The following is a 288,358-nucleotide window of genomic DNA, read 5'->3' as shown; positions in this document are numbered from 1 at the left end:
TATTTTTCTTCCAGGTCCCTGAAAAGGCTACTCTCATCTAAAATGTTACATGATGCAAAGACAATGGAGAAGCCTGGTTGATTGACTGAAGCCCTTTCGCAAGCCATTTCAGAACACCTGAATATGACTGATGCAGCTCTCAAAAGGCCAGCCTTACAATACAATACAAATGACCGTATGTATGCTGCCTCACACACATACAACGGGCAGAAGCAGTAATGCCATCGAAAAGTAAAGAACCAAAGAAAAACACACACAGCAAAATACAATGGACACATCTCTTAATTCAACCAACTGTCTCAATTCCTTATGTGTTACTGGCAATGATCCAATCTCATAAATAAATACAATTGTTATTTAACAGTGTTGGTTTGGGACTTTTCTGGGAGTCCATGACCTATGCTAAGTCATAAAATGATAAGCCAACATTATTAATGCCAGCGTATAGTTTACGTTGATTTGAGTCCACACTTTCCTGTACATATGTCCCTTTAGCCCCACTGTGTGGACAGCTTGTTACACTGAGGGAAAGAAAGATTTCTATCGCTGGCATCTCTCTTTATTTACAGTGGCTTTAATCACCTCTCCGCTAAAGATAATTTTAAATACATTACCTTGTTGAAATATTATTTCAATATGTGCTTTTTTTTTTGGTTGTGTGTTCTTTACTTATTGACAGGCATTTAAAGCAGTGCCCAGGGAGTTATATTTAGAAAAGGGCTTGGAATGGACTTACTTATAAAAGAAAATGCTAACTCCAAGTACCGACTAAAGATTGCTTTAAATAGGGTTAAATGGTTAAAACTGAGAGCCATAAACAACAAACGTTGCAGTGGTAGGACAACAAAAGTGTTGCCATGGAGACTGGAAAGCCTTCAGAAACTTTCAGCTTTCACAGGCTATGAAAACCCCTGAAGCAAGCCTAAATACTAGCCAAAACATCATTATCCAGGCTTGCTGTAGCCAAGTTTTCAAACTGTATGCAGACTATGCCAGAAAAGTTTGGGTGTGACTAAAACAACTGTAGAAAACATGTCAATGCCTTTGGGGCTGCATTTGTATAAACAGAGCGCAGAGACATGCATATGCAGTCATTCTTTGCAGCTGATGTTTCAACAGGTTTTGGATACCTTGGCCACATTTTCTCATGAGGCCTGAGTGGGAATGGGTTTTTATTCATTAACCTATCCCATCCCAAGATCTTTCCTTTCCAGATTAGGTTGGATGTCCTTCTCACATTGGATGAAAACCTGGAAATAAAATCTGTGCAACACACATCAAAGTTGCTGGTGAACGCAGCAGGCCAGGCAGCATCTCTAGGAAGAGGTACAGTCGACATTTCAGGCCGAGACTTTCCTGGAAAACGTAGTTGGCTACATTGCATTTACAGCAAGATGTGCCATTCTAGTCCATGACAATGTTTATACTTCACAGGAGCCTTCTCCACCTCTAAACTCCATTAAGATACCCCCTTATTCCTTTCTGCTTAGGTATTTACAACTTCCCCTTCAATATATTCAGTTGGCCCCAGACACATGGATTCAACATTCAAACATGCTTTGCATGAAAAACTTGCTCATTTATAAACAAATTTTAAAACAGCTTTCAAAACAGTCCAACACACTTTATGTAAAACAACTTCTGAACTATAATCACCTTTGTAATGTGGGAAATGTGATAGCCAGTTTACTCACAGCAAACTCAGAGAAGAACATATGCCCCAGCAAATTTTGAGAGTTGTCATATTATCTAGGGAGAATCCCGGCTCTCCATTGAAATTATGACCTCCAAGTCCTTCTGTGGAATTCCTGCTTCTGCAACACTACCTGCCCTTCAACCTATCTTTGTATCATCAGTAAACTTGGCCACAAAGTCATTAATTCCATCATCCAAATCATTGAAACGTGAGAAGAAGTGATCCCAATACCGATCCCAGCATAACACCACTCGTCACTGACATCCAACCAGAAAAGGCCCCCTTTATTCTCACACTTTACCTCCTGCCAGTCAGCCAATCTTCCATCCATGTTTTTCTGTAATACCATGGGCTCTTATCTTGTTAAGCAGCCTATGTGCCCCAACTTGTCAAAGGCCTTCTGGAAATCCAAGTAAACAACATCCACTGACTCTCCTTTGTCTATCTTGCCTGGTATTTCCTCAAAGAATTCCAACAGATTTGTCAGGAAAGATTTCCCCTTAAGGAAACCATTCTGACTTGGGCCTACTTTACCATGTGCTTCCAAGTACCCTGAATACTTATCCTTAATACTTATCCTCCAACATCTTCCCAACCACCGAAGTCAGGCTAACTGGCCTATAATATCCTTTCTTCTGCTTCCCTCCCCTCTCAAAGAGCGGAGCGATATTTGCAATTTTCCAGCACTCTGGAACCATTCCAGAATCTAGTGATTCTTGCAATATCATTATTAATGCCTCCAAGATGTCTTCAGCTATTTCTTTCAGAACCCTGGGGTTTAATCCATCTGGTCCAGGTGACTTATCTACCTTCAAACCTTTCAGTTTCCCAAGCACATTCTCCTTCAGAATAGCAACGACACTCACTTCTGCCCCCGCCCCCCAATACTCTCGAACTTCTGGCATGGTGCCAGTGCCTTCCACAGTGAAGACTGACACAAAATACTTAAATACTCTGTCCGTCATGTATGGGACAACTTTTTTTTTATAACACAGAATGGTTGGTGCATGGAATGGTGATGAAGAAAAATACGTTAGAGGCCTTCAGGAGATTCTTAGATTGACATACATGAAATGGAAGGATACATTGGCATGCGAAAGTTCGGGCACGTTGGTCAAAATTTCTGTTACTGTGAATAGCTAAGCGAGTAAAAGATTATCTGATTTCCAAAAGGCATAAAGGGAAAGATAACACAGTTCTTTAATATTTTAAGCAAGATCACTTTTTATATTTCCATCTTTTACAGTTTCAAAATAACAAAAAAGGAAAAGGGCCCGAAGCAAAAGTTTGGGCACCCTGCATGGCAGTACTTAGTAACATCCCCTTTGGCAAGTATCACAGCTTGTAAACAGTTTCCGTGGCCAGCTAAGAGTCCTTCAATTCTTGTTTGGGAGATTTTCACCCATTCTTTCTTGCAAAAGGTTTCTAGTTCTGTGAGATTCTTGGGCCATCTTGCAAGCACTGCTCTTTTGAGGTCTATCCACAGATTTTCAGTGATGGTCAGGGGACTCTGAGGGCCATGGCAAAACCTTCAGGGGACTCTGAGGGCCATGGCAAAACCTTCAGCTTGCGCCTCTTGAGGTAGTCCATTATGGATTTTGAGGTGCGTTTAGGATCATTGTCCTGTTGAAGAAGCCATCCTCTTTTCATTTTCAGCTTTTTTACAGATGGTGTGATGTTTGCTTCCAGAATTCAGATTAGATTATGAGAACACTCAGTCCTCGTTTATTGTCATTTAGAAATGCATGCTGGTATTTAAATGAATTCATTCTTCCCTCTACCAGTGAAATGTTCCCCGTGCAACACAAGCCCAAAGCATGATCAATCCACCCCCATGCTTAACAGTTGGAGAGGTGTTCTTTTCATGAAATTCTGCACCCTTTTTTCTCCAAACATACCTTTGCTCATTGCGGCCAAAAAGTTCTATTTTAACTTCACCAGTCCACAGGATTTGTTTCCAAAATGCATTAGGCTTGTTTAGATGTTCCTTTGCAAACTTCTGATGCTGAATTTTGTGGTGAGGACGCAGGAAAGGTTTTCTTCTGATGACTCTTCCATGAGGGTCATATTTGTGCAGGTGTCGCTGCGCAGTAGAACAGTGCACCACCACTCCAGAGTCTGCTAAATCTTCCTGAAGGTCTTTTGTAGTCAGACGGGGGTTTTGATTTGCCTTTCTAGCAATCCTACGAGTAGTTCTCTCATAAAGTTTTCTTTGTCTTCCAGACCTCAACTTGACCTCCACCGTTCCTGTTAACTGCCATTTCTTAATTACATTATGAATTGAGGAAACGGCTACCTGAAAACACTTTGCTATCTTCTTATAGCCTTCTCTTTCTTTTGGGCATCATTTATTTTAATTTTCAGAGTGCTAGGCAGCTGCTTAGAGGAGCACCTGGCTGTTGATTGTTGCGACAAGGTTTGAGGAGTCAGGGTATTTATAAAGCTTTGAAATTTGCATCACATGGCCTTTCCTAACGATGACTGTGAACAAGCCATAGCCCTAACAAGCTAATTAAGGTCTGAGACCTTGGTAAATGTTATCTGAGAGCTCAAATCTCTTGGGGTGCCCAAACTTTTGCATGGTGCTCCTTTTCTTTTTTCACTCTAAAATTGTACAAAACAAAAATAATACACTAATCTTGCTTTAAATGTTAAAAAGAATGTTTCATCTTTAACTTTATGACTTCTGGAGATCAGTTCATCTTCTACTCACTTTACTATTCACAGTAACAGAAATTTTGATCGGGGTGCCCAAACTTTTGCATGCCACTGTATAGACATTATGTAGGCTGAAGGGATTAGTTTAATTTGGGATTGAATTACTAATTTAGGCAGTTCAGCACAACACTGTTGGCTGAAAGGCCTGTTTCTGTTCTGCACTGTTCGAACTGCAAGAGTTCCAGTGAGAGCACCATCACCAGAAGGACTACCGTGGTTCAAGAAGGCGGTTCATGACTACCTTCACAAAGGCAATTAGAAATTGGCAAGAAATGTTGGTTGTGCTGATGGTATCAAGATCCCAATGAACAAACAAGTGATGCCCTCTCTGCTGAAAGTTAAGGTTAGACTTGGCAGAATCATTTGAGAGCACAGCAACCAGAAGAATTAAATCAAATGAGTTTTGACCAGCAAATCACTGATTCAGTTACACTAAATGCAATGCGAATGCTGTCTGTGCTTGTGTTGTGCTGTTCTAATCCCTCCGTAAGCTCATTAAGCTCTGCGTTGTAGTATATCAGTCGTTCTTACCTTTTCAATTATGCTGCCGTTTTAAAACTGTTCCTTATTACATTTGGTTAGATGTGTAAAGAGCACTTGATGTTTCACCACGTTGGGTGGCACGTTAGTGTAACACTTTACAATGTCAGCGACCCAGGTTCAGTTCCCACTGAAGCCTGTAAGGAGTTTGCACATTAGCCCCGTGACTGTGTGCCTTTCTTCCGGGTGCTCGCTTCCTCCAAAGAGGTACAGTTTGGTTAGAATGTTGGATGTTGTCACAGTAAGCATGGCAGCTCTTGCAGGCTGCCCAGCGGAATCCTCTTTGATTTGATTTGATGCAAATGACGCATTTCACTGTATGTTTCAATGTTTATTTGAGAAATAAAGCCAATCTATCTATCTGCCTTTATGTGAGTAGATCTCAGGATTCAGGCTTCAATGTATACAAAACTTACTCTGCAGCGATTTCCTGATCACCCCTAGGCACGAATCCTCCAATGTGAAACCTCTCCACATCCTCCTGTAAACCATTCCTTGAAATTCTCACCAGAGAGCAAAAAAAATCTACTTGCTGGACAACTGGGGGGAAAAGTCAGAAACTATAGTTCTAATGAAGAGTCACTGATCTGAATCGTTAACTCTGCAGATACTGGCTAAGTGGTGAGACTCCCTAGTATTCTCTGTCTTTTCTTTTGTAGCAGATCACTGTGCTGTCAGTTCTCTGAATACCTCATTCTAGGGTTGGTCTCTATGGCAAGATGGAGAACGGATCTGAGCCTGCAGCTTATTAGTCAATAGCTCTTAGCAAAATGCAGAAAGGAGAAGACTTACCTCTGCACTGGGGAAATTTTTCATAAATAACTGGGGCAAAATGTTCCCTAATTTCCTGTTCATCCTGCATTTCCTTTATTTATATAATCAAGCTGCTGGTAGACGTCATTGATTTCACAAGTAAAAGCAGTGTGCTGTATGGTAGGTATTCATCCCAGGAACACTGTGATACTTTAATGCTTTGGCTGATACTCAAGTACCACGTCATTTCGCTAAATTATCCTCCAGAACATTGCAAAGACCTGTTAAATGACAGACTAAAAAAATGAATGACGGACCTTTCAATAATGCCAGTGGTGGTCTAAAATGCTTTGGGAGTATGTTTTCTATACTCGGCTGATTGGTGCACAGCAAGATCCAACAATGGCCTGACCTTTCTGATGTCGCGCTAGTGATTAGTGGCTAAATATCGGCAGACGTTAAAAATAATGTCCCGTAAAACCTTTATGCCCACCTGAGGGCATTCTCAGTTCAACAGTACATCTAAAGGAGAAAAGGTGGCATTTACATAAGCCTCTGCCTGTCGGGCAGAGTCGCTGCTGTAGAGAAGGAGAATGAGAAATTCTACAGGACAATTAACGTACCTTCATTTGCACTGCCAAAACAAGGTAGGTGTGAATACATCGTTTTTAATCAGTGACCTAGCCAAGCAGGGGCCAGGCAATGTATTACTATGAGATACAATACCTCATGAGAACAAGCATTATTTACCAACATCAAATGAATATCCTTCCCTAGTGGACTGCATTGAGCTCCCTTCACGCGTTTCTTACGTTACATCTCATTTGAGGACATCTGGTATATCACCAAAGATATTCACAAAATTCCTGCAGCTGTACTGGGGAGAGCATTCTAACTGGCTGCATCAGTGTCAGTTATGGCAGCGAAGTGGGGGGAGGGGCACTGCACAGGATCAGAATAAGCTTGTAAACTCAGTCAGCTCCATCATGGGAACAAGCCTCCCCAGCACCCAGGCCATCTTCAAGGAGCAATGCCTTGAAAAGGTGGCATCCATCATTAAGGACCCCCCATCACCCAGGCCAAGCCTTCTTCTTATTGCTACCATCAGGGAGGAGGTACAGGAGCCTGAAGACACACACTCAATGATTCAGGAACAGCTTCTTCTCCTCTGCCATTTGATGTCTGAATGGACATCGAACCCATGAACACTACCTCACTACATTCTTTCTCTTTTTAGACTACTTACTTAATTTGACTGTTTTTATATATATATATATATATATATATATACTTTGTACTGTAGTTTACAGTTGTTATTATGTATTGTAATGTACAGCTGCTGCATAACAACACATTTCATGAGATATGCCAGTGATCCTCAACCTGATTCTGATCCTGGTTCCAATTCAGTGTCAACTTTGTCTGTAGCTATGGTTAAGACGCAGTGGTTTTTCTTATGTCAGCACCATTGGTTAGGAATTAACCATTATGATGTTTTCTTCCTTTCCTTCTAGTTTGCTCTTGACCTCTGCCATTGCACACATTAATGAAAACTAGATACACTCTTGTCTCAGCTTTGTGCTGTGTGCCTCCTGCATTGCATTTTTCTGCTAAAGTCTCCCGAGAGGAAACTAAAGATTAATTTTGTCTGGGCTGGAAATTCAACACCATCTCCTTCAGTCAATTTTATTTACTGCTGCGGAATGTCTCAATGTAGAAAAGAAGATGGTGGGGTGAGGGGGTTGGTGGGAACTGAGAGCTAACCTTTGCATCTCTTTCTGGCTCAAACCTGAACACTATTAAATGATAGGGGCCCAAGGCTAAACATGTTAGCTGATAGTAGCCAAGCTAAACTTTCACCTTAACTATAGGATTAGCAATAGAATTTGAGAAAGCTTGTTATGAAAACAATGCTAATATGTTAACTTTAAGCCTCGTTCTCCAGCATAAATCTGTATTTTGATTTTCATGGAAAAAACTCCTGAATTCCAGTGGAGAGAAAAGCATGAGACACATATAGAGAATGTTTTCTGCGGCTCCCAATCCCATCAATTCTTGATTCCTGAGAGGAGACATAAATATCCTACTTAAAAAGTAAATTTGTTCCCCTGTTGTTTCAATCTTCAGTTTATTTCTGGCTACACAGAGTAGAGAACTGGATTAATAGATATGGAACTTTGAATGGCATAACTGGAGCAAATCAGATGAAAGGCTCCTTTACACTCCTCGAAAATCTGCCAAAACTGGGTGAATAAGCAATTATCGTAATGTTGTTTTAACCGTCATGTTTGTTGTGGGATTTCTGCACACAGAGCGCTAATGGGAAGAGGCTTGTTCCACAGTACCTGGACTGGAATCCAAATGAAGTTTGCAGCACTTTAATTAAGATTCAAAACCTAACAATAATCTGGGTTTTTAAACAGCTAACTCCAAAATGTGTTTAAACAATTGAATTTTGCATTAATTTCCATTGACATGTGTTTTAAAGATTGTCAAGGTAAGATTTGGGAAGGAGTGATACTCACCAAATGCACTGAGCAGAAGTGACAGAATTTCAGGCACAGCCTCCAGGATTCCAATAAAACTCGAACTATCTATGAGCTTGCACAAATCATAATTATTTTCAAAGCGTATTTCATGTCAGGATTTCAGGATATAGGCTGAAAACACAATTCACAGCCACAAATTATTTTCCTTAACCAAAGATGGACAATTAAATTCTAAACAAACGTTTCCAATGGGCAGGATGTCAGCCCGTGTTCTGGATCCCAATACACCAAAACACTAATTGGTTACAGCTTAAAAATCCAAACATAAGCATACTATATATACATAGAATTAGGGATCTAAAATCAAACCAACCACAGGCAATCCAAATCCCACCTGAGACAGGCACTTGTGGTATTTTTTATATTTGCCCTGGAGAGGGTTGGTGGACCATCACACCCAGACATAGTCAACATATCGGATGAGATCCAAGTATGAAGCAGGCTCTCCTAGCCCAGGTGAAACCGCTCATACACTGCCTCTAAATCCAGCTGTCACCCTCTAAAGGCAGTACTTAGGCACACTTGAATCTGGCACCAAGGAGAAAATCTTCCCGTACCTAGACAACATTCACAATCAACTCCTGGACCAGACATCACTGCCTGACCTTGGCACCAAAGTAATCTTGAAACTGAAGCCCGTGAAACACACCTCAAGCCCGAACACAGTTTGCCACCTACTCCCTTTGCAGGTATCACACCCCAAGACTAGCCTTGAACTGGGACTCCTGAATGAGTTCAGCGCGTAAGCCAGGTCCCCACCCATTTCCCTGTTGCTGACACCAAGTGAAGTTTGACGTCGACACACAATATCTCGTGTCCACTCAGTGACCAAGAGTTAGCAAACACATCCATCTCTTACTGACACCAAATTGACCTGGACTGACCTGGATTAAGTACTGAACCAGAATGGCAAGGCTCAGCCTGACCCGGCTCAATACAGATATACCCAGTCCTGTCAAGCTGAACTCAAGTGCTGGGCTCCAGTTAAACACTTGTGACTGAGGCAAGGACAGTGCCTAATATCTGTCTCTCCGTTCCCAGCATACTAGATCCATTCCATCTGTGCAGAATGGTTCACTTCTTCTGGGTAAAACAAATGTTTACTGCCCCTCTCTTCCTTTGAACTGCTTCAGTCTGGTGGAAAGATTTCGCAAGTCGGATCCTCAGTTTATGGAAAAACACTCGTTACTCAACATATTATTCCTTTCATCAGAGCTGAACTGCAGACAGATGTGCTGCCAATACTTAAAAAGGCACTAATCCATTGAATCTCATATTCAAATAAAAAGACATTCTATTTTATTACCGTACTTTAATGTTAAATCAGTCCCTTCCGCTACAGCTGCTTCCTGACCTGCTGGATATTTCCATTGTTGCCTCTTTTTGCTCCTTGAAGGAGAAGAATTCCGGTTTTTCCATTTCCCCCTACAGAACTTCTTCCCTGGTACAATTCTAGTAAAATTAATAAAACACAGCTCCAAAAATCGGAGCAAAAAATAAATTTTTAAAAGTGCTGGAAATACTCAGGTAGCGTCAGTGGAGAGAGAGAAAAAGAGTAAACCTCCCTGTTGAGTAATCACTCAGACAGTGTTGGATAGTCATTCTGACAGTAGATCATTAAAACAGAACAGTACAGCACAGGACCAGGCCCTTCAGCTCACAATGATATGCCGAACCAATTCAATTAGTATCAAATGGCCAACTAGAACAATCTCTTCTGCCGAAACAATGTACACATCCTTCCATTTTCTTTATATTGTCCTGAAACAGTAACACCAGCCCTGTAAACTTCTTCCATGCCCACTCTGGACCTTGAAGTAGTGTCCAGCAGCGCCCTAACCTATGATTTATGAAGGTTTAATGTAACTTGCCTCTGCCTCCTTTTATAAAGCCAAGGATCCCCGTGTTTTCTTTTTCCCAAACTTTCTTCTCAACCTGTCACCCCCAGCTTCACTTTCAAAGGCTTGCACATAGAGGTCCCCCTTTATAATTAAGCAATTTAGTTCATTTGACTCTCCTTTTTTCTAGGAAAATGTACTGTGAATGAAGTCTTTCTGCAACTACTTCTCTATGCCCTCATGACATCTGTTACTATCATTCTCTTTGTATTTCAGATCCATAATTCGTGTGCCTCCTGCCTCACAGTTTCATTAAAGCCAGCGGTATTCCCATGGATCAGTAATGAGTAACATAACATATGTAAATCACGTAAAACAGTGTGCAAGCAGAAGCCCAGTTAACATGACCCTTTGTTTTTGAAGAAAATGTCTTCTACACACTTACAGCTCACATTCAATTTTTCAACCTTGGGCAATCAAAATCCTTTCATGTTCCTTAACAATGGGCAAACACATAATAAAGATGCAAGTCAATAAAGGGTTCAATATATTCTTTGTCAAATAGCAGAGGCCTTCAAACAAAGCTTTGTTAGTTATTCCATTATCTTAAATATTAATGTGGAAACCAATCCAACACGGAACTGGAAAATTCAGCAAGGGGGAAATCTAATATTTGACAGTGGGCTGCTACCTGTTTTGTATGGGTACTGTTTCATCCACTAAATGGCTGGAGTTTCCACTGCACTGCCTGCTTGGTGCAATTCTCCAAAAACCATCAAAGGTCATGACATCACAAATGCAAATTGCATCCAGTACAAGTTCTGTTACTGAGATTTTAATACAGCCTTAACAAACTTGGCATGAGAGCCCTGGCAGTGGCCTTGGAGTGAATGCATCATCACAATGAGATTCTACTCACAGCCCAGGTTTGTGGGCTTTTGTGAAAGTGAAAGCTAAATTGGATAGACCTTTGTGTTCCCTGTGTCCTTTGTCAATGCAGAGGTAACCTCTGTTCATAGATTGCAGTGTCATTCACACAGCCACTTCATGCCAGCACTGAACACACTGGTAATATGACTGCAAAAGGTATGCACATCTTAGCTTGCATGGAAGAGAGGATGTTGGCCATTAATGGAGCAGCCATTACCTGTGCATTGGTGGTTGGCAACATGTTAAAAGTCCATCATTACAGGTGAGGGTTTGCCTTACGTGGAGGTACTCAATAAATTAGACAGAAGTCAGCATGGCTTTCTTAAAGGAAAATCTTACCTGATAAATCTTCTGGAATTTGTTGAGGAAATGGCAGGCCGGATAGACTAAGAAGAGTCAATGGATGTGGTTTACTTGGATTTTCAGAAGGCCTTTGACAAGGTTCTACAAATGCGTCTGCCAAAGAAAATAAGAGCTCATGGTATTTACAGGAAAGATACTAGCATGGACAGACAGACTAAGAGTGGGAATAAAATGGGCCTTTTCTGCCTGACTGCCAGTGACTAGTGGTGTTCCACAGGAGTCAGTATTGGGTCCCTCACTTTTCACGTGATACGTTAATGAACTGGATGATGGAATCGATGGCCTTGTGCCCAAGTTTGCGGATGATACAAAGATAGGAGGACAGACAGGTAGTGTTGAGGAAGCAGGGAGTCTGCACAAGGCCTTGGGACAAAATAGGAGTACAGTCAAATGAGTGGCACAAAAAATATAGCATAGGGAAGGGTATGGTCAAGGAATAAAGGCATACATGATGTTCTAAAAAGGGAGCTAATTCAGAAATCAGAGGTGCAAAGGGACCTGGGAGTTCTGGTGCCGTATTCCATAAAGGTTAATTGCAGATTGAGTCAGTGGTAAGGAAAGCAAATGCAGTATCAGCATTATTTTTAAGAGGACTATAATATAAAAGCAGGATGTACTGCTGAGGCTTTATAAGGTGTTAGTCAACCCATATTCAGAGTGTTGTGAGCAGTTTTGGGCCTCACAACTCTGTGATTGGAGAGGCTCCAGAGGAGGCTCATGAGAGTGATCCCAGGAACAAAATAGTTAATGTATGAGGAGCAGTTGATGGCTCTGGGCCTGTACTCACTGCTGTGTATAATAATGAGGGGGATCTCAATGAAACTCATCAAATATTAAAACGCCAAGAAAGAGTGAACGTTTCCTTGAGTGGGTGAGTCTCGGACCAGAGGGCACAGCCTCAGAATAGAAGGATGTTCCTTTAGAACAAAGATGAGGAGGAATTTCTTTAGCCAGAGGGTGGTGAATTTGTAGAATTCATTTACACAGATGGTTGTGTAGGCCAGGTCATTCTGTATACTTAAAGCAGAAGTTCATAGATTCTTGATTAATAAGGGCATCAAAGGTTAAAGAGAGAATGCAGGAGAATGAGGCTGAGAGTGAAAATAAATCAGCTATGACTAAATGGTGGAGCAGACTGGATGGACTGAATGGTTTAACTCTGATCCTAAGTGTTATGGTCCAGGTGTGGCACCCAACTTAAGAGAGTGTCAGTGGAAGCTTAAATATCTGCATTAGACAAAGGACACTCTATCCATCTGCCTTTCCTGCAAGGGTTCCGTTAGATGGCAAATATTCCACATACCCCAACTGGGAGGTTGGAAACCCAGCAGCCCATGTTACAAATGAGATATGGGCCCTGGGATTGGAAGTCAACTTGACTTATCAACATCCAGCAACAAAGACATGAATTAACAGTCCCAGTTACTGGCCTGCGATTGGGTAACAGCTGTGATCCAGGAAGAAAGGGGCTAATTTGTAGCATCATTCAAAGCCCGAGTAACCAAACGACTCAACCTGAAATGGACCAGATTGGGTTTCCTTCAGTTGGTTTAGTTTATACCTACGACACAAGTACAGCACGTTCACAGCATGCAAACAATTCAAGACAGGCAGTGAGATGTCTTGTCCTCAGAGCTAGCAGTGGGGCATTGCAACTCCAATGCATGAGACTTCCCTTTGAACCGCACATCCATCCTGCACTTCAGGTTACAGTGACTTGAGTATAAATCACTCTGAGCAACACTAGATTCACTGTTGTTTCAAGAGCAAAGTCTGGGCCCTTGTCTGCTTGCTGAATAGCTTGCTCCCGTGCAGCTAGTGTGACCCAGCTAAGGCACTTTAGAGCAATCCGAGGTCAAGTCCAGGTCCAATAAAGCACAGCAGGAAATGGGTTTGGGTACAGCATAATTCTGTAAAGATTGTGTTGTGCAATAGAAACTAAAGGTCACACCAGGACAATGATTCTGGCTCCTACAATTTTTTTGTTGGGAATATTACATCCCTGTTCCTGGAGAAATAAAACAAAACCTCTACAGAAAGAAAAAATCCTTTTATGCAGAGAGAAAAATTGCCCAGTTTTCCCCGTTATTAATGTCCAGCTTAAAAAAAAAGAATGCTCAGAAATCACATGTTTTCAGAGCTGCACATCATGCAATTTCATTTCTGGGTCATTAGGTACAAAGAAAAACAAGTATTTGCCTGCAATTTACTGAAAGGGAGAATTTCAAATGCTTAGTAACCATTAACAACAGCCCAGTACAGAAACAAGAATAGCACCACGACAGAAGATGCAAAAAGCCTTTAACAGAGCCCCAACACAAAGACCCAGAACATAAAAACCAGAACTGACTGTTTATAAGTGAGAGTGCAAGAAAGGTCTGGGAATGCATTCAAGGCTGTAACACACCACTCGGCCATCTGGTATTTTCCAAGTTAAATTCATTATTGTTCAAACTAATTATTTTTCAACAGAATTTTGGTCCTATTTTGAAACGGTAGGTAGTAAATCAAAATAAAAGCATGTGGATGGAAATATCATTCAAGTTTAGAATTCAATGAAGCGCATCTTCAGTTGTGTTTAGAGATTGAAGTCACCAAGACACAACAGCACTGAGAAGTAGCTGTCAGTGTGGACCCTGGTCTGCATGGGTGAGCTGCTCAGTATCATCTGTAGCTGCATGACTAACACTGTGTCAGAACATAGTTGAGTTCGACTCTAGAGACTTGGCATTCAAGGATCAGTTTCCAATGCAATAACTGAGAGAAAGTTGCACTGAAAGCAATATTGTCTTTCAGATGAGATGTTAGACTGAGATCCCACATCACTACTTCAATGTGCAAATGTCTTGACCAATAACTTATCCATTGACAAAATGTTGGCTTGTCTGCCCTATTACTGCAAACTCCTCTGTGCTCCATTTCTGCCCTCTGGCAATTCCTGGTGTCACTCACTCCATCACTGACAGCCACCCACACTTTCAGCAGCTGAGGCCCTCAACCACTGCAATCCAAGTGTGTACTGCAACACTAATATTTATAGGTATTGGTACTTCCGAGATTGCAGAAGCACTCTGTGATCAGTTTGCTTGAATGATTGTTAAGGCCCGTTGCCTGCAATTTTCCCTCTCGGAAGACCTGAGAAGGGCAATAGAGCAGCCTCTTAAGTACTAACGTGCCAGTAGTTCTCACTCATGTAGGGGCCTACCTGCGAGTGAGCGAGAAGCCACATTCAGAGCCGACACATCTTATCCCTCCTCTGTTGCCTTTGGCCAAATCTAACAGTGTGCAGGCTGTCCCCAGCATATCCTTAGGTTGTTGGTTGTTAACAGAAAGGTTGCATTTTTACACATGTTTCAATGTAGATGTGGATAAATAAGTGAATCTGAATCTGAAGTGAATCTTAATGCAATTACTTCAAGCCACGTTTACCGATGATTCTTACTGTTGAGTTTGAGGGTAAGGAGTGAAACTCACTCAATGATTCTTTCAAAGGAACAACACAGGTATTATGGGTTGAATTAACTCCTGGGTGATCCCATGATTTTAATTTATGGCTTCATTTATGTGTGTGCTTCAGATTTTAGCTTTGCCCATCGATGTGATCAAGGCTGCACCTCTGAACCCATGCAACCAAAGTGGAGTCAAGTAATCCTCAATCCCAGGGGCTACCTGAGGAGAAATCAGAAAGCAGGGCTCCAGGATTGAAATATCTCTGCACTGAAATGTCAAAAAGGAGGCCAAACCTAATCCTAACTACAAAGGCTACTCAGCTTCAGTACCCAAATCCTCCCAACCCCAACCATCACTCTGAGTTACAGAGATCAGCTGTAACCATGTGTATCTACACCAACAACATTCTGCATTTTACAGTCACCTCATTTCAAAAAAAAAGCACCATCAAAACGACATTTGATACCATGTACATAGCAGATGATTTTTGGACAGATGGCCAAAAGCTTGGTCAAAGTAGATTTTAAGGAGCACCTTGAAGTATGAAAGGGAATGGAAGGGGAGTTATCTGCAGAGAGGGGGTTACAAAGATGACGGTCTGAAAATGACTGTCACAGGTGGAGGGAGGCCAGAAATGAATGCGTGCCGAGGAGGTCACAATGACAGGTCAGACGAGCTAGCACAGTGTCACGGTCCTAAAGACAGAAAGGAGAGGGGCTGTCAGAGTGCTGAAGTTAACACGGATCAATATGTATCATTTCATTCTCAGGCTGATGTTTTCTAGAGTTCTGCCTCCCTCTCCTGGCACACCAGAGAATCACCTTCCTCCCCTCATTGCTTAAAGTCATACCTGAAATGTTAACTCACACTCAGACAGAAGTGTCCAAAGGCCATATGAAAGAATGTTCATGATGAAATCCATCTTTTGAGAACTACCATTAACATGTCTCTCCTCCATCTACATGTAAGAAGGAAATTTTGATTAATTAATTGCATATTGTTCCTGAACAAACTTGCAGTAATGACATCACTCTTCTTGGTGCTCTGCTAAAAGCCCAGTTGCATATCTAGGTTACTTTATCCTTGAACATTAATCCAGCATATATTTATTTTAAACAATGCCAAGCCGGGCTCTCCTTATTTGTGACCTGATTTGAACCCTTTGATTACTTTACAACCATGTAATCATTCCCAGCCATCAACTATTCCCATATATTTTTCCAATATTCCCAATCGACCTTTACATTTCTCCCTCAACAGCAAAACAAAACAAAGTTTGCATTGCACTTTACAGCCATCCACTTCCAACCTCCAGAAAAGGAAAACAAGCGTATCTTGCCGTTGGCTGGCTGGAGCAACAACAGATTGTCCTTAACAACACAGCAAGGTTTCTCAGAACATTTCACACAATCATCAAACTGAATTTGATTCAGATTCAGATTTATTTCTTACATGTACATCAAAGCATACAGTGCAAAAAAAATACCAGACAACACAAGCACATATGAGAACAGTGCAAAAATGGTGGCCAACGTGATGGTGGAGAGGAAGATGCATAAACAGTGAGATTTAATGAGGAAATTCCAGGGCACTGGGACTTGACAGCAAATGGCACACTTGCCACTAATCGTGGTTAAAAGCAGGGATATGCAAAAGGACAGAAATGGAGGAGAACTGATACTTCGGAGGTTTTGGAAGTGAAAAAGTTCAGGAGAGGCCAATTAGGGATTTGTGAAAAGTCAGTCGAGAATTTTAAATGTGGCAAGGGCACAAATCAACAGAACATATCCAGTCTCTGGAGATGAGAGAGGATGTGGGTCAAGGCAGGAATTTGATCCCCATATCCTGTGTTCCCTCATTTCAGTGGGCAGATGAGCTCTCAAACCTCACTCTCTTACAGATCATGTGGTCACCAAAAAGTTAGATTGGACAATGAATAAGGTGTTCTCACTAATAAATTATTAACTCATTCAAGATAGAGCGTGATTTATATGAATGGTTTACATTCTGTCTTTCTCTGATTTCAACACCCTAAGATAAACGTTAACTTCCCTTGTGGTGTTCGAATAGGCAATAGCAAAACTCGCTCCTATTTTACACTTTACGCCCTCATCATCTTCAATAGGAAATGGGCATGAAGTTTGGTGGGCACCAATGACCATCAGACATATCAAGAGTCACACTCTGGGAGCAAATGCAAATCTTTGCTGCAGCATTTCTGAATCTCTAAGTGTCTCTTGTTTTGCATTGTTTTAGTCCCTTTCATTTGTTTATAATGTTAGAAAAGACCATTAGTTCCAACTAATATGATCATCTGCCTTAGCTGAGCATTGGTTGTTTGCTGAAAATGGTTTGTGGTGCAGGAAACTTTAGTTAGAGAAATCCTGTTTCTCTGTACTCATTCTTGAAGTTCCACATTTCCAATGCATCTTTCACAGTCCTCATCGAAGCCAATGAAGTATTTAAAAATGTTTCCAATCTCCCAATATAAAAATTACAAATAGTTAATCAGTACAGAGCAAGTTCCTACGAACAGAAATATGTTGATTGAGGGATAAAGTATTGGGGTAGTACACTGGAATGAAATTCCTTCCTCCTTCTATAATTCTGAGGGATCTTGTCCATCCAATTGGGGATCAAATATGTCCTCAGTCTAATGTCTTATTCAAACCTGAAGGCTTCTGGCAATGCAAAGTAGCCAGATACTGGCATCCAGTTAAAAACTGCTGGATGGCATACTGACTAATGGTGCAGCCCAATTTCCACAAAAGGGTTAATTGTACCATCAGCGATAGCCTCAGTCTTTTGTTGCTTAAGAGTACAGACGTGCATTGCATAACACTATAATGCTATGAGTGATGCACACCAATGGATCATCAGTAAACACTGAACAAATGTTCATAACACAGTATTGCTGCAAAGTGAACTCTCACTTGCAGTTTTCAGAAAGATGTACTCTTTGTTTAAGATATTTCTCAGAAAGGTTCCCCTTTGATAGAACCTTTTATTCTCTGCCTTATTATCTCCCTGCCTTGCACGTTTCAGCAACAGCTTTTTATGTAAACTTGATAATGCTTCTGTAATGAACTTTGATATATTTTAGCATTGCTAGAGTTTATACTCAAATAAAAATGGTTTAGTTGTCAGTCTTGTCCAGCAGTTGTGCCAAAATGGGATTGCATTGATACCAACATCGATCATGAGCACAGTCTGCAGAAACGAAAAGTCACTCTGTCATTCTCATCCACTCAGCCCATTATCCCAAGTATTTCACATTTTCCTTCATCCCTCTTGAAAATCTCTGAACCTTCTGCCAACCATTCAACCTGCACTTTCCAGAACAACCTGCTCTGAATGACAGATCTCTTCCGTTCCTACAGCTGTTTTATCACTAATCTCATCTTCTGAAACCTCTAGTTATTGGCTCATCTGCAAGAAACAGATTCTTATTTACTCCTTCAAAACCCTTTGTGATCTTAAACACCCCTATTAAATGTCCTTGAAATGTTCCCTCTCCAAAGAGGATCAAGTCCTCTTTAGCCTTTCCATTTATCAGGTGCTCTGAATCCCTTCAGATCATGGTTGATATAGTATTTGCTTAAATTAAATTGTAGCACTAAGCTCCAAGGAGAGGCAGCAGCTCATACAACATCACATCATAAACCCATACTTTGATCTATTGATATCCTTCATAGTTCAGTGAGACGATTCAGTTTGGACTTAGTCGTGTACTTAACTGTCATTGTCCCTGAAAAACACAGAAAGCAAGGACTGAAGGAGGTAGCAGAGAAGAAACCTCCAACATTGCTTTTGGTGTACAAATAGCTACATTCCTTCTTCACAGACTGTGTACACCCACCAATGGATGAACAATGAGCAGCAAGTAATTTGCCGGCATATCTAACGGCCTTATCTCTAAAACTTTGGGAGCCTTCAAATGTTATCGGATTCTGTGAAGGCCTTTCTTTCTTCTTGAAATATTAGTTGTATTGTTGTGTCAACAGTTTGAATTATGAGACTGATAAAGGAATGTTCCCTGTCCCAGCCAGGTGCACAAAGGAGGATAATTCAATTACTTTGCTTCATAGTCCCACATCCTATGTTGCTGTTAAATAATTAACTAAATAAATATATACTAAAACCTCAACTGGAGTTTTATCTTGCGCAATGACCCAATGACTTTCAAAGGACTTCAGGTCAGTGGTATTAAATGAGTCCAAATCTTTACATTTTCATTGGCACTTTCCTTTATATATTACAGAAGGCCTAAGGTCTTCCATTCTCGACTCTTTGTTTCCCAAAATGAAAACTGTAATAGATGGCTGGACAGTTCATGGTGTTACCCAACTTTCTTTAAAAAGCAACCAATGGCTTCAGAAGTGTGGAAGAATAAATAAATTGGCATGTGATGGCCTATTTCTTATTTCCAGCTCCCATCCCAATCAAGTGAACAATTTCATGTCTTTCATCAGTGCTATTGAAAAGAATTTAAAATTAATGTGGACTGCCTAAGTCACCAAATCTTTCATTTCCATCCTCCTTTGCAGATCCCCAAATCTTCACCGTTGTTAGATGCACCTTCTACTGCCTGAGTCTTAATCTTCCCCGCTTCTCTCCTTTCTTCTTAAATGCCCTTTAAACTCTCCCACTTTGACAAAATGTTTGAGCACCAATCCTTACAGCTCCTCATGAGGAATGGGGTTGAATTTACACAAGATGAAGAAAAAGACTGAAGAACCCAGCAGATCGGTCAGTACCAGCCAAGAGAGGAAAAACCAAGTGATCTTCCTCTATTCACAGATGGTGACTGATGTGCCATCTGACTATGCAGCAGTTGATATGCATACAACCAGATCCCTCTAACAATCTCAATCATCTGCTTTTAATTATATTGATTCAGAGGCAAATATTAGCCTGGATCTAAAGGATAATCTTCCTGCTTTTGGGGAAAAAACAGCCAGTGAATCTCTTACCATCAGCTGAGCGAGCAGATGAAGCCCTCATCTGACACACAGGCATTTATCCAATACACATGGAGCAAACACAAATTTAGTTGTGTTAATGTCACTCAAACTTCATTCCAATGTTAAAGGTATTCTCTTGATCCAGAAGCATATTAAAGATTAATTTACCATTGCCAACCTCTGCAGCAAAACAGATTTGATCCAATTATCATTTTATATCAAATTAAACCAATTCCATTCAAAATTGGAAGTATATCCGAAAGAAGTGTGCATATTGAGATTTTCCGGAGTCTTCATAATCATAACTCTTGGGACCCAGTTTGTAGCTTTAACCAATTAGTGAAGGACAACAGTGTTAGGAAACATAGCCTGATTAATCATTTCTGCAGATTCCCACCACGGAACTACTCACAAGAAATAACATTTATGATCAACAGGAAAATACTGAGAGGAGAGTCTCAATCTTAAGAGCAGAATCGCGTGATTAAAAAGTTAGCCATTCAGAACTCAGCTGAAATAACTGCCTTTACTCAGAGGACCAGAAGTTCATTAACCAGAGATCTGCTCCATCATTGGCTATATTTAAGACTAAGGCCACGAGATATAGAACCACAATTAGGCCATTCAATCCATTAAGTCTGCTCCATCAATCAATCAATACTCATCTTTTTTTTCTTTACTCAAATCCAATCTCCTGCTTTCTCACTTTTTTGTTAAAACCTTCACCTCTTTACCAACCAAGAGCCAATCAATCAAAAGCCATTATAACAGCTAATTGAAGATTAAAACTAATGACTCGGTGGCACAGTAATTAGTAGAACTGATGCCTCATAGGGCCAGGGGCTCAGATTCAATTCTGGCCCCAAGTGATGTCTATGTGGAGTTTGTTCTCTGTCTGTGGAACTGTGTGGGCTGCCTCTGGGTACCCTTGTTTCCTTCCATGTTCCAAAAATGTGGAGATTGGTTAGTTAATTGGGCACTGTAATTTATCCCTGGAGTGTAGGAGCAGCTGAATCTGGGGAGAGTTGAGGGGCACATAGGAGAATTTTAAAAATTGGTTTCCTGTATGACTAACATAACCAGGTGAGTGATAGTCAGTGCAGACTCGGTGAACTGCAGAACCTCTTTTCATACTATTTCTTTCTATTACTATGACAAACATGGGGATTGGGTGGAAAAGTTCATATGGCAGAGAATCAATAGAATTTTACGAAATACAAAACCGGGGCTTGTAAACCATCACAGGCTACTCTTTCTAGTCCATATAGTCTAAGTGTAAGGTAGATATCAAATTAACATCACAGCAACTGAAAAGGATTTTGTGAAAAAAAAGATACTGGCCAAGCTTTCATGGGAACTGATGGAGCAACACCACCGACCTCAAAGAAAACTGGGTGCAAATATTGAACATCAAAGTTGCTGGTGAATACAGCAGGCCAGGCAGCATCTCTAGGAAGAGGTACAGTCGACGTTTCGGACCGAGACCCTTCATCAGGACTAAGGGTCTTGGCCCGAATCGTCGACTGTACCTCTTCCTAGAGATGCTGCCTGGCCTGCAGCGTTCACCAGCAACTTTGATGTGCATTGCTTGAATTTCCAGCATCTGCAGAATTCCTCGTGTTTGTGCAAATATTGAACGACCTCTGAAAGATGGGTTTCCACTTTCCCATTAAGTGGCAGATAAAGGGAATCCCTGACATCCTTCAATTCAATTGAACAATTAATCACAGGTTAAAAAAAAAGGAAGGAATGGACAATTTTTATACTATCATTAAATTAATATCCTAAATAATGACTTGACCTTATGCAGAATTACAGACCAGGAAAAGATAAACTTTTATCTTTAAATTCTCCACAGTTGAAGTATTATTCTAAAGGTAATTACAGCCTACATGGAGATAAATAAAGAAATCATAGCTAAGAAGTTGTTGAGCAATGATTATATTTTGGCATGCCTTTTCAAATCCGTGTAACAGAGCACAACATTTTTACAGTGTGAATAATTCACAAATACCTGATGTCCTCATCGGCTCATCCACTTCTCAGCAAATGCGGCTGTAATTGGCAGTGAGGAGGAAAACTTCAGACTGCAGGAAAATAGAGACAGTCTGGCCAGAAAAGTGACAAGTAGAATTTAATCTAGAGGAATGTGAGCTAATGCATTTGGGGAGGTCCAAGAAGGCAAATGTATATACAATAAATGGGAACATATTGAGTTTTGTGGAAAACAGAGGGTCCTTAGAGTTTATGTGTCCAGATCCTTAAAAAGAGTATGAGGAAAGGTTAATAAGATGGTTAAAGGACATATGGAACATTCTCCTTTATTAGCCAAAGCAGAAAATCTAGGAGCACAGTGGTTATGCTAGAACAGAGAGCACATCAATTAGGCTCAGCCACTGTATTGCAGGAATGATTGGGCGCAGACCAGATCAATGAGAATCAGGAATGATTGGGTGCAGACCAGATCAATGAGAATCAGGAATGATAGGGTGTAGGCGAGATCCCTCAGAATCAGGAATGATTGGGTGCAGACCAGATCAATGAGAATCAGGAATGATAGGGTGCAGACAAGATCCCTCAGAATCAAAATCAGGTTCAATATCACTGGCACGTGTCTTGACATGTTAACTTTCAGGCAGTGGTGCAATGCAATACATGATAATATAGGGAAAATACTGTGAATTCCTGTAAGTATGTGTGTGTATACATGTACACCAAATGGTCAATTTCAACAAGTACAGTAGTGCAAAAACAGAAATAAAAAAAGTTGTGAGGTAGTGTTCATGGGTTCAATGTCCATTTAGGAATCAGATGGCAGAGGGGAAGAAGCTGTTCCTGAATCTCTGAGCGTGTGTATTTAGGCTTCTGTACCTCCTTCCTGATGGTAATAATGAGAAGAGGGCATGCCCTGGGTGGTGGGGTCCTTAATGATGAACGCTGCCTTTTTGAGGCACTGCTCCTTGAAGATGTCTTGGATACTGTGGAGGCTAGTAGCCATGATGGAGCTGAGCAAGTTTACCACTCAGCAGCTTACTTTGATCCTGTGCAGTAGCCCCCCACCACCAGACACTGATGCAGCCAGTCAGAATGCTCTCCACAATACATCTGTAGAAATTTTCAAGATACCTCCAGACCTGTGAAAAGATTGGTAAGCCAGGGCTGTTTTCTTTGAAACAAAAAATGCTGAAGATAGATCGAGGGGTATACAGTTATAAAGACTTTAGAGAGATTAAATAAGGAGGATCTAGTTCTCGTGACAGAAAGGTCAATGAGATTTAAAGTAAATGCTTTCAAGATGAGACGAAAAGTAAGGATTTTGTTTTCATTCAGAGGATGCTGAAGGCCTGTGACTCCCTCCCTGGAGGAGTGATGGGTTGAATACAATTTGTGGAGTTTAACTGAAGAATGGTGTCCTGCAGGACTGCCACAGCTGTTGAAAGGTGGGGTCAGGCAGGGGAGCAGTTTCACAAAGGTCTCAGCTACACGTGCTCTCAGTGTTGTAACTGTTCCATGGCTCTCAGGATTGTGTGAAGGTTGGAAAACATCACAACTGGTAGAAAAACAGGCAGTCGGTTAAAGCAATATCTGGATCCCAGGGATTAACTGGCCACGTGTGTCCTCTAGGGTCAGTGTCAGAGTCGTTGCCTTTGTCAATATACAATTATAACCATGAAATCCAAGCCTTTTGCTCAAATAGAAATGTCAGATTTAAAGTAGAGGGGAAATTCTAAGCTTGGGAGGGACGGGGAGGAGGAGTTTCCAGATCTTCAAACTTGTCCTTTTAAATTGAGGCAAATGAGGAAGCACTCTTCTTGTATTGACAGCACCTCAGATACTGTACGTTCACCAAAGCTACTTCCCAAAAGCTCTGTTCCGTCGTTAATGTTTTCACCAACCTAACAAAAAACCCCACCAATATTTCTGCCACAGCTCAATACGAGGGGTGATTGATAAGTTTGTGGCCTAAGATAGAAGGAGTCAAATTTAAAAACCTAGCACATTTACTTTTCAACATAGTCCCCTCCTACATTACCACACTTAGTCCAGCGGTCATGGAGCATATGGATCCCTTCTTTGTAGAAGTCGGCGTCTTAATAAGGTGGATGAATTGAAAGTGCAGATTATTATTAATGATTATGATATAGTTGGGATCACAGAGACATGGCTCCAGGGTGACCAAGGATGGGAGCTCAACGTTCAGGGATATTCAATATTCAGGAGGGATAGACATGAAGGAAGGGGAGGTGGGGTGGCGTTGCTGGTTAAAGAAGAGATTAACACAATAGAAAGGAAGGACATAAGCCGGGAAGATGTGGAATCGATATGGGTAGAGCTGCGTAACACTAAGGGGCAGAAGACGCTGGTGGGAGTTGTGTACAGGCCACCTAACAGTAGTAGTGAGGTCGGAGATGGTATTAAACAGGAAATAAGAAATGTGTGCGATAAAGGAACAGCAGTTATAATGGGTGACTTCAATCTACATGTAGATTGGGTGAACCGAACTGGTAAAGGTGCTGAGGAAGAGGATTTCTTGGAATGTATGCGGGATGGTTTTTTGAACCAACATGTCGAGGAACCAACTAGAGAGCAGGCTATTCTGGACTGGGTTTTGAGCAATGAGGAAGGGTTAATTAGCAATCTTGTCGTGAGAGGCCCCTTGGGTAAGAGTGACCATAATATGGTGGAATTCTTCATTAAGATGGAGAGTGACATAGTTAATTCAGAAACAAAGGTTCTGAACTTAAAGAGGGGTAACTTTGAAGGTATGAGACGTGAATTAGCTAAGATAGACTGGCAAATGACACTTAAAGGATTGACGGTGGATATGCAATGGCAAGCATTTAAAGATTGCATGGATGAACTACAACAATTGTTCATCCCAGTTTGGCAAAAGAATAAATCAAGGAAGGTAGTGCACCCGTGGCTGACAAGAGAAATTAGGGATAGTATCAATTCCAAAGAAGAAGCATACAAATTAGCCAGAGAAAGTGGCTCACCTGAGGACTGGGAGAAATTCAGAGTTCAGCAGAGGAGGACAAAGGGCTTAATTAGGAAGGGGAAAAAAGATTATAAGAGAAAACTGGCAGGGAACATAAAAACTGACTGTAAAAGCTTTTATAGATATGTAAAAAGGAAAAGACTGGTAAAGACAAATGTAGGTCCCTTACAGACAGAAACAGGCGAATTGATTATGGGGAGCAAGGACATGGCAGACCAATTGAATAATTACTTTGGTTCTGTCTTCACTAAGGAGGACATAAATAATCTTCCAGAAATAGTAGGGGACAGAGTGTCCAGTGAGATGGAGGAACTGAGCGAAATACATGTTAGTAGGGAAGTGGTGTTAGGTAAATTGAAGGGATTGAAGGCAGATAAGTCCCCAGGGCCAGATGGTCTGCATCCTAGAGTGCTTAAGGAAGTAGCCCAAGAAATAGTGGATGCATTAGTGATAATTTTTCAAAATTTGTTAGATTCTGGACTAGTTCCTGAGGATTGGAGGGTGGCTAATGTAACCCCACTTTTTAAAAAAGGAGGGAGAGAGAAACCGGGGAATTATAGATCGGTTAGCCTAACGTCGTTGGTGGGGAAACTGCTGGAGTCAGTTATCAAAGATGTGATAACAGCACATTTGGAAAGCGGTGAAATCATCGGACAAAGTCAGCATGGATTTGTGAAAGAAAAATCATGTCTGACGAATCTCATAGAATTTTTTAAGGTTGTAACTAGTAGAGTGGATAGGGGAGAACCAGTGAATGTGGTATATTTGGATTTTCAAAAGGCTTTTGACAAGGTCCCACACAGGAGATTAGTGTGCAAACTTAAAGCACACGGTATTGGGGGTAAGGTATTGATGTGGATGGAGAATTGGTTAGCAGACAGGAAGCAAAGAGTGGGAATAAACGGGACCTTTTCAGAATGGCAGGCGGTGACTAGTGGGGTACCGCAAGGTTCAGTGCTGGGACCCCAGTTGTTTACAATATATATTAATGACTTGGATGAGGGAATTAAATGCAGCATCTCCAAGTTTGCGGATGACACGAAGCTGGGTGGCAGTGTTAGCTGTGAGGAGGATGCTAAGAGGATGCAGAGTGACTTGGATAGGTTGGGTGAGTGGGCAAATTCATGGCAGATGCAATTTAATGTGGATAAATGTGAAGTTATCCACTTTGGTGGCAAAAATAGGAAAACAGATTATTATCTGAATGGTGGCCGATTAGGAAAAGGGGAGGTGCAACGAGACCTGGGTGTCATTATACACCAGTCATTGAAAGTGGGCATGCAGGTACAGCAGGCGGTGAAAAAGGCGAATGGTATGCTGGCATTTATAGCGAGAGGATTCGAGTACAGGAGCAGGGAGGTACTACTGCAGTTGTACAAGGCCTTGGTGAGACCACACCTGGAGTATTGTGTGCAGTTTTGGTCCCCTAATCTGAGGAAAGACATCCTTGCCATAGAGGGAGTACAAAGAAGGTTCACCAGATTGATTCCTGGGATGGCAGGACTTTCATATGAAGAAAGACTGGATGAACTGGGCTTGTACTCGTTGGAATTTAGAAGATTGAGGGGGGATCTGATTGAAACGTATAAAATCCTAAAGGGATTGGACAGGCTAGATGCAGGAAGATTGTTCCCGATGTTGGGGAAGTCCAGAACAAGGGGTCACGGTTTGAGGATAAAGGGGAAGCCTTTTAGGACCGAGATTAGGAAAAACTTCTTCACACAGAGAGTGGTGAATCTGTGGAATTCTCTGCCACAGGAAACAGTTGAGGCCAGTTCATTGGCTATATTTAAGAGGGAGTTAGATATGGCCCTTGTGGCTACGGGGATCCGGGGTATGGAGGGAAGGCTGGGGCGGGGTTCTGAGTTGGATGATCAGCCATGATCATAATAAATGGCGGTGCAGGCTCGAAGGGCCGAATGGCCTACTCCTGCACCTATTTTCTATGTTTCTATGAACCTCCAGAAAGTGGTCCACAGCAGGAGTGATTGATAAGTTCGTGGCCTAGGGTAGAAGGAGATGAGTTATTAACTTCAAACTTTCTGCATAATCACTCAAAGAGTTGAACTGAACGTGCATGTAACAAGAGCTGTATATCTCATCTCCTTCTACCGTAGGCCATGAACTTATCAATCACCCCTACTGTGGACCACTTTCTGGAGGCCCAAGACACCGACTTCTACAAAGAAGGGATCCATATACTCCACGATTGCTGGACTAAGTGTGTAAACGTAGGAGGGGACTATGTTGAAAAATAAATGTGCTAGGTTTTCTGAAATTGACTCCACCTACTTTAGGCCACGAACTTATCAATCACCCCTCATAGTTAAGGTAAATTGTGAAATTGTATTGGCCCTTAGTCATACAAACCATCTGGCCTTTTAGCAACTACAGGTCATTGCAACCGTATTGGCAAGTATCTACAACTCGTTCTCAGAATTATTTATTTACTTATTTACATAGTATTATTATTATATTTGCACAGTTTTGCATTTTGGCACGTTAATTGCTTGTCAGTCTGTGTGTAGCTTTTCATGATTCTACTGCATTTCTTTTTCTACTGTGAATGCCTGCAAAAAAATGAATACTATATATGTACTTCGATAAAAAATTTACTTTGAAGTTTTCAAGAGGAAGACCCAGGTCCTGGAAGTGTTCAGGAGGAAGACCCAGGAAAACTGGTCACCTGAAGTTTAAATGTGTGGGTTATTGCATCTTCCTTTCTGGCCACTAGATGGAGTAACCCCAGCATAGGGCAATGGGACAGATTTTCCACCCTGCAGTCATTAACAGCATAGTGTGGAACAGCTTTGAAGGATGCATGGGGAAATCTCAACTAAGCCCAGAGGACCAGACAGCTATTTCCAACGTCCCTGAGCAGCTTTTATCTACGCCCACCACATGCCCCCATGCCCAGACCTAAGCTTTTCCAAAGTGAAAGCAGGAATGTAATCCGAAAGAAATCAGTTGGAACAAATGGGTAAAGAAAAAAGTTGTCAATGTACAAAGAGCTTCAAATTATTTCTGATGTCTCAGTTCAAGTAGAAGCAGAAGAGTAAATATGTTGAAATTATATTTATTAAGACAGGCTGAAGTTCTACAGCAGTTGAACATATTTGTTCTACAGAATACTTGTGGTATGAATTATTACCTAGTCCCCTGATTGCCGTGAAAAGCTATTTTGAAACATGTATAAGATCAAAGTGTCCAAAACCTAAGAGTTTATTCAAGGTTGTGCTCTGGGAATTTTCAAGGAAATCTGATATAGTGCTATTGAACTACTAAGTCAGTCAGTTTCCGTCTGTAGCTCTGGCATCCTGTTGACAATTACTACTTGTAAAATTGTAAAAGTTATTCAAAATAAGTTGACTATATATCAGAAAGTGGATTGTATGTTATACAGGAGGGCAACATACATAAATAAGCAAGCTTCCTTAAAATTTCTAATGACAATCCCTGAACATCAGCAATTTGTAGAGCCAGAAGATTGCCCTTGGAAATTATTCTTTAATTTACAAGTATCATTTGCTCTCCTGTCAAAACAGTGCAAGTGAGTCAATTTTGTGAAGTATTAATTATTAGTAATAAGACAGGTTATTTCATATTTTATTTATTCAAAGTGGAGGCACATCCAACTATGGTACAGACTACACATACTGGGCCAGAGGAAATCTCTGTCAATTTGTTGTAAACATTAGGTATACTAGTAACATCCATGTACGTATGTAGCTATCTCAAATCCTTCATGGCCTCTTTCTTTGCTTTCTTAACACATCTGATCCTTTGTGACCTTTCACAGCTGCTCCCTATTTAAGTAACTCGCTCCAAAGGTTCGTATATTTTTGTTACTCTGTTTAGGATTGGTTTGTTCAGCTTCTCTGCAGCATATTGAAAAAAGTGGGGGGGGAATACCTGTTTTTATTCTGTTTCAATAGCACCGCCAAACAGATGGCCACTGAACGGCAACAAGAACAATTATAAACATTTCTGTGAACCAGGGAGTTCTAGTTTCCTCTCTCTAGGAACATGGGGTATGACAATTAACATTGAGAGTCAGAAGAAAAGAGGAGAAAATAATTCGGTCTTAATAATAGTCTTTTCTGGAAACAAGGACAGCAGTCCACTCACATTGTTGGAACATATTACAGTTTAATATTTCCGGGTATGCTGTTGCCAATGGACTAACAAGTCCAGACATCTACAGCATTTATCTATCACTTGCCTGGACTCCCACCTGACAGTGAAAGGATTATTGAACTTGGTGAAAAGCAGTACCATTAGTCACCAGCATCCTAAACAGTACATTCTTGACTCTCAGAGATTGGAAGCCAGACCTTTTACCAACCTACCTGGGGAGAGTAGTATTGGCTGGGAGGGGGAGGCTCCAATCTGCATCTTGGTTACCTTGAGACTTCAGTGTATCAATGCACCCTGATCATTGTGCTACCTTTCCACTTCACTAATCATAGCTCCTCCCAAACTCCTTCAGATTCAGAGTTATTTATTGATCACATGACATCGAAACAAGCAGTGAAATGTATCATTTGCCTAAACAAACACAGCTTATGGGTTTGCTGGGGGCAGGCTGCAAGTGTCACCACACAATCAAGCGCCAACATAGTATGCCCACAATGCTAATCCTAACTCAATCCAGCTCCTGCTCATGCAGCATTTCTAGGCCTGCCCCCTGATTAGCAAATTCTAACTTCTTAACCTTATTGAAAACTCCATTCACATTTTTGCAGTCCCCTCAGTTGAATGACTTGATGGGATCGCTGAGATCCCTAAATTCTGGCTTCTTGATTTTGCCCACTCCGGCATTGGCAGCCATTATTGGAACCAATTCTTCCTTTTACTTCCTGTCCCATGTTTGCTTTTGGGTTAAAAGGCAGGGTCTTTTATTGAGAGATTTCTGGTGGGTTTATACTTGAACACTGGAAACCAGCCTGTCTGTGTAGGAGCCTGCAATGAACTGAGCACCGCAGTACAATTTGGATCACTGAACCAGGAAAAGGTTATGACACAAAATCCATTCTGTCAAAGTTAGTTGAAAAATTGCTGCCCGGCCTAGTCCCAAACTCCAACATTTGGTTCATAGCCCTGCAGGGGTTGGTTCATAGTTACTGCTCTTCCATTACAATGAAAGCACATTGTACTTGGTCAATAAAGCATTCAGGATGGTGCAAGAATGACTGAAATTAGCCCACGCTTTGCTTCAGCATTTTGGAAAGCCCATGCGCATGCTCTTCGCTCATCAATCCCCTTGACTGTAAGTGGTGCAACTTGTACTTGTGTATGTATGCACTTGTGCAAAGGACAACAAACTTGACTTTGACAAGCTGGAGTAAAGCTTGCAGATGTACAATAACCAACAATGGTCATCCCACCGGAAAAGGATTCAGAATATTCGCACTCGGAACTCTCTGATTTATACTTCTTGTTGAATCTTCTTGGTAAAATTGCTATTGCTGCTAAACAACACATTTCACAACATAGTGTATATGTCAGTGGTAATAACCCTGAATCTGATTCTGAATAGAAATGGGAATGAAAATAAAGGGAGACATACATGCTGTGGCTTAAACAAATTCACTTCTTTTACATCATCCCCAGATGTTCAAATACCCCTTCTGAAAAGAAGTAATTGAGAATGGGGAGCAGAAAGAGACAGTGGCAGAGGCAAGTATCACAAATAAGACCTCAGGAAAAAAAATGGCTTTTAAAGGGTGAAAAATGTGACAGCGATATACAAGTAGCCTAGTATGGTGATGACGCTCTGGAAGCCTTAAGTTTCTCTCTGGGATTTTCATCTTTCATTGGAAGCCAAACGTCCAGTCACCCAAAGGTCTAGGATCAAGAATTGACTCCTCAAAGATGTCTCTTTTCTTGTTCACCTTACACTCCCTCTCTCTCATACTCCCATCTCCCTCCAACACTGCCATACCACCCCCTCCCCCCCCCCAGTGACTGGTTGTAAAAGTTTATAAATCAACAAACAAAGCAGAACAAGATGCTGAAGAGGGGAAATTCTGCAGATACTGCACAGCTCAGACAGCGTCTGTGGAGTGATAAACTTCTGGTGAACAATCATCAGCCAGAAACGCTAACTGATTCTCTCTCCACTGATGCTTTCTGGTGCACTGATAATTTCAGCATTTTCTTTTCCTTAATTTCACTTGATGATAGTCCACTGTAAAGGAAGTTTTACCATGACATACAAAATCATGCCAAGAAAACTCACTACTCTAAATGGAGGTTAAAAAAACCTGCTTTATCCAAATAAAGGATGTTCTCAAGTAGGGGGCATTATATTCCCACCTTTTTAGACAATTGGGTGCACACAGATAACTTTAAGATTACCTATTCCCATCCATACAGGAGATACGGCAAGAGAAATGACAGGTTCCATCCAAAAAAGAAACCTGTTTAACTGATTAAAGTAGACAGGGTATCATGGGACTGTGTGTGTTGGGGGCTGTGGGGTCAGTTCCTACAAATGACAGGAGGCAGGGAATGATAAACTCCAATGACATCCAGTGAGCAACTTCCACTGTAAGGGAACAGAATGAAGTTTGCTGAAGATTAACTTCCCAACAGCACTGCGTCCCTCCAGACTGTCACCACAAGGACAATACTACACGGGCAGTATTGGGTTTATGATGGTGGGTGAGAGTACACCAGCCTCGGACGAGGTTTTACTGCACTCCTCTCAGGGGGATTGTAATACCAACACTGCATTGTTACTCTCTCCGCTGTGGCTTTGTTTGAAGACGAGCATTGGCAATGTTCATTCTGTAGGACTGGGCTTCACAGGTGCTGGTATAGATATGTAGCAGGAACAATACGCTTTGCTACAGTGCAACTGGCTGGATGCTTCCTGGTATGGCTCACTGAACTAGTATAACTGTGTGCTGCCACACTGCACGGCAATGGGGCACCTAAAATCAAAGGTAGCAAAGAGAACAAAGCAAATGTTCCTGAGCTTCACTAAGTGAAAGGGCTGCAAATTTTCAAGAGCCAAGGTCCCAATAAAATGCACTGACTTACATTGAATGAGGTTAGTCACTTCCCCTGAGGCAAATAACAGAATTTTATATTAAAGTAATACACCCTGAACTAGAAACGTAGAAAATAGGGGCAGGAGTAGGCCATTCGGCCCTTTGAGCCTGCACCGCCATAGTATGATCATGGCTGATCATCCAACTCAGAACCCTGTACCAGCCTTCCCTCCATACCCCCTGATCCCCGTAGCCACAAGGGCCATATCTAACTCCCTCTTAAATATATAGAAACATAGAAAATAGGTGCAGGAGTAGGCCATTCGGCCCTTCAAGCCTGCACCACCATTTATTATGATCATGGCTGATCATCCAACTCAGAACCCCGCCCCAGCCTTCCCTCCATACCCCCTGACCCCCGTAGCCACAAGGGCCATATCTAACTCCCTCTTAAATATAGCCAATGAACTGGCCTCAACTGTTTCCTGTGGCAGAGAATTCCACAGATTCACCTCTCTGTGTGAAGAAGTTTTTCCTAATCTCGGTCCTAAAAGGCTTCCCCTTTATCCTCAAACTGTGACCCCTCATTCTGGACTTCCCCAACATTGGGAACAATCTTCCTGCATCTAGCCTGTCCAATCCCTTTAGGATTTTATACGTTTCAGTAAGATCCCCCCTCAATCTTCTAAATTCCAATGAGTATAAGCCTAGTCAATCCAGTCTTTCATCATATTTCATCCTGCTTTCCCAGGAATCAATCTGGTGAACTTTCTTTGTATTCCCTCTATGGCAAGGATGTCTTTCCTCAGATTAGGGGACCAAAACTGCACACAATATTCCAGGTGTGGTCTCACCAAGGCCTTGTACAACTGCAGTAGTACCTCCCTGCTCCTGTACTCGAGTCCTCTCGCTATAAATGCCAGCATACCATTCGCCTTTTTCACCGCCTGCTGTACCTACATGCCCACTTTCAATGACTGGTGTATAATGACACCCAGGTCTCGTTGAACCTCCCCTTTTCCTAATCGGCCACCATTCAAATAATGATCTGTTTTCCTGTTTTTGCCACCAAAGTGGATAACCTCATATTTATCCACATTAAATTAATACAGAGTGATTGCATTCAGAGTTTGCCCACTAAAAATGTGTTTCTACACAATGTCCCTTTTGATCCATTGGAACAGTATAGTCTAGGCTAAGCTGGCTGAGCTGTCGCAGTATAACCCAGACCGATCTGACACAGTGCCTTTTCTGCCTTTTTCTCCTGTAATATATTTCCACCAGGACAGGTGGCTCCTTAGTATTACCTTCTTCACATAGACAGCAAACTTAGTCTGCAGACAGGTTTCCTAACTTCTCTCGTGAAAAGCAGGGCTCTCGTTTTTAGATGTTGCCCCTAATCCAGTCTCCTCAGCCTACAGAAATACATTATCAACCCTATCAATTCCCTTGTATCTTCACTGGTAGGATTAAATCATCTTCTAGGTATGAGTCCTTGTGATCACTTTTTGAAATTTAACCCAGAGTCCATAATGGTAAATTTACACCGTGCCTTTTCCATACCCAATATATTCTTGTTTATGTGTGGTATCTGTAACCATTATGTTTTTTTGTATGATGTGCAAGGGCACTATTCAGCCCACTGAGTCTACATCAGCGCTCAGAAAATTTCCCAATTTCCCTAGAACACTCTCAAATCCCCATGACCTCCTCACAATTATAGCACTAATCATACAACAGTGTCATCCACACTGAACACAATACTCCAGCTACATCAAGGTGTGGACAGGAATTTAAATTTTGGTGGGACATCCGCACCTGTCTTCAACACCTTGTCATTCTTGATTTTTATGTCTGCACCCCTTCAGGAAGGCGAGATGCAGGATAGGGAGTGGAGCTCACTTGCTGGAGCTTCTAATGTAGCTAAACCACACCAGACCAAGAAAAGAAACGTGGGTGAAATTGGTCCTTGGTGACCCTACAGACGAGTGAGACTAGATCGATAACCGACTTCACAAAAGGTATCAGGCAAGGAGCAGCCATTTACAGGTGCTCATGAAATCATAGACAAACAGATAGGCCCCATGGCTCACCAGGTCTGCTTCAACTGTCAGGCACCCTTTTACATTCATCCCATTTTAATGTCCTCACCGACACACTAACAGCATTTTTCAAGAACCAACTACCCTATCCGCATGTCTTTGAGATATAGGATATAACCGGAACACCTGGGGGGGCGGTGGACTCCATGTGGTCACAAGATGTATGTATGAGCAAACCCCACACAAATTGCACCCCAGTTCAAGACTGAACCAGGGTCCCTGGAGCTGGAAGGCATCAGCATTGCCTGCTTTTTTACTTCACCCCTATACAATACCTCAGCCACCAGCTCTTGGTGGAGAAGGATCACAAACAGCTTTCTTTTTTTGCCTGCTGTGATGAGAGTTGTACATGATGCAAAGCATTGAATGTGGGCCAGGAGATGTGTCACTGACAGAGAGGGGGAGTAATTTCCAAGTGGTTGGTTTAGATTAAGGAAACTTGTAATCTTGATTTCATTAAGTTGCATTGGCTGGCCTAGGTTTTACACAGTAAATTACTTACATAATTTACTGTGAACTTGGAGCAGAATTACTCACTAAGCAATGACTCTAGTGGCAGTTACAAATGGCATGAGTACATATTGGCACCATGTAAATCTGACCAAGCTAACAGCAACTGACACAGCTGAACTGTTCTGACCTGTTCTCATATAATTCCACCATTTAACATCAGTTGATCAGTAACCAAATCTGATTACCAGCATTCGGATATGACATTCCAAACAATGCAGTAACCAGATAAGATCAACTCCAATAAGATTTAATTTAATAGAAACAAATGGAATTAAGGAATTAATTTTTTTGCGTAACATCAAGTTATGTTCCACAGCCGAGCAGAGAGGGGTCCTCACAGCACAAAAATCCACTATGCCAACGATTACAGAAAGTTCCTCGAACATCACAAAGACTTCAAAAGCCGCAGTTAGCTGGGTTAAAGGCACTTTGCAGGGGATAAGTGCAGCTGGCAGTTAGCAAGGGATGGAGAGTGAATGTGTTCCTAATTTTATTTTTTACCTTTCATCCATAAATAGAGAAAAAACAGGCAAGTTAACCCATGGATTGAATAGTGCCAGCCAAAGCAGGTTATGGGCCAGTGTGAAGAGAGCAGTTCACCAACAAATTCACACAGCGCTGAAAGGGCTCGAAATGAGGCCATTCTTTTGTTCACTTCACCGCTGCAGATCATATGAAAGGAATTAAAACAGTCAGAGTCCTGGTTGTTGGACGACTTCCACACGCAGGGATGTCAGGGAAAGGCTTGGCTACATGGGATTGCGGTTGGCTTGAGGCTGGGCTGACAGGTTGGACATAAGGGACGGGGAGAATGAGGAGGACCCAGATGTATAGGCCTTAAATGGAACCTAGCCAGGGTGGGTTGTCAGTGCCAGACTCCATGTCCCACAGCCAGACGGACAGGAACAGTTTCTGCATCAGCAGCCTGTACACTTATGTGCTAAAATCCCAGAAGTGATCAGGGCCTGAACCCACAGTTTCTGATTCAAAGTCAACACTGGAAGCAATCATCAGTTCTTCAGAAACCTTAAAACTATTGGGAGCTGCATTGTGAAAATCTGAAAAGTTTATCAGCAGCACACTGTCTAAAAAATAGTTTCCTGTCTCCAAGTGAAAATTGCTGGATTGATTCATTACCATCTTTTTGTGTGCACTTACATCGAATTTTATACATGCTTCATTTTCCTCACTGGCACACGGACAGGGCACATTGATCAGCTGCCGTTGAAGAGATCAGGCACCTTGTGCAACAGGGGACAATAACTCAAAACCACTATTTTAAAACAGGAGCAGAAGCTGAACTAACAGGTTTATTCAGCGCCTATTTACAGTTGAAAAGGGGCCCATAGACATTATGGAACCCATCAGTTCTAATATTCTCCACAAGGTGGAACAATCAACAGTCTTAACAACATCACTTCCATGTTCCATCTCCACTTGCCACATTCATGTGCCCTGCAAGCATCAAAGGAAATAAAATTGCTGGGAGGTTTAATCATAATCACACTGTTATTGACAGGCCAGAGAAAGATTTGAGCTGGTAATAGTCTTTACTTTGGCACCAATTGAATATACAGTAAAAATTAAAAAATACAGCAGTGTGGGTACAATTCGCTGACCAGTTCAGATGTTTCTTTATTGATTATGTTTTGCTTATTCCCATCATGTTAAAAAAGCACCATTATTAATCAAATTGATCCTCAATGTGTTTGCAATGATCTACCCGAGACATGCATGGCTTAGTCCAGTGAATTGTCTACAAGTTTGATGGTTATGGCTCGTACATCAGGAATTAATGTGAGTTATACTCCAATTACTCAAGGGTGGATCAGAGCACACAAGCCATGCCAATTAGATAGAAGTTTCACCTTTTTCACTGCTATCTACATTAGCGCAAAACTCCGAGATCTCAATGAGCAACGCTATCAGCAAGCAGCACATCTGCATCATTCACCAACATGGCTGTTGAACTGTAGAGACAATATTACTTTATCCCTTTGCTATTTTGTCTGCTCTGACTTATTTGCATAAACGCAATGAGAGATAAATACCGTTATAAGAATTACTGAATTAACAACAGCAGTGATGAAGCACATTATCCATGCATTCTGTTCTGCACACAAAATTAGCATTATGCTCGGGCTCGAAGCGAGAGAAAATTCCATACTTTGCTTTCTAACAATGAGTGGAATCCATCAAAGCAGAAGAGTAAAATACCTGAAATAATAGAACTTTAGTTCTATATTTGAAATGGAAACCCAATCCAGCCTCAGCAATGGAAAACTACGGACCACCTCTTGCACTACCATGGAATTGTTCCCCTGTTTCTGTTTTGCACAGACCTTTACCTTCACTGTCTTTTATCATTTATGTATAATTAACCTTTTGTGTGCCATTGACTGAACCTCCGCACTGCTGATACTGCTGCAAGCAAGCTCATCGTCGTACCTGTACCTCACCATTTTCGACCATGTGACAATAAACTTGGTGTGTGCAGGCGAATAATTGGCAACTTGCAGGACGACCCTTCTGCCCTGGTATTACAAGGCTTTCAGTATCTCTCACCTGAGATTAGAGCCATGTAAGGCAAAATTTTAAACACAGCCACTTCCTGGGTCAGTTCAAATTCTGCAGCATCTTCCACAGGTTTACAAATTGTCAAGCCTCATCACAGACCCATCCACAAAGGTGGCAGCATCACTAGATACAATTAACCAGTGCGTTAAGTCTACATTAATGATGCTTGGTTCCCAAACCTGGAGGACTCTTTACAAATAAAGTTATATTTTAGGCATGTTTTTAAATATTACAGGCTATTGCCAGAACTTGATTGACAGCTGCAAAGGGACATTTAGAGGTTAAATTTCAGTGGACCAGTGAGCATTTGGGTCTGGAGGGTTGTGTGAATTCATGAGGAATGAGATCAGGGCTGGAGAGAGAAGGTAGTGATTTGGACCAGGATCAGGTCTGGAATTTGTCGTAAAGATCCTCGGGGAATGGAGCGTACCCAGTCTGCCCGACAGATGATTCCACTCCTAATAAGGTGATGTTGACTTTGAGTGTCTTCTGAAATAGCTCAGAAACTCAAACCTAAACAATTACGGAAGTTATCAATTACACAGAAAGTAGTCAGACAGTCTCATCCACAACTGTCCTTCCAGACCCATTAACAACTGAGACCAGGAAACACACTGGGAGTGTTGTCCTACAGATTAGCTGCAGAGTAAGTCTGCATACTCACATCGCCATCTTTTGCAGTGACCTGTCCAGCCTAGAGGATCGAGGCACAGAGCCAAGCAGATCTGTGTCTTCAAATTGGGAACCATGAAATTCTCTCTGGATTGTTGAAGTCTCCATCTGATTAACACACACTAATGCTGACAGCTGGTGCTTAAACATGCTTCCCTTTTGATGCCACTTGAAGGAGGAAAGTGGAGAAAAAACTCCGGGTCAGGTGTCTACATCCAAGGCCCGGTTAATCACAATACTGGCTGGCTGATACCCGAAGCAAAGGCTCAGGCAGGGAGAGCCAGTGAAAGAGCCATTGCTCTGCCAATGCATTCCTTTCACTTACTGATCTTATTGACTATCCTGTGTCATCTGTGTAAGTTTTTCTCCATCTGCCATAAATGTTCAGCCGCCAACCTTTCTGTCAAATACCTTCACAGGAATCCCAAGCTTCCACCTTGGCATTAGCCCAGAGTTCCAATCATCCTCACACTATCCCCTATTGGACAGTTTCCCAGTTGGCAAAATGTCTCCTAAACTTCTACTCTACCTTCAAGTTCAAATTGGACTCAAAAGCATTAATGTTCTTCTTAGGTGTCGGCCTCTAGCAGTCTATCAGGGGGGTGGCCCCAAGAGTCCTCCACAGCAGACTGAAAATAATAAAGGTTTTGAACTCACCAAGTGATCTCATTGATAGAGAAAACAGAAAACAACAGGAGTATTCGGCAGGCCAGGCAGCATCTGTGGAAAGAGAAAAGTGTTAGCATTTTAGAATGGTAATGGTGACTCTTTCCATGAGTTCTGCCTAGCCTGCTCAACTCTTCTAGTCTTTTCTGTTTATATTTCATGTTTCTAGCATCTTCAGGTTTTTTTTAATTTCTGTTAGCTACTTTTCAATGTTTCCTTCATTGTTTGGACTGATCATTCATTTTCCCCGTTGGTTATCAGATGACATGGACACATCAGAAGGCACTAGATGTTAGTCATTTGTGTTCAAAGACAGCCAGGAATGTTTGGGAAGTGTTGTCTACTCAGCAAGAGCAAACTGCTGAGAAATGGTTTCCTCGTGTTAAGTAAACAGCATTTCCCAGTCATTCGTGGGTATTGTAAATACAAGTCCAAGCTATCAGCAGTGCTGAAAGTCCATGGTGTCATTAGACACCAATCCAAAGGACAGGCCACAAATACCAAAAGCATAACCTCTCAATAGTTTCCTCATGTTGAGTAACAACACTTATTTGTGGGTACCCTTGAAAACAAATGACTGGAGAAGCAGCATTCAATAAGTAGGGCAAATAGTGCATTGTCCGCCTTTTGCGATGAGATGTAAAGACACCTGTCTGCAATTAAACAGGGATTTGGTGAGAGAACACTGGCACCTTGTGTACAATTTCTGCCTCTTTATGTCAAGAAGGAAAACCTCAGTGGGGCTAGACTATACACGTTCAGATTCTGTGTTGTATTTTTACTAATATTCTCTATGTGCTTGTGTATGCAAGGACCAATGTTCCCTCTAATTTTTAGTAGTCAGTGTGCGCAAAAATCTTATGTTGTGCAAATTTTTTTCCTGTGACAAAAGTATGTGCGCACTGAATGCACACATGGCACAGTTTATGTAGGTTTACAAAATATTTGACATAAAACTGCACAGAATAACAACAAAATAACATACATATTTAAGTCACTCAGTTATTTTTTCTTTCTCCCGTCTTTGGCATTTACCCATTCTTTGTAAACTCTATCTAGACTAATGGAACTTCCATCCAAGTGATAGCTTTTGATTCTCATTAAGATATTCAAATGACATTCACCTAAATGGTTTCTCAGTTTGTTTTTGAGTTGATTCATTAGGCTAAAACCTCACTCACAGTCCACACAAGGTGCGAGAAAGGTTCCCCCAATGTCCATCAACTGTGCAAGGTCGCAAAACTGTTCATTTTGAAGTACAAATGCCACCATTTGAGCATTATTTTATTTGAAAAAACAACTGACTACTTAACAGAAACATTTAGCTAAAAGATTATTTTCTGCAAGTATAATTATTAATCGCTTCATTATTTTAGGTAACTAACCCTTTGTGCGCTGGTTGAAAAACGTGTGTGTGCGTGCACATGCGCACAGCTGAGAGGGAACATAGGCGAGGACCAGGCCTCAAAGCCACGATGTTGCCTAGCTGGCATCGGGGTGGGTCAACAGATGATATCGGTGGGCTGGGGGTGGGTGGTGTTCTGGACTATATACATGCATATTCTGCATTGTTGTATTTCACTGATATTCTATACATGTTTGTTGTCTCGTATGTGGAAGGACTGAGCGTCAAGCTATGGTTTTGTGAGGGTTGTGGGGGTGGGGTTCTGGTCAGGACTCTTTTATCCCACGAATGTGCTCTTGTTTGTGACCGTAGGTAACATGCTTTAGCAGCTTGACCCTGTAGTAACGCTGCCTTGTTTGACTGCATTCATGAGAATTCATGCATGGTCGAGCAGCAATTAAACTTGAATTGAATTGAACTGCTACAGAGAGAATATGGCAAAGATTCGCCAGACTGGTCCCTGGCATGGTGGGTCTGTCATAAGAGTAGAGAGCAAGTAGGTTAAGCCAAAATTCTCTGGAGTTTAGAAAGATGAGATACAAGATACAGAGCTTATGGGCTAAATGGGGTTAGTATGGATAGGTACATCATGACAGACATTGACATGGTGAGCCAAGTGGGTCTCTCACTGCTGTCTGACTCCATGACTCTCTATGATCTATACAGGGGGTTAGTACTGGGAAGATGTTTCTGCAGCTAAGGAGTCCTGACTAGCAAGTCTCAGTCTCAGAATAAAGGGAGTCTATTTACAATAGAAGAGGGGAGAAGACTTGTTTATAGGAGGTGAATTTTTGCAGTTCTCTATCCCAGAGGGTTGTGGAGGCTCAGTTGTTGGTTTGATTTAAAGTGGAGGTCTATTCGTTTCTGGATATCAAGGAAGCAATGAATGGGTATAGGACAGGGAAACAATGAGGAGGAAAGGTCAGTCATAATCTTCTTGAAAAGCAGAGGTTTAAGGACCTGACTGGTCTTCTCCTAACTTTATTACTTATATTCTGAGGTGGTTATGAGATGCAAATAGAACAAATTGGACAGATTATATTCTGTGGTGATTGTGAGCTGAAAACCAAACAAATTGGACAGATTATACTCTGAGGTGGTTGTGAGCTACAAACTGAACAAATTGGACAGATTATACTCTGAGGTGGTTGTGAGCTACAAACTGAACAAATTGGACAGATTATACTCTGAGGCGGTTATGAGCTGCAAATTGGAAAGATTATATTCTGTGGTGATTGAAAGCTGCAAACTGAACAAACTGGACAGATATTAACTGATTCCTCACACCTTGGTCAATATACAGCCCAAACACATAAGTGTAAAACAACAGCAAAACACTGAAGTCAGTAACAAGGGAATTTGGTTAAAGGTTTCAGGTAGAGGGATCAGAATGCTTTAGGGAAACTTTTTTTTTGCTTAAAGCTGGGATTTTAGAGTTATTGTTTGGTAGGATAATTGAGGCAGAGTGATGCTTATGTTTAAAAATTACATTTCTGTGGCATAATGTATAAGGTTATTGACTGAAACCTGGAAAGGGAATTAATGTCAACAACCATTCTACAAGCTAGAATAATCACTCTGGGCCAAACAGCTTCATTCCTGCCCCAGCTTCAATAAAATGATTGAATAAAATTAATCTCTTCAACACTCTTCCAAAAATGTCTAAATTACAACTACTAGCACAAGATAATGTGAAGCATTTTAATTACCTTGCATTCGCCAGATTAATCCTGTTTCCCCCGCTGCACCAGTGTAAACAATTCCAAGAGGCAATTGTACCTTTGCAATGTCACAGATAATCCACTGCAGGCATGTTCGAAAACATCCCCTAGTCACTACGTTTATGCACATTTGAGAAAGAGTCTCCCTGGGAGTATAGCAAATCATTCAAACATCTTGTAATTGTCATAGAAAATCAAAACGGGGCAAAGGAGTTCAACGTGATAAACTAACTGTGCCCTGTGGGGATTTTAATGGTAATCCCTTTCAGTTAGAGGCCTCTATCTAACCACGCAATCTCAAGATACACCATTTATCCTTCTTTGTACAAAAAAGTGGCCCCTGAGGAACTACTGTCCACCCTGTTCGGTCCATAATGGAGCAGCTTCCACGGGGACATGAAAATAGACTTGAAAGTTAAATTAGATAATTACATTTTGTATAGGAAGAGGAACCTATTTGATTTGTAGTATGCCCTGGATAATAAAATGCTCTGAAAAGGTTAAAAAGCAATTAGGCAATTGTATTGGGTAAAATGTTGTCAACAGTAACCAAATTTTGCATTCCTCATGACTGATGTTTAAAGGCAGAAAGCCTGCTTTTCCAGATCGTTGAGCAGACGGGCACCTACGGTTTAGTCTGGTGTCCTTGCAACCCTTGCTCATTTTAATGAACCAGATCCTTCAAAGAACTAATAACAAGTGATTCTCCCCTGTGGCCACAGAGTTTAGATGCGGCAGCTTCTGAGGGACAGCTCACACATCCTTGGAGTGATGGGGCTGAGCGTGTTAGCACACGTCCTGATCCACACACACTTTTTTTTAAGATGACTACTGAGGGGTGGGAGATTGAGGTCATCTCTTTGCTTACCACTCCTTGCACTTGCCCCTGACCAATTTAACTCTGTTCCTACCTCAGCACTAGTATCCTAAGCATTCACTATGCGGACCTGTCCTTCTCAAGGATTTGAAATCACTCCAGCTTTCATGCCAAAATCACTGCCCCCTCACCATTCTCTCTCCAAGGCTTCCTTAACACTCCTGAAACAGTTACAGTCTGTCCAATGAATAAATACCCCAGAGTCAAACAAAACTTGTTAAATGCTCTTATGAAGTGACGTAGGAAATTTAAATATCTTACAAGTATGGGTAAGTGTGCAAGCTGATGCTACCATGCAATCCAAATAACTTCTGTTTCAAATACAAATTGGTACTTTAGTTGAAAGACTTCTGATCATATAAAATAATGTTATGATTGTATTAAGCCTATTATCATAAAGATTGAATGTCTACAAGAAAATGAATCTCAAGGTATTTATAGTGCTATTATATGTACTCAGATAATAAATTTATTTTAAATTTTGATTGACTTGCTCTGCTAAAAAACAATGAAATACAACAGGCATCCTCCTTCTTAGAAACCAGCTTTATCTTGCCCACTCCTCCTCATTGCCTGGTCAATGTTCCAGCTGTAATATGTACATTTCTGAACACAGTTCCCTTTAAAAGCTGAAGCAAAACTTCAGTTATGAAATCTAAACGTAATATACTTTTCTGATTTAATACAGATTTGCTACTGACTTTTGATAACAAAATCTTGATGTTTGCTTAACATGGAGACATCTACTGATACAGAAAGCAAAATAAATAAATCATCTCTGAAAGTAGAGTGGAAAACATTGGGGTGGTGTGGGAGACTTTATTGCATTTTCCAGTTTGTCCAGAGGTTTCCATTAGAGATACAAGCAAGCTTCAGTCCTATATTTCCACTGTCTGTAATGCCCTGTGTCAGTCATAAAAGCTCAAATGCAGCAGTCAATTTATACGCAGGATGTTCCCTAGATACCAGCTGATAGTACTGACTGACTGAAGCAATCTTATTCTAAACCTGGTTGGTTGCTCCAAAGCCTTATCACACAATAGAAATGAACTACAAAGTAGCCATGAAGCTTCAGACAGGGGCAGAGATGTGAATGTGAAGCAAATGGTGTGAGGAATCAGCAGTTCCAATTTCCCAATGTCAACATCTCTGAGGATCAATCCTGGTCCCAATATATTGATGCAATTACCAAGAAGGCACATCAGTGGCTGTATTTCATTAGGAATTTGATGAGATTTGGTATGCCACTAAAGACTTGCAAATTCTACAAATATACTACAAAGAGTATTTTAAATGTTTGCATCATCATCTGGTATAGAGGAGCCACTGAACAGATCAGGAAAACCTGCAGAGGGTTGCACACTCAGCCAGCTCCATCATGGGCACTAGTCTTCCAGCATTGAGGACATCTTCTAAAGGGAATGCATCCATCATTAAGAACCCCCAGCACCCAGGACATGCTTTCTTCTTATTACTCCCATCAGAGAGGAAGTACAGGAGCCTGAAGACACACATTCAACATTTGAGAAACAGCTTCTTTCCCTCCACTATCAGCTTTCTGACCAGACAATGAATCAACCCATGAACACCGCCTCACTAATTTACTCACATCTTGCTCTACTTCCTTAACTTAATTCATACATACCGTAACTCCAAAACATAAAACTAATTGTTGTTTATGTGGCCTGGTTGCACAACAATGCTACTAATAAAAACACTGGAGACGGGAGCTAAGTTTCATGGTTCTTTACTGGTAGAAACCAAACTCGGCACACACGTACAGATCAATACGCGCCTAATAGCGCATGCTCAATACGCACCTAATAGCGCATGCAACGACGTGATACTAAAACAAAAAGTAATCCCTTATTATACAGTAGGCTATATGGTACACTCCTCCCTTTTTATTTTAATAGTGTATTGACTGCTTTTTTTACTGGAGCACTATGCTAAACAAATATGTTTACCCTTAACATACAAATGCCTACCATTTGTTTACTTAGTAACTTAATAATATCAAATTATAACAAAGTAACATAATAATATCAAATTATAACAAGCCTTTTTTTTTACTCTTGGTCTAAGACCAATTTATAACTCAAGTCTTTTGGGGGGGGGGTCTTCTCTGCCTCTCTGGTAACGTCTGTCCTGAAACGTTTTGCTTTGGGGAATGAGTCTCCACAGGTACATCAGGTGGGTCCTCAGCACTGATGACAGGCTTATCTGCAGATGAGGCTGATGTGGTCACATCAGGAGTGTTTGTTTCTATGTCCGGGGAGTCTGGGCAAGGTGTTGCTGTGTTTTTCACCTGAGCATCCAGGATTTGGTCCACATGACATCTCCATACGTTCTCTCCCACCTGTACTCTATACATCAGTGGCCCGTCTATGGCGGAAATTGTACCTGGCTGCCATTTTCCAGTCTGGTAATCATGTGCAAGAACTGACTGTCCCACACTGAAGCTCCGTGTTGACTTAGCATTCAAGTGTTTGAACTGTCTGTTCTCCACATCACGCCATACATCTGGTTTGAGAAGATCCACACGGAACCTCAGGTTTCTGTTCAGAAACATCATCGCTGGAGTCTGGTTAGTGGTTGTATGTACTGCAATGTACTGCAAGGAGGAAGTTGTCTATCTTGTGTTGCAGTGGTCAATTTTCCCTGTCCATTGCCCTGATGGCTTTCTTGAATGTCTGCTCAAATCTTTCTGCCAAGCCATTTGTGGATGGATGGTAAGGGGCAGACATAAAGTGCTTGATTCCATTGTTCTTCACAAAACTTTGGAATTCTTCAGAGACAAATTGTCGTCCATTTTCTGTGCAGATTTGTTCTGGTATGCCATTCCTGGCAAACAAGGTCCTCAGAACTGTAATGGTTTTTTCCGATGTGGTTGTCTTCATTTTGATGACCTTTGGCCATTTGGAATGTGCATTGACGGCGATTAAAAAGAGTCTATGAATAGTCCAGCAAAGTCGATGTGCACTAGTTGCCACGGTGATGAGGGGCACTCTCATGGATGGAGAGGGGCTTGTGGTGGTGTGTTCTGGATCTTTTGACATCCAGAGCAGTTCTTGGTCAAGTCTTCAATCTGTTTATGGATTCCTGGCCACCACACATAGGCACGGGCAAGACTTTTCATCTTCATGGTACCCAGGTGCCCCTTATGCAATTCCTCCAGCACTCTGGTGTGTAGCTTGGGAGGAATCACAACTCGTGAGCCACACGTTAGTGTTCCCCGACACACTGACAACTGCTCCTTCCTTGCTGAGAAGGCTAGAAACAGTGTGTTACCCCGCGCTGGCCATCCCTTTACCGTGATGTCATACACTTTTGACAACATAGGGTCATTGCGTGTTTCCCTTTCAATGAGGCTGTTTGTCACCGGTAATTGTTCAGCTATTGTTGTGTGAAAGACCTCTGCTGAATCCATTTGTGTAGTTAGCTCTGAAGTCGGCAGTGATAAACATGACAAACCATCTGTGTTGCCATGTTGCTTGGTCCCTTTGTGTTCAATGTCATACATGTGACCTCCTAAGAAAAGAGACCATCGCTGCAGCCTTTGTGCTGTCATCACTGGAACGCCTTTTCTTGGGTTGAAGATTGACACAAGAGGCTGATGGTCAGTCAACAGGGTAGACTTTTGACCATACAGGTAGTGACTGGAATTTCTTGACTCCCCACACAAGGCTTAGGGCCTCTCTGTCAATCTATGCATAGTTGTGTTCAGCTGAAGTAAGCATTCTCGAGGCAAAGGCTATTGGTCTTTCTGAGCCATGTGGAAACTTGTGCAATTGCACAGCTCCTGTCCCATGGGGCAAGGCATCACAAGCTAGTCAGATAGGTAAGAAGGGGTCAAAGTGTGCGAGCACCCCTTCTGAAGTTATGAGTCTTTCAGTTTCTTGAAACGCTTTCTCACAGCTCTCAGTCCACTTCCATTGTATCCCTGTCTGTAATAGTGCATTTAGTGGGTGTAGGACTGTGGATAGGTTAGGCACGAACTTGTGGTAATAGTTCACTATCCAAGGTATGCTCTCAGCTGAGACACATTTTCAGGTGGTGGTGCCTTAAGCACTGCTTCTATCTTGTCTTGAGACATGGGTAAGCCATCCTTGTTGATCACATGCCCACAGTATGAGATTTCCTTTTTGTAAAACTCACATTTCTGTCGATTAGCTCTGAGCCCATATTCTCATAATCTGGTGAGCACTTGTTCAAGGTTAGAAAGATGTTCATCATCATCTTTGCTGGTGACAATGATATCATCCAGGTATCACTGAGTCCCTGGAATCCCCTGCAGAACGTGGTCCATTGCCCTTTGCCAGATTGCAGGAGCTGATGCCATCCCAAACACCAACCTATTGTACTGATAAAGTTCTTTGTGTGTATTTATTGTCAGGTATTTCTTGGATGCTTCATCAATTTCCATTTGGAGATAAGCCTGGGTCAAATCGATTTTTGTGAAATGTTCCCCTCCTGACAGGGAAGCAAAGATGTCCTCAATACGAGGTAGAAGATACTGTACTGTGCTGGGAACTGGGTTAACAGTCACTTTAAAGTCACCACATATGCGCACCTTGTTCGGTTTTCCTGGTTTTGTGCTGGAGGTTTCCTTCATCACTGGAACAATAGCCGTGGCCTATTCACTCCAATCTACCTTTGACAGGACCCCATTCTGCTCCAGATCTTTCAACTCTGTCTCTACCGTAGGACAGATTGCATATGGCACTGGCCTGGCTTTGTGAAATTTTAGTCATGCATTTTCCTCAATCTCAATCCTTGACTTTGTGGCCTGAAGTGTTCCTATTCCTTTCATGAACACTTCCTCAGAGTCAGCAAGTATTTGTGATAGTCTCTCAGATGTAGCCTTGCTGCCCTCCTTTGCTGACAATCTAGTGCCTTGATGGTGTGCCAATCCAAATGGATTTTCCTGAGCCATTCACATCCCAGCCACAGTGGTCCTCTATTCTTCAGTACATAGAGGTTCAGCTGCTGTGTTTTGTCTCCGTAGGTCACTGTCACTTTAATTTTGCCTTTGGGACACACTTTCTATCCTGTGTAAGTCTTTAGCAGTAGTTTAATTCGTTTCAGAGGTATGTGCAAAAACAGTCATTTGTAGTCATGTACAGAGATCACTGTTAAAACTGAGCCTGTATCCAACTCCATTTTCAGTCTCACACCTGCCACTTGTGGAGTGATCCACATTACTCTTCGATCATCTGTCTCTTTCATGCTGTGAAGTTGCAGACAGGACAATTCACTTTTGTCTGAGTCGTTCTCATCAGAACTGCTTTCTTTCATTTTGTGTACATTGTTGTATTTTCCTTCCTGGGATTTCTTGTTTCTCTGTATTTTGCCCTTTTCCTGCTGTTTACTAGTTTTGCATAGTCTGCCAATGTGGCCCTGTTTGCCACAGTTTCTCCATCCTTTGTTTTTAAGCCAACAGTCATCAGGGTCATGTGACCTGTTCCCACAACGGTAACATTTCTTTCCATATTGCAATGTTCAGCGCCTTCTCTAATGTAAGGTCTCTTTCACACAGAAGCTTTTTCTATGTGGATTCACAGTGCATGCCACACACTAACCTGTCCCTCAATGCATCTGACAGACCAGGTCCAAATTGACAATGTTCTGATAATTTGTGCAATTCAGCACAATATTCAGAAATGCTTTCGTTTTTGCTCTGATTCCATTTGTGAAATTTAAATCTTTCAGCAATGACCAGTGGTTTGGGATTTAAATGCTGTTGGAGAGTGTCTACTATTTGCTTGAATGTCTTGTCAGCTGATTTTTCAGGGGTTAACAAGCTGAGTAAGACGCTGGCTTTCTTTTCATCCTTAACACCGTTAGCCTCACAATATAACTCCATTCTTTCAATGTAAATTGCCCAGTCTTCAATGCCACTATCAAATGCTGTAATGGTTCCAATCATCACCATCTTCGTTATGTTAATTTAGCCCCGTTCTCCCCTTGTTTTCTTTTTTTTGACTCATGTGTCCTTTTTGCTAGCACAACAAGTGCACTCCATCTAGATGCATCTAGATTCTCTCTCTTCTCCTCTGTGTCGTTATCAACTAAAACACGGCGTTCCGATACGATGTAGGTTCATAATCCTCATCGCCAATTTGTTGTGAATGTGGCCTGGTTACACAACAATGCTATTAATAAAAACGCTGGAGACGGGAGCTAAGTTTCATGGTCCTTTACTAGCAGAATCCAAACTCGACACACGCGTACAGATCAATACACGCCTAATACTGCAGGCAACGACGTGATACTAAAACATAAAGTAGTCCCTTATTATACTGTAGACTATACGGTACACTAATCAAGAGAAAAATAGAAGGTGGGCATAATTGTCTATGTTTAGTTTTTACTTTAGCGAGGCTGAATTGGAGGCTATTGGAAACACCTCCGTCCACTTCGCAGGTGCATCCCCTCCTACCAAGAAATTTGTACCCATGAATGGTCCAGCAAAATCCACATGAATCCTCAGCCAGTGCAATGCAGGCTATTGCCAGGGCTGAAGGGGCACTGCTCTTGCCATCTTCTGTACGTGTCGGTGTAGTACCCCTGAGAAAGGAAGACGATGAATGAAACAAAGACGTTGCACTGTTTATTCCTCAGTAACATTATGGTGAATCAAAATAAATGACAGTCCATCCAGCTAACTGTATAACAATGGGCAACGAGATGTGCATTAAATCAAGTTCAATCCTTTTATCGTTTATAATGTTACTCATTTAACGTTCAGGCCTTTTTTGCTTTAACTATCCTTTCTGTTATTCCATGGGAACATATCACTTTAACTCTAAATTATCAAAAATATAAAAATACTCTAATAAACTATGATCTTCTTTTATCAGCAGTACTATGCATCCAAACAGTTATATTGCATGCATAGGGCACTCTTCCATGCATCTTTAACGCTTCGATCATAGGAGCCACGTGGGTGAAAACAGCCATTTTTCACGGTTTCATCTAAACATGTAACTCAAAGAATTAGACAAAACACCAGAGAAACCTTTTCTGAGAACATAAATGTGCCAATTGGCTTAAAATTCTAATTATTTTCTGTATTTCTTTTCCTGCCTGAAAAAGGGAGATGGCGAATGAAACATAACACACTGTGCTGTTTATTTCTCACTAACTTTATGGTGACTGAGGATACAGCAAATACTGCCTCTCCCACTCCCCAGGCATTCTGGCAGGCACGAGCAATCAATCACGTGCTGATGACTGAATGCAAGACTTTACAAGTCAATGGCAGACTGATTGCTCAATACTATAAAAGAATACCTTGCACACAGATTCTCAGAATTTTCAACAAAACACATTTGTGTGTTTTAAAGTAATATCCCTTTTATCTCTTAACGTGAAATGATTTTCACATTAAAGTAATTATTTTAACTTTTTTTAATTATTTGAACAATTATTTATAACTAAATTGAACAGAGTTCTATCTTGTTACACTGGCATCGCAAACAGTGTGTAGCAAACTGCCCAAGCTGCTGATCTATCCCAGGCCACCAGACAAAGCTTCAAGCCATTGCTTTCATTTTGACCACACCTGAATGACTGGCATGTAGGTCCTCCAACACTTTAGTTTTCAGTTTGGGTAGTAAAACAACTTTCAATCCTCATATAAAGAAAACTCCATCAAGAGCAATTTCCTCCTGGCACCAGCAACTGTGATTTCTGCTGAACATTCCAGCTATTTTGTGTTGCCATGTAGACGGGAGACTGTGTTGAGGTCTTTGCTGGTTTCCCTTTGGATCATCTGTGCCATAATAGGGAGACCTTTTATTTGTGTTAGGGAGAACATGTCAAGATGATTGTCCTCTTCTGTAAAATTTTCAGGTATTACCTTTTCTAAAGATAAATGGGACAATCCATCAAATTAGTTCTCCTCTTGAATTCAATGTTGTAATTGTGTTCTCCAAGAAACAGAGACCATCTCTGCATTTGTGTTGCTCCTGTTAGTGGAACTCCCTTCTGTAGATTGAAAATGGACACCAGTGGTTGATGAACAGCAATGAGGGAAAACTCTCTCCCATACAAGTACTAGTTAAAATGTTTTACACCCCAAACTAGACTCAGGACCTATCTGTCAATCTGAGCATAATTTTTCTCTGCAGTGGTAATGGAACATGATGCAAAGGCTATGGAACGTTCACTTCCATCACTCATAACATGGGACATGACTGCACCTATACCAGAAGGCGAGACATCACAGGCAAGCTTCACTGGACGATGTGGATCATAATTTGTGAGTACAGTGTCTGATATCCTTTGCCTTTTGGAAAGTCACCTCACACTGCTTTGTCCATTGCCATTTCTTCCTGATCTGCAGTAATGAGTTCAATGGGTGGAGCCAGGTTTGGCAGGAACCTGTTATAGTAATAGACAAATCCTAAAAAAGGACCACAACTACAACACATCCTTTCGCCCTGAGTAACCACCACTGCATGATTTTCCTCGGCATTGATGTGTAATGCTTGTGTGTTAATGGCGTGACCGCGGTACGTGATGCTTGGTTTAAAGAATTAACACTTTTTGCATTGGTTCCCACTCATAATCTTCTAATCTTTCTAACACTGTCTTAAGATTTTGGAGATGTTCCTTGTCATCCTTACCGGTAACAGTGATGTCACCCAGGAAACACTGAGTGCCTGGGCAGCCTTGTGACACCAGTTCCATAACTTTCTGCCAGAGTGCAGGTGCAGATGCTACGCCAAAAACAAGCCTATTATAGCAATAAACCCCTTTGTAAGTGTTCATGGTGAGAAACACTTTGGACTCTTCTTCCATCCCCACCTGTAAGTCGGCCTCAGCTAAGTTCGCTTGGCTGAAGATTTTCCCTCCAGAAAGATCAGCAAAGATATCCTCTATCCTGGGCAGAGGGTATGGGTCTACTTTCAGTACTGGGTTGATGGTGACCTTAAAATCAACACAGATCCTGACAGACCCCTTCTTCTCGGTTACTGGGATCACTGGCATTGCCCAGACTTCAGTTCAGTGTCTCTGAAATGTGATTCAAACTCATTTTGTGGAATGACTGAAACAGCCTAGCCAGAGTCCAATTCCATTTTAATTAATTTATCATTCACTTCTGGTGGAAGCCATATTGCTTGTCCATTGTTAGTTTTCACATTTTAAATCTCTAGGTTACTCAGTCCTGTGTCACTCTCATCATTATCAGGTTTTTCATCAACAACATGCGGATTAGTGCTCTTTTTGAAGCCATAACTTGACTTTTTATCTTTGTCACTTTCTTGTGCAGTCCATCTATTTTTGTCTGCCCAGCACGCTGTTTGTATGTGTCCTACTTTGTTGCATTTTCTGAAAGTTTTGCCTTCAAACCTGCATTGGTCTGGCGCATGTGAGCCCCTGCCACAATGGTAACATAATTTGTTTGGCTAGGCCAGTTCTGTTTAGACATTTCAATTTTGTTCACGTTCACTTTCATTCCTGACTAACTCAATTGCATCTCGTTGCAGTTTCTATTGAAACAGCAATTTCAACTGCTCTTTTAAATGTAAGTTATGCTTCAGTTAGGAACCATTTTAGAATACTTCCTTGTAAGATTCTGCAAACTAAATGATCCCTCTGTGCATCATTAAGCCCATCACTGAATTGACAATTGTTACGAGAATACACATAAAATTAAGATGTTTGCTGGCCTGGGCTAGCATCAGTGGCATCAGCAGTTGGTCTGCCACCTGCCCTCAGGGGAAGGAGAGATAAGGAACAATGGAGCAGCGTCTGGAGATGTGTAATGGAGGGACGTGGGAGAGGGAGCTGTCTGGAGCGGCTCCCCTCTTTGAACCTTGAACTGTTTGAAGTGATGGACAGGCGATGCCCCAGCAGGGGGATAAAAAGGGACAGGTTCGCTAAGACAGATACACACGCCACCCGAGGTAACGAGACCCTGGAAGCGGTGCGCCTCTCACGAGTGGGTGAGAAGTGCCAGACAACAACAAGGGTGGAAAGGTACGATCAGCGGGAACCCGGTGTGTGTCCGCCCTTGCCTGGGTGCCGGGTTCACTGCAGAGGATCGACCGCATCTGGAGGAGGGGTCACAGTCGGTGACCTCAGGTGACATCACCAAGGACCTGCCCAAATGCTGTTTGTGAGCCATCTCGCTGGTCTGTGAGTGAAGCCGTTCTGAATGATCAGTTGTTCCTATTCTCTGTCTCTCTTCCCCCACCTTGTCCATCGCCATGGCAACGATTACTGCGAACTGAACTACTAACTGGACTGAACTTTGAGTCATTTTGAAATTGGTCATTTACCCCTAGACAACGATAGAGCTTGATTGATGCTGTTATCTTAATTCTGTGCACATGTGTGGTTATCATTGTTGAATTGTTGCATTTATTATCCTTTCGATTACTGTGTTGCTTGTTTCTTTAATAAAACTTTCTTAGTTCTAGTACTCCAGACTCCAACTGAGTGATCCATTTCTGCTGGTTTGGCAACCCAGTTACGGGGTACGTAACACAATGCTCAGACAATCTCTTCAATTCAGCCACGTAGGTGAAATGGACTCCCCTTCCTTTTGATTCTGTTTATGAAACCCAAAGCATTCTGCAATCAACAATGGTTTTAGTTCTAAATGTTCCTGCATTACTTTCACAATATCAACCAAGTTCATTTCAGCTGGTTCTGTTAGAACAGTTAAATTCCTAAGCAAAATGTATGCACTTCCACTAATTACACTAAGCAAATTTGACACTAATTTGTCATTGGCTATTTCATTTGCTTTAAAATACTGCTCAATTCACTCAGTATACAATATCTTGTTATCTCTTCTGCAATCAAACATGTCTATCTTTCCAATGTAGTCAGCCATGGCTGCTCTTTTTTTAAACTTATGACAATTATTCTTTTTTAATTTTATGATTATTATTGGGGTGTATGGGGTGTCAGGGAGGGGTAGCACCTCTGGTGGGGGAACATGTCACGTCCTTTTCAAGGCAATTACTCCACCTTTGGTCCCCACCTGGCACTCAGCTCTCACCTGCGGCTCCCCGTAAATGTTTGCATTTGACAGCGGCCACAACCCGGGCAACGGCTTCGACAAGCCGGCTAAACCAGGTGAGGGCAGCCGACGGGTCTCAAACCCTCGGTGAGATAGGGAATTGTCTATCCCAGTATGTGAAGACAGACTCCGGCAGATTGAGCGGATGAGACCAATGGAAGGTCCAGCAGTCAAGAAGTCGGTCTCTGCAAGTGTCGTGGAACATGCAGAGCACAACAAGACACTGAAGACGTCCTGGTCATCCACTGCGCCTAGTCCCAGCTCCAGCCGTCTCGACTCTGTCTTGCCATTGGATCCAGACGGGAATTGGGAAGAGAGAGTGAGGCTGATGCTGCGCAACTCTCCCTCACTTAAATCCAAATCACGCGCTAGTCTCAACATCAATGGTGTTGAGGCCTTCATCGATGACGACGATGGACGAAAAATAATATGATTATTATCACCTGGTACTCACTGTTTATAAACCTGAATTTGTCCTTTTTCTGCCCTTTTTTTATAACTCGAACATCTTGTTGCACCTTTTTTAAAATGTGAATGTCTCTCTGCATTTTTGTCTTGCTTGAATATCTCACAGCACTTTTATTTAACTCAAACATGTTGGTGCACTTCAACAGGTAGTTAGTCGTCATGGGTTCATTTAAAACCTCCTTGTCACCAGTGTTATGCTTCGTCATTCCAAAACATAAAACTAGTTGAAAGAAAAACATGGATCCAGGAATAAATGTGTACATTTAGTTTCTACTTTCGTGAGGTGTGTGCCCATGATGTGGTGACATGATGACGTATGCCATTCACGTACTTTTACATATAACCTGTAATGAATTATTTCAATGAACAAGAATGCTTAATCAAACAATATATTTACATTACTTAAATATTACTGAAATATTGAATACACAATATTTCTTATTGTATTTTATAGTTTTTTATTATTGCATTGTACTGCTGTCACAAAACAACAAGTTTCACATCATCTCAATGATATTAACTTTGATTCAGATTCTGAACTCTCTGCCTCCTGCTTGACACTAAACTTCAAGCCATAAATTTAGTTCATGGACCACACCAAGTGCAGTCATTTTCATCCCTGCCCATATTTTCTTCTTTATAGTTCACGTCTCTATCATTGTCACTGTGAAACTCGACCAACACAAATTCATTCCAAGTTCCTCCAATAGTTTGCTTCTGTGCGTCAGATTTCAGCATCTACAGTCCCATGTCCCCTGCTGCCCGATTTGCTGGGTATTTCCAACATTCTGTCTTATTCAACTATTGACTGTGGTCTTTGCATCTCCCAGCTCTATGTCACATTGTTTTCTTTTTCCTCGGTCCTCATACATCACATGCAAATAACAAGCATAACCACTCTTTTTCAGACAACACCATCATTAGTGTCATTCAGTCTCGTTTAGTTTCTACCCTCCCCTGCTGCTTTCTCCACAGCATTCTCACTTCTCTGCAACTGAAGCCAACTGTGATTCTTCATTTTGCCTGGTTCTGATGAAATGTCCTTGCCCTAAAATATAAACTCTGGTTCTCTTTCCACAGATGCTGCCGGATCTGTTCAGAATTGCCGATAAATTCTGGTTACATTTATTATTACAGAGCTGGTGAAGACTGGATGGGCTGAACAGCTTCCTTCCCTGCTGTAATTTTTCTGTCATCCTCATGCAAGTCATCATTTAGTGCAGGCCAGTGCCTCGCTTCCACAGCCACCTTGCGTAATCCCAACCTCTGGCACTCTCTGGGTGGAGTTTGCATGCTCTCTCAGTGAGTGAATGGGTTCAAAGTGACATGCAGGTTAATTGGCCACTGTGAATCGCCCATTGTTTCAATTAGTTAAAGTTAAAGTCTGTCCCGAACCTTTGTGGCCCATCAGGCTGGTACTTATGTCGGTTTCTGTGGCGCAAAGTGACTGAGAGTACGAGACTTCCCCCTGGGATAGGACGCCAGTCTTTCGCGAGGTTAACCCCCAGCATTTGCCGGTACCCATTTTCAGCTGGGTGGACTGGAGCAGTGTGTGGTTAGGTGCCTTGCTCAAAGACACAACACACTGCCTTGGCTGAGACTCGAACCCACGACCTTCAAGTCGTGAGCCCAACGCCTAACCACTTGGCCACGAGCCATTGTTTCAATAGGTACATTTAATGTTAGAGAAATGTATACAATATACATCCTGAAATTCTTTTTCTTTGCAAACATCCATGAAAACAGAGGAGTGCCCCAAAGAATCGATGACAGTTAAATTTTAGAACCTCAAAGCACCCCCAACTCCCCCCTCCCATGCATAAGCAGTAGCAAAGCAATGACTCCACCTCCCCCACCAGCAAAAAAAGCATCAGCACCCGCTGCCAAGCACTCAAGCATGCAGCCTGTTTCCAGGGTCACGAAAATCCATCACCCTAAAGGTGCACTAGTCTTCCAGGCCGCGTCCTTGGCACATAGTCGTGAGGCTGAGAGCGGGTCCCATCTCCGCAAAGAACCGAAGTCAGCGTGTAACTCCAGGTCAGGGTCTTCAAAAGAACTTTGAAAGGGAAAAAAAAAGAGATTTCAAAGGCAGAAATAGAGCTGTTTCCGAAGATGCTAACAAAGGAGTTACCGTTAGGTGCCATCATCCTTCTAAGCTCCACTGTGAGGAGGTGAATGCTAGAATATGCGGGGAGATGATGAGAAAGTGTGGAAGATACAACAGAATCAGTATAAATGGGAGTTTAATTGTCACCGTGCACTCAGTGGGCAAAAGCAGCTACTTCCTTGCTGTATAACTCTAATGGGAAACCCTCCCACAGTAAAATACTCGGCTATTTCAGAGAAAAGGCTCCAAGTGGGGGATTGCTTCAACATTTGCATTAATTTTTACTTCCCATTTGAGTAACTGATTTTCTTCTACTCCTCTCCACCAAGGAATGTGCTTCGCCTTTCAGAACAGACTGCCATAAAACGCAGCTATTTAACTTTATGGCTTTAGAACCCACCACCGATTTCACACTGATTTCCCTATAAATGAAACAGTAAACCACACACTGATTTCATTGCTTAGCTTGATTACATCATTGTCCCACATACATACACCGGGCATTTACTGTAAAATCATTACAGACTTAATATTCCAGTTAACCATAAAACAGACAACACTTTCACTGTTAGCCTGAAGGCACACAGTGCTCCTTGTAACTCATTAGCAGCCAGATAGACAAACACCAAACCCTAATGTAGCAATGCAAGACAACACTGCCAGTGTTCGAAGGAACTGGTGAATGTTTTCAAAACTAGATGTCAATGTAGAAAGGGGGTAAGTTTATGCTTCAAACATTCTTAAGTCTTAAAGATACAGAGTGTACATAAAACTTTATGGAACTTTCCTACTTTAAATGAGATTTGAGAATAAAAGAACTACTTATGTCAAATACAATAATAAAATCGCAATGCTGAGCAACTGGTGTTTATATTTCTACAACAAGCATTTAAGCAATCTAGAAATACAAACAGAAAGGGTTTATATAGTCATAGGATCATACAGCCTGAAATAGGTGAAAAATGATTACGTATTGCAGGCAGCTTACAAAACATCTTTTCTGATTGACTCTCACTGCAATCTGCAGCCTGTAATTTCCCTTTATGTCTCAATGAACTAGCAATTTCACGATCTTCTGAATGATTCAGTGGACTTACCTCTCAAGTGTGGAAATACAGCACCTTTAAGCGGACTAAGGTACATACATCGCCATGGCCAAAAGGAAAGGAGGAGGGGAAAACTCCAAGACAGACTAAAACGAATGGGTATGAAACTTTCTCTACCCAGTATCTGGTTAGCAAATGTACAGTCGCCGGAGAAAAAAATTGAGGATCTAAGGGCAAGATTGCTTTATTGGAGAGAAATAAGGAATTGCTGTGATCTTTGTTTCACAAAGACATGGCTGACCTCAGACATGCCAGATACAACTGTAAGACTCAAGGGCTTCTCTATACACTGAATGGACGGGACTGCTGATTCGGAGACAAAAGGTGGAGGTCTGGGTTTCATGATAAACTTGTTGTGGTGCTTCGACGCAGTGGTCTTGTCGCTCTCTTATTCCCTCAACCTGCAACATCTAATGATTAAGTGCCATACATTCTACTTACCAACAGAGTTCTCCTCCATGATCCTGACCACAGTTTACATGCCGCCAAAGGCCAATGTTAAGCAGACACTCAGGTAATAAATGCCACCATCAGCAAACAGAAAGCAACCTACCTAACGTCTTTCAAATCATTGTTGGGGATTTCAACCAGACTTGTTTGAAGAAATCTTTGCCCAATTATCATCAAAATGTAAGCTGTAGCACCAGAAATCCCAGCACACTTGGCCACTTACAGTCCATGCCTAGACAGCATTTCAGGAAATCTGATTGTCTGGCTGTCCTCCTCCTACCTGCATACAGGCAGAAGTGAAGGGCAATGAGGAGGTGGTCGCAGGAGGCCGAGGTGAGGAAACAGGATTCTTTCAAGTTGGTGGAAAATCATTCAGAGCCTTCCCCAATCAGAAGCCCTGGATGAACCATGAGATCCCAATCGTTAGTGTCATTCAGGTCTGGCAACCAAGTAAAGTACAAGCGGTACAGGTACAATCTCCAAAAAACCATCTCACATGTGAAGTGGCAATTTTGGACCGAACCTGATACACTGAAGGATGCTCAACTGAGGCAGGAATTGAATGCTATCACCTCCTACAAAGTTAGACCAAGCAATGTAGGTGACGAGTTTTCACGCCATGATGAGCTCAATGCCTTTTATGATCACCTTGACAATCAAAGTATGGACAAACTCCCTTCACAACCTCCCACAGCTCCCAATGACCTTGCGATTTCAGTGTCATCAGGAGAGCATCCTTCAAGAGACTGAAAACTTAGTACCTGTCTAAGTACTAAAGACTCATGCTAATCAACTGGCTGATACCTTTAACCTCTTGCTTCGGCAGTCTGAGGCATTCACCTGCTTCAAGCAGGCTTCAACTATACCAGTGCCTAAGTGGAACGTAATAACCTGGCTCAATGACTATCATCCAGTAGCACTTACATCCACTGTAATGAGGTACTCTGACAGGTTGGTGATCTACTCCTACCTGAGAAGCAACTTGGATCTACTCCAATTTGCCTACCATCACAATAGGTCAACAGCAGATGCCATTTCATTGGCTCTTCACTCAACCATGGGGCACCTGAGCAGCAGGATGCTCTTCATTGACTACAGTTCAGCATTCAAAACTATCATCACCTCAAAACTAATCAATGAGCCTTAAGACCCAAACTTCAAAACCTGGTTTTGCCACCGGATCCACAATTCCCTCACTTGCAGACCCCAGCCAGTTTCGATCGGCAACAACATCTCCTCCACAATCTCCATCAGCACAGGTGCACCACAAGGCTGTGTACTTAGGCTCCTGCTCTATTTGCTTTTGTCTGTGAGGCCAAGCACAGCTCCAATGCCGGATTTAAGTTTGAAAATCTGGCTGAGTGGTACCACAACAACAACCTTTCACTCACTGCCAGCAAGCCAAAGGAGCTCATTATGGACTTCAGGAGGAAACTGGACGTCCATGAGCCAACCCTTATCGGTGGAAAGGGTCAGCAACTTCAAATTCCTCGCTGTTATTTCAGAGGATCTGAACTGGGCCCAGCACGTGTGCCATTATGAAGAAAGGACGACAGCACCTCTGCTTTCTTAGAAGTTTGCGAAGATTCAGCATGTCATTTAAAACGTTGAGAAGCTTTGAGAGATGTGCAATAGAGAGTGTATTGACTGGTTGCATCACCAATGCCCTTGACTGGGAAATCCTACAAAAAGTAGTGGATACAGCCATCACACATAAAGCCCTCCCCACCATTGAGCACATGTACACAGAACACAGTCCCAGGAAAGCAACATCCAACATCAAGGACCCCACCACCCTGGTCATGCTCTCTTCTCATCGCTGCCATCAGAAATAAAGTACAGGAGCCTCAGGACCCTCCTCGGCAGGTTCAGGGATAGTTATTACCCTCAAACAGCGGGCTTTTGAAACAAAGGTGATAACTGCACTCAACCCATCACTGAACTGTACCTGCAACCTGTGGACTCACTTTCAAGGACTCGTCATCTCATGTTCTCAAAATTTATTGCTTATTCATTATTATTATTATATTTTTTCTCAGCTCATGCTGGTATGGGCATAGCCAAGCTCGCTCATTTCTCAATTGGTAGAAGCTTCTGGACTATTGTAGTGTAGTTTAGGATTGTGGCTTTCTGAAGACTTACCATAGATATTACTGTGTAGCCATAATTGTTTAATGCTATTGTATATTATTATTATTATTTTATTTCTTTTTGTATGGACAGTTTGTTAGAACATAGAATAGTACAGCACAGTACACGCCCTTTGGCCCACAATGTTGTGCCGACCCATATAATCCCCCACTTTAAATTCCTTCATATACATGTCTAGTAATCTCGTAAATTTCACTAGTGTATCTGCCTCCACCACTGACTCAGGCAGTGCATTCCGCGTACCAACCACTATCAGAGTAAAAACCCTTCCTCTGATATCCCCTTTGAACTTCCCATCCTTTACCTTAAAACCATGTCCTCTTGTATTGAGCAGTGGTGCCAAGTATCCTGCCGTTTACTTTGTACTCTGCCTTGGAGTTTGTCCTTCCCAAGTGTACCACCTCACACTTCTCCGGGTTGAACTCCTTCTGCCACTTCTCAGCCCACTTCTGCATCTTATCAATGTCTTTCTGCAATCTTCGACAATCCTCTACACTATCCACAACACCACCAACCTTTCGGTCGTCTTCAAACTTGCCAACTCACCCTTCTACCCCAACATCCAGGTCGTTAATAAAAATCACGAAAAGTAGAGGTCCCAGAACCGATCCTTGTGGGACACCACTAGTCAGAACCCTCCAATCCGAATGTACTCCCTCCACCACAACCCTCTGCCTTCTGCAGGCAAGCCAATTCTGATTCCACCTGGCTAAACTTCCCTGGATCCCATGCCTTCTGACTTTCTGAATAAGCCTACCGTGCGGAACCTTGTCAAATGCCTTACTAAAATCCATATAGATCACATCCACTGCACTACCCTCATCTATATGCCTGGTCACCTCCTCAAGGAACTCTGTCAGGCTTGTTAGACATGATCTGCCCTTCACAAAGCCATGCTGACTGTCCCTGATCAGACCATGATTCTCTAAATGCCCAGAGATCCTATCTCTAAGAATCTTTTCCAACAGCTTTCCCACCACAGATGTAAGACTCACTAGTCTATAATTACCCGGACTATCTTTACTACCTTTCTTGAACGAGGGGACAACATCTGCCTCTCTCCAATCCTCCGGTACCTTTCACTTGTTGTCCTTTGCACAGGAGTTATTTGTTCGTCCTGTTGGGTGTGGTCTTTTATTGATTCAATTGTGCATCTTGTACTTACCGTGATTGCCTGCAAGAAAACTGAACTTATGGTGACATGTACAGTATGTACTTTGATAACAAGTTTACTTTCAACATGCATTTAGGCACTCTGCAAATACAAGCTAACAGGGTTTATATAGTCACAGAATCATACAGCCTGAAATAGGCCACTCAACTATTTTGCCCATCTATGCTAATCCCATTACAACCATATCTTTCCATGCCCTGCTTTAAGTGCCTCTTAAATGTAGTAATTGTATCTGATTCCACCACTTTCTCCGGCAGTACATTCCAGCCATCAGCCATCACACCTCAGATCCTACCCCTCACCTTAAACCCATGTCCTCTTACTTTCAATACCCCTACCACGGGAAAAGGATTTTGAACACTTACACCATCTCTGCCTCAGAGTCTTATCAGATCACCCCTCAGCTTCCTTTGCCTCAAGGAAAATAAGTCTAGCAGATCGAGTCTCTTCCCAAGTCAGCAGAAAAGGTCATGCTTTGGCTGCAGCCTACCATCACCGCAGAACTCAATGCGTGTCCAGAACCAAGCAGCAGGCAGGAGAAATCATTGCGGATATTCCCCTCCCTGCAAACTGCCTTCTGCAAAACTTCCCTTCTGGAAAGTACAACAGGGCTACTAAAAACACAAGAGATTCTGCAGAAGCAACACACACAAAATGCTGGAGGAACTCAGCAGGTCAGACAGCGTTTATGGAAACAAATAAACAGACAACATTTTGCTCCAAGACCCTTTTTCAGGGCTGGAAACAAAGGGTGAAGATACCAGAATTTAAAACAAGAACTTCACTCATCTTAAAAGTCCATTTCTCCAGGCAGTTAATCTGATCCACTATCCTAGTTAGCCCCCTCCCCCCACCCCTGCTATCTATTACCTCAGATACTGCACTGAAAACATTTTAAACCATTTTTATACTGCTGTTTACATTGCAAGTCCACGCTGGTATCTATGCATTTATGCACATTTTATTCCATATATAAAAGTTAGAAATGCAGTTAATTCTTTATTCCGTTTATTTGTTGAATGTTGTTCTTTTTTGTATGTAACATCAATACATCATAGAAATTCCTAATACATGAAAATATTCAATGCTGTGCAAAAGTCTTATGCACCTTAGCTATACATGTCTAAGGCCTCTTCGTAAGACAGTATATAGCAAATAAATTTGATCTTAGATTCTTGATAACTAAAGTCCTGAGCCAGGCAACACACTGGCAAATAGCAGACAAGAAGCTGAAGGAACTCAGGGGGGCAGGCAGCATCTGTGGTGGGAAAAGGACAGTCCACATTCCGAGTCAGACCCGATATCCAGGTGAAGGGTCTCAACTCAAAACATCAACTGTCTATTTCCAACTGACCTGCTAAGTTCTTCCTGCTTCTTGGTTGCTGTTCCAGTTTCCAGGATATGCAGTCTTGTGTCTCCTATTCCCATTCCCATTCCATGTTGGTCCAAGGCCTCCTCATGCCACAATGAGGCCACTCTCAGGGTGGAGGAACAACACCTCACATCTTGTCTGGGTGGTCTCCAACCTGATGTCATGAAAATCGATTTCTCCTTCCAGTATTTTTTCCTCCGCTTTCCTTCTTTTTCTATTCCCCACTTTGGCCTCTTACCTCTTCCCACCTGCCTATCACCTCCCCCTGGTGCCCCTCCTTCTTCCCTTTCTCTCATGGTCCACGCTCCTCTCCTATCCTATCAGATTCCTTCCTCTCCAGCCCTTTACCTCTGCTAAGCACATGGCTTCACTCGTCACCTTCCAGCTGTCCTCCTTGCCCACCCCCCACCTATTTATTCTGGTGTCTTTCCCCCTTCCTTTGCACTCCTGAAGAATGGTCTTGGCCCGAGACATTGAATTGAATTGACTTTATTACTAAAGTCCGTCATTATACATGAGGAGTAAAAATCTTGACATTATTTTTGCTCAATACAAGAGAACATGGCTTTAAGGTAAGGGGTGGGAAGTTCAAGGGGGATATTAGAGGAAGGTTTTTTACTCAGAGAGTGGTTGGTGCGTGGAATGCACTGCCTGAGTCAGTGGTGGAGGTAGATACACTGAAGTTTAAGAGACTACTAGATGGGTATATGGAGGAATTTAAGGTGGGGGCTTTTATGGGAGGTGGGGTTTGAGGGTCGGCACAACATTGTGGGCCGAAGGGTCTGTACTGTGCTGTAATATTCTGTTCTATGTTCTATGTCTCCATCTAAATGTTCAATTTATAGTAATTAGGGACTGTTTATTAATTTCTATAGATGCTGCCTGACCTGCTGAGTTCCTCCAACATTTTCTGTGTGGCTTTGGATTTCCAGCATCTGCAGAATTTCTTGCATTTACGAATTTTTTGATATACATCAGTGACAAACCTGATTCTGACATTGAGTTAACGTGGACTTTTCATGCCGCCTGGTGGTCAGTCTGGGCAGGTGCAGCACAGCGTTTGAGAACAATCATTAAATGATCAAATCTAAAGATCATAAGACCATATTAACCCTTTGTTAAAAAGGTACTTTTCAGCCATTTTGCTATTAAAATGATGTATAATTTTGTGGCATTTATAATCTCAAAAGTAAACTTTATTCATAATTAAAATTATACATGAAAGAAACGGTTTTTTTTTACTTTCATGATCAATACATTCAGTAGTCTTAACTTACTTGCAAACGCACAGTACCACTGCACTTATGAGACTCTCTGGAGTGAAAGACTATTCAATGTTTGAAGGATTTCCTCACTCAGCTCTACCCCTCCAAGTCCAGTAGCAGTGGACTCCAGCCTGTGATTCTTCCCCACACGGCCTTTACATTGGCTGCACCCACCTTCGGTGCATCCCTCAACACGTTATTCTGCAGCCTGGAATGTGCCATTCCCTAATGGACACCGCGCTGTGCTGGAAGACCAATAAGTTTTGAGCAGAGCAGTTCATCCTTCAATGGTCTAGTTCTATATTTGGTCTGTCTCATTTTGTATCCCTGGGAGCAGGTCGTTGATGAGAGTGCTCTGTGTAACAGCTGTCGGGGATGAATCCCGACCTGGACCTTTGCAACCTCTGCCGCACCTTCTTTACAAATCCACAGTCTGCAGCGGTTGATGATATTTCTTCTGCGCAGGAAGGATCTGCCTGCGAGAGATCTCACCACCAGACCAGTGAGATCTCAGTGCTTGGTGGTGAGTTCTGGCAACGAGGCATTCTGCAAGCTGATTTGGAAAGTTTGCTCAGGGAACCATGTCACCGTATCGATAGAGTGCCTGTGTCTGCAGAGTGCTCCATGATTACCACTGCCTGATGGATGTGTGATCAAAGGTGTTTACTCTTCCACAATGGACAGGACAGGTAGTGCGGCAACGTCCGGCTGACGGGGACATCGCGCGGCAACGGGGCCAAACATCAGGGACAGATAGCTCAGCATCTAATGGCACTTGGTGTACACATATTTTAGATCCACTCACCACACAGCCGCAGGTGGGGGTGGTCACCAGGATGAGGGCAATGCCAGGCTCCCTTTCCACACCTGATCTCTGGGGACTTGAGTATGTGAACTGATGGACTTACTCCCTCCAGAACCCCCAGATAAACCAGAAGACATCCGGGTTATTAGCAAAGCAGAGAAGTGGGGACCAGGTCATGCCTGCACCAAGAACAGCATCCCTGAGCACATATCCCACCTGAAACTAAGCCTTCCCAGTCATTGACAGACAATGCTGCTTCCACGTACCCATCTTTTGATTGACCTTTCTGATCTATTCCAGCCAATTCTTGTTCCACACATCAGCCTCTCTGAATCAAATCCTCACCACCCTCAGGTAGTCAGACCGAACTGTCAAGGGGATGACAGATCTTTTGCTGAAGAGAATGGCCTCTCTCTTACCACAGTTAACTCAGGCCCCCAATGCCAAATCAAACTGGTCGGAATTGCAGATCAAGCTGCAAACCGACAATGGATCTGAGCAGAAGGCAGTGGCATTCTCCGCGTACAGGGAGGTTTTGACCAAGGTGCCCCCAGTGCTTAGCAGTGTCACACCCTTAAGCTCTCTTCCTGGTGCATTCAGTGAAGGGTTCTGTGCAGCAGAGACAGAAGACAGGAGAGAGTGGAGAACCCTGCCTGACTCCAGACTAGATGGGGAAGGTATCTGCCTCCCCCCCCCCACCCCCACTCCATTGATCTGAACTGCTCTTGCTGCCTGGTTAAAGAAATGCTGCTGTCTTCTACCTTTGTGAGAGTTACACCTCCACTGCAGCTTCGCACCTTCCAAGCGTCCAAGAGTTACGTTCCAGTGACTGCGGCGCAGCAGCCATTTTGCACACAGAACAAGCTTTGTGCTGATGGTTTGCACTGTTCATTGGTTTTAGCTGGGGTGCCAGAATGAGACTCCAATATCCTTCACAAGTGTGCCATGGGACACCTTACAAACAGGTGAAACGCCGAAGAATTTTACCACAGCGCAGCGCATTCCCTTCGTGTTGTAGTGATACTTCAGCATCAGCACACCTTTCATTGGGATCTAGAAGCCAGGTCAGCCTGGCTGAAAGGGGAGCCTGGTGACCTTTAGAACACAGAACAGTAGCGCACAAAAATGATCGGTGAATACGAGCTGATGTCACTGACCCTGCCACCGTGTCTACAACATACAGCTTCAGTGACCAGCCTCCTCAACGCCCAGGGTTGTGGACCCACATGCAGACAGTTAATCTGCGCCTTCAGCCTTAAACACAACCTGCCGCAGCCGGGATTCACTCGTATTTCACGTATGCGTTCCTGCAGCACAGAGGGACAGGTCAGCTGGTGATGGGGGCAGGCAGTGGAAGGTCAGGGAACTCCTGCACTGCCTGAGAGTTACAAGCAGAAATCTGGCCGCTGATTGCCTTATTTTACACGGGCGGGTAGCGGTTCCGGAGATGTCCGGTAACTGCGCCGTCTTTGGTGGGGTGGGGAACAGCAGGCCAGACTGGGAGCCACGACCTCTGAAGGCAGCCAATGCAGCTTCAATCAGTTCCTGACTGACAGTAACTTGCAGGCCAGTGGGAGAGAAGCAGGGGAATTGATGGCAATGTTGATGATGGCATCCCTCAGTCTCAAAGGACAATGGAGAGCGGCACTGGGGTGACCTCTCCGGGGCACAAGCCTGGGGCCATAGGGCCTCCACCCTGGATTTGCCGTCTGGGTTTATTCCTGTAGCCCTCGTCTGTCAAGAGGCTGCCCGCAAGGCAGAGGGGCTATTTACCCCTAGCTGGGGATCTGGTTCACGAGCACCGGTGGGCCTGCGTGCTACGTGTGCAGGGGGAAGACCTCCTCCCCGACCTGAGTCGGGAAGGAGTTCAGTCTCTGTGTGTCGCCAGCAAGCAGACACTAGCAGAGGCTTGCTGTTGGAGCGGCTATGTACCGGCAGGGAGAGACTTGTGCATTCAGCTCTCCTTTTCGGGAGGCCGCTAGCCAGCGGTGCAAGCTGAAAGCGAGGGCAATATGCACTAATGACAACACTACCGCACCAGAGGCATCACAACAACCATCTGACACACAGGCGAATTACACTAAGGGGATCTCTGTACTGGGGCCAGCACAGAATCTGCAGTGTGAATGGACTCCTTCTGCACCATGACGACTCAATGACTTCTGATATTTAATCACCATGGAACACTAGGCTGGTTCAGGAAATATTCCTTGAAACAAGGCACAGCAGTTCTATGGAGGGAAATAAACAGTCAACGTTTTGACCTGAGACTCTTCATCAGGACTGAAAAGGAAGGGGGCAGAAATCAAACTAATCTTCCTTTCGGGTTCTGATGAAGGGTTGCAACCTGAACCAGTTTATTCCTCTCCATAGATGCTGCCTGGCCTGCTGAGATCCTCCAACATTTTGTGCATGTGCTACTCTGGACTTCCAGCATCTGCCAAGTCTCTTGTGTTCAGGATAATTCCATTGCACCTTTCACAGTCTAAGATAATCTCTGGGTAATCATAGTCAGTGAAACACAAAGAGTTCTCACAGCCACAATGTGGGCAAACCCAGGAGACAGATTAAGCATAAGAAGCTCCCACAGGAAGCAATGAGGTAATTGATCAAAAAATATTTGTTTCGATAATGCTAATTGAAGGATAGATAATGGCCAGAACAATGTGAAATTTCATATCCTAGCAAATATGAAAGAAGGCATCATTGCAATTTGGAATAAGTCCAGCAGCCACAGTGGAACACATCCAAGTTATTTTGTTGATACTGTTCAGTCATAATACCAAAATACAATTCAAATGACAAATTTAAATAAGAACATTTACATGGCTATTTACAAAGCTTCCCTGTGCAACTGACTTCCTGAAAACCAAATCGAACAAGTGGGCCAATCCAATTTTACTTGGTGTTTTCCTTCAGGAAGTCGATTGCTTTTTAGAGGGTTTAATAACAGTCATGTAAATATCGTTATTTAAGTTCTCCATTTGAATTATTTGCAGTAACGTCTCTCTGGTAAAATTGACTGAGGTAACAAGGCTCTTTGGGTACAACAAAACAGGTTTGAAGGGTTCGGCAGACTCCTCCACATTGCCCACAACGTCTATCCTGCCATCTCAGTTCACACTCTGCGGAGGAGACTCACAAAGATTCAAGAACCTCAAAGAAAATAGTTCAGCCTCTTCTTCAATGGGTGACCTATTTCTGGACTCTACCAGAGGAAGAAACATTCTCTTCATGTCCGCCCTGTCAGGACCTCTCAGGATCTTATCAAATCTGCCCATACCTTTCTAAACCCCAGCAGATGCAAACCCTAGTCTGTCCAACCCATCCCCATAAGGCAATCTACCCATCTCAGCAATTATTCTGAATCTCTTCCAATTAATATCCTTCCTCAAACAGAGAGCTCTATTCTGCACACTGTACTCCAGACGAATAGTCCGTAAGCCAGGACCCCAAATTTGGGCCACCGGTACCATCTGGGGGGAATAATTCTTATAGTGATTTTTGGCGAGGTGTTTTCCCCAGTGCTAGAAAATATGTGATAGCATTGCAGCAGTGGTAGCATACATGGTAACCTCCATGCTATAAGAACCATGATCTCATGGTGCTTTGCCTATGATAAGATGAATTATGCCAGGTACCTGACCCCTTACTTTGCTCAGATGATGAACCTCCAAAAGAAGAATCCTTCTGTGTATGAGGCCTTCAAGACAGGCCAACTCTCAGTGCAGCTGTCAAGTAACAACCCCTTTGGGCAGATCCCTGTGGACGAGGCTCTTGAAGCCACAGTGAACAAAGACACACAGACTCCTGGAGGCACATCACAGTTCAGCCTGAATGCTGGAGCTATCAAGCGTTACTACATAACAGCTGAGCACCGCAGTGCATTCCTGGGACAGTTAAGGGAGATGGTGCAAGGCAACAAATCAGAGCTTTGTCATGTGGAGCTACAGCGGCCAAGAATCCAGAAAGATGAGGAAGCAGTTTCAGCTGTGGTCAGCCTCATACATGAATGGGTCAACCCATTTACAGGGAAGCGGGACCTCATTAGCATCTCTACGGCAAAGGCAGCCCCCAAGGACATTGTCTCCGACCTGATGAAGGCATATGAGATTGGTGAGCAATGCTATGCAACCGTCAAGGATGAGAGACTAGAGGAAGACCCACCAGCAAATAAATTCCATGACCCAATGAAAACCAACAAGCTAAAAACATTCAGTGATATGTGCAAGAAGAGAGAAGTGAAATCAAATGGGAGGGTGATCATCTTGAAAGCAGACAGGTCTTTGTTTGGATGCATCATAGTGATGGCACAAGGTCGCAGTCTACGTATGGAGAATATCCTTTCTCATCCCCTTGGACCATTGCCCTGGGCCCTGTCCACACCACAAGGATTGCTGAGAAAGACAAATAAAGCTACTTTAGCCACAACCTTGCAGAAAAATGTAGCAGTAGAAGAGCAACAAAACAAGCACAGCGAGCCAACTACCAGGCTGGTATATGGAGAAGATGTTTGGAGAAGGACCCACAAGTGCCAAGCCCTGTTGGCAGAGGATGGAAGATGGAGGGAGAAGAGGAAGCTGAACAGTTGGTGGTGCACTGGACGGAAGGCCAGCCAGCACCCAATGCTGTCCTGGATCTACTGGCCTGTAACTGTCCAAAAAAATGTTCACTCCCAAGATGTATGTGTGTTGCAAATGGCATCAGGTGTACTGGCATGTGTAGACTGGCAGACTGTGAGAACCAGGCATCCACCTCAGAGAGTGTGGAAAGTTCAAATGAAGATGTGGAAGACGTGGAAGACTTGGAAAATTATTATGATTATTAATAGGTTATGCAAGTATGGAAAACAAAGTATGGAAAGCAGACTTTGATTAAATATATTCATTTTATAACCAAGTGGGGCCTCAGTTATGGCCGTGTGGAACCCCACATTTGAATTATTGTACTGTAATTCTATATGCTATGACAAAAGGTTAAGATTGTTTTGATTTGATACAACAATATGGAAAATATCATGACATTGATAAAACTCCAGAAATCTCTCCAAATGAGGTTTTTTACCTTTTGGGGGGGGGTAACATTTTCAGCTGTACTGATATTAATATGGAATATATACAAAAAGTGATTACTTATTTGAAGTAATAAAGCTACCACTGGTGCAATGCTATCACATATTTTCTAACTCTAGAGATGTATACCTTGTCAAAAATCACTATGAGCATTATTTCCCTCAGATGGTACCGACCAACCCTACTGGCTCACGGACTAGAAGTATCTACTGTGTCCTATGTAACTGGAATATAACTTTTCGACCATTATATCTGATTTCCCCCCCCCCCCAACAAATAAACAAAGTTAGCTTTCCTAAGTTACTTGTATCTGCACGCTGCTCTTCTGTGAATCCTGCATCAGGACACACAGAGTTCTGGAAACTTTTGCCATTTAGATTATGTACGTCCTTCTCGTTAAGTCCGGTTAAGTGGACACTATCATGATCTCCCAGCAGTTAGCCTAGTAAAGCTCTGAAATGATTATATATTAATATCCTTCTTTACAGGAAGAGTCCTATGTAACCCAGAGTACTCTAGATGTGGTATCAGTTATGCCCTGTATGACTGTAACATAACCTCCCTGCCATAATTTGCCAGTTCTCGCCCACTCATTTCACCTAACCATATCCCTTTGCATCCTCTTAAAAGAATGCCACCCACATAGGCAAAGCAGCCACACAAGTTGGAAATCTATCAGCAACAACTATAACCCCCTCACTGAGGAGAACTTAACAACCAGAACTTAACAACTAACTTCAGTTAACTTAACTGGTAGCTGACTGAACATTCTTGCAAAGTGTGAGGGCAAATCATGACAAGCCACATATCCTCATGACAGCACTTATCAAGCTGACAGCACTAATAGTGACTTCTATTCTTCACTTCATGCCCTGAATACTATTTTTAAAGTAAAATATTCAGTTGCATATACCAACATGCCCAGTCCAATTACATAAACTAGCAGTTCCACTGTTAAGCATACTTCTGCAAGATTGTACTGAACCCCTGTGACTCTAAAACAGAAGGAAAAATTACTGAAATGCCTACTGTTGTAATTCTAACATACAGTACTGTGCAAAAGTCTTTGACACATATATATACATTAGCGAGAGTGCCATTCGAGTTTTGTACAGTACTGTGGTAATTTTATGTATTGCACTATACAGCAGCCACAAAAAATTCATGACATATGTGAGTGATGATAAAGCTGATTCTGGTGTGGGTCTCTATTGTGGACTGAGAGAGGAATCATTGATGACAAGAGGGGAGGGAGTAGAAAGTACCAGAGAGACATTATGTAATGATCAATAAACAATTGTTTAGAATCAAATTACCTTACCTGGTATCTCAGGGCTGGGTGTTTGTGCCTCTGCCACCTGAACTACACCCCTCCGTTGGCACTCCACCCTCACCATTCCCAACATCCTTTGATCCCGGCAGGTTTACTAACTCACTCTCCACACCACATTGACAAATACGGTTACTGTACAAAAGTCTTAGGCATCGTATATATACATATACATCTGTGCCTAAGACTTGAACAGTTCTGCATCTCACCTTCATAATTTGATTATCTCAACACCAGCACAATAATTTGATGGAAGAATTTCTCTAATCCTTAACCTTAATTAACATAAATCTAAACCCCATCATTAATATCACTATCAAAACGTTCAGCCTTTTCCACAAGTTTGGATGTACAAACACCAACGGTTATGACTGATGGAGAAGGTTACAATAACCAAGCTTTAGGACATAAAGATATTTAACAGACTATCTGTTAGTGGCCATAATTCTGACCTTATCTCTAATTTCCTGTGCCTCACAAGTTATTGTTAATTATCTGTAACACAGCTCAAGTGCTTTACACCAAATATACATTCAAAACAAAAATCTTTAACAGGATATTGTGACATAAGCAAAATGTTAACCAAGATCCCCATCAGCAAGTTTGGTTTCTCTCTCATTTCCGTCACTCATTTTTTTCTCATGAGTTCACACAATTATTTATCTTCTTTTACTTATGACCTGCCTCAGATCCCAGGTTTCCCTTTTGTTCTCACTCTCTAGGCAGAAATGCAGAGGAAGGTAACAAAGAGCTTTTGAAAGTTCCTCTTTGAAAGAAGTTAGTCCAACAGTAAGTGTTAGTCCTATAGAAAGTGAAGCTAGGGAATTAATAATGGACAACAAGGAAATGGCAAATAATTTAAGGAGGAATTTGTCTCACTTGTCATCCAGAGGATGTGAGTAGCATCCCTGGAACTGGTCTATATTCGGAACTGGAAGGGAGGAAGCAGCTCCGGAAAATTACATTCACCAAGTCAGTGGTACTGGGTAAATCGCTGGAGCGGAGGCTGACGTATCATCAGGTCCTGATGTATTCTATTTTAGGGTCTTAAAGGAAGCGAAATAGCTGGCGAGTTAGTTTTCATTTTCCAGAATTAATCATTTTTGAATTGAGAATTTCAAATGCAATCAGAGGAGGTCAACATGGTTTTGGGAAAAGGAAGTCATGCATTAGGACCTGACGAAGTAACACATTGTGGCTAAAGAGAAATAGTGGATGCACTGTACCTAGATATTCAGAAAACATTAGACATCACCTCACAGGTTGAAACTAAGAGCTCATGATGTAGAAGTAACAGATTACTGAGGATACAAGGTTGGTGATTAGGAAACAGAAAGTATGTATAAGTGAATCTTTTTTTTTTCTGGTTGGTAAGACAGACCAAGTAGTAGTAATGGGAATCAGTACTGAGATCTGAACTTTCATATAGCCATAGTCATACGTCATATTTTATTGATCCCAGGGGAAATTGGTTTTTGTTACAGTTGCACCATAAATAATTAAATAGTAGTACGTAGATTATGCCAGGAAATAAGTCCAGGACCAGCCTATTGGCTCAGAGTGTCTGACCCTCCAAGGGAGGACTTGTAAAGTTTACAACAGGAATTCTGCAGATGCTGGAAATTCAAGCAACATACATCAAAGTTGCTGGTGAACGCAGCAGGCCAAGCAGCATCTATAGGAAGAGGCGCAGTCGACGTTTCAGGCCGAGACCCTTCGTCAGGTCCTGACGAAGGGTCTCGGCCTGAAACGTCGACTGCGCCTCTTCCTATAGATGCTGCTTGGCCTGCTGCGTTCACCAGCAACTTTGATGTATGTTACTTGTAAAGTTTGATGGCCACAGACAGGAATGACTTCCTATGATGCTCTGTGTTGCATCTCGGTGGAATGAGTCTCTGGCTGAATGTACTCCTGTGCCCAACCAGTACATTATGTAGTGGATGACAAGATTACATTATGTAATTAATGTAAACTGGATGAGAGATGGAAGTTTATGGTTACACAGAAATATACACAGTGTGTAACACAGCATACTATGTCATATAATTACTATGTAATGCTCTGGTCAAGATTTCTGCCGCTCTGCTGTGAGGTATTTTGTTGTAGCAGTTTTCTGTAAAAGCAGTGTGTCCTGCTGGTAAGAGTGTTAAGGCTTCAGCTGAAGATAAGGAACCACGTTGTCCAACTTGGAAATGTTGTGTCAGCCATTCAGGATTGGATTGGTACGTGTTGTAACTTTCTGCTCAGTGGAACATCCAAGACCGCTTGGCAGGATCAGATTTCTGAAGGACAATGGTCTAATTTGGGGGGCTTTTGGCTGGAGCTGGGGAGCAGGGACAAGGGAAGATGACACAGAATGCCATTTGAAGAAGGGAGCCCATGGTAAGAAGGGCTTTGTGCAGGTGAGTGGCTCCAAGGAGGAAATACCAATATTCCTGAGTTAGACAATTAGTTCTTCAAGGCAAGTTCGGACTGTGGCAGGTGCTTTAATGCAGGCCATGGGTCCAGCGCATGAGTAAAGTGATACACCGGACTACTCCAGAAATTTAGACTGGTTTAGCTGTCATGAGCCCTTCTAATTCTCTTTACTTTTTCTGTATCTGTTTGTTAAAGTTGAAAATTTGGTAAATATAATGTTATGCTGGTGTATGATCTGTTAATTTTCTGGTGAAAGAAAACTTTGCATGGAGTAGTATTTACACAACTTTCACTACAAACCTATGTTCCTTAACTGGAACATCACAACGTTCCTGTTTGGTTGAACCCCAAATCAGACCGACCCTTTACGTATATTGTTTATGGAAGAGGGCCTCTCACCACTGGAGTCCTGTGGCTGTTAGCAGAGAGAACTAACGAGCCAAGTTTGTAGACGAGCCCAGTGGAGGGTTGCAACTAGATAGACATCCACAGCACAGTAAATGTTAAATGAATCCCATTCAGGCCTAAAGATTTAATCGCTGTAGCGGATTTCTTACTCTGGTCAGATAACATCTTTCCTTACAATGGGAGGTCACTCTGCTTGGCAGGTAAGATTTGTGGCTGTGAAATAATCTCAGGTTCTGGGGCCTCCTCCTTGGTGCTTGTAAGAGTTGATTCTGGGACTGCAGGAAGTGGTTCTGACAGCTGTGGGTTCCTTTCTTCTCCGACAATTCACTCTGCTGTCCTCAACTGAGTGGAGTGTTGTCTCCAGATGACATCAGACACCATCTCCAAGTCTAGGAGAGTGATCCAGTTCTCTCTTTCATCTTTCCAAGTACCCACTTTTGATCACGTCTGTAGTCCCGCACGAGGCTTGTTTGTCCAGTACAGAAACATTGAACCTCCTTGTTTGAGGAGCCCTCAGTTTGTCTCTGCTGTTTGTCCTGCATACCTCTCCTGAGATCAGGTTTGAGGAGATCAAAAATTGAGTGCAAAGGGCAATCCATGAACAGCACAGCTGGTGGGTTGTTGGTTGAGGAGTGTGCTGCATTGCAATATGCAAGGAGGACATTGGCGAGCTTCCGATTCGGTGTCAGCATAGTGTGTTCTGAGGACATTGCTTGCAGTGCGTTCTTTAAACTCTGATAGAACCTTTCCACCAAGCCATTTGTAGCTGGGTGGTACAGGCAAGATGGAATATGTCTTATTCCATTCATTTTCAGGAATGACTGAAACTGTTCCACAACTAACTGTGGCCCATTGTCACTGACTTCGTGTTCTGGAACACCAGTCCTTGAGAAGAGGCTTCTCTACACATCAACAGACTGATGTGTTGACTGACTGTGCAAGACTGTGGTGGAGACTATTATAAACACTTCTGGCCATTGTGTAGCTGCATCCACTACTTCCATGAAATTTGTGCCCATGAATGGTCCAGCAAAATCCACACGAATCCTTTGCGAGGGCATTGCTGGCCATTCCCTGGAATGGACAGGTGCTGTTCTTTGCATCTTTTGGACATGTTGGCATCCCAAACTGTGCATGGCAAGTTGCTTGATCTTTTGATCTATCCCAGGCCACCAGACAAAGCTTTGAGCCAATGCTTTCAATTTAGACCACACGTAGATATCAGCGTGTAGCTCCTCCATCCATTTAGTTCTCAGCTTGGATGATACAATAACTCTCAATCCTCACATACGGCAACATCCATCAAGGGAAAGTTCATCCTGGCGCTGGTAAACGCTGGGGAATTGGAATTTCTGCTGCACATTCTAGCCATTTTGGGTGGCCATGGAGGCCTGAAACAGTCTAGGGTCTTTTCTGGTTTCCCTTTGGTCAACTCTGCTGTAATAGACTTATGATTTGCATTAGGGAGAATACACCAAGTGTCCTCTTCTTTGAATTTGTCAGGTATTTCCTTCTCCTATGGTAAATGGGACAATCCATCAGCATTTCCAAAATTACTCATCACCTTGAATTCAATCTTGTCATTGTGCCCTCCGAGAAACAGAGCCTGTCTGTATTCATACTGCTGCTGTCAGTGGAACACCTTTCTGAGATTGAAAATGGACACTAGCTACCGATGATCAGTAATGAGGGTAAAGTCTCTCCCATACACGTACTGGTTGAAACCCTTTACACCCCAAAGCAGACTCAAGGCCACTCTGGCAATCCGTGCTTAACTTTTCTCTGCAGCAGAAAGGGAATGTAATGCAAAGGCTACAGGGCGTTCACTTCCATCACTCATAACATGTGACATGACTGCACCTATACTATCAAGTGAGGTGTCACAGGTAAGCTTCACTGAACCATGTGGATCATAATGTGTGAGTACAGTGTCTGGTGTCACCATTTCCTTTGCCTTTTGGAAAGCCACCTCACACTGCTTTGTCCATTGCCATTTCTTCCCCAATCTGTAGTAATGAGTTCAAGGCGTACGACGCAGTAAATACTGGGGCAATAATTGACAAATCCTAAAGAGGATGGACCCTGACATGCCCTTTGTCCTTGGGGCATCCACTTCTGCTTCAATTTTCTCAATACACTTGTGCATCAATGGTGTGACAAAAGTAAGTGATGTTTGGTTTAAAGAATTCACGCTTGTTGCATTGAGCTCAGAGCCCATAATCTTCTCATCTTTTTAATACTGCCTTGAGATTTTGGAGATGATCCTTGTCACCCTAATTGGTAACAATGATGTTATCCAGGTAACACTCAGTTCCTGAGCAGCCTTGCGGCACCTGGTCCTTAGCTTTCTGCCAGAGTGCAGGTGCTATTCCGAAAATAAAGCCCTCTGTGAGTATTTATGGCGAGAAATATTTTGGACTCTTTATCCATCTCCATTTGTTGGTTGGCCTCAGCTAAGTCCACTTTGCTGAAGTGTTTCCCTCCTGAAAGATTTGCAACAATATCTTCTTTCCTGGGCAGAAGATATTGATCTACTTTCAGTACTGGGTTGGTGATGACTTTAAAATCACTACAAATCTTGAAAACCCATTCTTCTTGGCTACTGGGACGAGGGTTGTTGACCACGGAGTCCACTTAACCTTGGAAGGAGTTCCTCCAGCATCCCTGTAATCTAGCTCACTGGCTATTCTATCCCAGATGGTATGAGGAACCAGATGGGCTTTGTAAAACTTGGGTGTGGCATTTTCATTTAACACTATTTTACCCTTTATATTTTGAGTTTAACAATGCCATTCTTGAACACTGCAGTGGCATCATCCAGTACCTTCCATAATTCGACTCTATGACAGGAGATGTAGCATGCAAATAGTGGATGGATCTCCAATCAAGTTGCAGTTGTCTCAGCCAATCACAACCCAACGATAGTCTTCCTATTTTTAGCATATACGAGCCCAATGTGGCTTGTTGGTTATTGTATTTCACTGTTACAAATGTCATGCCCACAAGAATATTTTTTTTTTCAATCCAGTGCAAGTTTTTAGTTGGACATGTGCAGGCTTCAGAGCAATATCTTTGAAGTGCTATTCAAACTCGTTTTGTGGAACAACTGAAACAGTCAAGCCAGTGTCCAATTCTATTTTAATTAATTTGATGTTAACTTCTGGTGTAAGCCATAATGCTTGTCTCATTAGTTTGCACAATCAAAATCTCAAGGCTACTCCAGCCTGTGTCACTCTCATCACTGTGAGATTTTTCATCAACAGCATGCAGATTAGTGCTCTTTTTGAAGCTGTAACTTGACTTTTTAATCTTTATCACTTTCCTGTGCAGTCCTTTTATTTCTGTCTGCCCAGCATGCTCTTTGTATGTATCCTACTTTGTTGTATTTTCTGCAAGTATCACCTTTAAATGTGCTTTGGTCTGGTGTATGTGAGCCCCTGCCAAAATGGTAATATTTGTTTGGCCAGGCCGGTTCTGTTTAGACATTACAATTTTGTTCACACTCACTTTCATTGCTGACTGCAACTCAATTGTATCTCTGTCTCAGTTTCCATTGAAACAGTGATTTCCACTGCTTTTATTTGAACCTTGTGCTTCAGTTAGGAGCCATTTTTGAATACTTTCTTGCAAGATTCTACAAAGTAAGCGATCTCTGTGCTCAAACAATCTTTTCAATTCAGCCACATAGATGAAATTGATTCTCTTTCCTTTTGATTCTGCTTATGAAACCTAAAGCATTCCACAATCAACAATGGTTTTGGTTCTAAATGTTCCTGCATTACTTTCATAATAGCAACAAAGCTCATTTCAGCTGGTTCTGTTGGAGCAGTTAAGCATCTGAGCAAAATGTATGCACTTCCACCAATTACACTAAGCAAATTTGGCACTAATTTGTCATTGGCTATTTCAGTTGCTTTAAAATACTGCTCAGTTCACTCAGAAAACATCTTGTAATCAAACGTGTCTATCTTTCCAATGGAGTCAACCATTTCTGCTCTTTTTTAATTTATGATTATCACCCAGTTCTAACAGGTTAGGTTTTTGAATTTATCCTTATACTGCCATTTTTTTTTTTTAACTTGAACATCTTGCTGTACCTTTTTTAAAATTTGAATGTCTCTGTATTCTTTCTTACTCGAACATCTCACGGCATTTTTTTTTAAACTCCAACATCTCAGTACGCTTCAACGGGTAGCTAGTCATCTCAGGTTTGTTAAAAACTTTCTTCTAAATGTAAGTTGTGCTTCAGTTGGGAGGCATTTTTGAATGATTTCTTGTACGATTCTACAAATTAAATAATCTCTCTGTTCATTGTTAAGCCCGGCATTGAATGGACAATGTTCAGACAATCCCTTCAATTCAACCATGTAGGCTGAAATGGACTCCCCTTCCTTTTGATTCCGCTTATGAAACCTAAAATGTTCTGCAATCAACAATGGTTTTGGCTCTAAATGTTCCTGCATCATGCTCCTAATATTAGCAAAACTCATTTCGGCTGGAGCAGTTAAACTGCTCAGCAAACTGCATGCTTTCCCACCTATTACACTTAGTAAAACTAGCACTTGATTGTCATTGGCTATTTTATTTGCTTCAAAATACTGTTCAATTTGTTCAGTACACATTATCCAGTTATCTGTTGTACAATCAAACACGTCTCTTTTTGATGTAGTCAGACATTTCTCGTTTTAAACTTATTATTATCACCTGGTACTCACTATTTATGAACCCATAACATATAGCCATCTTCTGCCATTTCGTTTAAAAAAAAACTCCAACATCTCTCTCCCTCTTCCGAAGAAAAACGTGCTTGGCTTTTTTTTTTAAAAAACTCAAATGGCTCTGTGTGTTTCAACAGGCAGGTAGTCATCTCAGGTTCATTTTGAAACTACTTTGTTGCCACTGTAATGTTTTGTAATTCCACAAACTAATCAAAAGAAATCACGGGAGCCGGGAAAACATGTCTACTTAGTTTTACTTCAGTGAGGCACTCACATATGATGTTGCAGCATAATAATGCACGTCATTCACATACTTCTTACACGTAATCCATAATGAATCATGTAAACAAAAATGCTTAATGCAACAATTTATAATATTACCAAAATATTTAATACACAAGTTGCAGTTCTGTGAGCCAAAATGCCTCGTTAACGAAACAGGTCAGAGGAGAATGGCCAGACTGTTTCAGGGTGGTACAGGAAGTATCTAATACAGTACTGTATCTATCCAATCCCAGAGTTTTCTAAACTTGCTGCGAAATATTGGAAAGGAAAATAATGGATCATTCTTAAAAGGCTAAAGGGTAAAGGGTCTCTTGCTGTTCAATATCACATCCCTCTATGCTTTAGAGAAAACAGGCCCACAGACTTCATTGAGTGAAATCTATACACCCCTCACAAGAAGACTGGTGTCAAAAACTTTGGAGACTGTCCTACCGCTACTCCAATAATACACAGAATTATCAACAGGTAGATACTTTGAGCCCAAAGGAAATTACAGTGTCACAGTGACAATTACAAGTGCACAGATATACAAATACTATAAGTAAGAAAGAGTAAAAAATAAGCTGCCTCAAACAGTCCAACAGGAGCAGGTCATCACTTCCCTGGCTATAGGTTGACTCATTATAAAGCTTAAAGGCTGAGAGTAAGAATGGAGTAGCACAGTTGTCTTGGTCTATTACTAAAAGTGCTCCTCTGTTCAGCCAAGGTGGCATGCAAAGGGTGAGAAACATCAACCAGAATTGCCAGGATTGCCAGTTTTACCACAGCCTCCAGCGTGGCCAGTTTGACTCCTATAACAGAACCAGCCTTTCTAATCCGTTTATTGAGCCTGTTGGCATCACCCTTATTGAGGTCATTGCCCCAGCACACCACCACATAGAAGATTGTACTGGCAACAACAGACTGGTAGAAGATGCTAAGGAGAGGTCTGCATACTCCAAAGGACCTCAGTCTCCTCAGGAAGTAGAAGCGACTCTGGCCCTTCTGTGTCAGTGCTCCACTCAAGTCTGTCATCCAGGTGCACATCCAGGCACTTGTAGGTCCTCACCACATCCACGTCCTCACCATCAATGATAACAGGGAGCAGTGCAGGCTTAGTCCATCAGCATCCCCTTTGTCTTACTAATGGTGAGATGCAGATGACTCAGGTTGCACTATTTGACGAAGTCCTCCACCAGGGCCCTGTATGTGTCCTTCAGCAAGTTCTAGCCTGAATGCTCCAAGCCTCTTGCTGCTGTCTCATTGAAACTATGGTGGGAGTTGCATAATGTAGAATTAGTTTTTATCTATTTAAATATAATACACAAAAATCAACTGAGTAGCTACTAATTATTCTGTCACAATATATGTTAACCTTACTTAAACTTGGAATGTACAGAGCATACTGCAAGTCACTAAATTAGTTCTTTAAATTAACAATTAAAATTTTGGTTGGTATAGGTTACCATTCAACCCATAAGTGCATGTACTAGGCAAAATAATCATTTAAAAGAAAAATCAATGCCAAAAGATTTGGCAAAATTATCAGAATGCAATTATCAGCCTATATATAAAAAAAATTAAGAAAGATATAACAAGATGGAACCCAATTCCTTTTCTTGGTCTCAGTTTAAGGATTGAATCTATTAAAATGAATATACTGTTCAGACTACTATATCTTTTTCAGACCCTACCAATAGAAATTAACCAAAATCAATTCAATGAATGGAACAAGATGCTGTCAAGATATATATGGCAAGATAAAAGGCCTAGGGTTCGTCTCAAAACTTTGCAATTAGCCAAGGAAAGGAGGGGGATGGGGCCTACCTTCTCTCAGAGATTATTACTTTGCAACACAATTGAGAGCTGTGATATGCTGGTGCAACCCATCATGTGACACTCAATGGAAAAACATTGAGGAGAGGATACTTTCCATCCCCATACAGGCAATTTTGGCTGATAACAACCTACAAAGTTACATAAATAATATTGACAACCCTTGGGTGAAATGGACTCTTAAAATATGGAAAACTATTATAAAAGAGTATAAACTAGAGAGAGACATTGCAATTCTTAAATGCTGTGCATTAGACTTGGATTTTATGCTGAATAAACTGGGTGCTAGATTTAAGGACTGGACAGCTAAAGGAATAACAGCTATTTGCAATATAACGAAAGAAGGAACACTTCAGTTTTGAAATGCTCAAAGAGAAACACTTATTAGAAAAACAAGACTTTTACCAGTATTTACAGATGCAACAGTATGTTAATAGGACAGTTAAAAATGTAACCAAGGCAAGTACATGTCTAATAGAGCTATTTAGAAAAGCACATAATTCAGACAACGGTAGTAGAATAATTTCAAGCGTTTATAAGGGTTTGTCAAATCTTAAGACACATTGGACTTCATACATTAAAACAAAATGGGAGAAGGAAAGAGTGATAATAATATGAGGAAGACTGGACAATAGTATGGAGGTATCAATGGAAGTGTACCAGTTCACAGAAATGAAGGGAGTTCGGGTGGAAAAACTTGATAAGATATTTTATTACACCCTCTCAGAAATCCCATTATAATAGTAACTCCCCTGCTTGCTGGAGAAATTGTGGAAATCAAAATGCAAACCATTATCATATTTTCTGGGAATGCCCCGTTATCAAAGACTATTGGAGTGGGATACATAATGCCCTACAAGACATCTTTAAATGTGAAATACCCTTAGAGTAAGACCATATATTTTGGGTATATACCTCAAGAATGGTTGAAAAGAGATAAATATTTAATGCATGTACTGCTGGTGGCTGGTAAAAAGACCCTTGCCAGGAAATGGTTATCACAGGAGAGCCAAACTTTAAACGTATGGATGGAAATTACAATGGACATTTACAAACTGGAGAAGATAACAGCATCTGTTAATCATAAGTTGGAACAATTTTATTCATACTGGAAAAAATGGTTTAACTACATAACACCTCATAGGCCTGATTTTATTCTCACAAGTCAATAAATATGTTGTTTAAAAAAAAATCACTCCCTACTCTGTACATAGTTTTCTTCTTTCGATTGTTCTTTCTTTCCTCTCCTTTCTGTAAGTGTATACCTCACATAAATATTATGTGGAGATTTGTGACAAATATGATTATATGATATACATGTACAGTATCTGAAATACATCTTATGGAAATGTTTGATGATGAAATTCAATAAAAAATAAATTACAAAAAAAAAGAAAAATCAAACAGCTTAGTTTTTGGTTTTTACTTTCAATCTTTCATTTTCACTCACATTTCCCCAATGCATTAGATCAACAGAGCACAAATTCAACGACCGCAAAATCACAGATATCTGGATTTCCCGTTTCATTACAACAGATGTTCGGCAAGTAATATTTCTGAAAAGAACAACTTGTCAATAGGTGCCAACTATAAATAGTTCTGTGCGACCGGTACTGGCTGCTCTAACCACGAACTGATCACCCTGCTGTATACTGCATACTGCTGTAAATTCATGTGCTTTCTGGACATTTAATTTAAGTGGCACAGCACTAGAGTTGTGTTTTAATGTTTGCCTTTCAAAACAAATATCCATTTTCACAACTGCGTGTCAGTTCTTCTGCTGAATAAAGATTACACAAAACTCATTCGACAAGCATTTTTATAGATGAATGTTGCAGGAGTGTGTTTTGCAAATACACATTCTCAGCAACCCCCCCCCCCCCCAGCCCCCATTGCACTCCCTAGACACTCATCACTGCCTGGCCACGTTCTGCTCCAGCTCCATCTGCAAGTTTGCAGATGACACAATTGTAGTGGGCTGAATCTCAAATAACATTGAGTCAGAGTACAGGAAGGAGATAGAAACCAGTGGCCTGATGTCATGGCAACAACCTTTCCCTCTATGATAGGCAAAGCAAAAGAAATGGTCTTTGACTTCGGGAAGAGGCATTGTGCACATGCTCCTGTGTACATCAGCAATGCTGATGTCCAGAGGGGGTTGAAAATTTCTAGTTCCTAGGGGTGACCAATAGCCTGTCTTGGTCCAATCATATTAATGCCATAGTCGGGCAAGTACTCCAGCGCCTCTACTTCCACAGAAAGTTAAAGAAATTTGGCACATCCCCTTTGACACTCACCAATTTTTATCAACGCACCATAGAAATAATGCACAACAACTTGGTATGGTAACTGCTCTACCCATGACTGCAAGATAATCTTCAGAATTGTGGACACAGCTCAGCACATCACTGAAGCCTCGTTGAATGCTGTCTGCACATCTTGTTGCCTTGGTAAAGCAGCCAGCATTATCAAAGACCCCTCCCACCCCAGACATTTTCCTCTTCTCCTCCCTCCCATTGGGCAAAAACAATACAAATGTCTGACCAGGCTCAAGGACAACTTTTATCCTGTTGTGTTAACACTATTGAACAGTCCCCTAGTACAATAAGATGGACTCTTTACCTCACAATCTACCACTTAATACATAGTGCAGTGCAGGCAGACATTCTCTGTAACTGAAACACTAACACTAACTCTATTATTGTTTATCTTTTACTACCTCAACATACTGTTGTAGTAAAATTATCTATATAGATGGCATTCAATATAATTTTTTTTCCACTGTACCTCAGTAGATATGACAACAGTAAAGCCTCTTCTACCTTATTTATAATTGAAACCCTGCCTGGTTTCCTTGGCTGCACAAGTCTAGAGAACACACACTCAAGTTCCACCAAATCTGTGATTGAAACCGCTCTCCCACCCCAAACCCCGGGTTGTGTGGACTCTGTGTACTTTGCTACCCTGTTACAACTCAGTGCCAAGAAATAACAGACAGCACACTGCATACGATTAAAGGAATTATATTTATGAATCTTAACTTAACTAAAGGGTTAGAAAAGAAAGAACAAAAAACACTAAAAGGGTACAAGTTGGAGCTCAACTTTTCCAAAAGTCATACATATTCGCCGACCCACAGACTGCGGCACCTTGCTGCAGCCAATCATGGTCCCCCACCGGGTTGAATCCTACAACTGGTTCTCTCCAGCATCCTCTCTTCATCTCCCACCAAACAAAGGACCCAGCTCACACTGGTGTTCAGCACACAACACAAAAGCACACTCCCCTCATCGTGAGGCTCACATTCTAAAGCAGCCATTATCTCTAACCATAACCCAAACACTACAGAAAGACCATTACATTAGCGGTGAAACCTTTCCCAGGGTATTACATAATTTATAATTTCTTTGAAGGGTCACATCTCGTCTCTATCTGAATATGTATTTACAAAATTGGTACATTTTCCTTCATACTTTGAAACACATCCAAAAGGAATTCAAGAGAAGCCTCTTGAAAACAAGGAATTTTTGAAAAACTTGTCTGTTCCCTTGTCTATATCCCAAGGCACCTTAGAGCCAGTGAAGTAAGTGCCGTCAACATGCAGAAAATAGAGCAATTTGTTCCTCACCAGCTCCCACAAACTGTAATGTTATAATAACCAAATATTTCCCTACAACAGTGGTGTTTCCTCCTTTATAAGAAGAACTACATTTCAAAAGTACTGGAGTAAACTGAAATCACTTTAGGGCACTTTGAATGAGATGTGAAAGGCTTTGTGTAAACGAAAATTATTCCTTGTTTATTTGAATGAACATGTAACTTTTTTTAAAATGCATTCTCTAATCTTTTCCATGATTAACTATTTGTAAACAATTAAGTGCAGGGAAGAAACACAGCCAATGACCAGTGGTTGATTACCGCCACACCTGTTCCCCAAATTCACCACCCCTCCCACCTACACATGTAGGGGTAATTTTACTGTAGCTAGTTAACCCGACAATCAGCCCAGCTTTGGGATGTGGGAGGAAACGAAGCACCCAGGGGAAACCCACGTAGCACCTGGGGTTGGGGTGAACTCAGACCATCTGTTTCGCATTAAAGTTTCATGAAGGCGAAATATTGGCTGAGATAGTGAGGAGATTCCTCAGCTGTTCTTTGAAATCGTCCCATGGGATTTTCTTCTTTAAAAAAAATCCACCTGAGAGAGCCGACTGGCCTCAGTTTTATGCCTCCTCTCAAATACAGTAACTAACAGCGAGCAAAGACTCACAACCCTCCTTCAGTGTTAGCTTACATTATGTTCAGGTTTACAGACAGAAATGACAAGAACATTAACTCATTACCAGAAAGAGAAGTAGTACCATTTCAATGCATTTAACAGGAAGTTAACCATATGAAAAAGATGCAAGTAAAATCCTTTTTCTTATGTTGGGTTGAAAGACGAATAAAGTATAAACGTTGTCATGAACCATATGGGTTTTTTTCATTGCTCCATATCAGTGTAATTTATGCAGAATTAGCATGACATTACCTTTGACTCTTCTCTTCACTGTTTTACTGACTGGTCAATCTATTTTAATATCAGATCAATAGCATATAGATATTAAGGAATCATAGAATGCAGGGCTAGTGCAGGAAAGGGGCTCTGAGGTGGAAGCTCCCAAATCTATTTCTTATGAGCATAGGACCTAATGAAGCACAGGGATTTAGTGATGGGTGCTCACCATATAGACTCTACATTGTAGAGGATTGTACTTAACAGCCACTATTTTGAGGAATCAAAATTATTTAAGGATAAATTGAATGAACCGTAACCATTAAAATAAAATCCAAAACAGATACTCTGCCAACTTCAGCAATATCAGTGCTTATTTAATCAAGAACTTGATACAACGTCACTCATTAACTATTTAGAAATATATTGCAAATTATTTTCTGTGAAAGTCTTGCAAATACTGTATACTGCTCTTATAAAGAATATGAAGAGCTACGGTGTCAAAGTGGAGTTTATTGTCATATGCGCAGGTACATGTATTTATAGATGCAATAAAAAACTCTCTCTCTCTGCCTATCCATCCCATAGGATAATGATGATGGTTCCTTTCAGTAGAAAGGAACAGCGTGTGCATGAATGGATTTTAGGTGAGTAGGGGGTTGCACAGGTCCAGACCCACCCTCTCGACATCCCCTCCCGGATCCAGCGGCATGGTGGGGTCCAAGACGGCTGGGGGAGGTTCTGTTGCAGTGAATGGCCAGACCAAACTTGGATGCAAGGGATGCCCTTTCCACACTTCACGGCACGTGTTTGCTAGATGGCCATTGACCCTACGAGAGGGTTCATCCGCCCTTTGACAGGTCCTGTTTTTCATCCTGCAGGGTGTCTAGCCACCCTCCTCACCAGGCAAGCCTGGTGAGGGAACCGGTTTAATCGTCGACCACCCGACCATGCAACAGGTAGTACTGGGTTACATGGTACCAGTAGCACTCAGACCAGTGACCTGACAGTAATGAAAAATTAACCTGCTGCAGTAGGTGCTTAGCATCAGATGCGCAATATTCACAAGAAAAACATAGATTAACAAATAAATTACAGAAATTATATTAAAAAACATGATTAGAACAGAAAACAAGTCCACTGTAGCTCAAAGTATTGCTATACTGAGGTAGTGACTAGGGTTGTGCAGTTTGGTTCAGGAGTTAATGGCTGAAGGGAAGTAACTGTTCATGGACCTGGTGTTGTGGAACTTCAGGCTGCTGTCCCTCCTGCCCAATGGTAGCTGTATGGAGATAATGCAGTCCAAACGATGGGGATCTTCGATGACAAATATTGTCAATTTGAGGCAGCGCCTCCTGCAGGTACCCACCAATGGTGAGGTAGATTGTGTCTGTAGTGATCTGGGCTGAATCCACTACTCTCACACATTTAACTTGCTGTTACAGACCATAATGCAACCAGTCAGGACATTTCCCCCGGTGTATCTGTAGAAACTCTAAAGGTGCAGACATCAATGTGCTCTTGACAGATCAACTGATATTTTAACACCTAGGAATTTCAAGTTGCTAACCCTCTCCCCCAATGTTGACTGGCGCATACTCACCCTCCTTCTCCTTCCCAAAGTCAACAATCATTTCATCAATTTCACTGATCTTTACAATGGCACCACTCATCCAGATTTTCTATTTCACTCCTGTACATCATGTTCATTATTAGTTTCCAATTTATATATTTAGATGCATTTGTGTAAAGTGTGTTTGAACTTCCTGTTCTCCAAACTTCTCACTTGCAAGCTAGTTAAACTTGAGATTGTTGGCGCTTTATCCTTATTCTCAGAGAGGATGACTTGGAAGAGCAACAGGTTGAGGTCACAGATTTAGTGAGTACTTGGCAGAATAATCAAGGAGAGTGAATGCCATACTTTGTGCTGTATTACACTCACAGTGCACTGAATGAAAGCTTCAGGTGCTGGATGATGTGTCAGTCAAGTCGATTGCCTGCTTTACTTTCTTAAGTGTTGTTGGATTTACGTTCATCAAGGCAAGTGGAGGTTTTTACATCACACTCCTGACATGCTTTGGAGAGGTTAGAAAGTCTTTGGCATGTCAGAAAGCAAATTACACACCGTACAACATCCACCACCTTGCCAATTCTTTTTGCTAGCCTAGCTCACTCCAGTCAATGTTAATATTTAAGGACAATATCACCAGATTCTCACAGTTAATGTCCAGGGGACTTAGTGTTATTGTCCTTAAATATTAACAATTGACAGTTAGACTCTCTTATTGAAAATAATAGGCTGTGACAGCACCTCCAAAACCCACAACCTGCAAATCTCCAAGGACAAGAGCAGGAACTGAATGGGAACACTCCAAGTTTCATGACATCCTGATGTGAAGGTAAATTGTTATCCCGATTTTTGCCTCTAAGTGCTTCACTTTGACAGTCGCTAACGCAGCAACTGAGATGCTGTGCCAAGGACTCTGTCCTACTGAATTCCTGCAGTAATGTCCTTATAACCCCCAACAGCCAAAACCATCTTTTAAAGGACATTAGCCCAACCAGGGGAGAGCCGTCCCCTTTATTCTAATTGCCACAGGGGGCCAAATGCTGCCTTGATGCTAAAGACAACAACTCTCACCTCTTGTCTATATAGACACCTGTAGATCCACATCTGGAGCCAAGTAGCAGTAACAAAACCCAAGCTATACAACAGTGATCACATCCTGATGACTTTCTGCCACTTCATAACACTGATTGGTCAACATGCTAATGGATGACAATAGACAGACAAACTGCATTATGCCAGATTGGATTTGTGGGACTATTTGTTGTTGAGGGTATGTTGGACAATGTTCACATTGTCAAGTGAATGCCAGTGTTATAAATTTACCAGAACACCTTAGTTACTGTTGTGATCAGTCTTCAAAACCAGAGTTAGGATTTTATCTGATCTCATAGCAGCTCTCTGCCATTTCTTGGTATCATGCTGAAAATAAAAATCACATGTCTGAGGAATGGGTACTTTAAAAGAGTAACCAGAGATGGATCAACCAATCAGCCTCTCCGACTGAGGATAACTGCAACACTGTAGCCTCAACTACAAAAGCAATATATTGTGCATGTATTGACTTTTCTCCACAATCAACTTTCAAACTAAGCCACGATGAACCCACTACACTAAAATAAAATCATCAGCTTTTATTGCATTTGCAGTAAGTTAGGCTTACCAGTAGCCCAGATCTACGCGGGCTCGATCTACAGCGGGAGCTGCTGAACAGGCCATTGGCATTTTCAAAGCATTGCTGCATCTTATAAATTCTGGCATTTTTAACCCTGATTACTTCATGGTGCAAGATCTTCTTTTCTTTTAGGAGCCAACATGATTCTTATCTGCACATAGTCCAAGAACCATGGGTACAAACTGTAAATTAGGAAGCCAGATTTAGCGAGCTCAATCAGAAAAGATAGCCCTGAGCTTCCAGCTACCCATCGCATTGATCCACCATCCCCATCCTGACACTTCTGTCTTACAGTGTTCCAACAAAACTCAGTGCATCTCTTCTCCCAGCTGGCATGTTCCACCCTCTAAATTAAATATTCAAATCAACTGTTTTGGATAACCAGTCTTTCCCATTTGTATCAGAATTCAACAGTGATGATAAGAGCTCACCAACCCACAGCATTAACTCCATGTTTCTCCCTCCAGAGGTGCTGCCTGACCTTCTGGGTATTTCCAGCATTCTGTATTGTGTCAGACTGCCAGCAATTGCAGTGTTTTATATTTTACATTCCCAACTTCATTTAGTTCTCTCCCCCCACCCACCCCACCCCCCACATTCATTCATCTTATCCCGTTTATACCACTGGACAGCACAGTTGTGATCAACATCTCATCGCTCGCTGGCAGCACCATCACCAATTATATCAGTCAGTCTCTCTTTGTCTCCACCCCACCACATCCATGCCCTTTGCAAGAGCCACCAGACACCCACAAGTGCAGTTTAAAACTTATTTGAATACTAGTATTTCCTCGTCCTGATGAATGAGGAAACCAAAAGATCACCTCTTCTCCCCTTTCCACAGAAATTAGGCCTGACCTGCTGAGTATTTACAGCTCTGTTTTTGTTTAGAAACCTGCAGTTTTAGTGTTTTTGGTCATCTCCAAAGGCCTCTTAAGTATGCCATTCTTCAGTGGAAGTAAGATTTTTGCTACAATTAATATAAAAGTGAAAGGAAACCCTGCAAACAGCAGTAATCGTGCTTGTCTTGATTCTGTATTCCACAGAAATTGACCCAAAATTCCAGAAGGAACAGCTACTCTCTCACAACTGTTACTGCTTACCCACTCGTTTAAGCAGCTCTGGAAAGGCACACACAGAATGCCATCAGGATGACACACAAACTTAAAAGAGGTGTAAGTGTGACTGCTTGAGTTTCATTTCCTCCCGTGGTTCGGTACCTTCCCCCCACACATCATATGGTGCTAAGAAACGATTCCTCTTTCAGCATGTGGAAAAAATTCAGAGCTGTGAAACCTACGACACAGTCATGCCAAAACACATTGGAGCTGTCAGTTAATTGTTGCCTATTCCCACCTCCCCCCCACCACCCCACCCTCCGCAGCCATTCACAGATGACATTGGAAGGTTGGACAAATCCATATATTCACTGAAATTTTACAAAGATAAGGGACGAGTTAATCAAGGTGTGAAGAGAGCTGACTGTAGAGGGTCCATTTCCTGTAGTTGAAGGGTTACAGCCCAGCCATCACAAATCAGAGGATGCCTATCTAATGTAACAGGTAGGAGTAGATCAGAACTCCCTTCCAAAAGCAATAGTGTTTTGCTTTGGCCTAGCATACATGTGCATTTAAGTCACATGGATCCTACTAAGTGGAAGAATTGATTTGATGGGCTGAATGGCTACTGTTGTCCCCATGTTGTAATAGTCATTCAACATGCAAAAGATCATTAGACCACCCTATCTGCACCAACCATCTACACAAACCCATTTTATTTGCCTCTTGCATCCCCATCAAAACTCTGCCATTTTCCCACCACCCACCAACACTGGCCAGATAAACCACCGACCAACACATCTTTCTTCTCATTTCCTGTCAGATCTACGGCAGATCAGGTCAAACTCAGAAACAGCCTGCCAGTGAAATGCCTGGTCCATTAATTTAAGGCGTTTTTCCCCATCAGTTGTGGGGGTGGTGGAGAAGCAGAAATTAAAAAAAGAGGGAGCAGAAAGACTGGGATGTAGGGAGATAAAAGCAGGGCACAATGACAGAGGAGTGCATTGCCCAACGGGCTTACATGCACATTATCTTGGCTGCCAGATGTCAAGGCTCGTACCATGCACCCACTTTGCCAAAGAAGAATTATTTGTTTATCAGATCTTTTATTAAAGGGGCATCCCTAACTTTGCATTGAGAGAGAGAGAATGCAATTGCTGCATGGGAAATTTGCTGTCTTTTCTACATTGCCAAATGCTTCCTGAAAATGTCCGTAATTTTAGTAGAAAGTAACATGGCAGATGGGGATAGAGATGGCATGACCTCAGGATGTGATGCCAACAGCACTCACTCCAGCACCAGCTACCATGCTTTGTCTACCCAGTATGGTGCAGATGCACCTCACTAACCACAGGTGCCTACATGCACACAGCTACTGACTCATAAATACTAATCATAAATACCTGCATACCTTGGCCTTAAAATAGAGCTATATTAAAGATACTGCGCATCTCAAATGACATTCAGTCTAAGATTAGGACAGTCTTCATGGGATATTGTAATTTATAGGGTGTTAGCATTTCACTCCAGCTGGACAGATGCCCTCAAATTCAGAACCACTGTCACTCACCTACAAGAAAACATGAGCAGGCCATAGGTTCTCTGAAACCTCTTTCATTGATCAATTGATTTACAACGGAACTAATTTTGTCCTCAGTTACATTTGCCAGTATCCCATACCCTCGCCTTGTCGTTGTTCAGAAAGTCTGCCGTGCTTGTGCTCAGAAAGCGTCTCTCTGGAGTAGAGCGTGGCAATGATTCATAGCTCTTCAGCTCTGTCTGAAGTGGGTGCTCAGCAGTCCTGAAACTAGGCCAGCTGATCCCAGATACCCTGCAGGGAAACATCCTCTGTCAAGCACCTACCCTGTCAAGTAGCCTCAGAACATTTCATGCCAATAAGTTTAGGACCAGCTACCTTTCTTCATAAAGCTACTCAATAGAGAGTCTTGCAACCAAAGAGGAAACTATTAGGCCTTTCACGTCCCACAATATTTCTTTGAGGTGACCAATTTAATCTTTCACCCTCACCACTTTCAAATTAATCATTGCCAGCGCTATTTCTAATTGAATGTTGAAGGTTCCACAGTATTTTGGATAGTGCACTGCAGAAGAACTCTGTGAGTGGGAGTACCACCACCAAGTCCCTAATCATCAGAAACCTGGCTGTCACCTTCAACCGGAAACTCAACTGACCAACCAACCAGATAACTACAATAGTTTGCATGAGGAAGTCAGAAACCAGCTACCTTCTGGCATGTAGCTCACCCCTGCCATGAGGACCCTTTTTACCATCCACAAGGCTCAAGACAGGAGCTTCATTCAAGTAAAAAGTCTTGCTGTCAGGAAGAGTGCCACAGCAACAACACTTAAAAGACTTGTTGCCATCCAAGAGAAAACAGACCGATTTACTGGATCCCATCAACCACCCTCAACGCAGGCACACAGAAGCTGCAGTGTGCAGCATCCACAAAATGAATTGGGATTTCTTTCCCAACCTATCCCCGAGCATCTCCCAAACTCTACCACCAAGGACAAGGGTGGCAGGTACTTAAAAACTCCAACAAACATCTGCAGGTTCTTCTCCATGTTGTATGCTACCCTATCTTGGAAATAGGCTGTTGGATCCAAATCCTGGAACTCCATCCCCAACAGCACCATGGGGGGCGGGGGCAGGGAGAGATAACTTCTTCAGAAGGACTGCAACAGTTCAAGGTAGCAACCCAGTCCTTGGCAACTCGAAGACAATTATGAATAAAGGAAACTTACTAAAAATCTGAAGATCATAAAATAAAAAAACATTTTAAATATACATTTCTCTTTGTTATAAATTTAGAAAACTGTATATACTACTGAAGAATACAGTGGACCTACTTTGCACACTACCTCATCTTTCTGCCGTTGATACAGAGGCCCATGTACAAGATGCTAGCCTATTCCCTGCCAGAACACACATCTTCCAAACATCAGGAAGCTGATATTGGACAATCTTGAGACTACCATATTGTCAGTGATTAGTGGTCCAGACCTTAAATCAATTGCAGAATCTAATCCAGCCGAATTTCAGTATAGCATCAATCTAAAACCTTCACACATAATACTTCCTCAAATCATTCCTCCTGCATTTGAAGTTTTGTGAGACAGTAGCATTACTCTGAAATCTAGCCCATTTCCATTTTCTGAAGTAGGGTAGATAACTGTAGATTTAGCCTTTGAGAGATCTCGAGTCTCTTGCTTGCTGCCAGTTCAATTAGGAATATTGTACTTAATAAACAATCAATTTTCAAATTATCATTTTTCATTACTTATCTATTGAATTACTTTGTTGGACAATTCAGAGTATTTTATGACAATTACAAAATACTTTAAAAATAAATACACTTCTTCCTGAGTTCTTCTGACTACAGGTTGCCAAGGTAGCAAACAGGTCCTCTAGTTTCAAAACAGATGTTCATCAGTTGATGAACATCACAAAAATCACATGCTGAAATTACTGCACCTCCACAGCGCTGTGATACATGACATCGAAAGGACATAACACTGATAAGAAATAACAATTACTACTCATGGAAAGAAACAGAGGAAACTTGCTGTCATTTGTGGGAACAAATGTACATAGATTAGATTTCCAAATTAAATAACACCATGGGAGTTTGTTCGTGTTGTGTCCATAAGTCAAGCATTCATAATCAGGAGATGGTCTGGACTTCCAAACCTTTAAGATATTTTCCTACTCCAGTCTCTTGAAACCAGCCAAAAAAACTTGTAAATCCACAATGGGAGCAAACTCCAAAGATTCCATTTTCTTCTCTGCCCATCATTCAAGCCATTTTACATACTGTTCAGTTCTATCTTTTGTTTTCTACACTAATCACATTCATTTCTTCACTTAGTACTCTCTTCATTCTCATCAACCACATCTATTCTTCACCACACCACAACTATTCTTTCCTTCCTCTTCATACCCCTGTCCAATTTAACCAGGCCTCCATTAATTTCATCCCAAACATGTTAATTCTGACACAACTCAGTTCTCCTTTCCAGAAATGCAGCTTGACCGTCTGGATACGCTCAGCAATCTTCTCAGCTTTTATCTTAAATTCGTGTTTTCTTAGTAACCAACAAATGCGTATTATTGCCCTGCACATCTCACCACAGCATTATAAGCAACCCCTCAAGAGATTGACAAGTATATCCAGCGGTTCAAAGAGCAAAATTAAACTAATGATTAACCTTAACTGTCACCACTTATAAGACACCTGGCTTTATCACTTCCGGGCACATTCCAATGTACCAAAGTCGTTCATCGTGCACAATTATAGATCACCCCAACTCAAAATGCATTTACTGCCAATAACTGATCGCTCTGGGCGGCACCCTATTTCAGGAGCTGTGACGTTAGGCAGAGGAGCACGTCATACAATTCCCACGGGCTTCACACCCTCCTTATTCCATTCTGTGCATTATGAAGAAACTGTAATTACGTAAAATTGCCGAACCGTAACCTATAGTACCTGATATCAAACTTAATATGATTCGTACATTTCCTAATCCAGTTAAACTAGTCACCGCTGTTACACTGGAAATAATTTTCTAAAGCACTTAATTGTCTGGAAAACGCGTTGGAGGGTCACGGAAAACACTATTTTCCTATTTAACTCTCCTCCCCGCCCAGTGGTCGAGTAAGTGTTTAAGGTTTAAAGTCGGTTCTCAACTTCTCATGGGTTGGGATAAGAGATGAATCAGCCACAAACCCCTCTAGCTGCAAGATGGAAGCTAGGAATAACGATACATCGCACAAGGAAGAGGAATTCGCAAACCTAGCTCATCTGAGAAAGTTCAGTGTTTTAAAAACGTATCGTCACGTCAGTTTTTAAGCGTACTTCTCCGATTACAAATTAGTTTTTTTTAAGGGTCTCAAAGGCTGCTTTCTTTTCTGCTGCTCCAGCAATTCAAATACTTATCGGGAGGAGGCGCCAGCTCCTATTTTCCCAGCCGTGGAGTGCGTTGCACTAACTTTGAAACACTCCGTGTACTACTTTTTAAAAATAAGTACTTCCCCCGAAATGGGACAAATAGAGTAAAATTGAGGATTGATTTTGTTTAATATTAAATATAGTTGCTAACAAGTTAAGGTGCATGAAATTGAAGGGAGATGAAACTTTGTTCCTTTCGGTTCCAAACATTTATATCACATTTGTTTTAAAAAAAATCTCCGGCAGGACATCATGTGATTTCCCAACAGAGAAAAAAAATTCCAGCAATCTCTTCTCTTCAAGAAGGGCCTTTTCGAAAATGTAACAGCAATTTAGCTGCTTGGCTTGAAAGGGAAGCATATAAACTGCGCATAAACATGCACATTTTATTTTGTTTTCCCATCAAAATCTTTGCCATCTTTTCCTTCTGCATACAAACGAGAGCCTCTCAATCTCATCCCTTTGATAAATAGCAGCCAACCTTGATGCTTGAGATTTCCGTTTACCTGATTGCAATCACATCCGATTTGGTGGGGTGAGTATCAATGCGCCAACCCCAAGTCCTTTTTGGAAAAGCTTCGCATTTTTTTCAAAAAGAAATAAATAAATATAATGGGGGGGTGTAAAATTCTAAGGAAGTAGTTACGCCAATTACTAAGCATAACATTTGCCCTCTGCAAAACCAAAAAACGGTCTTGCAGTTCCAGACATCGAACCCATCCAGGTGCAATATAATGCGAGAGTTTTTTTTGTGAATGGGGAAGCGAAGGGCAGATTGCTAAAGCGGCACTCTTTGGTTGCAGCGCAGGGAACGCTGTCCCAGCCGAAGTGCTACTTGTGACGGTGATGTCATTGCTTCCGCCCTGCTTCCTTTTTGGAGAATCCAAAATGGAGTAAGATGGGCTTTTGAAAACACAGGGAGTGTTTTATTTTTTTCTCCTCTCCCTATTATTATTTGCAATAGCAGTGGCAGCAGCAGCTTTAAGGCCGGTTTACAGTTTGCAGAAGCATCCAGCTCTGGCCCCCGCAGCGGCTTCATGTGCAGAGAGCAGCGGCTCGCAGGCGGCGCTGCCCCGGGGAAAGACGGCAGGAGCCCGGAGCCAGCAGAGATAATGTGACTGTACTAGCGGGGAGCAGAGCGAGCAGGGGCCGGAGGGGCAGAGGAGGAGGAGAAGGAGGGGCAAATACCCCGCCACCACGAATCAACAACTTTTCAACTAGAGCAGCAAGATAGAAGAATGAAGTTTGCAGAAATGTCCGCGACGGCTCAACAAAAATGACCGAGCAATCGCATCCAGATCAGTGAGTAGTTGTAGCGTCGGGGCGCCCGGCACCAACCCTCACCACCACCACCCCCCCACTCCCCCGGACGCTTAATCCTTTCCATTTCTACCCGAACCTGCTTCTCTTACAAGTTGAGAGGAAATTTATGGCTATCGATTCCTGTCTGGAAAGGGGGTGGGAGAGATTTTCATTAAAGCACTGAGACGAGAAGAAATAGGAGGCGCTAACATTCATCGAACTATGTCAATTCGTGTTGGGGGAGAGGGGGGATGGGTTGTGAACGGGGGGACAGGGGGATGGGTTGTGAATGGGGAGAGGGGGGTTGGGTTGTGAACGGGGGGACAGGGGGATGGGTTGCGAATGGGGGAGAGAGGGGGATGGGTTGCGAATGGGGGAGAGAGGGGGATGGGTTGCGAATGGGGGAGAGAGGGGGATGGGTTGCGAATGGGGGGACAGGGGGATGGGTTGTGAATGGGGAGAGGGGGATGGGTTGCGAACGGGGGGACAGGGGGATGAGTTGCGAATGGGGGGGAGAGGGGGATGGGTTGCGAATGGGGGGGAGAGGGGGATGGGTTGCGAATGGGGGGGAGAGGGGGATGGGTTGCGAATGGGGGGAGAGGGGGATGGGTTGCGAATGGGGGGGAGAGGGGGATGGGTTGCGAATGGGGGGGAGAGGGGGATGGGTTGCGAATGGGGGGAGAGGGGGATGGGTTGCGAATGGGGGAGAGGGGAATGGGTTGCGAATGGGGGAGAGGGGAATGGGTTGCGAATGGTGGGGGGGTGGGTTGCGAATGGGGGAGGGGGATGGGTTGCGAATGGGGGAGGGGGATGGGTTGCGAATGGGGGAGGGGGATGGGTTGCGAATGGGGGAGGGGGATGGGTTGCGAATGGGGGAGGGGGATGGGTTGCGAATGGGGGGGTGGGTTGCGAATGGGGAGGGGGTGGGTTGCGAATGGGGGGAGGGTGGGTGGGTTGCGAATGGGGAGTAGAGGGGGTGGGTTGCGAATGGGGGAGAGGGGGTGGGTTGCGAATGGGGGGAGAGGGGGATGGGTTGCGAATGGGGGGAGAGGGGGGATGGGTTGCGAATGGGGGGAGAGAGGGGGATGGGTTGCGAATGGGGGGAGAGGGGGATGGGTTGCGAATGGGGGAGAGGGGAATGGGTTGCGAATGGGGGAGAGGGGAATGGGTTGCGAATGGTGGGGGGGTGGGTTGCGAATGGGGGAGGGGGATGGGTTGCGAATGGGGGGAGGGGGATGGGTTGCGAATGGGGGAGGGGGATGGGTTGCGAATGGGGGAGGGGGATGGGTTGCGAATGGGGGAGGGGGATGGGTTGCGAATGGGGGGGTGGGTTGCGAATGGGGAGGGGGTGGGTTGCGAATGGGGGGAGGGTGGGTGGGTTGCGAATGGGGAGTAGAGGGGGTGGGTTGCGAATGGGGGAGAGGGGGTGGGTTGCGAATGGGGGGAGAGGGGGATGGGTTGCGAATGGGGGGAGAGGGGGGATGGGTTGCGAATGGGGGGAGAGAGGGGGATGGGTTGCGAATGGGGGAGAGGGGGGATGGGTTGCGAATGGGGGAGAGAGGGGGGATGGGTTGCGAATGGGGGAGAGAGGGGGGATGGGTTGCGAATGGGGGAGGGGGATGATGGGTTGCGAATGGGGGAGGGGGATGGGTTGCGAATGGGGGGAGGGGGATGGGTTGCGAATGGGGGGAGGGGGATGGGTTGCGAATGGGGGGAGGGGGATGGGTTGCGAATGGGGGGAGGGGGATGGGTTGCGAATGGGGGAGAGGGGGATGGGTGGCGAATGGGGATGGGTGGCGAATGGGGAGGGGGATGGGTGGCGAATGGGGAGGGGGGTGGGTGGCGCATGGGGGGAGAGGGGGATGGGTGGCGAATGGGGGAGAGGGGGATGGGTGGCGAATGGGGGAAGGGGGTGGGTGGCGAATGGGGGAAGGGGGTGGGTGGCGAATGGGGGAAGGGGGTGGGTGGCGAATGGGGAGGGGGATGGGTGGCGAATGGGGGAGGGGGATGGGTTGCGTATGGGGGGTGGGTTGCGAATGGGGTAGGGGGATGGGTTGCGAATGGGGAGAGGGGGGTGGGTTGCGAATGGGGGAGAGGGGGGTGGGTTGCAAATAGGGGGAGAGGGGGGTGGGTTGCGAATGGGGGAGAGGGGGGTGGGTTACGAATGGGGGTGAGAGGGGGGTGGGTTGCGAATGGGGGGAAGAGGGGGTGGGTTGCGAATGGGGAGGGGGGGGTGTGGCGAATGGAGGGAGAGATGGGATGGGTGGCGAATGGAGGGGGGAGAGGGGGGATGGGTGGCGAGTGGGGGGATGGGTGGCGAGTGGGGGGATGGGTGGCGAATGGAGGGCGTAGATGGGATGGGTGGCGAATGAGGAGGGGGGGCTGGGTGGCGAATGGGGGAGAGGGGTGCTGGGTGGCGAATGGGGAGAGGGGGGCTGGGTGGCGAATGGAGGGGGGAGAGGGGGGATGGGTTGCGAATGGAGGGGGAGAGGGGATGGGTTGCGAATGGAGGAGGAGAGGGGGTGGGTTGCGAATGGAGGGGGAGAGGGGGTGGGTGGCGAATGGAGGGGGGAGAGGGGGTGGGTTGCGAATGGAGGGGGGAGAGGGGGTGGGGGAGTAGGGGTGGGTTGCGAATGGAGGGGGGAGTGGGGGTGGGTTGCGAATGGAGGGGGGAGGGGGTGGGTTGCGAATGGTAGGGGGAGAGTGGGGGTGGGTTGCAAATGGGGGGAGAGGGGGGTGGGTTGCGAATGGGGGGAGAGGGGGTGGGTTGCGAATGGGGAGGGGGGTGTGTGGCGAATGAAGGGAGAGATGGGATGGGTTGTGAATGGAGGGGGGCTGGGTTGCGAATGGGGAGGAGGGGGGCTGGGTGACGAATGGGGGAGAGGGGGGCTGGGTGGCGAATGGAGGAGAGGGGGGCTGGGTGGCGAATGGGGAGAGGGGGGCTGGGTGGCGAATGGAGGGGGAGGGGTTGCGAATGGAGGGGGAGAGGGGGGGTGGGTTGCGAATGGAGGGGGAGAGGGGATGGGTTGCGAATGGAGGGGGGGAGAGGGGGTGGGTTGCGAATGGAGGGGGGGAGAGGGGGTGGGTTGCGAATGGAGGGGGGAGAGGGGGGATGGGTTGCGAATGGAGGGGGGAGAGGGGGTGGGTTGCGAATGGTGGGGGAGTGAGGGTGGGTTGCGAATGGAGGGGGGTGGGTTGCGAATGGTGGGGGGAGAGCAGGGGTGGGTTGCGAATGGTGGGAGAGTGGGGGTGGGTTGCGAATGGTGGGGGAGAGTGGGGGTGGGTTGCGAATGGTGGGGGGAGAGTGGGGATGGTTGCGAATGGTGGGGGAGTGGGGGGATGGGTTGCGAATGGTGGGGGAGTGGGGGATGGGTTGCGAATGGGGGAGAGGGGGGTGGGTTGCGAATGGGGGAGGGTGGGTGGGTTGCGAATGGGGGGTGGGTTGCGAATGGGGGGAGAGTGGGGTGGGTTGCGAATGGGGTGGAGAGGGGGTGGGTTGCGAATGGGGAGGTGGGGTGTGTGGCGAATGGAGGGGGGATGGGTGGCGAATGGAGGGAGTAGATGGGATGGGTTGCGAATGGAGGGGGGCTGGGTTGCGAATGCGGAGGAGGGGGGCTGGGTTGCGAATGCGGAGGAGGGGGGCTGGGTGACGAATGGGGAGGGGGGGCTGGGTGGCAAATGGAGGAGGGGGGCTGGGTGGCGAATGGGGGAGAGGGGGGGCTGGGTGGCGAATGGAGGGGTGAGGGGTTGCGAATGGAGGGGGGATGGATTGCGAATGGAGGGGGAGAGGGGGTGGGTTGCGAATGGTGGGGGAGTGGGGGTGGGTTGCGAATGGAGGGGGGAGAGGGGGGTGGGTTGCGAATGGTGGGAGAGTGGGGGTGGGTTGCGAATGGTGGGAGAGTGGGGGTGGGTTGCGAATGGTGGTGGGAGAGTGGGGGTGGGTTGCGAATGGTGGGGGGAGAGTGGGGGTGGGTTGCGAATGGTGGGGGGAGAGTGGGGATGGTTGCGAATGGAGGGGGATGGGTTGCGAATGGTGGGGGAGTGGGGGGATGGGTTGCGAATGGAGGGGGGAGAGGGGGGTGGGTTGCGAATGGTGGGGGGAGAGTGGGGATGGTTGCGAATGGAGGGGGAAGAGGGGGGTGGGTTGCGAATGGTGGGGAGTGGGGGTGGGTTGCGAATGGAGGGGGAGAGGGGGGTGGGTTGCGAATGGTGGGGGGAGAGTGGGGATGGTTGCGAATGGAGGGGGGAGAGGGGGGTGGGTTGCGAATGGTGGGGTAGTGGGGGTGGGTTGCGAATGGAGGGGGGAGGGGGGTGGTTTGCGAATGGTGGGGGGAGAGTGGGGGTGGGTTGCGAATGGTGGGAGAGTGGGGATGGTTGCGAATGGAGGGGGATGGGTTGCGAATGGTGGGGGAGTGGAGGGATGGGTTGCGAATGGTGGAGGGAGAGGGGGAGTTGGGCTGCGAATGGTGGGGGGAGAGGTGGGATGGGTTTAGAATGGTGGAGGTGTTCTGCAGGGAGTGGAGAGAACCAGGGCTGTGGTGAGTAGAGGTTGGGAAGAGGGAGTTTGAGTAACTAGATTCTGTGGAAGGCTGCGTATGCTTTTGGAGGTTTGATGTGGGGAAGGCATATTGGGCTGTGCTGGCCAGTTGATTGAGAGCAAGAGGGAATGTGGAGCGTTCAGTTGTGTGCATGGTAATGGAAGAGATAGCTGGGGTCATTTAATGGAGGGGAGATTGTGGAGGTAGGATATTGAGAGGTCATGTCTGGGAAAGGTAACAAAGTGAGTGAGGATTTATGAGTTTAGAGACTGAGAATTGTAGTCGTGATCCAATCACAAACGGAAAATCTGCAGATAGTGGTCTGCAGAAGGCCCAGGGGGATTAAGAGGGTGGATGGAATACTGAGTACAGATTGGACTGGGAAGTGGGAGTTGGGAGATGAAACAAAACAAGTGCAGTGAGGATGGGGAGAGAATCTGGTTTGGGGAAGGATGAACACTAAGTAGGAGTGTGAGGAAGAAGGTGAAATGAGAGAGGGTTGAAGGTGAGACCTTCATTTTGGGTGGAGCATGGAGAAGAGGGAAATGGCTGTCTGGCTCCAGATGCTTCTCTTGTGGCTAAAGCAATGCGAAGTGGTTCATTTCTGCCTCTCCAGGCATGGAAAGGGAATGGGGGTGGGTGGGGCTGTGATAAGAATGCGTGTCGTGGTGTGTAGATGTCGGAGGGGGGTTTGGGAGTGTAGTGTGTTGTGTACTTCTGCAGCAAGGAGAGTTCAGCTGCACTGTCTGCCCTAGTTGTGGAATAAATCGGCTGATGATTGTCACATGATCGGCCATTCATAAACACTGTAACCTTCAGGCCCCATTCATGACTACCTGACACAGTTGCAACTGTAACCAGTGAGAGCCCATTAAAAAGAGGAGGAAAAAAAGATAGACAAGTTAACAAATAACAAGTCTGCATTTGTTTGCTTGGTCTCGTTTTTTCTTCCATTGTGACTAGTAAAGCAAGATCATACTTGTCTTTTTATTTTCACCATGTTTTGGTAATAAAATGAGAGGATATCTCACTTGCAACGTTTTAAGTGCTTGATTCATGTACAGTAAAGTTTCATTTGATGAAAATTGTAAAATTGCTGCTACTTTAATGTTTTTTTAATTTGATATAAATATTGATACAACAGTTAACTTTTTATGGATATCCAAGGGAGACATTTTTTCCATTTAAAAAGTATTAAATGCTTTTGGAAAGAACATTGGAAGAGCTGTATCCTTAAGTCCCAATCTCTCTAAATGAAGCATTTTTATTCAGGAATACAATGTAAAAGCACATTTTCAAAATTATCTTTCATTATTTTTAATAACCTAAAATTCATAGCAAATGTAAAAATACAGGTGTGGTATCATGTTATCGCATTATCATTCTCTGGTTGTAACCCAGTTCCATCCTTGCTGTGAAGGGGTGTGCTGATGTTTAAAAAAGAAACTTGGTCTGCATGTTTGTTGTGCTTCAGGAAGTCTAATCCCTTTTGTAAAAGTTGTCATATTGTGAAATCTTGGCAAAAAAAACTTGGTATATAACCAGGATCAAAGGGAAATTGGTGTTTTTATGCTGATTCAAGCTGTATTGGATGTTCAAGTTTATTGTCATTCAACCCTCTACTTTTATATCACCAAATGAAACAATGTTCTTCTGGACCAAGGTGCACAGCACAGTGTGTGTATAACTCCCACGCATAAAGTAATGTAACCACCAGTAAAGCAAATGATGGGGTACATATACATTACAGGTCTAAAAGAAAACATTATGCCTCTGCAGTTTCATGCGAGATGAAGGTTAGGACGGCAGCAGGGCGTTCAGATGTCTCACGGCCTGGAGGAGAAAGCTGTTTCCCATTCTAACAGCTCTTATGCTATGATACCTCCTGCCTGATGGCTGGGGGTCAAAGAGACTGTTGGACAGATGGAAAGGACCACTGACGATACCAGGACCCCTGAGTATGCACCATGCTCCTGATAAACGTGTATCATAGGTGGAAGAGGACCACGGTGATCCTCTCTTTGTAGGGACGCGGTCAGCTGCCTTGTAAATCCCGTACCAAACAGTGATGGCACACTGGATGGTGCTCCTGTAAAAATTAGTTAAAATGGTGGGGGGAGGGCTGGTGGAAGCCTCAATCTCATCAGGAAATGCTGGGTTTTCTTGACAAAAGAGGTGGTGTTGGTGGTCTGGGTGAGACTGTCTTTGTTACGTGCACTCCTAGAAACTTGGTACTCAGCGAAGGAGCCGCGTGGGCGTCACCTTGCCTGTGACCCAGCTGAGAGGATTGCAGACTGAACTGATTGTTCCAATTGAGTACCTGGATCTCTTGGATACCGAGTGCAAGTTCAACTGTTTCTCGTTACCCCTGCCCAATGTATTTTTCAAAAGTATATTTTTCATGAAAAGCAAAGCTTAAAGTGGCAAAGAACTCCCAAGTGTCTTCAAAATGTTGACATGCAGTTTCACTTGGGAAACAGAATTTTATCATCGTGTATTTAGTTCCAAAATTACTATGCTCATATTATAATTCACAGATAGGAACTTTCACATCACAATACTAATTCTCCCAATGACGGTACCACTTCCACTTTGTTTTTCTGAAGTGCATTTTACATTGGATTGTTCTCAGTAAGTGCAACGACACGACATTTTGGCTGAAAATCATTATTTCTCTTTCAAATTTAGCAAATTATGAAAGGAATTATAATATTCAGCCAGAACATTTCCCAAGTGCATCCGTGTTATTTTATCCAAACTGTTTTCAGATAATAGGGAGCTTTAATAATTTGATCATTTCATAGAGTTAGTTTGAGGAAAAGTTATTGTAAAAGTAGTTCTGCCTCTGATTTTTGGGCAAGATATTTAAATATGGGCAGCAGAATGAATTTGATAAAAATCAAAAGGTTCTATATTTGCAAATGAAAATGGTGGGTGTTTTTCCCAAAAGTTGGACTCAGGATTTTAAATTTATCCACAATGTCCCCGTGATAAAACATTGATTGAAATATTGTATTTAGAGGTGGGGGCTTAAAAATTTCACAAGACTAAATCTAAGTGATGTTTTCATAGTTAAGCCTTATATTATTGAGGAGAAAAAGATACTGGAATGCAGAGTAAAAACAGAATGCTGGAACAACTTAGCTGGTTGAGCAACATCTGTAGAGGCAAAAAGTACAAGTCAAAGTTTTGTGTTGCGATCCTGCATCCTGATGATTTTTAACTGAGTTCTTCCAACATGTTTTTGTTCTAGCAGGGTGTCAAGCCAATATCAGAGGTCATCAGTTTAGGGCGATGGGGGGAAGTTTTGAGGAGATGTCAGAGGCCTTTTGTTTTTGCACAGGTGCACTTTTCGGGCTGGTGGTAGAGGCTGACATATAGGGACACTTAAGATGCTTTAGATAGGCACATGAGTATAAGAAAAGTGAAGGGTTAAGGGCGGTGTAGGAGGATCGAGTTGGATTGATTGTGGCTTAGGTTTCTGTAGCTCAGTACAACATTGTGGGCTGAAGGGCCTGTACTGTTCTTTGTTCACTGTGGTTGTGGTTTATATTAACAAGTGTGAAGATAATAAGAGGTATACTGAGATTGTTGAGGATTAATGAATGCAATTTAAACAGCCAAACATCAGATAATGACTATGATTCTAGGGTCAATGGTGGTTTTATAAAAATACAGTTTTAAAAATTGTGCGTTAAAATTGGGGCTTCATTTAATGCTTGAAGATTTGAATCACATTTAAGTGGAGGAGGGAAATGTTGGTTTCTCATGCAGCCTGGGGGAAGATTGAAAGGGAGTCCCTGGTGTTTTTGGCATCTGACAACAGGAAGGTGTTAGTCATAAAATAGAACCAGGCTGTGTCTTACTCTCTGATTCAGGTTTAGCTCTGCTAACTAAAAGGGGGAAGAAAGTTGTGAAAGATATACTTGTATATCTGCATGTATTTTTTAAAAAACAACATCAAACTGCTCCTCTTGCAAATCAGACTTCAACTAATTTTAATTTTTAAAAAAAACTACATTCTGTCCTTTCTTGGCACTAGAATCTACTTAAACTGTCTTAAAGAAAAATACTGGGCAATACTGGTCAGATCAGGCAGTGTCTGTGCACCAATTTTAAAAACTTTGATTTCAAAGGCCGATTTCTTATAGTCAGCCAGTGTTACTGTAAGTATTTACTTGCTTACATGTTCTGGTTCATAGGCATCTCTGGATGAGATAAACTAGATATGCCATAAAAATGTAACACTCAAGTGAACCAGATTGGGTTTTTTTTTTACCTTTTATTGTTAAATATCTTGTCAATGTTACCTGTGCATCTTGACAAGCAGGTTTATCCCAAACAGAATGGGCAATATGTTGCTGCTAGTTATAAATAAATAAAGGAACTTCACGAGAACTTTGGTGCAAGTTTCCATCCTCTGACATATCTCTCAAGTGTGAATAGGTGTAGGGCCTTTGCACCTACTCCACCACTCAAGAAGATCATGTCTGGGAAACCCCTTTACTTCTCTATACTGTCACCATATTTATTGGTTCCTTCATTCTGTTGAAAGCAATAAATGCATTTGACCACAACTTAAGCCACTCCATGAGAGATGACTTGAAGCTGACACATGGGCACATTAGATGTTTTTGCAAATTAGTAACCTGCTTCTCCATTCTCTGTGCTTAAATACAATTTTGATGTAAACAGTGTGCTGATATACACCTTGACTTGTAAAATCCAGTTTCTCTTTTTCTTGTAATAAAGCAAGGCACGAGATTTTCTCAAGTATGGACCTGCTTTGGGCACTAGTTGCATGTTATCGTGTTGCTTCAGTTGTTGGCAGACTGCCTGTTTGCATATGCTCAAGCTTCTGCCATCAGATTGAAGTTAATACCAACTTTTGTGAGGTATGGACTTGTATCTCAGCTGACCCTCTAGGCTGTATAAATGACCCAGCTGAGGTTAGTCAAGATTTTGTTGGCTCTTATCACACAGATGTATATGTGGAATTCGCATGTTAATTGGCAAAATGCATGCCTTATTAAGATTGTTAAAAAGTATGAAATTTTAACCCAAAATATGGACAAAATATTCAAGCAAGCAACTTAAGTTTACATTGTGGGAGCAAAACACTGTCTAGTGTGCAGTTTGTTAGAGTAAAGGAGAAACTGGCATTTGGGTTGCTGGGGAAGTAGCCTTAGCTGACAAGTAACTGTGGCTGTCAACTTCCTGTCCCTGTTGAAAGAAACCTTCCAAAATCAGACAACCTTTTCCATTAAGAATGGTATGTGCCTGCCCCACCACCTCCATTGTGGGGAAAAATACTTTAGAGCAAAGAAAAGGTTAATTTACAAGAGAGGGGGGACATATTGTGAAAAGCAACAAATTTAGAATAACGTAGCAGAGAAACAAATGAGCAACTGGATAAATTACAAAAAGTCATAGTCATACTTTATTGATCCCAGGGGGAAATTGGTTTTTGTTACAGTTGCACCATAAATAAATAGTAATAGAACCATAAGTAGTTAAATAGTAATATGTAAATTATGCAAGTAAATTATGAAATAAGTCCAGGACCAGCCTATTGGCTCAGGGTGTCTGACCCTCCAAGGGAGGAGTTGTAAAGTTTGATGGCCACAGGCAGGAATGACTTCCTATGACGCTCTGTGCTGTATCTTGGAGGAATGAGTCTCTGGCTGAATGTACTCCTGTGCCCACCCAGTACATTATGTAGTGGATGGGAGACATTGACCAAGATGGCATGCAACTTAGACAGCATCCTCTTTTCAGACACCACCGTGACAGAGTCCAGTTCCATCCCCACAACATCACTGGCCTTACGAATAAGTTTGTTGATTCTGTTGGTGTCTGCTACCCTCAGCCTGCTGCCCCAGCACACAACAGCAAACATGATAGCACTGGCCACCACAGACTCGTAGAACATCCTCAGCATCGTCCGGCAGATGTTAAGGAACCTCAGTCTCCTCAGGAAATAGAGACGGCTCTGACCCTTCTTGTAGACAGCCTCAGTGTTCTTTGACCAGTCCAATTTATTGTCAATTCGTATCCCCAGGTGTTTGTAATCCTCCACCATGTCCACACTGACCCCCTGGATGGAAACAGGGGTCACCAGTGCCTTAGCCCTCCTCAGGTCTACCACCAGCTCTTTAGTCTTTTTCACATTAAGCTGCAGATAATTCTGCTCACACCATGTGACAAAGTTTTCTACAGTAGCCCTGTACTCAACCTCATCTCCCTCGCTGATGCATCCAACTATGGCAGAGTCATCCGAAAACTTCTGAAGGTGACAAGACTCTGTGCAGTTGTTGAAGTCCGAGGTATAAATGGTGAAGAGAAAGGGAGACAAGACAGTCCCCTGTGGAGCCCCAGTGCTGCTGATCACTCTGTCGGACACACAGTGTTGCAAGCACACGTACTGTGGTCTGCCAGTCAGATAATCAAGAATCCATGATACCAGGGAAGCATCCACCTGCATCACTGTCAGCTTCTCCCCCAGCAGAGCAGGGCGGATGGTGTTGAACGCACTGGAGAAGTCAAAAAACATGACCCTCACAGTGCTCGCTGGCTTGTCCAGGTGGGCGTAGACACGGTTCAACAGGTAGACGATGGCATCCTCAACTCCTAGTCGGGGCTGGTAGGTGAACTGGAGGGGATCTAAGTGTGGCCTGACCATAGGCCGGAGCTGCTCCAGAACAAGTCTCTCCAGGGTCTTCATGATGTGGGAGGTCAATGCCACCGGTCTGTAGTCATTGAGGCCGCTGGGGCGCGGCATCTTCGGCACAGGGACGAGGCAGGACGAAAAATCTGAGGTTGTCACGATGGACCACAAGTTTAATTCCTTTGGAGCTTCCCTGATTATTATTTTGGACTTTGGGAAAGTGCATTTCCCCACTGTTGTATAAAGAATGCAAATTGATACAGTAATGGAATAGACATATTGTCTCCAAAAATAAATCACATCACTGTGGTTGATTCCTGGTTCACTGTAGATCGCTAACCTTCAAGGATGCAGATTTGACCCTTTTCTGCTACATCAATGTGAAAGTCTAGACGGAAGCCTAAGAGATGCTATCTGAATCTGTAATATTTGCAAAACTTGGGAAATGATTTTGGATGTTTTATGTGACTTCAGGTGAATTGTCTATCCCTAATTTAAAATTGCCAGGTCCCCTTATGTTTAACGTAATATGCCTTTTCCCAATTGTCAGAATTAAATTTGATTTAATATTTACTGTAAATGATAGTTTGAAATACCAGGTGCAGGCCAGTATCTTTACAGTCCTGTGGGTCTGCTTATTCTTGAATGGAGTCACTGATCCAGTGGTGCAGAGCTTTAAGGAATGCAGGTAGAACTTTGCCTCTTTCCCCCTAAGCATTGCTAAACTCACCACGTCTCAAGTTGCATGTAATCCCCAAAATAATGATTTCATAAGTAAATTGCTTCAATCCAATGTTAACTGCCTCCACCATCATTTCAGGGAGGGCCATTCCACCGATTGGCCACTCCTTTAAGAGCACATACCTTTTGGCTCAAGGGAGATTCAGTTCCTTAAGCATGTTTTCCTGAGCCACGTGGCCTACAACTTAAACAAGAGCCAATAAGCAGTCCAGTCAATCAGAATCTTCAAGACATCGTAGTTAAGGCTGCAAAGAAAAGTGGCAAGTTTGACTGAGGGGTTGAGGCCCGAGCTGAATGTGGGAATGAATAAGAAGTTTGTTTGTAACCCCATTTAGAGCATCGAACATTTCTTTTCAGGAACTTAAATGAATAGTGTTTCCTTAATTGCATAGGTTTTCCATGGCCCTTATGACTTTTTAATCATTCTACAATTTGTTTAATGCGTCTATATTGAACACAAGCCAAGGCAGCCATTTCCTGTCTCTCCAGTGGAAGCCAGGAGCAATTTTTATTATGCTAAATTGCTTCCAAAATTTGAGTATTTTGCTTATCTGAATCAGTATATTTTGGAAGTGTATGCATTGAGCGACCACTTCAGGCTGTTTAAGCGGATCCACTGGCTACAGTGAGAGGTGTTTTGTGGAGGCATAATTTAATAATAATTGCACAGGATGATTGACGGTTGAGTTGTGGTGTGCTCTTGACCACGTGTTAGCTAGGTTATTTGCCCAAGGAATTCTGTGCCAAAGTAAATCTGACTATGGAACCCTCACCCACGCCTCACTGGTTCAGGCAGCAACTTAGTACATACAACTTAGAACTTTCAGGAACTTAGTTTGGATATGAAGGTAAGTTGCAAGAAGTTGACTTAAATAAGTAAATATTAAATGTTATCCTGAAGCCATCTGTGTGGGTGTGGAAGTAATGAATTGAACGACCTTGATACTTAGTGGTTCAAAACATTAATTTCTGTCCTGCTTATATACATTGAAGTAGCATTTCCTCCCTCGTACTTGTTTCAGAAATATAGTCGGGACTGGTTGATTTTTAGTGATACTAATTCTAGTGTTACTGCTTCAGTTCCACTGAGTTCTCCAGCATCTGCATTACTGGCCATGGAAACAGAGTGATGCAAGCATGATTTATTGCTGCTTTCTGTGAAACTCTGAGGATTTCCTTTTAGCATGCAGGGTGGAGGGAGGCTTGAACTTGATTAAGAAATACTTCTCCCTAATTATAATTTGATTTAAGGTAGCCTTTCCAGAGGTGGTTGAGGACTTGTACATAAGTAACATATTTGAGCAGAAAACTGTCCAGGATTACTAATTCAGTCGTGAGGTGAATTCTATAGCATGTGGTTAAGTTTTGAACTGTGCAGCTTTTCAGTTTGTAATCTGGCTTGTGTGGAGTGTGACTGCTGCATTGACCAGTTGAGCTGCATGATCTGCTTTTCCTGTGGATTCAGTATAACTGAAAATCAGCCGTGGATCTTGCTTACATCGGATTACTGCGTGGGTTTAAATCCCGCTCAAGACACTTTAACACAAAAATTCTTCAATAGGAGTCCCAAGTTGTCAGTGGTTTTTTTTTAAACATATCCTCCATTATTTTAGGTAGATTACAGTGATTCAAAGAAGAGCAAGTGTAATTCATGATGCTCTGGGTATTGCTTCTCTTTTAATCAATGTTACCGAAACAAAATTATAGCTTTATCATCAGTTCTTGTGGCATGAGGCAGAGCATGGAAAAGTTTGCACACATTTAAGTCTGCAGTGGGTGCTGGGTGACTTGTCCAAGAGAGAAATGGCTTGGTCAGGTCAGAAGTAACTATGGGCAGTCTGGTGGACTGAAATGGATTTATGTCATGAACAAAAGTGTACCTAAGGCAGATACTACAAAGGTGATTAAGCCCTTTGGTTGGATTGATTTAGTTGTTTTCTGGTTCCACTTCTGCTTGGCCTGCATATGCTCCTGTCAAAGAGATTGGAAATGCCTGTTGCTTTCCACAAAGCATCACCAACATTCTGAGTAGTTCTGGACCAAGGATTCTCATGAGCAGCAGCATGGTGAAAATCAGTGACCCCTTCATTTCTGACAAAGTTGATCAATGCTAGTGTAAACCAGGCAATGTAGTCTTTGCATATCGTCTAGATTCCCAAGGCATAATGTCCAAGATGCACTTTTTTAAAAAAAAAATGATGTCCTTTAAATTTGTGAACATTTTGTTGAAATGCAAAGTTATTGACAACAGCATAAATTGCGTATTGACTTGGGTAAAATATATAGAGATGAAAGAAAATAAAACAGCCAAGAAACTGCCTATACAGTTTCAATAGCTAAAGTTCAACAAAACCTTGAAACTGATTGAATATAGTGGACGTCAAGTCCAACCGCTGATGTCAGTTGTGTTGAAATTCCACGGAAGAATGTAAAACCTATGCTCAGTATGTTTGAGTTCTGCTTTCACTTTTAGAAACCAACTATTTCGCAGAAGGAATTTGAGCACTGGGGAGTGTTTGGGGGGGGTGGGTTGATGATAGGGTGGGATGGGTAGCTTCATGGTGAGAATATCGTACGAATTTGGGATTTTCAGTCAAGAAATTAGGCAGTTGGGAATAGTTTTAAATTCCAATGACATAATGAAAGAATGGATTGAAACTCAAGAACTGTAATCTTGAGATTGATAGCTTGATGCTTTTCATGTAGTGAGGAAATGTAGAATAGAATTCCTCTGGAGATCAAAACACTCCATTTGTACATTATAACTTCAAATAAATGAGTTATGTAATAAAGGAGGTACTGGGTCCATCAAGATGGAAAAGCTGAAATGGGGTTTATCAGACTGACTAACTTAAATCCTGCTTCATGAATTATATGTGAGTTGTCCATTTTCTTTTTTCCTAAATCTGTAGTCCCCATGTTTGAGGAACATTTGAATGTATCATCATCTGGCTGTGTTTAATATTTATCGCAATATGCCTGTTAATACAAAAATAATTGAAGTTGCACATACTTCAAATTAGGTTAATATATCAGACCAAAAGCAGCACTGGAGAATAAAGTCCCTGAGTATGTTATAGCTAATGAGATAGGGAAATACTTGGCACAATGAGTTCTTCAAACTTGGAACATAGCTGTTTGGGGCTTGGGGTTAGATTTGTAGAACTTGGAGGCAATTTTTCTGAGATCTGTTGTGTCTCTGGTTAAAGCAGGGGGAGGCAAACTACGGCCTGCGTATTTTGACCGGCCCATGAGCAAATATTGGGGTACTTTGCTTATCTGGCCCGCAAGCGATTTTTCCTTATTCTGAGTGTTTCACACAACCACACTGATGGACAAGCCTGGCGTCTTGTTACACTGGCCCCAGGTTCTGTTTTGTTCCAAACCAAACACTGGTATATACGAATGACGGGAAGGCAGTCTACCTTATTAGTATAAGACCATAAGACAAAGGAGCAGAAGTCAGCCATTCGGCCCATCGAGTCTGCTCTGCCATTTTATTATGAGCTGTTCCATTCTCTCATTTAGTCCCACTCCCCCGCCTTCTCACCATAACCCCATTTAAATAATAGTCTGCCCATTTATTTCTTCGGCCAAAGTGCATAACCATACACTTTCCAACATTGTATTTCATTTGCTGCTTCTCTGCCCATTCTCCCAATCTATCCAAGTCTCTCTGCAGACGCTGTTTCCTTTGCACTACCGGCCCCTCCACCTGTCTTTGTATCATCAACAAACAACCACAAAGTTATCTATTCCATAATCCAAATCGTTGATGTACAATGTAAAAAGAAGTGGCCCCAACACGGACCCCTGTGGAACACCACTGCTCACCGGCAGCCAACCAGAATAGGATCCCTTTAATTCCCACTCTGTTTCCTGCCAATCAGCCAACTCTCTATCCCGTAATTTCATGGGCTCTTATTCTTGTTTAGCAGCCTCGTGTGCGGCACCTTGTCAAAGGCTTTCTGAAAATCCAAATACACAATATCCACTGCATCTCCCTTGTCTAGCCTACTTGTAATTTCCTCAAAAAATTGCAATGGGTTTGTCAGGCAGGATTTTCCTTTAAGGAAACCATGCTGAGTTCTGCCTATCTTGTCATATGCCTCCAGTACTCCGTAACCTCATCCTTGACAATTGACTCCAACAACTTCCCAACCACGATGTCAAGCTAACAGGTCTATAATTTCCTTTTTGCTTCCTTGCCCCCTTCTTAAATAGCAGATTGACTTTTGAAAGATCATTGCTAATGCCTCTGCAATCTCCACAGCTACTTCCTTCAGAACATGAGGGTGCATTCCATCTGGTCCGGGACATTTATCTACCTTTAGACTCTTCAGCTTCCTGAGTACTTTCTCTGTCGTAATTGTGACTGTGCACACTTCTCTTCCCTGCCACCCCTGAGTGTCCGGTATACTGCTGATGTCTTCCTCAATGAAGACTGATGCAAAATACTCGTTCAGTTCCTCCGCCATCTCCTTATCTCCCATTACAATTTCTCCAGCATCATTTTCTATCGATCCTATATCTACTCTCACCTGTCTTTTACTCTTTTTATACTTGAAAAAGCTTTTAGTATCCTCTTTGATGTTATTTGCTAGCTTCCTTTCATAGTTAGCTCTAATATACATAGTTCTAATGTGTATTAGATGCACTCCGTGCACGTGTAGGTTTTCAGATGGGATCGTTCAAATTTGTAAACAGAAACAGCATCACTGTGTTTTAACAAGAAATCCACGCTAAATATCCAGATATTTACATGTGCTAGGATACTTGTTGAATAACTCGAGTTTCGAAATAAAATCAAAGAAAAAAATTCCAATGGCAATGAATGCAAAACACAGGAAGGTAGACACTGAGTGCCGAAATTTCCAAGACACTTGGACACCAGATTACTACTACTTCAAGCAAGCTGGGAAACCAGTTTGTCTCATTTGCCTAGAAAATGTTGCTGTGAAGAAGGTGGCAAATATCAGGCAACATTACAAGACCTGCCATAGTGGAAATTTGAAAGTCCAGCGAATGAAGGCTAGTTTCGGAAAACAAACGTCATTTTTTGCCGAGAAAAGCAGTGAAAATGAAGGAAATACCTGTGCCAGCTACAAAATCTCAAAACGTATTGCAGAAAAGATGAAGCCTTTTACAGGTGGAGAGTTTGTCAAAGAGTGTTTACTGGCAGTGGTGGATATTGTTTGTCCTGAAAAGAAATCTTTATTTGCATCTGTCAGCAAGAACGATCACACGGTGAGTTGAAGAAATGTCAGCAGATGTTAAAAGTTGTTTCAGGGATACCTGCAACGAATTGCAATTTTTTTTCAATTACGCTTGATGAGAGCATAGACTTGAGAGACACTGCTCAACTTGCAGTGTTTGTGCGAGGAGTGACCTCACCTTTTCAAATTTTTGAAGAGTTTATTCAATTAATTCCTATGAAGGACACAGTTACTGGAGCAGATATTTTTGAAGCTTTGTTGAAAATGATGTCAGAAATGAAACTTAATGTGTCGAAGCTAATTGGCATCACAACTGATGGGGCACCAGCAATGGTGGGACAGAAAAAAGGCATCATCGCATTGCTGCAAGGACAATTGGAAAACCTTGGAATCGCACAGAAACTGGTTAAAATTCATTGCATTATCCATGAAGAGGTATTATTTGCCAAGTCTTTGAAATTAAAGGATGTTATGGACATTGTTTTGAAGGCAGTTAATCTGATCTAATATCGTGGATTGAATCATCGCCAGTTTCAGCAGTTTTTGGATACGGAGGCAGAATATGGGGAGTTGGCTTATTTCTGCAATGCACACTGGCTTAGCCGAGGGTCAATGCTGGAAAGAGTATTTGCATTGCTTGAAGAGGTGACAATATTCCTTGAATGCAAAAATGAGGATGCTTCACATTTTCGTGATCCTGATTGGCTTGCAACATGATTGATCCTGATTGGCATGCATTATTCATTAATTTGAGGCAAAACACAACTAGATGTATTTAACTGGATAATTCCCATATTTCAAGGTTTTTTTATAGCATTTATCTGGCCCACCGTCCGCTCATTAATGCGTGATCAGGCCCACAGAGGCAAAAAGGTTGCTGACCCCTGGGTTAAACTTTCATCAAAAGTACAACTCAGTGGAACAGTGTGCATGTCTGCAGTATGGGACTAGATTTTATGCACCGGATGCTGGAGTGGAGCTGTAGTGATGTGCGCTCTTGACTATTTAGAATTCGGGCTGTTCCCCGGTGGGAAATCTTGAATGGTAAGTTGTGCATTGTTTTGCTATGGTACTGTCTATTGAGATTCCACTTCTTAATGAAACTCTTGCATCTGAGCTACAGAGGGATCAATTTATGGCAGTGAGTGCATGTGTTTTAGAGTAATGACTGATGGAGTAGTGTCAGTTACATCTGTTGCAAGAGAAACTGCATAGACTGGGTGGAGGGGAAAGGAAGTAAGGCAGGATAGCACTTCTGGATGGATGGAAAGTGATTTGATTTCACTTTCCCCTCCTGGCAACCTAAGTTGCACTGGGTCAAAGATTTATTCATTGTTACTTCATCGTTCCATTTGTGAGTGTCCGTAAGGGGGAGAAATGAAACTCACCACTGATTGCACTATCTAGACATATTTCTTTATATCGACATTGTCATGCTTACAAGCAAGATCAAGCCTATAAACTGAGGTCTGTCTTGCATTTTTATTTTGACCCCAAGAAGGGATGTTTTAAAGAGCCATTTCCATGAGGAGGGGAGGGAGGGTGGGAACGTCGACTCAGACCATGAGAGGCCTGCATCGGGCATTTTCATGCCTTACAAGGCACAGATTGGAAGTCTGTGTGGGCGCCACTCCTCGCACAGACTAGAGCAATGTTTGGTTAAGTGCCTTGCTCAAGGGCACAAACACGCTGCCACAGCTGAGGCTCGAACTAGCAACCTTGAGATCACTAGACAAACACTTTAACCACTTGGCCACGTGCCCAACATTTCCATGAGGCACGCTGGTAACATTGACTTAAGTGGGGTAACATTGATATTTTGTATTTTTAAGTGGGGAAAAAATAAGTAGTCTAAAGTTCTGTTATTTCAGAAAAATATGGAAATGCTAACTAGCCAAGTAGTTATTAATGGTTAAACTAAGAGTATTGTGAAATTATTGAAACTTAACCGGAATTGGAGACAACTTTTGGAGTGATTTTGGGGAACACAAGTTGTTTGTCCTCACTTAAGCAATGTTTGGTGCATCTAACTTTGTTTATTTTTTAAATGGTGAGGCTCGTTTTAAGTGCATTGCAATGTTAACAATGCTCTCCATCCTAGAGCAGGAGCGGCAAACCTTTCTGAGAGCGTGTGCCCAAATTGGCAATAATCTTCCAAAAAGATTTCTCGCATGCCATGGTAACTGATTATTATTGATTAATCAGTCAGTGTCAACAATTAGAGTTTTTTTTAAGGAAAAGGATGAGCCCTTGCATGTATTCATTGTTTTAGTATGGGTGGGGTTTAAAGAATTGAGGGTTGACACTGAATGCTGCTAGTCAAGAACATTTCTGTGCTTGCCATAGTTTTGCTGCCCCTACCCCAGAGCAATTGCGCTCTTTGTAGTTGAAGTTAAGTTTTTCATAGCCACTGCTATAGAGATTCCATAGATGGCTCCTGCCCCAACCCCCATGACCCTAGATTCATCCAAGTACAATATACCACAAAGTATAAAGTTATGCTCTGTGTGGTGCCTGCATTGCCAAGAAATTAACATGCAGCATGCAAGGTTTTCTAATCAAATTACTGCACAAAAGTGGCATTGTGTGTTGATAGCTGGAATTTTCAATTTTTGTGAAGTATCTGTTTGACTTGACTTTCATAATTTTTTGAGTTACTATTATTTAATCTGTTGCAAGGTTTCTTTGCATCATTGCCCCAAATCAGACCATACATTGAATTAAATTACCAGCTTGTAAATGTTGAGTTTGCCTAGCAGAGATGGCAGAAAACTTTGCTTTATTCCTCTTTGTGCAAACAGAAGAAGTCATTTGCTGCAGTTTCTCTGAGGTAACTGATAGAAAAGTGCATTTATTTATTTATGGCAGTGTGAAGATAAGCGCTCCTATAATGCAATTTTGAAGGCCAGGGAGTTATCCCAATATCAGGCTAATGTTTATCCTTTAAATCAACAGTGTTAAAATAGTGTTATGTTGCTGTTTCTGGGAGCTTGCAAATTGGTTGCCATATTTTTTACATTAAAGGAGATGCCATACGTAAGTATTTAATTGGTTACTAAAATCTTCGGAATGATATTCTGGCATTTTGACAAAAATACTATACAGTTGATGTAAACATGTTTGTCACTTAGTTGCGTCAGTACACTTGACTTTGTTTTTACTTGCCCATCTCTAAGTTACTGACATGGTTAGAACACAAACAGGAGAAAATTTGCAGATGTTGAAAATCCCAGCAACACACACAAAATTCTGGAGGAATTCAGCAGGCCAGGCAGCTTCCGTGGAAAAAAGTACAGTTGACATTTCGACCCAAAACATTTCCATAGATGCTGTCTGGTCTGCTGAGTTCTTCCAGCATTTTGTGTAACATGGTCAGAGCATTGGCTGATTGGTAAGAGGCAGCGAGTTGCAATAAAAGGATCCTTGTCTGGTTGGCTGCCAGTGACAAGTGGTGTTTTGCAGGGGTCAGTGTTGGGACTGCTTTTTATGCTGTATATAAATGATTTAGATGATGGAACAGATTTTGTTACCAAGTTTGCAGATAATACGAAGATTGGTGGAGAGGCAAGTAGTGTTGAGGAAACAGGCAGGTTGCAGAAGGATTTAGACAGATTAGGAGAATGGGCAAGAAAGTGGCAATTGAAATACAATGTTGGAAAATGCATGGTCATGCACTTTGGTAGTAGAAATAAATGTGCAGACTATTTTCTAAGCAGGTAGAAAATCCAAAAACCTGAAATGCAGCTAGAGTGGGTGGTGAGGAAGGCAAATGCAATGTTAGCATTCATTTCAAGAGGTCTAGAATATAAGAGCAGGGATATGACGCTGAGGCTTTATAAGGCCCGGGTGAGGCTTCACCTTGAGTACTGCCATCTAAGAAAAGTTGTGCTAGGATTGGAGAGGGTTCAGAGGAGATTCACAAGGATGATTCCAGGAATGAAAGGGTTATCATATGAGGAATGTTTGATGGCTCTGGACCTGTGCTCGCGGGAATTTAGAAGGATTGGGGGGGGGGGTGGATCTCATTGAAACCTTTTGAATGTTGAAAGGCCTAGACAGAGTAGATGTGGAAAGGATGTTTCTCATGGTGGTGGAGTCCAGGACAAGAGGGCACAGCCTCAGGATAGAGAGGTGTCCATGTAAAGCAGATGTGTTGAAATTTCTTTAACCAGAAGGTGGTGAATTTGTGGAATTTGTTACCACAGGAAGCTGTGGAGGCCAGGCCGTTGGGTGTATTTAAGGCAGAGATTGGAAGGTTCTTAATTGGACATGGTATCAAAGGTTGCGGGGAGAAGGCTGGGGAATGGGGTTGAGGAGTGGATAAAAAGATCGGCCACGATTGAATGGCAGAGCAGACTCAATGGGCCAACTGGCCCAATTCTGCTCCTATGTGTTATGGTCTTGTTATTTAAATGTAACCAACATGATTTTCAACCAGTATGTTTGTTGAGGAAGGGAGCCCAACAGAGACCGTTTACTATTCATGTTAAGGATATAGTATTAGTTATTTGTGATTGATTCATGGTCATATTTCTATTGGCTGGAATTTAGAATCCAACAGTATGGAAGTGAGTCCTTCAGCTGAGAGTCCCTGCTGACCTTTTTTTCCGATCGTACACCAATCCCATTTTTTAGAAATCTCTCCACATTCCCAGAGGCACGAGCAGATTCCTGTACACTCTAAAGAACAATTTACAATAACCAGTTAAACTACCAACATGCACTTCTGTGGGATGTGGGAAGATTCTCATGTGGTCGCTAGGGAAACATGCAAACTCCACAAAAACAGCACAGTTGCTAGGATTGAACCCACATTATTCAGGGAGAAACAATGGGACAGTGAGGCCAGCTGGATTTCCCTTTAGTGCAGACTTGGTACCTCAAGTGGCCTCCATAAAACATTTATAAATTATGTCACTATTCCCATAAGCCAGTTCAGTTTGTTCCTTGGTCGCTGCTATTGATGCTGCAGTCAGCATAGCTTACAGTTTTGGTGAATTCCCTTGTATTAGTTAATACTATGGTGCCTTTTAGTTTCTCACCTATCCACTGAATGCTACAAAAGGACTGTAAACATACACAGTGTAGGTACAGCAAACAATAAAGCAAGCAAATGAATGCAGGGGAGATTGCTGGTTTCTGTTAATATTTGGTCAATGCAAAAATCATTAACTTGGTCGTGGCTGTCACTGTTATGGAAGGGGTTTTGGCAACTGACTTGCAGATGTAAATGTTCAGGCTTCTTGAAGGATAATTGCCTTCAGAGAACTTTCTGAAGTTTTTGATAAAGGGACTTTTTCCCTTATCTAGTGTGTATAAATTTTGAGTACAACACACGGGCATTTGGGTCAGGTAATAATGATGCAAAAGCTATTGGAAAAAGTGGTTGCAAAAACAATGGAAGTAAATTCATTTTAAGGAATTAGGGTGACTAAACTTGATAGTCCCCCAGAACTGGCATGTGACTCACAATGCAGGAATGATTGAACCCAATGTTTCTGATGCAGGCAGAATGCCAGCTTTCTGCTGGCTGCTAGTGAACATGATGGCAGTGTGCAGCCAGCACTAACCACTCAGAGCAGGGGTTTGCAATGCTGAGAGCTGCTAGCACTGTTCAAAGCCTGCCTGCACTTTAAAAGGAATGTGCACTGCGATTGACTCTGCTCTCACTGAACAAAAGACAATTCACACATGCTGTTCCTTGCTGAGTTTCAGGTAGCAAAACAGCTTCCTTCATATCCTGGGCAGATGCAGCCTCCTGCTGTGAGCCTTACTCTTGTCAACCTCCTCTGCCACCTCCGCCCTTTTATGGCTTATCCCTTTCTATGCCATCTTCATAAACACAAGGAATTCTGAAGATGCTGGAAGTCTTGAGCAGTGCACGCACACAATGCTAGAGGGACTCAGCCAATCGGGCAGCATCTGTGGAGGGGAATAAACAGTTGACGTTTTGAGCTGATACCCTTCACCAGGACTGAAAAGGGAGGGGGCAGAAGCTGAAGCGTGAAGGTGGGGAGGAAAGGTGGGTGGAGGAGGGGGTGAGGTAAGAAGCTGGAAGCGGATTGGTTGAAGAGATAAAGGGCTGAAGGAAGAGGCGAGGACAGTGGACCATGAGAGGAAGAGGCAAGCCAGGGGCAGGGAAAAGGTAGATGAGGGCAAGAGTAGGGGTGTGAGTAACCAGAATGAGGAATAGAAAACGAAAGAAGTAGGGAGGAAAGACAAATTTCCAGATGTTGGAGGTTACCAAGAAAGAATATGATCGTCTATTGTACCTGGGGCTCCCAGTACGGTCTCCTCCACATTTGTGAAACACCAACAGATTAGGAAGCCACTTGGTCGAGCGCCTTCACTCTGCCACAAAAGGCAGTATCTCCTGGTAGCTATCCATATCAATTCGACTTCCCATTCTGGCATGTACATCCATGGTCTCCTTTACTGCCATGTTGAGTCCAAACTCAATAGAGGAGCAAACCTTCCACCTGGTTAGCTTCCGACCGATGGCACAAGTCTCTGACCTCCCGTAATCTTTCCCCTGCCCCCCCCTTTTTTCCATTCCCAATTCTGGTTTCCCCCTCATTCCTGTTCTCACCTGCCCATCACCTCCCCCGGTTCCTGTCCTTCCCTTTCTTCCATAGTTCACTGCCCACTATCAGATTTCTTCAGCCTTTTATCTCTTCCACCTATCCCTTTCCAACTTATTACTTCATCCCACTTTCCCCCCTCGCTTAGTTTCACCTGCCAACTTTTGCTCCCCATCTCTTCCCCTTTACCCCTCCACAGTCTTCTGGCATCTTCCCCTTTCCTTTGCAGTTCTGATGAAGCGTCTTGGCCCAAAGCATTGACTGTTTATACCCTCCATAGATGCTGCCTGACATGCTGAATCCCTCCAACATGCAGAATTCCTTTAATACTTTGTATATGAGTATTGAACATCTCTGTCCCTCCTACCCCTGTTCCCCAGCCCTTCGCATTAGAATTTGAGTAATTGTTGTTTCCACAGTGTTTAGAGCCATTCATGTATTCTCAGTTAATAAGGAATCCCTGGGCTACATGCAGCGAGATCAGGACAAAATGGGTTGATGAGTTGGCAGACAATGTTGTGTCTTCAGTGTCTGACAATCACACCCAACAAGTGGTTCTTGCCAAGTCCAGTTGACATCAAAGAAGCATTACCATGATGGAATTCCACACAATAGACAGGCAACATCAACCAGCCATTTATACTGTTGCTTCAGGAGCTGGCAGAAATGGTCAACAAGCGTCTTGGTCGATGAAGAGATTGCAACAGAGGTTGCGTGGACATCCCCCGAGTTCTGTTGAGAGCAGAGAAACAGACCTTCCCACATTGAATGTGTGTCTGCTGGGAGGAAGGGGCAGTTTATTAAACTGTACTCTCATAGGCATTTAATTTAGCTGGCAGCAGGGCTTTCAATTTCTGTGAGCATTGCTGCGTTTTATCAGTTTTTGCTTTTCTCTTCTCACTGACGTCAGCCCTTGCATAGCCAGTAGAGCAGTTTTTGGACAAGTGGTTTTGAGACATTTCCTTGGTCACAACCAGCATCAGTGACTATACATGATTGTCTGCACGAAGTATAGATTGGTGGTTTCAAAGATTTGGCAGCTGGTAACATACTGGTTTGAAGTTATGTCAATTTCTGTCCAAGGCAAAGATAGCTGTTCTCTTAAAGTTTGTAACCCATCTTTCGACCTTTCAAAATCTAAGGCAAGTTTAATCTACTAATAATTTGCTCCTCTGCATAGTAATCTTCCAGCACACTCACTACTCCGTCAAAGTTTATTGAGCAGTTAACAAACTTTTGTGCAAAGCTAGCTAGCTGAAGTGCTGCAGTTTCCAAATGCTTTGTTCATGAAATGGGAAAATATTGGTGCATTATGATTGGACACTTAATGACTGCCTGAATTTGAGCAAAATCCAGAACAGTGGCTCCTCGGACTGTCATCACAAAAGCTTAATCATGGGCTGAAAGATGCACTCTATGCTGTTTTGTACTGTTTTAAGTTTTACTGGTACAGCTGACCCAGGTTCACTTCCTGCCGCTGCATGTAAGGACTCTGTATGTTCTCCCTGTGACCATGTGTGTTTCCTCCGGGTGCTGCAGTTTCCACCCACAGTCCAAAGACCTACCAAAAGGTTAATAGGTCATTGTAAATTTTCCTTGATTAGGCTAGGATTAAAACAGGGGATTGCTGGGCATCGTAGTTCGACAGGCCAGAAGAGCCTATTCCATACTGTATCCCAAATAAACATTGGTTTGGAACAATCCTTGTGAAAGCTATTTTCTATTTTGCAATCTTCATGGTACTTCATAGTGTGTCACTGTTAAACACTGGTCTCCTTTATACTGGGTGATTTTTCTTTCTATGCAACTAAAATCTTTAGGTTGTGCTGATATGTTGAGTGCTTTTTTTTTACTGAATACTCAGAATGAAGCAGTCTGCATTATTTTTGTAGTTCACAGAATGGAAATGCCATGTGACTTATGTCCGGCTTTCAAACTACTGTGGCTTTTGGAGTAGACAGGAAGAATTTGTAGTTGGGAAGCTGTTTACATAGTATTACTCAGAGGATATTACGAGGTTGTTTTAGCTCCTTCGCTGTTTTGCAAGTATTTATGCTTGCATCCTTCATTTCTTGTGCCTATATTCCTGTAGGTGCAAGAGGAGGGGAAGGCATTGCTCACAAACATTGTCTCCCACCCCTCTACTCAACAAATTCTGCCACTGAGTTTTAAGGTACTTGGCCGTGCCCTGCTGCTTTACTGGTACAATTTCTTCAGTCTTTTCTACTTAAAGTGTCATTATTCTGCACATGCAGCATTGGGAGCTGTGAAAAGCCATTATCAGCAACCTTTGAGTATAGATTTCTATATTTATCCAGTTAATATGGCCCTTGCATTGGAACCATGCTGTCGACTCAAAGATGCAGAATAGAAGCAGACCTTTGGCCCAATGAGGCTGCATCAACCACCAACCGCTTGCTTAGAACTAATCCTGCATTAATCATTTTTTTAATTCAACCTCATTCCCTTCAACTCACCCACAAGGGGGCAATTGGCCTATCTACCTGCACATCTTTGGGACGTGGGAGAAAATTGGAGCACGCGAAGCAGATCTGCGAGAATGTGCAAACTCCACGCTGACATCTCCTTGGGTCAGGACTGAACCCAGGTTTCTGTCACTGTGGCAGTGGCTCTGCTAGTTACCCTGCTGCACACAATCCCTCCCCCACCCACCCACCACGCCAGGCTACCTTGGAATATGATGTCTTTATACCTTCTGAACTGACAGCCTAGGCGATCTGCAAACCACAAATCTTTTATGATGGATGTTTTAAAATAAGTGATTTGTGTAATATTTATTGTATTATTTTGTTGGTTAATTTTATGCATTGTGTGTCACATCCTTCCACCATTTGTTTGTATACTTAAGATGCCTTTTTAAAGCTCTTTAGAGTTTGATCTGTCTTGGAAATTGCATGGGGCTCCCTCTCTTTGCATTTACTGAAGTAATACAGTGCATATTAAAGTGATTTTTGCCTCACAATGTTTTCACGAAAATCTTAGTAATGCATTTACAGATCATTTTGTTTAGCTTGTGACTGAAACCTCTGCAAAGATTCCACTGACCAGATTATTTGACAAGGTTCCACACGGTAGGCTTATTCAGAAAGTTAGAAGGCATGGGATCCAGGGAAGTTTGGCCAGGTGGATTCAGAATTGGCTTGCCTGCAGAAGGCAGAGGGTGGTGGTGGAGGGAGTACATTCAGACTGGAGGATCGTGACTAGTGGTGTCCCACAAGGATCTGTTCTGGGACCTCTACTTTTCGTGATTTTTATTAACGACCTGGATGTGGGGGTAGAAGGGTGGGTTGGCAAGTTTGCAGACGACACAAAGGTTGGTGGTGTTGTAGATAGCGTAGAGGATTGTCAAAGATTGCAGAGAGACATTGATAGGATGCAGAAGTGGGCTGAGAAGTGGCAGATGGAGTTCAACCCAGAGAAGTGTGAGGTGGTACACTTTGGAAGGACAAACTCCAAGGCAGAGTACAAAGTAAATGGCAGGATACTTGGTAGTGTGGAGGAGCAGAAGGATCTAGGGGTACATGTCCACAGATCCCTGAAAGTTGCCTCACAGGTGGATAGGGTAGTTAAGAAAGCTTATGGGGTGTTAGCTTTCATAAGTCGAGGGATAGAGTTTAAGAGTCGCAATGTAATGATGCAGCTCTATAAAACTCTGGTTAGGCCACACTTGGAGTACTGTGTCCAGTTCTGGTCACCTCACTATAGGAAGGATGTGGAAGCATTGGAAAGGGTACAGAGGAGATTTACCAGGATGCTGCCTGGTTTAGAAAGTATGGATTATGATCAGCGATTAAGAGAGCTAGGGCTTTACTCTTTGGAGAGAAGGAGGATGAGAGGTGACATGATACAGGTGTACAAGATAATAAGAGGAATAGATAGAGTGGATAGCCAGCGCCTCTTCCCCAGGGCACCACTGCTCAATACAAGAGGACATGGCTTTAAGGTAAGGGGTGGGAAGTTCAAGGGGGATATTAGAGGAAGGTTTTTTACTCAGTGGTTGGTGCGTGGAATGCACTGCCTGAGTCAGTGGTGGAGGCAGATACACTAGTGAAGTTTAAGAGACTACTAGACAGGTATATGGAGGAATCTAAGGTGGGGGCTTATATGGGAGGCAGGGTTTGAGGGTCGGCAAAACATTGTGGGCCGAAGGGCCTGTACTGTGCTGTACTATTCTATGTTCTATATGCAATTTGTTTGCCTTCATCCTCTCCTTTTCTTTCCCACAAAATCCAGACTAATTTAATTAGTTAATCTAAGATTGATTGAATTTATGGAAGGCATAGAGAAATCAAAGTTCACATGCGTTAACTTGTCTTTTCGATAAGTTGCATTGAAACTTTGACCTAGATTCATAAAAAGCTTGATAAAGAGCTTAATAAAGAGTGTCAAAATAGTATGTAGTAGGTCATGTTGATTCCCTGCCCCCGCCTCCCCAAAATCAGAAAAGTGCCTATCAAATATGGATGAAACGCATTTGGATTTTATTCACATCTTGGTCAGTCTTTACAATTCTCTGAAGTTAACATTGCTTTCCCAGGAACCTGTGAAGAGACTCGGCTGGGTATTGCTAATCCTTAAATCATTTCCTTTCCCAGTGCTCTGCCAACATTAAAGCCTGGTGTGACGTCACAAATGGTGATTCCAGCAGACAGTTTTGCAGTTGACTTGTGATCAAAGTTAATCATTGAAACACTTACAATTCCATGTGGGGGGAAAAATTGTGGTACACGTTGTAATTGTAGATTTCAGAGCATCTTGTTTCATAAAGTAGGCAAGTATATTGACAAATACGTGTATAAATAATCAAAGTGGGAGTAATATTATTGAGCTAATGATGCTGGAAATAGTTTTTGGGAGATTTTAAACTGGTGTCAGATTAGCTCTTGCAGGAAATCTGCTTGTGAGAACAAAAAAGGTTGAGAAGGAATTTGGTATACAAGATGGACAAGACAAAGCTGTCTGTTGGCAGATGGCTCAAAACAAAACCACAGAAACCAAGTGAAAATAAATTGTAATTTTAGACTGGGTGGTGATAGCAGAAAGTGCATTTGCTCTTTCAAATGGGAATTGAATTAGAATTAAAGGGGAATTAATTAATGGGAAAGACTGAACTGGTTTGAGGAACTAGCTTGCAATGATGAGTTGAATGACAGTTCTAAGTGTTGTTACAACTTTGTATACTATGGGTGTATTGTCACAGCAAAAAACAAAATTGAGACCTATGGTTTATAAGGTTGTGGAGGAGCTGAGGAAAGTGTGGTTTGCGGGGGAAAGTGAAATTGAGGTAGATGATTAGCCTTTATCTTATTAAATATCTAACCATAATCAAGTCCTTTAAGGCGTTCTCCTGTTTAGTTCAATGGAAGTTATCTTCATTCCCAAAGATTTGTGTTTTTTTCATTTTGGCTGTCTATTTTTGATCAGTAAACTGACAAATTGGTAGGAAGAGAGGATCAATGCACAGTGTAGTCCTCGTGCTTCAGAAGAGATATACAGCACCTGTCTTGTGTGTATATATTTTTTAAATGAGGCTTCAGTTTTGTTTAGTTGGAAATTGCTATGTGAAATGCACTTGCAAAATATTGATTGGTGAGGGGAAAATTAGGTTTGAATTCACGTTACATTGGCACAAATGTTAGGGAAGAAGGGAACTGTTCTTGAGTGACAGACTCTGAACCATACTGGTCCTTAGTGTAAGGCATAACGTAATAAGGCAAAGTATTGAGTATAAGAGCTGGAATGTTACGATGAGGTTGTATAAGGCATTGGTGAGGCCAAATCTGGAATATTGTGTTCAGTTTTGGTCACCAAATTACAGGAAGGATATTAATAAGGTTGAAAGAGTGCAGAGAAGGTTTACAGGGATGTTGCCGGGACTTGAGAAACTCAGTTACAGAGAAAGGTTGAATAGGTTAGGACTTTATTCCCTGGAGCGTAGAAGAATGAGGGGAGATTTGATAGAGGTATATAAAATTATGATGGGTATAGATAGAGTGAATGCAAGCAGGCTTTTTCTACTGAGGCAAGGGGAGAAAAAAACCAGAGGACATGGGTTAAGGGTGAAGGGAGAAAAGTTTGAAGGGAACATTAAGGGGGACTTCTTCACACAGAGTGGTGGGAGTGTGGAATGAGCTGCCAGGTGAGGTGGTAAATGCGGGTTCTTTTTTAACATTTAAGAATAAATTGGACAGATACATGGATGGGAGGTGTATGGATGGATATGGTCCGTGTGCAGGTCAGTGGGACTAGGCAGAAAATGGTTCGGCACAGCCAAGAAGGGCCAAAAGGCCTGTTTCTGTGCTGTAGTTTTTCTGTGGTTTCTATAACTTGAGCTGTGGATAGACGTTTTGGCTAAATAGGAGGCTGGGTTCAACAGCTTGAGAAAGTGTGGATAAAGTAAGAGAAAGAAAGCGCAGGAGAGGTTACTGAAATCTCGAGAATAAAGAAAAACAAAGTTCAGAAAGGGATAAGAATTTAACTTCAGACAACTTGGAATTAAGTTGAAAACAAGAATGATAAATACAAGGCTGAAGGTGTTGTATTTGAATGCACAATACATGGAATAAGGTAGATCTTGTAGCTCAGTTAGAAATTAGCAGGTGTGAGTGACATCGTGGGCATCACAAAGTCATGGCTAAAAGAAAATCACAGCTCGGAGTTTAACATCCAAGAATGCATGTTGTATTGAAAGGACACAGGTGGACAGAGGGGGTGGGGTGATTCCATTAAATACTTAGAAGTGACAAATGATCAGATGGTATACAACCCTTGTGAGTAAAGAAAATACAAGAGGTAAAGTGACCCTGATGGGAGTTGTGTACAGCTTCCAAATAGCAGCCAGCATGTGAGATACAAATTACAATCGGAGATTTTTGTTTTGAAAGGCTTGTTAAAAAGGGTATTTTTACAATGATCATGGGGGATTTTAATATGCAGGTAGACTGAGAAAATCCAATTAGTACTGGATCCCAAGAGAAGGAATTAGTAGAATGCCTTTGTGATGGCTTTTTAAAATAAGTTGTGGTCAGATCCACAGGTGAAAGGGCAGTTCTGGGTTTGGGGTCATGCAATGAACCACATTTGATTAGGTAGCTTAAGGTAAAGGGACCCTCTGGAGGCAATGATGATATAAAATTCATCCTGTAGTTTGAGGGGGAGAAGCTAAAATCAGATGTATTGATATTAATGTTGAGTAAAGGTGATGAGAGAGGAACCGGACAAAGTTTATTGCAAGGGGACACTAGCAGGGCTGACACCATAGAGCTGCACTGCCTGGAGTTACTTGGGAGTGCTTAGGAAGACACAGGATGCATTTTTGGAAGAGCAAGAATAAAAGAGGGCTTTTCTGGTTGGCTGTTGGTGACTAGTGGTATTGAGTCCGCTATTTTTCACCTCACTTGTTAATGACTTGAGTAACAGAATTGATACTGTTTTGGTCAAGTTGGATGATACTAAGATTGGTGTAAGGGCAGGTAGTTTTGAGGAAGCAGTGAGTCCTCAGAAGGACTTGGACAGATTAGAAGAATGGCCGAACAAGTGGCAAATGGAATACAGTGTTGGGAAGTCCATGGTCATGCGCTTTGGTAGAAAGAATAAAGGCATGAGCTATTTTCTAAAGGGAGAGCAAATTCAAAAATCTGAGGTGCAAGTAACTTTATTTTTAGATTAGACTTTCGATTATGAGGACACGCAGTCCTCTTATTGTCATTTAGTAATGCATGCATTAAGAAATGATACAATATTCCTCCGGTGTGATATCACAAAAACACAGGACAGACCAAGACTGAAAAACTAACAAAACCACGTAATTATAACATATAGTTACAACAGTGCAACAATACCATAACTTGAAAAACAGTGCATGGCACAGTAAAAAAGTTCAAAGTCTCTCGAATGTCCCACATCTTACGCAGACGGGAGAAGGAAGAAAACTCTCCCTGCCATGCCCAACCACAGTCTGACTCTGAGTTGTCCGAAAACTTTGAGCTCCAATCAGCCCTCCGACACCAAGTGCCGAGCACCATCTCTATCCGAACGATTCGACCTCAGCCTCGGTCGCCAGCAGCAGGCAAAGCCGGGGATTTTGGGGCCTTCCCTCCAGAAGATTCTCGATCACCCAGTAACAGCAGCAGCGAACCGGCGTTTCAGAAATTTCTCCAGATGTTCCTCTGTGCTTTCACATCTGTCTGCATCAAATCAGAATTGTCCACGCCCCCTATTTAACAGAAACGATATCATTTTCACCGGAGAGCTGCTATCTTCTCCTCCTGCCAGCCTTGGGAGTCCTAATGTAGGATTCCTTGAAGCTTAATTTGCAGGTTGAGTCAGCAGTAAAGAAGGAAAATGCAATGTTAGCATTCATTTCAAGAGGACTAGAATATAAAAGCAAGGAAGCAAACACAATGTATGAGGAATGTTTGATGGCTATGGACCTTATTCACTGGAGTTTAGAAGAATGAGGGGTGAGATCCCAGTGAAACTTATCAAATATTGAAAGCCCTAGATAGAATGGACATGGAGAGGATGTTTCCAATAGTGGTAGAGACTAGACACAACCTCAGAATAGAAGCACATCAGTTTAGAATGAGATGGAAAGGAATTTCTTTAGGCAAAGAATCTGTGGAATTCATTTCCACAGGTAGCTGTGAGGGACAAGTTATTGGGTATATTTAAAGCAGAGGTTGATGGGTTCTTATTAGTAAGGTCTTAAAAGGTTGAGAGGAGAAGGCAGGAGAATAGGTTTGAGATGGGAAAATAACTCAGCCATGATCAAATGGCAGAACAGGCACTATAGGCAAAATGGCCCAATTCTGCTCCTTTGTTTTTGGCTCCAGTGATCCAACGGAGCAGAAAGTGCATTCTAACTACACCGAGAAGTTAAGCTTTATTTGACACATGTACATCAAAGCAAGCAGTGAAATGGGTTGTTTTGCATCAAAGACCAACATAGTCCAAGGATGAGCTGGAGATGGCCCATAATTGTCATCGTGCTTCTGCCGCCAGCATAACAAGCCCATGACTTACTAAGCTTAACCTGTACATCTTTGGACAGTGGGAGGAGACCGAAGCACTCGGCGGAAACCCAGGTGGTCAGGGAGAGAATGTTCAAACACCAATCTTCTGAACACTGCCATTGTCAAGCATAATACTTAACTGCTACACTACTGTGCTGCTCAGTGCTGGTCTCTTGTCAGTTGGCTTCTTAACCTGTCAGATAAACTGGTTGTTACCAAATTGATGTGGCTGCCTTTGTTTCTCTGATGTCCATGTTGGTGGTCAAGCTCTTGTGATATTAATTTGCCCATGGGAAATCAATATATTGAAGCTTGGCATGCTTAATGTATGTTGTAGTCATTGCACAGGTGAAAATTATTTTAAATCTGCTTTGCTTCTTAATGGGCAACATCCCTTGCATTAAAGAGTGTCTGATGGTTTAGTTAGAGGTTAGTTTTTGGGAAGGTGGTTTAAATGGTGGTAGTTTATAAATTGAATGGCAGCTGACTTCCTCTTACTCTGCCATCAGTCCAGTCCCCTGTGAGCATTGAGGGTGATGCATAGAGTTGAACAAAGTAGGTACAAATGTGTAGCTGTTTCTTTTCTTTGAATCATCATTGTTAGAAGTTCTGGATTGTTGATACTGACCTTATTGCTACAATTGCTGCCTTATTCACCAGTGATGCATGAAAGGGAGGTTTTGATATTAATCTCACGGAACTTTGTCTATTTTTGGTAGGAGAATGTTTATTTGCTTTGATCTTTGAAGCATAATCCTGGGGGTTGTGGGAAATGAACACGGAGTTGTATTTAAGGTATTCAGAAATTGAGATGAGTACTGAACATCCGGCAAAATCTGTCTGCCATAAGTATTTTGACACTGTATCCTCTTTTACATGATTGGCTAGCTTACCTTCATATTTAATCATTTCTCTCGTTATTGCTTTTTTAGTTGTCTTGTGTTGGGTTTTTTTTTAAAAGCTTCCCACTAATTATTGCTATATTGTATGCCTTCTCATTTGCTTTTCTGCTGTCTTTCATTTCCTTTTTCAGCCATGGTTGCCTCAGTCTCCCTTCAGAATACCACTGCTTTGGAGGAACTGATCCTGCATTTTCCAAAATACTTTCCAGAAATTCCAGCTGTAGTTTCTACCATCATCATGTTAGTGGTTGCTCTAACAGGTGCTTCAGATCAAGCTTTGACAGCTAATCTGTTTTGCCTCTCTTTTTACCCCTTTAATTCAACTGTGATACCAATACATCCAATTTTAGTTACTTCTGAAACTACAGGGCAAATTCTGTTATAATCACTGTCTCCTGAGGGTTGCTTTACCCTAAGTTCGTTAATCTAATCTGGTTTACTGCACAACATCAAATCCAGAATTGCCTTTCCCCTAGCGGGACCAACCACAAGCTATTCTTAAAAAGACACCTCTTGGGCATTCTACAAATTCCTCCTGGAACCTGGTACCAACCTGATTTACACACCCAAGCTGCTTATTGAAATCCCACATGATCATTGTAAAATTGCCCTTTTAACATGCTTTTTCTATCTCCCATTGTAATTTGTACCCCACATCCTGGCTATCTTGCAGCTTCTTAACTCTACTCACAAGGATTCTACATCTTCTGCTCCTATGTCAATTTCTAATGATATGATTTTTTTTTTTACCAACAGACCTTCCCCCACCTACCTGTCTTTCAATAGGATGTGTATTCTTGGATATTTAGCTCCCAGCTTTAATCTTCTTTCAACCATGATTCTATAGTGCCCACAACGTCATGCCTGCCAATTTCTAGCTGTACTATAAGCTTACTAGCTTATTTCATATACTGCGTGTATTCCAAAACTGAAACTCCTTCTGTCCTCTATACACCACTCATCTCAGTTTTGTCTCCATATTGCCTGAGACCATAATCACCTACGTCATACAACATGGCACATGATGACGAATGTGTGAAGTTAAGTCCTTATTCCTTTATAAACTTTTTGTGTTGTGCTATATTCTGGAGATTTCAGTAGCCTCTCTTGTACTCTACCTCACTTTTACGTTATCCATACTTTTCCAAAGTGTTGAACCCATCCTGCTACTATTTAATTTAAAGACCTCGAGCCCTATTTATATTATCTGACAGACCAGTATGTTTCAGGTGGAACCCGTCCCATCTGAACAGCTCCTTCACTCCCCAATAATGGTGTTTATGTTCCACAAATTGAAACATACTTCTCCAGCGCCCATCTTTGAGCATATAATTCTCTGATTTTATTAGTCCTGTGTCTCAGATAACAATCCCATGATTATTAGCTTTTTTTGGTTCTGCATTTCAATTTAATCCCTACCTGCTGAAATTCTCTCAGCAGAACCTCATTCCTTGTTCTTCTACATCATTGGTACCCACATAGACCACAATAATAGGATCTTTCCCTGTCCACTCCAAATTCCAATGCAGGTCAGATTAACCGTAGCAGAACTGGGACCTTGGTAAGCAACACATCCTTTGAGGTTCTCGATCCTTGTGACAGAGAATTGTGTCTATTCCCCTGACTGTGCTACCCAATTACAACTATATTTCTCTTCTGCACCCCCCTCCCCGAATGCCTTTCTGAACCACAGTGCCACAGTTCAGTTGTTCATCCTCCCTGCAGTTCCCACTCCCATCCACACAGAATCTCAGACCTGTTGGGCAAACTCAAGTGCAGAAGCTCCTCCCGCACTAAGTCTGGGATTTCTCCTCTTTCTCCCCCCAATCTGCCTCACTTGCAGTCACACCACATTGTACCTGGCCACAGACTGAATTGGAAGGGTGTGGATACCCCCTGAGACAGTGTCCAGTAACTCTACCTCTCCCTGGTGATTGAAGCTCAGATTCCAGGTCATCAACTTTGAGCCAGGATTCAGTGAGCAACCAATGCTTGCTGCAGATGTGATCACCAATGAATACAGTCCACCAATTCAATATAATGAGCTGAGAGGCCAGTGAAGTGACAGGGAGCTCCAGGTAAGCTGGTGGAGTTGTTTGATGTGATGTGTCACGCCAGACAGCGCTTCCGAAAGTGTTGAGCAGGATCCAGCAGCTGTAACCATGGCAGTCAGTCCGACTGAATACGTTCACTACACCTAGAGAGGTTTTATTGTGCTGCATCGATGCTGGTGTTGACATCTGACCAGTTCACAGGTGCAGGTTTTCTAGGATTTTCTATGAACCCATGATATTTAATATGTATCGATGCATTAAAGGTAGAAAGAGAAATTCTGTCTACTTGTAGCCTGTTCTTCCTGCCTAGCATCAAAAGTTACTATGAATTTGAGGCACAATTATTCAAAGTTCAAAGTGAATTTATTATTGAAGTATGTATATCACTATGTCCTACCTTGAGATGAATTTTCATGTAGACATTCACAGTAGAACAAAGAAATGATAGAATCAATGAGAAGCTTTGCATAAACAGGACAGAAGAGCAACTAACGTTCAAAAGGAGACAAACTACAAATAAAATAATGTAATAATAAATACACAAAATGCACAGGGCTGCAAGTGTTTCAGATTTCAGATTTTTTTCAGTTTTGGAATATATAATGAGATAGCTTGGGATCGCCATCATTTCCGACTCTGAACTTGTATGCTACCAGTAAACAGACTTCATCTTACACTTGTTCATCACACATACGTACCTAACAGTAAAAATGATTGCAGACCATTAATATAACGTGTGCAGGGTAACAAAAGCAGCACAACAGCATTGGGAGAAAACCTGAATCAGCTGTTGATCAACAGACCATGGCAGGCTTTGGTGCCATGTTCGGTTAAAAGGTTACAGTGCACTGTATTTGTATTTAACGTTTTTGTAGGTCTTTTATAAGTTCTAAACACAAACAATATTGTCAACTTGTTCTGGTGTTAGATTTTCATCAACAATGATCTCACCAAACTCAATGAATTTCTCAGCTGCTTCATGATCAGCAGACCCTTTTTTAAAAAAAAATGAATACCATGGTTTTTCTTAAATTTCTGCAACTAGCCTGCTGAATGTTCACAATTACCTTCAATTTTCAGATTGCCGTGATAGATCTTTGATTATTTGATCAGCATGCTGTTAAGCAGTGCATGTTCACTCTGACTCTGACAAATCCACTCTTTCAATACTCAATCGAGATCTTCATTTTTTCACTTTAAGTGTTTTTCTATTTTTCATTAACTTCTGTTAATTGCATATGTGGGGTCACTTCTCAGAACTGTCTGTGGTGTGCAGAGACCTGTGTATTGCTTGGGAACCTTCCCAGTGATTTGTGGAATTTCCTATTTGTGATATCATCTTGTCGCACTCAAAAAATTGGATTTCGGATGTTATCAAAATTTGAAATCTCAGATAAGGCGTACTCCACCTTTACTGAGAATGGTTGTTAGAGTTCTTGAAAGTGAGTGCACAGGTTGTGGAATCAGTTCAGTGTTGAGGTGATTGAAGTTATTCATGTCAGTTCAGGAGCCTAATGGTTGTAGGGTAATAACTGTTCCTGAACCTGGTGGTGTGGGGTCTAAGGTTCCTGTATCTCCTTGAGTACAGCAATGAGAAGAGAGCATGGCCTGGATGGCGGGGGTCCTTGATTGATGCTGCTTCATGGCCAAGTCATGTAATTGGCATTTTATGTCCAAAGGGATCACAGTGAGGGAACAGACATATTTTGTAGGAACTAGCAAGACCCCAAAGTTTAGCATTTTCACCCTTGTTAATGAATTCCAGTTTTAACTACTTGTACATACTTTTAAAAAAGAATCAGATGGAAATCTTGAAATAATATTTGAAAGGTATGAGTGAGTATTGACTGAGCTGTCCAGTTTAAAGTTGTTAATATATATTTGGGGATCTATTGAGATGGCAGAGCATCTTGCTGGTTAGTTTAATGGAATAAATTTTAATGGGTGAAGTCTATATATGAAGCGCATATTTGAAATGTTTGCTTTGAGTCATTTGCTGATTGAATTATTGGACCCAATTCTGAAGGCTATAAATGTTGAGTAATAGCATTTGTTACAATTTTTGAGTCAGAGTACTATTTCTATTCTGCTATCTTTTCCTGAGAGACAGGATGTAAAAATGACATGAGGGAATTACAGGTCGAAGTGCGCACGGACTTAAATGACTCGTGCAGCAATTGAATGGAGGTTGAATCATGAAGTGCTTTGGTCTGCCATCCACAGTTTGCTACAGTGGGTTGCAATTTGGCAGAGGTATGCATTGAAAGCACCAAGTTGTCCTCTGAGGCAAACATGGCCTATGAGGAGAGGTATGCATGTGGTTATATGTATTACTGAAGGTTTGATTCTTTACATCTGTTTCAACTTGTTTGGGTTTATCAGGAGAAGGAAGCTCTTTTTCTTTGTGCAGGCACTGATTGCAAATGAACACTGTGCTTCTTGGTGAGGGTGAAGCTGTGCATTTATGTATAGTATCTTTTCAAAATCTCAAATCCGTTTACAGTGAGTTAGGAAAAACAGCAACCAAACTTGCACCCAACAGATGCCCACAGAAGTCAGCCTGATAATCACAGCGGTCTTAATTGAAGATTTGTCTAGTTAGTTCAGTTTCTTTACTGTGAAATGCACCTTCCCAGGAGAGCAGGTAGCACCTCTATTTAATGTCTCTTTCAGAAGCTTGTTCCTCCTATAGTATCAGGCGGGTTTCTATTGTCAGACCTCCGGAATGGGACTTGAGTCAGCACTGCTCTGACTACGAGATGATTAAACTGTGCAGTAAGGGTAGAGTATGTCACAAGAGCCTGAATTCTGTGGTAGGCTACTGAGTGAAGATTAATTGTAATGACACATTAGGAGGAGGCTATTCAGCCCTTGAGTCTTTTGAAGCATTTTTATGTTTCAGTCACTGGTCTTTGCTAGTAAAAGCAACATTTACTGTCTCTTGAACGTACTGTTAGTGATTTGTCATTACTCGGCAGGAGGATGCATGTTTGTATGAAGATAAAAATACAAGCATTAATGATTCATGAACAGTTAGAACTGTGACTGCATGAATACAAGGATCAAGTACAAGGGCCTCTTCACCATTGCGCGTACCACAAACTCAATATTTTTGCAGGAGTGTTCCAGTCTGCTTACTCAAGTGCAAATCCCTGCTATCTTTATAAATTTTAACTTATCTCTGTCCAGTCAGCAGTAGGTGTGTCAAGACTGGTCTCTGTACCTTTGTGTCAACAGAAGTCTTTTTTGCTCCTCTGATTTATTAGAATTCACTGGGCACAGGCAAAATTGAGTTTGGTTGCCATCACTCCAGGCCGAAAACCTGCCCATTTTGACTGCAAGGAGTCAAAACTGCAGAGTTAACTACGCACAGATAACTGGTACCAGAGGAATGAAAACCCAGCAGGAAACCTCATTTGGTAACCAGGGAGAATCATCGGAGAGCAGTTGGTCTTGTTTTTTCTGTCTCTGCAGTTTTTGTGTTTGATGGGAGTGAGTGTAAATTAGATATTGAAGGGTGTAGTGGTTAGCGTAATGCTTCACAGCACCAGTGACCACGATCGGGTTTCAGTTCCCACAACTGTAAGGTGTTTGTATGTTCTCCCCGTGACTGCAGGGCTTTCCTCTGGGTGCTTCTGGTTTCCACCTACATTCCAAAGACGTATGGTTAGGATTAGTGAGTTATGAGCATGCCATGTTGGCACCAGAAATGTGGCGACATTCGCAGGCTGCCCTCAGCACATCCTTGGACTGCTGGTTATCGACACAAAGGCTGCATTTCACTGTCTGTTATGATTATACGTGTGACAAATAAAGCTAATCTTTTAAGTTCCTTCTGTAGAAAGCAGTATGGATAAGAGGGGAAAGTGGAAGCAAGGGACAAAAAAATTCTTAGCAATTGCTTTGTCCAAAATGTTATGCCTCCGGTTTATCTATTAGTTCCCCAATATCCTTGTCCTTTTCCTTTCCCTTCCTCTGCCTGCTGGGAAAATTAAAAGATCTTGGCAGCCCCATTTTTTTTCCACTGTCTTCAGACCTGTTACAGACCAAGAACAAATTTTTAGTAGTCATTCCTGCATGACTCAGTGAATGTTCTAGTGTTCTATTTGAGCTAAATTTGTTTTTCCACATCCTCTTCGTTCCACCCCCACCACCCCCCACCTTTCAGCCCACACAATTATGTGGTAATGTTTATGCATTATCCCAGAATCTAGTAAATACAAATCTTTTCTGACCATTGCAAGGCAAAAATTTATTTTTGTGTGAGGTTATTGTGAAAGCTTTGAAGGTGTAAGTTATTTTCATGCTCTCATTCTAAAGATCAGCAACCAACCAGGGGAAGAGGGCACAAGGTAGTGGTTTGGGCCGCTGGCAATCCGTCCAGCAGTCTTTCCATATCCCTGTATGCCAGCAATTGGAATAGGATAAAATGAAGTTGTGGAAAGGCGGGGAGATTCTGCCAGTCACCAACAGATTAAAATATACGGATACATTTCCAGGCAAGAAATGCTAATATTAATTAATATGCTGCTGCATCTTGGTGTAAAAAGCTGCTCTAAAATCATGAAGCAAGTGGCACTAGGTTTTGAATTTTGTTTGAAATACACTTATTGTGAATGAGTAAAAGCACGAAGTCGTTGACAGGCATGGAAACAAATCCCTGCTGCTTGCTATTTTTAAATTTTGGTTATGGGCCAAAGCAAGGCAGAGCTTAGAGTTTAGTTTGTGAAATATTGTGTGGTTAAACCACAGGTAGGGATGTTTTCTCTCAAAGTGTGCACCCACCAAACATTGTAATTATTGCCCTGGTATAGGGTTACGTTCTGCTGTTGAATTAATGGTGAAGAATCAAGACAGACCACACTGTGTTGCCCAAGTAGCCACAAAGCAATGGGCCATCAGCAGCAATAGAACTGTATTCTAACCAACAAACAATGCACTGGGAGAACTCAGTGGGTCCCCCAGTGCATTGTTTGTTGTGGGAGGGAGGTGCAGCAGTCTATCAAGAGAGCAAATGGAATGTTGGCCTTCATTGCTAGAGGGATTGAATTTAAGAGCAGGGAGGTTATGCTGCAACTGTACAGGGTCCTGGTGAGACTGCACCTGGGGTACTGCGTGCAGTTCTGGTCTCTCTACTTGAGGAATGATATACTGGCTTTGGAGGCGGTGCAGAAGAGGTTCACTCTGGGTTGAAATGTCCTGCTGAACGCCAACTGTACTCTTTTCACAGATGCTGCCTGGCCTGCTGAGTTCCTCCAGCATTGTGTCTCTATATAGCTTTGTTCTATGTTCCAGTTCCACAGTCTTTGCTGTACACAATACTGCAGGCTTTCTGTTAACATCACCTGGAGTGAATCAAACTGGTTGAAGAATGGCTTCCATGTTGGCTTCCTGCCATAGTCAGTGGCAAGTTGGATTATGTATTCGACGCTTCTGGCTGAACCTTGTTACACATGTTCTGGGCTTGCCTTTGCCTCCTGCACTGTTTCTCAATATCATCAAGGGTGGAGATATCCTTGGACTTGTTGCAGCTTCCACTGTGTTGACACTTCAGTTTTAGGTGGGCCCAGTCTACCCTTCTGTACTCTTCAGTGAATGATATCATAACAGTGGGTTGTGGAATGTGACTGCCTCGGTGGTCTTCGTCAACCTCCATCTATCAAAGTCTCCCAACTCTACTCCTGCTCACCTCCCCTACCTATCTGTCATCTTACACACTTCTCAGTCCACCATTCACCTCAGAATCCTGCTGAAGGGTTTCGGCCCGAAACGTCGACTGTACTCTTTCCATAGATGCTGCCTGGCCTGCTGAGTTCCTCCAGCATTTTGTGTGTGTTGCTCATATTTCCAGCATCTGCAGATTTTCCTCTTGTTTGTCACAAAGCTACATAGAAATAGAATTTGCCCAGAGACCATGATGTTTGTGCAACCAACATGCCAATTTAAACTGTCCGTATGCCTCCATTCCCTGAATGTTTATGTGCCCGTCAAAATGCCACTTAAATGCTGCTATTGTATCTATTTCCACACCTACCCTGGCAGTACTGTATATCCCAGACACCTACCATAGTCTGTATTAAAATAAAATTTTCTTATAAATCGTCAAACTATTCCCTCTCACCTTTAATGCTATACAATCTAATTAAACTTAATATTTCCACCCGGGGTGGCGGGGGGGAACTTTATCTATCTTATTTATGTCTTCCATGATTTTATATACTTCTATCAGGTCACCTCCTCAGCCTGTTAACACTCCAGAGAAATCCTCTCCTTGTTACTAATATTCTATTCGAGCTCTTCTGCATCCTCTCCTGTAGTGTTACTCTGTATTAATCGAAATTATATGCAAAGCTCCAAGTGAGAGCAAGCCAAAGTTTTATATATCAGCATCATGAATTCCCCACTTTTATATTCAATGTCCTGACTGACAAAGGCAAGTATGATGCCTGCTTTCTTTAGCATCTTTCTACTTGTGTTGCTATTTTCAGGGAACTGGGGATTTGGACTCCAGGGTCTCTCTTTGTGCATCAATGCTCTCAAAGATCCTGCCATTTACTGTGTACTTCTGTATTTGACCTCCCAAAGTGTAACATCTCATACTTTTCATCTGCTATTCTCCACCCTTATTTCCAATTGGTCTGTATCTTGCTGGGTCATTGGACAATCTTTCATCCTGTCCAAAACTTTGACAGAAGCTGTAGAGAACATGTAGCTTGTATGCCTTTCTGCAAACTTTGGAATCAGCCACCTATCTTTTCATCCAAATCATTTAATTATTACACAAACAAGAAGTTCCAGTACTGATCTCTGTGGAACACCAATGCGCCCCAAGGGATGGAGAGGAACAGCACGTGTTCACATAAAGCAGAATTAATCCAATAAGGTTCATTACTGCCCAGCAGCCGACTGTATCAAAGTGATTGAAGTTTAACAACTGCAAGACCAATTAGCATTTGCTCTCCAATAACCTGTTAAACAAAGCCCACTTGGTTTCACCAGGACCCCTGGCTTCAGAACTCATTTATTTATTTCAAGGTTGAAGTACATTTATTATCAAAGAATGTATGAACTATACAAGCTTGAGATTTGTTTGCTCATGGGTAGCCACAAAGCAAGAAACTTGAAAGAACCCAATTAAAGAAAAAAAAGAAAAAAATCAAATAAAATACCAACCAATGCACAAGATGGGGGAAAAAACACGCCATTCAAATAATTGAAGCAGACAACTGCTTTCCAAACCAAAATTGAGTCCTCGGATCTGAACTCTGGAGCAGCTCAGAGTAGGCCCTTACCCTCACTTATCAGTTCTTCATGTTAGCAGGCATGGAGCACAGCAGCTGGGGTAGCCTTCATAGCCTCAGCACCATGGAGAGAGGAGGGACCATCACAGAGAACGAACAAAATCGGCGCTCCCCTCGGATCTCAATGTCTTTCCAGTCCGTCTGGGCTGAGGTTAAAATTGGCTGAACAATGGAACAGTGAAAGGCTCCTGCGCCTTTGAGAGAGGAGTGAACGTCGCAGAAAGCAAATGAAATTTGCTCCCGCTCCCAATCTGGGCTGATGTTTAAATTGTCTAAATCGAGAATCGTACCTCACACCAGGGCCTGGCTACAACAAAAGGCTTTGGGCCTAGACCATGCCACCCAGTGACTCATTCTTTTGTCGCCCAGCTGGAAGCCACTCTCAAGCTCTTCAAATCAGCTCGGCACTCAGAGTGATCCAACCTCACACCAGGCCAGTTGTACTGGGACCAAATCTGATCTGCCCGTGCCTCAACTTCTCTGAGTACTCGGAATGATCCAACCTCGCACCAGGCTAATCATACAGACATTGGAACTCCATCTCCAGTGATTCTGCAACACACCATCTTGGCTCATCCCCCAAACTTACCTCACCATCCCTAGCCCTGTTACGGTTTGCAGCGATAATTTAACACAATTTACCTCAGAAAAGGTATTTTTTTAGTGATGATTTTAGTCTGATTTCTTAACTTTTTAACTACCAGAGAGCTGCCACATGCGTTTGGTAGTGTCACCTTCACCTGGAATTTATTTGTTGAGATACAGTGTGGAATAGGCCCTTCTGGCCCTTTGAGGTGCACTGCCCAGTGGACCCCAACTTAACCATGGCCCAATCACAGGACATTTACAATGACCAGTTAAGCTACTAACCGGTATGTCTTTGGACTGTGGTGGATATCGGAGAAAACCCATGCGTTCCTTGGGGAAAACATACAGACTCCTTGCAGATGACATCGCAATGGAACTCCGAACCTTGATGCCCTGAGCTGCAATAGCATCGTGCTAACTGCTGCATTACAATGGCATCCAACAGCTCATCATGGCTGTCATCCAAGCATGGACCAAAAGAATAGAATTTCAGAGGCAATATGAGTCCATGATACCGAGGCATTATTTGACAGTCTCTCATCAAGAATTTAGTCAAACACAAAGTCTGCAGATGCTAATAATCCAAAGCAACACACACAAAACGCTGGAGGAACTCAGCAGGTCAAGCAGCATCTATGGAAAAGGGTAATTTGTCGGCATTTCGGGCCGAGATCTTTCATCAGGACCCAATCAGACTCCTGGTGAAGGTTCTTGGCCCAGAATGTCAACTGTTTTCCACAATTGTTGCCTAGCCTGCTGAGTTCCTCCAGCATTTTGTGTGCAACTCAGTCAAACTGAAGTCAGTAGGCATTAAGGAGAAAACACTGCACAAAGGAAAATGGTTGTCAGAAGTCATTCATCCAATGAGCTCCGCATGATTGCAGGAGCTCTCAGGGAAGTGGTTTCTGGTCAAACATCTGGAATTACCAGCAGGCATCCAGTGTTCAATTCCATTCATAACTGCTCAGCACCGGCTGCAAACAGGCATGGGCCACTTAAGGGTCCAGACAATATTCAGACAAGGACCAGGTTGGTAGCAAGAAACATTTGTGCCAAACTAGTGTATAGCAATGACCACTTTCAACAAGAGAGTATCCATCCCTATGTTTAGTGACTTTGTCATTGTCACGTTCCCCACCAGCCATCAATGGGGCCATCCACATACATTGTGCCTATCAGAGGCTGGGTATCCTCCAACAAGTCGCTCGCTTCCAAAGCCTTTCCATCTACCTAGGCAATTGCCCTCCACTTATCTGCAAGTATGCGCCTGCAGCAAATTTTCAGAAATTTAACACAGCCCAGGGCAAAGCTGCCCACTTCATAACAGCCCACCTCCCAAACTTTCATCCCTTCTCCCCCTCCCTTCCCCCAGTGCCATCATTTGCAATTATTGTGCTGCAGTGTGCCATAGTTACTTGCCCAGGTTACTGTGAAAGTGCCATCCTAACCACACTCTCAGCACTAATGACAGAGGCAACAATACACGAGTTATGCCAACTGCATGTTCCCTTCAAGGCAGGAGCCTTTCACACCGAGGAAATCATTGCTTTTCCGTCTGCTGCTCCCTCCCTGCTGTGGTCGCATCTACTGGAAGGTAGCAGCTGCTTAAAATGGTGGTTTGCCAACAGCCTTCAGTGCAATTAGGAATGGGCAGGAAATTGCTAGTTGCACCCACACCTCATAAATGAATAAAACAAAGGTATAATATAGATAAATGAGAGCAGTTAAAGGGTGATATTTCCTCTATCTTGTGCCGCCACTCCTCTCAATGTGTACTATGGTTATATTTCAAAGGGAAACGTAAGTTTTAACATCTTTAATGCCTTTGATAGGGAAAATCTGAAAATCGTTCTGTTTATATACAAGGCTTGTTGCATTTACTTGAATGATTTGGAGTGTAGATACAGTGTCCATCTGTTTTGTAATATGTTTAGCTTATGTACTTGTGACTATCAACATTTCTGAAATGAGATAAAGCTCTTCAAGCTAGTTAATGATGGCAAGCCTCAAAGTTTCTATGTAGCTGTTAGTGCTAACTCAAACTTTTGATTTGGCAAGTGCCTGTCGGCTTTATGCCAGACTTGAGGGAATGTGAAGGGAGCAGATTGAAAGCTGAAAGACAACCGAGTATTGAAATGGGTTCCGCTAAGGATGATTATATTAGTGAGTTAATATTACTGGATTTTGTTTCATTGTTGGCTCTTCACTGCTACTTGTTACAGAGAAAGCTCTGTCCTTGCCAGTTTCAGGATGAAAAGTACTTTAACAAACATCTGAAGGCCTCTCCTGGTTGCTGACCTGGTGGGTTTAAGCAATCTAATTATTTCCTTTAGGTAAAAGGAAAGCAATATGCAAGGAGTGAGCAAGGGTTATCAGACACACACAGACTCACGCTTACTTTCACAATGTAAAGGCCAGGTTTCAGAACAGTCCTCAACTCCATTACAAGGATTAGTAAATGGCTGATGTGTTAGTTCTGTATTGAGTTGAAGACGCCACTTTGTGTGCTAAAGTAATGGCCTTGTGGGGTTAAAGCAGTTTTGCCACGTGACACCCCTAGACAGTGCATTCTCTTCCTTGGTCTCTATAATACACTTTCATGACCATGCGATTTTAAAATAAATCTTGTGCCGGTCCCACCTAAGTTTGGTATATTTTTAAATATTTTTCTTAAATAGTTCAGTGTGCCTCTTTTTCATCTTTAATAGTTGCACTGTTCCTATTTTGTCGCTGTATTCTGCAATGTGTTCCAATAAGATCCTGATGTGGTATTTGATCATTCATAAACCAGTTGCTCCCTCTTTGTATCTCGTGCTGTTGACCACCAGGAATGTTGATTTATTGATTTAGAGCATGGAATAGGCCCTTCTGGCCCTTTGAGCCGTGCTGCCCAGCAGCTCCAATTTAACTCTGGCTTAATGTTTTTTATTCATTTACGGGATGTGGGCATCACCACCTAAGCCAGCATTTATTGCCCATCCCTAGTTGCCCTTGAGAAGGTGCCTTCTTGAACCGCTGCAGTCCCTAAACAATTTATCCTAGGATAATTTGCAATGACCAATTAACCTACCAGCCGATAGGTCTTCGGACTGAGAGCAGACCGGAGTACTCGGAGAAAACCCACAGGATCATGGGGAGAGCGTACAGACTTCTCACAGGCAGCACCGGGAATTGAAACTGGGTCACCTGTACTGTAAAGAGTTGGGCTAGCCACTACGCTACCATGCTTCTCCCTCCAGTGTTCAATTACCAACAGACCAAACCATTTGGTTTGATCTGACTTTGCTTGCACTTTGTCATCATGTAATCTTGCACACTTCATTGGTGCATCAGCCCAGGTATTTGGATTTCAATGCATAAGAGCAAAGTCAAAACATAAGCGTAGTATAAGGTATTCGGTCAGGTTTTAGTCAGTTTTTTTTTGTCTTGGTTTGTCTTGTGTTTCTGTGATACCATACTGGAGGAACATTGTATCATAATGCATGCATTACTAAATGACAATAAAAGAGGACTGTGTGTCCTCATAATCTAATCTAATCAAAAACTTGATTTAAAATGGTTGCTCTTAAAAATCAAAGAGGAACAGAAGAGAGAGTTGTACTAAAAAGTGAAGGAAATTCCAGAGCCACGTAGCAAGAGTTTGCCACCAATGGTAAAACACAAGTATTTCCAGATCTCAGAAGACTGAGGGCCTGGAGGAGGCTGCAGATGGTGAGAGAAGAGGCCTCTTAATTGGTATGAAATTGCAGGAAGAAGCTGTAAATCAGTGCCCAGGGGCAGCGAGTAAACAAGATTTAGTAGAGCTGAAATTGCTCATGGATAATTTTGAATGAGATGATGTTTGTGGTACAAAGTTTAAAGTAAATTCATTATCAAAGTACATATATGTCACCACATACAACTTTGAGATGAATTTTCTTGGAGGTAGATAGAAAATTGGAGGCTGGTAGCATATTAGGATACTTGACACATGCAGTATTTTATGCAAGGCAAGGCTGGGTATTGTACAGTCTCTTTGAAGGCACAAAATGTAGCAGTTTGAAATGGAATGTAGCTTAAATCCAGAAAATGACAACTGCATCAACGTGAAATAGTCAGATTGCTGTATAAACCCAACTGGTTTTGTGTATTTTGTGCAGCAATTTTAACATGTTCCAAGTTGCTTTGCAAGAGCATTATCAGACAAATTGAGATGGTGGTTAACCCAAGGAGATTAAATCTGTCTTGGTCAAAGGAGGAGGTGAGACTGGATGTGTAGACTTTAGTGAAGAAAACTCCAAAGCTTAGCACCTAGGCAGATGTGTCAAGGCAGCCAGTGTTATAGTAGAGTGAGTTAAAATCGGGGATACCTGTGTAACTGAAAGTTCAGATTTGTTTAAAATTTGTTTTATCAGATAAGGGATGTAATCTTGGTCATAGTATAAAGTGTCTCCCCCACCCCCAGACCTCTATGCTACTGCCATCACAACAAACGTAGTTGCTATTGGCATGAATGGCCACCTGGATGTCCACAGAACCATATTAAAGCCTCAACAAAAGGGGGGATGAGGAGAATCATACAAAATTATACAAAGGCAGCAGTCTTAGTGGCAAGCAAACTAAAGGACTGAAATTACTTCAGGCAGGTGAGATGATTTTTTTTTGGATATCCAGGGAACTGATCTGGCACTTGGGGGAGGTTTATTTCCACTAATTGGCAAATTTGTAATGATTATTCTAGAAGCATTATCATGTCTAAAATAGTTACTCTAGAAGCACTGTCACATCTTTCAATTAAGAAAAGCTTACAAGCTAGTGGAATTTAGGAATTCTATATTGCTGACCCCAAGTTGAGTTGTGCAGCATCTAAGGCAGGTATGACGAGTTATTTCACTGATTAGTCATGACAGAACAGGCTGGAAGTCTGAATGACCAGTTCCTACTCTTGTGTTTCTTTTAAATATATTGCACAATATGCCATGCAACTAATGCAGCGGAATGGTTTGCTGTCTGGCACATGTCATTGCATTCTAGGAATCGGGCAGGGTGTACACTGCCTTGACCTGGGACCACGTCAGTGGCATAATAAAGACTTGCAAGTGTTGTATGTGCCAACAGTGCACTTACAATTGAGATGGGAGCAGTACTTGATCGAGGGTGAAGTAACGTGGACTATTAAATAACCGGGTAATAACAAGTACAGGAATGGAGGGAAGAAAGATTTACTTTTTAAAAAAAATCAAAAATAGTTTTCCTTTTACTCATTGCTGCAAATAATTGGATGTGTTTTCAGTTTGACAATACGTATAATCAGTATTCTAACTTTGGATATTCTATGCCACCAAAAGTTGCAGTATTATAAAGTGTCTTAAGCCATACTTCAGTGTTTAATAAATTCATTTTAAATTCTCTGTAATGCCATCTAAATGAAAGACTCTGCTGTAAAGTGACTTTCCCTTTGAATTTTCTTGACAGTTACTACATCTGGGGCCGTAACACAAAACGCTTGGAAGCTGTGATGCAGGAAATGCTTCATGTATCCGAGTTCTGGCCTCGTTTCCAAGTTTAAACATTCAATCCCAGTTGAGCAAAGAGGGAGTCTGCTCAATATAAGAGGAATGCAGCTTTTAAAACTTGCGTCACATATGTTTTTCAATAGTTTATTTTGATCGTTCCTAATGCAATATGTAAGCAGTTTGGTTAACAAAGCTTTTTTTTATTTATAAACATAGTGGTTCTGTCAGTTGAAATTAATGAAAATTAGTTCTCTACTATTACTATTCCTATTCTATTGAATGTCTTAATGTACAGTTACCAAGGTGTGGTTAGTTCAAATCTGGATTTAAAAATATGTAATTAAATATAAATATTCAATATGGAGTAGAATAAGCCTATATTTCTTCAGAAAGAAGTGTTCGAATTGAAATGTTTTCAAATAAATCTTAGGTTTGAAATGACAAAGAAAATTTCACACTTGGAATACAGTTTCATGGTTTCTTCCATTTTTGTACTGATAAACTTCAGTCATGGCTTGATCAGTCATGCAGACTCCCTATTAATGGATTTTGAATTGTATTCAAGTTTGATTTATTTTTGAGGGATGGAAAAAGAATCCCGAATAATTTGGTAAGGCCTGTTTGAGTCATGAACACGTCAAATGGCAGAGGAAAAATTGAGGAGATGTATGCCTGAGGAGGGTTGGGCTGATTTCACGATGTTCATTCCTCTCTCTGCGGTGCTGAGGCTGTGGATGACTCTGGTGGCTGCTGTCTCTGAGTTTTGCAGCATTTTGCCCTGCTGATGTGATGAACCGAGAGCGAGGTTTGGGCCTACTTCAGCTGCTCTGGGGAGTGGATCTGAGGCCTCAGTCTGGTTCAGAAGGCTGTCATTCAATCTCAAGGTGTATAATTTGTACATTCTTTGATAATGTACTTTGATTACCACTAATTATATTCTAAATTCGACGATACTCATAATTATTTGAAAAATACAAAATCTGTTATTCTGCTGATGTGCTAGAAGGTTTAAGGTGGGAACTTGTGCACTTACAAAGCTTTACGCGTCAAACTTGTTGGGACCACAAGAAGCAGTCCTAGCCCTCCTTTCATGGCTAACCTTGCCCTCTGTGTCTTACATTTCTAGTTCATGAACTATTGACAAAAATTCTGCTGGGCAAGCCACTGTTTCTTCCAGAGCATATCAAAGGCAAGGAATCCTGCATTTACTTGACTCAGTTTCTCACTCCCAATACTTATCTTTTGTTGATAAGATACAACAGGAGTGTTGAACATTTTTCACTTGCCTGGTAAACTCTATTTCCAGCATCACTTGAAGTTTGACACCATCGAGGACAAAGCAGCCCACTTACTACCCTAAACGCTAGCACACAATTGTAAAGGCTGTTGTGGAGCTATCATCCAAGCCCGTGTGTACCAATAAGGACAATATCAGTTAGCCACAAGGGAGCATCACCTACAGGTTCCCTTCAGGTGCTGGAACTCCCCAGCTAATTTCATTCCTGTCCCCTTTTGCATGCATGGAAATTTACACACACACAGGCGCACAGGAAGAATCGCAATGTAAGATGTAGGGGAAAGCTGATTCTTTACAACAACGCATATAGATAAACTTCAAATAAATGATTTGAAGTCCTTCATTTTAAGCTTGTATGCTTGGATGATTTTTTTGCATCATTTGAATGAAAAATTATAGATCCTTGGGTTTTGTAATTGGAATTCATCCAACTGACTGCACAGGATTTTTTTTTAAGGCTTATTTTGTCTTCCTCTGTGGTAGAGCTTTGAGAGTTGTGTTGAACTTCTGTTAGTTCTTATTACATTATGCACCTATGGCCACATGCCATTAAATGAATGAGTCTTCCATTCGTGCCACTATTTGACCAATTAATGTAATGTTTTTAATTATCAGATGTTTAGTTGGTGGTCTGCTCATGATGATGTAACATTGCAGAGGCCAGATCAATTATTTTCTTTTGAAGCACCAGGTAATCAGAATGAGGAGTAGCATTCTTTTCACGTAAAACACAAGCCAAAATGGCAATATTTTGTCAAGTTCTCAGCACGTTGATCTCTTGTCGGAAGGGTATATTTTGTATTTGTGAGAAAGGGCAAAGCTATATTGACAAGGTAATCACTGAGGTTATTAAATATGAAATTCAGGAACAAATTTGTTTCCCAAAGGTAGTTGAGGTATAAGGAATAAAGTATTTAAAGAAAAGCTAGATATCTATGAAGAGGAAGGATACATGGGGTTGCGATGATATTTTAAAAACTCTATTCTAGTTTCCACATATACACTGACAAGTACTCTCTGGGCCTGGTTTCTGCCCTGTATGTTCAATGTAATTCTACCACGGATGCACTAGAATGAATGGATTGCAGGTAGTAATGCATCCTATGGCTTTGCGGTTCCTTTCCAGCGTTTACAACAGTGCAGTTTTAATTCAATGAAATGCAGTTTGAGTACACCTTATTCAAAACTCCCAAATCAGAAAACCTCTGAATTTTTTGAGCGCTGTCACGATGTCACAAATGGAAAATTCCCCAAGGCCTTGGGAAGCTTCCCTTGCAAAGCAATGGTGCCTGAGCATTGCAGACAATCCTGAGAAGTGACTTCACGTACGTAATGAACAGATTTTTAAAAGCATAGAACATAGAATAGTACAGCACAGTACAGGCCTTTCGGCCTACATTGTTGTACTGACCCTCAAACCCTGCCTCCCATATAATCCCCCCACCTTAAATTCCTCCATATACCTGTCTAGTAGTCTCTTAAATTTCACTACTGTATCTGACTCTACCACTGACTCAGGCAGTGTATTCCACACACCAACCACTCTTGCTCTTCTCAGCCCCTTCTTAAGCTCCTTTCTTGCTACTCTATATTCCTCAATAGACCCATCTGATCCTTGCTTCCTAAACCTCATGTATGTTGCCTCCTTCCACCTGACTAGATTTTCCACCTCACTTGTCACCCATGGTTCTTTCACCCTACCATTCTTTATCTTCCTCACCGGGATAAATTTATCCCTAACATCCTGCAAGAGACCACATGTCCGTAGTACACTTCCTTGCAAAAACATCATCCCAATTCACACCCACTAGCCTTATAGCCTCATAATTTGCCCTTCCCCAATTAAAAATTTTCCTGTCCTCTCTGATTCTATCCTTTTCCATGATCACGCTGAAGGCCAGGAGGCGGTGGTCACTGTCCCCCAGATGTTCGCCCACTGAGAGATCTGTGACCTGATCCGGTTCGTTACCTAATGCTAGATCTAGTATGGCATTCCCCCTAGTCGGCCTGTCAATATACTGTGACAGGAATCCGTCCTGTACACGCTTAACAAACTCTGCCCCGTCCAAACCCTTGGAACTAATCAGGTGCCAATCAATATTAGGGAAGTTAAAGTCACCCATGATAACAACCCTGTTATTTTTGCATCTTTCCAAAATCTGCCTCTCAATCTGCTCCTCTGTATCTCTGCTGCTACCAGGGGGCCTATAGAATACCCCCAGTAGAGTAACTGCTCCCTTCCTGTTCCTGACTTTCCATACTGACTCAAAAGAGGATCCTGCTACATTACCCACCCTTTCTGTAGCTGTAATAGTATCCCTGACCTGTAATACCACCCCTCCTCCCCTTTTCCCCACTCTCTATCCCTTTTAATGCACTGAAATCCAGGAATATTGAGGATCCCTTCCTGCCCTAGTGCCAGCCAAGTCTCTGTAATGGCCACTACATCGTAATTCCATGTATGTATCCAAGCTCTCAGTTCATCACCTTTGTTCCTGATGCTTCTTGCATTGAAGTACATGCACTTTCGCCCTTCTACCTTTTACACCCTTTATTCTGCTTCTCTTTCCTTTCAGCCTCTCTATATGTTAGATCTGGCTTTATTCCATGCACTTCTTTCACTGCTCTGTTGCTCCGGGTCCCATCCCCCTTGCAAATTAGTTTAAACCCTCCTGAACCATGCTAGCAAACCTACCTGCAAAGATATTGCTCCCCCTCGAGTTCAAGACAAAAGGTCTGCTGATCAGGAAGCAGCAGAGAAATTCATTGAGTTTGTGAAGATTGTCGGTGATGAAAACCCAGCACCAGACCAGTCGACAATGCAGATTGGTTTGTATACCTTTTGTATGTAAACCTTTTTTTTAAAAAAAAAAGTGAAAAACAAATACAGTGCACTGTAACCGTTGAATCACAGCACGGCATCGTAGGTGGAAACTGAAAGCCTGCCATTGTTGCTCAACAGCTGATTCAGATATTCTCCCGAAGCTGCTTTGGTTAGCCTGCACACATTATATTTTCATTATATTAATATGTAATTTTTTTTTACGGAAGTACATGTGTGGTAATTCAAAGACTGCTTACTGGTAGCACAGAAATTCAGATTCCTTTCTCCAACACCTGTATTTGACTGTGATTTCAACAGTGGTCTGATGATGTCATTGAGTAGACCAGGAGTCGATCATATGGTAGAATTCTCACGTATCCAGTCCAGAAATAAAATGTCCTAGATTTAATTTGTGAGAACATAGTCATATAGCTCAGAAATGGCCTACTTTGTCCAAACTGAACTTGTCCATCTACACTAATCCCATTTGCCTGCATTTGGGCCATAATCCTATGTCTTGACCTGTCTTGAATGCCTAAATGCCTCTTAAGCATATTAATTGTATCTGATTGCAGTGAGTTCCAGATATAAAGCCCACTTTATCCCATCTCTCCCCCACCACCACAAAGACATCCTTCTACAGTGTGGTGGACAGAATTGCATGTAGCGCTCCCAAGTGTGGCCTAACCAGTGGAAGTTGCAACATATCATCCTAATTTTTGTATTCTATGGCCCAGTTCTAGTTTCAGAATAGCTGAGGGAATGTCGGTCCACATAAAACAAAAAAAATCACACTTTAAGAATTGAAGATTATTAAGAGGCAGTTGTGACTTTGGAACAAGCAAAGCTTTTTTTGTTTAAAGATATAAGTACATGAACTTGCAGTCTATTCTGCTGAATACACTGGTGAAAGACTACAGATTTCACTGTGGAGGTGCAGGGGGTCTAAAAGCATCTTCTAGATTCTGAAATTGTGCATTTGGGGGCTTCTAAGAAATTTAATTTTTTTACAATCTAACAGTGAATATTGAAGGATCAGATTTCCATACAGTTTACAGTGAATCTTACTGTATTAAAATAGTGGTTGGAGATAATTTTGCAAATTAGTGTCAGAATGTTTAGGGGAAGGCCTCCTATCATCCCGCCTTTACAATTAGCAGCACCTTTGAAATTACAAAGTGGAGCAGTGGAGATTATTTCTGATGGTGAGACCTGAGATCAGAGCAAGGTTGTGAAAAGTGAGTTTTGAAATCAAAGCCTTGTTTAACTAGTTTTTAAACTTGGATGAATGAAAGAATACAAGTTGGGACATGGGTAGAGACTGACAGATGATTTTGAGGTCAAGGAGGACTGCCAAAATGTGTACTAGAAGAGTCATGTTTAGACACAGTGAAGACATGGCAAGGATTTCAGCCTTCAGCAATTCTATCCAATCTCTGATAACTGGTCTGTTGATAGTTTGATTTGGGAGTTACCTTTCAGCAAGTGGACCACACAAAAATCAGAACCATTTACCAAATGAGATCAGGGTTGAAAATCTTAGTTAGCAGAGTTAGGAAAACTGCGGGTCATTTCATTACCACACATGACCATTTAATATTTTGAAAAAATAGTTTTCTCAATGTGCTTGCAAATAAGTTATTCACTAATCATTAGCTCCACAGTAATAACTTGTTGTTCAAAAGCAATTGAGCAGATTTTAGGAAATGGTTAGAACTTCTCAAATTATTGTTACATTGAAATTATATTTTCTTAAATTTATTGATAAATATCAATGGAATATGATATCAATTGGACAAGATTAAATTTTAGAGAGCTTTCCAGCCATGGTTGTAGTATTACACAACTGCATGCTTTGTAAATTTGTAGATAAAATTTACAAAGTCCAGAAGTAAAATCCAAGATTAGAGGACACAGCCTCAGAATAGAGGCACATCCTCTTGGAACAGAGATGAGGAATTTCTTTAGCCAGAGAGTGGTGAATCTGTGGAATTCTTTGCCACAGGCAGCTGTGGGGGCCAAGTCTTTGTGTATATTTAAGGCAGAGGTTGATAGATTCTTGATTGGTCAGGACATGAAGGGATACCATAAGACAAAGGAGCAGAAGTAGGCCATTCGGCCCATCGAGTCTGCTCCGCCATTTTATCATGAGCTGATCCATTTTATCCTATTTAGTCCCACTGCCCCTCCTTCTCACCATAACCTTTGATGCCCTGGCTACTCAGATACCTATCAATCTCTGCCTTAAAGACACCCAATGACTTGGCCTCCACTGCTGCCCGTGGCAACAAATTCCATAGTTTCACCACCCTCTGACTAAAAAAATTTTTTCGCGTTTCTGTTCTGAAAGGGCGCCCTTCAATCCTGAAGTCATGCCCTCTCGTACTAGACACCCCCATCATGGGAAACAACTTTGCCACATCCACTCTGTCCATGCCTTTTAACATTCGAAATGTTTCTATGAGGTCTCCCCTCATTCTTCTAAACTCCAAGGAATACAGTCCAAGAGCGGACAAATGTTCCTCATATGTTAACCCTCTCATTCCCAGAATCATTCTAGTGAATCTTCTCTGTACCCTCTCCAATGTCAGCACATCCTTTCTTAAATAAGGAGACCAAAACTGCCCACAGTACTCCCAGTGAGGTCTCACCAGCGCCTTATAGAGCCTCAACATCACATCCCTGCTCCTATACTCTATTCCTCTAGAAATGAATGCCAACATTGCATTCGCCTTCTTCACTACCGACTCAACCTGGAGGTTAACTTTAAGGGAATCCTGTACGAGGACTCCCAAGTCCCGTTGCATCTCAGAACTTTGAATTCTTTCCCCATTTAAATAATAGTCTGCCCGTTTATTTTTTCTGCCAAAGTGCATAACCATACACTTTCCAACATTGTACTTCATTTGCCACTTCTCTGCCCATTCTTCCAATCTATCCAAGTCTCTCTGCAGACTCTCCGTTTCCTCAGCACTACCGGCCCCTCCACCTATCTTCGTATCGTCAGCAAACTTAGCCACAAAGCCCTCTATTCCATAATCCAAATCGTTGATGTACAATGAAATAGGGAGAAGGCGGGAGATTGGGGCTGAGAGGAAAATTGGATCAGCTACAATGAAATGATGGAGAAGACTTGATGGGCCAAATGGCCTAATTCTGCTCCTGTATCTTATGGTCTTGAATCTGAACTGCATCAAAATGAGTTGAAAAATTCTCAGAAGTTCGAGTTTGATCTGCTTGCATTCGGGGGAGGGGGAATGGTCTGTTTACACATGGAAAGTTTATTTGCTGCTATGGGGAAAATAAAGCCCGCTTTGACTTGCATTTTTGTACCCTCATTCACTGGAGCTCAGCATATCACTGTTCCCCATATCATTACTCTCACCAATTACATTTGCTGCCCAAAATTCTCTCTGACTCTCTCATTCTCATCCTTCAAGTCCATCCATGGTTTATTCACTCCTTTTCATTGTAATCATAATACACAGCTGTTACAGCACCAGTTAATCTTGCCTCGCCCCTGTCTCAGGAAATCCCTCAAATTCTTTTCAATCTCTCATTCCAATTTAAGATCTTTGCTTCTCTTTTAATTGCCTGCCCTTGTATATCTCTCCTCCTGATTGGTGTCAGATTTTTTTGATTGCCTCAATGAAATATATTTTTCTTTAACCAGGTATTGTACGTTGTTGTAGAGGTGGAGACATGAGAACCCTTGGCTACAGAACAAGAATACAACTGCAGCATTCATGAACTGCTAGTGTGCAGCTGAATGTGATCAGCAAAATGCTTTATTTTTCTTTCCTTGAAAGAAGTTGCCGGGACTCTTGCTGTGCTGTCTTGGTGCTGTTATTATTTGAATGGACCAAAAACTTGGACACATCTATAGTCATATTCAGATTGATCTTAATTGTAGTTCTTGAAGACATTTGTATCATTGAATAATAGTGCCCCAAGCAATCCAAAACAAGGCTTGCCTTTAGAGCTGTGGTTCTCAAACTTCTGGGTTGCTGCACCCTTGGCTACCAGACCATATCTCCAGTTCTCTCCTCTCCTCTTCTACCCCCCCCCCCCCCGGCCACACACACACACACACACTCACTCACTCACTCACTCACTCACTCACTCACTCACTCCTGTCAAGTACATATGAAGAATTTTGCTTCAGGCCCCGGAGCCTTTTGCTGCAGCAGTGCCTGGGTACTAGTGCAAGATACGATACAATGTTTAGGCAGTTTAAACACCGGCCCATATCAGGAACGAGAGCAGATTTTGCTTGCACTCTGTGACATTCATTCTACTCTCTCGGGCACCAAAGCCTTTTGCTGTTCCGTCATTGGGTCAATTTAAACACTGGCCCGGGTAGTGAAAAGGTAGGGTGCTAGTTGGGACATGAGCTGATTTTGCTCGTTCTCTGTGATGGTCATCTGCATGGCACTGAGTCTATGAATTCTGCCCCAGCTGCTGTGCTCTGTGCCCACTAATAAGCGAGGCTTTGGATCTGAGGACTCAACTTTGGTTTGGAACTAAGGACTCTATTTTGGTTCAGAATGCTGTTATTTATTTTGATTGCTTGCATGATCTGGGTTTTTCTTTCTTTTGCACATCTTTTTTTTCACATGTTTTTCTTTTTATTTTTATTCCTTTTTTTCTTTAATTGGGTTCTTTTGGGTTGCCTGCTTTGTGGCAACCTGTGAGCAAGCAAATCTCAATGTTGTACAGTTTAATATATTCTTTGATAAATGAATCTTGATCTTGATGCACGTGAGAAAATAGGAACTGAGAATTCAAAGCAGTGCTAAATAATCGCGAAAAATAATTTGGATCTATTTAAACCTAGAAATAAAGTTCATTTAATTACAGTAAAAACATATTTTGACATTTTTAGAGCATACATTAATAGTCCAACTGTTCACTACTTTGCATTTTTCACCTTTCAGTGAAATGGATGGGCTTGGTGCAGTGATATCAGCTTCTCAACATCAGGCTGAATGTGATTCATAAGGAGTCTCAGTAATTTGCAGTCTGTTTCGTTGCTTTGAAATAGATTGGGCAATTGCACTGAAACCTCACTCCACAGAATATGATGTTGGAAAGGCAATAAAGAACATCTTGACCGTTTTCCACAGTGTAGAATAGCATTCAGAGATTTCAAGTTTATTGTCATCTAACATGTACAACCAAATGAAACAGAGTTCCTTCGAACCACGGTGTACCCATAACACACACAAAGCACATAAGCCAAAGTATGCTATAAATTAATAAAATAGAATTCAAAATGCATGCAGCACGGGTAAACAGTAAGGAGGACGGTATATGGTAAACAGCATGCTGACCCAGTGATGAAACCGCAGTGGTGGCAGGGTATTCATTAATCTCACAGCCTCCTCCCTCCTTGATGCTACTGGATCAAAGAAATTGTGGGATGAGTGATAGGGATCCTCAACAACACTTTGGGTCCTTCATTTGCAATGCTTCCAGTTAAATTCACAAATAGGGGAGGAGGGAGGGAGTCACTGGTGATCCTCTTGGCAGTTTTTACTATCCGCTGTACGGTCTTGTTGTCCGATGCCTTGCAGCTTCCATAACCACACAATGATGCAGACAGACAGGACACTCTCAATGGTACTCTTGTAGAAAGTTGTTAGAATGGGGGCCAGGAGCCTTGCACACCTCAATCTCCTAAGAGTATAAACACTACTGTGCCCTCTTGACTAGTGAGGAAGCATTGTGGGTCCAGGTTAGGTTGGCTAATATGTGCACAACAAGGAGCTTCGTGCTCTCCATGGCAGAACCATTTATGTACAATGGAGAGTGGTCAACCTGTGCCTTCCCAAAGTTCACTATCGTCTCTTTTGTCTGGTCCACATTGAGACTCAGGCTGCTGTTCTCACACCATTTGACAAGCCTCTCTACCTTCCCTCTGTAAGCTGACTCGTTGTTGCTGATGAAGCCAACCACTGTTGTATCATCAGTGAATTTGATGCAATTTGAGCTGAATTGGGCAATGTAGTCATGAGTCAGCAGCAGTGGATTGAGCACACAGCTCCATGGGGGCACCAGTGCTCCGTGTGATGGAGTTTGAGGTGTTGCTGCCAACTCGGTCTGACTGGGGTCTTTCCATCAACAAGTCCAAACTCCAGTTGCAGAGAGGGGTGTTGAGTCCCAACGAGGACAGTTTATCCACCAATCTCTGAGGGATGATGGAGTTAAATGCTGAGCTGAAGTTGATGGAAAGCATCCTGGTTTATGAGGCATTGTTTTCTAGGGACAGGACAGAGCGAAGAGTCAGGCTATGGCATCATCAGTGCACTGGTTTGAGTGGTAGGCAGACTGGGAAGGCTCCAACGTAGCTACTCAAAGCACTTCATGATTGTTGAAGTCAGTGCTACTGGGTAATATTTTTCTTCAAACCTGTGCTTCAGCTCGTTCATTTTGTAGTGAGATCAATTCTTCCTTCATTTTTAATTCCTCATTACAAGTGTTCAGGAATAGATCTATTACCCAATCTGGAAGTTGGATTAAGAGAATATCCTGAAATCTCTCTTACATGTCTTTATGCATCTTTCTCTGGTAGGCACAGTATACCTGAAGATTGTCATCGGTATTCTTTCTTTCTCTTCCTACTCAGAGAGGCTTATAAATTGGAGATGGTCATGATGACCAATGTTGCACTTAATTAGGGTTAACTTGGATAGAAATGCTGAGGTGACTGATTGACTTTGATAAAATTCATGTAATTTCCTTGCAATTGAAAATTAATTTCATTAAACTTTGCAAATAATTCTGGCAAGTAAGCAATGTCCTGCCTAATATTCTTGTGTTGATTACTGAGTGAGACATTTGAATCATCAAATAATTTTACCACATTTTCAAGAAGTGCATAAAAGTGTCCAAGGCAGTTTCTTTTTGAGAGCCATCTGCCTTCTGTGTGCAACAGCAAGCTGTCAAACTGTTTATCAATCTTATACAAAGCTCTCAAAATAGTCGAGAATTGAGTGCATGGGACATGATTTTATTTACAGCCATGATAACAGTACTTAATGATTTGTGCAACTGATCACTTGGGTATTTTGGGACGAGATATTGTCTGTGAATTACATAATGAATGGTAAATATATAAACAGTACAGCTATTTCCTCAATAAGGTAATAATCACAGGGTATCGCCCTGTCAAACAAGAATGTGGGTGAGCAGAAAGTCATTGTCTTTGAAAAACTGTTCAACCGGAAATATTGACTCCTCCTTCGTATCAGTTTCTAGTTCCCTTGCAAACAGCAACTCTTTAACCGTGCTTTCATCCTTTATGAAGTGAGCATAACCAAAAAGCAAAGATTCGATGCCTGGTAAAGTTCATTCATTCAAATGCAGAGCAAATTCTATTCTCTTAAGTATGATGCAAGATGTGTCTTCCATATTCTCAGACATTTCATCTATTTATTTTTAAGCAGAGTTGTGGCTGAGTGGAGTGGGCTTAATTATTTGCTCTGGTGACTTATGCAAAACCGTGCCCAGAACCTCCCTTACTGCAGGCAGAATCAGTTCTTCTCCAATTGTATGGGTTTTTCCAAATTAAAATGTTGTATGAAACATGCAAACCTCACTGTTTTGTTGTGAAGTGCTGGCAAATGCATTTTGAAGTGTTTTCCATTTCTGAAAGTTGTTATTTTCACAGAAGGAAAATAAGGCAAGGCCTTTGCTTTATCAGGGTGTATTCTTTTCAAATGTTCAAGGAACCTGGGAGGTTTCATTGCCTCATGGGGGGAGGAGGGAGAAAACCTTTTCCCACAACAATTACCTTGGCTGCTGAATAAATCCATATTTCAGATACCCCGCAGTATACCGTCAACTTTTTTGTTTTGCCCGCTTCTGCCATTCTCGTTATGGTGTAAAGACCACAGCCTTTTGTTTAAGTGCAACCTCAAGCTCTGCAATCATTGAAGGGGAAAGTTCGTCATTGCTCAGGAAAAATCTAAATCTCTGCCTGTGGGTACATAACGTGGGGCAGCAATATTTTGGTTGGGCCGTGGGCTAGAGAAATGCAGTCAAGACTTTTCGAAAGGGCAGTTTCTGAACTTTACCCCATTGAATACCGTACCCTAATTCACATGAGTTGTGTCATAGCATGAATATAGTGTGGGAATCGTAATGGTGAATGGCTATAATGCATGGGGTGACGCTGAAAGCAACACAATATCTTCAGTCCAGATTTCTCGTGATAAGGCCAAATTTGAGTAAAGTCTAGGATAATGGTGGATTGACAAGAAATGATCATTGTAATCAATTAGAGGCACTGATGAACAAATGCTTATAAGTAATTCATTTCTTAAATGACGCCTGCAATCCCTCAGCTGCCCCCCACCCCATGCTACCGAGCGCCCCCTTCCACTGTCCCCTTAGAAACTCCTACAGTCCCTGGGGGTGTGGGTTTGTGATATCACCCACTTTGGGAGCTACTGCTTCAGAGTATATATGTTGGGAACATGCCAAATATATTAACAGACACTGGTATTTTTTTTGAAGAGTTAAATCGTTATTACAATGTAGGAACATGACCAAGTGAGTTGGTGCAGGTAATTTATTGTATGTGAGCAATCTTGTCCAATTCTCGTACGCACATGCTTTTCTGTATCATTCTCCAAGTAATTATATACCCTTGTTAAAAAGAATTTCAGGAACAGTTTATATTGTGTACAGTCTTTATTTTGTTCAGTTTTTAAAGAAAGCTTCAATTTAAATTCTGACTTAAATTGGAGTCACATCAGCTTAAGAATGTTTGTAAATGCAAGTCTTTTCATGTTAATGAAATTTATTTTGGGTGTGTTATTGGCCAGCCTATATTTAGTTAATCTTGCAAAGTTGATCTCAATCACATGAAGGAGCTTAATTAAAGCAGTGAATCCATGGGTAACCAAGAAGAATTCTTTCATTATTGGCATCTGTCCCTCATCAGGATTGTGTTAAGTCAGCCCACCTGACAAATTTTCCTTTTTAGCCTTAGTGTGTAGGCCATTGTGCAATGTCACCTTTATACTTCCTCATATTGAGCATCAGTTTGGTGATTTCCATATGGTGTCAGAGCAGGTTTGAGGTTTGTAAATTTCTTCCCTCTTGCATCCAACATTTTGTCCAAAACCATTTGAATCAGAATCATCCGTGGGCAAATTCTGACAAATGTAACTTCCTGTTTTATATAAAGCCTGACTCAGAGTTGTGTGTTGTGGAGGAATGGGGACAGTGGTAATGGAGTGCTGGCTGAAAATGGAAGCATGCAGTATAGTCTCATAGGTTGTTTGTATATTAAGAGTTCTGGGCTCTTCGTCCCCTCAGATACTTGACAGGATCATTGCTAACTTCTACCTTAACTCGATTTTTCTTTTTGATTAATATCTGTGAATTTCTTTAAAATCTTTTGACCCCGTTGTGTAAGTGGTTAAGCATGCGTCAGCTTCATGGGTGAAATATTCCCTCTTTCTACAACCAATATTGTGACACTGCTGCTCAAGCCACTGCCTTGCAGTACTAGAGGCAGAGGTTGGGTGCTGTCTCTGCGGTATGTGTACGTTTTTCCTGTGGCTGTTGCTTCCCTCATTTTCCATAACCTCCCAAGGATGTGCAAGTTGGTGGATTAATTTCCCCTAGTGCAGGAGCCCCCAACCTTTTTTGCACTGTGGACCAGTTCAATATTGACAATATTCTTGCGGACCAGCCAAACGGGGGTGGGGGTAGGGTTGCCAACGGACAAGAATAGCAGTCAAATACGTTGTGTTTAGCCCGAGAAAGACTACAATGACCGTGAAGCCTTGCGGGGGCACCTGTGTGCGCATGCCTGTATGTGCCGATTTTTTTTCCTACAATTCGTTTTTGGCGATTCTGTTCGGGGGGGGGTGCGGGTGTTAATCACGACCGGAGTATAGCTGATAAGTGGCTAATACACTCAATTTTGTTTCTAAAAGTGTTTATCTAACGAATTTAATATTAAACACACAGTGCATATTTTCCTCGCATGAATATGGTGATAAGTCAATTATCAGGGGAGGACAGGGGAGCTTGAAGTAAGTGTTGAACGAACTTCCAGTAGAAGTGGTAGAGGCAGGTTCGATATTATCATTTAAAGAAAAATTGGATAGGTATATGGACAGGAAAGGAATGGAGGGTTATGGGCTAAGTGCGGGTCGGTGGGACTAGGTGAGAGTAGTGTTCGGCACGGACTAGAAGGGCAGAGATCGCCTGTTTCCGCACTGTAATTGTTATATGGTTATATAAGTCACTTATAAGTCAATAGCATCGTAACATTTTAAGTAACGTTTGGATATTAAACACACAGCACATATTTTCCCTGTATGAACATATAAAATCATTGCAACACACCAGTATCACTGAATCAGTGGGAGCCCTGGGCTTGTTTCCCTGCAACAAGACGGTCCTATCAAGGGATGATGGGATACAGCGATACTCGAAGGGGCTTCTTTATGTCCAGTCTATTCCGCAATTTAGTTTTCGTTGGGGGCAGATTTTACAAAGGGGGCAGATTTTACAATTAGTTAATACTTCCTCTATTTGTGCTAAACATTCCCTAATTCAATTTAAAGTGGTTCATAGAGCACATATGTCCAAAGATAAGTTAGCGCGTTTTTACTCGCATATTAATCCTTTCTGTGATAGATGTTCGGGGCAGATAGCCTCTTTAACTCATATGTTTTGGTCTTGCCCTACTTTGGAAACTTTTTGGAGAGATATTTTCAATATTATTTCTAAGGTATTAAATATAGATATCTCTCCTCACCCTATTACTGCTATCTTTGGACTACCTAAAATTTCTAGTAATCTTTCCCCTTCAGCCCGTAGAATGATTGCATTTCTTACTTTAATGGCGAAAAGATGTATTTTACAACATTGGAAAGAGCTTAATGCTCCAACTACCTTTTTTTGGTTTTCTCAGACGATTTTATGTTTGAATCTGGAGAAAATTAGAAGTAACCTTTATGATTCTTCATTTAAATTTGAACAGATTTGGGGACCTTTTATTCGATATTTTCATTTAATGTAATATTTACCCTTCTTGTTTTTTTTTCACTGTTTTAATGGAGGTCGGGATTGAGGACGTGATTTTAAGTTTAACTCTGTTTGGTTTCAAGTTAGCCCATTGCTTTGCTTTGCTTTTAGGTAGTTGCACGGTGGGATTTTTTTGGGGGGTTTTTTTTTCTTTTTTTTTTCCATTGATATATATAAAATCTAGTATACTATTATGTTATCTTGGTTTCTTATGCTTAAATTACATTGTTTGTAGTATTTTCTTTTTGGTATTGTTATCTTTTGGAATTTTATTGTACTTTAACATTGTATTAATGTTTATATGGCTTACCTTTTTTGTATACTTACTCAATAAAAAGATTTAAAAAGAAAAGTTTTCGTTGCGTTCATTGCAGAGATATGTTGGAAATGGAAGCAACGTTCTCAGTGCTTTCATGGCTATCTCAGGATATTCAGCCTTGACTTTGATCCAGAATACCGGCAGAGATGTTATGTTAAACATACTTTTCAGCCCACTGTCATTTGCAAGCTCGAGGAGTTGACCTCCTTCCCACACTGACATGGATGACGCATGCGTAATGACCTCGCGTGCGTTCAAGCTCAACAGTGGGCGTGACAGGGAATGAGGAACGGTGCAGCTGACTCATATCGCCAAATCATATCGTTTCTCACGGCCCAGTAGCACATGCTTTGCTGCCCAACACTGGTCCGCGACCCGATGGTTGGAGACCACTGCCCTAGTGTATAGGTCAATGGTAAAATGTGGCGGAGTGGATAGAATGGGGAATGGGATCAATGTAGGATGGGTAGATGGTCACCATGGATTCAATAGGAGGAAGGGCCTGTTTCTGTGCTGTATCTTATTATTACTATAACCGTTCATGTAAGGAAAATGGATTCCTGATACAACACTGCATTCCCAGTTTCCATTTATCCCATTGATCTTAAAGTTGTCTCCATCAAGGCAAAATGTTGCCCTGTAACTATTCGATACCACCCAGAACTCAACTTAAACTCTTCCTTGTTGTGTGTCAAGTATTGGAAGCCAGTTTGTGCCATCGATTGTCATCCAAAGTCTCTAACCCAGCAGGCTGTGGGTGCTGAGTCATTATGTAAACCCAAGTTCATACAATTCTGGACAGGAAGCCAGAATACAGGTTAAAAATTTTCAGGGAAGTTCTGAAAATCTGGCACACTCAAATTTGGCAGCAGATGTTCAGGACTGTTGGAGGCTATTCATATTAATACCCCAACACCTTTTTAATTTTTTAGATGATACACGTTATAATTTTTTCAGTTTAAACTAAGCACAGGAGCCAGGGCTTTGGGTAATTCCAATCACCAGTGCTTAACCATTGGGATTTCCAAATGGTTGGATGGGGGATTATCAGAGATTTACAGTAATTCCAAAAGCAAATTACTGTAGACGCTGTTATCTGAAATATAAACAGTAAGTGCTGGAAGTTCTCCGATCGGGCAGCAGCTGATGAAAGGTCATCAACCTGAATTGTTTACTTTGGATTCTCCAAAGATGCTGCCTGACCTCCTTCAGCACCTCCAATATTTTCTGCTCTTTTTTGCTGATCTAATTGAATGGCAGCAGCGTGAAAGGATGATGTGAGCTACCACTGCACCCACTTGGGTTAGTATTTTTATCAACCTGCTAGATTGACATCATCCTGCTTTTTGAGATGGTATGTTTTCTCTAAAGTGTGGTGTCCAAAGCTCACCATTTTGCACTCTGGCTGAAAATGCATTCAACAGCAGCAAAATCAACTGCAAATGCTTGCAATCAGGTCTACCTTCCATTAGCTTTTGATTTAGTGTATTTTATTTGCTCAGTTGCTTTTATTGATGTATACAGTGACACCAAATCCATTACTTCCCTACAGTTCCTAACCTCTTACCATTAGAAATGTTATTCAAATGTTTTATTGATCAGACTAGTCATTTCTTCAAGTATTTTTTAATTGGTTAAATATAACTCATTTTCATGCTGGCTGTCCTGGATTAATCACATTTGATGCAGAATGATTAATTCCAATAGTTTACCAATGGTTATCTAGTTATTAAAAGGCCATTTCCACATTATAATTTGTATATTGGGTGATAGGGAAGAAGTGCTGCTCTTCTCCCCACTTTGATTAACAACCTTATCAGGGCCTTGGGATCTAACCTGTTTTGTTAAGCTGTTCTGAACTGATGGCCTGTATATCTGCCTATGTCCATAATTTATCAGCACATCTAATGATGTTCAGTGAATTCAGCTGTGAGCTAAATTAGCTGGACTTGTAGTTCTTTCATTTAAATACTCGTTCATTGCATGATAAAATATGCAAGCTAGTTGAAATCAGGAAGGATAATTAAGAAACTTTTCAGTCTGGTCAATGTGAAGAATTTATCCAATGTTTCCTAGAAGCGTTAGATCGCTATCACTCCATTGATGCCCTATATCCTCTTCCACAGCTCTCCTCACCTTGATCTTATAGTTTTTCTTTTTATGATTAACTTAAAACTGAGCAGCAGTTTTATCTGCTGCTTTGTTTTTTTTTAATCACATTAATATTGATGGATTTTATTTTTGTACAGGATATTGTACAAGGGTAATGCAGATCATACAAGGGCTTCCATTCACAACTGTAGTAGGCAAGTAAAGTAGAAGATTTATCACACTTTGTGGCATTTACCCTGTCTTCTTGATAGGACATTTAATTAATACATTATGTCTTTGTAAAAGAAAATATTAGTGAAAGCAAAATAAGTACTTTATAGTTCTTACTGCTCATGTGACAGCCCCAATATGACATGTGGGAATCTTTGCATAGGGTGGAGATTTCAAACTTTATCCCTATTGATAACTGTACTTGTGTAATTAACCTTTGATATTATGATTCAGACTGCACTTCCGAATTGTTGCATTGGGTGCAGCCATTGTATTGCTGTTTATCTCTAAAGATGAGGTGGGGTATTACCCAATTGTTTTATTGGTGATTTTTTCCCCTTCTATCAGCATTGCTGGCAAACTCTTGTCCTTTCAAAGGTGATGGTTCGAACTTGCATCAACCAAGAGAGCTGATGTAAAGTTGACGATCACAGTATGAGAATTGTTGAAGCACAGTCACTGAGAATTCAGATGACACGTCCTCATCCTCGGGCAGCCATAGTTTGGTATTTTTAACTACCCAGCTGGGCAGCAATACTAATGCTTTATAGCATGATAAATCTCCCAAGGTATTGTGCAACTTTGTGCGCCAAAGACATGCAGGGGTGTATCACTAGACTTGCTTTCTATGAGGAATTCTAGATGTGGTTTTGTTTCTAAAGGACACATGGAAGAAAAATATGTGTTTGTACATTTATTTGTTTAATTGTGAAAATTCTTTTATGCACCTTGTGCTCTAGAAAGATGTCAATATTTTATTAATGAGTTAAAATAAGTGCATCAATGCAAGGGCCAGCATTTTATTGTCCTTGAAGTGACCAGCCTAGCCCAAGATTCTTTGGTGGGCCGGAAGTCGCTTTTGGTGCATCTACACCAAATGTTCCTCCCTAATTAGCGACCAGAATTTCTTACAATTACAATGGTGCACTATCCAGATTTGTTAACTGATTTTTAAATGGTGGGATTTGAACTTGTCTTACTGGATGATCAGTTCAGACCTCTTGAAATGATGGGCTCTCTGGTTGTAAAGGTTCATGCGACCTTCACAATTTGGAATGTTTTTTTTTTGGATGTTGTTGAAATGGGGTACCATTCCCAATGTGACCAATTCTACTTCTGCTTTCCCTCTGCAGTGACAGCTACATCGTACGTGTCAATGCTGTGGTTATGACCAGAGATGACTCTGGATGGTTACCACAGGAAGGAGGTGGACTCAGTCGAGTTGGTGTCTGTAAGGCCATTCAACCAGAGGGTACTGGGAGAAGTGAGTTTCTCATCCTTGGAGAACGACTTAAAGACAAACTGGTAAGTCCAGCAGTTTTTGCAAAATGACTGAATAGCTGCATAGGCTGCATCACTGTCTGGTATGGGCACGGGACCGAAAGAAGCTGCAGAGAGTTGAAGCTCCATCTTGGGCACTAGCCTACAAAGTACCCAGAACATCCTCAAGGAGCAGTGTCTCAGAAAGGCAGCACCCAGGGCATGCCCTTTTCTCACTGTTACCATCAGGTAGGAGGTACAGAAGCCTGAAAGCACACACTCAGTGATTCAGGAACAACTTCTTCCCCTCTGCCATCGGATTCCTAAATGGACATTGAACCCTTGGACACTACATCACTTTTTTTTAAAATTTATTTTCTGTTTTTTGCACAATTTTTAATCTGTTCAATATACGTATACTGTAATTGATTTGCTTATTGTCATTATTTTCTTCTCCTCTATATTATGTATTGCATTGGACTGCTGCTAAGTTAACAAATTTCATGACACATGCCGGTGATAATAAATCTGATTCTGATAGTTTTTGGCCGCACTGGGATTAAAGATTGTTTTTTGCGTGTCAGCAAAGGCATTATTTTTGACTCTTTTAATGCTTGCAACCATATTTGACGTACACAAATGTTATCCCTTTCTAACTGGCATAGGTTTATTACCATAGCGATTTGCTGTATTCTTGACAGAGCTTTTATGTAATGTGTTAATGGCCACTAGTTTTTGCTAGTGACCACCAGTTGTCGTTTGAAGGTAGTGGAGTTGCTTCTACATAGACCATTGTCCATGCATTGCTGTCCCACAACAGTATTGGTTATGTGTTGACAAGTTGGAACTGCTACTGTCATTATAGATGACATGTGACATTTCTTTTCCGGTAGGATTTGTTTTGTAATCTTACAGCTCTAAGTATCACATGCACTCCTGGCAAGTCTTAAATTGTGTATACAAAGTTGTAGGAAATGAGCAACATAGGTTTTCCAATCTAGGGGTCAAGTGTCTATTGGATGCTGGGACAGCCGAGACAAATGAAGAATTACAGAACAAATGTTACAAGATGTAGTCTTCCCATTGTAGGAAACATTGATGCAGATGTAGAAAATCTGTTGCTGCTGTCATTTATTATATGGGTTTATAGCACATTGGTCTGTTGCAGTTACAGATAATTGGCCTGTGTAAGTTGGTTGTTATAGGGAACCAGTTGGAATGTAGAGCTGAGAACCAGGTCATATCAGCTGTGATCTTTTTTTCTGTAACAGAACAGACTTGAGGTTAATACTGTGTAGCCTGCTCCTGTTGTGTTCTTATGACTCTTGAAAAACTTGGACTATAATGCAAGGGATGAGCATAATTTTTCTGCCATTTTTCAGGCTTCTTTAGCAGAGATTTTTAAGCACTCTTATATACTACTCCCACAGCCTAACATGTAACTAAAACTAAAGTTCAAAGTAAATTTATTATCAAAGTACATATGTCACTATATATGACCCTGAGATTCATATTCTTGTGGGCATACTCAACAAATCTAGAGAATAATAACTATAATAGAATCAACAAAAGACCGCCCAACTAAGGTGTTCAACCAGAGTGGAGAAGACAACAAACTGTGTAAATACAAAAAGAAACAGTAATAATAAATATATAAGCAATATATATTGAGAACATGAGATGAAGAATCCTTGAAAGTGAATCCACTGGTGTGGGAGCATTTCAATGATGAAGCAAGTGAAGTTGAGTGAAGTTATCCTCTATGATTCAAGAGCCTGATGGTTGAGGGGTAATAATTGTTCCTGAACCTAGTGGTGTGAGTATGTACTGAGGCTCCTGTACTACCTTTTCTGATGGCAGAAGTGAGAAGAGAGCATGACCTTGGGTGGTGGTCCCTAAAGATGATGCTGCTTTCCTGCAACAGCGTTTTGTGTAGATGTGCTGAGTGGTTGCAAGGGCTTTACCCTGATGGACTGAGTCGTATCCAGTTCTTTCTGTTGGATTTTCCTTTCAAGGGTGTTGGTGTTTCCATAGCAGGCTGTGATGCAGACAGTCAGTATGTTCTCCATTACACATCTATCGAAGTTTGCGAGGTCCTGCCAAATCTCCACAAACTCTTAAGAAAGTAGAGGCACTAACGTGCTTTTTTCATAATTGCACTTGCTGGGAAAGACAGGTCCTCTGAAATAATAATGCCAAGGAATTTAAAATTCAATGTCCTGTTAAACCAGTGGTGATAGGATCTGTATTTGGCTGCAGTTTAGCGTAGGTCCTTGCAAAATAATGTTCTTGACTCTTGGTTTTGATATCAAAACTATTTTCTTAATTCTTATGTAACACAAAATAACAATGATCTTCATGTGATTACTGACTGTAACCAGTTACTCAGCACATGCAAGTGGTAATGTACTGGACTTGTTAACATCAAGCATAGTGCTAGTAATTTAAAGTCAGTGTTGCTCTCATCAGAATTTACAGCACATTCGGTTTTCTTAGCCCAGTAGGTCTGTGCAGTTACTTGTTTTCCCTGTGAGCCTCCTCTCGTATGTTGTTTTTCTGTTCCCTGAACCCTGATTGCAGCATAAGAGGTGGCAACCAGCCCTCTACTGGAGCAACACTCTTCCTGCCTGACCCTCTCTGTCACCTTACAAACGTTAATCTGATTGATTTATCCACTTCCCTCTGGCAGTGCCATTCCATGCTAGGTGGGATTTTTTTTTAAAAAAGTACATTCCTAGAGTCATTTTTAATTCACTTACCCTTTTGATTTCCACCTTTGTGCTCACATTCTCCACCACTGTGAACACAATCCCATTATGAACCTTGTCCAGACACCTCATCGTATAATACCTATCTGAAGTCTTCACATCCTTTATATAATGTGGCAAACAGAAATGAACACTCCGTATGAACAGCCCCCTTTGTAGTTAGACTCGTGCTTTATAAAGGTTCAGCATGAATCCCATGCTTTTATGCATGATGTTGAGTCTTCATGAAATAGAACAATCTATGCCTTCTTAACCACTTTCTCAATCTGCCGTGCTATTTGCACTAATTTGTAGGCAAGTGCCACTAAGGTCACACCATTCCTGCACACCTTTTTGAATAGTGTCCATTGTTCTGTTTTGCCCTTTCTTATTCTCCCTACCAAAATATATCACCTCACATTTTGGAGTTGGAGGTCCTTAATGAGTACTTGGCTTCGCTATTCACCAGTGAGAGGGACATGGATTGTGAAGGCAGTATAAAATGAGCTAATGTGTTTGAACATGTTGATGTGCTAGAACATTTGAAAAACATTAGGGTAGACAAGTCCCTGGGGTCAGACAGGATATGCCCCGGGTAATAACACAAAGCAGGGGCAGAGGTTGCTGCACTCTTGGTGATTATCTTTACATCCTCTGCGACAGGAGTTGTACCAGGTGATTGGAGGGTGGCAAATGTTATTCCTTTGTTCAGGAAAGGGAATATGGATAACCCTAGGAATTATAGACCAGTGAGTCTCATTTCAGTGGTGGGCAAATTACTGGAGAGGTTTCTTGGAGACAGGATTTATAAGTATTTGGAGAAGCATCGTCTGGTTAGGGATAGTCAGCATGACTTTGTGAGGGGCAGATAATGCCTCATGAGCCTGGTTGAATTCTTTGAGGGTTTGACAAAGCACATTGATGAAGTTAGAGTAGTGGGTGTGGTGTATAGGGATTTTAGTAAAGGGTTTGATAACGTCTCCTTGGTAGGCTCAATGAGAAAATCAGGAGCCACAGGATTCAGGAAAACTTGGCTGCGTGGATAGAGAATTGACTTGCCCATAAAGGCAGAGCATGGTGATGGATGGAGGTTATTCTGCCTGGAGATCGGTGACCAGCGGTGTTCCTCTGGGAACTGTACTGGAACCCTTGTTCTATGTGATTTTTATAAATAAACTTGGGTGAAGAAGTGAAAGAGTGGATAAGTAAGCTTGCAGTTGACGTGAAGGTTGGTGGAGTTGCAGATAGCGTGGAGAGTTGTAGGTTACAACAGGACATTGACAGGATGCAAAGCTGGGTTGAGAAGTGACAGGTGGAGTTCAACCTGGAAAATTGTGAAATAATTCATTTTGGAAGGTCAAATTTGAAGGCAAGATACAAGGTCAATGGTAGGATTCTTAGCAGTGTGGAGGAACGGGGGGATCTTGGGTTCCATATTCAGGTCCCTCAAAGTTGCTATGTATTTGATAGGGTTGTTGGCCTTCATTAATCAAGAGATTGTTTTCCATTCTGGTCACCTCATTACAGGAAGGATGTGGATGCTGAACTAGAGGGCATGTTTTATGAAGATAGGTTGTGTGAACTAGGACTTTTCTCTTTGGAGACTGAGGAACAACCAGTGTGTAAAAAGAAGACAAAACCGCAGAAAAAAAACAATGAATTAATAAATAAATATGGCAGGGAAGGCTTTGCCTGTGATAGTCTGGGCTGTGTCCACCACCTTCTGTAGGTTTTTTCATTCTTGGCCGTTGGTGTTTCCATACGAGATGTGATGCAACTAATGTATAGAAGTTTGATTAAGTTTTAGATGATGTGCCAAATCTGAATAAACTTCATAAAACCAAAAGCAGAGGCACTGTTGTTCCTTCTTTGTGACAGCTGGCCTCAGGATAGATCCTCTGATATGACGATGCCAAGTAACTTAAAGTTACTGACCCTCTCCACCTCCGATCATTTAATCAGGACAGGCTCGTTGACGTCTAGGTTCTTCCCCTGTAGTTCACCTGAAATCAGCCCTTTGGTTTTGCTGACATTGACCATTCAACCAGGTTTTCAATATCGCTCTTATATGCTACCACCTTTCTCCATGGTAGGCTCATTCAGAAAGTCAAGAGGCATGAGATCCAGGAAAGCTAAGTTCACCCTAACAGGGACATGCTGCCCCTGGAATCTTGATGTGACCATTTTAAAAGCCTCCCCCTTATCAACTGTTCCTTTGCCTTTTAAATAGTCACTCAGTTAAAATCAGTTAGATCCTGCCTAATGCACTTAAAATTAGTCAAAGTTCAAAGTACATTTAGTATCAAAGTACAACCTTGAGATTCATCTCCTAACAGGAAGTCACAAAACAAAAGAACCCCAAAAGAACCCATTTAAAAAAAACACCATCAAACACCCGAAGTGCAGAGAAAGAAAACAAATCATGCAAACAATAAATGCAAGCAAAGAGCGTTCTGAGTTGAAGTCCACAAAGAGAGTCACTGTCCCAGTCCTCCCCGACTACCAGTTCAGTTACTTTGCCACTTTTGTTCCTTCAGAATGTAAGTCCAGCATTGCTCGCTCTTGAGTAGGTTCCTCTAAATATTGCATGAGGAAACTTTCTTGGGTGCACTGCAAAAAATTCTGCCCCATCCAGGCTCCCTGCACTCTGGATGGTCTAGTCAACACTGGGGAAAATTGAAATCTCTCATGGCATTACCCTACTATTCCCACAACTAAGCAATTTCTTGACACATCTGCTCCTCAAGTTCCCATTGACAATTCGGGAGTACAAATAGCCCTACCAAGATGGCAATCTCCTTATTTCCAAGTTCTACCCAAAATCTCATTATGAACCCTGAAGAATACCTTCTCTTATCATGGGACACCTTCCGTGAAGACCTAGAATATCTTACTAGCTTTTGGCACCTCCTCGAGTAAGACATTGCTTCTTGCAATGCCATGCTGACTGTCCCTAATTGGGCCATGTTTTCACAAGTGCTCATAAATCCTGTCCCTATGAAACCTGGCCAACAGCTGACAAGAGGCTCGGTAGTCTATAATTTCCAGGATTATCCATATTTCTTGAACAAAAGAGCAACAACAGCTATGTTCTAATTGGAGCAAACATTTTCTCTTTGGGATGAAGAAGGGCGAGAGGGGACTTGGTAGAGGTACATAAGATGAGAGCATAGATAGAGTGGATAGCTAGTGCCTCTTTCCCATGATGGTAAAAGGTAGTACAAGAGGACTGGGGTAATGGGAGGCAAGTATAGAGGGGTGTCAGAGGTATGTTTTTTACACGGTAAGTAGAGAGAGCACACTGCCAGGGGTGGTGACAGAGGTAGATACATTGTGGATATTTAAGAGACTCTTAGGTAGGCACATGAGCGAAAGAAAAACATGGCTATGTGGGAGAAAGGGTTTGATTGTTCTTGGAATGGACTGGTCAAAGAGCCTGTACTGTGATATGCTGCTCTATATTCTGTTTGTCAGTCCTTTAGGGCCTTGCCAATGGCTCAGACACAGTTCTCTATATCAAGGCCCAGCAATCTTATCTCTTGCCATTCTCCATAACCTGGGATATATCCCATCAGGCCTTGGGGTCTCATTTCCATTCATATCCTCGAAATTCCCTAGCATTTTTCTCCATCTCCTCAGTGAATACCAACACAAAGTACTCATTAGAACCTCATCTACATCCTCCATCTCCAAGCTTACATTCCCTCAATTCTTGAATGACCCTCTCCCTAGCTATCCCCTTGCTCTTGTAGGTATGAAATGCCATGGGTTTGTGTTTAATCCTACTTGCCAAATACTTTTTATGTCCCCTCCTGGTTCTCCTAATTCCCTGCATTCTTTTCTGGCTTTGTATTCCTCAAGAGTCCTATTGATTTTAGCTTCCCAAACCTTCCTTTTCCTTGACCAAATTTATAAACTCTCCAGTCATCCAAATGTCCCTTACCTTGTCATCCTTGCCCTCCTGACTGGAATACCGGTCCTGTACTCGGTGGAGTTGGTCTTTAAACAACCTCCACATGTCAGATATGGACTTCCCCATAAACCTCTGTTTCCAATTAAATCTGCGTGATATTCTCATAATTTGCCCTCCCCTAATTGATACTTGCAATCATTGGTATCTTGTCCATTTCTGGTGACTAGCCTGCTTTAACTTCAGACAACCTTTCTACTACCCCTGTGCTATCTTCTGCTTATCTGATCGCTCAAGTGTTTTCCTGGATGTACCAGCTCAATAATAAGTGATGAAAGACTGGTACAGTGTGCTAGAAAATTTGTGAAACCTTTAGAATTTTTCTCTATTTCTGCATAAATAAGACCTTAAAATATGATCAGATCTTCACAAGTCCTAAAACTAGATAATGAGAACTGAATTAAATAAGTAACACAAAAAAATGATACTTGTTCATTTATTTACTGAGAAAAATGTGTCAATATTACATGTTTTTGTTGGAAAAAAGTATGTGAACCTTTGCTTTCCGTAACTGATGTGACCCCCCCCCCCCCACCCATACAGCAATAACTTCAACCAAATGTTTCCGGTAACTGTTGAGGAATTTTAGACCATTTCTCCATACAAAACTGTTACAGTTCATAAATATTTCTGGGATACCTTGCATGAACAGCCCTCTTCAGGTGATATCACAGCATCTCAATTGGGGTAAGATCTGGACTCTGACATTTAGAACCATTCTGTTGATTTACTCCTGTGTTTTGGTTGCTTCGGGTGATGGACCGCTGCCCTGAAAATGTCTTGATACAGTTTTAAATTCATTGTTTACTCAGTGATTGCAGGCTGTCCAGGCCCTGAGAAAGAAAGCAGCCCCAAACCGTGATGCTCCATCCACCACGCTTCACAGTTGGGATGAGGCTTTGTGTGGGCGGGCCGTGTCCTTTTTCCTCAAACGAGCAGTGTGCATTTCCTGCCAAAAAGTTCAACTGTCCACAGAACATTGTCCCAGAAGCATTGTGGAACATCCAGGTAGTCTTGGCAAACTTGTGGCGTGCAGCAATGTGTTTTTTTATTGAAGGGCAATGGTTTCCTCCATGATGTCCTTCTATGAATACCATTCTTGTTCAGAGTTTTTCTTATAGTGGTCACATGAGCAGAGACTTTAGCAAGTTCTAGAGATTTCTGCAGGACTTTTGCTGTTACACTTGGGTTCTTTTTCACCTCCTTCAGCATTGCATGTTATGCTCTTGGTGTGATCTTTGCAGGACGCCTACTCTTAGGGAGAGTAGCAACAGTACTGAGTTTCCTCCATTTGGAGACAATTTTCTCTTAGTGTGCACTCGGATCTTTAGAAATGCTTCTGTAGCCTTTTCCAGCTTTGTGCATCTCTACAATTCTTCTAAGGTCCTCTGAAAGTTGTTTTGATCACGGCATGGTGCACCTAAGGAGATCTTTCTTGAGAAGAGCAGGCTCTGTCAGCAACCTGACTTTGTGTCTTTTTTATATAGGGCAGGGCACCTCTACAACCCACACCTCCAATCTCATCTCATTGATTGGAACATCTGACTCAAATAGCTTTTGTAGAAGGCATTACCCCAGAGGTTCACATACTTCTATGAACCTAGACTCTGTTTAAATGCTGTACTCAGTATTGATGTGAAGTACAGTTGTTTGTGTGTTATTAGTTTAGGCAGATTGTGTGTGTCTATTATTGTAACTTGGATGAAAATCAGACCACATTTTATGAGTAGTTAATGCAGAAACCAGGTAATTGCAAAGGGCTCACAAACTTTTTCTTGCAACTACATCTTGACTAAACCTGTTATACATGAACTGCTGACTCCAGCATCACAGTACGTGGCACCGATGTCACCTTTGTAAAAAGAGATCATTTTGTAGCGGAGTAAGTCAGATGAAGCATTCAGATTGTTGAAATTGGGCAGTAAAATGAAAGTAGATTTGTTTTGCTCTTTGTTCTTTTGGCACTGCAGAGTCTCTTTCGATTGTGACTGTAATTGTTCTTCTATTTTCTTTTACAAGATTGTACTGGAATGTTTCTTGAAGAAAGACTTGGTGTACACTAAACCAACACCCACGTTTCACCATTGGATGGTTGACAACAGGAAGTTCGGACTTACGTTTCACAGTCCTGCTGATGCGCGAGCGTTTGATCGAGGAGTGAGGAAAGCAATTGAGGATCTGACAGAAGGTACTAATTTGTTACTTTTCCAATGTCATATGCAACATCTTGTTGACTGTTATCCCAAATGTAAGCTTTACGTTTTGGACTTCTGCATGTTCTGACACACTTGCAGATTTAGGAAGCTGCTCCATATCAGGGTCCAGGGGCAAAGCCCAGTTTTGCCAGATTACCTCTGCATCATGATCTGAAATCTCAACTGAGTTTGCAGGCTGTGCAAAAGTATGTGGCTTTTATGGCAATCGTTGATCATGCTTATCATCTTTAAGTATTTAAGGTTTTTTATGTTTTTGAATCTTGAAATGTCAAAATTCAGTTAGTACTTTTACACCCATCTAAGTCCATCTCAAGCCTTGCCATCTCTGGGGCCAAGCTCAGAGCCCCTATGCCTCTATCCACTTTGTTACAAGGGCATTTGACCAGCAGATAATGGCTGAAGATCAAAATATCAAACCGAGCACCAGTCCCATATTTTATTAGCAACAGTGATTCCCCCCTTCTGCATCTACTTCAAAGTGTTGGAGAGACGTTCAATGGAGAGAGAAACCAGTGTCAGCATCCTCTCCCAGGCTATAATTACAATCCTTCAGCCCCAACAGGCGAGCTGTATCATCCAAATGCCCAAAACCAGAAATCTGAAACTGACCCTCTGAACCAGGTTTTGTCTGGTAAAAGATTATCAGGCAGACTGAGGGAAAGGATTAAAGAGATTTTTAAAGCCTTCTTGGAGAAAATGTAGCTTCCCCACTGACTTGTGGGAATCCCCCTCCATGATTCCTGAAAATGGAGAGACAACATTCCAGACCATGGGGTCCTTCAGGAGTACATAGGTGACCAGTGATACAAGCAGAAGGAATGAATCACCTCCCATGTTACCTGCCCATGAACCACCTGCTGGAATTGTAGAGTCTGGGACTCCACGGTGATTCCATCAGCCACCAGAAGCATCTAATCTGAAAGAGGAGAACTCATCCTTTATCCCAATCGACTGTCAGAGACAAAAACTTGCATTTTTTTTTCTGAATGATATAACTTGGGGTGGGGGAAGGAATAGAAGCTGTACTGGTGTCTTACCTTTGTTAGACTTCATGGGGTACTGTGTAAAGTTCCTGAATTATTTAAAAATACCAGATGCCCTGGCTAGAGTGCTAAAAAAAAAAAAATTCCAAGGAGGATCCTATAACTGCAAGACTAACCCTATCAGGGTAGAATAAACAGTTGGGTTTCTTCTCTTGGAGGGTAGGCTGTGTGATGACTGATTAGATTAAGTTGTTTTGATTGTGCAGACATGAACAGTGTTTCCACTAATGTGGGATGTATGAATGTAAGATGTTCACCAAGGAAAGCAAAATTCAAAAAAAATTGTTTACAAGAAAGTAGCAAGATTTGTTACTGCAGGGCACTGTTGGGGCAAGTGAACATGCATTTAAGCTTAGAAGGAGTGAGAGAACAGGTTATGCTGAGAGGAGGTTTGAGTATTGCACAGAAACACCAACTTGTTGGGGCTGTATGATCAGGTTCTGTGCAATTTATATTATGTATAAATCAGCGCTTTCTTCCTCTAGGTGGTGGTGAATGTAGCCGAAATCTTCTAATCATTTGGGGAAGGGATCAGCAAGTTTTTTTGCTTGACCCCAATTAAACCCTGTGGGCTCAATATTGAGGGTACCCAGAGCTATTTCTACCCAACTGTATACCATTGTACTGTTGTTTTGTAGATCTGCCCTGACTGAGGAGCAGTTTATTGACTGATTCATCTGACTACTGGTACTCCTAGTCACTTATCAAGTAGTTCTGGGAGGTAGATACATGCCTGGAAGTTGCTCTCATCTCAGAAACTTCTTCAGATTTAAGAGCATATTTGAAGAATTCGGCTGGATGTTTCGTAGTTGTGGCCAGGAAGTTTGTTTTCTTTCTATCCTAATGTTTGTACGAGACTTCTGGGAGCATGAAACGACTTTCCAACCTGTAGATCTAAACTGAATAGAATTAATTGCATCCCTTGCTTGGACATTAGTAGATCATCTGGGTTGTAATGACTTTCTGGCAATTTTCCATTTAGTTCTGTAGCTGGCTCACATGACTAAGTTTGGACACTCGTAGCTTTCAGATGTTGACAGGTTTCAACGAGTGCTCTCCACTACTTGACTGAAATATTTGTAGTAATGTCTATTGCTTGGAAAGGAACTTGCTTGGGAGTCTTGTACTTACTTTTCTTCTTTCATCTGTTTTCATTCACACCCCCTTCCCCAACAACACCAGGATCAACCACATCATCTTCAACAATTCAGAATGAAGTGGAGGTTGGTGACGATGATGTTTTTACAGTAAGTACAGACTGGCTACTTTTCCACAATTGTAATAACTTGCTTAATGGTCTTTAATGTTTTAAATTGAAATTAATGGAATTAGCTGCTTGGAAATGTTTGGGATACCTTGAGACAGAACACCTTGTAGTACAGTAAGTGTTCTTGGTGTTTCCTGGGATTGAGAAATGTGAAAAGGCATTATCAAGATTTTGATAGCAATTGAAACCTGTGACAAATTTGAGAAGTACCAAATCTTTTAGCATCTAGGGATAAAAGACAGAAGTTCAGCTCTGAGTTGGATGTTATTTATAGTTACAATCTTTAGCTCTTCAATCCAGTGTTGATTGGTAGATCTAATGTTGAACTCTCTAGATGGCTTCTATCATTGTGGAGAAGAGAATTTGTTTATTTTTGTTTCATTGTGAGTCTTCTCCAAACATAATGTAAATGTTAAGATATCTTTGAAAGTTGACTTGTGAAAGTTGGTCATTCAAATGAGTTGCTACCTTGTTGGTTTTTAAACACGAGTGCATAAGTTCTCCACCTCTCATTAGTACAACTTTTGATGTTTGTCTTTCTACATACTATGTGACTAATAGCTTTTCACAATGAGTGAACAAGTTACACAGCGGATGTGTGGCTTGCTGTTTATTTAAAGTTGAATTCCGGATGCATGCGTCCTTATGAGACAGAATGTCCATCCATAGAGATCAAAGGTAACATGCATTATGACTAATAAAAATCAATAAAGCAATCCCTTTTAGCAGGCTGCCTCTGGCAGAATAATTTTAGTGTGTTCTCTCTTGACTATAAATTTACAGTCATGGACTACTGTAAATTTTGAAGTATGTTGTGTCAGCTATCTGTAAAGTCTGCCTAGAACTAATTGTGATGAGAGGATCTATAAACAAAGAAGTAAATTGGAAAAGATGCTGGTCTTGGGGGATTAAGATTTATTGAATATTTTAGAGTCGTAGACTAATATGGAGCAGAACTGGATCTTTGGCCCAACTTGACCATGCAACCAATGTGCCTACTGGAACTCGTCTCATTTGTGTATGTTTGTCCACAATTATATTTATTTAGAGATGCAGCACAGTAACAGGTGCTTCCGGCCCAATGAGCCTGGGCCGTCCAATTACATCCATGTGACCATATGACTTATTAACCCCCGTGTGTCTTTGGACCGTGGGAGGAAACTGAAACAGTCACAGGGAGAACGAACGAACAAACCGCTCCCAGACACCGGGAGGAAATGAACCTAGTTCGCTGGTGCTATAACGCATGAGGCGAAACGCGAGGCTGAAATGCCACTGCTGTCTGTGCCTCTTGGCCTTGCCCATCCTCATACCGTTCTAAATATCTTTTGAATGTATCTGCCTCTGGCAGTTTGTTCCATTTACCCAGCACACTCTGTGTGGGACTAACCTGCCCCTTGAGTCTTTAAATCGTTCCCCCAGTTCCGTAAGCCGGTAGGTTCCCCTAAAATGAGAGATTGTGACAATCCACCTACCCTAGACTCATGATTTTGTAAACCCCTATAAAGGCGTTTAAGGTGCAACATCGAAGTAGTTTAATGTCATGTGTATGAGTAAGCTATGCACAGGTGCAATAAAAAACATGCTTGCCACAGTACCACAGGCATATAGCAGCACTCAGTAGAAAAACATAAAATAAACATGAATTTTATAGTTTTAATAAAAGAACACAATTCGAACAAAAAGTCAGCTTAGGTGCAAAGGCATGAAAGTGGTCATAATACTGCTAACTGTAGTGGTTTAGGGTTGTGCCAGTTGGTTCAGGACCAAGTGATTGAATGGTGGTAGCTGTGAAGAGATGCCGAGGTCTGGATGGTGGGGAGCCTGCCTTCTTGAGCAATGTCTCCTATAGATATCACCAATGGTGGTGGGGGATATTCTTGTACATTTGAATTACTGTACCAGACTATGATGCAACCAGTCATGATACTTTCTACATCAAAGTTGCTGGTGAACGCAGCAGGCTCAGGCAGCATCTCAGCATCTCTAGGAAGAGGTACAGTCAACGTTTCGGGCCGAGACTCTACGTCCTGATGAAGGGTCTCGGCCCGAAACGTCGACTGTACCTCTTCCTAGAGATGCTGCCTGGCCTGCTGCGTTCACCAGCAACTTTGATGTGTGTTGCTTGAATTTCCAGCATCTGCAGAATTCCTCATGTTTATGATACTTTCTACAATTCATCTGTAGAATGTGGATATGAACTAAGTCGCAAGCTACTGAGTAATCCTAAAAATAGTAACTGAAAATATTTTGTGGAACACTAAAATGAAATTCATTCATGCAAGTCAATTTCATACTTGAATTGAGATTTAAATCCACGTAATACTTGTAGTCAGATCCTCTTTGGTATTGCTTCTCTGGATTGTTATGACTTAGTGTTTTCAGAAAGCACCTTCAGTTCCTGTCAAGCATTTAGTTGTAGAGACCATTTCTCAAAGCATATATTGGCCTTGCTAGCTGGTATGGTTAAAGACCGTCCAAATAATGCCACCAGTCAAAAGGTTATATGAAACAATGACAAATTACACAAAGTTATATTATATTCTCTTGTGCTTAAAGAGGTTGGGTACTTCAAATGAGGTGTAGAAAATGCTGTGCCTTTAGCAGGGTGGATAAAGAAACTGATTGACTTGAGAGAATTTAGGAAGTGCTTTGTGCTTAAAGGCTAGTAATTATGAATGTCACGTTTTAAAATCCACGCATCCTGATCCAAACTGTTGCCAAAAGCTTAATTGATCGAACCTTTTAAGAATGACCTTTAAGTGCCTCTTGCAAATGTTACTGTTGGGAGTAGCCTTATTTCAGAAGGCCTGAACGCAGGTAACCTGGTATTCCTCACAACGCATGCACCGGTTTGTCTACCTTGTCTCGTATACTTGTGCAAATGCCTTCCTACTCACCATTGAAGTCAGTGGTAATAAAGCATTATCAGCTTCATTTTGGAAAGTGAGTAAAATATAGTTTGTTTTGAATAGGCAATGAGCTAATTTGAGTTTGAGATCAGTGTGTATGCTGCACAACAGGCAGATTGTGTTTTCCAGAAGCAACCCACTGCATCTCAGCCCCATAAAGCAGTTTGTTTTGTGTTCCTTGTTTTAAGCCATAAGGCTTTTGTAGAACTTCACTTCAACAGTTCCTTGTAATCTTTTCCTTCACCACTTTCACAAGCTTGCCTCAATGTTTTAAAAGTTGATAATACCTTTACTTCAACAGTGCATTCTTCACATACAGCTCCTGTCACCTGGTGCATGTAGTGGCTCTGCTGTTGGACACCTCTGCACTGCATGTACCGGCTTCCTTGCTTTCCTGCAAGATGGAGCGATAATATAGTTTTAGTTAGTTTAAATTTTCTGATTTCATTTTTCTGAGGAGCTCCATTGCAAACTGTAAGGTGCATATGAAAAACTGATGGACATCTGTATTTTCATTCAGATTACATTTAAGAATTGAGGCGCAACTTGTGTAATTTGGATGTAATTTGTACACAGCCTTCGATATTTTTCTATCTGGCTTGGATCTTTTTCTTATTATAAATGTAATTGGTTTGAGTCATTGTAGCAGTGTGCTTAATCCTGTAGTGGAAGATTGCTTGTAAAGCCTTGCTTGTGGAGTTAAAACTTTTAACAATATTCCTTCATAACTACTGGGTGAGGCTCATGTCCGATGCATGTTTACCAGATTGCTGAGTCTTGGCATTTCATTCACTTACAATCTTTTGTCACCAGTCTACAAGGGGAGTAACAGGAGGTTGGGTTAAAAGGTCATTTCCTGTGCTCTTCAGTCAAACTATCATTAGCAGCTGCTTCCCAACCACCTGCCAACGTGATTTACTAGAGCAGTGGTTAAGAGGAGGCACACTCAGTATTTCGCCTTGCCCCCCCCCCCCCGTTGTAAATTGTTCAGGAATGTTTGGATTTTTATGCTTTTTTTTTAAAAAGAGACTTTTCCATTTTTCTCACACGCACTCACCCGCTCACCCACCCACCCAGACTAACACTAACTGGCATAGCTTACTTTGTTTCATGTTGCTCCCATAGCCCAGTGATACATTGAAGGGTCAAAGCAACAATTGCTTTCACTCTGTCGGTACTGACTGATGAATGTGGCTGAAGGAGGAAAGGAAGTGACCCTTCTTTAAACAAAATGCTTGTGTGGAGCGGAATAATTGTGGACAGCAGCAATACTGATGTGGATTTGGAGCTCGAGGGCAAGAAGGGTGCATGGCTGATGTATTATCATGACTAAACAAAACTATATATACTCCCACATCTATTCAAGCTGTCATTTGGAATTAATAGTGTGGCTGCTACATAATCACCAGTTATTGAAGTGAAATGCTCTGTGGCATTTCCTTTATAAATTCATATTCTTCAGCAATGAGGGCATGGTTGAGTTCAACACTGGAACTTTTAACATTCAGTACTGCAGCTGGCTGTGAAAGTATTATTTGACTACAGATGGTAATTATAAAATGTTTCTCTGATGCTTTCAAATCAACAGCTTCGCTTTTATAAACTGTTCCTGCTAATGTTTTATCCTGTCAGTTAAGGTCTGCAGTTCTTTGTCTAATCTTTACTCTTTCACTTGCCGAGACAGCTTGCTGCCTTGCTGTTTGTTTGTGCTGCTGTTGGGTAGTCCATTGAAAGAACTCCAAAGGAGGCCCAGTAATGAACCTTACTCTCTCCCGGAGTGAATAACTGGACGTTGTGCGGTTGCCTCCCCGCGATCCAGCATTCCACCAATGCTTTTACAGTTTTGTTCCTTGCTTAGACTTTTTGAGTATTTCCTGTTTGGTCCTGAAAGCAACTTTTTCTTTAAATAACCACTAGAAAGCCTGATGTCATTTGAAATGTTGTTGGTGAGCTCGCTCCCACTCCCCCTTTATCTGAGCACAGTTAGAAATCGTACATTTGACCTGCCACTTCTTTCCACCTCTACAGAGCAGCCTGCATCCGGATCTGCTACGACTTCAATCACTATCCTTGTGTTCTGATCTCTCTCCTCGTATTGGGGTTGCTCTTGTGCAAAGCCTTGTGTATCATCTTCCCTATGTACTACCCTACTCAAAGTCAGTTGCCCATCTTTGACTTTGCACCAGATTTCGCCAATTTTGTGTTGAGTCTCTGTTCCAGCACTATTTTATTTATTCCTCCCAAATCCTCATGCTTTGGTTCCTCTTTGTCCTTGGCTAGCCCTCTGCCTGCCGCCTCCCAAGTTCACATGGTCGTCTGTACAATTAGTTTCTGAGACTAGCTGTATCACAGCTCAGCTTGCCTTGGCCTCCTTCTGGGAACAGGCCTTTTCCATAGTGTTGTCCCAGCTTGCTTAAAAACTCCCTGCTTTTAACTTGTGGCCTCCCCGCTTCCTGTTTCGCATTCTACAAACTTCACTAAACCATTTTTTTTTGACTAGGCATTTTGATTAGATTTCCTAACACACGCACCAAGGCAGAATATATATTCCTTTGTGTTTCCCTGTACCTGTCGATTCAATGATCGTTTGCCAGGTGTTCTATCATAGCTTGCCTGCTGTATATCTAAATAATTTTGTATGATGGCCAGTTTTTAATGTGGATTTTCGTATTTAATGGGATTGTTTGTGAATCCCTGAGCAGCTGCAGCACATTCTGAAAGCGGAAAGAGAATGCAGTTTTGCTCAATCTCCTGGATATAAAAATCAGTCGGGTAAAGAAAATATGATGCAGTCATATTTTAAGGAAACAAGAGAAAGATGAAGGAGCCTAGAGTTCTAATTCCTTTAAGATCCTTAAAGACTTATTTTGTAGAAATAGGAAGATAGTTCAGCTGAATGTGTGACTAGAATGATGGTGCAAGAGGTGCAACAGCGTTAAATCTTAGAGATATTTGGAATAGTTCTGGGAGAGTGGAATCTCCCCAGGACAAATGGGTTGTGAAATGTGACCCATGTCTATAGACCAGGTTTGGGGAGGGCTTAAACCAGCTTCGCAGTTGAGTACAAGGTTGGACATGGATTCAGAGGAAATCGAAAGCAGGGAATTAGTGGAGATTGAGATGGTGGAGTAACTGAAAGGAAGGATACATACCATTCAAGTATAATCCATGAGCATAATAAAACAGATCCACTGGCTGTGTGTGCACACACTCACAAGCACACATACACTCACGTTAAATCAGCTGTCACTGAGTCACGGTTTAAAGAGGTACATGAGTGACAGTTTCATGTTCTTGGTTCCAGGATAGTCAAGTGTAGCGAAAGTAGCAACATGGAACCTGAAGGAGTTGTCAAATATTGGTCAAGAAACCACATGTGAAAAGGGGTGACACTTTGTGGACTAAATTTTTAAAGTTAAATGCATTGCAGGATGTATACTGCAGATAATTATGCACTGGGAGCAGATAGGTAGTCGTGTATCTCACAAGTACTGAGGCATAAGATATGTAATAGTGGGGTGCGGGCTCTCCAGGCTGCATTCAGATGGTATTAAAGAGCTCAAAAGGTAGGATGAATTTAGACATCGCGATTATTTCTGGGGAATGAAGTTGAGCAGGTATTAGGAATATCAGTGGGGGAAGCATAATTTGGTTAAATTTAACCTAGTCATGGAAAAAATTGGGAATAGGCTGGTTTTATGCGGTTGAAAAGTGATTTTGCAAATGTGGGCTGGATAATTGAAGGCAAATTGGACTCAAAGCCATGGGAGATGTTTAAGGAGATTTGAGGAATTAATCTTGCCACGAAGGAAAAGGGTGGGATTTACACTGTTTAATGAGGTATGGTTCAAGAACGAAAGGAAACCCAGCAGAAAGCCTTGCAGGTGTGGTTAGTGTAGACGTGGAATTGAAAAGAATGTTGAGAAAGCCTAGGAGGGTCACGGAAGAAATAATGGCAGGTAAAATTAAAGAATATCCGAAGATATTTTGTTGGTGCATAGTGAGTGAGATGAAAGATGAGGGCCAATTAAAAACCAAAAAACAATCTTCTTTGTGGAGGTGGAGGATATGAGGAAGTGTTCTAACGAATACCTCATGGCTGTCTTCACAAAAGAGGAGGTTTGATGCCACTGTTGTTAAGGAGGGGAAAAAATGAATTACTGCATGGGCTAAGCCATGATAAAAGGGGAAAGTAGTAAGAGAGTTAGCATCTTTTGAAAGGGGGTAAATTTCCATGCCATATGAAATATCTAGACTGTTAAAAGCAAGTGAAGAAATTTTAAACATTGGCCATCATTTCACAGGCTCTGCCACAGCAACGATAGCATACAATGGGAAGGCTGATCATGCTTAATGTTTGTAAAAACAAGCCAGAATAAACAGGCATGTTCTGTTAAATTTGGTAGTGGTATATTATTGGAATGACTTGGGCACACATTTGTCAAGGAAAATCAGCATGAATTTAAAGCAGGGGATCTATGCCATGGACACCTACCATTAACCGAGGGGTGTGCGGACCCCAGGGTGGGAACCCCCAATTTAAAGGAAGGCGTTGTCCGACTAATAGTTTTCTGCGGCACAGTAAGTGGAGAGGACAGTGCATTTGATGTAGTGTACATGGATTTTAATAGAACTGTACAGTGCAGGGACCAGCCCTTCAGCCCACAATGTCTGTCTGCCGATTTAAACTATATTCCTGCATTCCCCGTCTGCTCATGTTTGCTGAAGTGTCCCTTCAAGGTTGTTGTGGTATCTGCTTCCACCACTTTAGGCAGTGTGCTCCAGGCACCTACCACTGACTTGCCTCACCCCTCCCCCCCCCCCACACCTTAAACGTGCCCTCTAATATTGACATTTTCTCCTTCTGAAGACCATCAACCCTATCAATGCCTCTCAAAATTTTGTATACTTGTATCAGGTCATCCCTTGGATTCTGATGCACCAGGGGGAAAAACATCCAAGCATGTTCAACCTCTCCTGACAAGTAATCCAGGCAATATCTTCGTGAGCCTCTTCTACATCCTTTCCAAAACCTCCCCATTCATTTTTGTAATGTGGCATCCAGAACTTCACTCAGTGTACCAAATGTGGCCTCATCAAAGATTGGTGCAACTGCAATGTGAAATCCTGAATTTTATAGTCAGCACCCCATCTGAAGCCACACACACCTTTGCCACCATATCATCTTGTGTTGTCACTTACAGGCAGCTGTGGACTTGACCGCAAGGTAATCACTGTGTAAATCTGTACACTTTTCTCTTGCATTTAACCTTCCAATGTGCAACGTCTTGTGCTTGTCTGGATTAACCTCCGTGTGTCATTTCTGTGGTCAGTTTCCTGCTGAATCCTTTGAATACCTTTGTTACTATCCATTTCAAATTTACTGATGGTCCATCTGCATTTTCGTCCAAGTTATTGGATCACGAAGACCAGAGGTCCCAGCACTCATCCTTGTGGGAACACTGTCACAAACCTGTTGTCAGAATGATGCCCATCCACCACTACCCTTTTGTCTTCTACAGTCAGATCAATTTTGAATCTAATCTACCAAGTCTCCGCGACACCCGTGTGCCAGTTTTGGCCAGGCTTAGACAAAATACCATTTGGCAGGCTGATCAAAATTAAAAGGCCATTGATCTGAAATAGGCTGAGTGACAGTGAATCGGGAGGGTGGCTGGTAAAGGTCAGTGAGTGTGTTTGGTGTTTGTATAAGAAGTAGAATCACACATGAAATAATTTGAGCTTTCTTGTATCAAGATACAAAATGTAAATACAGGATGCCATTGAATAAATATTGGCCATGTGGTTGACGGTGAGGAGAAAAGCTTTAGGCTGCAGAAAGGAGGAAATGGTTTAGTCAGTGAGGTGAGAAAATGGCACAGGTAATTTGATTTTTTTTTAAAAGGGGTATTTGGGGAAGTGCAGCAAGACAAAGAGCTGTGCAGTTTATGAGAGGAACAGGGGAACCTTGGAGATGTATATCAGTGGCAGCACAGATCATTCAGAGTCAAAAGGGCATGTGGGATGTCTTTGGTGGAGACAATACAAGAACAGGAAGAATATGTTGGAACTGTTTACAGCACCAGTTAGACCACAGGTTACAAACCACATCCAGTCTAATCAGAACAGTACAGGAAGGACGGTACAAGGAAAATGTATGAAGGTGTTGCCAAGACTTGGAAACTTCAGCGGAGCAAGATTGGATAAGCTATGATTGCTTTACTTGGAGCAAGCGAAGCTAAAGGATTTCATTGAGAGGTCTTGGCAAAAAGGGTCAAAGGCTTGAAGGCCTTGTGGGGGGGGGGGCACAGATTTGAAGCATTTGATAATGGTATTTGAGGGAAGAAGGGGTGAGTGGGAAGATATTTTGCCCAAAGAGTGGAAAAAGTCTGGGACTTACAGATTAAAAGAGTGCTGAAGACATAAAGGTCACACCATTGAATAACACTTGTATTTGGGCTAGTCATGGCCTGTTAATGCCAGTTGGGATTGTGTTAGATGGTTTCTTTCTCACAGATAGGAGACCGTCTGCCTTGATACGTATGTAAGGCACTTTAATCTTTGTCTTCAAATGTACTCGCCTCATATCAGAATAGTGCCAGTTATGTAAATTGTGAAAAGGCCTTGCACAGTTTCAAAGTAATTGTCATTAAAGGAAAGTACAAGATGAATAGTCTTGGGGTTACATGACTTATTCCTGCTTCCTTTGCTTTTCATTTTAACACCATCTTGGATACATTTCAGATTTATGAGACTTTTACGGTGCTTGGTTACTTTTGAGTCATGTATCCAAAATTCCTTCCCAGTATAGACATGGCAGTTTGTGGTCCTGAAATTCAGGGTCACATTGACAAATATTTAGATGGCAAAGTGGAGATTTGTCTCTACCAAAAGAGATGTAAGGAGTTTCTCGTCTCCATTAGCCAGTAGGTCACCCTGGGACAATGTGTAGCACCTCCCCGCTCCCCCCCCCCCCACCAAAATCAGGGTTAAGTAGAGCCATGAGCGCAGGTCGTGGATGGTCGTATGAGCAGCTGGTGCAGATTGCAAGTCCCGGTTCTGCGGCCACTGATAGCAGACAGACAATCTCTGAAGAGATTGGCAGGGGCCACCAGTCTTGTAAAAGCATTGCCCAAAAGAAGACAATGGCAAACCTTTCTGGGGGAGAAAAAGCCAAGGACAATGGTGGTGAAAGACAGTGATTGCCTACGTCATACGGCACAGCACATGATGATGATGATGATGATGATGACGATGATGACGACTGACAGCCATTGATCTGTGTCCCCCACAGTACAAAACAGAGAGGCCCTTGCCCCTACATGTGTTTCTCTCTCTCAGGTTTTTAGTTGCTATTTTAAAAGGAATAGTGCAAGATTATTTTGAGCTATTGCAATTAAATAGGTTTTATTCTCACAACTCTAAATTTCATAAAGATCGACAAAAAGCTAACCAAAATAAATATATTTGTTTAGTTGCTTGATTATGGCCTTCTGTGTTTTGACTACATGTTGAAATATGGAACAGTTGATTGCCAGGGCTTGTGGTTGACTTTAGCAAAAAGAAAGCAGGCTTGGTTCTCATTATGCAGAAATATACACAGCATATGGTTGTGGACGTATAATTCAATGTGCTGTATGGCTGTGGGTGTGCTTTCCTTCTCTCACGCACACTTACTCTGAGTCGGCTAGGCTTTTTTCAGTAGTTGGAGGTAATTGCGCAATATCATTTTCTTCCACAAGATAGATAAAGGATCCCTTCACCAGTCTGCATGAAGTTATGTGAATATTGTAGTTTGCAATTCCAAAAAAAAATTAATTGTCCCTCTTCCTTTGGTGACGTGGTAGAGAACGTACAAGTCACTTAGCTTTGGCCCGAGCCACAGAGCCGGCTGACACAGCTTGTAAACATCATTTTGTTTGGGAAAGAGACAGAATTGGCAAATGCACAGTAAGATGATTGACAACTTCCTCCTAGGCCAGAATGGATTAGGGAATCCTAACACAGCACTCTGAGCAAAGCCTGGGAATTTGCTGGAAGGAAGTAATGTCTGAAAGCTTTGCCTGGGCCCAGAGCAAGCAGGAGTTTAAAAACAGCTCCGTGCTTTCACTGTTTGTTGCTACCATCTGTCACAATGGTGACAGGAAGAGTTGACATGGAACTGGTGAAGGGCAAAATGCATTCTGACACTGCTGATTTGAAAACAGAAATGAGCATGCAAATCGTCTTTAAGGCTACAAATTTCATACCATTAATGTTGCACAGTTCTCTTCACTTGAGGAAATATGATTGTTTCTACTTTAGCAATCTAAATGTTTCCTTTCATGCAAATAGCATATTAAATGCACATTCAGTAGAAGTTTTGGATTTCTTTTTAGTTAAGTAAAAGGTGTAAAACACAAGCTTGTTACCAAAATATTGTAAAAAGAGCCCGAACACAATGTGTCCAACATGCTCATGCTGGGTCTCCAGTCCGAATGACATGGGAGAAGAACTAGGCCATTCATCCCATCAAGACTGTTCCACCATTCCATGACTTGATGGTTATCCCTCTCCACCCCATTCCCCCACCTTCTCCCGGAATTTTAATGCCCTCACTAATCACGGACCTATCAGCCTCTGCTTTAAATTTACCCAATGACTCTGCCTGCCAAGCCTCCTGTGGCAATGGCAATGAATTCCACAGGTTCACCACCCTCTGGCCAAAGAAATTCTTCCTTAGCTCTGTTTTAAAGGGACGTCCTTCTATTCTGAGGCTGTGTCCTCCGATCTTAAACTTCACTTTTGGAAACATTGTATGGAGGCTTTTCAATGTTTAAGCAACACACACAAAAAGCTGGAGGAACTCAGCAGACCAGGCAGTATCTATGGGGAAAAAATAATTACAGTCGACATTTTGGGCTGAGACCCTTCAGCAGGACTTGCGGGTTTAGTGAAACCCTCTCTCACTGCTCTCCTTACGGGAGTTTAGTCAAGCCCCTTTTCAATATTCAACAGGTTTCATTGAACCTCCTCCACCTCCCTCCCCCATCCTTCTAAATTCCAGCAAGTACAGGCACTGAGCCATTAAACACTCATCATACAGTAACCATTTCATTTCCAGGATCGTTCAGGGAAAAGTCGAATAGTCAACCTCTGCACTCTTTTTCCCAGAGTCAGGAATTTTTGCCTCCAAGTACTTGCCTAGTTCCATATTGAAAGTAGCCATTGAGTCTGCTTTCACCATTTAAAGCAGCGCGTTCCAGATCCTAACAACATAAGACTTAATTTCCTATTGACTGTACCTTTTTTGCAGATTATTTTTGAGAAGTAGTAAGTTTGCTTGTCGCGATAGCCTTCAAAGTTCAAAGTAAATTTATTATCAAAGTACATGTGTGTCACCATGTATAACTCTGAGAATCACTTTCTTGTGGGCAATCACAGACAAGAAACAAGGGATCAATGAAAGACCTCGCCCAACAGGACAGATGAACAACCAAAGTGCAATAGACAAGAAACCCTACAAGTACAAAAAAAAATCAAGTAATAAATATTGAGAACATGAGATGAAGAGTCCTTGAAAGCAGGTTCATAGGTGTGGGAACAGTTTAGTAATCCTCAGAATAATTTTTTAATTCCATTTGGTGTAGTAGAAGCAAATGCTTTGGAACCAACAGCTTAAATATCCAATATCACTTGAGCGTGGTAACTCAGGGGTTTATTCAACCTTGGTAAATGTATTATACAATAAAACATTTAAATATTTGCACTGTGATTATGGATCAAAACAAATTTATGGGTAATCCATTACTATCATAACTACATTGCAACAAAACTAACAAACCTTGGAATAGGATTTGATGTCTGCCTGTTTGTGAGCCAGCACAAATGGCCCATATGGTCTGCTGTGAAGCAATCTGAGAAAAATATTGTTAATATATTTGGAAGGGAATATAAGTGGACATTAGTGGTTTAAGGTGTGTATGTTGCTAAAGATACAGTAGTTAGTGCTCCAGTGACCCGATTTCATTCATGTTCTCTGATGTTGCCTGTGGAATTTGCAAGTTCTCAGTGTGACCCTGTGGATTTCCCCTGGCGTCTTCAGTTTTCTCCCACATCCCAAAGTGCTGACCGACTAATCTGCTGCTGAAAGATTACTCCTGGTGAAGGGAAATCATAAAAACATTATCAAAGGGAAGTTGGTCTGTGAGCCAATGGGCTACACAATTGGAGGAATTGGACTGGAGGGTTTTCTCTGCTGGGAGCTAGTGCGAACTTGATAGACAAATGGCCACCTCCTGTGATGTAGCAGTTAACATTTTAGCTGTTAGATGCTTTCGCATTGGACTTCAAAATTCCCTAAGCACATGCATCTGCACAGAGCCATTTAAAAACAGGTGACAAGATGCACAAGAAGCATTGGATTAAAAGGGGAACTGAATTTATTTCATCGCAGTTAGCACAACGCTGTGACATCTCGGGGCGTCAAGGGTTCAGTCCCTGCGTCCTCCTAAGAAGTTTGTACATTCTCCCGGTGACCGCGTGGGTGTACTCCGGGTGTTCCTGCTTCCTCCCACTGTCCATAGATGTCCCGGGTAGATTGATTGATCATTGTAAATTGCCTCACGATTAGGTTAGGGTTTAATCAGGGCAGTGGGCCGGAAGGGCCTATTCTGCACTGTATCTCTAAACAGAATAAAATATGACTAATTATCGAACCAGTGCTGTCTCACAGCCAATTCACATGACAGTTCTCTGAGCTGAGGTGTTAATTCTCTTCCCATAAGATGCATATTGACCTCCAGGGTACTTCCAGAATTGTGTATTTATTTCAGATTTCTAGCACTTACAGGGTTTTGGTTTCCAATTTTTATTAATATAGCCTTTAGAATTTTGGGGGGACAAAACCCTTGGCAATCAGTTGGTATTTATTTAGTGTGAAATGTCATCACCATAGAGAAACAAACATCACTGACAAAGCTGGTTAAAGTGAATCCATTTCAGAATGCTTTTTGGCTCTATGGTGCTTCTTCAGAAAGATCTTTATTGTTTAAATGCAGCTGATTCCTAGACATAAATTTAGTCCAAGTCGTATTTTAGTATATGTGCTAGCTATTAAATAGCTAACATTGATTAAAATAAGGATCAGAATCTTATACTGCTATATTTATGCAAAGTCTTATGGGTACTCTGATTTTAAAGGAGAAGACTAACCATATTGAAAACATATTTTGTATCGAATGTGTATTTTTTCCCAATAATGTTAAGCTGTTAAAAGTTCACCCTTGTATTTTGTTCCGTATGGTACTTTTCCTGCTGTGGGTCTGAACTATGTAATTTTATCTCCTTTCAAATTTTGGTAATTTCCATTCTAGAAACTTAAAAAAAAAATTCTGCATATGCTGGAAATCTGAAATAAAATCACATTCTGCAGGTTGGACAGGATCACTTACCATTTCAGGTCAGTCCTGAAAGATCATTGACTCGAAACATTAACACCGCTTCAAGTTGCTTTTAACTTTGGTAACAGAAAATATTGATTTGAATGCACCAAATCTACCCGAAGCTAAGATCTTCAGGATTTTCACTGATCGTGCAATTGCAACTCCTTTCAGCCTTGTTAGTCACTAGTTAATGCAGATGACAGACATAACTACCACAGGTATAATCTGCGTGCTCTGCTTCAATAAGTGTGAAGTGTGTTTAGCTTCCTGCCCTACACTTCTCATTTATCTCAGTACACAGTGGTACTAGAAAGTTTGTGAACTCTGCAGAATTTTCTTTATTTCTGGATAAATATGACCTGAAATGTAATCAGATCTTCACACAACTTCTAAAAAACTAGATAAAGAGAACACAAATAAATAACACAGAAAACATTATACTTGTTCTTTTTTTTTGAGAAAAATTATCCAAAATTTAATGTATTTGTTGGAAAAACTATGTGAACCTCTAAGGTAACGCCTATACGAATGCTATTTGGAGTCAGGTGTTCCAATCAATGAGATGAGATTGGAGGTGTGGGTTGGAGAGGTGCCTTGCCCTATAAAATACACACAAAGTCAGGTTACTGACATACCTGCTCTCCTCAAGAAATTCTGTTTGAGGCACCATGTCTCAATCAAACCAACTTTCAAAGGGCTTAGAAGAATTGTAGAGACACATGAAGCTGGAAAAGGCTACAAAAGCATTTTGAAAGACCTGGGTGTTCATCAGTCCACACTAAGAGAAATTCTCTACAAATAGAGGAAACCCAGTACTGTTGCTACTCTCCCTAGGATTGGGCATCCTGCAAAGAGCACAGCATACAATGCTGAAGGAGGTGAAAAAGAACCCACAGGTAACAGGGAAGGACCTGCAGAAATCTATAACTTGCTAACGTCTCTGTTCATGTGTCCACTGCAAGAGAAACACTAGAAACACTAAACAAGAATGATGTTCATGAAAGGACACGATGGAGGAAACCAGCTCGCCAAAAAAAACATTGCTACATGTCTCAAGTTTGCAAAAGACGACTGGTATGTTCCACAATGCTTCTGGGACAATGTTCTCTGGACAGATGAGACAAAAGTTGAACATTTTGGCAGAAATGCACACTGCTATGCTCAGAGGAAAAAGGGCACTGCACACCAACACCAAAACCTCATCCCAAATGTGAAGCATGGTGGAAGGAACATCATGGTTTGAGGCTGCTTTGCTGTCTCAGGGCCTGGACAGTCGTTGAGGGAACAATGAATTCAAAATTGTATCAGGACATTTTACAGTAGAATGTCAGGGTAGTGGTCCGTCACCTGAAGCTTAATAGAAGTTGGATAATGCAACAAGGCAATGATCCGAAAGACAAGAGTAAATCAACATCAGAATGGTTTAAAAAGAAAGAAAATTTGTGTTTTCAAATGGCCGAGTTAAAGTCATGCCCTTAATCCTATAGAAATGTTGTGGAAGGCCTGAAGCAGGCAGTTCATGCAAGGAAGCCCACCAACATCCCGGAGATGAAGCAGTTTTGTAAGGAGGAATGGCCAAAGATTCCACCAAGCCAATGTGCAGGACTGATCAACAGTTACCAGAAATGTTTGGTTAAAGTTATTGCTGTACAAGGGGGTCACAAATGAAAGCAAAGGTTCACATACATTTTCCAACAAATACGTGTGATATTGGATAACTTTTCTCAATAAATAAATAAGGAAGTATAATGATTTTTTTGTGCTATTCACTTAACTGGGTTTTCTATCTAGTTTTAGGACTAGTGTGAAGATCTGATCACGTTTTAGGTCATATTTATGCAGAAATAAGAGACAAATCTACAAGGTTTGCAGACTTTCTTGAACCACTGTGCATGCAAAGTTACACTAAGGAATGCTTGAAAGGATTTCAAAGCTTTAAACAATAATTTGATGATCTACAACCATTCAGCTTCTTCAATGTCTTTTAATTCTAGTCAACCAATTTCTCTTTCACGATTAATGTAAAATTATGAATGTGGCCAATCTGATTATCTTTGAAATCCTCTATGGTGGGTAGAGGGTTTGTGCTATTGGTTAGGACAAATTGATGTATGTCTTTATGGACGTTGCTCTTATTTACTTCTGCCATTTGCAGTGAATTAAATTGACTTTATTACTTACATCCTTCATACGCACGTGAGAATTTTTTTGCAATGTAAGTAAAAGTATGAAGTTCTTATATTTTGACTTGCCTCTGTTCCAACCCCGTCATCGTATGTGCTGTGTCCTATGACATGGGTGATCATGGTCTCCATGACCATGATTGTTCTTACAGGAGTGGTTTGCCATTGCCTTCCTCTGGGCAGTGTTTGTACAAGACAGGTGACCCCACCCATTATCAATACTCTTCAGAGGTTGTCTGCCTGGCATCAGTGGTTGCATAACCAGGACTTGTGATATGCACCAGCTGCTCTTACGACCATCCATTATCTGCCCCACCGTGGCTTCACGTGACCCTGATTGAGGGAATGTGGGGCTAAGGGCTAAGTAGGCCTTGCCTAAGGGCGACCTGCGGGCTAGTTGGAGGTGCCTTGCACCTCCTTTGGTAGAAATGTATCTGCACCCCACCTTCTGTACCTCAGCTCCTCTTTATCCACCTCCATCCGCCTCCCCCAATCCTTAACAAAACCCTTTCCCTCCATTTCTTCTAATACCATACATATTTGCTCCTGCAGTGCTGCATTGAAATGGCAGTCTTGATTTTTGTGCTGAAGCCTCTGGAATAAGTTCTAAACCACAGCCTTCCCTTGTGAATCTGCTCTTCACCGAGCCACAGATCTTGCAGGTTTACCCTCCAGATTTCTGGTGTTGCATTTTCTCAGCATCTGCTGTTTGAAATGCAGTGCATCAAAGCTGTAAACATCGTAAATGCAGAAAGATGGCAGAATTTTAAGAAAAAACACGGCAGAATCTCTTCTCCCCATCCAGGAAGTTAAGCAGTTAATAATTCCCACATGGCCCTTTCTTGAAATGCTGACTGAGCTGCTGGGCGTTTCCTGCAATACTTCCATTGTCTACCGTTTGTCTCACCTCAGAGAATAAGGTTATCTCTCCACTGCAAAAATGAAGGGAGTGTTAGAGCTTTTATAAGTGACAGTGTTTGCTTGGTACATTAAACCAGTGACCCATCTGGAAAAAAAAGCCTTAAAAAACTTAACAGGTTAACCAACATCTGTGGGCTTGGTGTCTAAACCCACCATCAGGATGGAGAGGGTGAGGGAAATACTGAGAGTATGTAGTAGAATTGGGGAGGGGGAGCAAGACGGGAAGAGAGAAGTAAACCAAGTGGAGAACACCAGAGGAGTGGATGGGGTTTCAAGCTAAGAAGTTGACAATTCCTCCCCCCACCACCCCCCAATCTGTTTGACCTGCTGAGTTCCTTCAGATTGTTGCTTATTGTTCATACCTTTAGGTTCCAATCTACACCAACAGAATCAGAATCAGGTTTAATATCCCCAGCATATTTTGTAAAATTTGCTGTCTTTGCAGCAGCAACACAACAAGAGAAAAAGATGTGAATTGCAGTAAGTACATTAAATAGTTAAATAAGTAGTGCAAAAATAAAAATAAAGAAGTAGTGAGGTAGTGTCCATGGGCTCCATGTCTGCTCAGAAATTGGATGGCAGAGGGGAAGAAGCTCTTCCTGAATTGTTGAGGCTCCTTTATTTCCCCTTTGATGGTAACAATGAGGTCCTGGGTGATGGGTGTTCTTATTAATGGATGCCGCTTTTCTGAGGCATCTCTCCTTCAAGATGTCCTGGAGGCTCAGGAGGCTAGTGCCCATGATGGAAACAACAGGAATTCTGCAGATGCTGGAAATTCAAGCAACACACATCAAAGTTGCTGGTGAACGTCATGATGGAGCTGACTTTCAATTTCTTTCCATTTGTGTTTGTACTCAATGGATGTTGTGGTGGTGTGGAAATGGGATGGAAGTTTAAATGATACACAGGATAGTTTTACCAGGATATTGCCTGGAATGAAACATTGCAGTTATAGGGCCTGCAAACCATGACCATATCACATTTCTTTGGAGTGAAGGAGACTGAAGGTCATAGAAAATGGATAGGGAGCAGCCTTTCCCTATAATGGAGGAATCTAAAAACAGTCATTTAGCTTTAATGTGAAGAAGGAGAATTGGAATTCTGAAGAGAAAGCTCTTCACCAAGAGAGTGGCTGCTGGGTTCTGGAATGAACTGCCTGAGAGGAAACAGGTACACTCTCAACATTTAAAATATCTGCAAGCACTTGAATCTTCAAGGCTACCAGGCAGGTGCAAAATGGAATCCATGTAGATGGGTGAAAACAGGGCACACTGGCAGAGACATTTGATCATACTTTCCTCAGACTCTAGCAGGCCACTGTCATCTGGACCATTACAGATATCATCAGGACATCCCCCATCTATAGTCTCCATTCAATGGCTGTTTCTTATTCCTACCTAAAATCCAGCAGTGGGGCAGGTCCAGTAGACTCAATGTTTCTGCCTGCTTTTACCTAACGGAACTTGACTGTATCCTGTCTCTTTGTCCAGTCCCTTCTACCTACGTCTAGCACTCCTCTCATGCCCTACACCATATCGATAACTTCCAATTCCCAGGTCCCAACCATCTCACCTTTACCCTGGATGTCAGCTCCACCCTCCATCAGTAAGGTTAAGGTCCTCTGCTGTTCTGAGGAACAAAGACCCAGCCAGTTATCTTCCATTAACACTCTGATTAGCCTGGCAAACTTGTTCTTATCCTCAACAAATTCTATATGGACTCCTCCTGCATTCTACAAATCAAAGGTGCAGTCATGGGCTCCAGCCTGACTTTGTTGCGAAGTGGAACAGTTCTTGTAGGACTTGAGGAGAGGGGGGTTCACCCACCCCAAACTAGTTCCACTGGGCCATTATCTTTCTCATCTGGTCCACCTAGCAACTTTTCTCTATTCTGTCCCTCCCATTCCAAGTGTCTGAGCTTCTCTTCTTGCTCCCACCTATGCCAATTTTCATCTATCACTTTGTCTCCAAATTATCCCCTCCTCTACCTCCTGGTTCTATCTATCCATCAGCTTCCAACTCCCTTCTCTCCCCCTAACAGCCTTTGTCACCCCCTCCCCCCAAGCATTTCTTTATACTGGGTGCTTTCACTCTATTCCCTTGGTCTTGGCCTGAAATGTCGATCACCCCTTCGCTTACACACAAGCTGGTCGATCTGCTGAGTTCCTCTTTGTTCGTTCCAGTACAGAAGGTTGGGTAGGGCGCGCTGAATGGCATGTTTCTGACTTTCAGAGCAGCAGCCTTATCCCTGGGGCTCGGCCAATGTTTATCCTGCTGCTGGTATCAATGAGGGGCTTATCTGCTCACTGCCACAAATAACAATGTAATAACTTGCTGCGCCCAAACTGGCGGCTGCAAGTGACAGTGTTTCAGGGCAATGCACTGAATGGGAGGCCTTCAGCAAATGGCACAGTCTCAACTATCCCATGCATTCCTGCTCTGCCTTCTGTCACTTTCAGAAAGCCTCTAAAACTTGGCATTTTCTGAATCCACTTGTCAGGCTTATTGTCACAGCCACTGAATGTTCTCAAAGTTGGTTGCTTCTGCATGCAGTTCTGGCCCTCTTGGAACTCTGAGACCCTCAATAAGTCATCGTGCTAATTTAAACTAACCCAGTTTATTCTGTATCTCTCAGACGAATCTTTCCCATGACGTCTGTTGAAGTGTGTTTTGAATTGGAAAAACAGCTTAGAGGGCAGGTGTCAGTTCTATAAAAAGGTTTGGATATATATAGCACCATTCACAACCTCAGGACTTCCCAATCTGCCTCACAGACAATTTTTAGTGTGGTTGACAGTGGAATGAATGCTGGCGAGAACAGCAGGGGGAACTCCCTTGCACTTCAAAAATGATCACTGAATCTTTCATGTCCATCCAAGGGAGAGGATAGTGCCTTGGGTTTAATGTCTGAATGTAAGTACTGCATCTCCAGCAATGCAGTACTCCCCCAATATAGCAGATGGGCTGGCCTCAGTTTTACTGCTTTGGTCTCGGCACTGGAGCTTCAGTCCATGAACTTGTGAGCCAGAGGGTGTAGACCCAGTCTGAAAATCTTGCATTGTGATATGGTCATGTTTTGCAGGTTTGAATGTTCTGTCTGTCAGAGATGGGGGGGGGGTATATGCGGGGTGGGGAGTGCGCGGGCCCGGGCTGAGCCTTGCATTCTGTGGAAGCTGATGAGATTTAAATAATTACAAATATACTTAAATTGTTGAAAATAGAAAGTTTAAATTTAGACACATGCTTGGTCTGGCCACATGCTCGTTTCTTCATTTGAAGATTAAGAGAAAGTTTTAGCAGGAGTGATTTTTTTTCCCCCTCTGTGCTACTGATAAGGAATGCACAGCTAGGTCAGGAATGCTTTCCAAATGTTGCCCATGACCGAGTAACTGCAGTCTGCCTAGGAACAGCTAATAAATAACATTTTAACATAGAAACTAGTGTCCTGCTCTCTCCTGTGCTTGTGCTGCTTTCTCTGATATCGGCACCAACCCCATTTGCCTATTTTTGCCTAAAGTTAATAGTTTGGTCGCTTGATTTAACTAGAAGTTATCTCCAAAACACCAGGCTCTTCGGAGTCCACATTCAGACATATAGGGGCAGAGTGAAGCGCCCTCTAGAGACCATGATATTTCTGTTCAATTGAGTGCTGTGCTGTTCCTACTCATTTCATAACAACACAGAGTTTATCTGCTTAAACTGGCCTGTCTTCTCTCCATGGCCCCAGAGATGCTGTGCTATTCAGCGTCTCTACTCTGTGGAAACTGCCTGAAACTTCTAGCTTTGACTTTAAGAAAACAATTCTTGCCCACACTTGTAGCAGCAAATGCAAGCTGAATCAACAAAAACTATTCAGCTCATTTGTTTCCTGTTTGTTGTGATTAATTAGCCATGCCAAAGGGACTAAATGAGCCTCAGTTCTTTGTTCTGAGTGTTAAAGGACGCAGTCACTTTCCTGTTGGTGTTTGAGGAAGCCAAAAAAAACGTAGTCACCTTCAGCTCTACTGCTTCCTATGTCTCCGACCTGCCACTTGTATCCTGCTCGGAGCTGGACAGTTTTTGGCTTCATCTCGTTTAGATTCTGAATCATCCTTAGGAAAAGATGTTTTTCTGTGTATTTATGCTTCTGTATATTGAGGCAAATTGTAATGTGGGGATTAGTTCTGTACTGAAGCTGCACAGCCCAGGTAGATTGCACTGGCCCATAAAATATAGAGCATCCTTCAGGGCATGTTGTGGCTGTGGAGAGGTGCTTTCTCGATATCTCTGATTTTGGGATTGGGGCAGCAGACTTCAGGATTATCCAAGCCTCAGCCACTACTGAATCCCTCTTTTCCTTTGTGCACTTTGAAGGAAAATGTCATCTCCCAGGATTAAAGCTGTGTGGGGTGGGGGTGGTATGCAAGCGGGCTGCCATCAGAAGAAGAAGGTCCGTTTGGGGTCGGGGTTGTGCTCACATTTGGTATCTACCTGCTGTGGGGTAGGAATGGAGGTTAGGATGTCTATGGGCTGTGATCAGTGGGAGCATGAGTACGGAGCTAACTGGGAAGAGGCTCAAAGGAAAAAGTATTGAGACTTGTGCTCCCAAGTGAAAGCAAGGTTGTTCATAAGAACAACTTTGTCTAACTTCCCCAACAATTGGAAAAGGATCAATCAGGGACCATTTGGGTTTTTTGTGTCTCTCATGTCAGAAAGTAACCGAATTTTCAAAGGCACTAAACAACTGATTACTACCCCATCGTAATTGGTGGGGCGGGGGAACCTTTATTTTCAATCACAGTGCTTACAAAAAGTGATCAAATTTCTAGACAGTTTAACGTATTTGGATTTTGTCATAAATAAGTTGCCTTGGGCATCGTTACATCCTCATCCCTCGCTTAATGGAAACACTTCACTTATCCTGCTGGTGATTCTACAGGGAAAAGGCGGGAATTCGGGGCAGAACTAGGACATGGATGACTCTCCAGTTGAACTATCTGAAAGAGTGACTGATGCTGATGAAAACTCAACATGGGCACAGCTCAATGTCTTGGGTTGGAGTATAGGAAGTGGTGTGCACCTCCAGTTCATCGGAGCCGTGGAGAGCGGTAAACTAACGCTCAATCTCGCAGGCACGGCACTTTGACAGGCTGCAAAATGTTCTAGACTATTGGATGTTTTTCCTATCAACAAATCAGCATGCTTTTAACCTGATCTTTAAATTTGCCAATGCAAAGGGGTGCAAGGGAAGAAGGGCACCGGTAACTTTCTGGGGGCTGGAGGCAGAAAGCATTGCCTCTAAGTCAGATTGCCTAAACCAAGGTTCCTGATTAGGTGAACAGGAGATTATTGGATTTTTACTGTAATTATTTTGTTCCTCATTGGACAACCTCTACTTTTTTTTTGGCTTCATAAAAATGTACGATGCCTGGAGACTGTCAGGATATATGGGAGCATTGTTCTTTTGTCAGTGGGACCACATTGGAAAGTGATTCCATCACTCTGGATCTTTCATTACTATGGATTATAGATTATGTCCTTGAAAATAGCTGTCTGAAAGTTGCAATTATATTTGTGAATGTGAGCAAGAGAGATCTGTTCCTTTTTGCAGTAACTTGTGAACAGGATTGATTCCTGAACAGGGAATGTTTGCATTGAGGGTTATTTACGATGTGCGTTATTTCTCCTGACAAACAGGAAAGATTGGTTATCTGAAATAGTTGAATTCAATATGGAGCCCTGAGTGCTGCCTTTCATTGCATTCAGTAGCAGTGTGGCGGGCATGCCTGCCCGTTCCCAGTAGTTCCAGCTACATTTGTCTCTGCACTTGGGATTGAACACTTGAATCAAGGCAGACTTTGAAAACTCAGAGCAGAGATAATTTTCAATACTTAACTCTGGTCCAAATGCCTAATGGTTTTTTGTTTGTTTTTGAAGCCAGTTTAAGGTTGCCATAGGTTCTTGCTAAGTGGAGTATCTATTTCTTCTAATAAATTTGAAGAAAATGGCTAGAGCACAGCATCAGCCGGTGTCTCCTGGCTGGGTATCTGCACATTGAGGATTATAAAATGTTATAGTGCTTTGCTCCATTGTAACTGGGCTCACTCTTTGAAAGAGCTTTATCTTTCAGTTCCTGTTCTTTCCCCCGTGTCGTGCAAATTGGCCTTTAATTATTTAAACCTTTGCTATTGAGCAGTTATTGAATCCATTTCTACTGCACATTCAGGTGGTGACATGGAGTCAGAGAGAGTTGATCACAGAAACAGTTCCTTTGGCCCACTGAGTCTGGAACACAAACACGAGGAAATCTGCAGATGCTGGAAATTCAAGCAACACGCACAAAATGCTGGTGAACGCAGCAGGCCAGGCAGCATCTATAGGAAGAAGTACAGTCACGTTTCAGGCCAAGACCCTTCGTCAGGACTAACTGAAAGAAGAGATAGTAAGAGATTTGAAAGTGGGAGGGGGGAGGGGAGATCTGAAATGATAGGAGGAGGGGGAGGGATGGAGCCAAGAGCTGGAAAGTTGATTGGCAAAAGGGATACAGAGTTGGAGAAGGGGGAGGATCATGGGACGGGAGGCCTAGGGAGAAAGAAAGGGGGAGGGGAGCCCAGAGCCCTATCATTTCGGATCTCCCCCTCCCCCTCCCCCTCCCACTTTCAAATCTCTTACTATCTCTTCTTTCAGTTAGTCCTGACGAAGGGTCTTGGCCCGAAATGTCGACTGTACTTCTTCCTATAGATGCTGCCTGGCCTGCTGCGTTCCACCAGCATTTTGTGTGTGTTGCTTGAGTCTGGAACAACCATTTTTAAAAAAATTTACACTATTCTTACATTAATCCCATCTTTTACTTCACCCCACATTCTCATCAGCTCATGCCGAATTCCACCACTCACTTACGCGCTTGCAGCCATTTGCAATAGCCAGCTGACCAGCCCACCCACATGTCTTTGAGATGGGAGAGGAAACCAGAGAATGTGCAAACTCCACACAGACAGCACCAGAGGCTGAGACTGAACTGACCCTCTGGATATGTCTAGTCAAAGCTCTACTTCAAACATGTAACAGCTCACTGCCTTTTAAGAAATACAATTTCTCCTCTTGGACATGCTCTCTTCTCATTACTGCCATCAGGGAGGAGGTACAGGAGCCTGAGCAGCCACACTCAAAAACTTCTTCACCATCAGATTTCTGGGTGGTCCTTGAATCAGTGGAACACCATCTCACTTTTTTTTTGCCTTGCACTGTACTTTTGCTGTAAAACTAGGTCGGTGATAATAACCTCGACTCTGATTCCGGTATTTCAGTTAAACCCGTGGCATCTGGTTCATGGCCAGATTGTGTGCACACTTCTATCTGTACAGTTGGCCCTCCGTATCCGCGGGGGTTTGGTTCCGGGACCCCCCCCCCCCAGCGGATGCTCAAGTCCCGTATATAAAATGGCGTCGTATTTGCACATAACCTACGCGCATCCTCCCATATACTTTAAATCACTTTAATTCTTTAAAGTACTTTAATTCTTGGTTGGTGCAACTGTAACGAAAACCAGTTTTCCTCGGGATCAATAAAGTATGACTATGACTATGATCTCTAGATTACTTATACCTAATACAGTGTAAATGCTGTGTAAATAGTTGTTACATTGTTTAGGGAATAATGACAAGAAAAAAGTCTGTACATGTTCAGTACAGACGCAACCGCCGTAGCTCTTCTGGGAACGCTGACGCTGCCTCGGCATCAGCCGATGCCGATTCTCCCGTGATCTTTAAGTTCTTGAGGCTGTAGCGCTTTACGTAGCTAGCCAGCCATCCCTTACTAGCCTTAAACTCCTTCCCCTCGCTCACAACACAAGTAGTGAACAAACGAGACGCCAGGCAAACAATGTTCAAACAACGAGTAATACTTTTAATCGTCTCTAGATTAGAGTACTTTATGCTCCCTCTCAGCCTTTGAGGAATTGCTTTGACCACTTAATTACTTTTTAGGAGCCATTTTTTCACAGAAACAAAGGATGCACACAACGCAAGTAGCGACCGAACGAGACGTGAGACGAACAATGCTCAAACAACGAGTGCTGGAGAGAGAACTTCCAGGATTTTTTTTTCGATCCCAATCTGCGGTTGGTGGAACCCGCGTATTCGGAACCCACGGATATGGAGGGCCGACTGTATGCTACTTGTGAGATGCCAAGCTTCGAAATACAATCCAGAGTGGGGGGAACAACAGCCGCTGAATGCAGTGAAAGGACTTGGATTTTAAATGCGATCAAAGCAAAACAAAATTCTTTTTAAAATGTATTGCCAGTGTTGCTTGGTGCAGGTATATCTCCAACCATGTTGAACGTCTACCATTATGACAAATGTGGTTTGTGGTTGAGCATGCTTTTGGTGAATTGTAAAATGCTGAAATTGAGCCTGTCTTGATCACTAAACTGCTGATCTTTCAGCTCAATGCTTTCCTGCTCAAACCATCCAAATATTACTATGAATTTCAGAGTTATTCACTTTGATAATAAGTGAACCTTTAAGCCTTTGAATATCCATTGCTACTTGTTTAATAGCTGTATTCATAAAGTTGTGAAATGCCATCATAGAAAATTAGATACATTTCCCCCAGGAGAGCCTTCAGTGCTGTTTCAGAAATTAGTTGTATACAGACTGCTGAGACTGGAGAGGCTGTAGTTACTTTTGGCACTGTCAATTCAGAGCATATCATAGTAGAGAAAGGAGATGATATCAAGAGTTACATTGGCTTCATCTCAATTAGGTTCATTTTTGAGCAGGTCAGGACCAGGAAATTTGGGTCAGAGTAACATGAGCTGGAGATGAGTGTGACTAATGCATTTGTTTCAGAGGGACTAGATAAATTTTTCAGAGATAGGGGACTTTGATTTTCAGTATTTTCATCATTAGACTGTTATATTTTAAACATCAACTGCACTCACTTGCGGCTTTAACATAGTGAAGGTTATCACATCACTGTCAGAACATTGATGTTGGGCCATGCAAAGACATATGGGGGCAGATGGCCAGAAGCCAATCTAAATGCCCCAAGACCTGTTTTCACTCTTAATCAAGTAAAGAGTAAGCATTTTACTGTCTAGTTACTTGTTCAAAATTGATCTGCTTTTGTGGCAATTATTGAAACCCAATAAAAGCTGAAGAGCAGCTTACTGACAGGTAAGTGACGTTGTGGCGGCCGGCCCAGGCCCATGTCGTTGTGGCGGCCGGCCCAGGCCCGTGTCGTTGTGGCGGCCGGCCCAGGCCCGTGACGTTGTGGCGGCCGGCCCAGGCCCGTGTCGTTGTGGCGGCCGGCCCAGGCCCGTGTCGTTGTGGCGGCCGGCCCAGGCCCGTGTCGTTGTGGCGGCCGGCCCAGGCCCGTGTCGTTGTGGCAGCCGGCCCAGGCCCGTGACGTTGCTCAGAAAAGCGGCTTCCATCATCGAGGACCTCCACCACCCAGGACATGCCCTCTTCTCATTGAGGGAGCCTGAAGGCGCACACTCAGTGATTCAGGAACAGCTTCTTCCCACCCGCTGTCCAATTTCTAAATGGACATTGAACCCATGAACGCTACGTCACTACTTTTTTAAATTTGTTTTTTGTACTACTTGTTTTAATTTAATTATTTAATATACATATGCTTACTATAACCCAGTTTTGTTTATTTATCATGCATTGCAGTGTCTGCTGCCACTAAGTTAACAAATTGCACAGCATATGCCAGTGATATTAAACTTGATTCAGATTCTGATAATATTGTGTCATCTGCCCCAACCCATAATATTGCTATCTGAGGAATAGTCCCAAATATTAATCTGTGATGTGTGAAATTCAGTAGTTATGTGGGCCTTTTTGATTTAAGTAGTAGGTATACCTGACGTTCCTTTGTTTCTACTGAGAAAGAAAATGTGCCTCTGTGTGTGTGTGAAAGAGAGAGAGTGTGTGTATGTGTGAGAGAGAGAAAGAGGGAGAGTGTGTGTGTGAGAGAGAGGGAGAGTGTGTGTGTGTGTGAGAGAGAGAGAGTGTGTGTGTGTATGTGTGAGAGAGAGAAAGAGGGAGAGTGTGTGTGAGAAAGAGGGAGTGTGTGTGTGAGAGAGAAAGAGGGAGAGTGTGTGTGTGAGAGAGAGAAAGAGGGAGAATGTGTGTGTGTGTGTGTGTGCTTTGTGGTTGAGATGAAAATCAAAACATTGAAGAAACATCTCTAGCTTCCCTGGGGAAATTGCTGGTATTTTTGCAACGGAAATTTTAAGCACATGCAAAGTTCACAATTCTATTTTTTTTTCCATTTTTAAGAAAATAATGATATTGGCTTTTAAGACAATTCTAGATCTTTGCCTGAATGTTACTTCAGTCATTCTTCAATGTCTAACCTCCTTCAAATTTCAGAGGTCCTCTTGCAACTCCTCACCTAATCATTGCCTCTCATTGATTTTCCCCCTTTCTTGTACACATTGAGGTTTCTCCTTGCCTGTCCCAACCTTTCATTTAGCTGCTGTACTCTTCCCACCTACTGCCACCCATTCGAGCTTGCCACCTGATCCTGTTCAAGTAATCAGCACTCCAAGCATCTCTAAACCACTTCTCCCTCACCCCTTCCCACCTGTCCATGCACTTCATCTGCAGCTAATTCAATGGCCTTCTCTTCCCACCCTCACCCCTCCAATTCTGACTTTCTCAGCCCCATTCAGCTTGCTGTTTTCCACTCTTCGTTCCAAGCTGGCGGTATTTGTTACTGCTGCCTTCCATCTCCCCACTTCTTCAGGCTAAAGTTGCCTTACTTTAAATTCCTCTTTCAGGAACTCCAGTTCTGTGAACCACCTCCATGGCATCATAGTTAATATCACTGAACATTGGACAAGTCGCGCTCACGTGCTTACTACAGAAAGAAGTCCTGTATTCGTAATAGTTTAAACTATTAACCAACTTCATGAAAGCAGTGATAAGTATGGAAGGTTTGCTACTGTGCATTTTTGACTTTGCTTGTTGGCTTCAATTAAAACACTGAAGTTCTGACAGTCAGTGAAACCAAATTGAATTTCAGTTTATTGTTCAGAATATTGATTTTTTTAAAAACTTAAAGATACAGAATGTAATAGATCCTTCTGACCCTTCGAGCTCCCAACTTAACCCTAGCCTCATCATAGGACAATTTACAATGACCAATCAACCTACCAACCGGTACGTCTTTGGACTGTGGGAGGAAACCGGAGCGCCCGGGGAAAGCCCACATGATCACGGGGAGAACTCCTTACAGACAGCGGTGATCAAGTTTGTGAACGGAGACTCCATGCCTGCAATTTAAAGCAGACCACTTTTTTTTTATTATTTAGTTTTAACCCACTGCTTGATGTCAAGATGTGCACCTAATTTATCCATTTTGCAAAGAGCTGAAGATCTTTAAGAAATCTTTGGAGTTACTCGGTTTACTTTCAGATTGTAAATATATTTCGTTATCCCAGCCACTCTCCTGTGTTCCAGCTCAATGTTTGTGGACTATTTAATTTTTTTTTAATTGATTTCTTCTTTCAAATTAATCAAATGTATTGATCATAATTCTTAACTACTGCTAATCGGAGTCCTCTTGAAACCTAGATTGATTAAGCAGCTGGATCAGAATGTTACCCTGTACTGTTAGTTCAAGGTTAATTTATTATCGAAGTGTACAGATGCTCACCATGTACAACCCTGGATTCGTATTCTTGTGGGCGTATCTAATAAATCCAGAGAATGATAACCAGAACAGAATCAATGGAAGATCGCACCATCTTTGGCGTTCAGTGTGCAAAAGACAACTGTGCAAATACAAAAAATAATAATAAATATTTGAGAACCTGAGATGAAGAGTGCATGAAAGTGAATCCATTGGTCGCAGGAACATTTCACATGGAGGAAGTGAAATGATCCCCTTTGGTTTAAGACCCTGACTGTTGAGGGGTGATAACTGTTCCTGAACCTGATGGTGTGAGTCCTGAGGCTCCTGATGGCAGCAGCAAGAAGAGAGCGTGTCCTGGGTGGTGGATGTTACTGGTGATGGACGCTGCTTTCCTGCGACAGCGTTTTGTGTAGCCGTGCTCAGTGGTGAGGAGGGCTTTGCCCGTGACAGACTGGGCCATATCCACTATCTTTTGTAGGATGTTCCATTCAGGGCATTAGCGTTTTCCTACCCGGCTGTGATGTAGCCAGTCAATATACTCTCCACTATAGAAGTTTGTCAAAGCTTTAGATGTCATGCTGAGTCCTCGCAAACTCCTAAGGGAAGTAGAGGCACTGCTGTGCTTTCATCGTAATTGTACTTGCGTGCTGGGCCCAGGACAGGTCCTCTGAAATAATAATAACGGAGGAATTTGAAGTTGCTGACCTTCTCCACCTCTGATCCTCCGATGAGCACTGGCTCATAGACCTCTGGTTTCCTCCTCTGGAAGTCGATAATCAGCTACTTGGTCTTGCTGACATTGAGTAAGAGGTTGCTGGTAAGGCACCACTCAGCCAGGTTGTCAGTCTCCCTCCTATATGCTGATTCATCACCACCTTTGATTTGGCCTACGACAGTGCTGTTGCCAGCCAACTTGAACAGTAAATCATATATTTAATTAGAAATCATTCAGATAAAAGGTGACTTGAAATTGAGACATTCCTTCGTTGTCTAAACACCTGATGCAGGCAAAAATAATTGACCCAGTTCAGGAAAAACCCTTTGTTCACATGTTGCATTGATGCTCATAAAAGGTGTCTTAAATACAAGACTGTTGTCTTGTGTTTAATGGCATTCTGCAAGCCTTGCTCTTTAATTTCCCCCTCAGTCTCAATCTTCTGATTGTAGTATGCTGGAACTGTGCTTTGCTCCATTACGTGTGAGTCATAGACATAAGCACTCAGCTTTATCATGCCTTTTACCTCTCTAGTGACTTCCAAGGAAGCAGCCACACCTGGAACGGGTCAGTTTTAATCTTTAATCTAACTGTTTTATTAAATACTTCTGTATTGATTCAGGCTATAGAAGTCTGGCCTCGCCCTGAGCTGTGGTCTTGCAGATCCCATTTCATATGCTTGTGTGTTTAAAACGTCAGATGATCACATTTGCCCAAAGCATTAGGGATTATGCTGTTTATGTGCTGGAGCGTAAGATGGTAGGCATCAGTGAAATCAGAGCAACAGAGAAGGCACAACTTGACTACATGTAAAGCATTCAGACGATCTAAGCTTTGAACATCCTTGGTTCCCCATGTCAGCAGTCAATCATTGAGACCGAGCTTGTTCTACCACAACAACTTGGAATTCCACTGGGCAGAACATCAGAGGCTTTGAGGGCAAGTCAGGCCATAGTTGCTATGCCAAAGGGAGAGGATAGTTTGTCACTAGCTCTACGGACCCCATCCAAAGCCTTTGGTGGAACGGAGAGGTGGCAGAGACTTGTAACTGCGATAGTGCCTTCCAAGATATTCTGGTAAACTGGCGGCACACTCCAACGCAGCGGTCTCTCAAGGGCCAACCAAAGGTGTTTTTCTCTATTTTAAAGGTTTTTACAATTGCAAAACAATGCTGGATATTTAAAAACTTAAGATACCGCAGGTCTAACCTGTCAGTGAGCAGCTCATTGGCGGAGAAGCTGGACTTGATGCAAAAACTGCTACAGGAAGGCAGTGGGCAGTCACAACTGCGAGTTACTGTCTTGAATGTGTCTCTTGCGATTGCAAGACCCTGTTGGACATTGATGATGTAAAATGCTACAAGTCTTGTTTCCTTTGTTTATCGGGTAGATAGACAGCGGGGGAGCCGTGTGGCCTCGGTTGTAGCAAGGACTAGGCCTCACGCTGCAGCTTGCCTGTTGCAGCAGTCCAGGTCATCCGCTAGTGCTGCCATCCTGTGCTCAATTGGTGGAATGACAGGCTGGATTGTGTGCATGCTTATGTTTATGGACTGCTAAGAACTGCTTGGCCTTGCTGATAACACCCATGCAGCATCAATTTACCAGACCATGTCACTTGGGGATTTTGGCTACATATATTTTCCTTTGTGTGGCTGTTTACCTTGTGCTATGTATGCCTTGTGCTGTGTGTGGCTGTTGATACTGTGTTTCACACCTCGGCGCCGGAGAAATGCTGTTTCATTTGGCTGTTTTCGTGGATGGTTGAATGACAATTAAACTCGAACTTGAAATGCTGCACTGCATAACCAGGGAAATATTATAACATCTCCAGATATTGAAACCTATTTGGTTGTCCACAGAAACCTTTCACCACATTGCCAGATTTAATGAATTGCTTTGAAAGATTGAAATTAACATTAAGTGATCCTGATCATCTTCCATTAACAAGAGCAAGGGTGTATTTTTTTTCCATTCACCATTATAGTATTCCTGCTTCTGCTCAGTTTATGAACAAAAAAGATCAAAATTAAGCAGATTGAAGAGTGCATTTTCAATCATATTGTACAGTGGTGCTAGAAAGTTTGTGAACCCTGTATAATTTTATTTCTGCATTAATGTGATCTAAAATGTTATCAGAACTTCACGCAAGTCCGAAAACTAGATAAAAAGAACCCAATTAAATAAATAACATAAAAACATTTACTTGTTAATTTATTTATTGAGAAAAGTGATCCAATAATATGTGTATTTGTTGAAAAAAGTATGTGAACCTTTGCTTTCAATAACGGGTATGACCCCCCCCTTGTACAGCAATAACTTCAACCAAACGTTTCCAGTAACTGTTGATCAATCCTGCACATAAGCTTGGAGGAATTTTACGCCACTCTCTCCATAAGAACGTAAGAAATAGAAGCAGGAATAGGCCTTCTGGCCCGTCGAGCCTGCTACACCATTCAATAAGACCATGGCTGATCTGGCCATGGACTCATCTCCAACTCTCTTCCTTTTCCCCATAACCCTTAATTCCCCTACTATGCAAAAATCTATCCAACCTTCTGTTAAATATATTTACGGAGGTACCTTCATGACTTCATTAGGCAGAGAATTCCACAGGTTCACCCCCCCCCCCCTTGGGAAAAGCAGTTCCTTCTTACCCCCGTCTTAAATTTACTCCCAGAATCTTGAGGCTGTGTTCCCTAGTTCTAGTCTCGCCTACCAGTGGAAACAACTTTCCTGCCTTATCTATCCCTTTCATTATTTTATGTTTCTATAAGATCTCCTCTCTTCCTCCTGAATTCCAGCAAGCACAGTCCCAGGCAACTCAATCTCTCCTCATAGTCTAACCCCCTCACACCTGGCATCAAGTTGGTGAACCTTCTCTGCACTGCCTTCAATCTGGTATATCTTTCCTCAAGTAGGGAGACCAGAATGCGTACAGTACTCCAGATGCAGCCTCACCAGTTACCTATACAGTTGCGGCATAACCTCCCTGCTCTTAAATTCAATCCCTTTAGCAATGAAGGCCAACATTCCATTTGCTTTCTTGATAGCCTGCTGCACCTGCAGACCAACCTTTTGCAATTCATACAAAACTGCTTCAATTCTGGGATGTTGGTGGGCTTCCTTGCATGAACTGCTTGCTTCAGGTCCTTCCACAATATTTCTATAGGATTAAGGTCAGGACTTTTATTTCCTGAGGAGACTGGGGTCCTTTAATATCTGCCGGACGCTGCTGAGGATGTTCTACGAGTCTGTGGTGGCTAGTGCTATCATGTTTGCTGTTGTGTGCTGGGGCAGCAGGGTGAGGGTAGCAGACACCAACAGAATCAACAAACTCATTCGTAAAGCCAGTGACGTTGTGGGGATGGAACTGGACTCTCTCACGGTGGTGTCTGAAAAGAAGATGCTGTCCAAGTTGCATGCCATCTTGGTCAATGTCTCCCATCCACTACATAATGTACTGGGTGGGCACAGGAGTACATTCAGCCAGAGACTCATTCCTCCGAGATGCAGCACTGAGCGTCATAGGAAGTCATTCCTGCCTGTGGCCATCAAACTTTACAACTCCTCCCTTGGAGGGACAGACACCCTGAGCCAATAGGCTGGTCCTGGACTTATTTCATAATTTACTGGCATAATTTAAATATTACTATTTAACTATTTATGGTTCTATTACTATTTATTACTTATAGTGCAACTGTAACGAAATCCAATTTCCCCCGGGATCAATAAAGTATGACTATTGACATGGCCATTCCAAAATATGAATTCTTTTTTATAAAAAAAACTATTCTGTTGTTTATTTACTCTTGTCTATTGGATCATCGTCTTGTTGCATCATCCAACTTCTATTAAGATGGAGGTGATGGACTACCAACCTGACATTCTCCTGTAGAATATCTTGTTACAATTTTGAATTCATTGTTCCCTCATCGGTTGCAAGCTGTCCAGGCCCTGAGACAGCAAAGCAGCCCCAAATCATGATGTTCCTTCCATCATGCGTCACAGTTGGGATGAGGTTTTGGTGTTGGTGTGCAGTGCCCTTTTCCATCTGAGCATAGCAGTGTGCATTTCTGCCAAAAAGTTCAACTTTTGTCTCATCTGTTTACAAAACATTGTCCCAGAAGTGTTGTGGAACATCCAGGTGGTCTTTTGCAAACTTTAGGTGTGCATCAGTGTTTTATTTTGGAGAGCAGTGGTTTCTTCCGTGGTGTCCCTCCGTGAACACCATCCTTGTTCAGAGTTTTTCTTATAGTGGACACATGAGCAGAGACTTCAACAAGTTCTAGAGATTTCTGCAGGACTTTTGCTGTTACCGTTGATTCTTTCTCATCCCCTTCAGCATTGCACATTATGCTCTTGGTGTGATCTTTGCAGGATGCCCACTCCTAGGGAGAGTAGCAACAGTACTGAGTTTCCTCCATTTGTAGACGATTTCTCTTAGTGTGGACTGATAAACACTGGGATCTTTCTTGAGAAGAGCAGGCTCTGTCAGTAACCTGACTTTGTGTGTCTTTTTAATTTGACAAAGCACCTCTACAATCTCATCTCATTGATTGGAGCACCTGACTCCAAATAGCTTTTGTAGAAAGCATTACCCCAGAGGTTCACATACTTTTTTTCCAACAAATACTTGTAATACTGGATCATTTTCTCAATGAATAAATGAACAATTATGTTTTTTGTGTTTGTTTATTTGGGTTCTCTATCTAGCTTTAGGACTTAACATGAAGATCTGACATTTTAGGTCATATTTATGCAGAAATAGATAAACTTCTAAAGGTTCACAAACTTTCTAGCACCACTGTACAAGTGGGAAGATGTTCTGTTCTGCACAGTGTTCTGGGTGTATGTCAACAAAAGGAGTGTGGACTTATCCCAAACTTGTCTCCATGGAACATGAACACATTGACTGGAGGTTGGACCGCTCTGACCACATACCAGCCTTGTAATGTTGTTTTCACCAAGATACTGAAGTATCTAGCGCACCTCTTCTGGAGCTAACCAAATGGAACTTGCTTCAAGCCCGTAATCAAACTTCCCTTGTATTCCACAGTGGACAGCTGAAAAGTCAGCTAGAGTCACTGCATGGTTCAGGGAAAACGTTCACTCATTTCATTTTACAGACGGCCCTCCTTATCTGCGGGGGATTGGTTCTGGGACCCCCCACCCCCACCCCCCGCAGATACCAAAAAACGAGGATGTTCAAGTCCCTTAGATAAAATGGCATAGTATTTGCATATAACCTACACACATCCTCTTGTACACTTTAAATCATCTCTAGATTACTTATAATACCTAATACAATGTAAATGCTATGTAAATAGTTGTTATACTGTATTGTTTAGGGAATAATAGAAACATAGAAACATAGAAAATAGGTGCAGGAGTAGGCCATTCGGCCCTTCGAGCCTGCACCGCCATTTATTATGATCATGGCTGATCATCCAACTCAGAACCCAGCCTTCCCTCCATACCCCCTGACCCCTGTAGCCACAAGGGCCATATCTAACTTCCTTTTAAACATAGCTAATGAACTGGCCTCAACAGTTTGCTGTGGCAGAGAATTCCACAGATTCACCACTCTCTGTGTGAAGAAGTTTTTCCTAATCTCGGTCCTAAAAGGCTTCCCCTCTATCCTCAAACTGTGACCCCTCGTTCTAGACCTCCCCAACATCGGGAACAATCTTCCTGCATCTAGCCTGTCCAATCCCTTTAGGATCTTATACGTTTCAATCAGATCCCCCCTCAATCTTCTAAATTCCAACGAGTACAAGCCCAGTTCATCCAGTCTTTCTTCATATGAAAGACCTGCCATCCCAGGAATCAATCTGGTGAACCTTCTTTGTACTCCCTCTATGGCAAAGATGTCTTTCCTCAGATTAGGGGACCAAAACTGCACACAATACTCCAGGTGTGGTCTCACCAAGGCCTTGTACAACTGCAGTAGTACCTCCCTGCTCCTGTACTCGAATCCTCTCGCTATAAATGCCAGCATACCGTTCGCCTTTTTCACCGCCTGCTGTACCTGCATGCCCACTTTCAATGACTGGTGTATAATGACACCCAGGTCTCGTTGCACCTCCCCTTTTCCTAATCGGCCACCATTCAGATAATAATCTGTTTTCCTATTTTTGCCACCAAAGTGGATAACTTCACATTTATCCACATTAAATTGCATCTGCCATGAGTTTGCCCACTCACCCAACCTATCCAAGTCACCCTGCATCCTCTTAGCATCCTCCTCACTGCTAACACTGCCACCCAGCTTCGTGTCATCCGCAAACTTGGAGATGCTGCATTTAATTCCCTCATCCAAGTCATTAATATATATTGTAAACAACTGGGGTCCCAGCACTGAGCCTTGCGGTACCCCACTAGTCACCGCCTGCCATTCTGAAAAGGTCCCGTTTATTCCCACTCTTTGCTTCCTGTCTGCTAACCAATTCTCCACCCACACCAATACCTTACCCCCAATACCGTGTGCTTTAAGTTTGCACACTAATCTCCTATGTGGGACCTTGTCAAAAGCCTTTTGAAAATCCAAATATACCACATCCACTGGTTCTCCCCTATCCACTCTACTAGTTACATCCTCAAAAAATTCTATGAGATTCGTCAGACATGATTTTCCTTTCACAAATCCATGCTGACTTTGTCCGATCATTTCACCGCTTTCCAAATGTGCTGTTATCACATCCTTGATAACTGACTCCAGCAGTTTCCCCACCACCGACGTTAGGCTAACCGGCCTATAATTCCCCGGTTTCTCTCTCCCTCCTTTTTTAAAAAGTGGGGTTACATTAGCCACCCTCCAATCCTCAGGAACTAGTCCAGAATCTAACGAGTTTTGAAAAATTATCACTAATGCATCCACTATTTCTTGGGCCACTTCCTTAAGCACTCTGGGATGCAGACCATCTGGCCCTGGGGATTTATCTGCCTTCAATCCCTTCAATTTACCTAACACCACTTCCCTACTAACATGTATTTCGCTCAGTTCCTCCATCTCACTGGACCCTCTGTCCCTTACTATTTCTGGAAGATTATTTATGTCCTCCTTAGTGAAGACAGAACCAAAGTAATTATTCAATTGGTCTGCCATGTCCTTGCTCCCCATAATCAATTCACCTGTTTCTGTTTGCAGGGGACCTACATTTGTCTTTATCAGTCTTTTCCTTTTTACATATCTATAAAAGCTTTTACAGTCCGTTTTTATGTTCTCTGCCAGTTTTCTCTCATAATCTTTTTTCCCCTTCCTAATTAAGCCCTTTGTCCTCCTCTGCTGAACTCTGAATTTCTCCCAGTCCTCAGGTGAGCCACTTTCTCTGGCTAATTTGTATGCTACTTCTTTGGAATTGATGCTATCCCTAATTTCTCTTGTCAGCCACGGGTGCACTACCTTCCTTGATTTATTCTTTTGCCAAACTGGGATGAACAATTGTTGTAGTTCATCCATGCAACCTTTAAATGCCTGCCATTGCATATCCACCGTCAATCCTTGAAGTGTCATTTGCCAGTCTATCTTAGCTAATTCATGTCTCATACCTTCAAAGTTACCCCTCTTTAAGTTCAGAACCTTTGTTTCTGAATTAACTACGTCACTCTCCATGTTAATGAAGAATTCCACCATATTATGGTCACTCTTACCCAAGGGGCCTCTCACGACAAGATCGCTAATTAACCCTTCCTCATTGCTCAAAACCCAGTCCAGAATAGCCTGCTCTCTAGTCGGTTCCTCGACATGTTGGTTCAAAAAACCATCCCGCATACATTCCAAGAAATCCTCTTCCTCAGCACCTTTACCAATTTGGTTCACCCAGTCTACATGTAGATTGAAGTCACCCATTATAACTGCTGTTCCTTTATTGCACACATTTCTAATTTCCTGTTTAATACCATCTCCGACCTCACTACTACTGTTAGGTGGCCTGTACACAACTCCCACCAGCGTCTTCTGCCCCTTAGTGTTACGCAGCTCTACCCATATCGATTCCACATCTTCCCGGCTTATGTCCTTCCTTTCTATTGCGTTAATCTCTTTTTTAACCAGCAACGCCACCCCACCTCCCCTTCCTTCGTGTCTATCCCTCCTGAATATTGAATATCCCTGAACGTTGAGCTCCCATCCCTGGTCACCCTGGAGCCATGTCTCTGTGATCCCAACTATATCATAATCATTAATAACAATCTGCACTTTCAATTCATCCACCTTATTACGAATGCTCCTTGCATTGACACATAAAGCCTTCAGGCACTCTTTTACAACTCTCTTAGCCCTTTTTAATGCTTGCCCTGGATTTGTCGGCCTGCCACTTTTACTTTTCCCCTTTGTACTTTTTGCTTCTACGCTCACTTTACACCCCTCTGTCTCTCTGCACTGGTTCCCATCCCTCTGTTGTGAACTAACCTCCTCACACCTAGCCGCTTTAATTTGATTCCCACCCCCCAACCATTCTAGTTTAAAGTCACCTCAGTAGCCCCCGCTAATCTCCCTGCCAGGATATTGGTCCCCCGAGGATTTAAGTGTAACCCGTCCTTTTTGTACAGGTCACACCTGCGCCAAAAGAGGTCCCAATGATCCAAAAACTTGAATCCCTGCCCCCTGCTCCAATCCCTCAGCCACGCATTTATCCTCCACCTCATCGCATTCCTACTCTCACTGTCGCGTGGCACAGGCAGTAATCCCGAGATTACTACCTTTGCGGTCCTTTTTCTCAACTCCCTTCCTAGCTCCCTATATTCTTCTTTCAGGACCTCATCCCTTTTCCTACCTATGTCATTGGTACCTATATGTACCAGGACCTCTGGCTCTTCACCCTCCCACTTCAGGATATCTTGGACACGATCAGAAATATCCCGGACCCTGGCACCAGGGAGGCAAACTACCATCCGAGTCTCTGGACTGCGTCCACAGAATCGCCTATCTGACCCCCTTACTATCGAGTCCCCTATCACAACTGCCCTCCTCTTCCTTGCCCTACCCTTCTGAGCTACAGGGCCAGACTCTGTGCCGGAGACAATGACAAGAAAAAAGAAGTCTGTACAATACAGTTCAGGACAGACGCAACCACCGTAGCTCTTCTGGGAACGCTGATGCTGCCTCGGCATCAGCCGATGCTGATTCTCCCGTCATCTTTAAGTTCTTGAGTTGCTTTGACCACTTAATTGCTTTTTAGGAGCCATTTTTTCACAGAAACAAATTAGCGACCGAACGAGATGCGAGGCGAACAATGCTCAAACAACGAGTGGTGGAGAGAGAACTTCCGGGTTTTTACCGATCCGCGATTGCTTGAATCTGCGCATGCAGAACCCGCGGATAAGAAGGGCAATGTCTTTAAGTATGAACTCGGTGCCTCCAGATTCCTTACCGCTGCTCTCGCTCTCATCCCTCGACAATCCGCAGCCTTTGGAAATTTAGTGGCATCTTCAAATTTGAGATCGTTTAAAAATCTTAAAATAAACTGTCATCAGTTTAAATGGCCAAAAATGGTTACATTGGAACTTAAGGTCAAAGAAGTATAATCTGGAGTTGGCCATTTGATTAGATTATTCTTTACCACAGTTCCCTTTTTCCATACCTGATTTCCTTTATCCAAAAATCATCAAAACCACATCCAAAATTGGTTTTATGGACAGTTTGTTCTATTTGGAAGGAAATTCTCATTTATCCAGGATGATCTAAGTGGGGCCTGTCCCACTTTAACAGTTGACTTTTAACTGATCTCAAGTGGTTTAGCAGTGTTTTATTAATTTCCTACAATAATTCAATTGGACAACTCCCACCTCTGCAAACTGGAATTTCTGCAAGTAATGCAGAAAACAGTCATATCCCAAAGAGAAATAAAGAAGAATCCAAATTTCGGTCACACACCTTTTGTATCAGTAATATCCTATAGTTTCACTTGGGTAAGATAGTTGACCCCAGAATAGAGGGCTTCTCTGCAGACTTCATTACTGCTGTGAGCAGAACACTTGCACTGATAGGCTGTGACAACATGCACTTGGCACATCAGCAAGCTCAAACCTTGGCCAGTCTGCTTGGTTGTGATCCAATTTCAAGCTATAATACAATAAAATCTGAACCTCTGAGCGAGCAAGGACTGTCAGCAACATGGGAAGACAGCTGTGATGGGGGAAATGCACTGATTTAGTTTTCCTTGTTTGTATCAAATTAAACTTCATTTCGCAACCTTAACCTGTTACCACAACATTGAGAATTCTTGTGGTTTGCCAGGCTTCATCTGTGGCCTACTGAAACAATGTGATGGTAATTGCAGATCTCAGTGGAAGTCCAAACAGAAGTGTCAGATCAAGCCTGGATGGTAAACTAGAGTTCTGGATGGGGACCACAGCACCAGAACAGGTGGTGGAGAGGTTATAAAGAAATATGTTAAGGTACATACAAGGTCAATCAAGAAGTTGAGCGTGGTGGGACTAATGTTCTGAGCTGCGTATAATTCAGTGCAAGGAGTGTTGTAAGAAAGATGGATGCGTTTAGGGCATGGATCAGCCCTAAACTCATTTGTGGGATTATAGTATAGAACCCCGCCCAACAGTCCACAGATTTTAGAGAAGCAGATTTATAAACAGATCGCTGGCTGATGCAAGAAACAAGTTTGTGATTGATGATTTTTAACTTTCCACATACTGAGTGGGACTCCCATATTGTAAAAGAGTTTGTCAAATGTGTTCAGAGAAGTTTCCTTAGTACATAGCAGTCCCAACAAGAGAGCGTGTGATACCAGGTCTTCTATCAGAGAATGACAGAAGTTTGTGTTGGGGTCTAGTGATCATAATGCCGTAGGTTCAAAGAAATTATGGAAACGGATAGTTCTGGTCCTCTGGATACTAAATTGGAGAAAGGACAGTTTTGATGATTATCAAAGCATCTGGCAAGTTTGGATTAGGACAGACTTTCCTGGCAGAGATGTACTTGGTAAATGAGAGGCCTGCTAAAGTGAAATTTTGAGAGAACAGAGTTTGTATGTTCCTTTCAGAATAACAAAGCCAAAAATATATCAGGTTTATGGAACCTTGGTTTTCAAGAGATCTTGAGCCCTGGTTAAGAAAAAGGAAGTGCATAGCAGATATGGGCAGGTAGGAGAAAATGAGGAATTTAACTGTGAAAAAATGCAAAAGAAAACTTAAGGAAATCAGGAGACTGAAAGCAGATGTGGTTGCCATGTCAGACAAGGTGAATCCTAAGGACTTCTACAGATATATTAAAAACAAAAGGAAAGCGAGGGACAAAACTGGTCCGTTGGAAGATCAGAGTGGTAATCTGTGTGGTGCCAAAAGAGATGGGGGCGATCTTAAATGGATTTCTCTCCATCTGTATTTACTCGGGAGATGGACAAAGAGTCTGTAGATGTGAGGAAATGCAGCAGAGTGGTCATGGACCCCATACAGATCACAGAGGAGGTTTGATGTCTTGAGGCAAATTAGGGTAGGTAAGTAAATCCCCAGCGCCTGACAAGTTGATCCCTCAGACGCTGTGGGCCCATGCAGGAATTGCAGGGCACATAGCAGAGATAATTAAAACATTCTTAGCCACGGGTGAGGATTGGAGGGTAGCTAATGTTGTTCTGTTGTTTAAGAAAGGCCCTAAGAATAAGCCAGGAAATTGCAACCCGGTGAGCCTGACATCAGTAGTGGGAAAGTTATTGGAAGGTATTCTAAGGGGCCTTCATATATGTATGTATATAGATAGGGACTGATTAGGGGTAGTCAGCATGCCTTCGTGTGTGGTAGGTCATATCTGAAAATGTATAGAATTTTTCAAGGAAGTTACCAGTGGATGAAGGAAAGGCAGCAGATATTGTCTACGTAGATTTCAGTAAGGCCTTTGAGAAGAACCCGCATGGGACGTTGGTCAATAAGGTTCATTCGCTCAGCATTCAGGATGAGGTAGTAGAGTGGATTAGGCAATGGCATTGTGGGAAAAGTCAGAGAGTGGTAGTAGAGAGTTGCCTCTCTGACTGCAAGCCTGTGACTAACAGCGTGCCACAGGGATCGGTGCTGGGTCCTTTGTTTATCATCTGTATCAGTGATCTGGATGATAATGTGGTTAGCTGGATCCGCAAATCTGCAGATGACACCAAGATTCAGAGTGTTGTGGATAACCAGGAAGACTATCAAAGCTTGCAGCAAGATTTGGACCAGCTGGAAAATGGGCTGCAAAAAGGCAGATGGAATTTAATGTAGACAAGTGTGGTGTTTTGCACTTCGATCAGACCAACCCGGGTGGGTCTTAGAATGGTAAGACACTGAGAGTGTGGTGAAAAAGAGGGATCGGAGAATATAGATCCATAATTCCTTGAAAGTGGCATCACCGGTAGATGGGGTCATAAAGAAAGCTTTTGGCACCTAGGCTTTCATAAATCAGTGTATTAAGTGCAGGAGTTGGGATGCGATGTTGAAATTACATAAGACATTAGTGAGGCATAACTTGGAGTATTGTGTGCAGTTTTGCTCACCTACCTACAGGAAAGATGTAAATAAGCTTGTAAGAGTGCAGAGAAAATTTACAAGGATGTTGCTGGGAATTGAGTTGAATTGTAGGGAAAGGTTGAATAGGTTAGTACTTTATTCCCTGGTACATAGAAAATTGAAGGGAGATTTAATAGGGCTATACAAAATTATGAGGAGTATAGACAGGATAAATGCAGGCTTTTTCCACTGAGGTTGGGTGAGACTACAGCTAGGGGTCGTGAGTTGAGGGTGAAAGGTGAGAAGTTTAAGGGGAACACGAGGGGGTATTTCTTAACTCAGTGGTGAGAGTGTGGAATGAGCTGTCAGTGCAAGTGGCGGGTGCAGGGTCGATTTCAACATCTAAGAGAAATTTTGATAGGTACATGGTTGAGATGGGATGGAAGGCTATGGTCTTGGGTGCAGCTCAATGGGACTTGGCAGACTGTTGGTTTGGCACAGACTAGGTGGGCTGAAGGGCTTGTTTCTGTGTTGTAGTGTTCTATGACTCTGTGTATACCACTATCTGCTGATAATCTCATTACCTTGTCCATGTTCATTATGTTTTGGTACTGAAATCTAAAGCAAGATTATATTTTATGTGCAGTTGTCACTGCTGGATATTTTCCACAGTTTGAACTGCTAACCCCACTTCTCAACACCATACTTGGTATTGGTGTAATTTTCGTTGTTGAAGTTGTCAGTTTTATTTTTCCCTTCAGGAACCATAAAGATGTGTGCCATTAATTTAAAAAGTCACATAATATTTGAATTCAACTTTGTATTTGTACATAATTCAATCTACAGATCTAGATATTGTGTCTGAATATTAAGTTTCTCGGAAGAAAAGGCAAATGACTTCCAGCCAGCAATAATACGACAGTGTTCAGGACTTAGCGGGCGAGGGTTCAATGGTTCCATTTAACAGCAGAGAATGAATGCAGTCTATAACCTGAAATCCTTACTCTCCGCAGAGCTGAGACAGCAGAGTTCCAGGGATCAAAAGCTGCTTTCTGTCACTGTGACAGAAGTTAGATGGTCCTTTTTAGAAGATGCTATTTATTATATCATGCTCCAATGGCTGAAAAAATATGTAAATATTGGTAGATTATTAACAGCATTCACTTTTTAGTACTGGTAAAAGAAATCATTCAGTTTCATGGTGGCTCTGATGACTTGTCTCAGGAGGAGTCATGGGCTGCTTTCCAATCTCCGCTCTCCAGTGTTATTAATCCGTGGATATTAATTGTTTTTATGCTGTCAGTCCTTTAAGAATTGTATCTCACAGCCAACTGTGGCTCGTGTCACAAAAGCTTTTGGGGGTGCAAGGTTCCAGAGCGAAACTTTGAAAGCAAGGCAACTGAAAGTGTGTCAACCATTGCAACAATAATAAATTAAGATTAAATTCCTGACTATTCTAATTTTTGGGACATGCTAAGACCTGGTGCCAGTTAGTAAAACTATGAAAATTAGCCACTGAGCCTGAGCCAGGCGAGAAAACCTCAGTTGGCATGACACATGAATGTGCACCGTATGGCAGAGCTCTGTGATTCACTTGAGACCGTACACAAATAGAGCACCAAGTCGAACTCCTGGATTGGCAGGCAAATAATGGAGAGCAGAAGGAAGCTTTCTTAACAGCTAAACCAAATCCAATAAAAGTAAATGATGTTCTTGCATCTCGGTCATGAATAGAGAAAATTGTACCCTGCAATAAACCCTCAAATAACACCCGGGTGAATGAGTTGAACACATCACAGATTGCAGATATGGCAGAAATGAAACAGGATTATGCAAAAGTCTATCTAACTGTCTTAAATATATTTATTGAGGTATCTTCAGCATCCCTTGTCTGATACTGCCACAGATTGACTACTCTCTGGCAAAAGCTGTTTCTCATCTCCAACTTAATCCATTCCCCCAAATCTTAAAGCTAGGTCCCCTAGTTTCTAGTCGCAATTACCAGTGGAAACGACTTCTCTACCTCTATCCTATCTATCCCTTTAATAATTTTCTGTCTCTATTAGATCCCCTCTTACTCTTGTGAATTCCGGCAAGTATAGTCACGGGCAATTCAATCTCTCCTCAAGGCTAACCCCCTTATCTCCAGAATCAACCCAGTAAACGTCCTTCACACTACCTCTAAACGCAGTATCTCTCCTCGAGTAAGGAGACCAGAACTGCACACCTCTACAGGTGTCCTCACCAGGACCCTGTACAGTTGCAGCGTAACCTCCCGGTTCTTAAGTTCAATCCTTCTAGCAATGATGGCCAACATTCCATTTGCCTTCTTGATAACCTGTTGCGCTTGCAAACCAACCTTAAGCAATTACTGCACAAGCACTCTCAAGACCCTGTGCACAACAGTACACTGCAATCTTTCACCATTTAAATAGTAATCTGATCTTCCCCTTTTCCTTCCAAAGTGGATGACCTCGTGTTTACCAACATCATACTTCACAGACCCTTGCCCACTCAATCTCTGTCTCTGACTCCAGACTCCACATCTTCTGCACAATCTGATTTTCAACTCAGTTTGGTGTTCCCAGCAAACTTGATGCTACACTCAAACCCCCCTTTTACTCTCTGCTGATGAGAGTTCTCCTTGCTTTCCTGAGCTTGGCAGTCCTTCAAGCTCCTTGAACAGAAAGCTGCAGTCCTTGAAAGTGAGCCCATATGTAGGCTGTGAGCTCAATTCAGTGCTGATGTATGTGAAGTTATCCACGTTTGTTCAGGAGCCGGATGTTTGAACTGTTCCTGAACCAGATGGTGTGGGATCTAAGGCCTTTGATGGCAGCATCGAGAAGAGAGTATGGCCTGGACAGTGGGAGTCCTTGGTGATGAATGCTGCTTTCTTGTTGCAGCCCTCCTTGTAGATGTCCTGTATGGTGGGGAAGTTTTATACGCGTACAAGAAGTGGTGATACTGCACGGGGATGTCACTCGATTCCTGGTCCCTGTGCTGACTCTTCGTGAGATCTTCCCATCAGTTCCACCCTCTGAATGCAGTTCCTCTTCTACAGTGGAGTTTGCTTCTCCACCTTTCCCAGGCAGTACATTCAAGATCACAATTGTGTCATACATTGCTGTCAACTTTTAAACTAATAACGGACAGACTTGTGTTTGAAACAAAATCACCTCTGTTTTTCCTCCTATTCTGAGGGTGTGCCCTCCAGTCCTAGACTCCCACTATTGGAAACGTCCTCGCCACATCCACTCTATTTAGGCCTTTCAGTATTTGGCGGGTTTCAAATTGGACTCTTTCCCCCCCCCTCCCCCTCCCCCCATTCTTCTAAACTCCAGTGAGTGAAGGCCCAGAGCCATAAAACACTCCTCATAATCCTATCGATATCCAAACCTTTATTTCATAACTTTACAGTAAATGTTCTGATGACCCCAGTGAGTTTAAAGAGACCCAGAAATATGCAAGCCCTCTGCTTTGGCTCCAGCAGTCAACCCACACGCATTCCTGGCCCGCGGCATTCCGGGCCCCAGCCTCAACCACACACCCAATGGCTTTCTGGACTACAGAGTGAGCCAGCTGCTGACCCATGAGAAGTTCTGAACAACCTGGTGGTGAAACATTAGAGTTTTGCTGTAATTAGAATAATGATTTTGTCTCAAGTCCTACTGTCCAAAAGATGAAGCCTCTGGGACAATGCTTGCTGTCCATATGAGAGACACATGTACAGCTTCAGTATAATTTCTCCCAAGAGTACTTGATTATTTTCTTTGTTCCTGGTGCATGTTCATTAATTCAACCTGGTTTTCACATCAGATTTTGAGGTGATAGCTTTGCGGCAATAGGCAGGCTGTTAAGTTCAGCAAAAAATTTGTATTAAGTGTCATGTTGTCCAACTGCAAATGCTTTACTTTGAAATATTTTGCAATGAAACACTACACAGACCTTGGTAGCTAACATGTGAAATGAAACGCTTGCCTTCTGTGTGAGATTCTCTGAACTGGTGATTTCGTCCTGCCAGATATCTTTTTTTGTTCATTGAGATACAGCAAAGAATGGGCCCTTCTGGCCCTTCAAGCTGTGCCACCCACCAATTCCCGGTTTAATCCTAGCCTAATCATTGGACAGTTTACCACAGCTGATGAACCTACCAGTCGGTACGTCTTTGGACGGTGGGAGGAAACTGGAGCGCCCAGATGAAGGGCCATGCATTCACAGGGAGAACATACAAGCTCCTTACAGGCAGCCGCGTGAACTGAACCCTGGTCACTTGTACTGTAAAGTGTTGTGCTACCGTGAGTTAATACGAAGTATTTTTTATGTCCAGTGAAGATGGCATTGAAAGCAAATGTAGCTGCTGAAGAAAAATTTGTGTTAAAATCTGCCTTATTTATTGCATGAATTTGGTGCCCATATTAATTCAAAGATTGAACATACATTTAATTATAAAAGTATACAACCCCGGGATTTGTCTTCCCACAGACAGCTGCAAAACAAAGAAACACCATGGAACCTGTTCAAAAACATCAAACACGCACAAAAAAAGAGAACATATTGCACAAATGGCAAAAACAGGCGAATAGCACACAATGTTAAATGTCAAACCATAGAATCCTTGAAACAGTCTAGGAATGTTCAGTTTAGTTCAGATCTGTTCAATTTAGTGCTGTGTCATTGCAGAAACACACACAACATGAAATTCAGAGTCCTCTGAGAACGTGTCCAATCCACAAACCACACTAATCAAACCTTGCCCAAGATCCAAGGCTCCCGCTCTTTCCTCCACCAGCAGCAGGCAAAAGGGAGAAGGAAACCAATCAAACGCAGCCAGCGGAGATTCAACGATTCAGGCAGTGCTGAATACCCGCTCGCCTTCCACTCTCATTCTCATTATTTCAATCATGCTGGATGCTTTAATCAGCAGGTTGGTTGAGAATCAGAGTCAATCATTGGTTTGCGCTTCGCCATTAGGCACGCTCCGTTCTCAACTGTGCCAAATTTTCTCAGATACAGCACAAGTGTCAGATCACTCAGTTGGCCCAAAAACACATCATCAAAATGTTAATTACAGGCTCGAATTGCACATGGGCTGGTAGTAGAAATATATTTAAAAGAAGGAGAAGAAGTTGTTTTGTGAGCATTCTGCAGGTCGGCGTTGTTGGTCACGTTGGTCACTGGCATCATTTTGCCTGTACAACAATTGTTATTTGAACATACTTGAATTTACAGTGGTTAAGTATCTGTAGGTTTGCAGATTATGGCCAATGCCTTTTCTAGCTGGAGTTCAACTCTTCATTTCGTGGACTCAGTTCACGTTACTCAGATTGCAGGCTTTCTTTCTCGTCTCTCCTCCAGAATCAATTATACAGCATACGCCAAGACAGCTAGTAACTGCCTTTCTTGAAGCTTTTTAAATTCTATGTTCACTTCTTTCTCAGAACGTAGCTTATGGCATTTGCAGCTCTGCTCAGATGAACATTGAGCCCTAGCAACTCCACCTCAGAAAGCTGATCTTCCTACCTCCCAATTTGATTTTTATTTAATAAATTTATGCCCTTAAGTTTAAAAACAGCATCCCGCAGAAATTACGTCTGTCGGTTTCTTTGACCCCACCCTTATAATTTTGATCTCCACTAACCTCTTGAACTTCCCTGTTCTGAGAGAAACATCACCTATTTGTTTAGCACCCACACCCATTGAAAGTTTGAAAATGTGGGTTATTAATGGACTTCCTGTTGGAGTCTAATCATAGGAAATGCATTAATCATCTTTTTCCAAATCTACATATTCCTTCAAGAGGTACCCAACTTGTCTGTCTAGTGTGCTTGAGAGTTGATATCTGATTAATTTGGTTAATATCTAATTATTAAAATATATTTAATTGAGAATTGGAAATTATATTAATAACTTTTATGGTAGAGACTTGCTCCATGTATACACACTTTTGGTTATATCCTGCAGACTATTCCCTTCATATGGTTTACTTCCTATGTTTATGAATTTTAGAACCTGTATGGTTAATATACTGATAACCTTAAAACATAATTAGAAGTTTTCATTATTAACCACTGTAGTGTAAAGCAAAAGCAATGAACTGTACATGCCTAATTTCAGCATACTGCAACAACTAACTATGGTGTGTATTTGTATAGTGCTCTTACGATAGGCAAACATCCAAAAGTGTTTTTGTAGCAGCATACCAAAGGTGATTCTTTTAAAAAGTCAAGCTACCATGAAGATTTGTCAGAGAAGTAGGTTTTGAGGGGCATCTTTGGGAGTGAGACTGAAAAGGGACAAGAATTAGGGAGGGAATTCTGGAGCTTGTGTCTGTGGCTCACCTGAAGGTACGGCTAAAGTAACTAAGAGCAGCAGCTGCTCAAAAGGCTGAAATCGAAACAGATAATCTGAAATTAAAACTTGCTGAGGCCACAGAGGGATTTGAAAACAATGAGAATTTTTAAATCCAAAGAGATCTAATCTTTTCTTTTTGAATCAGCAAATAGAGCATTTTGAGGTTTCGAAACATCCTGTCACTATCAGAATCAGATTCATTCTTACTACTATGGGGGTGACCAGAACTGTGTGTAGTACTCCAGAAGTGGCCTAACTACAGATTGTAAAGCTGCAACGTAACTTCCCAACTCCCGAACTCACTTCCTCAACTAATAAAGGCAAGCATGTCATCTTTATCACCCTATCAACCTGTGTAACCACTTTTGGGGAGCTCAGAATATGGACCCCAAGATCATCAGCACTGTTAAAGGGTCTTACCGTTAATGGTATAAGATCTCTTTACTTGCAATCTCCCAAAGTGCAACATTGCACATTTTATCTTCCTTGTACCCTCTTTTTTGAAAATACCGGTGCCAGCCTCGGTCGACGGTCATCTTGCACTGGGACTTCCCCGGCTCCTCTCCCAATATTTGCCAATATTGTTTACTGATTCCAGCAGAAGTGTACAGCTGTGCTGCAAAATTAATTGAATTGACTTTATTTCTTACATCCTTCACATACATGAGGAACAAAAATCTTTACACTATGTTTCTGTCTAAATGTGCAATGTGCAATCACAGTAATTTATAATAAATAGAACATTCAACGTAACATAGAAAAATCAGCGAGAGTTAATTAGTCTGATGGCCTGGTGGAAGAAGCTGTCCCGGAGCCTGTTGGTCCTGACTTTTATGCTGCGGTACCGTTTCCCAGATGGTAGCAGCTGGAATAGATTGTGATTGGGGTGACTCAGGTCCCCAATGATTCTTCGGGCCCTTTTCTCACACCAGTCTTTGTAAGTGTCCTGAATCATGAGAAGTTCACAACTACAGATGTGCTGGGCTGTCCGCATCACGCTCTGCAGAGTCCTGTGATTGAGGGACGTACAGTTCCCATACCAGGCAGTGATACAGCCAGTCAAGATGCTCTCAGTTGTGCCCCTGTAGAAAGTTCTTAGGATTTAGGGGCCCATACCAAACTTCCTCAACCAACTGAGGTGAAAGAGGCACTGTTGTGCCTTTTTCACCACACAGCTGGTCTGTACAGACCATGTGAGGTCCTCGGTGATGTGGATGCCCCAGACCCATTGATGTCAATAGGGGTTAGCCCGTCTCCAGTCCTCCTGTAATCCACAACCAGCTCTTTTGTTTTTGCGATATTGAGGGAGAGGTTGTTTTCTTGACACCACCGTGTCAGAGAGATGACTTCTTCCCTGTAGACCACCTCGTTATTGTTTGAGCTTAGGCCAAACAATGTAGTGTCGTCGACAAAGTTAAGTAGCACATTGGAGCTGTGGATGGCGACACAGTCATGGGTATACAGGGAGTAAAGGAGGGGACTCAGTACACAGCCCTGAGGGGCTCCTGTATTGAGAGTCAGAGGGGTGGAGGTGAGGGAGCCCACTCTTCCTACCTGCCGGTGATCTGACAGGAAGTCCAGGATCCAGCTGCACAAGGCAGGGTCAAGGCCGAGGTCTTTGAGCTTCCTGTCGAGCCTAGATGAAATTATGGTGTTCAATGCTGAACTGTAGTCCAAGAACAGTATTCTTACATAAAGTGTCCTTCTCCAGATGTGTAAGGACGGTGTGTAGAGCTGTGGCTATTGCATCATCTGTCAACCGGCTGTGTCAGTAGGTGAATTGTAGCGGGTCTAGTGTGGGTAGAAGCGTGCTGCAGATGTAATCCCCGACCAGCCTCTCAAAGCATTTGCTTATTATCGAGGTGAGTGGGACAGGACGCCAGTCGTTCAGACATGTTACCTTGGTCTTTTTTGGTACAGAGACAATGGTGGATAATTTGAAGCAGGAGGGCACTCTACACGGGAGAGGGAGAGATTAAAAATGTCTGTAAACACACTTGCCAGCTGTGCTGCGCACATCCTGAGTACTCACCCTGGGATGCCGTCCGGTCCCGCAGCCTTGGATCAGGCAGTTGTAATTAAGTTCACTGGGATGCAGATTCCAAATTCTACCTTTAAAAATTTTGTTATCCCATAAAAGTTGTGTAGTCATGTTCATACCAAACCAGACCAACTAATGTGCTTTCATGAGGAACTGTGTTCAAGGATGCAGAGGTTAAAGTGAACTTTTGGAGTTCTGATGATACAAGGGCGGAGATCTTGAGTTGAAGCAAAATTCTGATCAAGGGGAAAAACATCTGTTTATAACTCCAGTACGAGTAAATGAATGTAGTCTGTGTGGGATTGTACAAGTCTTTGTTGTGGGAATACCATTTTCTGATTGTGAATGATGTACATTTGTGGAAAATATTAAACAGCTTGCGGCTAAACCATGTTTAGTTTTATTTTGTTCATGGCATGTAGCTATTCATTGCTATCCCTAAACGTTCCAATTAGAATCTGCTTGTGATGACCCTGGTGTCAACGTGGGCCAGATGGGATTAGAATGGCAAAGCTCCTTTGCTGGAGGCCATCAGTATGGATTCTTTTGACAGTCTTGTAGCTTCATGATTGCCATTACTGACACAGGATTAATTCCAGATTTATTTAATTATTTGAATTTTAATTCTCCATTTGATAGGATTCCAGTCCACTCCTCTGGATTAATCCAGAAACATAGTGCTACAGCACTGAACCAGGCCCATCGAGTCTGTACTGAAGTGTTATTCTGCCAACACCTGGACCATAGCCCTCTGTACCCCTGCTATCTGTACAATTCTCCAGACTTCCCTTAAATGTTGAAATCAAACCTGTATCCATCATTATTGATCTACCAACCCTATTAATGCAACTCCCATAGACTGAAATGTGTGTGTTAGCAAGGTCTGTGCATTAAAAAATCTTTTTTCTGACATTTGAAAGTGCCACTCCACTCTTTGAGAAGCGAGGAAGGCCAAAAAAAAACGAAATTCTAGGCCAGTTAGCCTAACCTCAGTGGTTGGGAAGTGTTGGGGTCTATTGTTAAAGATGAGGTTTCAGGGTACTTGGAGACTGGTGGTAAAATAAGTCAAAGTCAGCATTGTTTCTGAAAAGGAAAATCTTGCCTGTCAAATCTGTTGGAATTCTTCAAAGAAGTAACTAGCAGGGTGGACAAAGGAGAGGCAGTGGATGTCATTTACTTGGACTTTTAGAAGGCATTTGATAAGGTGCCACACATGAGGCTGTTTAAGATAAAATCCTATGGCGTTACAGGAAAGATACTGGCATGGATAGAGGAATGGCTGACAGGCAGGAGGCAGCGAATGGGAATAAAAGGAGACTGGTTGGCTGCCAGTGACTAGTAGTGTTCCTCAGAGTCAGTATTGGGGTCGCAGCTTTTTACATTGTTTGTCAATGATTTGGATAATGGAATTTAAAAACACGAACATGAGGAATTCTGCAGATGCTGGAAATTCAAGCAACACATCAAAGTTGCTGGTGAACGCAGCAGGCCAGGCAGCATCTCTAGGAAGAGGTACAGTTGACGTTTCAGGCCGAGACCCTTCGTCAGGACTAACTGAAGGAAGAGCTAGGAGATTTGAGAGGGGGAGGGGAGATCCAAAATGATAGGAGAAGACAGGAGGGGAAGGGATGGAGCCAAGAGCTGGACAGGTGATTGGCAAAGGGAATATGAGAGGATCATGGGACAGGAGGTCCGGGGAGAAAGACAAGAAGGGGTGGGGGAACCCCAGAGGATGGGCAAGGGGTATAGTCAGAGGGAGAAAAAGGAGAGAGAGAGAAAATGTGTGTATATAAATAAATAACGGATGGGGTACGAGGAGGAGGTGGGGCATTAACGGAAGTTAGAGAAGTCAATGTTCATGCCATCAAGTTGGAGGCTACCCCGACGGAATATAAGGTGTTATTCCTCCAACCTGAGTGTGGCTTCATCTTTACCGTAGAGGAGGCCGTGGATAGACATGTCAGAATGGGAATGGGATGTGGAATTAAAATGTGTGGCCACTGGAAGATCCTGCTTTCTCTGGCGGACAGAGCGTAGGTGTTCAGCAAAACAATCTCCCAGTCTGCGTCAGGTCTTGCCAATATATAGAAGGCCACATCGGGAGCACCGGACGCAGTATATCACCCCAGCCGACTCACAGGTGAAGTGTCACCTCACCTGGAAGGACTGTTTGGGGCCCTGAATGGTAGTGAGCGAGGAAGTGTAAGGGCATGTGTAGCACTTGTTCCGCTTACAAGGGTAAGTGCCAGATCAGTGGGAAGGGATGGGGGGGACGAATGGACAAGGGAGTCGCGTAGGGAGCGATCCCTGCAGAAGGCAGAGAGAGGGGGAGAGGGAAAGGTGTGCTTAGTGGTGGGATCCCGTTGGAGGTAGCCAATATATAGAAGGCCACATCGGGAGCACCAGACGCAGTATATCACCCAACATACTGTAACCCACCTCCAACGGATAATGGAATTGATGGTTTTGTGGTAAAGTTTGTTGATGATACAAAGATGATGCAGAAAACCAGGTAACGGCAAAGGGTTCATAATTTTTTTCTCTTGCTACAGTACTTTGGGTGATTTTTTTTAATCCAGCTTTCATTGAGCTGTGACTAATGGTAAAGTGGCTCAAAGCACATGTTCTGACACTACAGCCAGTGGGCCACTATAAGGTGTTGCATTCCAGCATCTGCCCAGTCCATGAATTCAGTTGTATTGATTTGCTCTGATGTGAATGACGTTTGCTTTCAGACCTGGTGTTTTACGCTTTGCTGATGAGATTTCTCCTTGCTTTCTTGAAAGGCTGCAACAGACAGTTCTTCAAACTCATCGAACAGGAAGGAGCAGCCAGCAAGGGTGCTGACTCCCACAGTCAGTGACACTCACCGGCCCCTCTGTCCTCTGAGGCACACGCTTGATCATTACAGCCCTGACCACTACCTCCTGGAACAGGTGAGTGATCAATTCAGCTGCTCCCTCGTGCATTCGAGTGGAAGTGCTGGGACAGTTCGAGGTCTGAGAAGAAAATAAGATATCAAAGTGCACAAGAGCTGGGAGAGGAAAGGGGTCTGAGAGAGTGTGTGTGATCCAGGAGGAATCCTCCTTACTGAAGCATGAAAGGTTTTATTGTCGATGGGATAAATGAAGATGGCATTATTTTAACAAGTATGCTTTCACCAGCTGTAGCTCAGTGTGTTCGTGCCCTCCCCTAGTGTTCCAGTCCTCCACCAAAATGTTGAGCCCCATCCTCGCCTCTAAGATGAGAGGACTCTACTGAATTGGGGCTGCACTGCCACTGGGAACATTTTTCAGATGCAGTGCTAAGACATTGTAAAGTATTTATTTAGAGATAAAGCACGGAAAAGGCCCTTCCAGCCCTTCGAGTTGTGCCACCCAACAACGCCCCCCCCCCCATTTAACCCTAGCCTAACCACGGGGCAACTTACAATGGCCAATTAACCTACTAACCAGTAGGTCTTTGGACTTTGGGAAGAAACCAGGGCACCTGGAGAAAACACACGGTCCATAGGAGGATGTACAAACTCTTTTCAGAGGATTGAACTCTGAACCCTGGTGCACTGAGCTGTAATAATCTCACTAACCACTACGCTACTGTGGCGCCCAATGAATATATCTATCCCAATCATAATTTGAGGATGAGGATGAGCATGAGAAGCATTGCCAAGAAAATGTTTACCCTGAAATATAAACACCCTTTTCTGAGGGGTATATATTTGAGAGAGAATGGCTGAAACTTGAATCAAAAACAGAAAATATTGGAAATACTCATCAGGGCAAGCAGCATCTCTGGAAGGAGAAACATGGTTCATGTTTTGACCGACCTTCAATATTAGGAAAGAGAAAATAAATTTTAGGTTGCAGTGACCATGGGGGGTGGGAAACGGGTATGAAATGAACGTTGTGAAAAGCAGTGAAGGTGATTACGCTGCTTTCTGTACTGTGTGTTGCTCATAGCAGGGCAGAGGGACATTTCAGAAGGTCAGGCTGTACTAATGGATAGGGAAAGTCTGAGCCAATATTGCTTACAACAGAAATGGCCAGTACTGAAGCAGAAAGTAAAACAAGTTACCTAATGTGGGGGAATTCAGTCGAGTTCAAAAAGTTGGAAATTGTCCAGACACTAGAGGTGTTGCTCCTCGGGCTTAAATTCAACCACACCATCACAATCCAGCGGGCCACAGACAGAAGGGTCAGGGTGGGAATGAGATGAGAAATTACAGTAGCAGGCAACTGAAAGCTCTGGGTTGCTCCTCTAGATTGAACCCAACTTCTCCATTCCTCTTGCTGAGTAAAGTCATCATGGGTTTCCTGGTTTGAGTGATTTTCAGCTGCCCTAGATCCACATGCAGCCCTGTCACTGCATCTTCCCCCAATTTTCTTCTGCCACTGCCCTGTCCACCTCCCCCATTCTTTTCCTTCCAAAACACTGTGCTGTGTTTAGTCTTCTGTTCCATTGGAGTTTGCAGCTTCTCCCTGGTACCAGTTACTGTCTGAATTTCCAGTCCCAATGCTGGTTGGCAACGTAACTGATCCACATTCCGTGTACACATTCCAATTTTCCCATGAAAATGTTGAGTCTCAATTTGTTCAGCTTTCACCTGGGAGAAGTAATGCATGTGGATGTGATATAAAGATGCTTGTAACCTTTTCTAGTATTCTTTATTATCAGATAAAGATGTTTCTAGTATTCCTTATTACTGGAATGGATGCTGAACGTTTACAGATCATGAATGATGTAGGTGTGGATTGGTCTTCTATTGATACATGGTGCTGTAGTGAAGAATGCATCTCCTTCCATACAGAAAATGTCTAAACGTGCCCTGACCATCTAGTGGATGCCAAGCCAAATAGGGCTGCCAGCTGTGGTTGGGCATATCCATGGACACTTAGGCCATTTGAGGGTTTGAAAACCTCAATGCCGAAGTTTACCCTCAATAACACTTTACAACTTTCTAATGTAATGCACCTTCTCCATTTGGGTTTCTTGATTTTGTTTTTAAATATAATCCATAAAGCAATCAATGTTTATTTTATTTTAAAGGGTTATCTAAAGTTTGCATTCGAAATAAACCAATATGTAAACTGTTCTGAATCCCTCTGAAATTACTTGTTTTGTCTTGCTATGATTAAACCTAAAGCTGAGTAACCAATTACAAATGTAATTTAATCATTTGTGTGTTGAAAGAAGTTCAATATTTGTACACTAAACTAATAGCTTGTGTACCCCCAAAGTTTGCAAATATTTTGAGGCATAACTGAAAAGACTTCATCTATCAATACTCGTTATTTGGGGTTCATGTGAAGAAAGGTATATTTTTAAATATCTGATAAGTGGGAAATAGAAATTGCCAAAATATTGCCTAGGTTTGTTGCAACATTGGACACATCCAGTATACTTGATAATATGTCACATTTTGAGGGAGTGATCCATATTTGGGATTTTTCCCTTCATTATGCCTTCCCTACAGTGCAATGGTATCTTATCATGTGAGCTTCCCTCGTTCAAAAGATTGAGACATAAAATATAGGCAGAGAACCAAGGGCAATGCAATGTCATTTGCTCTTTACTGAATACAGACAAATATGTCAAACTTAATTTGATAACTAATCGTGCTATACTATTTTTAAAGGGTGCACATGAATTGAAAGCACATTTTTGGCACTTCTTTCTACATCGTTGTAATGTGGTCTGCTGAGGAACCACATCAAAAGTGCTTTAAAATGAAAAGAGCTGATTTGTTTTTCTGGAAGTGAACATTATGCATTGAGGAGGAGGTTCAGTTCATTAGTTGCCTTTCTCAGTCTCAACTTGTACCAGAGTTTGTCCCCTTGATGTACTGTTTTAACTAATTGCAAGCGAAGATGAAGTGAGAGGTTAAGTTTGCTTATCAATTAGCTTATATAAATGCTGCTGGAAGCCCTTTTACTTTACAATTTTAAATCTAAAATATAGGCAAAAGGGGGAAATCACTGACCCCGTCATATAATTGTACCTGTCCAGGAGTTAGTGTTGAATTCTTTTGAAGCCGTTAAAAGAAAGAACCCATTCATTCGTACATGGATCCAACAATTCTATTTCCAAGCAACACACAAAATGCTGGAGGAACTCAGCAGGCCAGGCAGCCTCTATGGAAAGGAGTACAGTCGACATTTCGGGCCAAGACCTTTCATCAGGACTGGAGGAAAATAAGATGGGTCATCAGAGTCAGAAGGTGGGAGGAGGATCAGATTCCCCCTTCTCCAGCCCTGTATCTCTTTCACCACTCAATTTCCCAGCTCTTTACTTCACCCCTCCCCCCGCCACCTCATACTCCTTCCTCCAGCATTTTGTGTGTGTTGATTGGATTTCCAGCACTTGTAGATGTTCTCTTGTTTGGAATTCTAAGACCAAATGGTGTCGTCAACTTACTGCTATGAGGAATTATTTTGCATTTGTCCATCTCTTATTGGCAGAAAGCACTAATATATTTCTTGTCAATTTTAGTCTGTGCCGAAGCAACGCCATGTCAGTTTTCGAGACGACGAAGAAGAAATTGTCCGCATTAATCCACGAGAAAAAGCATGGTTAAAGGAGAGATATGAGGACTACAGGTATGCAGCAGTGCGTCCAAAATACAACGACCACGGTGATGTGGATTCCTACGTACATTTTGACAAAAGTGATGCTTCAAAGCATGATTACAATTATCCTTACGTAGAGAGCTCTGATTTTGGATTCGGTAAAGATTTGAAAAGTGGTGTGGTGAAGACTCAGCCTATGCCCTCAAAGTCAAAACTCCGCCGGAGGATAGACGAGGGCGAAAGATCGAGATGTGTGTACTGCAGGGACATGTTTAACCATGAGGAAAACAGAAGGGGCCAATGCCAAGATGCCCCGGATCCTATTCGAACCTGCATCCGTCGAGCAAGCTGTATGTGGTGTGCGGACAGCATGCTGTATCACTGCATGTCCGATCCGGAGGGAGATTACTCAGACCCTTGCTCGTGTGACACCAACGATGAGAAGTTTTGCCTTCGTTGGCTGGCATTGATAGCCTTGTCATTCATCGCTCCCTGTATGTGCTGTTACCTTCCCCTCCGAGCGTGCTACAAATGTGGGGTGATGTGCAGGTGTTGCGGTGGAAAACACAAAGCAGTTGGGTGACTTGTGTCTGTTTCTGCGGAACATCAGTTCCTGAAGCACATTTTTGGTCTGGAGAATTCTGATCGTAAGTTTGATGCAGTTAATGTCACCAGTCTCTCTGGAATACACTCATCTCTGAAACTGCAAGCCCATAGGTGACTGTGTCCTTCCAACGTTAAACAGAACTAATGATAACAAGTAGACTTTTCTATCATGAATATATATATAAGAATGTCTCACAATTGTTTATAATTTTTTTAAAATCTAAAGCGGGTGAGAGCTGAATGATGTGTGTTGTGGTTTGGAGATGTCATGTGGAACCAGGGTGGGCATTTGATGGTTTGCTACACCGTGATGTGCCAAGGTGTGCTGTCCTAGCTTGCCAACAGGATGTAGCATTAAACAAGTAAGCTGGCATGACCAACTGAGACACTTCACCTGTAGTCGGGTATCGTATATTACCTTTTTTTCAAAAAGAAAGTGTGCTAGTAAACTTGTACCACAACACAGTATTGTCATTACTGTATGAAGCCAAAATAATGCTGCTTGTTAATTGCACCTAATTTCTCTTCAACACTCTGACACTTACTAAAAATCTAACTGTAGATATCACCCTCTTCAGCACAGTTCTTAAAATAATAATGAACTTGCTTTTGACTAATCGCTGAACTCTAAAGCAATTATTGAATCTCAAGATGTAACACTTATCCCCACTTGTTTTTACTATAATGGTCAATGGTAAATTTGGTTTCTGTCAAAATGTTGAATTTTGAAAAACAGTAGAAATGCTTTTCTAGTTAAGGGGTTCCTTGAGTAGAGTTCTCATTTCAATTGTCAATACACTAAAGTTTATCTGATAATACTATATAACCAAGCTCCCTGACTGCTTGGTCTCTTATTTACACAGCCTTGTAGCCAGTACAATCAGAGAGCACAATGTTAGTTCACTACATTTAGCAGGGTGACTGAAGTATAAGACCCTTGCATTCTATTAGTTCTTAATACTCTGGCCATCTGATTTCACTAACCTAGTTTGCTGACCTCTGCCTTCTACAGTCTTTTCTCGAGTGAGCCACAGGGAGAGGTTACCACAGACTGCTCAGTCGTTTCTATTACTTGTGCCATTGATTTGGACGTAAACCAAACCAAGGCCTAGCCAACTGTACTGTATGGATTTTGCATGTGACTGGAATTCCAAGTTTGACAGACAGTTTCGCAGAGCATTAGTGAGGAAATACTGGGTCAATTTTGGAAGATCCAAGTTGACTTTTTTTTTGAAAAGCACAAAGTGTCCTAGAAAATAAGGATTTTTGAAGCCTTACAAACTTGCAGTCACTGTGACTGTAAACATCATGGGGTGGGGGGTGGGTATTTGTGGGAGAGAGAGAACTTCCTTCAAAATCTTAATTGCTCAGGTTAATAGGGGTAGTGCATAAACCATCAAGTAGAAAGCTTTATGCTTTGAAAGAATATTTTTGTAACACTGGGACTAGCCTTTTATTTATTTGAAAAGCGGCAGTTTTAGCTCAGCAGCATGGTACAATCTGGTCTATTTTAGTTTAAGGCAGCTAGCAAACAGGTCTGTTGGAACTTGCCATCCTGTTCATGGTTAATTACCGATGGTTCACCATCTTGCCCCTTCTTCCATTGTGTAACCAACATAAGATTTTAAAACAAGACTTCCATGCCAAAAAATGAGGGCTGCACGTAAGTCCGACAGGGTAATCTGTTGACCAGTGCACAAGTCATTGTATTCTGTTGCTGCATCTGCATTTTTTTGCTCATTGAATACTTCTGACACGCATGCAGCACAGAACTGCTTGCATAATTGTATCCTGTATGCATGCTTTTTTTTAAAAAGCTTTGGATAATGACAGAACTGATTGATTCAGTGTGCATCACAAGTGAAAATTGACAACTTCATCTGGGCATTATTCTCCCAACACCAGTGTGAAAAGCATTACAGCGGTGGCTGGCCCGAAATAATAACTGAGAACATCTCGTGTAAAGGGATTATCACCCTGATATTTTATCTGCACAGAAACTTCGCAAATTGTGATTTCAGTTTTATTAAAATCACCATGTGGTCTTAACTACATTGGAATACAACACATATATGGGCTTAAATCAACACTAATATTTCCGGAGACTTTGCAGTAATCCAGCAGCTCACTGGTATAACATAGATAAGGTGCCTCCACATCTGACACCACATGGACATGCGATTTGGATCCATCTGGTCAGTTTAGCTTCTTCCCACGCATACACACTGTAAATTTGTAAATTGAGGTATGCAGTCTATGGTAATGGAGCTGAGCTAGAGTTTTTTTTAAATATAACTCTCATCTGTCATCCACACTGATGTTGAATAGTGGTGGTATTCCTCCCAATCAGCTTTGCAATACAAAAGACAATTGTTGGGGGTGGGGGGGGTCACAGGGTGGTGGGTGAAAAACAAATCAAATTTATTTTTGTATCTGTGGTAAGAAAGTTAACCAAAAGCTGTTGTTTGTGCAGTCTTCAGCCAATGCACACCTTAAAGGATTAAAAGAAAGTGCCTCCACTATCTTGTATACTAAAAACCCTGTTGTATTGATTATTAGTTTTTTTTACAATAAGCATTTTTACCTCTGTAAAAAAACAAATATCGTGTATGATGTACATTTTAGTTCTATTTTTTTTATTGTTTCTAATGTATGATCATGATGTAGCCCTTGCTTTTCCAATGTACTGTGTAAATATGAATACATCATATCAAAACTACAAAATAATGACCTGACCAGTACATAATTCTTCTACATTTATGTCATATCTTAAATATGTACCTTGGCAGATCAGATGGCAATAAAATGAAAGGAACATTGATGTTCAAAATGCTGTGGATGGTGAGTTGGAAAAGTTATTCAATAGGAAATCTTAAAATAGTGTGATGATGTGTGGTTGAGAATGGAATCCCTTGCCTCTTTCCACATCATTAACAAAGCAATGAATTTATAAATCTGTGGCTTACTTTTGGTATCCCCATTGTAGGAAGTGGTCTATGTAGATTCACAGGGTATGACTAATGTTGTCCACTCTCCAACTACTCATTATCCTAGAGATGTTGCTATTCTCTGCCCCTCATTCTCAAAAAAAAATCAGTACTACACCAGTAGCTTTCCACACATTCTTAGCAAACCCAGACTGTCTCATTTCCCATTTCAACAAAATCCATTGGAAAGGGATATACATTTTAAAAAAAACGCTTACATGGCTTTTATTTAATTTGTTATGCTCGTTTGTCCCTCGGCATAGATTAATAATTTAGATGAATTCAGCTACTTAATGGTTAATCAGATCAATCACATTGAGTGGACATGATTGCTAATATATCTGGAATTACCTTTTTCCATAGCTCGGGTGGTTTCAAATGTTACGGCGATCTATTTTAATATCATTTCTGGTATACCGTCTCAATATGTCTTGGTACAGGCAGTAACACTGGTTAAACATCCAGTGATTTTGGGACACTGTCTAAGTTATGCTGCAACATCTATGGGAAAGAGTGCACAGTTGATGTTTTGGGCCGAGACCCTTCATCAGGACTGGAGAAAAAATGATGAGAAGTCAGAGTAAGATCGTCGGGAAGAGGGGAGGAAGAAGTACAAGGTAGTAGGTGTTAGGTGAAACTGGGAGAGGGGAAGGGGGTGAAGTAAAGAGCTGGGAAGTTTGTTTGGTGAAAGAGATAAAGGGCTGGAGGAGAGGGAATCTGTTAGGAGAGGGCAGAAGACCATGAAGGAAGAGGAACACCAGAGGGAGGCAATGTTCCCTCTAATTTTTAGTAGTTAGTGTGCGCAAAACTCTTATATTGTGCTAATGTTTTTCCTGTGACAAAAGTATGTGCGCACTGAATGCACACATGGGACAGTTTATGTAGGTTTATAAAATACTAAACATAAAACTGCACAGGATAACAACAATTTAAGTCACACACACAAAAAATGCTGGTGAATGCAGCAGACCAAGCAGCATCTATAGGAAGAGGTACAGTTGACGTTTCAGGCTGAGACCCTTCGTCAGGACTAACTGAAAGAAGAGATAGTAAGAGATTTGTAAGGGGGAGGGGGAGATCCGAAATGATAGGAAAAGACAGGAGGGGGAGGGAATGAAGCTAAGAGCTGGGAAGTTGATTGGCAAAAGGGATACGAGGCTGGAGAAGGGAGAGGATCATGGGACAGGAGGCCTAGGGAGAAAGAAAGAGGTGGGAAAGCCCAGAGGATGGACAAGAAGTTATAGTGAGAGGGACAGAGGGAGGGAAAAAAAGGGAAAGAAAAAAATCATAATAATGATAATAAATAAATAAGGGATAGGGTACGAAGCGGAGGAGGGGCATTAACGGAAGTTAGAGAAGTCAATGTTCATGCCATAAGGTTGGAGATATTTAATCTTTATCATATTTAAGTCACTCAGTTATTTTTTCTCTCTCCTGTCTTTGGCATTTACCCATTTTTTGTAAGCTCTATCTCGACTAATAGAACTTCCATCCCATTGATAGCTTTTGATTCTTATTAACATATCTAAATGACATTCACCTAAACGGTTTCTCAGCTTGTTTTTGAGTTGATTCATTAGGCTAAAACCTCACTCACAGTCTGCACTAGACGCAGGAAAGGTTCCCCCAATGTCCATCAACTGTGCAAGGTCGCAAAACTTCATTTTGAATTACAAATGCCACCATTTGAGAGAAGTTTGAAATTGGTTTGGATTTAATTTTTTCTTGCATGGAAAATTTGAAATCATTAAACTAACTATTACAATATCCTGAGCTAGAAAATCATGATATTTTAGACATAAGGCATTAACTTTTTCATTGCCAAATATGAAGTCACAATCTACAATTGCGGAAACATCAAAAGCTGACCATTCTTGTACCTCAACTTTGATCTCCTCTGGGTTTGATCTTTTTCGCTCTCGCTCATCTGCACTCAACCGTAACACGCGTAGCACTCCTGTAATGGGTAATGACAGGTTCTGTTGCCTGAGCTTTTGTACGCCGTCCAGATGCAATTTACTTGCCAATGACACTTCAAAAAGTCAAGTTTCCAAATATCATCCCACTTCTTCCACTAGCAAATTCTCCAGCAACTTTCGCATCACGACAATACAAGCAGATAACTCCAGTTTCCGAATCATACATAAATATTTCTCGTAGCTGAACGTTCATGACCTCATGAGCTTTCGGTGTATCAGTTTCTACTATTTTGTTAAGCCATTCAACTTTAACCAAATTTGCAGTTCTTTTGCGCTTCACGCCCTTCGCTTCTTTTGAATTCGACATACTGAATCAATATTTTTTCCAATAAAAACTTAGTAAGCTATCTACAGGATTTGAAATAGATCCTTATAAACTTTACGATATGAACACTGTCCGCCAAACATGGCTGCCGCCATGATGCAGCTGTACAAAGTGGAACAGGATAGGTGAGGTGACGTAAATTAGTGACGTGCATTGTGGTATTTGAAAAACTGACTAACTAGTTAACAGAAATAGCTAGCTAAAAGATTATTTTCGATAAGTATAATTATTAACTACTACATTATTTTAGGTAACTAACCTTTTGTGCACACATTAATTTCCTTTGTGCACTGGATGAAAAACTTGTGTGCGTGCGCACACATGCACAGCCTAGAGGGAACTATGGAGGGAGGTGATGGGCAGCTAAGGAGAAGAGGTGAGAGAAGGGAAGGGGGAAGGCAATTACCAGAAGTTTAAGAAATCGATGTTCACCTGGTTTCACCTACCACCTAGTACTACTTCTCCCCTTCCCTCCACCTTCCTAGTCTAACTTATCATCTTTTTTTCCAGGTCTCTGCTTGAAACATTGACTGTTTACTCTTTTCCATAGACGTTGCCTGATCTGAGTTCCTCTGGCATTTGGTTTGAGTTAATTTGTATGTGGTGTTTGATTTCCTTAAAATTTCTGAATGAAGATATTGCTTGGATGCAGAAGCAAGGTAATGTACTTTTTTGCTTAGTTTTAATTGTGCAGCCGTGGATAAGGGAATGCAAGCTTACTCATTTTTGACCAACTATCAACTACCATAAACCTCCAAGTCCTCCATTATTGTCATATTGAAAGATCATTTCAACTGCGTTTGGTGAAGTTTTAACTCCAGTGTTCCCAAGGCACCACTGGTCTCCAGCTTGTCTGAAGACGCTAAATACTGAGGCAGCTGTTCTGCATGTTCTCTTACACTGGTGAAAATACAATAATTTCGATTGACGCACGGTTACACCAGATGTCAGCCTTTTGAAGGGGTTCCCACTTGACCTTGCTGAGGTACAACGTTTGTTAAACCTGTGCAAGATGAATGATGCTAGAAGGGGAATGACTTTCAACTTGAAAAGTGAGGAAATTCATTGGAAATAATAAATGCCCATCTCAAAAGCATGCTGCCACCACGCAAGTTCCTGCCTCATGAGAAGCTCCTTTAGGTCACAGTTCTCATTTTTATTTTCCTTCTCCCGCTCAGGAACCAAATCTAGTTCCAGATGAACACTAGAAACATGAAGTGTGCTGGTGGATTTTGCTCTCTGATCCCATTGTCACATCTGACAACATCGGGACCTCTGGTGTCTGCAGAGCCATGACTGCATCAACTTCCCTCCATCTGCAGAACACCCAGTGCCTGTCCTCAGTGGGCTGTTTGTCTATGGGGTCGGACTAATCTGAGGCTGTTGATCCACCTCTGCTTCAAACAGCTGCAGTTCAAATTTGTTCCTAGCTGATGATGCAGTACTGAGGTAGGTCCATGTAGGCAAAGATCCCATCATTGGAACAAAATATCTGGATAAAGACAGGATTTTTGAGCTCCACTGATATCCCCTTGATCAAAATAAAGTGAACAATCTTATTTTGACTTTATCCCATTTCTATTTGGAGCAACGCTCCATGTGCAAATTAGCTACTGTTGCTCCCATGTTACAACAGGGACTTCTTCAGGCACTTCATTGATTGTAAACTGTTTTGTGACGAGGTTGTGAAATTACAGCTTGGTGATTTGCTCCTTTTCAAAGCAAATTTAAAGATTGTGCACAGGCATTTTCTGTTAACATCTGTTGTACATTTTTATTTGCCTGTGGCGTTTTCTCAGCACAAGGTCTGAAGAACGATCCTTAACACTGCATTGTCCGATAGATTAAATCCTAATTACTTAGTATGAAAGTAACATTGATTGCCTCCATTGTCCAGCAATAGCTTCCAGCCAGTTTTACATGATGTACTTAAAAATCAAAGTGGTGTTCTTTCTGTTTTATGTCCTTTGTCATTTCAGCTTGTGGTTTCCTTTCAAAGGACTCTGGGGATGGTTGGAATTCATAAAATCCCTCTCAATATACGATTGTTTGATATATGATGATTGTTGAAATTGAATCAACTATTTTAGTTCCTCTCCACATTCTTTCATTTCCTTCATTCACTTTACAGAAGTCCAGGTACTGCCTTCTCTTTTTCCACTAATTCTATACCACCAACATCACACCCTGAGATGTTCTTCTGTTATTCTCTGGACAGTGGCCTGAATCTTCCTTATTGACACATTTGATATATAAAATCTGAGAATTTCAGACAAACATTGATATATACTTTGCATTATATGAGGTAAGGATTTTGACCACAAGAACCGAACCTCTCAGCCCAAAATGTTGACTCTTTACACTCCCCCTGGCTTAAGCAATGTGCGCAAAATATTGGAGGAGCTCCTAACTACAAGAATATGGTTTCCTGGTCTTTCATTGTTTGATAAGCAATTAGGGTATGTGCTTTTGTTTATTGAGCTCACCTGATTTTCTGAAATCATTGTAAGATTTGTTTCTCTGCAGAACAATTAAACACTTAACTAATTTAATGTTCAGCTTTGAAATTCCAGGTGTGTTCTCCAGATTTTGTCCATCCAACAGCTCTGAGAGGCACTATTATTCTCAGTATAAGTGTCAGATGAATTATCCATTTATGCATAAACTTGACAAGACTAGCAAACTGCTAAATTTTTATCAGAATTTAAATGCATTTATTTTACAATGTAAACCAATAAGTTTGCATAGAATCATGGAGAATTGATAAGTTGCACTGACAGGAAAGTAATATGAATTTATGAAGTTCACATATGTTGCCTGCCACTTTTAGAGCAGAGGTGCGTGGGTGTTGGGAGGAGAAGTCAAGGAGCAGACATTAATAATGCTAAAATTTTACTTCTTGGAACAGCAAACTTCACCCAGAGCCTAAAACAACAGTTTCAGGAAATTGTGATCAGCCCCCATTCCCCAATGTACATGAATAGAAGTCAACAGCCCAGTTGTGATTTGAAGACATTTGTGTTTTTTTTTTGAAAAGAAGCTGGAAACCACCCTGGTATTTAAACTTCCACATAGAGATTGTTCTGCCTTTTGTTTTATCAGAGCAATGTACGAGTCATAAATGGAGAAAATGTAACATTACAAGTTCACTCATTGTGTATATTTCATAATTCCGAAAAGAGAAACTTTTGCTAGGTTAAAGGAAAGTGCGCCCTTCCCATTACGCTGTAATCTCAATATAATTCTGCATATGCCTGAAAATTTGTTGGCATTCCTTGAGGAAATAACAAGCAAGGTAGTCAGTTAGTGGATGGTGTGTACTTGGATTTTTAGAAGGCCTTTGACAAGGTGCCACACAAGGTTGCTTAACAAGATGGTATTACAGAGAAGATACTAGCATGATAGAAGATTGGCTGAGTGGCGGGAGGCTGAGAGTTGGAATAAAGGCAGCTTTTTCTGGTTGGCTGCCGGTGACTAGTGGTGTTCTACAGGCTTCAGTGTTGGGACTGCATCTTTTCAAGATATATGTCAATGATTTGAATGATGGAATTGATAGCTTTGTGGCCAAGTTTGCAGATGATAAAAGATAGGTGGTGGGGCAGGTAATGTTAAGGAAGAAGTTGGCAGAAGAACTTGGACAGATTGAGAGAATGGGCAAAGAAGTGGCAGATGGAATATAATGTAGGGAAGTGTATGGTCATGCACATTGGTAGAAGAGAGAAAGGTGTAGACTATTTGACCAGGAAGAAAATTCGAAAATTGGGTGCAAAGGGACTTGGTCTTGTGTAGGGTTCCCCAAAGGTTAACTTGCAGGTTGAGTCAGTGGTATGGAAGGCAAATGCAATGTTAGCATTCATTTTGAGAGGACTAGAATATAAAAACAAGGATGTAATGCTGAAGCTGTATAAGGCATTGATCAGACTGCACTTGCTGTATTGTGAGCAGTTTTTGGGCCCCTTATCTCAGAAAAGATGTGAAGACATTGGAGAGGGTCCAGAAGAGGTTCCCAAAAATTGTTCTGAGAATGAAGGGTTAGCATATGAGGATCATTTGATGGCTCTGGGCCTGTACTCACTGGAATTCAGAAGAATGAAGGGAAAATTTAATTAAAACCTATCAAATATTGAAAGGCCTAGGTAGAGTGGATGTGAAGAGGATGTTTCCTCTATTTGGGGAGTCCAGGACTAGAGGGCAAAGCCTCAGAAAGAAGGGGCATCCATTTAGAACAGATAGGAAGAGGAATTTCTTTAGCCAGAGGGTAGTGAATCTGTGGAATTCATTACCAAGGCAAGCTGTGGAAGCCAAGTCATGGGTGTATTTAAAGCGGAGTTTAATAGTCTCTTGATTAGTCAGAGCATTAAAGGTTATGGGGAGGTGACAGGAGGATAAACAAGCCTAATTGATTGGCAGAGCAGACTCAATGGGCTGAATGGCCTAATTCTGCTCCAATGTCTTATAAAAGAATAGAAAATGTGTTGCACAAAAAAGTTGCTATCTTGTAAACAATGAAAGGTATACAAGGGAAAGGTGACACAGGTGTGAACCAAACAGTTTCAAATACAGTTTCCCAAGATTGATAAAACCTTGCAAGTCTATCAGCAATTTGTGTTTTATAATAGACAAGAACAAGATTAAGGCATTTACAGAAACGTTATGATGGGTTTTACATGGTGTCAACAGATAAAACTATTTCTAGATTTGGTTTGTGAGGAGAGATTGCTGATTTACAAATGAGAGAAACAGGGAACCTGTTGCAGTGCTGGAGAGTGGAATAAACAAAGTATTGGGTCCAGAGTTGGGTGTATCTTGTAAGGGAAGCTGGTCAATGCTTTGAAGTAGATCTGTGGAGGGGAATCGTGGTTTTTGATTGCTCGAATAGAAGCAGAGCAGGCACATATCACACTGCCACAGATTGCCTTTATCCAGGGTTGTTTTAAATACAGGCAAAAGTTTTAGAGTTCAGTGGCCTTGTGTAAGGAAAGATTTACTAAGCAAGTGAAGTACAGCAGGCAGATGCATGTTTTGAGCCTGGATCTGGAAGACTCTACAAAAAAGGAGGCCTTTAATGGGGTTTAGAGCTTTTCACTACTCACATGACCATTGTACTGAGAAATAGAAGTTGATAGGCTTCAGGGAGAAGGCAGGAGAATGGGGTTGAGAGGGATAATAAGTCAGCCATGATGAAATGGTAGAACAGACTTGATGGGCTGAATGGCCTAATTCTGCTGTTATGGTGAATCTGTTTAGTTGTTCTGCCATGTTAACACATTCAAAGTTAACCAATAAAATGTCCTCTTTTCATGGTGCAAGTGGTAGGGCTGCTGCACAACTCCAGTAATCCAGGTTCAGTCCTGAGCTCTGGTGCTGTCTGCCTGGAGTCTGCATGTATTCCCGTCTATCCGCAGCCAGCATGTTTTCCTGTTGACGTAATGGATTTCTTTCTGGTGCTGGAATCTCATCCCAAATCCCTATACCCTGCAGATAGTTAAATTACTTGGCCGATATAAATTACCCCAAGTCAGTTGGAGGAAAGAAGTGTTGAGGAATTGCTATACTTTGCTTCTGATGGATGATGCTTCCATGTAATTCCAATTGGCTAACCCTCATCACCTTCAACTGAACTGCCAACAAATTATTTATCTCACTCATACAAGGCGTGTATTAATGCGCTCCTCCTGACTTCAGTATTGCCCAAAGACTTCACTGTAAATGAAGTACAGATAGCTCCAGTACTGTAAAACAAAACTGCAATGATGAAATTGTAAAACAGTAAGCTTTGACAAAAAAAAGTGTCAATATGCGAATGATCATTTTGGTGATGTTGATGGGAAATAATATTGACCGTGGGACCAGAGTTAGCTCCCCTACTCGTGGGGTATCCGATGGTCACCTGAAAAGATAATCCCTCCAGCAGTGTAGAGTGTCCGTAGGAACCTGTATAATTTGATCCGTTATTCCCAGTACAGTACATAGTGATGGGAGCAAGAGGGATATATCTTCTAATGAAGAGGCTCAGTAGGCCTGTTCATCTTGTATCTCAGCATTTTAATTTCTTAAGCTTCTGGCACTTTAAATGAAGTCACAATATATGCTCACCCATGAGTTTTTCTCCACTATCAGGAGGAATTGAGTCTAAAAACTGATATTGGCAACATTAGTCCTGAGGATATTTAATACTTCTGACTTTCCACTTTCCACTGCTGTAACACTCATCCTGTTCTACGCTCTCGGTTACAATAAAGTGGATGAGCATTGTTAATTGTTGAATACTTTGCATTTTCATAGCACCTTTCGGGGTCAAAACCTTTACAGACATTGAAGTACTTTGAGCTGCCGTCTCATATTGCCTTGAAGGAAATGAGGCAGTCAGTGTGTGTGTGTGTGTCATTTCTGGGCTGTCTGCTTAAATATATGTACATAGGGCACTCTCCAGTGGGATGTGGTTACAGGTGAGAAGGCAGTATTTCTCTTGGTATTTATTAAGACATCATGTTAATGTTCCCGCAGTTGAGTGACTATAACCGGCAGGAAAGATTGCACAGATTGAGCGACTAGGGGATAATGCATTTAAGGTCCTTCAAGATTCTAAGGCAATTTGGTGGATTTGACAGAGGTGTTTTCACCAGAGAATGAGACCTGTGCTGGTGACCTTGCATACATCTAACAGATAGTTCAAGAGAAATACTGTATGTCGATAGTGACTGAGGCTAGAAATTGGAACTTGCAACTCCCAAGTACAGTTGAGGCAAAATAGTCCTGACATATTGAAGGGATTGCTTGACGGTCATGTAGAGGGTGTAAGAAATGGAAGGGTGTGGTCAGGGGGACTGAGCTGAAGTTTTGGTAATGAGCTGTCGAGCTGTTAATAATTTATAAAGAGGTAGAAAATGTCCTGCATTCTATAATCCCTCATTGTCTTTGCGCGAGGATTGGAAAGAGACAAGATTGCTGGTGATAAGTATTAGCTGGCATAGTGTTTCATGTGGGCACTGCTTAACCGTTCAGCGTTATTACACCACACTCCTGGGGCCTGCTCATGTGCTGTTCAGCCTGTGGGGATTTCACTCTGCCGGTTTTTAAAATGAAACCAGTGGAAAAAAATGATCAAAGGTGTAAGGTTAAAGAAAAATAACCAGAACATTTTTGGTTTCTTAACCCTTTCAGAAAGGGGATAAATGAACTGCTTGTTTATTTGTTTATTTTAAACATAGTAGAAGGTTTTTAATGGCCACAGCCCTGCGGTGAACAAACCATTTCCTTTATCCAGTCTTTCCTATAAAGCAAACACTAGCCTATATATGGAGAATGAATCAGTGTACCTAAGCAAATGTTTCCTTTAAACAAACATTCCTATTAACAGAGGCCCATTAACAAGGCATGGACTTTTATTTGTCAATTACAACATTTCTGTCACGGAATGTTCCTTTAATATTGATGCTTAACCGAGCTTGCTAGTCTACATATGTACTGGCAACTTCACTTAGAAGGGATATAACAAAAGAGATTTCATATAATTTCTCCGCGTTTGAAGTCGATAGATAAAACAAAAATCATTCACACCTTTACTGAGTGATCAAGATGGTGGGATTTCTGAAATGCCGCTTGTTTGGAGGAGTTTCGTGTGCTTGCCAGGTTGCAGTTGCAAGTTGCTCCTGAAATGTGAGAACTTGCCTAGCAAATGCATTGAAGTCACTGCTTGGTGTTTCCAGCAGAATTCCATCAGCACTGAAGATTATCACAAAGGCAGCGGTATTTCTCATCTTTTTGACCATCTCTTTTGCACTACTTATTTACGTTCTAGTTATTGTAGTTTGTTATGCCTGCACGGTACTGCTGCCACAAATGTCATGGCTAATACCAGTGACAATGAACCTGATTCTGATTATTTGTGATCTCTGTTTTTCCACTTTGACTGCTTGCATCCTGGGCTATACGTTCTGTGGGTTCTGTAAATCACTGCGAACGTGCTGCTGTATCATCTCCAGTGCTGACAGCTGACACCATCACTATGGTAGTACATCCAGTCTCCATCAGCCCCATGAGGTTAAAAACCACACCCAGGCAGTGTCTATTTATGAAGAAACTATTACAATGCCATGTACTGTACAGCAGGAATAATGGAAGAAAAGAAGTTCTTGCTGTCGTATAGAATTTTATAAGGTGGTGGAAGCAGGTGGGATGAGAATTTGAATGGCCAAGGCAGAGAAAGGCTACGGATCAAGTGCTGGTGAATGTGATTAGTGTGGATGATTGACTGGGATGTCGTGCGCTGGAGGACTTGTTTCTCTGTGTTCTATGACTCTACGATTCGAGTTTAGAACAACCTCAGCTGCTTTGCAGATATTCAGTCCCTTTGGTATAACAAATGCAACAGTCAATCAGCACACAGCAAGCCTCCACAAAGGAACATGTACATGTACAGTGGCGGCCAGATGCACTGTTATAAAAGCACTGGCTGAGTGCTGGGGGTGTAACCCTTTGCTTTCCTTACAGGCAGTGAGGTGGGATCCCCTATCTCCTCCACCGAGCACAGGCAGAAGCTTGCTTTAGCTTTACCACCAGAAGGACACCACCTCCAAAAAGTGCACCATTCTCTCAATAATGCCCTGCCCGTCTTCCAGAGTGGAAGGAACCCACAACCTCGGGGGTGGGAGTGAGGTTGCTCCCTCTCTTGATTGTGGCTGGGATTATTTCCATCATCCCCGTGTCCCACAAGAACCAAATCAGGAGAGGCTTTATAGCTGAAACTTTGGCCAATGTCTAGTCTGCCAAATTGTCACTTTGTTCGTGTTTCGAATGAAGTTCCAATTAAATCCCACATTTGCAGCAGAAGCTGGAGTACTGTTGCAATATTAAAGACTAGTCTGAGTGTATCATTGCACGTGTCCAATATGCATTATTCACAATGTTCCTCATGCCTATATTTAATCGACTTCTGGGGTTGCTAGGCAATGTGCTATATATGGAAGTGAGTTTAAAAGGCATGGTCGGAAGAGTTGGTGAGTAATTGTAACACTATTTCTGCAGCCTTTTCTAGTTTTTTTTCAATGACATTTAATTTCCAGGAACCCTTCCCTTTTATCACCCCCACCCCATCCCCACCACCACCATACCTACTGTTTCATTAGTGCTGCAACCAGCTGTGCCAAGCAGATCAGGGAACACAAGTTGTGCCCAGCACTCACTGCTGGTGCCTTCGAAACTACATCTTCTGATATGGATTAATGTATTTTTCCTTGGTCAAATGATTAATGTATGTGAATACTCCAGATATGCAGAGAGACCGGACTGCCTCACCTTATCAACTCTGTCAACACACACAAAATGCTAGTGAACGCAGCAGGCCAGGCAGCATCTATAGGAAGAGGTACAGTCGACGTTTAGGGCTGAGACCCTTCATCAGGACTTACTGAAAGAAGAGATAGTAAGAGATTTATCTCTTCTTTCAGTTAGTCCTGACGAAGGGTCTCAGCCCGTAACGTCGACTGTACTTCTTCCTATAGATGCTGCCCGGCTTGCTGCATTCACCAGCATTTTGTGTGTGTTGCTTGAATTTCCAGCATCTGCAGATTTCCTCGTGTTTGCGTTATCAACTCTGTGTTCAACTTGTAGCACCCTTGCTTCTGAATCAGAAGGTTGAGAGTTCAAGTCCCAATCCAGGAATTAGTGCAATGTTCCCAGAGCTGTTCAGAATTCCAACTGGCTGTCATTCCTGACCCTCAGATGAGGTACTAAACCCACTGCTATTTTCCCTCTTTGGAAGCTAAAGATCTCCTCCAACCTTCTCATTTAATTCCCCTCCCTCATTCACCCACCTTCTCCATCACCTGGCCTCGCATATCACCTGCCAGCTGCACCCCTTCCCCTTCTTATTCTGGCCTCTGACCCCCTTCCTTTCCAGTCCTGACGAAGGGTCTCACCCAAAACATCGACTGTTTATTACCCTCCTGACTTGCTGCGTTCCTCCATCATTTTGTGTGAGTTGCTCTGGATTTCAGCATCTGCAGAAACCCATGTGTAAAAGATCTCGTGCAGTTTCTTTGGGGGGGGGGTGGATTATCCCCAGAATTAAAGACACAAGAGATTCTGCAGATGCTGGAGATCATGAGCAACGCAAAATGCTGAGGGAACTCAGCAGGTCAGGCAGCATCTATGGGGGAAAATAAATAGTCGATGTTTTGGGCTGAGGTGTGATGAAGGATCTCAGATCAAAACCTCGACTTCATTCCTCTCCATAGATGCTGCCTGACCTGCTGAGTTCCTCCGGCAGTTTGTGTGTTGCCCTAGAATCCTAATGCACATCCAGCTCTTAAATTAAAACATGGCCCTGTAATTACTATTTTTCATGTTTTTCTTACAATACAGCAAGCTTCCACTCCTGAGAAACACTGCATAAGACATAAACCATCTTAGGAGGGCCCAAGGTTATAAAAGGCACGACACAAATGCAAATCTTCCTTTAACAATCCCAGATGAAATTCTTCACAGCTCCTGAAGTATTACTGCATTAAAAATGTTTTATTATGGATCACTTCAGGTCCGTGCCTTCAGACACCAACTCCTCTGTCGCTGCAAACGATTTCAGCTCATTTAGCAAAACTGTTTTGATTTATCTCATTAAAGCCAGTGGAACATCCTACTTCTCTTGCCTCAGGTCTTTGTCCCTGGTCCCACTCCTGCAAGGTACCTCCATGCCTTCCCCTTCCTTTGGCTGAGGCAACACCAGCACTTCATACAGTCCAGTATCATGCCCCGCCACCTCAGTCCAGATCAGAAAAGTGTGAGAAGTCGTGTAACGTTTGCAGGGACAGCTAACGTGCACCAGAGCATTGGCACAAATGGTGCTGCCTCCAGACGAGTTCAGCTTAGCTTCCCTGCAGCCTCACCCAAGTACCTCCATGTGGGACGGCTGACCCACTCTCCCTGTGAGCATTTAGTTCAGTACCAGCAAACATTTAACTGGGTCAGGTATTAGGCTGCTGGAGTTGTTAGAGTCAAGGAGAAATACAGCACTGAAGCTGGCCCTGCAGCCCACTGAGTCTGTACTATCAGGCATCCATTTAACTTAATCCAAGCAATGCACACACACAAAACGCTGGAGGAACTCAGCTGGCCAGGCAGCACCTCAGAAAAGAGTACAGTCGAGCACCCTGCTGCAGAGCCCCTCTTCCTAGATGCTGCCTGGCCTGCTGAGTTCATCCAGCATTTTGTGTGCGTTGCTTAAATTAATCCCGATGTTTTATTCTCTCCACATTCTTGTCATCAATGCACCTCTTACCAACACACGAGAGGCAACACAACCTCCCAATCCTTGTCGTCGGAATTTGGGAGGAAACTGGAGCAGCAGAGGATGCTCAGGCCATCGCGAACTCCATCTAGACAGACTCTTTCTCTCCACCCAGATGTGTGTCCTTCTGTTTATCCTTCCTTTTTAATCCACCACTTCCTCTCCTTCAATAGTGATAGCCAAAGCTGCTGTTGACTGAGATACCTTTGCAGCGATCACAAAGATTTCATGTCAGTAAGTCTTTGAAATCTCAGCTAGATGCTGAGGCACGTTCAAATCTCCTGAAGCTGACCATAATAATGAGTGAACCACCCCTGGAACACTGCATAATCAGCATTTCATTCGGTATTAGTTTCCACCATACAGTACCTTTCATGCCACAATAAGCACCAGATTAATATTTGCCAAAAGCTCCACCTGGCGATGCTTGAATACAGCTGGTAGATAGAACAGATAATTTTGGATCTCAAATTTGATATTCTGGACAACAACAATAAAATAAACCCAAAATAAAAAGCATCATCGATAATGCCGTGCACATTGTTCTTGAGATATAAGCATCCACTGGCACATCTCATGCTCTATAGTGGAAGAAATCAGTTATCCCTCCCTTTGTCATTTTGAATTCAGGCCTACAGCAATATGATGGGTCCATAGCTGTCCCTGACACAGAGAAGTAAGGATAGGAAAAGAATGTTGGCCTTAGCATAGCAACATGTATTCCATGAACAATAGGAAAACAAATGCAAAGGACTTCATGTTCCTCATTGACATCCAACAGGCATTAATCCAGTGACAAGCACAGGTGAATGAGAGACAGATGTACATTTCATTTTGCTTTCCTACTTCTCTGGAGAAAGTGTTCATAGGAATCGGACTCCTTTGAGGTAACAGGAATCAGATGATCAGTGATGGGAGGACTTCAGCCGAATTCAGGGAGCCTTGAAGGATAACATCAGCCAGCGTTTCTGTTCCCCATTGACACGCGACCCACTCCAGTATTAAGCGAGGGAAAGAGAGCTGACGGAGAAAATTCTTTCTGCCTACAAAATTGTAAATCCATCCTTTGTTCTTAACTTTATGGTTTTATTGAAAATTTTAAAAAGCAGAAGATAGCCCTTTTCCTCATGTTCAGCAATATTTTTTTCAGTGGGTCCCTTTCACCTATTAACATGCAACACGTCAGAAGTGTACAAGAAGTGAGGACTGCTTTCTTTGAGGATTGTGAACACACGGGTGGGGAAGTTAAGGTTTTGGTGGCTTTCTGCCAATGCATCATAATCCTTCATACAGAGCCTAAAGAGAAAGCAGGCAGCAGAACAAAGGCTCTCCATAGGTGCTTTCATCTGAGCTCTCAGATGGATTTGCAAACACTTGCTCTCAAAATGGTCCAACTTTCATATCTTTGTTGCTGTCAGCAATGCTTTTCTGTTTTGACCAAGACATCCTACAAAGGAAAGAAAGTTATTCCTCTCTCACTTCCCCTGTGTCTCTTGCGGAGTACAAGTTATAATTTGCAGAAGAGCTTGCTTGCAGACATGAACAAGTTGTATAATGTCTCAAAGCAAATGTCTTTAAGATGCATGAGCACACTAGGACATTATGAGTAGGTTTGGCTCCTGGTGTTATTGAGTGTAGGAATATGACCTGAAGATCACTGAGAAATTATTCAGGGAAAATAGTCTAACGTGTTGGTTTCTTCAAGGCAAACAATGACCAGGGTGAGTTGCATCATAGCCCAAAGTGATAATATTTGAAATATTTCAAATTGTAGTTGAAATTTCCCTGCTCTTTCACAAGACATAAGAGCAGAATTAGACCATTTGGCCCATCGGGTCTGCTCCGCCATTCTATCTTGGCTGATTTATTATCCTTCTCAATCCCTTTCCTAAGCCTTCTCTCTGTAACCTTTGACATCCTGACTGATCAAGAAACCATCAACCTCTGCTTTAAATATACTCAATGACTTGGCCTCCACAGCCATCCGTGGCAAAGACTTTCACAGATGCACTACCTTTGGGCTAGGAAATTCCCCCTCATCTGTGTTTTAAATGGACATTCCTCTATTCTGAGGCTGTGCTGTCTGGTCCTAGACTCACCCACTCTAGGAAACATCCTCCCCACATCCACTTGTCTAAGCTGTTCAATATTCAATAGGTTTCAATGAGATCCCTCCCCATTCTTCTAAACTCCTGTGAATACAAGTCCAGAGCCATCAAATGCACCTCATATGTTAACCCTTTCATTCCCATAATAATTCTCGTAAACTTCCTCTGGACTCTCTCCAATGCCAGCACGTCTTTTCTTAGCTAATGGGCCCTAAACCGCTGACAATACTCTAAAAGTGGTCTGACCAATGTCTTAAAAGACCTTAGCATTACATCCTTGCTCTTATATTCCAGTCCTCCTGAAATGAATGCTAACATTGAAATTACCTTCCTTACCACCATTTGCAGCTTTGACTTTTACATTTTCTCCTCATTTAGGAAATAGTCTATGCCTTTATTTCTTCTACCAAAATGCATAACCATACATTCCCCTACACGATATTCCATCTGCCACTTCTTTACCCATTCTCCCAATCTTCCAATCTGTCTAAGTCCATCTGCACACTACCTGCTTTTTCAAAACCATTTGCCCCCACATCTATCTTCTTATTATTCACAAACCTGGCCACGAAACCAACAATTCAATCATCCAAATCATATAACATAAAAAGAAGCAGTCCCAACACCATCCCCTGCTGAACACCACTAGTCATTGGCAGCCAACCAGAGAAATCTCCCTTTATTCCCACTCTTTGCATTCCGCCAGTCATACAATTTTCTATCCATGCTATTATCTTCCCTGTAATGTCATTGGCTCTTACGTTGTTAAGCAGTTTCATGTGCGGCTCCTTGTCAAAAGTCTTCTGAAAATCCAAGTTATCTGCTTATCTATCCTGCTTGTTACTTCCTCAAAAAATTACGCATATTTGTCAGGCAAGATTTCCCCTTAAGGAAACAATGCTGATTTTGGCCTACTTTATCATGTTCCTCCAAGTACCCCAAAACCTCATCCTTAATAATGGACTCCAACATCTTCCCAACTACTGAAGTCAGTTAGACTAGCTGGCCTACAATTGCCTTTATTCTGCCGCCGTCCCTTCTTAAAGATTAGAGAGACATTTGCAATTTTCTAGTGCTCTGGAACCACCCCAGAAGCTAATGATTATTGAAAGATCATTACTAATGCTTCCATAGTCTCTTCAAGTACTTCTTTCAGAATGCTGGGGTGTAGTCCATCTGGTCCAGGTAACTTATCCACCTTCAGACCTTTCAGCTTCCCAAGCACCTTCTCCGCAGTAATACTATTGCGCTCACTTACAGTGGCATGCAAAAGTTTGGGCACCCCGGTCAAAATTTCTGTTACTGTGAATAGCTAAGCGAACTGATTTCCAAAAGGCATGAAGTTAAAGAAGACACATTTCTTTAATATTTTAAACAAGAAAACTTTTTTATTTCCATCTTTTACAGTTTCAAAATAACAAAAAAGGAAAAGGGCCCGAAGCAAAAGTTTGGGTACCCTGCATGGTCAGTACCTAGTAACACCCCCTTTGGCAAGTATCACAGCTTGTAAATGCTTTCTGTAGCTAGCTAAGAGTCTTTCAATTCTTGTTTGGGGGATTTTCACCCATCCTTCCTTGCAAAAGGCTTCTAGTTCTGTCAGATTCTTGGGCCGTCTTGCAAGCACTGCTCTTTTGAGGTCTATCCACAGATTCTCAATGATGTTTAGGTCAGGGGACTGTGAGGGCCATGGCAAAACCTTCAGCTTGCACCTCTTGAGGTAGTCCATTGTGGATTTTGAGGTGTGTTTAGGTTCATTATCCTGTTGTAGAAGCCATCCTCTTTTCATCTTAGGCTTTTTTACAGACGGTGTGATGTTTGCTTCCAGAATTTGCTGAATTCATTCTTCCCTCTACCAGTAAATGTTCCCCGTGCCACTAGCTGCAACATAAGCCCAAAGCATGATCGATCCACCCCCGTGCTTAACAACAGGAATTCTGCAGATGCTGGAAATTCAAGCAACACACATCAAAGTTGCTGGTGAACGCAGCAGGCCAAGCAGCATCTATAGGAAGAGGCGCAGTCGACATTTCAGGCCGAGACCCTTTGTCAGGACTAACTGAAGGAAGAGTGAGTAAGGGATTTGAAAGCTGGAGGGGGAGGGGGAGATGCAAAATGAGCGAGTTTGAGTCAAAGTGTGGTCGAAAAGTTGAAGAGCCGAAGAAATTACAGATGGGGAGCAGTGAGAGATGGTTTCACTGAACTCCTGTCGAAGAGAGGATCTAAACTTCTTCGGTGTAGGCATCACCGGAAGAGGCTTCGCAGTAGTGAATTTAAACGCAAACAACAGGAATTCTGCAGACGTGCTTAACAGTTGGAGAAGGGTTCTTTCCATGAAATTCTGCACCCTTTTTTCTCCAAACATACCTTTGCTCATTGCGGCCAAAAAGTTCTATTCAAAAGGTTCAAAGGAACATCTAAACAAGCCTGATGCATTTTGGAAACAAGTCCTGATGACTGATGAAGTTAAGATAGAACTTTTTGGCCGCAATGAGCAAAGGATGAAGGGTCTCAGCCCAAAACGTCAACTGTACCTCTTCCTATAGATGCTGCCTGGCCTGTGTTCACCAGCAATTTTTGTGTGTGTTGCTTGAATTTCCAGCATCTGCAGATTTCCTCGTGTTTGTGAAGATGAAAAGAGGATGGCTTCTACAACAGGATAATGATCCTAAACACACCTCAAAATCCACAATGGACTACCTTAAGAGGCACAAGTTGAAGGTTTTGCCATGGCCCTCACAGTCCTAAACATCATCGAGAATCTGTGGATAGACCTCACAAGAGCAGTGCATGCAAGACGGCCCAAGAGTCTCACAGAACTAGAAGCCCTTTGCAAGGAAGAATGGGCGAAAGTCCCCCAAACAAGAATTGGAAGACTCTTAGCTGACTACAGAAAGCGTTTACAAGCTGTGATACTTGCCAAAGGGGGTGTTACTAAGTACTGCCATGCAGGATGCCCAAACTTTTGCTTTGGGCCCTTTTCCTTTTTTATTTTGAAACTGTAAAAGATGGAAATAAAAAAAAGTTTTCTTGCTTAAAATATTAAAGGAATGTGTCATCTTTAACTTTATGCCTTTTGGAAATCAGTTCATCTTTTATTCGCTTAGCTATTCACAGTAACAGAAATTTTGACCAGGGTGCCCAAACTTTTGCATGCCACTGTATGCCCCCTGATTCTCTCGAACTTCTAGCGTACTGCTAATGTCTTTCACAGTGAAGACTGATACAAAATAGTTAATCTGCCATTTCTTTGTCCCCCGTTACTACCTCTCCACCAGACTCTTGACTCTCTTTTACCCTTTATGCCACTGCAAAAAACTTGGTATCCTCTTTTATATTATTGCTAGCTTACCTTCATCTTTTCTCTCCTTAAGGTTCTTGTAACTGCCTTCTGCTGGTATTTAAATGCTTCCCAATCCTCTCATTGTTAGTATATTATATGTTCTCTTGTTTCCTTTTATGTTATCTTTGACTTCCCTTGTCTTCCCTTTAGGATACTTCAAAACTACTTCTTTGGGACATATCTATCATAGAAAAAGTACACCATGGAAACAGGTCCTTCTGGCCAACTATCCTGACCCTTCCAAATTGCCCCCAGAAACTCCAGCTACTGCTGTTCTGCCGTCATCCCTGCTCGTGTCCCCTTCCAATGAACTTTGGCCAGCTCCTCTCTCATGCCTCTAATGTAATACTGATACACCTGACTTTATCAAGAGTTCCTTTACCTTAAGCCAGTTCATGACACAACACCCAATCCAGAATTGCCTTTTCCCAAGAGGACTCAGCCACAAGCTGCTCCAAAACGTCACCTCATAGGCCCCTCACCCTGCAAACATTTCCTTTCCCTTTAGAAAGATTCTATTGTGCTCTCAAGTTAACAGACTGGAGTTATACTTTGCACAAGGAAGACGGTTGTGATTGAAAGAGATCAATCATCCCAGCCACAGAACATCACTGCAGAAGTTTCTCAGACTGGTGTCCTAGGCTCGAACAACTTCAGCTGCTTCCTTCCAGCACAAGGTCAGACAGTGGGTGTGTTTGCCGATGATTACACGATATTCATTTGCTCTTTACAAAATGAAGCAGCCCACGCACGGATAGGGTGTCACTGCAGCATAGAGGTTAGCACAGCATTATTCCAGCTGGGGGCATCAGAATTCAATTCTGGCGCCCTCGCAAGTAAGTTCGTGTGTTCATTCCTGTGTGCACGCGGGAATTCTCCCGGTGCTCCGATTTCTTCCCGCAACCCAAAGGTATACCAGTCAGGATGTTAATTGGTCATTGTAAATTGTCCTGTGGTTAGCCTAGGGTTAAGTTAGTGGTTTGCTAGGTGGTGGTGCTCGTTTTGCACGAAGGGCCTGTTTCACGCTGTATCTATAAATAAAACCAGACCGAAGGAACTTTCAGGCATGTCAGATTCCCACTCCATCCGGGTGTCACCACTGACCAGAAACTCAACTGGACAAGCACAAAAATATTGAGCTAGGTCAGAAGTGGGGTATTCTGCCATTAGTGGCTCACCTCCTTACACCCTAAAGCTTTTCCACCACCTACAAGGCAATATTCAGGAGTCTGACAGTATGCTCTCCACATGCCTGGACCAACACTCAAGTAGCTCCTTGCTGTCCAGATCAAAGCAACCTATCTGATTTGCATCCTTACTCACTGCCATAAAACTCCAGCATTTCAACACATCTTCCACAAAATTGATGAAGGCAGACCAGTAGACGTTGTTTGCATGGGCTAAGGCCTTTGACAAGATCTTGGATGAAAGGCTGATCCAAAAGGGACCTGATGCATGTGAGCAAACTAGATTCAAAATTGGCTTGGTGATAGAAGGCCAAGGGTATTGGCGAACAAAGTGTTTCTCTGACTAGAAATATGCAACATGGTGTACTGCAGTCAGTGCTGGGATCTTTAAATGGCCTAATTCTGCTCCTATGTCTTATGATCTTAAAGGTTACAGGGAGAAGGCTGGCCAGTGGGGCTGAGGAGGGAAAAAAAGGATCAGCCATGATTAAATGGCAGAGCAGACTCGATGGGCCAAATGGCCTAATTCTGCTCCTATGTGTTACGGTCTTTATTATTGCTAGGTTTGTTCTCACTGGAATATAGAAGGCTGAGGGGTGACTTTATAGATTTGTAAAATTAAAAGGGGCATAATCAGATAGTAGAAGCCATTTTCCCAGGGCAGTGGAGGCCAGGGCAAGATCTTTAGCTGAGAGGCAAAAAAATAGAAGAGATCCAAAGGGTATTTTTTTCCCCACAAAGAGTGTAGTGAATATCTGGAATAGCTGCTAAAGAAGATGGCAGAAGCAAATACATTTTGAATACTTTAAAGTCATCGGGACGGCTACTTGAATAGGAAAGGCACAGAGGGATATGATCCCAGTGCAGGCAAAAGGGATTCACATAGGGAGGCAACATTGTAAGCATGGATGAGATGGACAGTACGAAAATACAGTGGCCTTATTGCCAAGGCATCTCTTGCACCGTCAGTACTTTTCACTCCCATCGGAATGGACTAGGAGAGGAGGTGCACAGGAGCTTCGCCACCTATAGATTCCCCTGCAGGTACCAAACACATCTGACAAATGTATCACCAGTCCCTCCTCATCATTGTGTCCAAATCCTAGAACTTCCTGCCCAACAACCCCATGTAGGTCAGAGTGACAACTTCTACCACCTTCTCAGGACAAAGGAGGAAGGACAAGAAGCACTGGTCTTTCCAGAAACACTCACATGCCATTAATAAATAATATCAACTCAATGAATCAAAGAAAAATTCTCTTCCTCTTACCACTAGTCACCTTAAATTTGTGTACTCTATTGAAGAACCTTCTTAACACCGGGAACGAGCTATCGTTATTTGCTTTATCAAAGTCTTTGCGCGAGCTTTTGACACTGAACCTACTTCTTTAAGGTGGGTTACAATCCTGTCTAGACGTGTCGGCACAGTCCTTTGTGAAATGAGTCATGTTCATTTCAATCCAGTCCAACAGAATGAAACTCAGCAGGTCCTGAACACAAAATAGAACAAGAGCAAGCCAGTCAATCCCACAACCCTGTCCCACCATTCATTATCATCTGTGCTGATCTCAGCTCCTCTCTTCTGCCTGTTCCTCATAACCCCAATTCCTTGATCTTTCAAATATTTATCCATCTTAACCTCAAATGTATCTTATGATCTAGACTCCACCATCTCTTGGGGCAGACAATTCCAGAGATTCACTTCCCTCTGAGAAAAGAAATTTCTATATACTTCATTTTAAAGCAACCAGCCCCTAATTTTGTAGCCATGTGCCCTTTAGTCCGTGAGCCAGTAGGGTTGGTCAGTACCATCTGAGGGGAATAATGCTCATAGTGATTTTTGGTAAGGTATACATCTCTAGAGTTAGAAAATATGCAATAGCATTGCACCAGCGGTAGCTTTATTCAAATAAGTAATCACTTTTTGTCTATATTCCATATTATCATCAGTACAGCAGAAAATGTTACACCACCACCCCACCCCCACCCCCCAAAAAAAGGTAAAAAACCTCATTTGGACAGATTTCTGGAGTTTTATCAATGTCATGATATTTTCCATATTGTTGTATCAAATCAAAACAATCTTAACCTTTTGTCACAGCATATAGAATTACAGTACAATAATTCAAATGTGGGGTTCCACACGGCCATAACCTAGGCCCCATTTGCTTGTAAAATGAATATATTTAATCAAAGACTGCTTTCCATACTTTGTTTTCCATACTTTCATAACCTATTAATAATCATAATTTTCCAAGTCTTCCACATCTTCATCTTAACTTTCCACACTCTCTGAGGTGGATGCCTGGTTCTCACAGTCTGCCAGTCTACCCATGTCAGTACACCTGATGCCATTTGCAACACACATACATCTTGGGAGTGAACATTTTTTTGGACAGTTACAGGCCAGTAGATCCAGGACGGCATCGGGTGCTGGCTGGCCTTCCATCCAGTGCACCACCAACTGTTCAGCTTCCTCTTCTCCCTCCATCTTCCATCCTCTGCCAACAGGCCTTGGCACTTGTGGGTCCTTCTCCAAACATCTTCTCCATATACCAGCCTGGTAGTTGGCTCACTGTGCATGTTTTGTTAAGCAGTCCTTGCATGGTGGGAGTTGATGACTTTCAATTTCACTTTTTTTGGCACAGAAAAGGTGATACCTGAGCTCATTGACCTTGGTGGTTGATGCTTTTGGAGCATACAGGAGATATGTAAATGCCTCCAGTTTGTCCATCAGTTCTGGGGAGGGGTCCCATTCCTGACCCAACTCTAAGAATGTGTCCTGAGTTTCCCTGTTGCTTATCAGAAGTTTTAGGGCACTTGTCTTCCTTTTGCCTGCAAAAGCACTTACAGAGTCACATCCTGTATATGTGTGCAGCCCGATGAGAGCCCTACAAACCTCTATGCCAACAGTGACAGCAACCTTCCTGATGTCTACAAGCCTTGTACGGGTTCTAGTACCACACTTCTGGAACAATGAGGCCTCAATCTTGTCACAAAATGCTAAAGACATGATAAAGACATCTGTGTCTTCTGAGCAGATCACTACAGATTGGTATCCCTCTCTTGTGGCATGGGCAGCATGGAGAAGTAGGCGGCCATCTGCTTCTTCTTGTTGACACTGAAGAGCTGACACCTCCTCACTGTCTTGAGATGTGATTCTGTAACATTTGTCATTCACAGTTGCATACAGAATCTTCTCCTGTAGCTTTGCTCTATACTCTGTCTTCATCCATTCATGGACTATGAAGCTAATGAGACAATTTTTGTTACTGACTTTGGTCAGGAAGCTCCTCCACTGCCTCACCATCTGTGTGCCTGTGATACCTTGCAACTCATGACCAGTCTCTTCCCCCCGTAGAGATCTTTCACTATTCTTGATAGAGTTCTCCTTGTATGTGTCGAACACAACATCTGTTCTGCTACTCTGACTGCCTTCCCTCAGAGCCATACCCAGAACTGTTGTGGCAACATCTCTGAAAGTAGCTTAATCACCTTTCATTCTTTGGACCAAGTTCATTCCGTCAACCACTGTAGCAGAGTTTCCTGGGAGATGCTCTTCCACTGCTACATTTTTCTGCAAGGTTGTGGCTAAAGTAGCTTTATTTGTCTTTCTCAGCAATCCTTCTGGTGTGGACAGGGCCCAGGGCAATGGTCCAAGGGGATGAGAAAGGATATCCTCCATACGTAGACTGCGACCTTGTGCCATCACTATGATGCATCCAAACAAAGACCTGTCTGCTTTCAAGATGATAGCCCTCCCATTTGATTTCACTTCTCTCTTCTTACACATATCACTGAATGTTTTCAGTTTGTTCATTTTCATTGGGTCATGGAATTTCTTTGCTGGTGGGTCTTCCTCTAGTCTCTCATCCTTGACGGTTGCATAGCATTGCTCACCGACCTCATATGCCTTCATCAGGTCAGAGGCAATGTCCTTGGGGGCTGCCTTTGCCGTAGAGATGCTAATGAGGTCCTGCTTCTCTGCAAATGGGTTGACCCATTCATGTATGAGGCTGACCACTGCTGAAACTGCTTCCTCATCTTTCTGAATTCTTGGCCGCTGTAGCTCCGCATGACAAAGCTCTGATTTGTTGCCTTGCACCACCTCCCTTAACTGACCCAGGAATGCACTGCGGTGGTCAGCTGTTATGTAGTAACGCTTGATAGCTCCAGCATTCAGGCTGAACCGTGATGTGCCTCCAGGAGTCTGTGTGTCTTTGTTCACTGTGGCTTCAATACCCTGGTCCACAGGGATCTGCCCAAAGGGGTTGTTACTTGACAGCTGCACTGAGAATTGGCCTGTCTTGAAGGCCTCATACACAGAAGGATTCTTCTCTGGGAGGTTCATCATCTGAGCAAAGTAAGGGGACAGGTACCTGGCATAATTCATCTTATCAAAGGCAAAGCACCATGGGATCATGGTTCTTCTAGCATGGAGGTTACCATGCATGCTACCACTGCTGCAATGCTATCACATATTTTCTAGCACTGGAGGTGTATACCTCGCCAAAAATCACAATAAGAATTATTCCCCCCAGATGGTACCAGTGGCCGAAGTTTGGGGTCCTGGCTCACCGACTACTTGGCTTCAACTCTTCTAGTAATTGAAATATCTCAACGTTTTCCCTGTTAAGGCACCTTAGGATGATATAGGTTCGAATTAGGTCACCTCTTATGCTTCTAAACTCCAAGGAACACACACCCAAACTGTTTAGCCTTAGTTGACAGAATAAGTCTAAAGGATGTCTGGTGTGGGAAATGAGTGGCAGCAGGAGTGGCATTCAATCTGAGGTGGGCCTGGGGTTGCTCTTTGGATAAGGATCCATTTCAGATATGAATAATAGAAACCTTATGTCAGAGAAACAGCTCATCAGTTCTGTGCTGTTGAAAAAACTTGCAATAGACTTATTTTGGCCTTATTTCTAGCAGTAATGAGACAGCCTACAGAGGAGAGGTTGACACCCTGACACAGTGGTGCCAGGATAATGTCCAAAAAACAAAAGAGCTAATTGTGGATTACAGGAGGAACGGAGGCAGGCTCGGCCCCATCTACGTCAATGGATCTGCAGTTCAGAGGGTGAGTAGTTTCAAGTCTCTCAGTATACACATCACCGATGATCTCACCTGGACTGTACACACCGGCTTTGTGGCAAAAAAAAGCACACCAGCATCTTTGCCACCTCAAGCGACTGAAGAAGTTCAGCATGAGCCCCCAAATCCTCACACCTTCTACAGGGGCATCATTGAGAACATACTGACTGGCTGTATCACCGCCTGGTATGGGAACTGCACCAACCTTGATCGCTGGGCACTGCAGAGAGTGGTACGGACAGCCCAGCGCAGCTGTGGATGTGAACTTCCCTCCATTGAGGACATTTATAGCAGCAGGTGCAGAAAGAAGGCCTGGAAGATCACTAGGGACACTGGTCACCCCAGCCATAAACTGTTTCAGCTGCTTCTGTCTGGCAAATGGTACCGCAGCATTAAAGTCAGGACTAACAGGCTATGGGACAGCTTCCTTCTACAAGCCATTAGACTTCTAAATTCACATGGCTGTACATTGCAACAGGGTCATAACACCAAGATTTTTACTCCCTCACATTATAGAATGGATGTAAGACTTAAATAAATTCTAAATAATTCAAACAAATTGGTGGAAGTAAATATGAAAGCAGACGATTAAAAGGCATTTAGACAGGCACATGAGCAGACAGTGGATAGAGCAATATAGAAATCATGCTGTTTAGCTGTCGGGGAGGATTTAAACTAGTTTGCCGGGGCTGGGAACTGGAGTGGTAAGGCTAAGGATGTAACGGTTAGTATACAATCAGATGCAGTGTGTAGTGAGTCTGTCAGGAAGGAAAGATAAACAATAGGGCAAAATTTCAGTCAGTGAGATAAGCTGCAGTGTAACTTAGGGACAAAATCAAAAAGGGTGATGAATACAGGACTGAAGGTGTTACATTTGAATGCACACAATACATGGAATAAGGTAGATGATCTTTGACATTGGCAGGAATGACGTTGTGGGCATCTCGGAAAGAGGATCATTGTTGGGAGCTAAACAACCAAGGACACACTTTGTATTGAGAGGACGGGCAGGGAGCTTGACATAGCTCTTTTGGTAAAAAGTCTAATCAAATCCTTAGAGAGAGGTGACATAGGATTGGAAGATGTAGAATCTTTGTGAGAAGTGTTAAGAAACCGCAAGGGTAAAAAGACCCTGATGGGTGTTAAATGCAGGCTTCCAAGCAGTAGCCAGGATCTGGGCTACATGTTACACCAAGAGATAGAAAACGCATGTAAAAAGGGCAATGTTGGCGATGGTCATGGGAGACTTCAATATGCACAAGAGAGAGAATTTGAAGAATGCCTATGAGATGGCTTTTTAGAGCAGCTTGTGGTTGAAACCATTGGGGGAAAGGCTATTCTGGATTGGGTGTTGTTTAATGAACCAGATTTGATCAAGGAGGGTAAGGTAAAGGAACCCTTGGGAGGCAGTGATCATAAAATGATAGACTTCACACTGCAATTTGAGAGGAAGGAGCCAAATTCAGACATGTCAGTATTACAGTTGAGTAAAGGGAATTAGAGAGGCATGAGAGAGTAGCTGGTCAAAGTTGATGGGAAGGGGTCAATAGCAGGGTTGATGGCAGAGCAGCAACGGCTGGAGTTTCTGGGAGAAATTCGGAAGGTGCAGGATTAATACATAAGATCATAAGACCATAAGAAATAGGAGCAGAATTAGGCCATTTGGTCCATTAAGTTTGCTCTTCCATTTCATCATGGCTGACTCATTTCCCTCTCAACCCCATTCTCCTGTCTTTTCCCCATAAGCTTTAACACCATGACTTATCAAGAACTATCAACCTATGCCTTAAATATATCAAATATCCTGGCCTCCACAGCCATCTGTGGTAATGAATCCCACAGATTCACCACCCTCTGGCTAAAGAAATTTCTCCTCATCTCCATTCTAAACAGACGTCCGTCTTTTCTGGGCCTAGACTCCCCCACCATAGAAAACATCCTTCCTACATCCACTTTGTCTAGGCCTTTCAACGTTCAATAGGTCTCAATGAGATCTCCCTCTCAGTCTTTTAAATTCCAGTGAGTAAAGGCCCAGAGCCATCAATTGTTCCTCACACATTAAGCCTTTAATTCCCGGAATCATTCTCGTGAACCTCCTTACAACCATCTCCGATCTCTGCATGTCCTTTCTTAAATAAGAGGGCCCAAAACTGCTCGCAATGCTTACCAGTACCTCATTAGTGTCTTATAAAGACTCAGTATTACATCTTTGCTTTTATATACAGGTCCTCTCAAAATGAATGCTAACATTGCACTGGCCTTCTTCACCACTGACTCAAGCTGCAAAGTAACCTTTAGGGAATCCTGCACAAGAACTCCCAATCCATCTGCACCTTGGATTTTTGAATTTTCTCCCCATTTGGAAAGATAGATAGATAGATAGACATAATTTATTGATCCCGAGGGAAATTCGGTTTTGTTACAGTTGCACCAACCAAAAATAGAGTATAAATATAGCAATATAAAACCATAAATAATTAAGTAATAATATGTAAATTACGCCAGATGGAAATAAGTCCAGGACCAGCCTATTGGCTCCGGGTGTCTGAGGGAGGAGTTGTAAAGTTTGATGGCCACAGGCAGGAATGACTTCCTATGACGCTCAGTGTTGCATCTCAGTGGAATGAGTCTCTGGCTGAATGTACTCCTGTGCCCAACCAGTACATTATGTAGTGGATGGGAGACATTGTCCAAGATGGCATGCAACTTGGACAGCATCCTCTTTTCAGACACGACATCACTGGCCTTACAAATGAGTTTGTTTATTCTGTTGGTGTCTGCTACCCTCAGTCTGCTGCCCCACGACACAACAATAAACATGATAGCACTGGCCACCACAGACTCGTAGAACATCCTCAGCATCGTCCGACAGATGTTAAAGGACCTCAGTCCCCTCAGGAAATAGAGACTATCTATAAGTAAATATCTATCTATCTATCTAGTATCTTTCCTGTAAGACAATGGGCTCTTATCTTGTTAAGAAACCTCATATGTGTCCACCTTGTCAAAGGCCTTCTGAAAATTCAAGTATACAATATCCACCGATTATCCTTTGTCTATCCTGTTTGTTATTTCCTCAAAGAATTCTATCAGTTTGTTGGGCAAGATTTTCCCTTAAGGAAACTATGCTGACTTTGTCCATTATATCAGATGCCTTCAAGTACCCTTAGACCTCATCCTTAACAATCAACTCCAACATCTTCCCAACCACTGAAGTTCTGGATAACTGGCCAATAATTTCCTTTCTTGTGCATCCCTTCTTTCATGAAGAGTGGAGTGATATTTGCAATTTCCTAGTCCTCCAGAACCATTCCAGAAACTAGGGATACTTGAAAGATAACTACGAATACCTCCACAATCTCGTCAGCTATCTCTTTCATAATCCTGGAGTGTAGTCCATCTGGTCCAATTGACACATCTACCTTCAGACTATTCAGTTTCCCAAGCACCTTCTCCCTAGTAATAGCAACTGCACTCACTTCTACCCCAACACTCTCAAACTTCCGGCATACTGGCATACTAGTGTCTTTCACAGTGAAGATGGATACAAAATACTCACTCAGTTCTTCTGCCATTTCCTTGTCCCCCACTACTACTTGTCCAGTGTCATTTTTCAGCAGTCCAATGTCTACTCTCATCTCTCTTTCACTCTTTACTCTTTATATATACAAAAAATTTTGGTCTCCACTTTGATATTGATGGCTCGTTTAACTTCATATTTCATATTTCCCCCTTATGGCTTTTTAGTTGCCTTCTGTTCATTTTTTAAAGTTTCCCAATCCTCTAACTTCCCTTTAATTTTTGCTCTATTATATGCCCTCTCCTTTGCTTTTATGTTGGATTTGACTTCTCAGTTTTGCCCTATCATCTGCTTGCCCTTCCTGACAGTCTCACTACACCCTGTCTTTGCACGCAAACCAACAGCCTTATCCTCAGTCCTATCACTCCAATTCCCATCCCCCTGCCAAATGAGTTTAAACCCTCCCCAAGAACTCTAACAAAACTCCCCACAAGAATATCGGTCACCTTTGGGTTCAGGTGTAACCCATCCCTTTTGTATAGGCAATACCTACCCCAGAAGAGATCCCAATGATCCAGAAAACTGAAATCCTGTCCTTGCACCAGTTTCTCAGCCACACATTCATCTGCCAAATCATCCCATTCTTAACCTCACTGGCGCGTGACACAAACAGCAATCCAGAGATTACTACCACGGATGTCCTGCTTTTCAGCTTTTTACTTAGCTCTCTAAATTCTCTCTTCAGGACCTCCTCGCTTTTCCTACCTATGTCATTGGTGCCAATATGTACAAAGACTCCTGGCTGCTCACTCTCCCCCTTTAGAATGTGGTGGATACGATCTGAGACATCCCTGACCCTGGCACCTGGATGGTAACATAGGTGTCTCTATCGCTTCCGCAGAATCTCGTGTCCGCTCCTCTAACCATGGAATCCCATATCACTACTGCAGTCCTATTCTGCCATCCTCCCTTCTAAGCCACAGTGCCAGAGTGGCTCCCCATACCCGCTAGGTCATTCCAAAGATGAAGTATTCTAAAGGTGTGTGGCCTCTGTCGGTCGTGGTCGACCGTGGGTACTTTGCCTCTGGTAGTCACTGGTTTGTCGAGCAGCGTCGACTGTGGCTATTGAGGCCGACCCTGGAACGGCAGGCTCTGCCGCAGTTGCTGCATGTGTAGGCCGTCGTGGAATTGTTGTCCGCTGTCCACTGTGCTCTCCGTTTAGCTCTCCGCTCCTCAAACTGACTCAGGATCACTCTCTCGCTGCTGAAGAGTACCTCGCCATTTGTTGTGGTCATCTGCTGTACCCTCCCAGCACTCTGTGCTGATTTTTAAGGCTTTCATGTCGCGCTTGCAGAGGCCCTTGAAGCGAAGCTGGGTTCCACCAACGTTCCTCTTGCCTGTTGCTAGTTCTCCACAGAGGATGTCCTTTGGCAGTCTGCCATCCTTTGTACGGCGGATGTGGCCCAGGATAACACAAACATAGCTGACCAGAGAAATCAACACCAACATGAAAGCAAAAGAGAATATATATAATAGAGCAAAAATCTGTGGGAAGTTAGAGGATTGGAATGCTTTTAAAATCCAACAGAAGGCAACTAAAAAAGATGAAATATGAAGGTAAGTTAGTCGATAGTATCAAGAGGATACCAAACCTTTCTCAGATACATAAAGAGTGACAGAGAGGTGAGAGTAGAGAACAGACCATGGGAGAATGTTACTGGAGAAGTAGTAATGGGAAGCAAGGAGGTAGCGCACAAACAAAATAAGACATCATTGTGGAAGACACCAGCAGTATGCTGGAAGTTCAAGACGGTTAGGGGGAGAAAGTACTTGAAAAGCTGAAAGTTCTGGAGGTAGATAAATCACCTGGACCAGATGGTGTTCACCCCAGGGTTCTGAAAGAGATATCGGAAGAAATTGTGGAGACATTAGTAATGATCTTTCAAGAGTCAATAGATTCTGGCCTGAATCCAGAGCAAGGGAAAATTGTAAATGTCACTCCACTCTTCAGGAAAGGAGGAAGGCAGAAAGAAGGAAATTATGGGCCAGTTAGCCTGACCTCAGTGGTTGGGAAGATGCTGGAGTCCATTAGTAAAGATGTGGTTTCAGGGTACTATGAGGCACGTGATAAAATAGGCCAAAGTCAGCATGGTTTCCTTAATGGAAAATCTTTCCAGACAAATCTGTTGGAGTTCTGAGAGTAAATAACATGCAGGAGAGATGAAGGAGAATCGGTGGATGTTGTGTACTTTGATTTTCAGAAGGCCTTTGACAAGGGGCTGCACACGAAGCTACTTAACAAGATAAGAGCCCGTGGTATTACAGCAAAGTTACCAGAGGATGGCTGATAACCAGGAGGCAAAGGGTGGAAATAAAGGGAGCCTTTTCTGGTTGGCAGCCTGTGATTAGTGGTGGTCCACAGGAGTCTGAGTTGGGACTGCTTGATTTTATGTTATATGTCAATGATTTGGATGATGGAATTGATGGCTTTGCGGCCAAGTTTGTCGACAATATGAAAATAGGTGGAGGGCAGGTAGTGTTGAGGAAGAGGGAGGCTGCGGGGTTTAGACAGATTAGGAGAATGCATAAAGAAGTGGCAGATGGAATTGTCATGTCATGCACTTTGGTAGAAGGAACAAATGTGTAGAGTATTTTCGAAGCAGGCAGAAAATTCAGAAATCTGAGGTACAAAGGGATTTGGGAGTCCTGGTGCAGGAGTCCCTAAAGGTTAATTTGCAGGTTGAGTCACTGGTGAGGAAAGCAAATGCAATGTTAGCATTCATTTCAAGATAACTAGAATATAAAAGCAAGGATTTTTATGCTTATAAGGCACTGGTGGGACCTCGCTTAGAGTATTCAGAACAGTTTTGGGCCCCCATATTTAAGAAAGGGTGTGCTGACATTGGAGAGGGTTCAGAGGAGATTCAGGAGATGATTCCAGGAATGAAAGGGTTATCACATGAATAGCATTTGATGGCTCTTGGCCTGTACTTGGTGGAATTTAGAAGAATGAGGGGAGAGGAATTTTATTGAAACACATCGAATCTTGAAAGGCCTAGATAACGGGGATGTGGAGAGACTGTTTCCTTTAGTGGGTGAGTCTAGGATCAGAGGGCACAGCGTCAGAATAGAGGGATGTCCATTTAGAAGAGAGATGAGGAGGAATTTCTTTAGCCAGAGAATTTATTGCCACTGGTGTCTGTGGAGGCCAGGTACTTAAGGCAGAGGTTGATAGTTTCTGGATTAGTCAGGGCATGAAAGGTTACGGAGAGAAGGCAGGAGAATGGGGATGAGAGGGAAAGTGGATTAGCCATGATGAAATGGCAGGGCAGAGTCTTTGGGCCAAGTGGACTAATTCTGCTCCCGTCTCTGATCTCATGGTCTCATCATGGATGGCACATGTATTGAGTGTGAGGGTTCTGTACACTTCTATATTCTACAGTATGTTTTCAATTCTAATGGCAAGACCTGCTTGGATATAGGGTCCTTGTGGCTTCCCAATCTCCCAGGGAGCCCATTGCTTACCCTGAAACAAGAACCTCAGTTTTGGGATACGGGCATTAACAGCTAGATCTCTTGGGAATAATACACTTGGGTTGGCCAGAAGTACTGATGGATAACCCGCAGTGATCATTGTCAAGGAGCTGGGGAAGGGAACCTATTAACTCTGTGGATTCCTCTCTGAAAGGGGACAACAGATGAGTTTCTCCAGCATCCACCTAAATCAACTCATATTCTCCAGTCACCAAGCCAGATCGATCTTCGGTGTGGGCATTATATCCATGGTTGAAAAGCCTAACACACTGCTACTGAGGCACAAGTAGAGAGAGCAGTGTGTTTTAACTGAGGCACCAGCAAGCAGGCCACTGTCGAGCCACCCACCTGTCCTGCTTGGTCTAATATCCTCTGCATTTAAAAAAAATTATTTAGAGATACAGCATGGTAACAGGCCCTTCTACAAACCAATGCCACCTAATTACACCCATACGACCAATTAACCCACTTAGGAATGTGGGGGGAGACCCATGCAATCACTGGGAGAACGTACAGGTTCCTTACAGACAGCAGTGGAATTGAACCCAGGTCACTGGCACTGTAACCACTATGCTAAAAAAACAGGCAGAAGGGTTTGACTATCTAATACCGTGTTGGTCAGAGAAACATAAATGGAATTTTATGCCATAAAACAATGCAGACCAAATACATGTTTTGGCAGTTTGTGTGCTGCTGGAGGTAGTTTTGGAATCATTCCAGGTATCGAACAGAATCACAGAGCTCTCAAAACCGGCTGCATGCAGAGCGCCAGGTTTTCCCATCTGCAAATTAGCTGCCTGTGACACTCGATGCACTTGCCTCCCAAATCTGATCCTATCCAAAAGGGCTTAAAAGGAACTGGCCACAAAAGAGGCAATTCCCCTCTGCAACTTAAACGTATGTCTTTCATTACACAGTCATTAATGAGCCAAATTTGCATTGCTGTAGGTACAGACTAATCATCATTATAGATCTCATGTTGAGACAAAACATGCACTCATACTGTTTTAAAGGAAGCTTTATCTTAAAGTGGAGGGGGTTGCAGTGCAGTGAATGTGTTTGTGATGCTAAGAGGGAGAGGCATGCTGTGATCTGTTAACCAAAGTTCTAATTGCACAGAGACAAAAGATAAAAGAAAGTTTTGTAAGGTTGGCTCCAATCGTCCCGATGGAGATGGATGATTACTGCTGCCTGGTTTATGATCAACACTCTTAGGCAGTCTGAAGGAGGATGTGAAAAGCAGATGAATGGGCAGCGGGAAATCCCGATGTGCAGTTTAACCATGTGCCTTGTAAATATGATTTCTCTAGATTTAGCTCTGAAAGAATTCAGCCGTGGAAATATCAGGATGTTATTTTCCAGATAGCATCTCCAGCTTCCGTTTCTCACAGCGATGATTAGGCCAGTTCCCACAGACTAGACAAGATGGAAAACGTCTCTTGTTTGTACCTTTTTTAGAACAAAAGGCTTGCATCAAATCTTTAACTTAGTGCGTAACTAGCTGGAGTTGTGAGGAACCCCGGTGTAATGCAACAATCAGCACAGATGGTATCTCTGTTAATAGGTTTCTGCCCAGGTGGAGATTTGCATCAGCTGCTTATTAAGTCTGCTCTCCAGTGATGGGTCAGCCTTACTCTGGGCACTTACTGTGCAAGTTAGAGTCTCCATTGACAATCAATAGATTTTAACTGAAAACATATTATTCCTTTTGTTGACTTGTATAACACAGATCTGAAAACAGTGTCATTAAATCGCTTAGGCTACCATCTGTATTTCACATGTTGTATAAATATAGCAAGCCTGAGATGTCACTTCTCTCTGCACTTTATAGAAACGTGTCTGCCTCCACCTCATGATTTACTGAGCCACAGTAACCCGAAACAACCTAGATTTGATCAGCAAGCCAGAGTTAACTGAGGGACTGCCACACAACAGAGGAACCACAGAGAATTTCTCAGCCTAGTTTCACAGATGGGAGGCATTTACAGAGATTTCCCCTGTTCATCTCTCTCCTGGAACTGCATGTCTGTGGACATCTCAGTAAATGCTTCCACAAGGTGTGATGGCTCTTAGGGAGCTCAAACCAGGATTTTCCAATAACTGCCTTTGCATAGCCCCAGTGCTGGCCTGCTTTTAAAAAGTGCGTTAGCATTTCTCTTGAAGAAACTGTGCAGAAGATCCAGCTATAATTAATGCCATCCTCACATGGAGTAAATCTTGCACAAGGGACAACTGCCATTTCCTGTGGAGCGGTAACCCAGGAGAAGTCAGACTGTGCAGGAGACACAGAGAAGCAGCAAGGAAGGAAAAAACATCTTCCTATTTACTTTTCACCTATAAGCAATACCATGCGAGATCAAAGTAGAGCTGTCAGTAATTAAATTAGAAGCCTTCTGAAAATCTTTCACATAGCCTTTTAATCTTTCAAAAGTTCTCATTGATTATTATGTATTTCATGTGCAATTGATATTATGTATAATTAGAGTCAAACACAAAGACATAATAAGCAAAATATGGCTGAAGGCATTTTGCATTGAAGCAACTGGCTGATTGCCAGTGAATTGAGAACATGTTAGTCTGAATTTCGGGTTCATTTTATCATCCGTTTGTGGCAGTCTAATTCAGGCGGTCTATTTTAATCATATGAATTCATGCACATTACTATATCAGATAATTAAAATAATAAGAATAATTTTCATTGTTATTTATGCATAAATATCATTAAAATTCTGGGCAAGGGGCAACTTTGCAGTTAAGCATCAAAATCCAAAATTCACAGTCTGAGCTGCAAAATTTTCTTACCCAAAGGATTTGTGAAAATGACACCGCCCTCCCCTGCACCATCCCAAACATCAATTGGCATGATCACTGTACAGGTATTGATTTACAAATGATTGGATATACAAGTTTTTGCTAACACTTTTAGCTCTTTGAGCAATGTCTTTAATTTACAAAGCCACTCTCTATGAAGGTAATGCATAATACAGCTTGAGTACCCCTTACCCGAAATGCTTAGAGCCAGAAGTATTTTGGATCTTTTCAGATTTTGGAATATATAATGAGATAGTTTGGAATTGCCATCATTACCAACTCTGAATTTATGTGAGGTCACTTCTCAGAATGGTGGTGCACAGGGACCTGAGCATTGCCTGGGAATCTTCCTAGTGCCTTGTGGAATTTTCCTTTTTTGATGTAGAGTCAGAGCCCAAAAACATCTTGGATTTCAGCGGTTTTCAGATGAGGGGGAACTCAACCTGTTCCAAAGTCACCATAATGAACTCTTGACAACCGGCAAGTGATGTTCCCTAGTAAAACCCTGGGAAAAAGATATCATTTGTCTACTCTATCCATGCCTCTCATAATTTTATAAACCATTATCAGATCTCCCTCCCCTCAATCTCTGTTGCTCCAGAGAAAGCAACCCAAGTTTGTCCAACCCTTGTTGAAGCACATGCCCTCTAATCCAGGCAGCATCCTAGTAATTTTCTGCGCACTCTCCAAAGCCTCAACATCTCTCTTGTAATGGGGTGACCAGAACTGTATGCAATACTCTAGATGTGGCCTCACTAGAGTTTTATAAAGCTGCAGCATAACTTACTGATTTTTGAATTCAATGCCTCGACCAATAAAGGCAAGCATGTCATGTGCCTTCTTAACCGCCCAATCAACCTGTGTGGACACTTTCAGGGAGCTATGAACTTGGACCCCAAGTTCCCTCTGCTCATAGACACTGTTAAGGATCTTGTCCTTAACAGTGTACTATCTCTTTGCATTTGAACTACAAAGGTGCAACACTTCTCATTTGGCCAGGTTAAATTCCATCTGCCATTTTTCCGCCCAAATCTGCGACTGATCTACAGTATATCCAGTTGTATTCTTTGCTGGTCTTCTACACTATCCACAACACCACCGGTCTTCATCATTATCTGCAAACCTATTAACCCAAGTACCTACAGTACACTTTCATCCAGGTCATTTATATACGTACATCACAAACAGCAGAGGTGGCAGTACAGATCCCTGCAGAACACCACTAATCGCAGCCCTCCACCCAGGCTAAGTACCTTCAACCACTACCCTCTGTCTTATATGGCCAAGCCAGTTCTGAATCATAACGGCTAGTTCACCATCGATCCTGCGCATTATAATATTCTGGATGAGCCTCCCATGAGGCACCTTGTCAGATACCTTACTAAAATCCACGTCAGTAACATCCACAGCTCTACCTTTATCAATCATCCTTGTAAAACTCATCAAAAAATTCATTCAAGTAAGTAAGCCCTGCACAAGCCAAGCTGGCTCTCCCTAATTAGACCATGGTTTTCCAAATGCTCATAAATCCTAACCCTACGAATTCTCTCCAGTGACTTTCCTGTCACTGACAGAGACTCTCCAGTCTATAGTTTCCAGGATTATCCCTGGTTCCCTTCTTGAGTAATGGAACAACATTAGCTACTTATCAGTCCTCCGGGACCTCACTTGTGGCTAAAGAGGACACAAAGATATTGGTCAAGGCCCAAACAATCCCTTCTCTTGCCTCTCTCAATAACCAGGGGTTTATCTCATCAGGCACCTTTAAGAGACCAAACTACTTCCCCCTCTACCTCGGTGCCCTAGTATATCGATACGCTCAGCACTGATCTCCCTATCCTCCACATCCTTCTCCTTGGTGAATACTGATGTAAAGTACTCATTAAGGACCTCACCCAATTCCACCTCATCCAAGCAAATGTTCTCCCCGCCCCCCACCTTTATCTTTGAGTGGTCCTAACCTCTCCCTAGTTATCCACTTTCCCTTAATGTACTATACGTATACAAGGCGTTGGGAATCTCTTTAATCCTACTTGCCAAAGACTTTTCATGGCCTCTCCTGGCGCTCCTAATTCCCTTCTTGAGTTCCTTCTGGCTTCTTTAAAATTCTGAGGGGCTCTGTTTGATTCTTGCTTCCTAAGCTTTTCATACTTTTCCTTTTTCTTCTTGACTAAATTCATCACCTCTCTTGATGTCCAAGGTTCTCTTACTTTGCCATGTTTGTCCTCCTTTCTGACTGGAACTTACTTATTCTGTACTCTGTGCAGCTGGTCTTTAAGCACCCTCCACATGTCAGATGTGGACTTGCAGTTCCCAATTAACTCTCCCTAGTTCCTGCCTAATGCTCACGTAATTTACCCTGCTTCAATTTAATACTCTCCCAAAAGGTCTGTACTTATCCTTACCTATAGCTATCTTAAAACTTAAGCAATTGCAATCATTGTTCCCTAACTGTTCATCTGCTGAAAGGTTGGTCACCTGGCCAGGTTCATTACCCAATGCCAGGTCCAGTACAGCCGCTTCTCTTGTTGGACTATCTACATATTAATTTCAGAAACCCTCAAAATGCACCTAACAAATTCTGCCCCACCTAAATCTTTTGCACTCAGGAGGTTCCAGTTTATATTAGGGAAGTTGAGGTCCCCCATGAGAATGATCTTATTGCTTCTACACCTTTCCTTAATCTGCCTGTATATCTGATTCTCAAAATCCCAGTAGCTATTGAAGGGTCTGTAGTACAATCCCATCAGAGTGATTGCACCTTTCCTATTTTTGAGTTCAACCCATGTAGCTCAGTAGATGAGTTCTCCATTATATCCCCTCTGAGTGATATTGTTCCTGATTAGTAGTGCAACTCCCCCACTTCTTTTATCTCTCTCTCTGTCTTTTCCAGAACATCAATATCCTGGGATATTAAGATTCCATTCCCATCCCTCTCTCAACCAAGTCTTTGTAATTGGCCCAACATCATAGTTCCATGTACTGATCCATGCTCTAAGCTTGTCACTTTTACCCATAATACCCTGGCAGTAAAATACACACACTTCAAGCTATCCATCCCATCATATCTATTACTTTGTTCCCATTGGTTTTTACTGACCCTGAAAACTACCTTCCTCTTCATCCCTCTACTTCCTGATCTAGTGCTCTGGTTCCCATCCCCATGCTGAACTAATTTAAACCCTCCCAAGTAGCTCTGGCCAGAATAGAGTCATAGAAAAATACAGCACAGAAACAGGACATTCAGCCCATCTAGTCCATGCCAAAACCATTTAAACTGCCTACTCCCATTGACCTGCACCAGGACCATTGCCATCCAAAACCCAACCATCCATGTACCTATCCAAACCTCTCTTAAATGTCGAAATTGAGCTCACATGGACCACTGTGCTGGCAGCTCACTCACACTCTCACAACACTCTGAGTGAAGCAATTTCCCCTCACGTTTCCCTTAAATTTCTCACCTTTCACCCTTAACCCACGACTTCTGGTTGTATTCCCACCCAACCTCAGTGGAAAAGCCTGCTTGCATTTAGCCTATCTATACCCCTCACAATTTTGTATACCTCTATCAAATCTCCTCTCAACCTTCTACGTTCTGAGGAATACTGTCCTAACCTATTCAATCTTTCCTTATAACTTAGGTCCTCCAGACCCTGCAACATCCTTGTGAATTTTCTCTATACCCTTTCAATCTTGTTTGCATCTTTCCTGTAGGTAGGTGACCAAAATTGCACATAGCACTCCAAATTAGGCCTTACAAATGTCTCATACAACTTCAACATAACATCCCATCTCCTGTACTTAGTGTATTGATTTATGAAGGCCATTGTGCCAAATGCTTTCTTCATGACCCTGTCTACCTGTGATGTCACTTCCAATGAATTGTGGACTTACATTCCCAGATCCCTTTGTTCTACCGCACTCCCCATTGCCCTACCCTGGTTGATCCTACCAAAGAACAAAACATCACACTTCTTGCATTAAATTCCATCTGCCATTTACAGCCCATTTTTTCCGTCCTTTTTTCCAGCTGATGCAGACCCCCCTGCAAGCCACGATAGCCTTCCTCGCTATCCACTACACCCTCAGTCTTGGTGTCATCTCCAAATTTGCTGATCCAGTTAACCACCTTATCATCCAGATCATTGATATTGATGACAAACAACAAAGGACTCGACACCAATCCCTGCAGCACACCACTAGTCACAGGCCACCAGGCAGAGAGGCAACCATCTACTACCACTCTCTGACTTCTCCCACAAAGCTAATGTCTAATCCAACTTACTACCTCATCTTGAATGCCAAGTGACTGAACTTTTTTGACCAGTCTCTAATGTGGGGCCTTGTCAAATGCCTCACTGAAGTCCATGTAGATAACATCCACTGCCTTGCTTTCATTCACTTTCTTGGTAACTTCCCTGAAACACTCCATAAGATTGATTAGATATGACCTACTATGCACAAAATCATGCTGACTATCCTTAATCAGTTCATGTCTATCTGAGTACTTATATATCCAGTCCCTTAGAATATCTTCCAATAACATTCCCACAACTGATGTCAGACTCACCAGCCTATAATTTTATGTTTAGAGCCTTTTTAAAACAGAGTAACACTGGCTATCCTCCAGTCCTCTGGTACCTCTCCTATTGCTAAGGATGATTTAAATATCTCTGCTATCTCTGTTCCAGTATATTGGTTCCCCACTAATTCTAATCAGCCATTTTGACTTAAACAAACGTTCCCTAGGAATGCACCCCACTCATATGTTGAGGAATTCTGTATTTGCATAGAGATATGAACTCAGCTAATCACTGAATGTTGTATCCTGTTCCATTTCATTCTAAGTATCCTTCTAAACTCAAAGTAAATATTAATTGCTGCCAGTCAAATATTATTATTACCAGAATAGATTCTCATTCCACCAGATTCTAGATCCTTTAGTATAAGTGGTTAAGGAGGTTCCCGGTTACTTGTCCTGTCAACACTATGCACAGTAGTGGATGAGTTTCTGAAGGAAGGGAGACTTTTATTTTGGAACCAGAGAGATCGACAGCAGTATAGAGACACAAGCGATTTCACATGCTGGAATCTGGAGCAACAAACAATTGGCAACAACAATCAGCGAGCTGAGGAGCATCTGTGGGAGGAAAGGAATTGTTAGCGTTTCACATCAAAACCCTGCATACATCAGGTGCAGAAGATCAAACTATAATTAATGTCATTCACTAATGAAAAGCTGTAGCTTAAAAACAAGGGATATCTTGAGTTGGTAATCTCTCAACTGATCTTCCTAGTGCTGCACACTGGACAGACTGAATATGGGAGAACTGGAAACGTCAGACCCAACCATGAGGCTGGTCATATGTTGTCACACTAAAACAAGCTTCAGAATCAGGGAAAGGCTGAGCCAGAGCGGCACCAATATATTTGTAGAAAGGATTAAGAAAACAAGGGAGGATTCAAATTAAAAAAGCATATGTTGGACAAATGCCAATAGTTTTTAAGTTTAGAAAGATGAGCAGGCTTGATAAAGACAGTAAGACATAGGAGCAGAATTATCCCTCTCAATTCCATTCTCCTGCCTTCTTCCTGTAATCCTCGAAGCCCTGACTAACCAAGAACCTATCAACTCTGCTTTAAATATACTCAATGACTTAGCCCCCACAGCCAGCCATATCAATGAATTCCACAGACTCGGCACCCTCTGGCTAAAGAAACTCCTTCTCATTCTGATCTAAATGGATGTCTCACTATTCTGATGCTGTGCTCTCTCGTCCTAGACTTGCCCTGTATATGAATTATCCTCTCCATATCTATTCTGACTAGGTCATTCAACATTCAATAGATTTCAATGAGATCCCCCTCTCATTTTTCTGAACTCTAGTAATACAGGCCCAGAGCTAACAAACTGGTCCTCATGATTCCGGGAATGAAAAAATGAACCCTTTCATTCCTGGAATAATTCTCGTGAACCTACTCTGGACACTCTCCAATGTCAGCACATCTTTTCTTCGATAAGGGGCCCAAAATCTGCTTACAATACTCCAAGTGCGGTCTGACCGATGCCTTATGAAGGCTTAGCATCACACCCTTGCTCTTATATTCTAATCCTCTTGAAATGAATGCTAATATTGCATTTGCCTTCCTTATCGCTGACTCAACCTGCAACTTAACCTTTTAGGGAACCCTGCACGAAGACTCCCAAGTCCCTTTGGTGGTGGCATCCGGTAGTCTCGCGAGACCATGGATTTGCGCCTGGAAAGTCTGGCATAACCGGTAGACTGCTGCTTTCCGTGTTGTGCCGTCGCAGTGAGGCGACGCTGGAGTGTCCTCTCCAGGGCGTAGGCCTGGGTAAGGTTGTATGGAAGACTGGCAGTTGCCCATGCAGCAAGTCTCCCCTCTCCACGACACCGATACTGTCCAAGGGAAGGGCAGGGGCTGGTACAGCTTGGCAAGTCCCTTTACGCCTCTGATTTGTGAATTTTCTTCCATTCAAAAAATAGCCTACGCCTTTATTCCTTCTACCTAAGTGCAAGACCATTCACTTTCCTACACCATATTCCATCTGCCACTTCTTTGCCCGATCTCCCATTCTGTCCAAGTCTTTCTGCAGGTTCCCTGCTTCCTCAACACTACCTGCCCCTCCACCTGAGTGCGTATCATCTGCAAACTTGGCCACAAGGCCATCAATTCTGTATACAAAGCAGTCCTAATAGAACAAGAGTGCGTGGCCAAAATACGTAAAGAGAAAATAATATCAGAAGAGAAAGGGACAGAATGAAATTTTGAAGGAATAACAGCCTGTATATTATAGAGCTATTTCTGCAAAGTGAATTTAGCAATGCATTACTGAAACAAAATTGGACTCTGAAGCCACGTGAATGGAAGTTAAGACAGATGATCAAAACTGTGCTAAAGGAGGAAGTGTCATTAAAAAGGAGAGACAGGTATTTCAAAGTGCCTTTCCCACTGAAAGCAGGGCTACAGCAGTGGAATAATGATGCATTGTTTTCAGTGGGGTATAGGACTAAAGTGGAAGGAGCAAGAAGTTTAAAAATAGGATTAATATTTTAAATAAGGAACTATCTTTTTATGCACAGTTCTCCATTCTATCACATTTACCTGGTTCACCTCTAACACTCTTAACTCTCCTGCCTTGGCACTTTGCACAACCCTGCCTTTTGATCTTTTCCTTCCTGCTCTCTTTGTTTGCAATTTAACACCAGTTTTCAATTAACTTTCCCAATGGACGTCGATGTCCTGAAATGTTAGCTCTTTTTGTCTCTCCACAGATGCTGTCCAACCGGCTGAGTATTTCTAGCCTTCTCTATTTACGTTAAATGAAAGCCCCATTGTAGGAAGTGAAAAATATATGTAAGCAAAAGGACTTTTGGACCAGAGAACAAAGATTAGTGTTTACATAGGAATCAGGATGGAAGGGAATGGAATCCTTGTATTTGGACCAGTATGGGAGATTTCATAGCCTTTAATGACTATCAAAGCATTTGACAGAGTGCAGATAAAACAAAGATTATCTTGAACAAATGTACAAGAATTTCTTGAAAAACAAAGATCAATGAAGATATGAGGAATTCTATTAAACGAAGCTTATGTAGATATTCAGAGAGTCTTCAAATAAATTATTCACAATATTTGGTAGAAAAATGGTTTAAGAGGCAATTGATAGGAATTTGATCAGGGACAAGAGGTGATTGGGACACCCAGTGTATCTGAGACTAATGAAACTCAATCCTGAATCCGGTTTTGATGTCTTTTCATAGATTTGTTCTGATTTAGCCTGGCTTGTACAATGGAAACAACTTCTAAATCTGCCCCAAAACAGAAATATAAAATATAACATGTATTTGACCTTTGGATTACTTTGTGTCATGGAAAGTAATTCCAGGAGTAAAGTCTGTTCTTTGCTAATTCAAAGATTTTACGACCACAATAAACAATGCTAACAGGAAATGGTCTGATCATAAGGCAGGTCAGCCAGCATGTGAAAGTCTAGTCAGAACTTGGCCACAACCCCGAATTAGAACTGGTCTGATAAACCAAAAATGTTGATCAATTTTCTGGTTACACACATGTTGACTGACCAACGATGCGAATCTAAAATCATGATTTTAATTTCATATTCCTACGTGTGTGTGTGTGTGTGTGTGTGTGTGTGCACCTCATATAAATCCTTCATTCAACTGTCTGAATGAAGCCGTTAGTTTAAGATTTCCTCTCCAACTCACAAACTAACAAAATCCTGAGCAATGAGTGAATGTTTCAGCGATATGCTGAAATTGCCACCCTTCACTCACCTGCAGCCCTTTTTTAAATGATGCACCATTACTCATGGTTGACAGCAGCTGAAGAAGGTCACGCAGCTGCCTTCTCGGTACCAGTTTGTTAAAAGTTGAGGTGTCTGTAATCCTGGTCCTTAATAGCACAGTTTGGAGACAGTTGTCTGGCCTTGTTATTAGCAAACACAAGATCACAGACACATTGCAGAAGACAGTTAACCTATATCAGAGTTAATAAATGCTTACTTTATATTATTCAAAGTAATTTTTAAAAATGAACAACAAACTTGCAGTAGTCTGTGTTTTGTAAATATTTGACTGTCCTGAATTGCTAGACTGGTGTCGCTAAGATTTTGGTTTCAGTGTCAGCCGTCCCATGAGAGCTTGCAATTAGCCATTCTGTGCCCATCCCCAGAGTGTCTCTATTTATCTTTCAAAAAAAAAGTTTTTCCTTCCTTCTTTCAGTTTAAGTCCTCTAGCCTCTCCAGGGGTTCCTGTGATACACTGGCTACCAGCCGTGACTTTTTTGCCAGTAAAGACGAGGTAAGCCCTAATTCAGTGGGTTTTAGACAAGGAAAAGATTTAAGAGCTCTGACACAGTCCCGAAGAACACTGGTGCTCATTGTTTGAGAGAACCAAGGACAGTTGTTTGCCTAAAGGCGTTTGACTCAGAATAAATTGAAGTGGAAGATTCGCAATTCAATCTGAGAGGAACTGACACTTGTGGCCCACAGGGTAAAAGGTTTGCTTTTGGGGAATTCTAGCTGAACGCAGGTTATTTGCTGTGCGTGGGTCATTTACCAGGGAAAACTGCAGTGGATAGGAAAACTGGTAAAGTGAGCATGCAATATTAAACACTCTTTTGGTCCGGATGCAGGTCGATGGCACTAGGCAGATTAATAGCTCCAAACTATCACTCTTCAAGTGCTCATCTGTCTGATTTATAATGACAGTGCGGATTTCTGCCAGCACCCACCCTTTCAAGAATAGATTTTCAGATCCCTGTACTAGCTGGTGAAATAATTCTGTATCAGCTCCTTTCTAATCCTTCTAAATTTGTCCCCTAATTACGACTTCCCCTGCCCTTCCTGTTCAGCTTGCTCAGGCCCCACAGTCTCAGCCTGGATCATCTCTCTTCTGCACTAGAATTTCCCAGCCTTGCTCCATCCTTGTAAATTTTCTTTGGCCTCTTCAGTGTTGTCATGTCCTTCCTGTAATGCAGAGGCCAGAATTGACTGCAGCTCTCCATCTGCGGTCTCACTATTGTGTTATACAGTTCCAGCATGAGCCTGCAAGTTGTGTTCTCAATATCTTGAAAAGACATTTCCCAGTGCCTCAAAGTGAGTAACCGAGGAACAGGAGGAGTGATCCAAAGATATTTTTCAGATTCCACTTGGCTCCAGTTTGCTGTGTAGTAGAAAATCTCTCTTTAATTTTAAGTGATTAACTGAGCCGTTCTTGTCGGGTAGGAGTGCAATAAACCTTTCACTATATGTGAAGAATTTCCTGCCTGCCTCACCAATGAATGGCCTTGCTTTGATTTTATAGTATGTTGAATGACATTTATCCTGGATTTTCTCCAACCACTGGAAAAGGTTCCTCTTCTCTCCACTCATCAGTTTTACTCCAACAAATCCTCAATCCTGATGCAAGATTTTGGCCCCAAAGTTTGACAATTCCATTCCTTCCACAGATTCTGCTGGACCTGCTGAGTTCTTCCAGCACATTGTTTGTTGCTTCAGATTCCAGCAGTCTCTTGTGTCTCCATCAAATCCTCAATCCAGTCACCACTTTATCTTCCCTGTTTCAAGCCAGGTCTAGGTAACCTAATGGATGGAGTCATTGTATAGGGCAGGAGGTGGCAGATTTCATCACATTTTAATACTGAGCTGGGCAGCAGTAACAACAAATGGCATTATAATTTATTTTAGCAAAACTGAGACCATCATCTCCTCTGTACTGATAACCAAGCTTCCCAACCTGAGCCTCTGTACAACCTTCTGCATCTAGATCCTTGATTTCCTCACAAGGAGACCCCAGTAAGTGTGGATGAGTAATAAGAGCATAAAGCATAGGAGCAGAAGTAGGCCATTCGGCCCATCGAGTCTGCTTCGCCATTCAATCATGGCTGATTTAATTTTCCTTTATTTACTTTTTTCTGACATCTCCCTGTCATTTTTGATGCCCTTACTAATCAAGAAGCTGTCAATCCCTGCTTTAAATAAAGTATACTCAATGGCCTCCACAACTGTTTGTGGCAATGGATTCCACAGATTCACCACCCTCTGGCTAAAAAATTCCTCCTTATCTCTGCACTAAAGGGACGTCCTTATATTCTGAGGCAGTGCCCTCTGGTCCTAGACTCCCTCTCTATGGGAAACATCCTCTCCACATCCACTCTATCTAGGCCTTTCAATATTATATAGGTTTCAATGAGACCTCCCGTCATTCTTCTAAACTCCAAGGAGAACAGGCCCAGAGCCATCAAATGCTCCTCACACATTAACCCTTTCATATCCATTCAAAAATGGTGCCCTCTGTTCTGAGGCTATGTCCTCCAGTCTTGGACTCTCCATCTGTGGTCTCACTATTGTGTTATACAGTTCCAGCATGATCCTACAAGTTGTGTTCCCAGTATCTTGAAAAGACATTTCCCAGTGCCTCAGAGTGAGTAACCAAGGAACAGGAGGAGTGATCCAAATTGACTTTATTCCTTACGTCCTCCCTATATGTTTGGAGTAAAAATCTTTACATTACGGCTCCATCTGAAAATGCAAAGTGCAATTTATAGTAATTTATAATAAATAGTATGTATGACAGGACAGTCAGTATAACATAGAAATACAATTGTATCGGCATGAATTAATCAGTCTGATGGCCTGGTGGAAGAAGCTGTCCTGGAGCCTGTTGGTCCCGGCTTTTATGCTGCGATACCGTTTCTTGGATGGTAGCAGCTGGAATAGATTGTGGCTGGGGTAACTCAGGTCCCCAGTGATCCTTCAGGCCCTTTTTACATATCTGTCTTTGTAAATGTCCTGAATCATGGGAAGTTCACAACTACAGATGCACTAGGTTGTCCGCACCACTTTCTGCAGAGACCTGCGATTAAGGGAGGTACAGTTCCCATATGCTCCTAACTGTGCCCCTGTAGAAAGTTCTTTGGATTTGGTGGCTCATACCAAACTTCTTCAACCACCAGAGATGAAAGAGATGCTGTTGTGCCTTTTTCACGACACAGCCAGTATGCACAGACCATGTGAGGTCTTCGGTGATGTTTATGTAGGCGGAACTTAAAGCTGTTCACCCTCTCAGCCCCAGATCAATTGATGTCAATCAGGGCCTGTGTCCGTTCCTCCTGTAGTCCACAACCAGCTCCTTTGTTTTTATGACATTGAGGGAAAGGTTTTTTCTTGACACCACTGTGTCAGGGTGATGACTTCTTCTCTGTAGGCCTCATTATTATTTGAGATTAGACCAATCAGTGTAGTGTCATCAGCAAATTTAATTAGCAGATTGGAGCTGTGGGTGGCGACACAGTCATGGGTATACAGAAAGTAAAGGAGGGGGCTTAGGACACAGCCCTGAGGGGCACCTGTATTGAGGGTCAAAGGGGCAGAGGTGAGGCAGCCCACTCTTACTACCTGCTTTATAAAGTCTCAACATTACATCTTGCTTTTATATTCTAGTCCTCTTGAAATGAAAGCTAATATTGCATTTTCCTTCCTCAACCTGCAAATTAACCTTTAGGGAATCCTGCACAAGGACTCCCAAGTCCCTTTGCACCTCATATTTTTGTATTTTCTCTCCCTTTAGAAAATAGTCAACCCTGTTATTTCTTCTACTAAAGTGCATAACCATACATTTCCCAAAACTGTATTCCATCTGCCATTTCCTTGTCCATTCTTCTAATCTGTCTAAGTCCTTCTGTAACCTCACTACTTCCTCAAAACTACCTGCCCCTCCACCTACCTTCATATCATCAGCAAATTTTGCAACAAAGTCATCAATTCCATCATCCAAATTATTGACAAATAACGTAAAAAGAATCAGGCCCAACACAGGGCCCTGGTGAGACCACACCTGGAGTACTGTGCGCAGTTTTGGTCTCCAAATTTGAGGAAGGACATTCTTGCTATTGAGAGAGTGCAGAGTAGGTTCACAAGGTTAATTCCCGGGATGGCGGGACAGTCATATGTCGAAAGATTGGAGCGACTGGGATTGTATACTCTGGAATTTAGAAGGCTGAGAGGGGATGTTATTGAAACGTATAAGATTATTAAGGGATTGGACACGCTGGAGGCAGGAAGCATGTTCCCAATGATGGGTGGGTCCAGAACCAGAGGCCACAGTTTAAGAATTAGGGGTAGGCTGTTTAGAACGGAGTTGAGGAAAAACCTTTTCACCCAGAGAGTGGTGGATATGTGGAATGCTCTGCCCCAGAAGGCTGTGGAGGCCAAATCTCTGAATGCTTTCAAAAAAGAGATGGGTAGAGCTCTTAAAGATAGCGGAATCAAAGGTTATGGGGATAAGGCAGGAACTGGATACTGATAGTGGATGATCAGCCATGATCACAGTGAATGGTGGTGCTGGCTCGAAGGGCCGAATGGCCTACTCCTGCACCTATTGTCTATTGTCTATAACACCACTAGTCACCAGCAGCCAACCAGAAAAAGGCTCCCTTTATTGCCACTCTTTACCTCCTGCCAATCAGCCACTGCTTTATCCATGCGAGAATCTTCCCTGTAATACCATGGGCTCATAGCTTGTTAAGCAGCCTCATATGTGGCACCTAGTCAAAGGCCATCTGAAAATCCAAGAACACAACATCAACCGATTCTCCCTTGTCTATCTGGCTTGTTATTTCTTCAAAGAATTCCAACAGATTAGTCAGGCAAGATTTTCCCTTGAGGAAACCATGCTGACTGCAGCCTATTTTATCATGTGCCTCCAAGTACCCTGAGACCTCATCTTGCCAACCACTGAGATCAGTCGAACTGGCCTATAGTTTCCTTTCACCATACTGTTAGTGCTTTCCACAGTGCAGACTGATGCAAAATACTTATTCAGTTTGTCCGTATTTCCTTGTCCCCCATTATTACCTCTCCAGTTTTGTTTTCCAGTGGTCCGACATCCACTCTCACCTCACTTTTACACTTTATGTACCTGAAGAAACTTTTAGTATCCTCTTTAATATTATTGGCTAGCTTACCTTCTTAATGACTTCTTTAGTTGCCTTCAGTTTAGCTTTAAAAGCTTCCCAATCCCCTAACTTCCCCCTCATTTTTGGCTCTATTATATGTCCTCTCTTTTATTTTATGTTGGCTTTGATTTCTCTTGTTAGCCATGGTTGTGTCATCTTGCCTTTATAAAACTTCTTTCTCTTTGGGATGTTTAAGTCCTGTGCCTTCCAAATTGCTTTCAGAAATTCCAGCCATCATCCTTGCCAGTGTTCTTTTCTAATCAATTCTGGCCATCTCCTCTCTCATGTCATGCCTCTGTAATTCCCTTTACTCTACTATAATACTGATACATCTGATTTTAATTTCTCCTTCTCAAATTTCAGGGTTAATTCAATCATATTATGATCCCTTGCCCCTAAGGGTTCTTTTACCTGAACTCTCTAATCAATTCTGGTTCATTGCACAACATCCAGTCCAGAATAACTGATCCTCTGCTGGGTTCAACCATGAGCTGCTCTAAAAAGCCATCTCGTAGGCACTCTAGAAATTCCCCCTCCTAAAATCCAGCACCAACCTGATTTCCCTAATCTACTGCATATTGAAATCACCCATGTCTATTGTAACATTGCCATTTTGGCATGCAATTTGTAGGCCACATCCTTACTACTGTTTGGGGGTCTGTATACAACTCCCATCAGGGTCTCTTCACCCTTGCAGTTCCTTAGCTCTATCCACAATGATTCAATATCTTCTGTCCCTATGTCATCTCTCTCTAATGATTTAATTCCAGTTTTTACCAACTGAGCAACGCCGCCCCCTCTGCCTTCCTGCCTGTCCATTCAATACAATGTGTATCCTTGGACATTAAGCTCCCAGCTATAATCTTCTTTCAGTCATGATTCAGTGATGCCTACAACATCATACATGCCAATCTGTAACTGTGCTACAAGTTCACCTACCTTATTCCGTATACCGCGCACATTCAAATACAACACCCTCAGTCCTGTGTTCGCCCTTTTTGGCTTTGTCTGCCTTCTACACTGCAACTCATCCTGTTGACTGCAATTTTGCCCTTTCAACAGCCTCTCCTCACTACGCATTGTCTCTACTTGTAAACCAGCTACCTCATCATCAGAACAATTATCTGCCTTTCCTAAAATACTTCTTGCATTGAAATATATGCAGCTCAGGACACAAGTTGCACCATGCTCAACCTTTTGGTTCCTAACTTTGTCTGAGATCTTAACAACATCTGCCTCCACAAACTCTCCACTAACTGTTCTGGGACTCTGATTCCCATCCCCTTGCGATTCTACAAACTGTAGTTTAAACCCCACAATGTAGCATTAACAAACCTTCCCGCTAGGATCTTGGTCTCCCTTCAGTTCAGGTGCAAGCCATCCCTTCTGAACAGGTACCACCTTCCCTGGAAGAAAGTCCATGATCCAAAAATCTTATCCCCTCCCTCCTACTCCAGCTCCTTAGCCACCTATTAAACTGTATACAGTAATCTTCCTCATTCTAGCCTCACTAGCATGTGGCACAGGTAGCAATCCTGAGATCACAACCCTAGAGGTCCTGCCTTTTAACTTAGCACCTACCTCCCTGAACTCCCAATGCAGAAACTCATCGCTCATCTTACCCATGTCATTGGTACCTAAGTGGATCATGACTTCTGGCTGTTCACTCTCTCAAGAATGCTTAGGACTCGATCTGAGATATCCTGGATCTTTTCACCTGGGAGGCAACATACCATCCAGGAATCTCGTTCTCCCCCACAGAACCCGCTGTCCATTTCCCTAATTAACAAATCCTCTATCACTACAGTGTGCCTCTTCTCCCCTTTCCCTGCTGAGTCACAGACTCAGTGCCAGAGACTCGACCACTGAGACTTTCCTCTGTTAGGTCATTCCTCTGTCCCCGATAATATCCAAAGTGATATAACTGTTGTTGAGGGGAATAGTCTCAGAGATACTCTGCACTGGCTCCTTCACCCCTTTCCCCTTTGTGACAGTCACCCAGTTTCCTGTGTCCTTCACCTCGGGTGTAATTACCTCTCTCTATGTCCTATCTATCAGCCTCCTGAATGATCAGGAGTTCATTCAGTTCCAGCTCCAATTCCTTAATGCGGCTTGTTAGAAGCTGCAGCTGGATGCACTTCTCGCAGTTGTAGCGGTCAGGAACACTGGAGATTGTCCTGCCTTCCCACATCCCACAAGAGGAGCATTCAACCACCCAACCTGGCATCCCTACTGTCCTAGCTGAGCAGATATAAAGAAGACAATGAACAAACTTGAGCTCTTCTTTCCTTTGCTTCCACTGACTGAAGCCTCTCTTTGTTGAAGCCTGGAAGATCTAAAGCCTCAAGATCACCACTCTGACTCTGTCCAGACAACCGCTGTTGAGGTTGCCTCTGCCTTCCTGTAACATGCTCTTGTTAATCAAGTCCAGTCAAGTCGCTTTTATTGTCATTTCAACCATAACTGCTGGTACAGTACACAGTAAAAATGAAACAACGTTCCTCCAGGACCATGGTGCGACATGAAACAACACAAAACTACACTGGACTTCAGGCCTACACGGGACTACATAAAGTGCACAAAACAGTGCAGGACAGTGCAATAATTAATAAACAAGACAATAGGCACAGTAAAGGACAAATTACAATATAATAATAAATGATGTAAATGTAAATGTAAACAATGTTTTAACAGGAATTGAGAAAGAAATGAGCAAAAATTGCAAAGGGAGTGGAGTGGTGTTCAGTTGAGTGTGTGTGTGTGTGTGTATGTAGGTTGGTGTCAGACTAGACTCTGGGAATTCAGCAGTCTAATGGCTTGGGGAAGAAACTGTTACACAGTCTGGTCATGAGAGCCCGAATGTTTCTGTACCTTCTGCCAGATGGCAGGACGGAGGAGAGTTTGTATGAGGGGTGCGTGGGGTCCTTCACAATCCCAAATGCCAATTGGCTGCTGGTCAAAGCTCCTTTCACTGCTGCCTTTTTATCCTCGGATAGTGGACCTGAGAAGTCCCCTCCTCTCATAACTTCCGATGTCCGGGTTGGCTGCTGGTCAAAGTTTTTAAAAGCTTCCTAATCCGATAACCTCCCACCAATTTTTGCTCTGTTATATGCCCTTTATTTTGCTTTTGACTTCCTTTCTCAGCCACGGTTGTGTCATCCTGCCTTTGGAATACTTCTTCTGTCGGGTGTATCTATCCCGCGCCTTCCGGATTCCTCCCAGAAACTCCAGCCACTGGATGTTTTGCTATCATCCCTGCCAATGATGTCCCCTTCCAATCAACTTTGACCATTTCCTCTCCCGTGCCTCTGTAATTTCCTTTACTCCACTGTAATACTGATACATCTGACTTTATCTTCTCCGTCTCAAACTGCAGGGTGGATTCTATCATATTATGATCACTACCTCCTACCTTAAACTCCCTAATCAAATCTGGTTCATTACACAACACCTAATCCAGAACTGTCTTTCTCCCAGTGGGATCAACCACAAGCTGCTTTTAAAAGCCATCTTGGAGGCATTCCATAAATTCTCTCTCTTGGGACCCAGCACCTACCTGATTTTCCCAATCAACCTGCTTATTGAAATCCCCCATCACTATTGTAACATTGGCCTTGTTACATGCTTTTTCTATCTTCCATTGTAATTTACATCCTACATCCTCGCTACTGTGTGGAGACCTGTATGGAACTCCCATCAGGGTGTTTATCCTTGCAGGCTCTTAATTACATCTTCTGATCCAATGTCACCTCTCTCTTAGGATTTAATTTCATTTTAACCTCCTCTGTCTACCTGCCTGTCCTTCCAATGCAACGTGTATCCTTGGATGTTAAGCTCCCGACTATGATCTTCAGCCAGGACCCAATGATTCCCACAACGTCATACTTGCCAATATCTAACTGTGCCAGAAGATCATCTGCCTTATTCCGTATACTGCATGCATTCAAATATAACATGTTCATTCCTGTATTCATCACCCTTTTCCATTCTGCCCCCATGTTACACTTCAATTCATCCCACTGACTGCAATTTTGCCCCATCATCTGCTTGTCCTTCCTCACAGTCTCACTGCACAATCACAGT

The 288,358-nt window shown here is 42.4% G+C and overlaps 1 protein-coding gene across 1 annotated transcript; it reads left to right on the top strand.

The window, feature by feature from the left end:
• The first annotated feature begins 94,927 nt into the window (after window positions 1–94,927).
• On the top strand, window positions 94,928–235,431 carry LOC134350629 (sprouty-related, EVH1 domain-containing protein 2-like). Its single transcript, XM_063056110.1, has 6 exons — window positions 94,928–95,386; window positions 163,452–163,623; window positions 172,315–172,483; window positions 174,737–174,801; window positions 228,215–228,364; window positions 231,918–235,431. The coding sequence occupies exons 1-6, from the start codon at window positions 95,361–95,363 to the stop codon at window positions 232,575–232,577; spliced, it is 1,242 nt and encodes a 413-aa protein (XP_062912180.1). The 5' UTR covers window positions 94,928–95,360; the 3' UTR covers window positions 232,578–235,431.
• Window positions 235,432–288,358: the final 52,927 nt, after the last annotated feature.

This window comes from Mobula hypostoma, chromosome 8 (genome assembly GCF_963921235.1).
Source record: "Mobula hypostoma chromosome 8, sMobHyp1.1, whole genome shotgun sequence".
Lineage (NCBI taxonomy): Eukaryota > Metazoa > Chordata > Chondrichthyes > Myliobatiformes > Myliobatidae > Mobula > Mobula hypostoma.
This window is presented reverse-complemented; position numbering and strand designations above follow the sequence as displayed.

What these genes read in the sequence shown, in the direction of transcription:
- LOC134350629 (XM_063056110.1), top strand. Translation starts at nt 95,361, where the DNA reads ATGACCGAGCAATCGCATCCAGATCA. An exon ending in GAGCAATCGCATCCAGATCA is followed by an intron (nt 95,387 to 163,451) that starts GTGAGTAGTTGT and finishes TTCCCTCTGCAG; the next exon opens with TGACAGCTACATCGTACGTG. An exon ending in AACGACTTAAAGACAAACTG is followed by an intron (nt 163,624 to 172,314) that starts GTAAGTCCAGCA and finishes TTCTTTTACAAG; the next exon opens with ATTGTACTGGAATGTTTCTT.